This window comes from Pempheris klunzingeri, chromosome 1, assembly GCF_042242105.1.
Source record: "Pempheris klunzingeri isolate RE-2024b chromosome 1, fPemKlu1.hap1, whole genome shotgun sequence".
Lineage (NCBI taxonomy): Eukaryota > Metazoa > Chordata > Actinopteri > Acropomatiformes > Pempheridae > Pempheris > Pempheris klunzingeri.
Window position 1 is genome coordinate 13,275,215 of NC_092012.1, and position 254,585 is coordinate 13,529,799.

Here is a 254,585-nt window from a genome sequence, read left to right on the forward strand (position 1 = left end):
CAAAAAAGAAAGAAAAGAAAAAAACGCATCATCCCGCTGTCAAGCAGCCTTGCAGCATCGTCACGCTGTCATGCTCGCCCCTGCAGCCTCTCCAACAACTCAAAAGCGAGAGATGAAGCCTGGAAAAAAAAAAAAAAAAAAGAGGTGCGCTTGCACTCCTTGAAGATTAAACTGAGAAGGGGAGAAAAAATTACGTTAAATGTTTCTCTCTTTTTTTGCAGCAGCAGCGTTTCTTCTGTGTGGAGGCACCAGACGACAGCAGATCTAAGAGCCAGGACAGGAGACGCACACTGCGCATTGGAGATGTGCCACTCTGCGCGTCTACATGGCGGTCTGTTTTACTACGATAGAGCAGGAGGGGAGGTGGGCTCTTTACTATCAGGCAACATCACTAAACCTGCGCGTGATTTGTTACCGCTGCTGGTGATGCAGTGCTGGAGGAAAACGTGGAGGGACGTGATCATCAGAATAACTCGTTTAAAGGCTCATTTTTTTTATTGGGGGAGAGCGCACGTTTGTTTTGGACGCGTTTCGTGCTGCATGAAAAGGACACACGTCCACCCGCGTAATGAGGATTTTCTGGGGGGGGGGGGATCGATGCAGAAAATGTCAGGTGTAAGTTCAGGTGGCTTTCCCCTTATGGAACAAAGTGACTGGAGATTAAGCTCAGCTCTCCAGCTCCAGCCGCATTGTCATTGAACTTCATTATGTGGGCTGTACTTGAAGGCATCATTCCTGGCAGGAAGTCACTGCGACACACCTGGACAGGATTTCACCAAAAGAGCCCCAAGAAATGAGCCCGGCTGCACCTGATTAAATAATGAGTGATGAAGCGCATTCTTTGTTTTAATTAAACACTGAAACCCATTAAAAACTACACGTGGGCCTCCTTATCACAGGTTGTGGGAAGAGTTTTTCCCTCAGAGACGAATTTAAATGATATTTAGAAGTTTGATGAGGTGAATTATATTCAGTATTTAACTATATATGTTGCCAGAGTAGGCAGTGAGTGTGTAGATATTTAATTTTGAACACTACCAGCAAAACTTTAAGGTCCTCAACATGTTTTTTTTTTTTAACCACGAACAGGTCGTCATATATGCGGGCACTAATACTAGAAAACAAAAGGAAATAGAAAGATTGAAGGATTTCTCACGTTAGTCACATTAAAATCACAGCTGAAGGACTTTTGTGTTTCTGACCTTGTTCAGCAGCCTCATCCAGAGCTCAGCTGCGCCACCTAGCTGCAAACCACGAAGCAATGATATACAAACATCACATTAAGTCGTTTTTTTTATAACATAAATGCCAATATATAAAAATCACTGGCTGAAGCTCCTCAAAGGTCAGACTTTGCCATATTTCTGTCTTATGTGACAGTAAACTGAATGCCTTTTTTTTTTTTTTTCTTGTTACTGTTCTCTGATTGCTAATCAATTTAGTTATGAAGATAAAATGTCAGATTAACTGATCAGTTTTAGAAAAATGTATATGCAACAATAAAGAGCCAAGGAGAAGTCGTAATCAGCAGAGGTAAAAGAGGAAGAAAGCAGCGTCTTATTTTAGAACATGTTTCACTTTATAGGAAAAAAAAAAAACCCTTCAGTTCACATTCTCTTTATTTTAAAAATGATTTTATTTATTAATACAGTGGTATACTTAAAATTGTGTTGCAGAAGAGAAAAAAAGTCAGCCACACGTGAGGAGCTAATATCCAATTAAAGCCGTGTTATATCTAAAAATAAAATGGTACTGGTGTGCCATACGTAATATATTGTCTATTAGTACAAAAATACATTTAAGGGCACACAATACAGCATCCAGTATCACAAATCAGTGAGGGGGACACTTTGAGAGCACACCCTTTTAAGAGAACATGTTTTATATGCATTTTAGCCCAAGCACATTCCTGATCCTTAGAGAGCCATGAGAAGAGCTTTTCTGTGACCGTAACGTGGCGTGAATACACTGGTAGAAAAGGTGTGATGCATTATTGTCAGGTTACAAGTTCCAAGGCTCGAGGGTATATCCAGAATACAAAGATAACCACGTTCACTTTCTTCCACTTTTTAAAACATGTTTTCTCTAAGTTTTATACAAAAAAGAAAGACATACAAAAAGTTCATTTACAAACAAAAGAAACAAGGCAATATGCTAGCTTTATTTACAGCTGCTTCTTTTCTGTTGTTGTTTTCTTTTTTCTTTTTTTTAAAGTAATGCATAGCAGATAAAAGAAGAGCATACCTTTGTTATCCTTTATCAACTGTTGTTGTGTGCTAAACCCAAGTTCATTTATACAGTGGGTTCACAAAAAAAATGGCAAAACAAATGACATTATACCATAATTTATCATAACTTATTTTTTCTTTCTTAATGAAAAGTGAATAATCTGCAGATAAGGCATCACTGCTTATTTGTGTGTGAGTGCAAGAGTGCACAGAGAGAGAGAGAGAGAGAGAGAGAGAGAGAGAGAAAGAAAGAAGAGGAGTCAGAGAAGAGAAAGAGAGAGAGAGAGAGAGAAATAGATGCGAGGAAGAAACTGAGGAGGCTACTGGACCTGAGTAAAGAACATGCATAGATCTCCCTCAGGCTGGAAGGAGAGACGTGGTACTCGGTAAGAAATTAAGCTACAAGATACTACAGTAGGAAAAGGAAGAATAAAGGAAGGCGTGAAGGAAGAACGGTTCTAAAAAGTGTGCTGCTTGCGTTTCATATCCAGCTTGTGTTTTGCCAACTCCTTCAACAGATACTCGCCAATGTCGCCGTCACTGGTTTAGTTTTTGCTCACGTCCGTCTCAAACCTTCATTCAAATTCCCTCAATGTGGAGAAAAAATGGAAAAAAAAAAAAAAATTGTGGAATATCGAGTCACCTGAACTGAAAGATAACAAGATGTTGACAGGTATTTGAATTCATGAGTAAAATTTTAGTAAATCTTCTCTATACTACTATATATACTGTATGCATATATAGCATAAATACACCGACACAGATTTCTGAAGCACGTACGCTGCCTCAAAAGTCATCCATCCATCTATTATTCATGTAAAAATTACATTAAACATTGCCTTATATATAGTGTCGATCCTCAGTGGCATGGGGCATGCATTATTGGTTTCATTTCACATCAAAACTTCAACTTGGGAGAAAGTTTAAAGAACAGCTTGTAACGGTCATCAGTGTCTCGCCTCCGTCCTTGGGTGCAGTAAACAGCACTGACTGGGTCTTCTTCATACTCCGTTATGTGTGTGTGTGTGTGTGTGTGTGTGTGTTTGTGTATGCGGAGTGCGTCTGTCAGTGTGTGTGTAAATATGTCGTGTGTTTATGCGTGTCCATCCTCTTCATTTTTTTAAAAACCTCCATGGTTTCACATTCAGTAACATCACACTTGCTGGTCCGTCCTTAAAAGTGGTCGATGAGCACAGAAACACAGTTGGCTCCCACCAGGTAGTTGGGGTCCCCGGGGAGAGACTTGTTCTGCCAGCTTTTTGGGTCACCTGCAGACAGACAGACGGGGGGAAGGGGACAGTGAGTGATAACAGCTGTTTTTGTGTAATGTTCAAGCTGCGATGCATTTCATGAGCGCTGGTCAACCCACAAAATCTACCGCTCGTCTCGTTTCGTTTCAAAGCAGCACTCACTGCAGAATCTGGTTGCGTCTATTGCCTGAAAGCCTTGTTAAGTAACATCGCATGGTTCTGTGGCCCATATAAGAGCCCAGTGACACATGAGACTAGTAAAAGCTATTTCATATTTTTTATTGAATCACCCCCGCCTCTTGTTGACTGCACATTAAACCTCAGTCACTGTGAGGTCTGGGAGTAATTGCAATTATAAACATACAGGTCCGTGCCAAGAGGAAAGTTCCAGTAATCAATCAGAGTGAGCGGAGCCAGCTCGGCACAGGTCCATCCATACGCTGCTGACTAACTTTGCATGTGACGGTATAAATACAGCCTCCGCATCGACATCCACTGCCAGTCTTTAAACTGCCGATCATTCTCTGTTCAGATATGCAAAATAAAAGGAAGAGGGGGAGAGCCGCACACGTAACTCAGGTGCAATCCTTTATTTCAGACCCTGAAGATCGATGTCTTGTCGTGCTGCTTTAGCCGACTTTGTGCTGGCTGGTTGTGTGAGCTAACTGGCTAACTAGGTTGTGTGAACTAACTAGGGGTTTGATCCCCTGCTCCTCCTGTCCACACGCTGAAGTGTTCCTGCGCCAAAACACTGAAGCCCAAATTGCTCCCTATGGAAGCTCATTGCCTTTGGCGTGTGGGTGCTTTGGATAGAAGACATGATTGAGTCGGACTGAGGGAGCCTACACCCGTTTGCCGACTTGTGTTTCGCAAGAACTGTTTAAGCAACCAACTTCCAGCCTTGTTTCTGAAACACAAAAAAAACTTGAACAAGAACCCTCGTCGACGGACATCCTCTAGGCTCGTCTGCGGGGGCCTCAGCTCGAGCTAGACGCTGATGCTGCCTGGAGGCGAGGCCAAAACAACCCTTCAGATTCTTCCATTTAGTCATTACCATTTCCTTTCATACAAATGCTGTCTGTTTGGGAGTGAATATAACGCGCACTGACAGACTTTTATCCTACAGAAAGTAGTGTTCTGAACCGCCCATCTTTAGAACTTCAAACAAAAAAAAGAATTGCATCTGAGTTTTGACTGTGCAGCTTTCCACTCCTTTCTTTCATGTCTGCACCTTACAGGAATGGAGTGATTTCCTTCAGTTCTCCGGATAAAGAGAGCGCAGGTCACATGTCAAGCTGTCAGTGTGATAACGGGAAGCCGAAGCAGATTTTCTATTATAATTTTTTGAATATTTATGATATAATTCAGCAGGATTTCTCTCTTAATAATTGGAGTCCCGTTTTTGCTGAAAAAACAAAATTTGCATTACAAATCACAAAATGAAAGAGTCCTGGAACATGATGATAATGTTGACGTTGAAGGTGCCGTGTGGGTTTTTTTTTAACAGATGTTTACATTCAGTGTTTCTCACCAAAAAGCATTGTGTGCATCATATAATTAGTCTGCCAATTATTTTCTTGATTAATCATTATGTCTAGTGTAAGACAATAGGGAAGAAGTCCAAACCCCAAAGATATTCAGTTTACATGATATCACACAAAATCCTCACATTTGAGAAGATGAAGTCAGAGAATATTTGTCATTTTTGGTTGATAATGAAATCATTTATCAGTTGTCAAAATAGTTGTGGCTTCATTTTCTGTTCATCGTTTAATTGGTCAATTAATCTTTCAGTTCTAGTGTATCTTCAGGACCTAACAAATTATATTAAATGCAAATCCTTCTTCAAGGGTGTTTCCCAAAGAACTTTTAGCAAAAGGTCCACATCTTGTGGCCTTCATCGGCGGATAGAGTTTGCTAATGGATTTCCAAGCTCAATTTTTGAAAGCGATTTTTTAAAAATCCAAACCTGGCACTCTCAAGAAACCCTGTGTTATTTCTATCAGTTTTCTGTACATCGGGTATCAGTCTTCCGCTTTCGTTCTTTCTGGTGGTGCCCAGGTTGTTACTAGTACGGGATGATCAGTAAAATAGTGTCAAACCGTCACCAGTGGTTTATCGTGTTGCCTGCATGCTTGTACATGTGCATGCTTCTGTTCGTGCATGTAGAGCAAGAGACCCAAAGGAGGACTGTGACTAAGAGAAGTCAGTTCTTTTACAGAGCTAAACTGTATCACAGTGGATCTGATTTCAGCCTGAAGTTGAACAGTCATCTACAGAATAACACACAGCAGAGAAGCAGCACGATGCAGAGAGCTGGACAGGAGGAAAACGCAAAAGCAGAGAAGCAAAGTGGGAAGAAAAGCACAGAGGGGACAGGAGGAGGCCAGAGAGTGGCCTTGCTTTACAATAAGGGGATTACGACGCAGCCCGATAATCCTCCCACAATTCAGCAGGACAACGGAGTGAGCTCACATCTCATTCAGCCCTCCAAGTCTCATCCTTAAAATGAGGCTAATTAACAGCTAATCCTGACCGCTGCCAAAATTACCACTGTTTTTGAAGACAGGGTGTGAGAGGGACAGTATTAAGAGAACGGAAAAGAGAAATCTTCTTCAGTTTTGTTCTGTTTTTAAACTTCAGGAATTCAATTTCTATATATAATAATATATGTACAGGATATAATCTCTCAAATGCTCAAACAAGACACCAAATGGTCTCGGATTGTCTTTGATTTCCACTAATATGATTTGTGCAGCGTTTTCTTAATCACATTTCTGTCCTGTACACACTGATGATCAATTTCAGTGCTAAATATAAACATGGATTTCTTCACATTTCAACAACAGATTTTAGAATCGAGTTATCCAGATTACGGACCAAAAGTGGAGAGTAAAATATAAAGATGTATGAATCACCTCGTGCAGCTACTGAGAGCTGTGAATGGTTTCTCTGTTAGCACACTTTTACTGCCCTGCCTTTCCCAGATCCAATTTCACAACCTGACTCCTTTTAGTAAACAAACTGAGACCAGTCGGTTTCTACACTTAGGAAGGCAGAGCCTAAATTTAGGGAGATATATTTTGGTATACTTGGTAACAAGATGTCTTTGTGCAACTTTCTTTTTTTTTTTTTGCAGAATAATGATGAGCATCATTTGTTCCGACAGTGTCCCAATTTCTGGAGGATCTAAAAAAGCTGTTCTTCAGGTCAGGATTTGGGTGGCTTTGTGAGAAAAATCACTGAGCAGAGCAGCATGCATTATAATTCTACCTGATGAGATTAAGTTGTTGTACAGCCAAGCGTCTGGTGCATGAATGTTAAATGAAATTAGAGAAACTTGTTAAGGTGAAAGTGAAAACCAATAGAGAAAAACTGCTATTCAAGCATGTGAAAAACAATGTGGAGAAATTTTGATCTGAACATGAAATAAAAACAACCAGTGATACAGTGAATGAGAGATTGGGTGGGTGAGTTAATGAGTTTAAATGATAAAAATAAATCAACCAAAACCATAATTGATAAAAAGACCCCCTAGAGTGATTCTCAGACATGGTTAAGGTGATAAAATCGTTTTTTTTTTTCCTCAATTGATTTTTAAAGAAGAGAATGAAAACTAGGGGTAAAAACTGATTCAACAGTGACCCACAACCCTCAAGTTGTCACACAGCCAGCCCAAACGACCCCGAAGAACAGAGAGAGCACAGCATACCCGACGAGGAGTCGGAGGATTTTAGAGCAAAAGACCAACCATCAGGGGTCATAGACGCACAGTGAGGTAAGCGCAGCTCCACAGGCTTCAAAAACTTGAGGCCATGAGGTCCACACATCACCAGAGGGCTGAGCAGAGTCTCTCCTGTAAACACAAACACAGAAAGTGACATAGTTCAGGACGATTATAAATAAACACACACAAGAAGGTCTCAAATGCAATTTTTCCCCTCTAGTGCTGGTAGACTTGTGCTTTTATATCACTGGGAAGGTCATGTGTTAGTGGCAGAACTAAGATTTGATTCCTCTTAAACTCATCCATGCTACACGTGTACAGATTCATCTGACGCTTTGAACTAGGGCTCAACAATTGTCAATGTCCTAACATCGTTATACCGTCATTTTGTTTGCTTGCCAATAACCGATCAAAGGGTAAGAGAGGCTCACTTGTGGTCCCAGCAGTCACTGTTAGAAAAATAAGACCTGTGTGGCACTTTGCATGTATGTACTATCTCCGCGAATAGATAAGATGCAGCAAGAGAAATGGAGGCTGACTGTAATACAGCCTGTGGCTGATGGCTGGACTAAACAAATGCAAATTTTGGTTTAACAAAAAAAATCTAACTTGTCAAAGTGTGCGAAACAGGTGGCGCATCTTGTCTACACAGCAGCCGCGTGTACAGTAGGTTCTGTCCAGTGATAGTTAAGTAACAGCAGAACATAATGTAGCATTATGTATGGCAGATGTTTATTGTTTTAGATGCAGAATTGAGCATTTTAATAACACTGACTTCCCTCACAATGCACATAATGAAGGTTTTGTTAGGTTATTTTAGATCACATATGGTGTACCTCTTAACAATGATTATTAAACTGATCATCTCATAATCAGCAGGGACGTGGCTGACAGTCAATATGATTGTCAGTCAGCAAAATCCTTCTTTAGATTAACATGCATAGCATGCATATCCAATAATTTAGATGTGAATTAAGAAAACCGCCCGGCTTGTCCATCTTTGATAAGTTACCTTTCTCCTTGTCGAGCGGCGGCAGGATGCTGTTGTCTCTGCAGACCTTGAAGTAGATCTCCTGCTCCACACCTTCAGGGATGGCACCCTGAGGGATAATTATGCTGACACCTGTCTCAATGGAGCTCAGGACGCCTCCATTAGAGTTAAAGATACCTCGAGCTGTAGCAACCACTGTGTGGCCCTCATCTTCATCCTCATCATCATCCAGGGCACTGGGGCTGGGAGACAGAGACTTTTACTGTCACACTCTGCTATTCAATGGACTACCTTAGCTTTAATCATGTCTGCTCAGACGGAGTTCGTTACCTCACAGGGATGGCCTTGGGCACAGCGTTGATGTTGTTGTGCTGGTGTTTGGAGCGGTGGTCTGTAGTGCGTGTGAAAGTGTCCAGGCCACTGTCATGGTCTGTGTTCTGGGGCTGCGGGGGTATCTGAGGCTTCACTGGGCTGGAGCTTCGGCCCTGTTCCAAAGCAGTGAAGTGTCACATAGAGTATTTTTCACAATGGCCCTAAAAATCTGATTGATTGCAGGGTGCAGATTAACTTCCAGTAACTGGACATTATAACCTTACATACACTGAATGGGGTATGAATGAGGTAGACAAAAAATACATGCCAGAATAACATATATACTGCAATGTGACTGGATGTAGTAGCACATCCTAGTATTTTTGGCACACTGCATTCGGCATAGTATATAAGGAGACATGCTAAATACAGTTGTAAAATGGATATTGGAATGCAGCCACTGTTTAAATCCTGAAGCCTGAGCGCTGCATGACGCGTGTAACTGTCGTGCAGTTGGCCAGTGAAATTGATCCTAAGGACGTGACTGGATTGTTTTTCCTCAATGACCAGATGTGTGTGTCAGTAAACTGAAATTGAATTGAAAGAACTGAATCTGACGTGTGAGAACTGAACATGGAAGTATATAGTGAGGATTAAATACAGTTTCAGAGCAACTTAATTCAATTTCATAATATTACATTCAAGTTCAAGTTTATTGGAATTCTGTTCCAAACAAATACATTTCAAATTATGTGATTCAAATTCAGTTATAATATAATTATCCAAGTTAAGCACCAGCATTTATTTGAACCTCTTTTAAGGGCTGCAGTAAAATGATTGCTGCCCAAAATCTGCTTACCTTAGGAGCAATTTCCGGCTTGTCATTGGGCAGAAGGTTGTGGTTGAACTTTGGACTGTCAAACATGCGTGCAAAAGGCCTGGCAGACGTGGTGTAGGGCTTGGGCGTGTAGCGGTTGTAGCTGGATGCTGGTGGAGGCCCGGTGCTCGCAACTGTTTTTGGAGGCTGTTCACTTGTGCCATTAACTGGAGACTTCTCTGGGAAACTCTTGTGAGGCAGGAAGTTGGTCTGGACAGTGTCCTCTCGGGCAGGTGGCTTAGCTGTGGAAAAGCCATGATGGTCAGCTAAAAAGAGCTCTACATTGTGTGTCAATGAGTTGTAGTGTGCATCTCCTGTCTGCCTTGCACCCCTGAGTGTGTGTCTCATTTATGTGCATTTTGGCTTTCACAACAGGCAGTATTACTCAGTAGACAAAGTACATTGCCACACGGTGTACAGGGGCATCTTTATGTAATTACAACCTTGTACAAGATAAAATCCTTTACCTTCAGGTGCAGGCTTGGGCAGTGTGGCTGGTGGCAGAGAAGGTGTCACCTGTGGAACTGGTTCATATTTTTTCTCCACTGGACTTGGTTTCTCTACTGATTCTGACCTATAGCATAAGACCAAAAACCGTCAATTCAAAATTCACAGTAGCAATGGCAAACATAGATACAAAAAGTAAATAAATAAAAAAAAAAAAAAAACCACAAAGGATGTTAAAGATAGTATGAGAGGAAAAAGGCATTTCATAAAAACATCACCTGGGATAGTTGTGAGTTATTTGTGCTTGTGGCTGTGGCTTGTTTGGACCGGCCTGGAGCTTGTCAAAGTAAGACAGCTGTTTCCTGTAGTAGTCCTCGTCCTCATCAGGGTCATAATGGTTGGAGCGCACAATGTCATCAGCTACCTTGGATTGAGGCTTCTGAGGCCCGGGGGTTCTGGGTTTTTGAGATAAAACATACAAGCAAGTTAACATGCAAGGCAGATATGGTGAAAGCAGAACAGGAGAACAAGAGTTTACAATGGCAAATGGCCAAAATGAAGGTGCTTAAGACAACTGCTCAATGATGTGAAAATTTAAGTGACTAAAACTGAAGTGGCTAACAACACAGTTTCATTCCACTATTACTCTGACAAATCACAGAGAGTGAAGACACAGTAACAACAGAGTAGGCTTACCTAAAGGTCTTCTCTTGATCCAGGTTGCTCAGAGAATTTGCTTTTGGGATTACTCCACCTGCTTTCAAAGGTATCTCAGCTGCCTATAGGAGCAAAAACAAATTTAAACAATTTTAACTTACTAGTAAGATAAAAAGTCATGAATGCACACATCTAATGTACTAATTTCTCAAGAAGTTGAAAAGCAAATGTACAAGTACACTACTAGCTACTGTAACTGCATAACCTGCCTTAAGTAATATATCTGTAACCAGTTTACCTTGTTTCCAGATGAATCCCCCACATCTCTTGCTCTATCCACAGACACAGAGCGCTTGTTCTCAAACATCTTTACTCTTGTCAGGACTGACTGTGGCCGCATGGCTGGGTCGTCCTCCACTTTCTCAGGGACAGCCTTTGGAGCGTCCGGAGGGGAAGGTGAGGGGGCCTCTGCTTTGGGAGGTGGCGTGGGGCTGGTTTCAGAGTTCACAGGAATGGGGTCATACTGCTGAGGTTTGTAGCTTTTTTGCTGTGGTGCTGGTCCCTGGTTATAGGCAGGCCTCTGGGCAGCGGGGTCTGGGGAGCGAGCAGCTGAGGGGTACGTGCTCAGGTGAGAATCCTGGTCGTATTGCAGGTCCGGCCCTGGAGCAGGAGGCGGAGGATCATCATAACGAACCGGCCCTGGAGGTGTCGGTTTGCCGTAGCGAGGCCGTCCATCGAATCCATGCTGAGGTGGGGGCTCGTCGTAGCGGAGAGGAGGGGTGTACTGGGGGTCAGGGTCGTCGCCGTACGGCAGACGGGGATCGTAGCCCTGCGAGTTGGCAGTAGAGTGCGGCTGGTTGTATGGGTTCCACTGATGCTGGTCGTAGTGAGGCACACTATTCTCGTAGGGCGGGTTAGAGTCATAGTTACGGTACTTTGGTTCTGCGTAACCACCTCCGCTGCTGACTCCGCTGCTGCTTACATCATACCGACTGGGTGGGTGGTCATAATCTCTGTATGGCTGCTCAGGGTGATATCCCTGCTGGGGGTTGTAAGTCACAGGCTTCATGCTGTGACCAATCCTCCCTGTGTTGTCTGTGCTGTATGGATCCTTCAGAAACATCTACCAAACAAATACACAACAAAGAAGAAGGTTAACAACTGCACGGGATCCACACAGACTAATATCAAATATTATGATATGAAAAACTGGACATACAAAAATCAGTTAAAAGAAAAGGAGAATATTAAAACAAGTGTGTAAAATTAATTGCAGAAGAGGAAAAGAGAAGGGAAAGACCTGAAATAGAGAAACTGAGAGGGAGGGGTTACTGGTCAGGTAATATATTAGATTAAACAGAAATCACAGCACAGCCAAACATTCATTGCAGCTTGGAAACATCACAATGTACCACTGGAGGTCGAAATTAAACACCAAAATAAAATTAACAAATAACAAAGTTGCTAAAAAAAATACAACAAAACAATGAGATGCATTTTCCTTGTCTAGACTGACAAAATGTGAAAATGTTATATAGAAGAGTTCTTATAGAAGGCCTATCAATAATTTGACTGGTAATTTGGGATTTCTTCACACATTAGATGTGTATTCGCAAAGGAAAATGTCACCCACTGTCTTGTTGCAAAGAGAAAGGCAACTTAAACATCCACAATAATATTTAACATTACAAGCACAAACCCATTGTACAAAAAAACATATTTAAAATCCTGATATTTGAGAAGTAACCATTAATTTTCCATCCATATCTGGAGAACATTACTATTATGTCATCTTTGTTACTTCGTTTCAACATGCAGGACAAAACATAGATAAAATGGGTGGAAAATTAATGGCTGCTTTTACAAGGGAACGATCCAATCAATCTGCACTGATAAATACAGCACAAACAGATCTACTTCTAGTGGTTAACAGAGAATGAGGCAAACATGTTACAGCCATGCAAAGAGGATAAGCAACAGTGAGAGCTGCAGGACTTCCACTTCTCCTCTACATGTAGGCATGTCAGCGCAGCCATCACCTCCAAGCCCACTGTGGTTTACCAGCATTTGCTCGCACTGTTGCACGTGCACACACGATTCCGCACACACACACACACACATACAGTCTCACACACACACACACACACACACACACACACATATCTCTGTCTCTTCTGGGCAGCACTGTGGTCAGCAGACATGCAGGGCGGAAGGAGAGAGAGAGAAGCGTGGCAGCAGGAGGTAGGTAGGTAGGTAGACAGGCAGCAGCAGCAGCAGCACAGGAGGTCAGCCAGGTCAGACCAAGCTGAGCTGGGCCGGGTCACGGAGCGTCCAGTGACGGTCAGGTGGATACCTTTGGTTCTGAACTGGCTGGTCCAGACTGTAGAGGTTCTGGTGTGATGCTCTGAGGGGTTAGCTCAGGTGTGGGCCTCCTAAGTGAGCCAGCCTCTGGGCTCTGGCTTGGCTGGCTGTGGGGAGCTGCAGGAGCCTCGTCAGGGCTCAGACCCCCTACAGTTTCTACAGTAACGTCGACAGCAGGGGGCACTGTCTCAGCCAGGGGCTCAGGCTGCGGGGAGATGCTAGGGACGGCAGCGGCCTCTGCTTTCTGTGAAGTGGTTCAGAAATGTTTAATAACACGCGCTGACACACTACGCTGCAGTACTAACAAGTGCTACTACCTTTACTGCCCCTCTACAATGTTTTTTCCTGACTTGTACCTACAGATTACACGAATCACCCGACTCCACATTTAACAGTAGCTGTCGATCAACCAATGGCATGTGAGAGTTAAGAATTAGCAGCAGGACAAGTTTTCATTGTTAGAGTATACTAATTTGATTTTAATTCTACGGTTACAATACAGTTGTTTCTTTTTTCCCTTTTATGTTCATTAGCACATCATGAGACGACAAACCTTTAGATTTGGGTATCACAGCAGCCAATCAGGTTTTGGTTAATACATTTCACAGGTACACTGGATTAACACTGGTATTTCCAACATGCACATAATACTTTCTTGTGTCGTACCGTCACAGTCCCAATCACAAAAAACAGGTAGGTAGGAAGTGCACATAGGTGAGTACTGGTACAGACTTTTAGACAAACATAAGTTTCTTTTCCCAGTGACATCAGCAACAGTCACACCAATAAGACAGCTTGTGGTAATACAGAGTACAAGAGTAACAGTAAAACTTATAAAGTTTTTCTAATTTTCAAAAATAAAAAACACACGCTCACAGACATCAATCAACACATATTGGCAAATAGATAAAATAAATATAATAAATATAGATATATATATATTTAAATATTATATATAATATTTATATATTGCGATAAATACCTGACCACAAAAGGTTTCACACCCACCGATATTGTTTTGTAACAGTAGATAGACAGAATAACTGTAAAAATAAAAAAGTGCCTTCAATAGCGCCTCCAGAAAACCCTTCTAACGCACACCACGTCCTCCAGACAACAGGGAAGACGTGCAGCTCTCAGAAACGCTACCTGCTGCGGCACCGGTGCCTTGAATCCAGCTGGGTCGATGCGGTTGAGGGGGTCCGGCTGCACTGTGTGCTGGTAGGCAGCGTAGCCAGGGGGCTCCTGGATGACAGGCGGGTCCTCACGGACAGGCTCAGAAGAGCGGGTGATGGCAGGCTCCGTGGGTGGACCCACATCGTCATTCAGTGTTTCGTCCAGCTCCTGGTCGGTGTAGGCTCCACCCTCTGTGTCCGTGTCCTCATAGTCGGAGGTGTGGCGGCTGTCGGTGCTGTACATGGAGTACTCACTGCCAGGCGCTGACAGGTAGGACAGACGGTCGTCGTGGATGTCCAAGTCATCCTCAGCTGCCCCGTCAGCCTGAGAAACAAAGGGTAAAGTGAGAAAGGGAGTGAGAAATAACCAAGTTCAGTCTACACGGTCTTGTGTGCGTGCGTGTGTGTGTGCGTGTGTGTGTGTGTGTGTGTGTGTGTGTGTGTGTGTGTGTGTATGCGTGTGTGTGTGTGTCTTACCTTGCCCTCTGAAACCCACACCAGCTGGTTCTGCTGCTGCTGGATTATCTCTTTGAGTGCTCCAAACCAACCATCATTCATGTTGTTCAAGTTAATGGTGGCTAAATACACAAAGAGGGGAAGGCAGAAGAGAATAAAAAACATCTCTCCTATGAAATGACTACTAACAATTGTTATTACTGTTATTATCCAGTTAGCAAGTAAAAACATAGAAACTCTTAGACATGAACTCTAACTCTTAACTGCTCTGCTACTTTCACATTATTGGAATCATGTCTGTAAAGGATGCACACTGCAGAAAACAACAACTTGTCCCGTGTGTTGTAGGTGAGTCCTCTGTCCTATGCAGTAACTACAGCAGAACATCATTACGAGGCTTGATTTTGAGAATACATTTCAGAAATCCAGTGGACAAAGGCAAAGAGGTACAGATGAAGCTTGTTGTGTAAAAACTGTTTGGACTGAAGTTTGTCAAAAATGCACGTGTGTGCTGCAACGATTGCACATGAGGTGAGATCTCTAGGACCTCTCCAACATCTTTATCACCAACAGATGCTCCTAAAGCACGCTGAGAAATGGCCCTGAGGGTGCTCTTGTGTGACGGTCACTGCTGAGCAAGCTTTTGTAAGAAATTTGACAGAACAGGGCCAGGCACAACAAGCCTGCATACTGCAGCACTCAAATGTCAACTGCCTTTGAAATGTGTCTTGGCCCTCTGTAAAATCTCACTTTCTCACACCTTGGCCTCCTCCTCCCTCCCTCCCTCCCTCCCTCCCTCCTACCGGACTCACTGGTGAACAGGTGGTGGTTGTTCTTCCTTAATTTGAGGGCTCTTTCATAGAGCTTCCTGGCACTCTTTCTAGACTCTGGACAGAGGCGGGTTCTCATGTTCTTGACGCCCTGCTTGGTGTCTGGGTTGAGAAACACCACAATCGGATACCACTGAGCATAGTTGAGGCGGTCCACTGCATTAGGGGTGATGTCCAGCACTGCATGCTTGTCCTTCATATACAGAAAACAAATAAAAACAAAACATAAATGTGTTGTAAATGATTTTACTTCTGTATAGAAAGCATTTTGCCTCTATTGAAATTTCAGCTAAGGGCTTTTAAACATAATGTGGCCAACACCATGATTTTTGTTTACATATTGTGTGTGGCAAGTCTTGAGCCCTTGTAACGGTCAAATCACCAGTGTGGATTAGTTTCTCAAGTGAATTTGCCACAATAAAATCCACCACACTGCTGACATTCAGGCACCTAATAGCCTTAGAGTGTAGTACACCAGAGGGCAGCAGTGAGCTGCACATATAATTGCAGCTCGCCGCTATCTTCTCATCACCATAACAAATCTGTCAAAAGATGTTTATATCTCTTCCTTTTACCTGTATATTTAAATATGTGTGCATGTCTAGCTTCTCACCCGGTCAATGATCTGTTTAATGGTGTGCAGGCGAATGATGCCGGAGCTTTTCTGGTCGGTTCCAGCATCCCTGGGTTCACTCTCTGTGGAAGGCAAATGAACAGAGTTACTGCATCACATCAACACAAAAGACGGACAACAATAAACACAGGCTGTGCCTCAATTAGACATCCTTGTAGCGTGCAATTGTCGACTCCCATAAATAGAGCTGTTAAATATGGAAAAATAATCTCCGTACAGGAGAGGACAAGTGTACGTTTGTGAAAACAGCTAGACATTAAAGACGAAATGAGGACAGCAGCCAATTCATGCAATAGTCATTAGGTATTTTGGGTGGGTTTAGGGAATTTAAATTCAGTGTAAAATTACTGTGTGCATGCAACTGCATGTAACAGTATAAATTACGGTGAAGGAAATGTGTTATGTGAGAAACATTGACATGAAATATACACATACAAGAGCATGAGGGTCATTTGGGATTAATGATAATGCAGTGTCATTGTAAGCCTCAGGGATTTAAGCAAGGATGTGTAGAGAGGTTTATGATTCACATAAAGATAAGCAATGTTTTCCTGCCTTGAAACACAAGGTTCAAAAGAGGGCAGTCATCCACCCGGATGTTTAGTATTGTAATGACTTCATATCACACGTCAGAGGGTCTAATTTCTAACGTTCTAATAGGGTCTATGATCTAAAAAAAAACTCTAGACTACCCAAAAACATTTTCAAAGGGAGCAGATAAATATAGCCATGCAACAAGTCAAGATTGAAGCGTATGCAGCAATGTTCCAAATTAATATTTTACTGTCAAAATAGCAAGAAAGACCAATTTTGATAGTGATAAGGGCCATTCATTGATATTTGGGGTCTTTTATATTTCCATCAGCGCATAATGGAAAGTTAGACACACGCACACACGCTCACACACACACACACACACACACACACACACACACACAAACAAACACACTGCACACGCTGCACACGCTTTATGCTTTGTAGAATAGCATCACAGTAACTGTTTGATTCAATTCAATTTTTTCATATTCCTGTTGGGACAATGTCTGAATGCAGTGAGGTTTATTTTAGACAACAAACATAAATAGACGATTATTTATACAGCTGACTGCTACAACGTATGATTATATCTTATTTCATAAATATTATGTGCTGTATATTATTATGGGAGGTATTGTGGGCATTTTTTCATGAAAATCTGTCAGTTGCAGGGCATTTGTGACAAACCTGCTGTTGGCAGGTTAGTGCAACACTGATTTCCTGCCAATCAATTTTAGCATGTGGTATTTTATGGGCAAATAAGGAGAATTAAAGTTGGTACCAATGTTTTGAACGTAACATTCCCAGTGCATTCTGCATTATTTTCCTTGTTTCCCATGTGATTTTGTTGATAAGCAACTTCACGCATCTCAGTTTTCATGGCATACCAACTGCACAGCTCAGCATGCTGCCTTGCTGTACTCTTTCTAGATGATGCAACCTGCCATTAAGAGGGGAATACCACTGAATTTAACTACAAAATCATTACAGTATCCATTAAAGGAAGCTGTTCATTAATCAGCATCCACTAATCTCTTCGATATGCAATATCACAATGGCACAATGGCAAACAAGAATACAGTTGATAATAACAATTTATAATCACAGGCAATGTTAGTAAATGTCTTCCTTAGATGTGCAAAATGTGATCCAAACAAATGCAGCAGAACTTTTTTAAAATCTTGATTAGACATATTTTCATTGAAAATTATGTTATTTTGTTTGTCAGAGTCGAGCACAATTTCAATCAAGTGCAATATGCAGGGTAGCTTTTCTTTCCCTCAAGAAAATTACACAGTAAATAAGTCTGAAAGTTATTTTCAATTGACAACTAACTGTGTGCAAGTATGATATTGCATTTCTTAAGTGTCAGGTCTTCTGCTATGTATTTTACAAGACTGTGTATCATGCTAGTATATACTGTATAAAAAATATTGTTCTTGCCAATTGCAGTAACAGATATGGATTCCTGTATCAAGTGTTATTCCCCTATTTAAACATCTATACGTCAGCTAGCCACCAAACATCAGCTCACAGATCATCTGCCATTCACTGAATCAAATAAAACAAACAAAAGTTGATGCACTAAGTGACATACTTTCCCCTCCTTGTTGTTGCTGTGTTTCTGAAAAGAAAATACAGTTACACAAACATCACCAGAGTTACGCAAATAAACATCAAGGAATGGAATTACGTTTTAAATGGCTGTGTGCGGAGTATGTGTGCGGTTGCACTGGTATGTGTTTGTTCACATTGAGTAATTTAAAATTCAGTGCTGAGTGTTAAAATAAAAACCAGACATTAAAAGAGGCTTGCAATTTCATGAAGTAAGAGGCAGTGGATGAAAAGGAGTGTGCAGCTCTGCTTGGAGCGCAGAAGAGTGAAAGATGAACAGGGAAAATGAAGAGGGAAACTGTAAACAAACAGGAAATAACCAACATAATTTGGCAAACTTGACTAACTGACCTCCTAAAATACGTTAAGACCATCTAGTAGAATTCGTGGAAGTGTTCTTGAGTTCAGTAGAATCCCAAGTATTAAAAAAAGAAAATCAGTAGGAAAATAGTGTTTAAGGCATCTGCTTAGCATCCATTAGATAATGACTACTGCAGGGCTTCAGCCAACAGCAGTGGTCTATTTCTACAGAAAAAGACTTCACACTATACAAAAGATCAACCAAAATACAATGTTTCTAATTTCCTGTAGATTATTACTACATGAAAACAGCAGAGGTTATTGTATTTATACACCTAAGTTTTTTAATACTTTGTCATCCTCTCCTTCTGATCTGTGACCATAACATTTAACTGCCAAATTAACAAGTCCAAAGGCGTGTTAGCAGTCAGTTTGTCGCTGCTGGCGTGCGAATCCTTACAGAGGTAGGACTTATGCCTGATCAAGTCTCTTTTTACAAGTCAAGAGAGTCACTGTTAGAAATCACTAACAAATGAACTCCCAATGTTTGTTCTGAAATGAAAAACTTCCATTCAAATAGACAGGCTAAAGAAATATTTTCAAAACCTCACAGATGGAAGAACTTTACGCATCCTGAACGTGACCTTACTTGTACATTACATTGGTTCCAAAGAGTACAATAAGGTTGTTCTCAGACACGAGGAGTTTGGATTTAATAATGACCAAACAGTGAGTTAAACCGTTATTAGACACTGACTGCTACTATTAGTACTTGACAGATGTAGAGAAGATAAACACCTCTCAGCTTTAGCTTTGTGTAAATCAAGAGTGTGGTGTCTTATCGATGCAAGACACACAGAAGGACAGGATACAAAGCATGAACAGAGGGAGATGGCTACTTTATTACTTACTTGCTAGTTCAAATATGTCTGGCTCCTCCCTGGCCAATTTCTCTCTGCCCACGTCTGCTATTGGCCCAAAGATAACCACGGGCCTCAGGAACCCAGCTGCACAGGAACGGCACCAAAGACATAACCAAAGTTGAGCGTTACGTAACACTTACGTAAACACAATATTGAATCAGATCATACATTTTTACCACATTATAATACATTACAATGAGTAACTGTTAAAGTATCCGAAACATAAGAGTAGTGTACGTTCTTGTGTTTCTTTTAGCTACAATATTAAAATCTGTCCACTACATCTTGTCCAATATTTGAATATAAAGATGTGTGGGAGTCCCCACTTCATTGCTGTTACTACCATGGCCTCTGTGCTCTCACCTTCCCTCAGCACCACCCTCTCGTAGGCAGGGAACTTGGTTTGGACCGGCTGGGCCGACAGGTCCTCCCTGCTCTTCCGCAAATTCCTCTTGGAGCTTCGCAATCCTCGGAATCTCCAGAAGTCTGCTCTGTCGCCCCCTGGTGTTTTGGGAAGGGTGTACTGCACGCTGGACAACTGCTCAGCTCTGGACAGAGAGGAGTACGAGTAAGGTCAGCTGTCAGGACTTCAGTCAAAACTGCAATCAGGGCCACTTAATATTTCTGGTTTTCAGCATTCATCTTACTGCTGTTTGAAGGCACATCAATATACTGGTACTGTCACACCATTGTACAGTAAAGAGTTGTCAAACTTGCGATGACTGACTGATGAAATGCTGATGAAGAATTTTACCTGGCTTATACTCCTTTATTCTATATATAGGCTGACTGGAATGTTGTCTTGAGGGCTAGTATAATCTAATGTATAGCTCTATGAAGGGCCTAAATATTATATCACTTATTATAGGCTTACGCATTGTCCACAGTTTGATATGCGCAAACTCATTGCTATAAACATCAGTAAATTTCCAAGATTATGACACGTTACTAGGATATATTCATTTCGATGATGCCGTGACTGAGTGATAATAGAATAGAGTGAGAAAGAATAATAGAATAGAATAGATTTTGCTGTATCTGTTCCCTGAAGTTTATGAAATAGGATCACTGCTGATGGGTCAATAAAGATAAAAAATGACTGGAAAACAACAGAGTAAGATGTGCATCTACGGGGGAAGAACGTACTCTATGAATAATAATGGTCTTCCTTTGATGTATGTTTTTTTTTTTTTGTAAATATTATTGAATTGAGTTTGGTTTCATGTTTTGAAAGAAAATCCAGGGAGGCAGGTTTAGCTTGGCAAAGACTCTGAGATATATTTCACTCTGCTTTCTGTATGTGATAAAAATACATGCAGCATGTGGAAAGCTATGTCTTATCTGTCAGCAGGACAGTGAGGAATCTCTGTGTAAATACTGCCAGAGGCTGTTGAAGTAGAGACAGGCCTAGATAAAACAATGCTGTTGGCTAGATCACGATCTATGCTACACATCCTTAGACACTCACCAAGTCCTCACAAACCTCACACAGCGGATACTAATAAAACCATTTACCCGACACACGGGATGTGTTGCATGCGCCGTACTTTAAAAACAATCTACCAGTTCATAACAGAATATGACACAGAATTAAAACTTTTTTCTTACACAAAATCACAGAAACACAAATAAAAAGCAGTAAAAAGCATGGCACCATGTAAAATACAGCAGATTAAACAAAGAAGTGAATGAAAATGATCTCGTATATCCTCTCTTGTTGCTCCCAGAACCCTCAATGCTTTTATCCGCCTCCTCCCTTTCCCATTCATGAAGTGTCTGAGCAAGCTGTACAGGTATTTAAGGTGCGACCTCAAACTTCTTTTACCTGTTCTTGTTTGGGATGATGCCCCTTTCCACTTCCTGGTGGTTCTTGCCAATACGGATGGCGAGCCAGGAACCTAATTTGCCGTTGTAGAGCGTGTCTACTACACGGAACACCTCGCCCTTGTTGAAGCTCAGCCCATACGGCGATTCTTTTTCATATTCAAAGTGTGTCCGGATGTAGAAGGAGTCACCCACGTCCGATTCCACTATCCTCCGATACACTAAAGAAATAGCAGAAAATAAGAAACATGATTTCAGTTGTTTTTTTAATGTGCCGCTTTTGATGCCTGATGCGCCTTCACTTCTAATTTAGTCATTTATACTGCAACCACTCACCATCCTTCTTCTTCTGAGCCAGAATAGTAACTTCTTCTCCTCTTGGGAGATCCAGCAGAAACAACACAGCCTCCTCCCGGATGATGTTAGCAAAGTCCACATTGTTCACCTACAGATGCAGAGCAGAGGGCATAGAAGAAAGTGCACAGTCCAATTATAGGAAGTGGAATCACAAGAAAACAATTACAAACTCTTAATCTCTGTTATTGTGGGCCGACTTGATCCTAATACGTTTTCAAATCAGCATTGTTAAATCCTTAAAACTCTGGTGAAAGCTTTTGTTTTTCTTTGACAAGAAAAAATAAAGTTGAAAAAGTCAGACATTTGATTTCTCACAGAATAAGAGGAACATTGGAAAAGAAAAACTTGTTCCTCAATAGCAGGGCAGTGTATTCCCCTACAACCAAGCAGCCTCCTCCTCATCTCCTGCTGCTGTCCCAAACACAATAACTGCTGTTTATTGACTCTGCTTGAGGGGCAGCAGGGGAACCAGAAACATGTGGACTGAATCACTAAACCTCAGAAAGACACCTTTATCCTTCCCAGAAACAGGAGGGCTTGACGTCTTTATCTCCACTAGCACACCATGGCCAAAGGGAAACCATCTAAAGTTAGAAAACAATGTCCTGGAAGTTTCTAAGATGTGTTTGTACAGGGGAGAGAAAACACACAGGCGCAAAAAAGGTCTATGCTGTGTAGTGGGAGTGACACAAGACATAGTGTCCATTAAGAGAGTGAGATAAGATAACGGACAGTTTTGTCTATCACATGAATATAGTCCATAAATGTTTGAGTCATGGCGAAAAAACAACAACTATGTAGCCAAGCATTCAACCTCTTCTGCACAGTACACTAAAACACAGCTTCATAGTTTCAGCATTAAAACATAGCAGGTGTAATCCTTGGCAAACATGTCAGAATGGATCCAACACTGACATCAAGAGGGTTTCCATCATCCCATCAACAATGTTACTCTAGTGTTTAGTGGAACAGAAAGTCAACTGTTCCGAGGTCGGAGTGCAAGAACGATCTCTATTGTGTCTTCAGATTGGAAACAAGGGGAGTTTTGACATGAGGCAGAGCCCAGAATGACTCATAGACTGACAAGATACATTGTACTGTTTTCCCAAGATCTCTTCACACAGAATTAAAACTATTGTGGCCATGGGATCACATAGTTTCACCACTGACTGTCAAAATTAGTGTGGGCTGCCACTGCTTGTCTCTTTTGACAATAACACCAGATGTTCTTCCCACGTTTGTATGGAAAAAATGCTTAATACTTCTACATTTAATACTAATCACAAAACCTTAAATGAACTCTGACAGTAAACAATACCTAAGAATCATCTTATAAGCTGCATAATACTAGAACAACAGACTGCAATTATACGGCATTAAAATCATCTTCTTCAGACAAACTCAATTTAGATTTCGACATGCGACTTGGCAGTAACACAGACTACGTTTACAAAAACCAACAAGTTATTGAGAGAAATCCGGTTAATCAGATCATATTTAGACACCACTGGCTACTGTGAATCTGTACACACAGCAGATTTCTCCCCTCACACTGTCCATTTTTTTCCAACTAAGACTGGCATTTTTGAAAGATATGACAGCACAGCCTCAGGTTTTGCTTTCTTCGAGCGCTTTGACGAAGGGTGAGATGAAAGGACAAATAGGAGCACGCATGCACATCCAAACCAAAGAGGACAGGTGCTGAGCTGAGAGTGAGCAAATCATGAAATAAACAAATAAACAACTCACACACTGCAGGGCTTCACTGTCCACTTATTTATTGCACCAAGGTGACGTTTCAAGCACCACTGCTCTTCAAACACTCAATGAAAGGACAGCCTTAGTTGTAGGGAAGACAGTTTTTACAGAATTGTATAAATAGTCCACTTAAGCTGTGAAAACCAACTTGGATCTACTTCTTTCAGTTTCAGTTTCTAACCAGACTTTGGGTTTAATTATTTTGAATCCAACACAGTGCAACGACTAATGATCTTCCCTTTCAACCCACTGAACTGCTGCCTGTGTGATAATCTCTCTCTCTGAAATATTTGTCATGTACATGCACACGTCTAAAAACTGTTGAAGCATACACAGTACATGGCCAAACGACTCAGGTCTCTCCTGCAAAAACGTAGCCGTGTGAACTGAGATTCTCTTAAGCTCTCACCACTATTTTATGTTTACAAAAAAATCAGGTTACGGCAGAAAGCCAACAACAGTTGTGTTGCTTAAGTGATGGAGCACAGCATACCCTGAGAATCTGGTCTCCCTCCTCCAGCCCCTCCTTGGCCGCAGGACTGTCCTCCAAAACTCCTGCCACAAAAATTCCCACGTCGTTCCCTCCTGCTAACCGCAGACCGACACTCTCGCCCTTCTTGAACTTGACCAGCTTCATACTCGGCCTGCAGGAGAACACAGGTCGACAGGTAGAATTAAGCAAAAAGGTCAGCAAATCATGGATTTAAAAACAATCATTCTAAGGGACGTAAAACAGGGGCAGCTATTCAAGCAAGAAGAGTGTGGTGTAACAACAAAGCCAGAGCAAAAGCTCTCTCTCTCTCTCTCAAAAGAATCTCTGCAATAAGCTGAGCTTAATTTCAAGTATATGGCAGGTAAGCTATTTTTATGTAAACATTGCCTCACATTATCAAAGTGAATAATATATGCCCTTAGTATGCATAGCATTTTGTAGTTCTACACTTGATACTGTAAAGGTGCTTCAGATGAAAGCATCTAGCACATTTACCTGAGGATGCTGTCATCATGAGCGGCGCTGGGTACAGGGGCATCGGAGGGGCTGACGGGCAGATCCACATCAGGCTGACCAGGTTGTGCATAAACTGGCTTTGGTTCTGGCACAAATACCAACACAGTAAGTAAAATAAAACATTTAGTCAGAGTGGAACTTAAACACATACTATGCAGAACTCTATTAGTTTCACTGTTTTTATGTTGATATGTATTGTTGGTATTTTTTTCTGAAGACTGAGGGAAGTTTACAACAATGTGTTTATTAGATATTATCTATATTATCATATCTGACACTCTGTCTGACTTTTTGAAACTCACCGTCTTTTTAATAATTTGTCTTCAGATACAGCTCTATGGGAAAAAGTTGATCCAACTACAGCTACAGGCTAAGCCTTAGCAAACATCTCTTTGCTGTGAGATCTAACTGAAACCCGACGATTAGATGTAAAAATAAAGATGAAGACAGCCGAGATGCACTAATGCCTAGCGCTGAGGGCAGATAGAGGCAGAGGTTTCTGTACCAGGCAGCGGAGGTAACAGTTTGTCATCTCTGGAGCTGGCCTGGTCGCTGGCTTGTGACAGGACGCCATCATCGGAGCTTTTCACTGGTGTGGACATGGCCCCTGGTTTGGATACACGATCCTCATCTCGACTTCTATGGCTAAAATAGAATAGAATCATCTTAAAGGTTTTTACAGGTGACAGGTCACAGCATCAAACATATAACTTGTACAGTACTTGTAACCTGTACAGTGTTACTTTGAAACAAAAGGCAATGTTTTGAACATAAGGGAGGATACATTTCAACATTATAATATAGTAATAGTAAGGTATTATGCTGACAGCAGCCTATCATATTGCGAAAACATCAAGCTAAAGTATATTACAGCATTATTATCAGATTATTAATTAATGTCACAATGATACAATTTTTAAAACAAATATAGCACTGAAAAAAAACATTTTTTACCATTATTATCCTTTATTTTTGGCCCTTTATTATCCATTGCATAAATGTCATTGTCCAGATTTACCCATTGTTAATACCATGCTGTTACCTGTTGATTGCTTTGCTAAGTACATGGTAATTATTACCTTTTTATTATCAAACTATTAACCCATTATTAAGATGTTATTATGGAGTGCTAGCAATCAATGTTTAAAGCTAAAAGTTTGCATTAATGAATTCCTTAAATGACTGCGACATCTTTTTAGATTTCAGTGGGATTAAGAGGGACCTTGTGTGTTCTCCAAGTATTCATATAGTTTTGTCCTGTGCTGACAGACAGTAGAAAAAACCTAAAAAGGAAATAGCATGGACTAGAGCACATGGACAAAGAAGTGGATGAGCAGACAATAAGCAATTTAAAAAAGGATGTGCCTCTCTGTCAATAAGTCACTGGTGATTTGTCACTACTTCAAAAAAATGTTGTCTGTGTTTCAGTGTGTGTTTTAAATCGTGTTGTGTATGCAGTATGTCAATGGCAAACCACATTCCCAACACGAAACTGCTATTAAGTTCCCTTGGTTCACAGCGATCTCAATAAAAGCACGCAGACAGAGAAAGAAAAATTAAACCAAGGCTCCCAACATAAACTCTTGAATTGGGATAGTTTTCAGTTCAAGTTCCTGTTTAACCTGGATACAATAAACACGGGAAAACTGTGTGTGTGAGTCTGTGTGTGAGTCTAGTAGGCCGAGTCTAACGGAGGAGAAACGGCTCGGCTGCTTAAAACAATGGTTGAATTCCAATCTGGTCACATGACTGGCTGCTGGCACAGTACTTGAGCTGTATTCAGAGGCTTTTGTAGAAGAATGTGAAGGTGCCGGCTGTGCCACAAGCTCAAACTAGAAAACTTCTCTATTAAAGTATACCATGTAGGGGGAAATTTACAGTACAGTGTAGTCACCCTTATTCACACACACACACAATCAAACACAAATGAAAAACATTACATGTAAATGCATTTCCACACAATGACTGATACTCAGCATTAAACCGCATTAACTGTACAGCTGCTGAACTTATTTACAGTATTTCCCGGCACAGGATTTCTTTTTCTAGGTCCCTGAATGTGCCGCAGCTCTCGCTACAATTCAATTTTACACACGAATCTCATCCGTGCAATTTTATATGTCAGCAGAATCAGCATCAGGGAGATCTGAATGGGAATTTGTTGTAGAGGGAGATGGGTAAATAAGAGCAGCAGCCCGAGGATAAATAACAGAAGTGTAATGAGAGAGAGAGACAGAGTGTGTGTAATGGATGAATGAGAAAGAGAGTGTGAGTGAGGGGCAAAAAAAGAGAGAGAGATAAACCGAGTCATGGGAAGGTACAGAGAGAGTAAGAGGGGAGTGTGAGAGAGAGAGAGAGAGAGAGAGAGAGAGAGAGAGAGAGAGAGAGAGTGTGTTGTGGCCTAAATTTTGCTGTTCCTTGCTGCAGAATGGTGCTAAAAAAAGGCTTCATACTGACAAACACCATTTGACAGACGCCTTTGTTCAATCCCCTCGCTTACACATTCTTACAGTATGGGTACGGACTATAGAAAGAGAGCAAGTGAGTGAGAGAAAAGTGGCTGCAAAGACATCAACAAGCAATGGAAAATATAATGCTGAATATGTACACTGCATAACAGTCTATATAATTTCATATCCATACACAAGACTAGAGATACCAACATCTCTGCAAAACAATGCCCAAAAGCAAAAGTTCACTCTTGTAAACTAACTATGTGATAACTAAACCTATTAGCAAAAACAAAAAAAAGAACTGTAATACCAAACATTAATTACTCACACAAACGTATCCGCAAGTTGAACCATGATGCTTATTAAGAGAATTTTGAATTCAGCTCCTTGAAAGACTGCACAGAGCCTTTTGCACTGATGCTCCCTGAGATGATGATCTGTTGTATTAAAAAACATTGAACAGCGCTGTGCCCTCGGGAAAAAAAAATGCCTCTAAGCTGTACAGCCAATCAGGTTAAGAGTACCATCTGGCTCGGGGCAAAGCACTGTGGGAAGTATGTCAAATTCCTTCTTCCCCTCCTAAAACTAGGAGATAGTAAAAACATTCCCTTACATCACAGCCTACTGATAGTCAGACTGTTGTTTCTTAAACCACAACAGCAGGAGACGCAGGTGTAACTCCTCTTGTGACAAATTATGTGCTTACCAAATAATAATAGTTACTAGAAAAATAAAATAGCATTTGGTTTTCTTACTTCTGGACAGATGTACATTTGGTGCACAAAGATAAAAAAGGATCAGGGAAGTGAACAAACGTATTACAGTGATAAACTCTCTAAACAAACACACACTAGCCTGTTATCAGAGGGATGCATTCACTTACATTGGAAGTAATCTGTGCAACAGTGAACCTGCCCTCATCCTGCATTGAAACAAGTGGGGTTACTCCACAGTCTGACACAATGGACCATCTAGTGAATCGGAGGCACTGGAGGCTTCTAAGAAATGACTGGCAAGCGACTAGGAAGCCAGAAAGCTGAACTAGCAGTAGCAGCATACTGAGCTAACATCCTGCAACTACACCAGCTGTTTTAAATGTTTGACATGTGCAATGCAAGTAATATCTCAATAAGTTGTTCCAGTGAAATGTTTTGTCCTTTAGGAAGAGGGTTTATAAACAGCAGATCAGACCTGCATCGCATCAAGATCACAGAAGTCTGGAGACAATTTCCACTATTTTATGAGACATGAGTTTAAAAATGACTGCCTCCAGAAATAGCACCTCTGGTTAGTTTTCTATCTGGCAAACAGGTTCTCTGTAGCATTATTTTTTTTTTTGGACTAGAGTATGAAAGCCCACTATGTCTGTGACCTGAGGCTCATAAACATGATGAAGTTGGGTTACACAAAACTGACAGCTCAATCTAGAACAAGAGGTTGAAGGCAGCATGATTTCAGGCCCCCGATTCAACCAATCCGCCCCTACTTCTCAGTATCAAACGGAAACATTTACTGTGATCAGAAACCAACATATCCTCTGTCTCAGCTCATGCAGTTGATGACAGAATTAGCACAGTCTGCTCCCAAAAGTGGCAAGCCTGTTTTACTCTCCAGTGCTGTTTTATCTATAGGATTCAAGTCTGGAAGGGCTTGTCATCTTGTCCCATTCAAGCAAGCTCAGCATCTCATTCTTGTCTTATAAGCTTACAATTCTAAAGCTCCACTCTGACAGACAGAAACTATAGTCACTTGCATGTCTTTTTTTAGCTCTCGTTTGCCATCTATATGTTTGTCAGCTATAAGAAGCTACGCAACCGCTAAACTATGAGAAAGATAACTTACTGGAATCTCCAACTGGCAGTAAGAAAAGAGGAAAACAAAGAGACAGTATGGAAATTAAAATGAATTCAAAGAATAGCACATAATGTATACAGAGTGTACAGAGTAGAGACAGCAATCAAACGTCATTGCATTCATCGAATATGCATCATAAAACATTGATCCTGTTTCAAGCACTTATGTTTGGGCCACTTACAGGAGTAGTGGCAACACAAAAACATTTAAATAAACCTAGCTTTTCGTGATTTAGGAGAGTGATTCCCTAAAGCTGAAGCAACCCAATACAGTGTGAAGGTGCTTTTCTGTACAGAAAATGAGATCTAGTATACTTTCAAGGCAAGACCTTGGTCCACCAGGAGAAAATGGATCAACCCCCCCCCCCCCCCCCAGAGCAAGACATTATTGGAACACAGTGATGGCTCCAGAGGGAGTGTGATGGTTTATGCATGCAATGTCTTTATCTATTGATTTATGCATTAATAGTGCAAGGTACTTACTCAGCACTGACTAACTTGTGGGTGTGAACATGATGTATGAGGTTGGAGGGGTGGGAGTATGGATGTATGACCGCAGCATGTGTGACAGCTGTGTCCTATCACCAGATGTGCAGTCAGTGTATGTGTGTGCATGTGTACTTTGCTTACCTGCCATTGCTGATCTGCCGAGGTGAGTGACGGAGATGGTCCGATGGTTCAGGCCTGTCAGGCGAACGTGATCGACTGCCTCGTCCGTGGGATCGATTGGAATGGTCTGATGTCAGTGAATGTATCTCTGAAATGTCTGTGAGATTTAAATTAAACATTAGCATTTAATCAATGAGGTAAATCAAAATAGAGTTAAAATAACTAAGTAAGATTTTTAATTCAACTTCAAATTCCTTCTCATTGCTTTTAGCTTTCGTAAAAACACAGCTTGTACAGTCAAATATCAGCTGCGTCCAACAAGGCAATGCAACATGTCTGTTGTCTCACCGTCTCTGTCGGAGTTATTGGCAGATGGGATGCTGTCATCAAGGTCAGGAATGTTGAGCAGGGTGGCTCGCTCATCTCTCTGCACCACCATCTTCAATTTGCCCTTTGACCTCTCAATCAGCTTCTTGGCATCTATCAGTGATAAGTTCTCTGTGACCGTGCCATTGATCTGCCAGAGGAAGAGGGGTGGGTCAGCACAAGAACAGAATAGACAAGTTATCTTCATTTGCACATATTGCACAATCTTTCTGTAGCCTGCAATGTGCTTTTGAAAACCATGGGATCATCACAAGGCAAAGATTAATTGCGACTGGCTCAGCTTGCCCTCACATTAACAATAACATAAATAAGGAAACGTAGAGGAGGCTAGAAGCAAGTTTAAAATGTATAATATAAGAAGGCTTACAATGCATTTAGTGCACATTTAGACAAACAAAGAGTCTAAAGAAGTCGTACTGCATTATGTACTTTTTATTAAGCAAAACTGTATTATTAAAGTGGTAGTGCAGCAAAAACTGTAACACCAAAAGTCAATCATCAAAACTGGGAGGTGGGTTGGGACTTCCACCCACTGCTCAGGCACACTGTGACAAGCCTTGAACTCAAGGTCACGTTTTCGCAATAGTCCAGAGAAAGACTAGGACTAGAGTCATAATTCTTTCATCATTCTACAGTCATCTGCTTCTTCGCTTCATTGGTGCTCTGCTTAAAAATGCCAAACTGCTATTTTCTCAAAATCCTATTTTTGCCATCTTATCAGAAACCGCTTGGATGCAGATCATTTCAGCTTGTGTCTAGTAGTCTTTGTGCTGCAATCGCATTTCAACTAGAAAAATGCCTCTGCCTCTCTTCAGAACAACTGATACACTAAATTGGATTTTGAATGCACCTCTTTACGGTGAAGGAGGAATTTTCCCTCCACAGAGATTGAGTGGATAAAAATTCAAAGGAATAATGGAATGCGTGGTATTCCTGCCAGTGAGCCTGCATACTAATGAACTGTGACCTCACTCTGCCAGAAACTTTCAGCAACTCAGAGATTACCACGGCAGACAAGTGAAAGTAAAAGTTCAGTAAAAAGAACACTCCCTTCTGTTCAGACAAGTATTTCAACCTATTTCCTTTCACATTCTTCTTTTATCTTAATCTAATAATCTGTTCATTAGTTCATTTCCCATTACCGTGTTTTAGCCACTTTAAAAAACCTGTCTTGAACAAAAGCTCAGTTATGCAAACACTCTGCTCATTTCTCTCACCTTAAGTACAACATCTCCCTCCTGGATGTTTCCATCTCTGGCAGCAAGGCTCTCAGGTGAGATGTCCTTCACAAATATATGGCTGGCCAACCGCAGTCCATATTCTACTTTCAGAGTTGAGAAGCATAACAAAGTAATATTAATATTGCATATTAGTTTAACCATCACTTGCCTCTCTGCAAAATAGACTATTAGTATGAGTACCAGTAAAGTTTACAAATTGGAGCATTCGTCGTTTTATGTGTACAAATGTTTTTCAATAATTTGTTTCAGTATTTTTCTTATATGTTTTAGTTTGATGCACATTGGACGTACAGTGGTCCCTCATTTATTGCGGGGGTTACGTTCTAAAACTAACCCGCAATAGGCGAAACCCGCAAAGTAGTCAGCTTTATTTTCTACAATTATTCTATATATTTTAAGGCTGTAAAACCCCTCACCATACAGTTTATACACTTTTCTCAGACAGGCATTAACATTTTCTCACATTTCTCTCTTGTTTGACTTGTTTGTTTGTCTTGCAAACAGGCAGCACTTAAAAGTCACACTGCTAGCGATTGAACATTTATGTAAATTTGGCAAGCCGAAAGCATTCTGTACTGTACAGAGACACGGCACGGAGGAGATTGATTGACATTGGTCTACAGTCCCTTAGCCAATCAGGATGCAGAACACAATGCACGTTCATACACTGTAAAAAAAAAAAAAAAAGCATGCAAAATTGCACTAAAAAAATCCGCGAAACAGCGAGGCCGCGAAAGGTGAACCGCGTTATAGCGAGGGACTACTGTATTCACAAAATGAATAGTCATCTTTTCAGGTGCTTGGACATTGTGTTGCCCACCTTCATTTTTGCGGGACTTGACAAGAGTGACCTTGGCAGGCCTGGGTGGAGCAGAGGAGGCTTGTGATCGGCGATCAGAGCGTGGTGAGACGCTCCTCTCCCGCGAGGCACTGTGATCCCGCCTGCTGCTGCTGCTACGCTCGCGTTCGTGACGCCTGCCACTGCCCGTGCCTCCGCTTGCTCCTTCATAGGCACTTGGGCCACCACGACCACCGCTGTGGTGCTCATAGCCATCATCCTCATCGCTGTCATCTTCCTCGTGCTCCGACATTGTCTCCCTGTCCCCGTGCCGAGAAACAGGGATCTGCACTTTCCTTTTCCGACGGATAGTCTTGGAATTGACAAGAATGTGTTTTGAGTGTTACTATGGACTCCCTCACATCAGAGGTGAACATGGCAGTGTCATTAATGTTGCACAAATCATTCTATCAAACAGCAATGACAAGTGTGTGGACTCAAATCCTTAAATCATGTCATTCACACAAATTCTGGTTTGATAAACATCTTTAGTGTCAAACTTACTATCTTTGCATTTTTGCCACTCTTCCGGAGCTGCTGCACAGCGTAGGCATGCTCTACGTTGTCCATAGAGACTGCATTGACCATCACCACTCTATCATTTTCTCTGTAACAAAAAAAAAAAGTTAACCAAGTCTAAATTGTATAGATTTAAGAATCTACATCTACAACCCTTTTATGTGGAAATATTAAGAAACAGCAAAAATCCAGGATTATTATAAACCAAGTTTTGATGGTGACAGTCAAATACTTACTGTAGCAGTCCTTCTGCAGGACCTCCTTTCAGCACATCAGATATCACAATGGACGTCTCCCCACTCTGGAAATGCGGGTTGTCTCGTCCACCTGAGATGGCAATACCAAACCCAAAACCTGGAGCCTACACACAGACATACACACAACACTGATATTTCTGTAGTGAACCAGTTATTTATGTAAAATAATGTAATGTGTTATTTTGTTATTATTAAAGAAGGCTTTCGTGCAGGTTTTGAGGACTGCTGTGTTTTATGCAAAAGCGGGCAACAAGGGAGCACGCCATGTGATGTAAAATGGCTAATCTTACAACCACAACAACACAGAAGACCCGCAAGGCTGAGAACCGCAGGCCACACTGGGCCGCTCCTTCAGCCTCAATAAAGCCGCTACTAATTAGATTACAGCAAGCAGGCCAGTCTAGACAGGTGCTCTACACAATCCCACAGCACAACTGCATCAGCTAATGAGAGTTCACTGTCTCAAAGCAAAGTACATTCAGAAATTCATCATACAAGACAATGAGTACACTCATTTATCAGCCATCTCTGGCGGACTATGGTTTGGAAATGTTTGACAGCTGACCTGATGATGATGATTGTGCCAGAGGGAGTAATTAACTCTAAGTGCAGTACAAACCTTAGCTACTGAGGATAGGAGGCACAATTAATCTTAATTACATGTGACTTTATACAAGACAAAAAACACATGAAGTAAAACAATCATCCCCTTCTTTTCCTGGAATTGCGTTAAGGAGAAGAGTATGTTGCCAACAGGAAGGAAGTGAAATGAAGTAGTAAGGAAGTGGATGCTGATTTCTGTCTTCCTTTGCTTTGTTTCCTGCCATCTGGGTTCCTTGACTATTGTTTCAGAACCACACATCCTGCTGCTACAGCTGGCCCTCTCAGTGCGGGGACAGAAAAGAGATGGATGGGCAGAAGACAGATATGAACGGGGAGGAAAAAGTGAAGAACACACAAGACATACTGCTGGATTAGGATGCCAGAGAGAGGCAGAGAGGGAAAAAGACAAAATGGAAGAAAGGCTAGTGTGGATTAAAGAGTTAAACACTTACCCTGTGAAGGGTCACTGTGTGCTGTTCCCATATGACCGTTTCCTCCATCGCTGCACTCTGCAACACAAGACACAAGAGGGAATCAGTATTGTGAGGGAACTTATTTGGTACAATAACTTTGTAAATCCAAGTGCAATCTTTTACAATAATCCTGCGCCAAATGCTGTCTCCATGAAGGTTACAATGTTCTGTTTTTGTAGACTTAGAGCCTGTGTGGGTTTTTTTTCTGCTCCTATAAAGAAACGGAGCACTAACTCAACAAGGGCACATTCACCCCCCATGGAAGACCTACCTACTCAGAATTTTACATGTTGCTGACTCATGAAATTCTGCAAACCAAACATAGTTATGTATATGTAGCTTCAAATTAGAGTAACATACTAAAAACTAGAAAAAGCCTACCCTCAGTGCTTCCATATCCTGTTCGGGTTCAGTATACAGATGTGTTGTTTGCCTACCAGCAAGGTAGACTCCATTGCTTATTTGCACAACTAAGTCCTGGAGTCCTAAAAGTCTACATGTGAAAAGATTATGAATGACAGCAGCATGAGTAAACAGCCGGCAGAGACCTAGCGAGGTTCAGAAGACTGAGTGAACATTCCTATATTATTCCTGGCTGGGTCATCCGAGAGAGCTGAAGCAAAGAAGATATTTAGCTGCTCCTCTGACCTGCCACACTGGATTAAACTGATGCTAGGCGAGCATCTTTTTCCTTTAACTCATTCTCTACGTTACATCACATAAGTTTCGCCTTATGCAGGATTCATCTTTTGATATAGGATTTCTTGTATTTTATTTGCGTCTTCCACTCTTTCGCTTTGATTCTTTGATTACTCCACATGAAGCAATGTTGCTACTATTAGGCCAAATTGACATCACTTTGTGTCTCAAGGTACTATTTCTCTTTTTTTTTTGTTTGACCCAGAGTGCCAAGTCCCCAACTTTAAATTACAGTTTTACTCGGCTTCCCTCCAGCTGATGAAGCAACACTGCTGTCCTGTCTGTCTGTCTACAGGGAGTGATGGTACAGCCGTCTGTGGCAAAGTGCTGAGCACAGTCCAATGTGGCAGGAGAAGGGAAAGACATAAACACCACCACACGTGGCAGGGTGCTCATTTACTACAACTTCTATAATCAGCTTTTTAAAATAACACACCATGTCATCTGTCCACCCTATCATCATGATAATCTCACTCCCTCACCCCTTAATCACCACCTAATCCTCAAACCATCCCACCAATCATCTTCAATATCATCATGATCATTACTGTCATCACCTTCCTTTAACCTAAATATACAGTTCACAGGAGGTTCACGCCGCAAAGCTGCCAACTGCATTTGAGGTGGACACAGACCAAGAGCTCACCGATGACACACAGAAGCACAATACTGTAGTTTTGTTGGGATGCAGGTCTGTAGGCACAACTCAACACAAAGAAGAGAACTTCCAATTTCACATTCCAAAGCCAGTTTCCTACATACTCAAATTTGTCTAAATGGGATTTAAAAAAAAAAAAAACTTATGTCATTGTCACTTCAACAAGAAGTTAACAAGAAACTTTTGAAACAGTTGCACAGTATGAATGTGTCATCTTGGTCTCTTGGATCTTGTTTTGGACATTTCTCTGCTATTTTATGACAGATTCATCAATAATGAAAACAATCTTTAGTTGCAGCCCTAAACTGGATTACTTTGAATAACCACATTTAAGATGACAGTCATTTGAGCCTTTAATATAGGTCCTCAATAACCTTTCCTTACAGTATTTATCTATCAGGGTAACATCCAGAGCGATGTGTAGGAAGGGAAGGGAAGATGACCACGCATACAGCCACTTTGCATGATTTTATTATACTGATGTTTCAACGCAAGATGTGAAAAAGGGAGTCAGTCCATTGATGCAATGAGGTGCAGGTGGCTCCAGCAAAACAGCGCAGACATTCAGCAAAAACGTTGCTCTCTTGCTTCAACAAGGCGTCATCTAGAAAGGCACTACGTTGGCCAATCACATACGTACAAGCACACATTCCGCGTGGATAACCATATAATGTGATGTCATCGTAATTGTCTTTACGAAAGATAAAATAACTGCCATACTGATAACTCTCCAGGGTTATATACTGCTGTCAGAGAGTATTGCAAACATCTTTTGGCATCTGATAAGCCTTTAAATGCATCGATCTGTTACTCCAACTGTACTTCCTGGATCACATTTCATTCAACAGCACACTGTCACAAAACGCAGGCCCTGTGCACTGTTTTAACACAGGTCACTTCGGTCTGGATCTGGATCATACTATAGGCCATATAGGCCTCTGGCCATGTGGGCATTAACCTATGCTGAACTTACTGTAATCTGCATTTGTGCTTCAAATTTTTCCTTTCACTCCGTTCAATTGAGTTGGCCTGAACCTCGAGAATACACAGTTAACCCTTTGACCCTAATTTCCAGGGCAGCTCTCTGTGGATGTTATTTATGTCCATAATTGGCGGAGAGCGCTTGGGTGTCCCCCCCCTCCCACCCCCAGTCCCCTCCTCGGTCCTTTCCTCACCCCCCTCCCCTGTCTGTCCCTACGACTCCCACAGTAATGCCACTATTGTATAAAGGGACCTGACCCATTTAACCACGGCTCCCCCCGACATTCCCAAACACATCCATTCCTCTAAAGTGTTTTGTGATATATTCATCCATCCGTTCATCCATTCATTCATCCAACAGTCCAGGCAGACAGAGGGGGGCTACGCCATGAGAAACAACAGCGTGCTGGATCATGTGACCATGCGGTCAGGCAGGTGGCCTTGTCCTTGAACTGCAGGTTGCACTGATAGGCAGGGAGAGGAAGGAGGAGGAGAAGGAGGAGGAGGATGAGAGCAAGGCTGTGGGCTGCTTATACAACATACATATACATTACCAATGGACAGGGTACATAAACCTAATGATGACATGTTCAACAACATGTTCCTTTTAATCTCTGCTCGCTTGTCTCTTTCCATCTCTCACACATGCATAAATTAATGCTAACCTTCAAACTAAATCCCTATCCAAAGGTAAGTTAAGGCAATGACAAGGATTTGCAAACCTTTTATGGAAAACACATTTGCTCCTGAAAACACTGAAGTCTTACACACCCACACCGCAGGGTGTGGGTGTGTCTGCATGAGTAAGAGGCCACAGGTCAGGTTTATTAGTCATTAGAGAGACAAGAGACTTTGCCCGTCTTGAATTCTATTTAACATTAGAGTGGACACTGTATCATAGAAAGAGCGATTTCCTTTACTGTATATTGCAGAATAGCTGCAGAATGGCAGAGAGCGCTGAAAATGATGTATCTAGTTGCTCCCTTTTAAAAGAGGACATATTGTGCAAAATGCAAATTTTAAAGTCTTTTCAACCTAATGTGTCCACAGTGTGTCAAAAGACCCTGAAACTATGAAAATCTTTTTGTGAAAACTGGAATCCACCTTGTTGTCCAACATTGTTGTTATCTAATGCTAATGCTAGCTCCAGTAAGACTAAGATGTCCGAAATTATGATCAAAGCATGCAAATTGTTTGCGCTGTTTGGGATATGAAGGCCCGGCAGATTTACTTCATTTTGGATGGACTAATAGCAATAATGTCCCCACAGTGGCTGGAAAACTGGAATGTCTGTATGTGTAACGTTGATTTATACCTGATCGATTGATCGACACCTGTCTGTGACCCGACTTCACACTGACTGACCAATCAGCTGACCAATCAGCAGATTGGGCCTTAAAGAGACAAGAACTAAAACGGAGCATTCAAAAAGAGGATGAAAGGTATGCAGCGCACAAAGTATGAGAACAAGAACTGTGCGTTATTTGAACATTACAGCATGTAACAATATTCTAGTAGGATGCCCAAATAAAAGTATGAACCTGAAAATAAGCATAATATGTCTCCTTTAATAAACTAAATGGATTATGACAATATCACACACAAACTGGGAATGGTGCAAAGGACTTTGTGTGGTTATGTTGAGCTTGTGAGGGGTACAACTCCTGCCCCTGACAGACATACATCAGATATAAGATGCTCCAAGAGATAGTTTGTTTAGGACTGAGGTCAGATATTATGGTTCTATACTGATGAATACATCTAATAACCTGCTGACAGCCAAGATGGTGAAAGACAGAGAACCTGTCTGTCTATCTCTGACGCTGAATATTTTCTCCCCTGGGATCACAGCTCTGTCTCTCAGATGAGATTACATTAATTAGATACAGTAATTAATCACTGCAATGTGAAGTGATGATTAACAGGCTGGCTGATTGAGTGTGAAGTATAAGCAGGGTAGAAAGCAGACAGTAACAGAGCACAAGTCAGGTGTCAGCTTAGTTTTACTGAGATATGAGAAGAAAACAAACAATTTGCTTCATACGAGTCAATTCCAACAGCTAATTAAAATGTGATGTGATGAAGGTCAGCGTGGTCTCATCTTTGATAAAAAAAAAAAAAAAATCCACAAAGGAATTTTCTGTATGAAAAATCGGTCAAGTGGTAATTTGGTTATCTCCTCTATTTTGTTACAGGAATGTTTTAGATCAGGCAAAAGCAGAGATCACAGAGCACATGGGGCCAAAACAAACATGAACATTAAGTCTCGTTTTCAAGAGTAAAAAAAAAATGCAAATACTGACGAGAACAAAGGATGAGGTTTATCTCTGAAGTCACAGAGTTGTGTGAAACAATGGCGCGCTTGATGTTGCAGAAACTGACGGCAGCCTAGTGTATTTATACATCCATATTAGTCAGGCTTGAGCTCTGGCCAGCAAGGCCTAGGGCTGGGAAACAAAGAGCAGCCACCAATCACACATATGTGTACTTGTCCGTCCGTCCATGCACACACACACACAGACACACAGACACACAGACACACACACACACGCCATGATCCAACACTACAGGGCCTCTTTGTTCAGGCTACAGCCAGCGTGGCTTGGCCCTGCCTGGCCCACCATAACACACAGTCCAGTACAGAAGATAACAGCTCGCTCAGGCTCTTCAAAGGCAGAGACTAATCCAGTTCTTTGGGGCATACTGATGAACTGCATGGAAAAATGAGTGATGAAATGGACAATAATAACCTGCTGCAGAAAGCTCTGACTGTGAGCCCATCCATTCTGCAACCAAATAAGAAGTCAGCTGATGAGCATCACTGAACCTTTGGGAAATAAAAGCTTTCAGCCTGACACAGCCACAAACATGTGGATCTGTGTCACATAACCAAGTCTGGGGCATTGAGTACACAATAATAATTAAACACAGTTAAACACACTCCTCTAGTTTTTCTTAATGAATTAACTATAAACTTAAAAAGGATACGGACAAAACAGCAAGTGACAGTGATGTCATCTTATGAGTAAACTCATGAGCTGAGAGGTTTAGAAGGCGCACAATACAAGTTCTTTATCTGTGCCTCACCAATGAAACTGTTGTCCATTACTCACCACCTTCCTTCATCTAACTTCCCTTCATCTGAACCACAAGAATGCTTCATACAGTGGGCGTATCAAAAACGCCCCATCAAAAAAAAAGTCTGAGATGGAGTTTTTGACAAAAACACACTGAATGAAAATGTGGGACAAGTAAAAGGATTAAAGAATAGGTGAGGACTGACATTTCTGCCATTGAGAAAGAACAATCCATTATTCACAATACATTGTTCTAAGGTACAGAGAGAAATACTGAGCAATGGGGGAAGCAGCAGCGGGTGTCTAGATGACGACAAGTGTGAGCTAAAATCCCGACAAAGCTGTAGGTCAGTGTGCCTGCTCTTCTCTGATAGCCTGAGGCAGGATGTAAGCAAGAGCAGCCACAGCACCCACAGGAAAACACTCCACTTCCTGTTTGCAGGAAATAGCTTCAGCTTCCAGTGAAATCCCTGTGCACACTATTGAAAATTCATCCTAGTATAGCTCACCTCGTCTTACGACCTGCAACCTAAAGAATGTCTTACGTCAGACGTAGAGGGCAAGTTGTTGATTTATCTCATTGTGTTTTTATTCAAATGCACCAAGGTCACACTCTCATTCCTAGTTGGTCCTTCTTTTTTTCCCTCATGGCTATCAGGCACTGCTGTGAGCACACATCCGTAAAAAGGTAGATATTCAGCCCTTTGTTGTTCAAATAAGTACAGTTAACATGTTATTCTGGTGTACTGCAGAGAGGTCAAAACACAACAACAAAACGTGGTTACACCTATTAGGTTAAAGGAGAGGAGAAAAGAGAAGTCTGGCATTTTAGGATCAATATTTAGACTGGCAACTCCGACAGAACCACAACCCTGTACCAGCAGCTCTCCCGTCACTGGGGCGATTTTATCCATGGTAACCGTATCTAACCTCTTACCAGACCCAAAGGAAAGAGTGGGGCAGCAGGGCACAACACATAATTAGAGACACACGCACATGCTCTTTCTGCAGGGCAAAGCACTCAACAGCAAACACATGCAAATGCATGAAAGCCACTAATGTAAGCTTTTACATTCTGTCTTTCAGATTAGTGTGCACTGTGCGGTCCTGTCAAGTGCACATGGAACAACAAATCCAACAAAATATCTGCCGTCACCTTCAGTATTATACAGATCCTTTTTTAGCCATTTTTAGGGCAGGTTGTGACCGTGATGGGAGGAGAGAGGGTTGCAAGTGTGTGCACACACATGGGTGTGCAGATGAGGGCAAGTAGCCAATAGGCAGATGACGATGATGATGATGTTGCAGAGCCTCAGTCAGCTATGATGTACTGTTGTGCTGACATGCTCAAATATGCTTGAGTTAATTAGTCTCAAACAGCAGCTCCACTCCGTCACACAGCTCCCTGAAAACCCTTCCATCAAGGCTCTCTTGAACATAACATAAAGGACACACACACACACACACACACACACTCACACACACACACACACACAAATCTGACTGAAAACTATCTGACACAGAGTCAATGCTAGAATAGTGAGGGTAGGAATAAAATACAAAACCTATAATCCAGGCTTTTGGATTAAAACGTTAATCTGAGCCATGCTTCGCGCTGAAGTCGCGCTGCTGTCTCATGAAAGCAGACAGAGTGAAATGGATAGAGGGATGGATGGACGGACAGACGGATGGATGGCAGGATACAGAACTGAGAGCACTGTCATGAACATACCTCTAAACACAGCTAAATGAAACTGTGGTTATGATTGTGGTCAAATCTGCCACTGACGGCTCCAGGTATGTATTGCAATTTTCTTGCTTAATTTTCTATTTATCACCTTTGTGTCATATTGATGCAAAATAATTCCCAGTTCCTCTGTCTCACACCCACTTAAGATGAAACACACCAATTATCTCAGGGGTATATAACTCCACAATACTCTTGTGAGACCAGATGAAGGCTGGGGCACATGGTGTGAACACTTCCATACGTCCAATTAGATAAGATTAGTACAGCTGAGAGTAAGACTTTGTAAGGAAGTTAGTGCCTGTGCATAAAACTGGCTGCATCAATCAATTAATCCAAACAAAGTCTCCTTTAAGGAATTACTGAGCCAAATCAGTACATTTTTAATGTACAGAGAGCAGTGGTATTGGTTTGGCACTCACTCACTCGCTCAGCACCCCGAGTGTAGATGTCGGTAAAAAGAGGGATCGGTCCTTTTTGGTAGTTGTTTATAGGGAGATTAATTAGATAAAACTACTTTATATATTATGCTCTGTGTTCATAAAAGCTGGTTTAATATATGATGGCCAATTAGGGTGCACACAGCATTTTACTTGATTGTACTGTTAATTGTATTTACTTCACCATATTTACCAATTTACCATAAAGGTAATGTATTTCTACTCAAATACAGTGGGAGCTTCATTGGAGCCTTAGGGTCAGGTGCAGGCTCTGGTTATTTTCACTGAAGACAGTGAAGCTCCGCAGAGCTGATGTGCAGCGGCCTGTTCACTGCTATCCACTGACCCAGACACGCAGCTAGGCTAGGCTAGCATCTCATGTGCAGCTTATCCAGCAGCAAAGTCATCCGAGCTCCACCACACAAACTGTTCTCTGCCTGGAGAGACAAGCAGCGCTGAGGTCACAGAGGGGAGAGTGGTAACTTCTGGTGGGATTCTGATTCTGACTTTCCACTTTTCCCACAATCCTTCCCGTTGGTTTAGTTCAAGCTGTGGGTTTTTTCACGAACTTCAAAGTTTCAAATCCTTTCACACGGCCGATCTCATTCTTTGGAATTGAGGGCCCCCTCTCACTAGAGTGATACCTGTATTTTAAAGGGTTGGCAGATGTTTTGGTGAAGGAATAGTTGTTTTTTTTTTCTCCTTTGGGGTGTGCAGGTGGAGGTGGGGGTGTCAATAACCTATCTCATTTCTGAATTTCTCTGCTGGTCACCTTGTGAAACCATCATTATTTTCCTCCCTCTTGTAGTAATTAAATCAAGTTCAATAAACTAAAAAGGAGTAACATTTGGTTTATGCCTTGGCTGACTTGACCCTGACCTTTATCAGCATTTATTGAGGTTATTTTCTAATCAATGGTATCACATTGGTATCAGTACATATATGGGCAAACATGAAGGGGTGAGGTGAGTGGGTGGACTGAAAACTATGAGGACACAAAGGTGATACACCTTTGTCATTTTATTGTTGTTTCTGGTGTACTGTATCTAGACATAGAACATACACAAACACACACACACCCACTACACTTGTGCTTTGTTTTTGTGTCTGTGGAAACTAGTTGTAAGCCAAGGCATTGAGAATGATAATGAGAACCAGCACTGGAAGCTTTGGATTCAGCCAATCACCGTGTAGTCAACTATCAGTATTCCCACCCTACCCCTCCCATCACACACATACACACTCTCCCCACAGGAATGTGCAGATAAGGAGAAAAGGCTCAAGTCTGTCTCACTCTGCCTGTTTCTCATTCCAAACGGTTTCCCTCACCTTTTCCTCGCCTCACTCTCTAGAGAGATTTTGTCTCCTTTTCCCTTCTTCTGTGTCCCAGACAATGAGCACAAAATGAAAGCAATGCCAGAGACCAACGAAACAATAATGTGATAATATAAAGGTGCCTGGGACTGGGTCAGTTTAATATCATAGAACCAATTTTGTCACAAGAGATGAGTTTTATTAAGTAAAGTAAGTCAGAGTCTGCAGTACAAGCTACCCAGACATCGTCAAACCAATTAACAAATGTGAATTAGTCTGGAACCCCTCAGTTAATTTTCAGTTTCCAAAGGGTGGTATCAATGAGCACAGACCAATATGTCTCTGGATGCAACCGAACAGACCTAAAACCTCTAGGATGATATCCTAACATATTAGACTTAGACTTAGACTTCTTTATTTTATATATCATGGCAGACATTCAAAGCCTCATTTGACCTGATCTTAATAATATCCATCTTTATATGGTTGGCTTCAAATTGTTGATGTGTGTCTTTTCTTGGCATTTAATTAACAATAAATTCTCAATAACAGCAACTATCAGCATGGAAATCCACTTTTCATGGCAACATGCTGCACCAGGTGAGCGTAACAGGTTGTTAAAAGGACAAAAGACAAGAAGCACCGAGTTCAAAGGGTTATAGGAGTGTCTGTGTTGTACTGTCAAAATTGAGAAACCAAAAGACTTGTGTTTTTGGAGTTTGACAAAGATGCTTTGCTCTAAGGCTGGGTTTGACAGTGGTGAAACTCACTGTCCCACATGGGCAAGCAGGCATGTACACATGTACGCACATACACACATTCACATACATGTTAAACAAAGGGCTGATTCAGCTAGGGGTCTTTCAGTCTGCTCATGTTTGCCTTCCTCCACGGTACACACAGGATGACCAGAATTGGCTACTACCAGCAAGGACAACTGAAGAGAGTCTCGTCAGCCACAATGCAACAGCAAAGACTGTACATGACTACGGTGATAAGAGCAGCAGCATTTGAATGTTCAAATGTACACTTGGAGCAGGCAGTTGGAATATTTGACACAGGAGTAAAAACATAATGCTTTTAAAATGTTGCACAACGTCTTTCAAACTACACAACTCTGAACCACGACACATAGTCTGTGGAGTCACATGGTGCCATAAAACAAGAGGCCAAGCCCACTCAATGGAATTCCCAAGCCTTCTGAGGACTTTGCCACAATAGGCATGTTGTGGGGCAGAATCTATAGTGAATTAATGAGTTACTGTTGGAGCGGCCATTTTCCCAGCACTTAACTGGCAACATAATTACCATTCCCCTGAAGAGATGAGATATGGGGGGGGGGTGTATGCATTCTTTAACGAGATGCACAAGCACAGAAAGATATTACATAAATGACTTCTACTGAAATCTAAAAAAAGACTCCTAAGCACCCTTTCTACAGAGGAAGCTTATGCTCTCAGATGCACCTAATGAACTTACAAAGAATGAGTGTTTCACATTTGTGATTAAGCCTTGTCTTGTTATTCGGTGGTGTACCTGTTTTGCTGGGTTTTTTTTTTCTTACGGCTGCCAACTGTAGGCTACAGGAACGGGGAAAACACATCTATGCAGTCCTGATCCAAGTCCTTAAATTTAGATTATCTGCAGATACCCAGCCAGACTTTGTTTATGACTACAACTGCATAGTGCACAGTTATCATCAAGTAGGCCCACATAAATCAGTTGAAGTCTCATTGCCAGCCGAACAGGTCTGCATTTAAAAAAATATATAACCTACATCGAAGCCTTTTTTTCCAGTGACACTTGAGAGGTGTGGAGCATCAGCATGTTATACCATTCACTGAAACTGAAAGCTGCTGTTTGTCTTTTTACTTCCCTAATCCCTACTTTTAACAGGGGAGGACAATTCAAAGTAGTGATAGTATTTATCTTTGAGTATGTTTTCTTATCACTTCACCCATGTTGCTATAGGCCCTCTGAAAAAGACATGTTTTATCATGGTACACACGTACACATGTATGTATATGCATGTATGTTATCCTGTGCTTTCTTCATTAGCGACAAGCCACTAGCGAAACGCTGAATAAAAATCAGTGTACGATGTAGTGTTGCCTAAGGTTATCATGTTTCATGCTGCAGAGAGATAGATAAGGATAACCAGTTGTTTATAGAAAACACAATCAAATGCTGTGCTGTTATATCTATGGTGATGAGAGACAGATTTAGATATGCATGTGGACTAGATTTATATTTAGCAGGAAAAACATTTCTATTATAAGACAAGTTAATAGTTCATGAATTAAAAGCCAATTTCATTTCAAAAAGGTTTCAGAGAGAAGAGAGAAGCTGGGAAATTTACTCACACACACACACACACACACACACACATAATGCTTGTGATGATTATGCCTTATATCATCTAAGGAGGCAGACAATGTGTCCCACAGGATGATTACTCTGTTTCCCAGACAGCAAAGACAGTGTTACACTCAACACTGTGAAAGATAAGCAAATGAACACACAGCAGTATGCGTGTGTGTGTGTGTGTGTGTGTGTGTGTGTGTGTGTGTGTGTGTGTGTGTGTGTGTGTGTGTGTGTGTGTGTGTGTGTGTGTGTGTGTGTGTGTGTGTGTAAAGGCATGTAGGGCAACAAGCCTTGGGATGAATCTGTTCCAGCCTCTTTCTCTCTTCCCTAACCAGCTGAGCCACGGCTGCCACATGCACTCTCTCTTGTCCCTTCCCGCTTCCCCTCTCTCTCTCTCACCGTCCCTCTCTCGTGCTCTCTGTGTCTCACACACACAAAACACCCTGTGTCAAATCCCCTGTGCCTGCAGTGGGAATGATAAATCCCTGCAGAGACCTGCCCTGCCCTGCCAGAAAGGATGCAGGGCTTTGCTAGGCTGGCTGTTTGATAAGGACCAAGGGACTAACCAAGACTCAGGGTTATATGACATCTCCATCCATCTCAATCGAGAACATCAGCAGGTGAGTTAAAGGTAGACCACTTTATTCCAGCAGCCCACATGTTTCTGCAAAGAGAAGTGCAGGTAACACTTGCAATGAAGGGCACATCCCTGTCTGGTCTTCCTGAAGGAGCTCTCTGATGTAACATTCAGACTCTGTCAGGTCACAAGTTAAGCCACTCACACTGCAAAAAGAAGGTGTTATGGATTTTTGGATGAAAGCATAAATGTCTGACTCACAAAACTTTCTAAATTTGCTGACAACTACTAAAAGATTACTGATGATGATGGTTATCTGACTACATGGCCAATGTCTTGTGTCATGTTTTTTTTCTTCAGAAACCAGTTTTGGTGAAAAGTTGAGAAACTTAATTCAGAACCACACCCATGTTATTCCAGAAAATGTGTAGGAGGCAGCCCTCTCGTGTTGATGTCTCAGTGCAGTATCAATCATCTATTGTACATCCTACTTTGAATAACATCCCCCTTAAGGTATGTTATGCATAGCATTGCCAAACCTCAATGAGCAAAATAAAATTTGTGGATTGTTTTGCAAGGCTACTGCTGGCCACGAAGGTCTTTGAGCCACACTGGGCAAGGAAGTTACTCCACCCTGTTCAGCTGATACATTTGCATTTAATAGAAATAGATATTAATGTGCTTTATAACATGCTTTATAACCTGAAAAAGCCCAAGAGCTATAATGCTGTGATTATAGGAGAGAGAGAGAGGCAACCTTTTTAAGATCTGCCATGTGACTGAGATTATAGCCAGTACATCTCTCCCTCCCACTCCTTCCTTTCTCCATTTCACCCCTCCAATAACCCCTCCTCACATCACCTCCTCCCTCAGAAGGCATCTTCTGTTTTCCTTCTTTTTCGCTCTCTGCTATCCACCTGCCTCCTGCTGTGTGTATCTGCCCTGGATTTCCCTCCAGGGATGAAAGGATAAGCAGGTCAGATGTCCTTGATAACTGCCGCACTCCAGAGTCCCCTGGCATTGAAACAACACAAACAGCTGCTTTCTCTCAATGTTTTTATCTGGACTCTGACAGAAGGTGATACTTAAGTAAAAGGGAGCTCACTTTGATTATCACAGTCCACTGTCCTCCGTTTTTCAAAACCTCTCAACAATAAAAACTGGACTCCTCCCTTTATGGGTCGAGCATACTGAATCTGGGCACGTGACCATAATAATAATGCTTAAATTAAGCTTACTCCGTTATGCGAGTTACATCTCATGTTCCATGGACCTATGCCTAAACATTGGTGTTTGACTAATTCAAATGAACACATATTCGTGTTCAGATCCAGATAGGTCACAGCCGCGGACAAACTGGCCCAAAAAAAATGAAACCCAGCTGAACCAACAGGCCTCAGGCTGCTGTCTTCAATATGGGTGACTGGCAGCTCTTATCTTATACCCAGAGACAGCCTACACCTGCTCTCCTTGACAATCAAAGACTCGCCTGTTAGTGTGCGCACAAATAAGTGACAGTCTGTGTGCCGTATGTAGTATCAGTAAGTGGGATTTGCATCTCATATTCTTTTTACACTGAAGCTGGAACTGGACACTGTTGGTGTACTTGTTTTTGGCTCATTCTCCTCCATAAAGCTGGGCAGTAGCTGCTGTTTACAGTCAGCCAGACTGCACTGATTGCCCTTTGCCATGTGCTGCTCTCAAAATGATCTTGATTGTGCCCGGGAGCGTTGTGTGACATCTCTGACCCGGCTTCCCGTGACATGATCGACCACAGCTTTTATTTTCTTTTATTAGTCATTCTTTTTCCATTTAATACCAGTAACCCTTCTTACACTGCCCATTGCACTTCCAGCCATCTTATAAAAAGAATTTCTCTCTTGCCCTGTGTGTGCTTTCTGAATCTGCATGGCAGCAAGCTGTGTGGGAGGGTTTGTGCTGATTTACAAGTTTTAAAATGTGGGTATGTGAAGCCCTTTGGGAAGTTTATCAACAGAAGATTTGATTGATGAGTTATAAACTGATGGTAAAACTCCTCATCAGACGCCAGACACTAACTGTCCCATGCTCTGTTTATCACTTGCTACCTCAGTCCAGCTTCTCCAAAGAGGAAGAGGAGCCTAAGACACAAAACAAAAACACTCTTTTCCTCTCCCGAGCGCTTGGCCCTCTAATTACATTTCCCTCCTTCATTGACGTAAATGGAGATGTGTAATCATCAAAGCAAAATAGAGGCTGTTCTTGGCCTAGTGTGCAACTCTAATTAATACAGCCTCCTCCATCCAAAATGCATTTTCCACTTATTTCCCTCTGTCTTCTTGAAACAAACTCGAAAGGCTGGAGGGACTGCTGATGCGCCAAATTACATTTCTTTTTTGTGTGTTGCATTCACAAAAGTAAGCAGGAATGGCTGAGGGCCAAAACACAAACAATGAGGCCAGCATTTATGGTGGTGCAAAGGAGTTAATGTCGAATCATTGGTGGATTAATGTGGTTTCCAACTAGTCTGATCAGTTAGGTGATTGATACAATTAAAAAAAACAATGTATAAAGTGATAAATCAAGTTCAAATCTAGTTCATATTATTGTTCAATGGTCATTTCCATTGCTTAATAAGTCAGTTTAATTATGCTACAGTTAAATGATTTAAATTTTACTTTACTTAAGTTTACCATCTGACACAGCTTTGTAAAATGACTTGGTTATTTCTTTGACTCAGGACAAAGCCATTCATGATAGTGATGCCAAAGCCTTCTTGAATGACTTAACAGCGTTTCCTTTCCCATCTTCATAGAAACACATCCTCCTCTACACAACAATTATCATCAACAATTACTTTGTATCATCGGCCTGTCATGACAAACTGAAAGGCAGACTCATCACCACCAAGAGTAGATTGGACAAAGAGCCTTCATTGTGTTCACTCTAATTATTTTTGCCAATGTTGTCACCATTGGGTGAATACTAAACGCTTAATGAAACATACTTGACTCTTAATGACAGACTTTAAGTAAACACTATTGCCAAATAATAGCATTACTGACCTCTGAGACTTGGAGTCAACACACCCACAGATGTTACTCTATTCCTGAAAGACAGTACTGCGACGCTTTATTACGGTTTATCATTAACTGTGACTTTGCTTGGCGTGTGACTAATACTGGTGTTATGGCAGTTCATCACAGCTCATCAGGTGGGAGTTAACATACGGTTATTGAGCCATGAACCGCAAAGAAGGCTAACACAGTGGAAAGCAAGTCGTAATGGTTTCACAGATTATTTTGCGATGATGCATGATGGAATCTGTTGCCACAAAATTTAGTTTTCTGTCTCACTGGGAGCGGCTTTGGATGCTTAATGTGTCTGCTGTCTTTGCACTCTTGGCTAATCAGTGGAGGGACCCCTGAATCCTTGTGTTTTAAAGGAGACAGAGCTTTACTTGGCTTTGTGGTTGGACAGGGTGGAAAAATAAAATATTAAAAACCTTGAAGACCTACTCGTGTTACTGAAATAATTCAGGATATTTGTTTATGTAAGAACATCCCAATGAAAACCTCATGAACACTGTAGCTGTTGAATGCTAATGAAAAACCCACTGATATTTCTTGTTTAAATACCATAATCGTAGTAATTTTATAGTTTGTTGGGTATAATCACAGTTTTGTAAAGTTTGGTCACAAAAATTATTTCTGCAACAATATTTTGTAAAACAATAACATTATAAACATGTTATTAACATGTTATGATCCCAATGTCTGACCTTAAATGATAACCCTGAATTATTACCCAGCCCTAATAATAATAGTTTATGCTTAGAATATGAATATGATTCCGTTTCTGTTTTTCAGATGAAAGAAACCATCAACAAAAACACACCCTGAGTGAGTGTAACAAGGTTTAACTGGAAAAGAGGAAGGGACTTCTGTTTTTTTTTGTATAGAAAGTTGGTTAAAACTGACATCAATCCTTGCTATCACCAGAGAACCCCGAGTTATATTTAAGAGACATCAATTAATCACCTGAAGAGCACTATGACAAACACTTATTAAGAGAAGCTGCCACTGCTGCCCATCAGCAATCATCAATGCAACATGATTTCTTCCACTCCTACTTTCCTAGTTTCACTTTAACCAACCATTTTATTTGTGTTGTCACTAAAGCCGTTGTTAACCTACTATTAATGCAAGCATTTTGCTGCTAATTCAAAATTCCTGACAAACACAATGAAGGAAAGCTTTTATTCTGAAGCAGCGGCAGGAAATGTAGTGTTATATACTAAGGACAGTGGCCATGCCAACTCATTGCTTGACAAAAGGCGGTCTATATCATGATCCTGACATTAAGCACTCTTTTGACTGTTCAGGCTCTGATTAGCACTGTTTATGTTACTGCAGAGCATTACTGAAAACAATGTTGCCCCAAGGAAATGAATTGCCAACTCTGTCATCCAGCAAACAACAACGTTCAAAGTCCTACCTGTTGTAACAAAAACTATTTAACACAAACCTCCAGTTCAATACAGAATAATTCAAAATTGAAGCAGAAACACTGGGATCATTGATGAGCACATGAGACACTTTTGGCTCATTACCAACTGCAAGCATACTGTAGTAGTAAGTCTTATATCAAGGTGTGACCACAACCATCATAATGTCACCGGCATGATGGAGTTGGTTTCGTCTAACTGGAACAACCGACCAAACCTGAATATCACCACCTCTATTAGACAAACACAGCACATTCTCCACTTCTGGAAGTGAAACACAACATAAATTCCTACTATGAAAAGAGATGTGTGGAGTGTGGAGACATATAAGTCTAATTTTAGGCTTGACCCACTTTCTTCTATTACTACATTCATGTATTTTTTTTTTTTTTAAAAGACATCACAATTACACGGTACATGTGTGGAAACGTAGAGGTCACCTTCTGATAGAAGCCTGATAAAAGAATATGCTAAAGACTGTACTGCCTCAACACCTGACTTGACCCAGTTTTCAACAAATTCCGTAGGACTGCTTCAGTGATGACTTCAAATCCTGAATACATTATATAAAACAAGAAAATATGCCAGGTTTGTTATTCATCCAGCTGTTGACTGATAGACTGATGAATGGGCAGCAATTCCACATGAATGGCACAGCGCTGCAGGTGGAAAACAACACAAAAAAAAAGCTAGTGTTTCTCCAAAACTGGCTTCAGGTACTTCAACAAGGACCGGCAAGTGAAGGGGTGCCAAACAATAATGAATAGTACGTGTTAATTTACCTAAAGTCTGTACAATATGTTTGTTTGACAAGATCACACTTTGGGTTACAGGTGGCTCTTTCTCCATAAAGGATATCACCACTTTCCTCACTATAATGTTGGTTTCACAAGTGTCCAATAAAAAACAATCTACAAGGAACATAACCTGAAACAAAATCCCTCTCAAAATAGACATGATCACATGTAGTTTGTGGTTTGCTGGCCTATATTTTGGGATCTCTGTCATGGTATAAGGGGATCCCCTGGCAGAATTACTGCCTCAGATGGTCATTTAGTTTTCAGATCTGCTGGGATTTCCTGCCACTGTTTTAATAAACTATTAAGACTCTCGATATCAACAGGTAGCTTAGCTGAGCTGAGACCTACTATGAACACAGCTGGGTGATTTATCAGTGACGGCTTATCAACAGGAACAGCCAGTATAAGTCAGATTATATTGAACCTAGCACTGTAGGGACAGCATGGCTGGTTGTAGGCTTTGAATCGGTGGGTGTAGATTTCAGAATAAGTCCCAAGACAAACACACTCACAACACAAACACCACCACCATTAGGCATACTGTATCACTAGTCCACAAAGTTAAACAGCCTCCTATTTTAGCCGATGCTAGCTCCTCAGGAGATCATACACATTACATAAGCCAGCGGGAACAGTGTTGTTGTAACAAAACGCCTCACATTTGAATTTTATCCGGCCAGGTACCCACCTTATTTGAAGCTTTGGAGGACATTTTACACTCCTATTCCGCTTCAAAAGTGGGAGGTTAAAAGTTGTCGGTGTCTTTGTTTTGATAATCACTTAGGTGAGTGCGCTATTTTCCTTCCAGATGAATTTTCGCCCAGCTGCCGCCACGCCGGGCTACGTTGTTATTTTATTTTATCCGGGACGACGGGAAACATGTCACGAAAAGCCGTGTGGAAAGTCCAAAGTTCATTATCTTATCTCCGTCGCCTGAAACGCTAACGTTAGTCCGCTCAGGTACCGAGTCATGGAAGAAACTCTGGTTGAAAAAAAAGGGGGGCAAATAAGACCGCCTTGCTTTGAATGTTTGGTCGCTAGCCCCTGGATGAAAAGTTGGGAAGAGTAGGCATCACTCGGACGGTGCACTGCAATGGCAGGCTGGGTAAACCTCTCCCTGCTCTCAGCTCTGCGAGCAGCGGCCGTGTCACGTCTGAGCGGACCGCACCACTGCACCCATGCAGGGGGTGTAAGCGTCTGGAAAAACGGGGGCATTGAAAATGTGTCCAATAAAACCCACTCCTTTTAACGATTTTCTGTTAAGTGTGTTTCTATTTTATATTACTACTATATCGTTTTGTTAAACTCGCGTTTCTATGTTATGTTAATGGAAGCTAAAAAAAAGAGCCCCCCCTGTTATCCCGTGGAATAAACAGTCCGGGATACAATAAGGAGAAGCGACGCCGCTGTCCCTGCTGATGCTGAATGCTCACTTTCACTGGGCGATGATAGTGAATGTTGTGTTGGTGTGTTACACAAGGACTACAGTAGACTTTGAAATCTCAAGTTTGTGGGAACAAACTATATTCTGCTAAAAAAAAAAAAAAATCTGTAATGCTTCTTTGTCAAATTAAGTGCAAATTGGTGTAAAATAGTCCACACGAAGCCCACTCTGCACAAGGCAGCAGGATATTTGAGCAGAATATTTAAAAAGTTAGTTGCATGAATAATGTTGTGTCCAATCTCGCTTTTTCGTTTTGAAGTGGGGCGTCTGGTAGCGTACAAAATGAGTCTGAACTAAACAGAGAGTGCTTATTTGAAAACGTTTCTCGGCAGAGAGAAATTGGCAGTGCGTGTGGTTGATAAGTCACCTCACAGGAAACCACAAAAGCCATTCAGTTAAGTTCCTATGACTTCCTAAACCAGACCCCACCCACAGGATGCAACAATCTCAGCTTGTATTGTTTCACAGTTTACGTCTGTTTCTAGCAAACAATATATGCACTATCAAAGCAAAATGATACAGCAGCGTGATATTATGAAATCTTAAGCGATCAGGAGCATAGGAACCCAGAGACGCGCCCTATCTTTTCTAAACAAACTGAGCAATCACATTCCCTCAATCTAGCCCCTCTAACGATCACTTCCTCTGTGTGTGTAAGAGGGCTTGGCGGCAGCGTAGGTGGTCTAAGGGGTTAATTCCCACCAGACATAATCCTGCAAGGCTAAAATACCGCCGGTCAGGAGTAGCAGACACGTCTTGAGGGCTGCACGTAGAGGATGACCTCCAGAAAGGCCAGGTCACTCCGAGAAGAGGATCAAGAGAGATGAAGAACTCTAAAATCTGCAGCCAACACTTGATTTCTAAAGTACGTTTGGGGCAGACATTAACTGGGACATACAGCTTTCACCACAAGGGTTCACCAAAAAAATGCCTGGTAAAATCATATACAAAACAGACACAGCAATGGTAAACACAAATACATACTAGTATTGATGCAAGTCGCTCGCTCCTTCTGAAGCTCCTCAAACGCCTGTCAGGATCGATCAGTGCAGACAGCAGGATGTTTAACATGATCACTCGGGTGTCAACTAACAAAAAAATGCAATGAAAATAACTTGAGCTAGAAAATAATGCTAATCACCTTAAAAAGTGACAATAAACAGAGAAGCTGTTCCCTGTGCTGCTTGTCTCTCACTCTCATCCACACCTGTGATGGTACCTCAGATGTTCTGACAGAGAGGAGCAAGACATTAGTGACACTCCACTGTGATCAAAGCTGTCTTTGTCCTCTGTGCTTGCATCCCTGCTCCCTCCACTCTCTCTTTTTCTCTCTGTCTTTCACAGACGCACACACATACACAGGCACAGAGAGACAGCTCTTACGGGCAACGGGCAGCTTCAAAGCTCAGGTGCGCTCATGGAAGAGCAGGCACATGGAAAACAAAGGCGAACATGCAGGCCCACATTTGGATGGAGCGCATCACAAGGTTCACTCAACCCAGCTCCTCCTGCAGCGAAAAGACTAATGTAGAGTGAAACAGCATAATGTGCACATCCTGAAAATGTAAAGCCTGGCCGTTGATGCGCAGAGAGGCGTTCACGTAAGCAAACACACAATTACACGATGATGAATAAAGAGGAATGCGAGGTTTGTGGTAAACCATTTGTTTTGCATTGGTGAGAGTTCTTAAGCAGATGTTGTTCCCCTGTTTTCATCTGGCCTGAGTTAGGTGTGTGTGAGAGGTGTGCGATCCCTCCTGTGCCCTGTTGACTCAGGGCTGACCTGCAGGTCCAGCAGAGGCCCTTTGTTTCTAAATGATAATAAAAACCTTCTGGAGACATGAGACCAACTGAGGATCTCTATCAATCCCTGTCACATTATTGTAGACCTGGAGGTATCATATTTTTTAGTATGCAAACATTGGTCAGCAATTATTTATGTAGACTTGTTTGTATAGTGGAATAATAACCAGTTTAGATGATAAGGCATGGTGTTATTCAACTTCTTTCTTATTGCCAAAAAAATCCCATGAAAAGACCAAAACTGTCTATGACTTAGTCCATCTCAATAGTTCCTGATTTACCTTTCTCTACCTATTTTTTTCGTACTGTAGAGATTTTTTATTTTTCAAAGATGTAGTTCTTTATCAGAATAGGAGTAAATCATCATTTTCAGTTGTACATTAAGAAATATTTAGTGCACTAGTGAGTTTTTGTGTCAGCAGAACAGAGTCTAAGTTCACGATAATGAGGGATGTGAACAATGAGCTTGTGTTTGGGTAACCATGTAGCTCCATGGCACAGAGGATGAAGCTATATCAGGCTAGACAAGAATAGAATAGAATTGAATAGAATAGAGCATCACCAGCCTTATGCTTTTACCTCACTTTCACTTTGAGAAACTTTCACTTACTGATTATTAATCTGCTCAGTAAAAGCCACACAGGGAAGGGTTGTCATGTAACCCGCTAATGATCAGTATACAGATGTCACATCTCTACTTAAGAGGCCAACTGTTTGTGACCAGATTAGTATCATATGACAGGATTAGCAGGCATCTCTCAAATTCAACCCCCACTTTCCATGTCAATACTGTTCAGGTTTTTGTGGGGACTTTAACAGTGAAGACAAATCTGGTTTCAGGATTTCAAGAAACATGGACTTTACATCTGATAAGCCTCACACACGGGAAAAGGTTCAAGGTTAGATTTATTCATCCATAAAATCAGGGAAATAACAGTGTTCCTATCCTGATTACTGATGGAAATAAATGTAAAATTAAAAAAACATGAATCAAAAACATAATAAAAAATTGAATATTAAAAAGAGACTCCAAAAATCATTTCAGCGATTTAACCTACATCCTTTCTTCCCCATATCTGTTTAAAACCCAACTGTACAAACTCACTTCACCATACAGTCAGCACACCGGCCTCCAGAAGCACTGTGCAGGTCAGCTGCTGAGCAGTCTGTGCCTAAACTGAACAGTAGCATGGTCAATGTATTGATGGATAAAAAAAAAACTGCAGACTGCAGTGCTTTGAGCTACATGATAACAACAGCATGCTCACACGCTCACAATTATGATTTTGACATGCTGATGCTGAGCAGGTATCATGTCGGCCATGCTCACCGTCTTAGTTTACCATGTTAGCATGCTAACATGTGTAGCATTAAACATAAACCACCTAAGCATGAACCTGTGAACCACACATCATGGGACTCCATCACTCAAAGCCACAAATGTGAACCTCATGTTGGGACTCGAGGTCAGGCCAGAGATCACCACTGTTGGAGGGATTCTTTGTCTGGGAGACGTGAATATATAAATAATTTCATGGCAACCCATCGATCAGTTGTTCAGATATTTCAATGTGGATCAATGTAAAGCCATTAGCGATCAGATTGGCTATTAGCAACCATTTTGAGTCTATGGTGCTGTCTTACTCCTGTCTTTCCTTCATCATGTTTCACATAATCCACACACACTCTTTGGCATGCTTTCATGATGTAAAAAGATCAATGGCAGTTGATATTTCTGCTATCATGAATCAGCTGCAATTTTTAGTAAATCAGAGGATGTGTAGTTATGAGGAGCTCTCCAACAATGGCAATAAGAAAACAGTTGCATGAAAATATAAAGATTTTTCCACAGTTAACAGTATTTTTATTCACTGGAGTTGACAATCCTGATATTGTCAGTTTTGTTCTCCCCTAGTTCATCCACGACCACGGAAGTAACATTTCCTTGTGTAAGAATAGTCTGAAGTGCTGTTATTTATAGACACACTCAGTTCCGCTTAGTTCTCCTGATGAAGAAAAAAGCTTTTGGGGTGTTTATTCTATTTATTTATTCATTTTCATTTGCGCACACATACGACTGCATAAAATCTGGATAATGAAAAAATAAGAGATGTGTCAGGAGAAGCCAGGAAGCCACAGGTTTATACAACATGCCCCTCAGCTATAATAATAAGAAACAATATAACAATAAAAAAAAACTGAATTTCACCCTCACAATTGCATGCCTCTGCCAACCAGTCAAGTTTCAGTTTACCTGCATGTCTGTCCAGACTCAAGATTAGTGTCACCAATTCAGTGTTCAACCAAATGTGACATATGGTCCCAATGTCCTCCTCTGTCTCTGATTTTTGGTTTTAAGTTAAACATTGGTCAGAAAAGTGTTTTTGCAGAAGGTTATCATGTCACAGTGAAGTTGACCTTTGACCTATTGGATATAAAATGTCATCGCTTCATCCTTTTTCTCCTATTAGATATTTGTACGAAATGTTGTCATAATCAGTGGATGAATTCCCGAGCTTTGGTCAAAAACATGTTTTGTGAGGACCTTGGCCTTTGACTACCAAAATCTATCCTTGAGTCCAAGTGGACAGTTCTGCCAAATTTGAAGAGAATCCCTCAAAGCATTCTTGAGATATTGCATTCGTGAGAATTGGACAGACAGACTAACCTAAAACATAATGAGACATAAAAAACTAAGCTAGCATAATTAAGGAAAAACCGCATCCGTAGCAACGGTCTGTTGTGCGGAAATAACAAACCATAGATTCCCATAATTGACTCAATCAGAATCAAATATTCAACAAAGCTGTGTAATAGGCAACCGCTATATATATACAGACCCCTTCACTTTTTCCACATTTTGTTATGTTACAGCCTTATTCCAAAATGGATTAAATTCTTTTTTTTCCTCATCAATCTACACACAATACCCCATAGTTTTTTAGAATTTTTTGCAAATGTATTAAAAATAAAAAACTGAAATATCACATGTACATAAGTATTCACACCCTTTGCTATGCTAGGTGCTAGGTGCATCCTGTTTCCACTGATCATCCTTGAGATGTTTCTACAACTTGACTTGAATTTACCACCTGTGGTAAATTCCCCAAATTCAATTGATTGGACTTGATTTGGAAAGGCACACACCTGTCTATATAAGGTCCCACAGCTGACAGTGCATGTCAGAGCAGAAACCAAGCCATGAAGTCAAAGGAATTGTCTGTAGACCTCCGAGACAGGATTGTATCGAGGCACAGATCTGGGGAAGGGTACAGAAAAATTTCTGCAGCATTGAAGGTCCCGAAGAGCACAGTGGCCTCCATCATTCGTAAATGGAAGAAGTTCAGAACCACCAGGACTCTTCCTAGAGCTGGCCGCCCGTCCAAACTGAGCAATCGGGGAAGAAGGGCCTTGGTCAGGGAGGTGACCAAGAACCCGATGGTCACTCTGACAGAGCTCCAGCGTTACTCTGAGGAAATGGGAGAACCTTCCAGAAGGACAACCATCTCTGCAGCACTCCACCAATCAGGCCTTTATGGTAGAGTGGCCAGACGGAAACCTCTCCTCAGTAAAAGGCACATGACAGCCCGCTTGGAGTTTGCCAAAAGGCACCTAAACAACTCTCAGACCATAAGAAACAAGATTCTCTGGTCTGATGAAACCAAGATAGAACTATTTGGCCTGAATGCCAAGCGTCACGTCTGGAGGAAACCAGGCACTGCTCATCACCTGGCAAATACCATCCCTACGGTGAAGCATGGTGGTGGCAGCATCATGCTGTGGGGATGTTTTTCAGCGGCAGGAACTGGGAGACTAGTCAGGATAGAGGGAAAGATGAATGCAGCAAAGTACAGAGACATCCTGGATGGAGAGACAACCTGCTCTAGAGCGCTCAGGATCTCAGACTGGGGCGACGGTTCACCTTCCAACAGGACAACAACCTGAAGCACACAGCCAAGATAACGAAGGAGTGGCTTCGGGAGTCTGTGAATGTCCTTGAGTGGCCCAGCCAGAGCCCAGACTTGAACCCCATTGAACATCTCTAGAAAGACCTGAAAATAGCTGTGCAGCGACGCTCCCCATCTAACCTGACAGAGCTTGAGAGGATCTGCAGAGAAGAATGGGGGAAAAACACCCCAAATGCAGGTGTGCCAAGCTTGTAGCATCATACCCAAGAAGACTTGAGGCTGTAACATAACAAAATGTGGAAAAAGTGAAGGGGTCTGAATACTTTCCGTACTCACTGTATATATGCCTGGATGTATTTGCAATACTACAAGAATTAAAAAAGTTTTGTTGTATGTTAAGTAGCACCACATCATTCACCACACTGATGTTACAATTTTTTCTACAGCACCATACAGGTAGAATCATAGTTTATTGATGCTCTTGATGTTATTCTCATTTAAATGTGTTGAAATTATAGTGCAGCTTTGTCCGCATATTTTGAAAAGCAAAGTAAAATAGATACAGGGTCATACGGTTTATACAGTTTCCTGGACCACCAAGTTATGTGGATTTTAAAAAAAGGTATAATTTTAACTTTTTTTAAGCTCTTTGGGAACAATACCAGTTTCCATGGATGGGCCTAAAATATGTGTGAGAGGTTAAAGTTAGATTTTTTACTAATGAACCACAATTTTCATCATGGCAAGGAGAAGTTTTTTGTCTAGACTTTTAATGCTATCTCTTACTTTAGGCTAAAATTGTGGCTAAAATTGTAATTTATTTAGATTTTCTGAGCAATGTAAAGGACTACCTGAAGTATTATCAGTTTTACTAGAGAGAGAAGCACCCACATTTGCAAAAAAAATACATATAATCATGGCAGTTAAGTTACTGAGAGTGAGCCAGGGTACTTTTGATCTCCTGAAGCTTTTTACTCCAAGAGGAAGAATTCCTGTGATCAACCAACCAAAAAAAAAAAAAAAAAAAAAACCTCTCCTTTTCCTCTTTCTCAGCCTCTCTCTTGCTTTTTCTTTTCTCAACAGACAAGATTGCTGAACCATTTACAACCACTGAGCAGAGACTCTGCTGTAGTGCACCTTTCTGGGCTCCACTCTGCTTTTCAGACGTTTCTCAAGTAGCTTAAAAAAGAAACATCCCAAGTTGAAGAACACAATATGCAGGTCTACTTCTAATCCAACCGCTTTCCTAAATCCGACTGAAAACAGACTGTTGCTTCCTGTGTACCAAGTTGAGTATTAAATGTTGAATCTCTACTTTTTTGTGTAGTGTGTGACCTCCGCCCATTAACGGTCAATATACTGTATAAAACTGGTGAACAAAAAATAGCCATTACGTCATTCTTTCCATCCACGTGACGACCCCATTGTTTGCTGCAGAGTGAGGCTGTAAATTAAAAATATTGCAAATCCCAAGGTACAATCCACAAGGCACTAAGCTCAATCTAGTGTGTGTGTGTGTATTTTGCCAGTAAATACTTAATGGAAAACAATTCAACCTTTTCCCTTCATTGTTGCGATAAGGTAGCATACAATGCAAATGTTACTTTAAGCAGCATTTTGTTACTGCACATTCTTATTCGTTTCAAAAGATGAATGTATTACAGTGTGTCAGTGCTGTGCCACGATGTCGTCCATCTCACGACAAAGACAGAAAGTACAGACTCTCATAATTATGTTTTTTATCCACTGATCATGGTCCACTCTCAAAGACTGATGACAAAATCCAGCAACCTTACAAAAGCCAAAAGAAAAAAAATATCATTACACAAAACATTTTAGGAAACTCATATAAAATAACAGATACGAAAGGATTTTCAGCTGTGAGGATGAGGAAGAAAAATGTGTTGTTGTAGCAGAGACGTGTTAAAAAACTTGCACCCAGGCTGCACTTACATGTGACTTTTTCTCATCCAATTACACCAATGCACACTTACATGACAGGTGGGTGCATGGAAATATTTTGCTGACATGCTACAGGATTTCTCACCGTGCTGAGTTGCCTTACTGCACATGTAAGCAGTCCAGCAATACGAGAAAAGAGTGAGAATAGTTGAGGTATAATGAATTTAAAGGAAAATATGAATACATTTTTATCTTTGTCATTTCAGCGCTGCTTTTGAAAAAGCTAGAATGATGGTTAGCGTGTAATCTAGCAGGACAATGGATCGGTGTTCTTTTAAAACAGTGACAGCAAGTTTAGAAAATTCAGCCTTAATTAGTAAGTATTAGTATTAGTAAGTACTGAGTATAAACAATGTTGCTATAGCGTTGCTGATTGGACACAGTTATTTGTTGTTTCCCCATAATCAAATCAGCAATATTCAGTTGTTTTTTGTTTTTTTTACCATGGGTGTGTGGTGAATATAGTGACCAAATCCAAGAAAGAGATGGGACGCTGCTTCTGATCATGTATTATAGTGGAGCTGTGAGGAAAAGGTGCAAGAAAGGGGGGAAAGATGGCCATAAACTGACAACAGCCCAGTCGTACACGCCTTCTCATATTATCAGATGTAGACAATCACATATCAAATGACATTCAATGATATTTTTACTTTATCTTGCACACTCTGAGGTATTGGACACATTTTTTGGTAGTTTAGTGTAGCAATGCAGCACATGATGCACATTTTACTGTCTCACATACAGGTACAATATGTGTGCTTAAAAGAAAAGAGCACTGGAGCGGCATTGTTGCAGATATGTCTGGAAAACTTTGAAACAGTCTGTATAAACTGGGCGACGGCATCTGAAATATGAATGATGTATCCCTGCGCTCCAGTTCAACAAGAGAGTTTTTTAAAAAGCACGGGTCATAATATTTTCCAATATTTTGCTTGGTCAATCCATCTAATCTGTCAGTGTCGAATTTCATTAAAATGCATAATTTGCAGGCATAACTGAAAGGGATAATGCAAAAGCATCTCAGCCAGATCACAGTTCTTGCAGTAACCATGTAGCCCTTGTACTGTTGTTACATTTTTGAACGCATGTACATGTCAGCTGTTCTCTAACTGCATAGCTCACCTCATGTAGACAAATCAGCCTTAAGGCTTTATAACTCTGTCTCTCAATCTCAAAACAAAACAACAGAACGCTGACACACATTACCAGTCACATATTAGCCAGCCGCATGGAAATATACAGCAATTATACTGTACTGTTACTTCTCACAGGTGTCACCTCAGACAGAGTAAGAAAGGGTGTGCTAAAAGTGGCAGTTAAGCTGTCTGGCAGCACTTAAAGTAAATGTCCAACTGAGGCTGTAATAACAGTGCAGATACACAATCTATTCTCTATTCTTAATCTAAACATTAAAGTTCAGCTTCCAAATCAGCCTGAATCACAACTTGGCTCTGTAATCCATAGTTATGGACAATTAAAGCTCCTTCACAAAGCATTTGGACGATGAGATGTTTTTGATTGTTTCAGCACATAAAATTTGAAATGAAACAAAGACAGTTTGTCTTCAGTTTTGGGAGTGTTCACATCCACATCAGACGAACAAGAAGAATTTTCGGCCTTTTTTTCACATTTTCCACATCCATTAATTTTAGGCAAATTAACTAAAATAATCATATTTAACACTTGGTCGCAGTGTGCAGCCAATTGGAATCATCAGACATTTGGTAATTTCTCTGGTGACCCTCCGCAAGGCCTCTACTGAGGCCATCTTCATTTCTAGTGTGTTTGTCTTCAGCATTCCTCCTGATCCATCTGCCAAAATTGGGAAACAGTGTGTCTAAAAAGGGCTGCTCAGCCAATGTGAATGCTATTACTCTTAAAGCTAAAAGCTACCTCTTTAACTTTATATTTATTTTTTCATTTCAGATCCAATGTGCTAAGTATAGCCAAAACAATGTAAAACATATGACTGCCCTAATTCCTCCTAAATGTGCTGTATGCTAAAGAGGTCAGATTAAACCAGCAAGGGATTATAGACACACTTATTCTCTAAAGGCCATCAACTTCGTGCAAGTGCAAGTGCTATGTCTATGTGTGTCTGGCCAACACGTGTGAAGCATGGTGTGAATCGACAGCTTAATGAATAGGCAATAGACACAGGGGCCCAAAGCTGCCCCACTTAAATTGAGAGACAGAATTATGTCCCCTTAAGTCCAACAGCTGCAGCTAAAAGTTACAGCGTCGACAGCAAGCAGCAGGCACTAAAATGCCATTTGACACATACTGTAAGTGGCATGTAATTGATTTTCAAGGAAGAGTAAAGATTTACAAGTCTAATACAGGGAGCAACTGCAGATTCCAGGCAGCCATGCTCTGGGAGCACAATTAGCTTCCATCTTCATGGGGATTTATTTGCAGCTGTCCAGCAGTTTCAAGCAGGTTTCTGTTTAATTTGCTTTTTTTGGATTGACTTTAAAAGCTCTCTGTCCAGACAGAAAATGTTTAGTTGAAGAGTTACTTAACACTATTCTAAACAGCAGTGAAGCCCCTTTCTGATTTTACCTCTGGTGCAAGCGCTTAAGCACCCATTGAGTGTGCTTTTTTGGTACACTTCACTAATATAACATCGATGATGCATTTATTACTTTATATAAAATTACAGGTCAGATAATATCAAAACCTACATTTGCATGAGCTTTTTTTTAAGCTTTAAAGGAATTTGCATGTTCATGTAATAAAAGTATGTGTACATGTTTTCAAAGATGGAGGACCAACTGCCAACTGTCACAATGAGGACAATGTCACAGTGATAAACAAGAACATTCCCCCCTCACTGCACCGCAGCACCTGCTACCTGAGGAATCAGTATGTGAGTGTACATGTGTGTTCAGGCATGTTGGAAACCTCAACAGCCATTTCATGCTGTGCTCCTGCAAGCGCCAGTGATAAACCTTTGTGTGGTGTTGATCAACGCGTGTTCACTCATTCACACTAACTGTTTAACATGAGCTGCATTAACTTTTCATGAGGTGTCCAAAAGAAAAGTGATCCTATAAAGTTACGCCACGTGATCTCCGCTGTTTCCAGTGTAAACACTGGAGTGACAACAACCCTGTTGTCTGCTATGTTCGTGTGGTACAGCAGTGATGTCTGTGTGTAACTATGCAAGGATGAGCGGAGCGTTGCTGGCTTCATCTATCTGTTTAAGTGATGGCTTTTTGGCATTCAGACAAAGTAAAGAGCTACAACACATGATATTTGGCACCTGGTGCACAAGAGGGAGCGGGGGAGCAGAGAGAGAGACAGTCAGAGGGAGGCACAGAGAAATAAAGTGAGAGAGCGAGAGAGAGAGACAGAGAAAGAGAGAAAGAGCGAGTGCTGTGGTGAGTTTTATATGTTGTGGCAACAGGGAAGAGGACTGTTTTCTCTCAAAGACTGCATTGGATAGATTTAAAATCTTACTTTTCATATTTATCCACATTGACCCACGGTCTGGTATGACTGTGGGTGGAATGCTTGTTCAATGTCTTCCAATAAAAGCAGGGTAAATCAATTAAACACACCAGCAAAGTTGAATCACAGAGATGTTGAAGTTGTAACTTGGTAGAAGTAGCCGAATCTATCATTTCTCATTGACTCTTTGTAGAGCAGTTTGGAATTCAGATGACTGATGACGTCTTACAGATACAATAAAATGATCACATGTGAGAGTGCACAATATAATTGAATATAACATAGTCTCAAACCTCCATTAATAACTCCTGCACAGTGTTAAACAGTGTTCCATATTTTGCAGAATGATGTGTTCAGGAGCAGGTCTTAAAACCAGAGGCTGCAGATGTAAAACTCAGAATAACAACAAAATAACAGTGGAGAGGTCAGCAGCCTACACCCTCTACATCACAATGCTGTTAAATTGATGAAGGGATGTGGTGAAGAGAGCAAAGGAGAAGATAAAAGAAAGTAAAGGAGAGAACGGGGGAAGATTAGAGTGGATAAAAAAACAGGAAGAGGAGAGCAGCGCAGGGACAAAGTGAGGAGAGAAGATGAGATGAAGAGATTACAACATAAAGAAAGGAGAGGAGAGAAGGAGAAAAGAGGAAGAATAGAGTAATTTAGCATGTAGGGGATGAGAAGAAGACAGGAAAGGAGAAAGTTAAGGATAAGGTGATGAAAAGGAAAGAAAACAAAGGTGAATATGAAAAGAAAGATGATGAAAGAGGTCGGAAAAGAGAGGAGAACAGATGAGAGAATGGGAAGAGGGAATGAGCTAAACCACAGTATATTGTATCACACGTTGTGACCAATGAGGGAATGTTCCAAGTCCAGTGAACTCAGCGTTAGCCCGAATAAAGGACATGCATCTCACCCCCACATCCCCCTCTTTCCATGGTACTGCCTGTTACTGCTGAATTCCAACAGTATGAAGCTGCTCTGACTGGGAAAAGGAATGGAAACAGCAGGAGCTTCCAGGGAAACGGGCACTCTGAGCCCCCGGAGAGGCTGAACCGTTCAGCCTGAGAAGTGCTTGTCAGACAAAAGCAGCTGCAATTCAGTAAAAATCAATCAATTCAATTAACTCCACAATCAAAGCAGTGGTTAGTTGCTGTGCAGTAAATGCGATTTAATGGCTCGGCGAATATGAGGGAAATTTGATTGCTGGAAACTGTCGTACTTATTGGCAGATAATATTGGAGATAAAATCAGAGAAGGGTCAATCAGTGAAAACATTTTTTTTTTTCAATGCTGAAAGTGATACAGGAGGTTGAGAAGATAAGAAGTGAACTGAACTTGCTGTGCGTCCGGTCCCTTAATCAAACCATGCTGCTGGACTTGTGTTGAAAATATCTGAATGACGCGTGTGTTTGATGTATTCAAAGTATCCTGGTCTGTAATAACTGAAACAGTGAATCTAAACTATTCCACACACATTATCTCACTCCGTCTGTGTTACAATAATAGACATATAAGAAAAACAACTCCGCTGAATCGGGCCCCTCCATGGGAACGTAACCCAGTCTATGACATCATATGCTCCTCCCATGAAAACAAGAGCCTACAAGAGGAGACGATGTTGAGTGCTTGGTAGAACGGCGGAAGGAGAAGCGGTGGAGGATGGGAACTAGAGCCAGCCAGCCAGCCAGAGAAGCGGATGGAGACACGGCAGCCACAGGGGCCGCTTCAAGCCTGGTGGTGATGAGATGCGATGGGACCCGACCCTGCAGAAGCCCCAGCCAGTGTGTTAGCTGACTAATCCTCTAGCCGTCCAGTGCCAGGATCCAGACTCATCAGCTTTGGTGTTCTCTTGTCAGACTCATTTTTATAACGTCCCACTGGTCAATTCTAACCACTAATGCCCAACACAACGGCCCCTAATGCCAAGTGATTACGGAGTGCTGTTTTAGCACATTTGTCGCCTGAAAAGAAAGAAAGGGCCACAAGGCAGTGGGCTGGCTCCCTGCTCAAAGGACCAGCCTGATGAACTCAGCAGAAAGGGAGCAGACCTAAAAGCCAGTCTAAGCCACCCCTCTCAGGGTGGGCACTGTGAGGCCTGAGCTGGGTCAGGACTGAGCGGTGGGCAGGGATTTAAAGTGCCCTATTCTGCAGCATATAGACAGTTCCTGTGAGCTCATACGTGAGGAGAGACTGAATGTGCACATCCGGACCTTTTCCTGCATGCCGGGCAGAGAGACGCAAGGGTGTGGGTTTGATTTTAAAGTTGGTGGGGACTCAAGGGTGAATGAGGATATTTCAATAAAATCTATCTAAAAATCCAAGGTTATGATAAGGTTTGTAAACAGTGTAGATTTGCTTGTTGTCAACCTCCACCAACAGGGCTAAAAAGGAGGGGAAAGTTGAGCAACATATGTAGAAAAGTATTTTGTAAAGTAAGTAAGTATTACTTTGTTACTGATTAATCTGACAATTATTTTCGTAATTAATTGATTGTTTGTCTCTAAAATCTCAGGAATCCACATAATTACAAATTCCTAAACCATATTAAGACAAAGAAAAGAAGAAGTTGGAACCACATATTGTAGTTATTGGTGTTTGGTCTTGAAAATTCAGTACAGTTATCCACCGTTAGCACAGAGACATTTGTAATAAAATAAGATAATGCAAATAAACAGGATGGATATAATCTTAACTACTTTAACAAAGACTGTAACTACAGTATCACAGCCTGACCAATACTGGACTTTTGAGGTTGATATCAACAATAAACTACCTCAAATATATATGTTTGGTATTTCCTAACTGCAGCTTTTTTATTTCTTAGTACTTTCTCAGTACTTCTCTGTACCTGATACTAATATAACTGCAATGAGGTCAATATATCTGTCAGTATATCTCCCAACCAGATTTATTGGTCTACTTTAGCTCTATTAACTGTATCAATATGACTCGATTCTAACCTCTTACTCTGCTCCATAATTGCTTCGATTTGCTAGTTACTGTAGATAGAGAACAGAAATAGAAATAGAGAAATAAAAAACTGAAGTTACAACAAGGATGAGCGATAAGGTGTTCATCAGCGTCATGAGCCGTGAGCTTGCCCCACAGACACTAACAAACTTAAAGACCAGAGAGATGTATCCCTGTCATCAAAAATTTAATCTACACACCTATGTAAAGATGTGATGGAACTATATATTGATCTCAATCCACGCAAAAAAAAACTATAAGCTGTACAACAAACCAACCAGAGAAGGGATAAAAGTGATACAATAGGTGAACTACAGTTGCTCCTTTTGTTAAATGACGCCCTCTTTCACTGCTGGTTTTACCATATAATGGCTGCATCACCAAATAATGCCAACAGGATGTCCTGGTGCCTCAGTTGGCTGAGGCACAAACCATGAGACTCGGACATCCTGGGGTCAGATTCGGCAGTAATGTTAGCTATGTTATCTGCCGCTCTCAACAACAACCAACAAAAATGGAGAAAAAATTCGAATGCACAGCTGCTATGTTGTATTTGCTTTTGCTGCACCACCAATAGGGATCAGGGCTCTGCGTAGAGATGTTATCTGTCCCTGCTTGCCTACAGCTAGTATCACCTGAGGCCCCCTCAGCTGAACTGGTATCACTGGCCTAACCATGTGACACGTACAGCAAACAGCATATGGAAACAACACTGCTGGGACAACAACGCCAGGGGACACAGAGTGAGAAAACACTTTAGCACTGCTCAACTGTTCTACTGACGTTTACAGCAATGCAGTTACGCTCTGCTATCGTGTATATATACGTTTTATGCACTGCTAAGCCGAGCCACACAGGGCAAAGCTGAAGACACCTGGCTTATTCAGATATGATTAAAGGTGTCTTAGCGATATTAAAAACCACAGAGGAACTTAGCTGCGAGGAATGTAGGGAGAAATGTATGCAAAATATTTGTGTCAGGTGAAAATAACCTCTAAATAGTTGAGTTTCATGTTTAAATAGAGAATAATGAATCAGACGACCTACATTTAGGTACTGCTGTTGTCCAGTTGCCTTTAATTTAGTACATCATGATTTCCTTTGATCTATGTGCCTGACAACCTTCACCTATGAAGATCAAACAATTAAAAGTAAAGTATGCTTAGTTATTATTCTCTCACATTAAATTAGGTTAAACTTTTCTAAAAAATAAGAACAAAATATGAACATGCACCATAACCTTTCAACTGTGATTCCGAAACTGATTTTTGTTTTTATTGAGACAGAAACAGATGTTAAGTTATAGAATATGAGCCCTAAATAAGCATATAGACACATTGATGTCCATCCCCGTGTGTGCAACTAATGGAACATGCATATCTTTAATTACAGAGTGTAACAGAGGGAACATTATGCAGACCACAGCTACAAGGCTGTGATTAGTTCTGTTGTCATGCTGTTAGTCAGTGTGTAATGTGCAAGAGCAGCAGTCCCACGGGAAGGTCAGACAGTATGACACACTGAGACTCAGCAGGACAAGAGCGTTTTATACCAGAATGTATCTGAATCACAGCATTTAACCCTGGAGTCAGAGGTATAAACCTGAATATATATATATATATATATATATATATATATATATATATATATATATATATATATATGTATCATTTCTATTAAAAAAAAAACAACTTCAATACGGTAGCTGTTTGAATGTTACTTCAATCATTACTACACTACCTACACGTTGTTTCGTCATACGTTAAGCAACATTTACAATGTATAGTAATCCATTTTGCTAAAAGAATGATTGCTGCAGATAATATTCAGGTGTCGTAACAATACTTGCCATGCTATGCGGTAAGCCTTGTCTCAAATCTACAACAGGAATGGAAGGGATGAAAATAATCCCCTTTGTGTTTATATATAGGCTACACGACATTACGCATAGACAAGATTAAATGGATTTCACACGGAAATCCCTTCATTGGAAGTTCACACACTGAAACCCTGAAATGTAGACATCATATAGCACTGAGCTGCCTGTGAGAAAAAACTGTTTGTCTTGCATTATATCTATGCAACCCAGTGGTAAAATTATTATTATTAGTAATAGTAGTAGTAGTTGTAGTAGTAGTAGTAGGGAAACAGCACCGTATAGAACAGGTAATACCTAACATCTATGTCTTTGGGGTGGAAGGAATGCAATGCAACCCATGCAAACATGCAAGAACTAAACACAAACACAAACACAGAGAAGTGTTTCATCTTCTTGCTGCAAGTCAACTTTGCTAACCGACCACTGAGTCACGCTGAAACCTCCTCACTTCCACTGGCCGGAAGAAATTTTAAAATTACATCTGTAAATTCCTGTAAATACTTCTGCATTTTAACGAGACAGTAAATTTAAGAATGTCCTCTTTGTATTGCCTTTTTTTTTTACCAGCCACTTAGGAAGAAATTTGGTTTTCTCTCACCAGTGTGGAATTTTTGTCTTCACTTCCATTGGATTCATTAGTGTTAATAAGCTCTACACTTCTGCACCTCCACATGAGCTCTACACCCCACAAAAAAGACACCATGTAAGATCAATCAGCACAAAATACTAACTTAACATCAACACACTGAGCTATAGAGATACAAAACACTGACAGTTGCCATTTTGTAATACTGTTATCAACAATCAATAATCAACAAAAAAATATCCTCTTGCAATAAACATCTGCCCTCAAACAGCATCTCTTTCCTCTCTCTCTAGAAGACCGAACATTTACACATTTAGACATGAATTAAACATATTACCATTAAGCACTAACAAATAATATCAAGCTGGCAAAATAAAACCACTCTGCTAAACTATAACCTTTCAAGAAATGGCATTTGATCAGCTCTGTGCTCATCATACACAATCAAACCGTCTCTCACGTTCACTCACCACACATGCGTGCATATGTCTGCACACCGTCTGACTCCGGAGGGATGCTTTTGCCCGTGAATGTGTCCCTCCGCATGCACGAGCAGTGTGCAACTCAGTGCGTTTGCCTGTGTGCTTGAATACGGGGTGATCCTCAGCAGCGCACACTCTGGACTGAGAGCAGAGCCAACCTGGTGTGACATCTGTGAAGGCCGTGAGATAATCTACATGACACTGCCACTGATAGGAGTGAAGATATTGATTTAAAAAGCGGCAGCTCTAAAATTAGATTCCTATGGGTTTTGATTGGGCCAGTGGCATGCACCTCTGTGGTAATATAAGCTCTGGGCAGAGCTCTATGTAGTGATCAAAGATTTGATGATGGAACCTCCTACAACTCCAGAAGTCCTGACCAAAGTCATCCTTACAATGCCGGGGCTCTCATGGCCTGACCTCCTGTTCCCTTCCTCCCTCCGTCCTCTCTCCCTGTGATAACAGAGACATTCCTGAGTTCGTTCCCTGCCTTGCCGCAGGCCTCTCCCTTAATTCCAGTGGAGTGTGTGGAATGTTGGACTGGAGAGCCAAGCAGCCAGGCGGCTAGAGGCGAACAGACGAGAGGAAATGAACAACATTAATAAATCCAGGTCTGTTATGACTCCTGGTGCTTAAAGCACCTGGATGCCCACAGCAGGATGGCCTGGCATATACACGCATGCATACAGGCGCACACACTATCAGACACACACACAAGTGGGGAAGAACATCTGCCATACAATGTGCAAATCTGGAGCAAGCCTATCCATATGTAGCTGTGTAGCTGGATTAACTATGTAAGTGAAACAGAGAGCTGGATTACAGGCAATGATGGGATCTTTTGAACATGCAGCTCAGAAACAATCAGATCAATGTATTGCTTAGGATCTCAGCAATAAAATGTCAATCAACAGACAACACAGAGAAAAAAGATGTTTTACTTAGCAGTTTGAAATGATGTACAGCACTACTCTAGCTGCACAATTGGAAGTGTGAAGCTCTACTCTAGGCTCAGAGACTACTGTGATCTGTGGCCTAAGCTGCTCAAACAGAAAATCAGCAAAATTAGCAAATTCCAGACAGTCAGACGCTGGTCTGTTGGAGTCTGGTCAATTTCCTTGGACAACTACAAGGTGTATGTGAGAGAAAGAGAGAGACAGACAGACACAGAGCAGAGAGAAAAATAAAACTACGGGCCAGGTGAGTGGAGCACATGGGTGAATAAAATGAGAAGATAAACCATGAAAAGATCAAAGGGAAAAGAAAGTTATTTGGCAAATGCTATAATCTCAAATAGAGAGGGGAACACTCTGTTCTGGACGTTACAGTCAGGTGTAGAGTGATGGGCTGGCAAAAAAAAAAAAAAAAAAAAAAGATGAAGGGCAAAACATCAGAAAGAGTGATATACGGCACTGCAGCAGAGTCCGACTCGGAGCATAAATCTCCACCACTCCTCCGTGCTTCTGGAAATCAATTCTTTCCATTGGTTGCTGCTTTATTTATGGGTCACCATTAGGGATAAACCATCAGCAGCTATGATGACTGAGTTGCTGTTACAGAGAGGTGGAGCTTGGTGGGGCACGAGGGGTGTCAGCAATACATCCAGCTGCCTCCCTTGTGAATAAAATAAGTAACGACATTTAATGTTGCACAGTTTAATTTAAACTGCTGCCTGCAGGCGGGATATTAATCACCAACCTTTGAATTATTAGATCAAAATGTCTCCATGGTTTAAAAGTTTCGCTCTCATATCATTATCACTTTCATTTTTAAGCTTTTGATTTGGTGTCGAGGGAGTCAGAAGCAGGTGATGTTTCCTCCTCCGACTAGTTTTGCTCCTGACAAAGCCAATGACTGCCGGTGTGTGTTTGTGCCCACACGCATCAGTGTGCGTCTGGCTGCCAGTCTCACTGACAAGAATGTTGCTCCTCACGCAGAGAGGAGACGATCAAAAGCGACAACGTCACAGAGTTGTCACGTTCGCTGTGACTGTGCCAAACAGCGATGTGTTAGCGGTGCTGCGACCTCTCCCTCGACCTTCTCCAGCACCCTATCGGCACGTCTCCCTCTCCTGCCCAGTTCGTCTCTACCTGTTATTGCTGCCCACCTACTTGGCCCCTCGTCTGCCTGTCCGTCTGCCAGTCGGCTTCAGGACTGAGGAGGCCAGCCAGCTTTATTAAAAGAAAACAAGCAGAAGAAATAACCCGGGATGCAGGGATATGAGGACAGTTAATCTGCTGGCAACGTCACTGAGGCTCCCAGGGAGGCTTCCACTGAAAACAAGCCAGAAACATATATTGTCTTACTGAGCAGGACCCCTCTACAATGGTCACTGGTGAAAGCTGGGCGTGGACTCACCATAAAACACCACCTTTATTCTTTGCCGCCTGACTGACCTGCCTTCTTAACACGGGTGGCACCGGGCAGACTACATTCACTTTGTTTAAAGGAGGCAACAGAAAGGCAGAGAGAGGCCACGATCTATGGGCAGTAGAATAAAATAAAACAGGATAAAAGGAGTAGAGCATTGTTTTTGTCTGTCTTAGAGCTTTCTGGCAGGCTCCAAGGAAAGGCGCTGACCCATGGATGACAAAATCCCTATCACCTGACTGAGCAGTCATCCCCCGCTGCTCTCCTCTCTGCCCCCTCTCTTATTTTTAATGAAATATCTCCAGCTAAGCCTCGACACCACCTCATAAATACAAGCAGGCATGCTGGGGAGTTCATATCTTTCTTTCTGTGTCATCAACAGGAACAAGCACAAAACATCAGAACATTTTGTACCCATTGTCCACCGCTGTCTTCTTCACTTGCTCCCTGCACAAACCTCTCTTACGCTTTCATTTCAACGGGCCATGCTGATGTTTGGCTCCGACAAAAACATTCAGAATTAAACCAACCGTTTTGTTTATTTTAATGCTAAAAGCGGACTCATCCCCATCAGCTAGTAGATAAGACACAATGTTGAAATTGTAAGCAAGTATTTGGAACACTAACACTAAAGTGGAGATGAATCTGTGCCCATCTCTCTCTCTCTCTCTCTCTCTCTCTCTCTCTTTTTCACTCTGTCTCTCTGGTGCTACACAGATCTACCACTCTGCTCGACCATGAGATCCCCAGTGGGCCTTTCTGGAATGTCGATTTCAGTTAATTAAAATTTCTGGCATTGCCCACGAAGTCACAGAGGGAGCCACATTAGTACAGGCATCTGCAGAAGATCTGTTACAAGCTTTACTGTAAGTGAAAATACTTATTTGAATGAAGGGACAGCGGTAATGGACATAGATTAAAAGGTACATGGCTGAATTTTCAGTATATATCCAAAATACAGTGCACTGCAATCCAAGCTGCTTGTTTGACCAGCGGGACCAATTTGAGGTTTAGTGTCTTGCCCAAGGATTAGGGGACCTGCTTTGGCCCCTGAGCCATCACCACCCTCAGTTACACATGTGCAGGTGCAAGAAAAGGTTTCAAACATTAATAAGATGTATGTAAAAAGACACAAAGGCTGATGTGCAATCTAAAATATATCCACTTATTTTGAAGAGCAAAAGCATCATCTCCCACTCAGTTAAAATGGAGACCAGCGACGAGGAGGTCAGTGGTCTGCACATCTGCAGCTCTGAGCTCTTTAGTGGTGAAACTCTGCCCTCTGCAGGAAAAAAGCTCTCACTGACCAGGCAGGGTGAGTGGAGAGCAGCTTCAGTGCTCCTCCATTCCTTTTACTGTAGCACAAGTGCCATCAGCGGCCGCACAGGTGTACTGCATGTTAGAGAAAAAATACTGTAGCGGTTGTGTTGCATCTTGTACATAGTGGCTACAAAGTCAAAGATCAGGGCTAGCAGACAGACACTGAGGACAAAACTCCAGGTGTTAAAAAGCACAAAATTTACCTTTATCTTACCTTCATGATGGAAGAGTTCTACAGAGCCCCTACAAATATAAACATGAATAATCTGAAGCAACGACCCATGTCCGCTTAAACACATGTATTATAAATGTGCATCTAATTTACAGCTGGGTGTGACCTTTGACCCCAAAGGACCCAGAGGTCACTTGAAGTCCCCGTGCTGTGGAAGTCGATCAGCAAAGAATGCTGACTCATTTTCCTCAGAGAAACACATACACACACACACACACACACACACACACACACAGAGTCCTGACCTCACATACGCTCATTTAAATTCTGTGTGAGGCACTAGTTGCTGACTTAAAGTCTTATGAGGTCTTTGAAAAGGATATCTGAAATCGCCAGCAAAATGATGGATAGTTTACTTTCTGTAATCTCACTATTAGCATTAGCACAAGGGAATGTAGCTTCATCCTGTGTTTTTATTGCATAGCTACACTGTAGACAAAAGGTCGTACCTAAGGACAGACATCTCAGCTGACTCAGTCTTTGGGACAAAACTGTATCAAATGTATGTCAGTGTTGTAATCAGACCTGTTGTAATACACTGGTAAAGTTCAGATATGAATCCCAAACTGCAATCATTCATATAAATGTAGCCATTAATATCATGAACATATAAATATCTGAGCAAAAATAAGTGGTCAGTTTCTAGAAAATAGGTCCCAGTTACTCAGCAGCAACACAGGCCATCTCTGCCTCTGTTTAATGGACTTGGGCGGAGGGGCCATCAAAACTGTGAGCTGAGTACATCTCTCAGCAGGTAGCATCCTGAAATAGCAACCTTGATCCTAATGGTGCACAGCACAGCCCCTGGCTTCTGACGAATCCATCCTGAGAGCCCCCCTGTCCCCGAGCAAGCAGTCCTCCTGAGGCACGCACACACACAGACAGACACAGACACACGCATGCAATGACAGACAGAAAGACACACACACATATCCCCATGCACCCGTCGGCTCTGATTAACCCATTTCCTCTTTTTTTTTTCCCGCTCAGTTTTTCACTTGCTTTACTCCTCTCTGCAGACAGACACCACAAAGGCAGGTTGCAGGTTGGCATCATGACTTCCCCCGGGGGCGTCTCTCTTTACAAAGTTTCACGTTTCTGGTGGTCAATTTAGTTGAGAGGGAAAATAAAAGTCAAATGTGAAATGAGAGCCCCGGGAGGTGCCCGCATGGAGGGAAAGGTGCAGGAGAGAGATCTCTCTGTGCACCAGTAGCACTGAGGAGTCAGACGTTGTTGACAGAGAGCAACATGCACGGGCGATAAAATGAAGCACAGGGACGGAGGTGACATTATAGTCCTGCACTACCACTGGTGTGACGAAGACATTGAATGAGCAGGAGGTATATTCTGTTTGGAGTTGGTCATATTTCAAGATATTTTGAATACCTACTTTTTTCACTTTCATTATTTTTTGTTTGTTTTATTGCCTTTTTAAAAAAAAAAAAAAATCTGTCATGTTTTTTCACTTCTTTGTCCATACAAAAGTTTTTTTTTTATCAGTCTTAATTGTTTGGTCCTTATTTAGCTATGGGACATGCAGCCAGTTCACGTTTGAAAGGCAACATAAGTCGAAACAATTTAATTTATATCCTTGACCATATCGGACAGCAGCTTTATTCATCATAAAAAACTACAGAGCTGTAAATATTTTACTCTTTGTTAAATCTCATATCTTATATCAAACACTGAAGTGGAATCTTAAAAGCTGCTTCATGAGCTGCTGAGGATGAAGACTTTGAAATATGGTAACTATAATGTTTCATCAGACGATGGGAAGTGATTAGAACAGTGGAGCTACTGAAATGCACTTGATTAATGTGCTTGTCTAATGGGCGATAAAAATTTGGTAATATTTCTCAACAACGGGAGTTCAAGGAGTGGAGGGGGACGGGAAGATATAATAGCAATTTGTCTGAGTATCCCATATAAACTGGAATTTTCATGTCTTTCCCTAGCAGGGATTTCTATTTCCGTGTTTCCATGTTTGTATTCTAGGGACCATAAGATTCGTTGCTTATGTCACTGAAGGTGTATATTTTTATCAGCTAATGAAGGTATAATTGACACAGATGTTTGCCGTTCTGCTCCTTTAATGATCGTCAATTACAGCCTGGGGCTTGGGTATAAAGGTGCTGTGTTTTCATACTGTGAATTTAATGATTGTAAAGACAGATGTGCAACATAACCCCCCTCACTCCCAATATAAATGCTGAACTTTTTTTGTTCTTCAATAGTGAGTGATTAAAAGAACAGAATGTAGCTTAATAGTAATTTGTGACCATAATACTGTGGTTAAATGGTATGATGGTGAGTATTAAATAATAAGAATCGTGGGAAAAGCACAATATAAGCGCTCTTCTCGACTTCTCACCAGCAGATTCACTGAAATAAGAAATAAAAGCAGCCCTTTGACACGATCACACACTACAACCTGTTTTCTCTCCGTGTCCTCTCAACACAAAGAACCGCCCATTCACATTACTTTAACCTATGTGCATTATCACCCTAACCTCCCACACCCGGGGTAAAGTGATTGTGTTGCCATGGAAACAGAAGACGGAGGGCCTAAATTCTGAGCTGCTGGGAATCCATCCCATCTCGTTAGATGAGGCTGCTGCTACTGCTGCCACGTGGTACAAGATGAACGCTGAATTCATAAATTAAGTCTCCTCTTTCATAACCCAACACATCGTATGCATGAGAAGGGGTTTCCGTGACACACAGCACACAGCCAAAAATAAAATAAAAATAAAAAACACAAAAAGCCTGTGCTGTTGTACCGTGTGGGATGATTACAATGCCATTTAGCCTACCTCCAGACTACAAGGTGTTTGTAATTGCTTTTAAGTGCAATAAATTATTCACAGCAAAACATTTCAACACCGAGATGTGTGCTAGAAATGGAGCTGGGACCAAAACAGGGATGGATGTGAAAGCAAAGCTAAAGTTACATCAAAACACCAGAGCTACTGAAGGTCACTGAGGACACACTGCCAGTCACTGAGGCTGAAAATGACTGAATGTTTAATAAGAGAATTACATGTTATAAATAAAAGCTTATTTGGCATAAACACCTTTGGTAGCGTGCTGAGCAGAAGAGGAGCATTTGTATTTCTCTCTACAGTGCGTGCCACTGACAGCGCCGTCGGGTCAGCTGGTCTGATTTGATCAATAAAATTAATTCCACTGCTCCATTAAGTAAACATTGCAGGGCAAGTACAGTGCTTAATGTTATTTATTCAATATTGACAGTCAGGTACGTGTTGGTGAGCAAAATTAGTATTAATATACTGCAAACAAAGAACATGAAGGCGAGAACAATAGGTCATCTTTAACCAGCTGTAGCACATTAAATCAATTCCACAGGGCAGGATCGGGGAGGGGCTCGCGGCCACGGGAGCAAAACAACACCGACACTGCTACTTTTCTTCAATCAATCTTTTCATCATACTGCTCTCTTTTAATTTTCCGCCCCTCCATCCACCCCCTTGTTGATCCCATTCTTTCTTTTCTTATCCTATCTGCTCTTGGCCTCCAGTAATTCCTCCATGCCTCCTCCATCCTGCTCCTCCTCTGTCCCCGTTTGAGAAATGCTGACCTGCAGACTCCCTAATGCGACCAATCAATATCACACAGAGGACAGCAGACCGCCGGACATACTAATATGAAGACACACTTCCTGCAATGTATGCAGCCAGGCATCCCTGCAGCCAATATCTTTCTATCTCACCCACACACACACACACACAGCATGCACGCACACACCCTATAAACCAAGAGTGATTGATTAATTTAATCTAATTTCATGTGAACTGTTCCATATGACCCTCTGTAAAATAGGGCCTTCTCACTTACAGGCTGCTGCTGCTGTGGATGTCATAGATCATTGCTTCATCTATCTATAGAACCAACATTGATCCTGCCTGCCCTTCCTGCCTGACATTACAGATGCATAGGACCGGGGGATGAGCTAGTATGAGGGGCAGGGAGCTTGTCATTATGCAGAGGGCTTCGTGTCTTTAAACAGCTAATGAATCACTGCGATCAAAATCAAAGCCAAAGGGAACCTGAAAGTTATAGCCTATAGATTTGCTGCTGGTTAATGGAAGCCATTAATAAGGGGCTTCACCGACTGAAGTCCCAGAAAAGTGATCATAAGCTGAAAAAGTACCAGACAAGTACACAGAGGAATGTCAACCATGGCCTTTAGTTCATCCTGTGACTGCCACACTTCTATGTAACTTTGTAAATTTGCCTCTCCACTTACCATCATCATCATCATCATTATCAGTAGAATAGACAGTAATTGAAGAAATATCAAGGTTGTTTATCTAAGTAAAAGTATAACAATGCAAAAACGTTAACAGCAAATTCTGCCTTAAGTATCAAAAGTAAAGGTGTAGCAGAATGACTACTGTCAGCTTTATATAATTATATATTATATCATTAGACAGTTTTAATGATGATTTACTGCAAATACTGCTACAGTTAAACGTGTAAAAATGCATCATATTTCTATAAACTGATCATACACTATGACTATAACAAAGTAAACAGTAACTACTGCTGTCCGATAAATGTAATGGAATAAAAAGTACCATATTTCCCTCTGAAATGTAGTGAAGAAATATACAATATATAAATGGGACTACTCAAGTAAGGACCAAGTCCTGCAGGCGCATTGCCTGAGTGAACGCACTCAATTACTTTCCACCAATAGTAAAAGCAGGAGCAGCAGCATCGCTAGTTGTAGTAGTGGATAGAGTTTATTTAAAATGTATTATAACTAGAAGTCTGACATGAGGTTTTGTTTTGCAGCAAAACTGTAACTGAAAATATAACAATACACAGCAATGAATCTACTAATCTGCTAATATTTATTATGATAAAGATGGTGGAAACAGAATTTCTTTAATATTATCTAATTATCTTATAAAATCTAATGTTGTTTCATATACTCTACATAACTTATACATGCACCTCCCAGTGTACTAACAATATTTCTTTCATATGTTGCACATTCCTATGATTTATCGTGCTGACAAATGAAAAGGACTCCATTATAATTTAATAGATATTCTATATGCAGATATGCAACCCCACAATGCCCTCACGCACACCTACCATCACACACATCTCTCTCACTGACAGTCTGCTCTTTTTTTTTTTTTTTTACTTTGATGTGGGATTGTTTTTTCCTCACTGGAACTGCTGTGATTATTAAATCAATAGTGAAAACATACATATAGATCATACAAAACATGCCTGTCTTTTGATCTGTGCAACACTGTTTGATATAGGGTAAATGCAGGAGTGCTTACGCTCGAGGCAGGTAAAGCTGTGGTCTCAGCATGAAGTCAGGTGTTGCCTGCCGACTTTGTGTGCAGTTTTCTCTTCATTGCATCATATACCTACAGATGTTATATCCACAGCCTCACTGTGAGTGCGTGTGTGTGTGTGTGTGTGTGCAAATGTGTGTGTTTATCTGTGTGTGCATGAACATTAATAACATCCTACAACCAAGACACCTGACTGCTTTAGAAGTTCAGCCTCACACGACACACACACACACACACACACACACACACAGATGCAGGTGTATTCATACTCTCTATTTAATGGGGTAACATGACTGAAATGGGATCAAACAGAGGAACTAACTTCTGCTCATGGCCGGTGTCTGGTGTTAATTTCCCACACTGAGATGAGTATGATCATCCTAGAAGTTTAACCACTGTTGCTGCTGATACACCACATCCGATCCAACACACACGTACACGTAGTGCAGGCGCAGGCGAAATCAGGTGAAATAAATGACTTGTATGTGGAATGCAATTTTGTCCTGTTGTGCCTCGAGAACAAGGTATGTGTGTGAGTGAGTTATAAGGTGTCTGCGAAGCCTCCCGTCTATCCAGGGAAAATATATTCATCTAATCTGAGCATCCTGCACCCTGCTGTCAAGCCATTCTCTCATCTCTCATACAACCGATCCATGTCATAACCTCCGCTCCTCCCTAACATTCATCACTCCATTTCGTAATCTCTCTTTTCCACTCTCTCTGTCAGTTAGCGTTTGAGTGTTTGCCCTCTCCGCTCTGCACCCATCAGCCCAGCAGAGAACTGAGAGGTCTGCCTGTTCAGTGTCCACCGGCAATGTCTGCTGGAGGACCACAATACACTCAAAAAGTCTGGAAGCTGGGTGCGGAAATAGGTACAGCAAATGTGACTCAGCTCAGAAATAACATTACGTTGCTTTTCTGAAACAGATTTTTGGTAGTTTGTTATTTACAAGAAGGTTTCATGAGTAGAAATGATTTAAATGGACACCTGCCATTCAATTACATGGATCTATGTGTTTCAAAGTCCATAAGGTTGAGCTCTACATATGGTGCTGGCTATTTGCTGTTATGCTTAAATTTCTCTATCTTCAGAGTGTAATCATATTTCAAACACACACACATAAAGAATGATGAATTTCTACACCAAATTCATTCACAAATTGATGTTTTAAAACAAAGTGATGTTTTAAAAAAGTGAATATATATATGTGTGTGTGTGTGTGTGTTTTTAATAAAAATGGATATTTGAATCTGTATACAATGCATTGATTCTACTTACTTAAGTAAAATGTATAACAAATATGTATAAATATGCATTTTCTATGTATGCCTGTGTGTGCACGCACATATATGTACTGTATGTGCATATACCAATAGCATGTTTGTGTATATGTGAGTGAGAGAGGATATGAACATGCAGAGGACTCTGTGTGTGTGTGTGTGTGTGTGTGTGTGTGTGTGTGTGTGTTTGTGTGTGTGTGTATGATGATCCTATCATGTCCCTACAAGGTTCCTGTACTCATCAGCTGTTCTACTGTCTAGTGTTTCCTCATCATCGTCATCACTACTCCTCAATTTCTGAAGTATCTCCAGAAAACATTATGCATGTGTGTGTGCATGTGTGTGTGAGGCTGTGTGCAAGTGAAAAAATGTACTACGGATTTTTCCTACGGAGACACTGTACACATAGACACAATACATAGATGTACAGTACATGTGTGTGAATACATGCATAGATTAGTAGTGATGCTGTGGTGCAGGCATGTATAAATCTATCTGTGAATAAATCTGTGTATCCTGAAATATACACATACCTGTATATCATGTTTATTTTTATTACTTTCCAGCCCATAGATAGGGGTGGTGGGGTAAGTGGGAGGGTTTTATAGATTGGGTTGATTGGTGGGATGGGTTGGGAAAATAGGAAAGAGAAATATTCGTGGGATAATATGGGAAGTATGCCAAATCAGCATCCAAGATGGGTGGTCTATATGTATATGACCTGACCGAGCCAAGCCAAGCAATTCTTGCACTGATTCAGATTCAGACTTTTAGTTTGTGATCACAGTAATGCCCGAAGAGTAAAAATAGAGAGTAGCATCAGCTCCCTGTTGAAACAGTTTTAAATAACTTCCCATTGGATCGCTTTTTAGCAGTTCACTAAAGTTCATTAAACAATGCTAGTTTAGTGAAATAATCTTGGCCTAACTAACATACTTTTCTGAACCCAAACTTAATTGTGTAGTTTTGGTGCCTAAACCTAACCAACCAGCCACCACTTCACAACATTAATCATGTGTTTATTATTGTTACCATGACAGCAAAGGTATGTCGCTGGCACTCTCCATTGGTCATTTAAGACATAAAATTTTTTAGCGGTTTCCATGGTGCTGGCATATAATTTTAACACAATATGTGCTGCTGCCACCATGTAATTTAGTTTCAGAGGTTTTGGTCATTTCATGTTTCTCTGTTAGTTCCTTCAAGACTCAACAATCTAGTGCGGTTTTATATAATGGGTGGGGTTTGCAAGCCACAACTGATTGGATGATGATATGCCTAAAAGTAGTCCATTTAATAAAAACTACAATTACCAAGAAGTGGAGAGTCGACCACTAGGGGGCACACTGATGTGCCGCATGCTGCCAAGCATTGAAATGCTATTATTTATTTCTACCTGCCTGTCCATTGCTGCTTCATGTATGTTCTGAAAAAGGTTTGATAGATCAAAGGCGCAGAAATAAAGTAATAGATCCAAGTGTGCGGAAACCTCCTTTATTAGGTAACTACAAATACAGCACTTCTTTCTGTAAAACTGTGTAAAACCCTCACTTGAAACCCTTTTTATTCTCCTCTTATTTGGACAGATGGTGAGATCAATTGGAAATCAAACCAGACCTGAGCAATCAGACGCAGAGCTGTGCCACATAGATCTCACCAAAACAGTGTGTACTTTCAGCTCAAGGACTTCAAATATCAGATCACACTTCACTCTTCACAGCAACACACATGCACACACAAGAACGCGCACAAGCTCGCACAAACGCGCACACACACACACACATCTGTCCGGTGACATTGTTGAACGGAATCAATCCTTTGCTCCACAGTGAAGTGCACATTGGCAGCTACTTTGCATCAGAAGACAAATAGAGGAGCCATCGGTCTGTACTGAATAAATAATAGCTCAAATCCCAGGTGAGTTCATTCACTTTCGCCCCACACTTTACAGATTCTCTTCGACAGAGCCTTTACTCAGTTGTTTTTAATCACATAAAAATAGCTGCCAGAGAAAGGCAGAAAACACTGCATCATAAAGCAGATCATTTCTTCCATCTAATATTCATGCTTCAGACTTTCACTCATGGGCGCCCTGTGATGGTCCACAGCAGAGCAAGAGAATGGGAGCTAATGTATTTGTGTAACATGCTCTGAGCATCCGATACTGTGGCATGAAAGTGAGAGCTCACCGAGATGAAATGGACACCGAGGCCTTTTTTAGTCTGAGTCTTCGATATTCTTGGCGGAAAAGGGGAGGCGTAGCGGAGAATCAATGTTTGCGAGAATGCAAACTTTGAACTTAGATGAATATTGTATAGGAGAAAATAGGCTGTACATGGACAGTATTGAAAGCACTTTAGCTGTATCATGTTCGAGAGAGAGAGAGAGAGAGAAAGGATGACAAGATTGTAAATGGGGAGGTGTACTTCAGAAGCAACTCACAGGTTCTTTTAAGGCTGTGTTTGAAGACTACCCTTGCTGATGGATGGTCTTTAAAGATAAAACTGTGAAGCATCACCACGGCTCTGACTCTTTGTCCGACTCTGGCTTGTCTACAGTGATGCCTGAAATAGTAGTCACATCAGTGTGTGATCTGCTCGCTGGCAGATTAGAAAAAGTAAGGCTTGTTCTGGAGGAGATAACAAATACAGACGCGATGGCATACACATGTCCATGATTATTCAAGTCTGAAAGGACAAAATCATGTTTCATTTTTACTAATAGCGACACAAATTACTGTTTTGAATGTTAAAAAATGCAAACAACTGATGTTTTATTTATAACTTACATCCTCAACAGTATTTGAGAAACTTCAGGGGCTGACAGCTTCAGTTGCCGACTGTTTCACCAGCGACAATGATAATTGTTGTTTGACATTTTAACTTGTCATAGTAAAACAAAGATAGTACTAATAATGTTGACAAAGGTGCTGTTCAAGTGTCCCAGAAAACAACAATGTGACAGTGAGCCAGCAGGCTCAACATCAGGAAATTCAGACGTTATTGTTATCATTTACACCCGTGCTTTTCCTGCTGTAACATGTTAAAATGAAACATGAAATTAGTTATTTTCCCTAATCCTAAACAAGTCGAAGCAAAGTAAGTTAGCGTTTATGCCTCAGACATAAACATCTTAAAAGCCCCATAAAATTTCTCTCAGCTCTTCAGCAATTCTCTATGACGTTAAATATTCTCAAGTAAATAAGCAAAAATTGAAGTTACATTTGCGAAACAGAAACCCCGTTGTCATTCATCAGGACTGTGTGGTCTGATCAGATGGGCTGACAAGGCCGGTAACATAAGCTAACGAATGTCTTTATTTTTTTATTTTGATTTGGCCTTTTCCCCACTGAGCCCTGCCCACTTCAAACCAGTGAGAGGGGCCCAGACAAAAAGAGTACAAACAGGAATCTCTCATGTGAATTAACCAGAAGTGTTCTAACTTTGAGTGATCATGTACAGCACCATCACATAGAAAAAAAAGCTGACTGACAAAATGTGTTTTACAACACTTAGACCACATCTGCAGACCTGGATTTTGATTTATAGAAAATACTAACATTTGAAAATCACAATATTGGTCATAACAAATCACAACAAGATGTTTTCCTCAAAGCATTCAGCCATATTTTTACCCCAGCAACAGGGTTGCTATAGTTGGACAACGCATCTCCCTCTCGACCCAAAGTGCATCATGACTGCTACAAGTTTTTGTAGATGACATAACAACAAAGTCACATCTAACTTTCATTCACCATCTGCTCCTTCAGATCCAGTACAACCCACCTCTGCTCTTACTTCAATCAAGTCTACAAAGGTAGCAAAAAGAAAACCCTCTCTGATTTAGGTCAGACGGATCACTGCCAAGTATTATGCAGCAGAGCACTCAAGGTTGCTTTAAAAAATCTATGAGATATTTTCGCCTCTGTCTCAAAATTAGAACCTGACAGGAAACTTCATGCCAGCAGTCAATCAAACTGACAAACTCGGTCAAACAGGCGTCTATGTGTGTGTGTGTGTGTGTGTGTGTGTGTTGCATCATTCAGGTTGGCCATGCTGTGCTGTGTCATCCCTGAGCACGTCCCTCACCTCCACCCGCCGACTTCCTCTGCTCACCTTCAACCCTCCTTTGAATCAATAATGGATTCACTTGTGTGAACTCCAAATGCTGCCTCTCTTAAACGTAATTATAAGGAGTCCCGCTCCTGCTCCGACGACTGCGGAGGGGAAGAGTAATGACTCTTTAGACGGGCACGCCAGGCAGCTCCCAATTAAGGCCATCTAAAATACTGAACACCCAATGAGCACGCACACAAACACACACACACACACACACACATTTAAACACGCATACACACTGCAGACTGTCAACATGGAGAGGAAGGACGGGGGCAGACGAGGAAACATCACACTGTGAACATTTATTAAAGCAGACATCTACAGCGGGTGAAGACATAAAGAAAGTAGTAGGAGGGAGAGGGAGATATTCAGTAATGCTGTGCAGGAGGGAGATTTATCTGTATCTGTGTGTCCACTCTGGGCTCATGCCACAAAAAAAAAAAACAGCCTTACCAAGCATGCATTAGTAGCAGGTTGGCATGCTTTTACATTATAAACCTTTGGTCGGTTTCCCAAAAGCCACATCGCTCATGAACACGCACACACAGGTACGCACACAAGCACACACGCGCAAGTACGCGCGAGTTGACCGGTGGAGGGAGTGGGCCAAACGCAGTTCTCAGCTCAATGGACAATCCCAGAGTTAGGAAGGGTTTTTAGGTCCAAGCAGCTTACTCAATCATTTATCAGATTAATACTTTTCATGAGAATAAACCAGTCACAGAGAGAGACATATGGAATGTGTTAAACTGTGCTCATCTGAAAATCAAAGGAATATTGCATAACCAAAGGCTATCCTGTGTGTGGTTGTCTGTGTGTGTGTGTGTGTGTGTGTGTGCATATTAGTGCTGTAGCATGTGATAATGCTAAATCTGAATGAAACCATTAGGAGAAAAAAATGTGTTTGGACTTCTCGGACATTTATTCTCCCTTGAAATCACAGTAACTGTAATTTGGTGAATCTAATCACAGCTTATATTTAATGCAGGACTACAAAATATTATCGCTGAAGGAATACAAAAAAAAAAAAACCCAATGCTATTTGCCTTGGATCGGGGGAATATATAAGGATGTTTTTCCACTATTTTTGGACATGTTGTAGGCAAAATGATTATTAAATTGAGAAAATAATCATGACGATGATAGTACTTAGTTGCAGCCTTAGTATCTAGCACTCAGTTCTGTGTGTGGACTTCTTAAGCTGCTGTGATCAAGTGGTGAGTGAGCCTTACATTGGAGTCGAGCAAGTCGATGCTGTCCAGGCTCTTGCTGCGGTGAATGCGGCCTTTGATGCGACGCAGAGAGGGTTTACCCTGGCTCATGGGCAACGAGAGGGTGGAGGTGGCAGGCATTGCCATAGCACCAGCGCCACCGGTAGCACCTATAGGCCCATCTGAACACCCGGGAGCACCTGAGGGGGATGTTTCTCCATCTGGCGGGGTCACCCTGCAACAGAAAAGACAGAGGAACAAAGATGTGTATTAGAAATGATGTGGGCGCAAAACTTTTGGTCGGCAAAGCAGAACAATACATGATGATCTCAGTGATGGCAACATTAAACACCTTTGATTTCTTCTTTTTTTCTTTCATTCTTTGCCACAGCCATACTTTCCCTGTCTGAAGCCACTCACATGCACTCTTGATAACTGTTAATGACATGACAGTAATGACCGATCGTAGAAACATATCCAACACTTCCGGATAAGTCTCAAACTCTCTGAATGTTTCTGATGCTGTATAGCTTGTGGGCTCAACAAGTTGACGTAACCACATCCATTAAATACCACATGATTCACAACGACCATGTTTTCTCTGAAGAGCAATCTACACTGCACACACTGCTAGCAGGCACTGCTGCATATCTGAGGAAAAACATAAAGATGCCTGGAGGATTAAAGTGACATAACTTTCCTCTTGCCATCTTTACTTTTTAAAGGACATTCTCTCCTGTTGGCTGTAGTGGCATTCAAGCAAGTGTGAATAATTGGGCTGAATGTCAGCGGGTAGCCTGCAGATGGAGACTAGGTATGGAGCATCCACTTGTCTTCTATTATTAAGCCACAATGAAGCTGCTTTGCTTCTTACCGTATATGTGCGGCTGCAAAGGGAGGGAATTTCTAAGGTAACATGAGATAAAATACTAGGAAAAATTATCACAATTTGTAATTCTGACAATTTTCAACCTTGCCTAGCTAATAAAATACAATAAATGGGCCAAAGTTATTTCAAAGTTATACAACAAGGGGAGTTACAAGGGGATACATACTACAACATACAACAGACACTGTATGATGAGTGTGCGCATAATTGTCTTCAACAACAGACTTTTCAAGCAAGAATTCCAAACATTTGCAGGTGTCAGCTTCTTAAATGTGAGGATTTTATGTTTTTTTCACTTTTACATTGTTATAAATTGAATATCATCTAATTCCTAACATTTAATGGAGGAAAATGATTAATAAATTAAAATAATCTTCAGATTAATCATTAATGACAATTATCATTGGTAGCCAGCTAAGCTCTGCAAAGCGTTCATACTTACATATACACAGCGCGAAGCCTTCGAAAGAGAAGATGGATAGACTATATTTTGTATTTGAGATGTATCATGATGACAAGTCATCAGTCAGTTCAAAGGCTTGTACAGAAGTATTAGACAGTGTTAGAGTTGACGGCACACGACAGTCTTCAGCAAAAAAGATAAACCTCCTGACAGCCCGTCAGTCTCCCTGGGCACGGACAGGGCTGGAACATATTCACAGGTTTGAAAGATCTCAGACATTTTCATTCAAAGACGTTTAACTCAACATTGACCATAAAAACCCAGAGTTTAAAAACGATGGATCTGCCGTATTCAACATGTGGCTCCATCACAAAAACAATCAGAAAACGTCACTAGCTGCTGTGATAGGCATGACTGACTGCAGAGTGGCTCCTCTCAAATGCAGGGCTCAAATTTCCAAAACATATTCAGAACGTGCTCATTTTCATGCTGTTTATTTGCGACATGCTGTATATCAAAAGACCTTAATGCTCATAATTTTGTTTCATGTGGTTCCAAACAAGGGTGTTCTGAAGCTAATTGAGTGCTACTCAACCAGAAGATTTTTTTTTGTGTGTGTTAAAAAAAACAGTGAAAGTCTTTGATAACCTCTTGAGCAACAGTCAGGCTCTAAACAATAGTTCAAAATATTTTATACATGTACCTATAAAAGTATAAATAGATGCAGGCTCTTAGTTACAGTCCAACAGTACTTAATAATTTAATACCAAATTAATGCCTTTCAATCTTCTCTTCGATCTTCTGCTGTGACCAGTGCACAATGCCCTCACGTGTTTTTTTACAAACAATCAGGACACAAACAGAGAATCTGTGGCTGTAATCCCAGTGTTCCCAGAAGCAGCAGCTTATCAACCTCTTTGGCTTTTAACAACACATGGACAGTATCTTTGTGGCTTAAAGGAGGCACTTTGCAACCTGTAGGCCACTCACTGATAATCCTATACTAATAGCTACCATCACTGAAGAGAAATGAGAGAAACAAAAACTATTTGGCTGCAGAACTTTATACATCAGTGCTTCATTTACACTGTATTTAAAGTTAAAATGAAAACAAGGCTTATTTACCTTTGGTATAAGTCCATAATACAATTTTTACATGTCGTTTCAAGACAAAAAAGACTTGTTGTGATGGCACTTTTACATTCACTGCTATTTGTCCTGCTCACTTTTTTAATTGTACTAGATGCCACACAGAGTTGCAAAAAAAAAAGTAGAAAGACAGAAACACAGAGGTTTGTTGATTTAAAGTCTGGTGTAAACATCAAAGTACAAATAATAAAACTATACACAGACACCAGAAGGAGCAGAAGCATGACTGCTCACTTGCTGCTGGGCTATGAATGATTTATCATCAGTGATGCTGCAGGATTTTAGGAAGATATATTGAGCCAAGCAAGCCAGTGGATTAGCCACGGCCTGGCTGTCTGTGTAGACAGACGCTAGTTTCACTTTTCACTGCCTCTGGAGAAATATGGAGAAACTCACAAACAGGCCGGAGTGCACTCACAATGCATACCCAAAGTGACCCCTTCAGTGCAAACAACAGACAATGCCGGCATCGTACAGCACAAAAATAAAGAAATAACAAGATACATTAGGCACTGACTGCAACGAGAGGTGAAGTTTATGAATATTACATGAGACTTCAGCCCAAAATAGAGAATCTCCCTCTTGCCCTGGATTTATGAGGTCAATGGCAAAGCTTTACAAATTACCTCATCCCAGAATCCCAGCAATGTGTAAATGTTATTGATAGATAGCCTAATTGATGTTGTGATAATGTGATGAAGTATGTTGTTCAATTATAATATGGTTGCATATAAAAGCACAATTAAATCAAAGTATATAACCTTAATGCATTTATTAAAAAACATCTAAGAAATTTTCAAAAAATAAAAAAAATGCATTTGTCGCAACACATTAGATCACATTAGGAGAGCATCGTTAAAATATTATGAATGATGATTTTTAACCTTCGAACCAACATTGGCAAAACAATCTCAGCACAACATCCATTTAGTCGCTGATCTGGAAGTTTCAACCATATAACATGCACTTAATCAGCAGTTGGACTTTGCCCAGTTGTCACTGAGGTGGAAATATTTAAATTTCCATTTTTTTGTCAGAGGGCTCTCCAAACTAAGGTTCAAAAGATGAAGATTGTGTGATGTGATCAAAACAGCTAGCAAATTAGTGTTAAGTTGATACTGAACCTCCGTAATTCCATGGCAACTGAGCAAACTCCGTCTGACGATGAAGATCATGTTATGTGATTGAAAGCTCCACAACAGCCACTACATGGAAATTGTTTTCCCATCATTAAAGGTGGTTTCAGACAGCGAGCGGGTTCATGATGTTTCAACTTTTTCCAACTTCTCACCACAGCTTGTTGAGTCACCATGACAACCACAGCAATCAGTGAGTTGTTCCCTGAGTTGCCACTTCAGACAGATCAATGAAGAGAAACACAAGTGGAACAGCATCAGCCTCAAAGTCTGAGAGTCTGGTCTGGGACGATTAACATTTATGATGGTAGTTAGCAAAACCTGCTATATTGCATGTGTCATATTGCCAACCATTTCCTCTATCTAGCTGCGTGACATGATTGTACCAGGCCTACATGGACAGCAGCAGTCTGGGGGGAACAGGCTGGTAGGATCAGAGGGAGCCATGGTTGTGCCCTGCTGTTGCTGATTCAAAATACAGAACAATGATGTTAGTGGCGCAGCCACAGTGGCAACTGATTACTATCTGAAAACACAATAAACACATGAAAAGAATACAGGATGTGCAGTATATGGTCAGTATTCTGCAGCTATGGTTCATCAAACAATAACAGAAATATCTAAGAATGTTATATTAGTCTCATATTAGGGTGTAAAATTATAATCCTACTTCCACGTAGAATTATTTTGTCTTCAAAGTCAAAAATTAACCTTCATGCTCATATTTCCCATCCTATACTCTAATGTGTATATACTATTACACCCAAGCAGGTTTAAATATCATTAGTCACCTACAGAATGGGTTATATTCAATATTTGATAACATGCGTTTAAATCGAAATCTGTAAAATACTTTTTGTATATCTGTCAGACACCAGTTTCACTAGTCTGTTTTCAAGAGGCTGTGGGTTTTGGGGGGTGGGTGGGGGGCAACATCCTCCTGTTGCCTCAGAGGTATTATGTTATGACAGATCTTCACATGGAGGGCACACTTGGAACAATTGGTTCCGCTTGGAGAGGACCACAGGGACAAAAGCAGGTGTGTTTTATCCCTATCCTGACACTTCTTGCCATGCAGCAAGGCTCCCAGTCACACACACACACACACACACACACACACACACACACACACACATATATATATATATATATATATATATATATATATATATATACACCAGACAGACATGATCTCGCCTGTGCTCCTCTGCTCAGGTGGCTCCAGCTAGAGAAAAAGACCTTACTATGATGTTTCTTCAACTGCTTTTATATCATGTCTAATCACAACAGACAATGTTAAACAGAGTTCTGATGGGACGCCTTTCGATCCTGGGATTTGCCTGTGTGTATACCTTCCAGTTCATCGGACGACAGTGGTGCATCCAAAATAGCTTCACTGACTCTTCTTCTTTCCATTTATATTCTCAGACCTTTTCAAAGAAGCTTTTACCCAGCCAGCATGTTAGTCATTTGTTTTACCTTCCGTGTGTGCTCACTCACTAAGCAGGACCACTGCTGCACAGGTGGGGCAAAAGAAAAGTTAGAGCGAAGAGAGAAAGAAGCAGAAACTAAGAGACAGGTGAACAAAGCATGAAGGAGTGTGGGGCTGCGAGGCAGAGTTGAAAGACAAGGGGCCGAAGGACAAAAGGCGAAAGACCATAATGCAAAGGGACAAAGGACAGAGGGACGTTGTCAGCGTATGGCTCAGAGGTCACCCTGACTGCTTCGTAATGCCTGACTGTTCAGCTGGAAGTGATGCCAGCCGATGAACATGCATCATTCTGCTCATGGCTCCCCTCCTATTTTAGGGGACAAGTGGTGACAAGAGGTGTATGACACATCCTACTTGATCTAGACCTCAATGACACTCCCTAACCGAAGAATAAAACAAATGATGGATATGGAAATGTTGGCTGGCTAAAAAAATCCTTGAAAACATTAGAGGAGAAAGAAAAAAAAACAAGGAAGGGAACATTGGAGGAACACTGAAGCTTTTCATCTACTAGCTGGAGTCTGTAAGCCCTTTGAAAAGCCACCTGGGCAGACGAGGATGCGACTGAAAATCTGTGGCGAGATCAAGAATCTGATTAGGCCAGACAGGCCTGACAGATGGACGGACCAGATTAGGCATATAGACATGTATCAAACAAGGCGGGACAACGCTCATGTCCGAGTGCTGTCTGACCCCTGTGGAGAGGAGGGTGACGGGCAGGTCAACGGCTGGTTTCAAACAGCAAGGCTGCTCCCATGTGCATAACAGACATCAACACAAACTCAACTTCGGGGCACATTAAAATTCACTGTACGAGCAGAGATCTGAGGACGAGTTGGGCTAAAGCAAAAGTGGACAGTGGCCTGAAAGGCTGCCCTACCAACCTCATGCACCATCCCACCAACCATACGCATGTTTTCCACATTCCGCTTGTGGATTTGCACAAATTACTGACAGGGGCAAGTCCTAAAAGATAATAATAATATATAAGCAAACACAGAAAGAAGTGTCAGTAGTTATGATCTTCGGTAGCTTAGCTGTTAGTGTGACTCCATGTATTTCTTGAAAATGCCCACTTATGTTAACTGTACAGACGAAGCATGTAGTTATACCAAATGAACTGAATAAGAATGATCAAAGACTAGTTCACTAGTGAGGTGGGGGCCATCTGAGGTCATAATGGTCCTTGTAAAATATTCTCCCAGGGAAATATAGATCAGGTTATGATTAATAAAGTAAATACAGCAAAATATGAATTATTTACAAATGTTTTTCCTTTGTATGAATAGTTCTAGCATTAGCCAACAACACTATCTGTTGGGTTTAGTAGATCGATGAAAGCAAAGTTGCTTGAGATGGAAGGTTAAATATTAACATGGAGAATTCCTGTAAGCTAATTTCTTTAAATACAACAAGGTTTAACTTAAAACTGCTCTTCTTTCAACTTATGCAATACAACCTGAATATAAAGGCTCTAAAATGCGCTCAAGAAGCAACAACCAATTAATTTTATGTTCAAAAACACCCATATTTAGGGGAAGGAGATGTTTCGTTGTTTTTTTTGGGTTTGATTTTCAACAACATGGTAAAGCTTTTGATGACAGATCTTACACAGAAGATGGAAAACCAGTCAAATGGAATATTACATAATGGCCAACAGTAATATGTGATTTGTAGTTAATAGGCTTAAGCTTTTAGGTCTTGTAATATATCCCAGTGTGGTCATGTTTGCAACATCGTTTAGTCATAAATCATTTAATTAGTTAGTCTGTTTACGTCCTATTGGAACAGAGGACATAATGAAAGAGGGATAATCACTAAGGGCCACTTTTTAATTTTCAGACATTCTCAAACTATACTACAGTGTAGTGTTGTTACATCATATTATGAAAAATGAAATGCCTCAATTATATAACATTAGAAAATATTGATGTTGACAGACAGACATAAATCTACCAAGCGGAGGGAAAGAAAGAAAAGAATAAATTGGGATCTCTGTCAGACAAAAGTGGATCCCCTCTGCTGTGTCCTTCTCTATTTGTGGGACGGCAGTGATGGATTCCATCTTGTCAGCCCCCTGTGAGCCATCGTGACAGTCGAGAGTCACCAGAGGCCGAGAACGTGTGACTCACAGATTCTAAAAGTCATTGCTGCTCCGTCTCTGACTCTGACTGGAGACGATGAGTCTCTGATAGGCCTCTGTTACCATCACTGCCGCCAACTGGCTCTTTAAGCAGCCATTACCAGACCCTTAGTTAGGCTCGCCATTACGTGACTCCAGACCTGCGCTGTGCAACATCTGGAGTCAGACTCAAGGAGGATGCAGCCAATTATGGCTCCATATCATTCCAAATATTTCATTACCGACACTACTACAATATAATTTTATAGTTGAAGTTTTTGTAAAAATGCCAAACTTCTTTCCTTTTTTTACCACACTCTGAGCTATATAAACATGCCTGAAAAAATATAATGTAAACTAATTTTCTTATTATGAAATATCTCCTCACATAATAAGCAAATAACTAAACATCTTATAAATGATTTCTGCCAACTTTGATACTTGACAGGTGTCAGTACTACAACACATTTGGTCATTAACCAACCCCTCTCTACAGTGGTTATGAGTCTGATACAGTGTAATTACGATTGTCAGTGTGAGACAATGACTTGACATTTGTCCCCCAAAAATGTTCAGCATTCTGTGTTTGGCAAGTTTTCTATCGTTGTTTTCCGTCTCCCCAATCATGCTAGCCGAGCCACTGTAGTGTCTAAAATACACTCGTATATCATTTGTACACATCACATGTAGATTTCTCAGTAAATTATAGCAACACTGAACCAAGTGTACTGGACAGAAATTGATTTAATTGATTCAATTTAATTGAAGTTGGATGCTAACTATTTCATGACATCATGCACCAAACTTGTGTGCAGCATTTAGTAAATAAACCCGAGCAATACTGACATACTGACCCCTGTTTTCTTACAGATTACTCACTAACTACACGTTTTTAAACTAAAGTTTGATATAGATAACTTACTGGGCGATGGGATAAATATGGCACTCAAACTTAAATCACCAATGTCATTTACTCTATATATACCTGCCTCTTTAGCATTCAATATGTCAAACTCAAAGCTTACGCAAGCCTGACAAATATTACAACACAGACATACGTGTTACTAAATGAAACCAGCAGAACTATTGACTGTTATTAGCCAGTAGCTTCTGTGCTATGTTGTTATTGCACTGAAGAATAATTATGTTGTTTGCACTTAACATGCTGTAATCTTAGTCTGAGTTGTACAGGACAACAATTTCTACATGCAAATTGTTTTAGCATGAAACAGCGGCAAATCAACAAAACAAATATTACTGAAAAAGTTAATTTTGTATTAAAATTGGAGCATAAAAGTTATCACTAAAGGCTCTAACCCATAGATAAACAAACACACAGGCAATCTCACACTGGCACAGACACCCACACAAACAAACACAACACATAAACACACACCCACGGGATGCTCAGAGAGCGGGTGGGGGTAAGGGGGTGAGCCACGAGTCAATAAACCCTGTGTAATCTGTTCCCTTTAGTGGCATAAACCATCTGAGAGGAGATTACAACCGTTCTGCCAAAGTAAGAACATGCGAGTTCCTAATGGACAGAAACACTGAACACACACACACAAACACACACACACACACTCAAACACACAAAAGCAAGTGTGTGTCCCTTTGCATATACTCTATAAAGGAACTGCGGAGAGTAGGAGTAGCACGCTCCAAGACTGCCATGAAGTCATGACTCGTGTTTTTAAGATCAGGCTTCATGACTTTAATGCATAAAGGCTTTTTTTGACTTAAGGGAGAACGAGACAGAGAGATACTGAGAGTTAGGAAGAAAAAAGAGAGTATTTCGGCATGTTTTTCAGAAAAGTACTGATTATCATGACAGGCCCACCCTGGACCTGGGCTCCTGCTGAGGTAACTAATGCGTGGCATTGTCAGTTTGTGTGAGATTACGCATCATGGCCTCCATGAGTGGAACTGGAAGAGTGGAGGGGGGTAGGACAGGAGTTATTGGATGTGTGTGCTCCTCTCAAGAGCTGGGAGGGAGGACGTGTGGACAGGCAAATCAGAGGGCAGGGGGGCTGCTGCATGTATATGTGTGTGTGTATGTGTGTGTGTGTGTGTGTGTGTGTGTGTGTGTGTGTTGGGGGGAAGAAGGGACGCTGACTTTATGCATCATTAAGCAGGTGGACTGAGAACACCAGGCAGAGCTGCCAGTGTTAAGGGGAGCAGAGTAGACATCTGGCACACAATACAGGACGATACACCCACGTTAGGAAGAGCTGTGACCGGTTTAAACACACGTCATCAGGCTAATTATTGTTTATGGATCATCCCTAACTAATTACAGTGCAGTGGCTTTTACAGGTCACTTAGTATTTTGTATGTATGTGTTTTTCTGGTTCTACACAGTGAATGGAGTCATATTTCATACAGCCTTCTGTTTGTTCTTCAGTTTTTTTTGATGTCATGTTTTTTATTCAGTGCTTTTATCTGAACTCTATTAAATTGATTATACCCGTAGCAAGACTGTAGCAACACTCAGAAATTACACATAAACTTAACCAAACAATTCAACTATAAGGTTGTAATCGGATACGACACAACTCGATAAACAACGCTGGATTATGTTGACGGTACACCGGAAACAAAGCAGAATTTGGTGACTTCTTGCTGAAAATGTGGTGTATTTACGATAAGCAAAAAAACAACACACTAGGCACTGATCACCACAGTCTGCTCAGACCTCCAGAATTTGTTGTAATTATTGTCTATGTCACTGCTCTCCCGGATGCACTACTCCCTACAAATGGCTGACAAAACCTCTTGCGCCCTTAGGATGCACGTTTTCAGTTTCAGTTTTCATTTGACAAAGAGATGAATAAATACCAGGTGACTTAGTAGGAAAGAAAGCCGCTGAGCACGCTCACTAAATACACAAGGGTCTGCCACGATTGTTGTTGTTGTTTTCCACATTATCTAAATTTCATTCTCATTGCCTTGGGAACATTGTAGCAGTGCATGTAGTAATTGTTACAGTGAAAGGACAGTGAAATGCATGTGCTGACTAATTGCTTATTTTTTAGGAAAGGCAGACACATTTCAGCATTATTGATCTTAGATCATGGAAGAGGTGACTAATTATCACTGGGCGTGCGTCATCACCCATATGTAAAATACAACATACATAAACATGTAGCATTTCAAACGCATTTTTCATGCAACAAACTAAATGACACTAGGTTAATAATTTTATGATTATTTATCGCATTGTCGATGCAATGACCTCCTTTCAAACGTGATGGATGGGTGGGAGTAGATTTTTAATCGAGGGGGCTGAGTGATCATGAAACCATCTGGCGCACAACCACCCCCTCATCGATAGTCCTCACCTGCTGCTAGAGGAAAGTAATGTCTCCATCCTGTCTCCTTGTTCGGTTCAAGGAACAAATACACCCTCTCTCGTGTTTTTAGTCGCTATAAAAGCGTTACCTAAGTGTACCCAAACTACCTCACCTTGCTTCTGCAATGTTTTCTGTAACTCTTACCACAGCCAAAGCTTGTGCCCTGTTCTTGAATTTCACCATCAGCATTTGTTTCTGTGTCATATGCTTCATCACGCCTCTCAGCTAAACCTTAAAGCACTGCTAGAAGACAGGGGGTTGCAGAGAGTATGTTGGAATTTACACTCGATTCAATTCAACACCTTTTGAGAATAAGACAGGTTTGATTTGGAACATGGTATATTCACTTATTCTACAATCTCTAAAATAACGTTGTCATTTTATCTCATTATGTACGAAGGTATAAACTGCTCAGTTGGGTCTCTTGATTTTTAATCCTGTGCATAAGCCACTAAGGTCAAAGAGTAAACCTGATGCAAAGCAGTGAATGAGAAAGACAATTTGCATGTTTAGCAATTCAGCAAAATTGTTTTCCTGAGCTGACAGGGAAATGTTATTATGTCACAACTGAGAAACTTAACTACTAAAGGTAGGCTAACCCATAGTTGGCTAAAAGTAGATGATAAATGGGTGGATGAATGGTTAAAGCTAATATCACGAATACCACAATTGATCTACTAGATTCCTCCTGCCATTAGCTAAAAGGTTACCACAGGTCTGGATACAAACTTCACTATCAAACAACTCGTGTAAAGTTGGGTTATCAGTCAAGGCATCCAATGTAAAATTTTGTAAAAGCCTTAAATTATTAAGTATAACCTCAATGTGGGTAATCACAGTAACTCAGCATGCACACATTTACTTGTGTGCATGCAAGCCTACTGGTGCTGGGCTCCGACTTCACAGCGAATAATGACAAACACGGCATGCGAGTGAATGCAAGGGGTGACTCCATGAAACACACACTGCAGGCACACACTGGCTCAGCTTCCCTTCGTTAAAGTGGCTGTCGAAGGAGATACAGTAATCCTGTTTTAATGGCCGTGCCCCTTCCCCCACCATGAAGTGATGGCCCCAGACATACCGCCGCGCCTCTCTTAAGGGAGAAGTGTCAAAACCAAGTCACCGCTGTGTTCTTTTGCTACACATTTGACAGCAGTCACGAGCTAAGAGGAGAAAACCTCTCCTCCCCTGTGTGATATCCTCTGATTTGGTCAGGTGTGTTACCACAGGCACCATTTGCACTTATATATATATATATTGTATATATGGTGGACTCCTCAGGAACCAGGTTGGACATTCATCACAATAAACCAGTGTTTGTCCTCTGACTGAAGTAATGCCAATCTGAGAGGATTATACATCGTGCTTAATGTTATCTATGTGGATTACAGAGGAAGAAGAACCGAATGTGCCCATTGTACGAATAATGAGAGCCTATAATTAGACTGAAAACTACACTGCTGTGTAATGTTTTTTGATTTTCCTTTCTTTTTAATTAATGAGCCTCCTAATATAAATGAGTAGAAGGAAGAGAATCATAGTTTAGCTTAATATGATCTACAGTATAACCATAGCACAGGAAATCTGTCATAACAGCATCTGTCATGGTGTCAAAAGCCATATAAGGTTACAGCCATTAATGTCAACCTCTTGTTCCCTGATATTAACCAACTAATTTACAAAATGCACAAAACGACTGGTCAATTAGTTAGTCAACTTAGATAAAATGAATTAATTGAAATGATATGAGGTATGACTAATCTTTGAAGAGATTTACAATGCAATATTGCCAAGTACTTTGTGTTTCCAGCTTCTCAAATGTCAGGATTTCCTGCTTTCCTCTGTTTGATATCAGCAAGGGGCATCAAGTGACGATTCTTTCCATTACTGATTATTCTGACAATTATTTCTTTATCGTTTAATCAGTTCAGCTGATTGTTTGGTCCATAAACTGTGCTTTTCGAGCAAAAATACTTTCAAATAGTCACCGTGACGATTATTCCAGCACTGTTTTTATCCATTATCAGTGATTATTTTCACCTTTATTGCTGAAAAATTTATTACCTATGGCTGAGTTATACATTTGAGCTGTGTGTTTGGATTAAAGCAAACCCAAATCGCTGCCCACAACATCTTCTGACTGCCCACCCCGACCACCTGGAACAAGCCCCCCAGGGAGAGAGACAAGGGGTCGTCATAAGAGCTACGCTAACCCAGCTAGTACCTAAGGCTGTTCCTGGCTAATGTTTGGTCGCCAGATGATCGAGTGGATGAAATGGGACCCAAGCTGCCAAAGCATCTTTAAAGAGACCTCACTTCATCTCAACACCCTGTATCGAGCAACTGTTGCCAATGCTCCCCACAGGCTTACTACCAGGCGCCAGTAAAAACAAAGAAAAATCTGTTTTTGAAAAAAGACAATAGTAGCATCAACTATTAGATTTTTTTTATAATTCAATGGCATTCAAATAATCAAAAACCTTGACAATGGTTGCAAAATAGTGAAAAATGTCCATCGCAAGTCTCTAAAAACCACTGGGACATCTTCAGATGCCAACTTTTTCAGTCGAACCCCCAAAATATTCTGTTTACTGTAAGACAAAGAAACACAGAAAATCCTCACATTGGAAAAACTAATATTCTCAAACGATTCATCGACTATCAAAATACCTGCCAATTCAGTTTATATCTTTGGATTTTATTCTAATAGTTGGACAAAACAAACCTTTTATAGATGTCACCTCAGTTTCTAGGAATTTTTGATGGCTGTTTTTTAAAGTATTTTGGGACACTTAATGCTTTATTACACAGTCAGCAATAGAGAGATGACAGGAAATGTGGAAAGAGAGGTATGACGTGCAACAACAGTCTTTGGGCGGACTCAAACTGGAGACATTGCGGTTCATGATCGGCACCTTAAACCCCAAGCGGAGAGCTTGCCAGCTTGAGACTAATTGACAGTTTAACTAATACTGAAAATAATTCTTGGTTGTTGCCCTAAACCACAGTACAGAAAAAGAAAACAGATGTTTCCAAAAGCTAAGAAAATTAAATAAGGGAGGCAGCCAATATTTCCAGTGGAGAGTGGGTGAGTTTGGTGGGTGCAGCTGGGTGGGTGGGTGGTGAAAAATGTGCAATAACAGATTTTGATATGAATCAAACTAGCTGGAAACACTCATATGAAAACACACAGACACATGAGCAGCCAATGACAGCCAACCACTTAGCATCACTCCTACACATTGTGATGTGAATACAGGCGGCATGAAGCTACTGAATAAGTGATGAGAGTGGGGGAATCAGCCGACATTTTTTTTTTTTACTACATCAGATTACTGAAATAGATCTGAGATCAGATCCCTGCTGAGGAAATACAAATCAGCAAAATCACACGCTTCAAATGAGGGGTCGCTAGAAGGCTCGAGGAAGGAAAACAGGGAGCGCGTGCAGGTGCCATAGACATCATTTCAAAGCGGACAGTGCCGGCGCTCAGCGCTGTTTCATACTGTTGTTGTGAATACACCTGCTCTGTATTGTCCGCTTCCCCCACCGCTGCATGTGAAACTCACCCTCAGCCAACTGATCACAACAAACAGACTCCACCAAGCGCATTAACGCACAGGGACGGCGCGCACGCATACGCATACGCACGCACGCAAACGCACGCACGGGGCACAGAAAGCCACCGTCCAGCCCGCTTCTCCCCGGCTGGACGCCCGCTGTGTGCGTGGCTGTCCCCGGCGTGAATATGTAACAGTTGTTGGAGGCAAAGAGAGATGGAGGCAGCCGACTTCCGCCAACAGCTGCTCAGCTTCAACTTCGCACGAGACCCGGGTAAAGGCGAATGGGGGTGGGGGGGTGGAAGGTTTTCATGACAGCAAAGCTGAGGGGGCTAATTTTAAGGCTGTTTTTCTTCACATGAAAAGCAACCCGCAACCTTTTGCCACTCTTTCCACGCACGCACCGACACACGCTCCCATCCACAGGCGCACCTCCTCCTCTCTACTCACCACAGCTGTCTCTTAGTGGGGAGGCAGTCTTTGTTGGAGGCTGTCACTCCCATGGCCATCTGCATCACCGTGATATATTTCTGGTACTTCATGTTGTCCTCCTGTGCTGCTGTCACCGCTGCTGCTGCTGCTGCTACTTCTTCTTCCACTTACTACTTCTACTTCTAGGAATCCGCGCGCCACAAAAGCGGCACAGGTGAGCGTGCATTCAAGTGTCTGTTATTGTTCCCCGGCACCCGCGGCATCTTCACTGTCAAAAACGCCATTTCCACGCGTGGAGGAGTGCTGACGGGGGAAATGATCCCCGAGGAGCTCAACGAAAGGTACCACGCCGCCGCGACCCATGTCTCTAATCTCATTAGAGCTCAGAATAGATTGGCTAATCCATTCAATTTTAGTCAGGACCGGGTCATTGTTGTGGTTCGCCCCGTAGCGGCCACTTTTCTCCCTCTCTCTCTCTCTCTCTTCCTCTCTCTCTCTTTGTCTTTGTTTTTCTACCTCGGTTCGTCTCTGTGGAGGTAAAGAGTCAAGAGGAAGACAAACAGAGTCAGAGGTAGGATGCAGCGGCGGTGGCACCCAAACGTCTGCGAGGGAGGAAGCAGAGCGCGCGTGTGTCCAACGAGAGGGGGAGAGAGAGCAGGGGAGTGACACAGGAGGAGGGGAGGAGGAGGAGGAGGAGGAAGAGGAGAGGAGAGGAGAGGAGAGAGGCAGCGATGTAATGGCTTAAGAGGGGGGAACCTACTACTGCTGAGTAATATCTCGGTGTTGTAAAATTGGAGGCACATGCGTCCTTTTAGGGTGTTATTTTCTTAGGGTTGATCCACGAGGCGCAAAGACAGCAGCAGGGTTTGGGGCGTGAGGGAAACACTTTTCCCGTGTGGAGTTCAGGGAGGATGGAGGAGGGGGTGGGGGGTGGGGGGGGCAAAGCAGCAGTGACACCACAGCAGCCTTAAACAGAACAGGTCAATACCAATTCTAAGGTTTAGACGAACTTGGTAACCCAAGGAAGACTAAATTTACCACCAGGCTGCAAATGGAAACAACCAAACAACATATTACACAGAATATATCCTCCTATTCCCGCTAATTAACTAATTATTCCTGCTGCACTTGTGTGTTCACCTCTTTATACTATACCTTTTCTATACTTTATTATACTACTACTGTATATTTATGTGTTTATATTTGTAACATGTGTACCATTAATACAGATGCACCTTTCTGTGCTTTCTTTGCACCTATATTTCAGTTTTTTAACTTTATTTTAGTATGTCTGCATAATTAATCTTAACATGTATGTATATTTATAGTTACATCAATAAATTGGTTAACCAGGCATGTGTGAGCTGATTTAATGTCTCCATTCAGCTCGTCCACCAGAGAGCACTGACAAGTTTGTTTTTCAACTGCAAATTGTCCCGATGAGTATTTATCTTGGTCACAATTACTTAAAAATAAAATTTAATGGGCCCTTGTTTATGTTGTATGTTTTTGAAAAAATATATCTATCAACATATAGTTGTACTCTTTCTGATCTGTGTTAGCATTAGTCTCAAATATCTAACATTTATTTCACTGTGTGGATCATAAATATCTTTTGGGGTGAATAAAGGTTTATCTTATCTTACATTGTTACATTACGAGAGGCTTGTTTTCGTCTCACATAACTACTGACCTTGTTGCTCAAACCTCAATCTCCTTAAGCAGCAGACAGTCCCGCTCTGCAGGTGTGACTGAACGAGGAGGCGAGTCGACATGATCTCCTTGGCGGCTCAGAGAAAGTGAGCTAAGCAAAGCTAATTAAGAAACAGGGATAAAAGAAAGTGAAAACAATCAAATTCATTTATCTTTTCTTGTTTGTTTTATTCATTATATTATACTTAATATTTATGCACAATATAAATAGTCCACGTAAAATGTTTGCTAGCTTTCGGTATTTATTTCGAGATTTAACAATATTATGTATACTTGAGGATTTTAAAAATTAGCAAACGTCCTGATCCCTCTATTGTTATTCTGTTGTATTCAAGAAAATATGTAGATTTTTTTTTCTCTCATGTACGTTATCTCTTACTGCAAACTCGCAGAGTAGTGCGCGGCTCAGATTACTTTTACCGATCCTTTGGGGGCTGACAGTTCACAGTCTCTGAAGATGCTAATCAATTCAGTGATTGATTCGGTGTCATATTTAAACATGAGTCCTCAAGGACATCAGAGGGGGACATCAGAAGAGTCCATGTGCAAGTTGAAGTGACTCCCTCTGTGCTGGTATGTTTGTGTCTGTCAAAGAGGCAAAATAGCGTTCTTTAGGACGGGCGTGTGATCAGGAGGACTGTGACGTAACCATAAAGACTCATGCAAACTCCTTCTGTATAAACCCCCTGGGCAGGATCTTTAACCTTTAGACATGTTTGCAGTGACGCTGGAGAGCATCACGTTTTTTTCAGAACGGAGCTGCAAGATGAGGTGAGACAACACACATTTCTGCCACCGTGTTTACATATTTTTTCAGCCTAATAAACAGAAAGGAGGAAGGGAGAACTGCAGTGTATAAACCATAGTCGTCTTGAGATGGCCCATACACCGGGAAAAGTAAATCTAGATATAAACTCTATCAGGAATGAATAACACCATGATAAAAATGCCAAGGAGGAAAGTCAGACAGCCAGTGCAAAGGCAGGTAACTCCTGTTGGATGGGGCAAGCTGGTGAGCAGCTGGTGGGGAAGGTCAATGGGAAACTGCTGTTATCAGCACTGCTTGATATTGGCAGCTATGAAAACAACAGAAAATTCACCAAAAAAAAAAAAGCCAACCAATGCCCACCTCGCCTTTACTCCAACTCCTCTGATGTTTGTTTACAGTTCTTGGAGTTGGAAAGAGGATTAAGTAAACACACACATACACACACACACACACACACAGAGGCACACCAGTGGCCTGAAGGAGACCGAGGATGGTGAGGTCACCACAGCAGTGATATGGTCGTTAGCCAGAAGGACAGTGGAGACTGTGAATGACGCACAGCCCTCAGCAGACTGGCAATATTCTCCCTGTTAATATAAAATGTATTGCTTTTTGGTGACACTGACTTGCAAATGGACTCCATCAGCCCAAATACTTGCTGGCCTCAAGCAGAAGAATTCAATTATTTGTTCAATTATGTCACAGTCAGACATTCGCTTGATGGTTATAAGAAAATGTCCTCTGAGTGCATCTTTAAGCGTCACACATCTGCTTGATAAAACTACAGCAGGAGTCCATTTCATCATCTTTATAGTCACGGATATAAATGGCCAACTTGCCTAAAACCCAGCTGTCATCGTTCTGATATTACGGTGGGTTAGGGAGAGATGGAGAAGAATACTGGATTGGTTTAAGAGTGAGATTTCCCTCAGGAGCAGCAACCATCCAAATGTGTTGATCCCCCCCCTCACCATAAATTACACTATCCCCTGGCCCCTGGCCACGATTAATCACATGACCACAGCAGCCAGATTAAATCTGTAGCCTTGGACTGTTCTCCTGTCTCACTCTCTCTCTGCCTCTCTTTCATGCACGAGGCATACAAATAATCAACAAGCACACAGCACGAGCAAACACAGCATCAGCTGAGCAGATACACATATAAACATTTCAACTGTGAGTGTGTCATCATGGAAATTAGTCGCTGTGCGTCATCATACACCTGTTATCTGCTACTACCTGCACAGTTATCAACCCCATTCTGAATTATGTCTGTGGGCGACAGCACTCGGTCTCAGCGCGATGTGGGTGCTGTGAGCATCCTGAAACTCAACACTTCGCTGCAGAGCTTTAATTTCTCCCTGCCAGACCTGCATCGCCACGGCAACACTGGCTCTGGGCTTGGCTAAGGTTGCCCTGACACAGGATATGCTTTCATATTCAAAAGCAAAATGATGTAAGTTGCACAGGTATGACAAGAAGAGCACTTTTGTTTTCAAATAGAGCTGAAACTATTATTGTCAACTAGAGCTAGGCAACTAACAATTATTTTCATTATTGTTTAATCTGACCATAATTTTCTTGATCAGTTTTCCGTTTATAAAATGTCTGTCTCAGTCTCCCAGGGCTCAAGGTGGCGTCTCCAAATCTCTTGTTTTGTTCGAGCAACAGTCCAAAACTCAAAGATATTCAAAAGCAGCAAATCCTCACATTTAAGGAGCTGGAACCTGTTATCCAGTTTTCAAGTTGCAGTTTTAATTGTCTGTTGACTGATTTATCAATTAGGCGACTAATCGGTTCAGCTTCATTGGCAACCATACTGATAATTTATTTATCATATAAGTCTTTTTACCAGTATTAAACTGTTTCTGGTCTTCCATGATACTTAACTAAATATCTCTGGGTTTTGGAAAAAAAAAAGGAAATTACTGAAATGTTCCACTATTTTCTGACGTCTTATGGAACATAAATTAATTGATTGATGAAGAGAGAAATCCCTATATAATATCATATGAATAACTTGGAGAAAAATTATTTAAATGTAGGATTCTCAATTCAAATAAAAACCCTTGGTTCATTTGTCCTCACCACTAACACTGCTGCACCTGCCACTGAAAGCAAAACTTTGAGGATTAATGCAATGTAATGAAATGCATGGTGGTGTTTACAAAGTGCTTATTAGGTTAAATGTGTTTCTTTGTGTCAAGCTAGCCTTTAATTTTGACCAGCTTGGAAAGGTGCAGAATTATTAAATGTGCATGGAAAATGTTGTTAATATGGAACACTGAATAAGATAATATAAGCAGTGGCAGAATGTCACTATGGACAACATTTTAATTTGGATTGTAAATGGTGGGCTAAAATTAGATCTAAGATGGCACTGGGTCCGTCTTCAACCTGATTTGGGATGCAAGTCCATCTAATGATGGCACAATGCTGTAGCGTTATGATGCTGTACTGTAATAAAGAGGTTACTGTAGTAGGATGCTACAGACTAAAATGGTTAGCTGAAGAAAAGCAACAGCTGTAATGTACATAGGGGGTTTAGCTTATGTTAATTTGCGGCGACTGTCCCTGGTTTGTATGTAGGATAAGAGAAATTTAAAGAAAAATTGCTGATGCTAGAACTAACAGCGTAGTCTGCACGATAAAAACCCGCCTGTGACGTGTGTGAGACTTGCCAGAGAGCAGTGATGTGATAAGAAGGCACACATGGACCGCCAGACATGGAAGCTGCAGAGGATGCATAAAGCATATGAATCCAACCAAGGGTAATGCAATATGTAAATGAAACAGTTGTTGAAGTGAATGTGCCTGCTGTTGTTTCAAAATTGCATGTGAAATACACGGGGCCCGGACTCAGAGCAAACACATGTGCACGCTATGCTGTTTTTCCCTCAGTCTGCTTCTGAGCGCCTGCCTGGGCTCTACCTCAGGTCAAAGCTACCTATCTATCTGTTTCTAAATAATAGGTTGAAACAGACTTTAAAAGTGCTCAGCATCATGCAGTTTTACTGTAGAGCATGGAAGTCGAGAGGTGTTGGTGGTTGAGCGGAAGACATACAGAAAGAAAGACTGGGAATGAATGCCAGCAGCCCTGGATACTAAATGACTGCTGTTGCTGCTTGGACAGTGATTTATGGTTCAGCTTCGGGGGTGTAGGTGGTGCGAGGAAGGAAAACAAGGATGGTTCCACATGAGGAGGAATACACATGTAAACAGATATTCTGCCTGACAGTTGCAGAGACAAATTTTCACGGTAACTTTGCGTGCAAGTCCATATACCAGTGTGTGTTTACACACAGCAGTCGTATTACTTGACAGTCAAGTGGGGCTTTGTGCTCCCGTGCCTCCAGTCAGCAGGGGTTGACACCAGCAGCTACGTCCCCTCCTGCCCTCCCACTGTCACCTTTATTAACAGTCTGCCAGGTGGAGACTTTCTCTCCGAGGTGTTCCAGCCTCAGATTTGCTGAGGTAAGTGACGAACAGAGGCACAAAGAGCCTGTGGGAGGGAGCAGCTCTCCCTTCTGTTAAAAAGCACTGTTTACAGGTAACACACAACAGCAACACAGAGCATCTAAGTGTCGGGTGCTCGGCTCTGTTGCTGGCGTATGTAACTGTGATGATGCATACACCATGGCTGCCTTTTAGTCTGCCATCCGAGGGCTGGACACAATAAATGCATAACTGTGGGTTGCTGGGTTTACGCTTAACGCTTCAGAAGATTGTATAAAGATATCCCATGTATTGCATTATATAAACACACCTGATGTACAAACAGCCATCACATGGTGTCACAGAATCCACCAAAACAGAAATCTTGATTTACACCTTAAACAACTTAGGTTCAGTGTGTAGGAATTTGGGGGATCTATTGGCAAAGATGGAATATAGTATTCATAACTGTGTTTTCAACACCCAGCAAAGAATAAAGGAAATGGTCCCATAAAATGTATTTTTAGCACAGATTAAACAATTAAAACATGGGTTAATTACTGAGCTTTAGAGGTGTTGGTCGATGGGTTTTGTGATCTTTGGACTGAGCCAGGCCAGATATTTCCTCCTGCCTCCAGTCTTTATGCCAAGCTAAAATGATCAACACCTAGCTCCATATTTAAGCGACAGATAATGTTGATCTTCTCAACCTCTCTAACACTCAACAGTAATGTGATTAGGCATATTTCCCAAAATCCTGAATTATTTTGTTAAAGTTTCCATTGTTCACCCTACTTTTGCATCATGTTGTGTGCCTTTATAAAACATTCAGTATGTGTATGGGCATTACGCACATTAAGTTTAGCTCATGCCATTTAACAACTGCTGTTAAAGACACAGTGCATTAGAAGTCACAATATGAAGTCATAAGAGCTCCTTACTGACAAATCAATGCGCTGCTCATGGGAGGTACAGAAGATCTCTACAGCATGGGAAAGGACAAGGAATATAAAATAAATAATAAACGAGTTAAGGAATAAGCCCTCTGGTGTTTAGTCAAAACCCCACTGGATCAACCTTCAAATTACACTCCTGAGGTATCAAACATCTGCTGAATGGCCTGGCATAAGAGCTGTTACAATCCATGGATTATATTACTTAGTGAAGGTTGACAGAGCACACTTGCTGCCCTGCTTGACATTCCCGCACTAGCACACATACACACCAAGGAACTGCTCAGTACAACCACAGTCTTCAGATAGAGTGAAGTATTTAAGTTTTTAAATGATGAACGAGATATATCAGTTTGACTCTGCCTTCCATCAGCAGTGTTTTATCCACTTTGTATTTTCTTTGGAGCACAGTTGTAAATTTATAATAAAATTGTCTATACTTATCATGCACGTAGTTGGACGCCTTGTATACAGTTCAGTGCTGTAGGTGCTGCCAAGCAGCCTTACTGTACGTGTGTGCAGTGTAGGCTGTCGCTGTGGATCTTATCACAGCAATCTTAGCAAAGAAAATAGGAATATTACACCATCTGTGTATGCGTGCATTTATGTAAGCGAGACATATAGAGTGACAATCGGCTGCTGTAGCTGTGCTACTGTATAAGCAAGTATAAGCAACTATTTCAACTGTAAATAGACCGATATCTTATCCTTGTTGTAGTTCTCACTACTTACTTTTTGGGGAAATAATGTAAAAAGCCAACCTTATGTGGTTGCGAAATAAATAGAATGATGGAGTAAAGAGATTTACACCCCTGTTAGTTTGCTGCTTAAGAGTATGAGTGAAGGTATGAATAAAAAGGTGTGGTACAAACAAAGATCAGTCCAAAAGTAGTAATTAAAATGAGTGAAGCTTACATTACAACGCTGATGTTATGGGTATGTGTTGTAAGAAGCAACGGCTAAAACACAGGCTTAGCAATATCACTGCACATCTGTGCTAAAGGAAGCTTTCTACTGTCAAAACATTTACGTCTGTGTTGTCTGTTTATGCACACCCACAAGATAACTGTTTGTTGCCGGGTCATAGTCACGGCCAACTGCATTATTCATACCATGAAGTGACTATTATCTGGATGCTTTAAATACAGCTTTACTGTAGCAGAATAAATAGTGGGATATTGGCTTTGAGTTAATGCATAAATATTGATGTGACATTTTGATCTCTGTAGGCCTCTCTGTTCATAATGTGTCTCTTCTGGTCAGTGATTAGCTGTATCACCTACAACATGAATGCATAAGGGTGCGTATATCTTGTGCCCTCCTGTAGTGACCTTTGTTGTAACAGTTCCCCATATAAAACTGTCGTGTAAAGCAAAATAACTGGGCTAACAGATAAAAACATTAGCGCTACTTGTTTTTTTCTTTAAAGCACAAGTTGTGCCTGATATTCCCAAGTGATGACGGCCTAGGGTTTGGTAGCCAATTAACAGAGTGAGCAGGCAAACTGAGCCACAGCGAGACCAGTCAGTTTGCATGTCAAAAATGGAGAGATCAGACAGTCGTGTGAGTCTCCACTGGACAGCAGTGTGCAAGACTTGGTGCCTGCGTGTCTCCACTCTATGTGCATAAATCATAGAGTCCTTTACCTTTCATTGCTTTGGCTGAACTGTGTGTTGCATTTCTTACATAACACATAAACTTCAAAACCCACTCCTCAAGACACACAGCTGATGAACACACTCCTGCAGGAGCAGTCTCATCAGGCCATTACGTGCAACAACGTAATGCGCATACCAATGTACACTAAAAGGCCTGTTACATCAGCAGCTAGGATGACTGAAGGTGGATAGTGATGGATATAGAGTGTTGGGCAACTGCATCTTGTTCTAGAGATAAGAAATGAAATGAAATGAGTCTGCCCCATGATCCAGCCACGGTATGATTTCTCATACTGTGCTAGTTTTGATGCTAGACACCAGTGGTGTCCAAACTATTGCATACAAGTTTCAAATTACAAGTATCCACATTTTGATTATTTATTCTAAGATCTGCACAAAGTCTCTGTACGTCAGAATTGAGCTTGCATACGGTACCAGTATTTCAGCATTTGAACCAATTTGCTATAGTTTCTCCACATGATTCACTGTTGCATCTTTGATAACTGTTGACTCTGTTAGCTCCATGTATAAATCAATTTTTCATTTTACACTACTGTGTGGATTCTATTTTGAATTCTATTCTTATTGTAGTTCCATATAGTTCTAATTATTTATGTCTTTTACTTTCTATACTGTTCTGTTAGCATTTCTGTTTATGTGCTGATGCAACAACCGAATTTCTCTGCTGGGGATAGATACGTTTATCTTACCATATAATTGCATCACTTTGGGGTCTGTTCTTACATTAACAGTAAGAACAGACGCAATATATATAATATAATACGTCTATACAGCGGTGGGTGAGTGGGTGGAGTACATATATGTGAGAGAGAGTGTGAGAGAGAGGGAAAGATTCTGCTGCACTGAGCAGATTTGCAGGGCCAAGGTCAAGGTCACAGCAGGCTTACTTCCCGCCAGAGGCAAAGGTAACCTGAACCAACAACTGCAACAAAAGAGAGCCCTTACAATCTCCAGCCTGGGTGTGAAATAAAAAAAGGCTTGCCCTTGTGTTGGTGTGAATGGTGAAAACATTATGCAGGTTTCATGCATGCAAGGGAAATTCTGAACGGAATATTGTCTTCAAACATCCACAGATTGGGTTTTATTGTAGGTGATGCTTTTCTTTTTTCAGTCTGAGATGGCTGTCCTCCTGCAGACTTGCAGTCTTAACACACAGTGAGGTTGTTATCAGTAGCTGACCCTGGGCAAAGTGTTCAATCATAATCAATCCATATGTCACACATTAAATAATCATGATTAAACCTATATATATAGCACCCTTTTACCATTCGGCCCACAAAGAAGTAATCCAGTTGAACAACTTTGAGTTCCTCATCTGCATACAAAGTAGTATCACCACTGACAGTGATGTATCATACTCGGTGAAACATTAATGTGCTCTACATGCAAAGCTGCTACTAAATAGTTCCTTCATGTGCTTCGATCTAGGGCATAAGCATTTTACTTTAATAGGCTGGTTCTAGTAAGTACTTTGAGTGGAGTAAAAAGACACAATGAAGAAACAGAAGGGTGATTAAGTGTATGAAATCAGAGATAAAGCATTTTGGAATTTAGCATCAGCTCAGAAAGGACAGTCATGGAGTGTCTGTTTCAAACTGTAACCTGCATCTCAAGCAAGGCACATTTGAATTTCAGCAATTATGCTTGCTCCATGCTTCGTTGATATGATGAACCAGCTGGTAAATGTAGTTTAGAGAGTCGTCTATTCAACCAGCTTCCCAGGATTTAAACCCAAGATGCTGCAGTTAGCCTGAGGCTAGAGAGGCACCAAAACACATCACAGCTTGGTTGAAGTCAGCACAAACGGGTCTGACAATATTTCTGTTTCCACATTTAATTTGTTATCCGCACATCTGTCTATCTATGTATGTAGATGTATCTCATCCTAGAGACAGTGCCAGCTCTTTCTGGGGGATCTTATGTGCTCCCAGGAAAGCTGGAGGATATTTCCACTCAATCGAAGGATCTCTAGTGGCCGAGCCTTTTTTCCTCTCAAGAAGAAGAGCATCTGCACCACAACAAAGAACCCCTGAACACCAACTCTGTCAGACCCATCCTCCTTCTGAGGAGCACCAGATGATCCACAAATCCTCAAGAGGAGAAGAACACACAAGACCTCTAACTAGAGAAAATAAAAGCCAAACAATGTCAAATGTGTAAAATACTAACATTCCCTTGAACATCAGATTTTTGGATGACATGAGGTAACCAGCGATAGTTTGGTTTTCAGGCACTTTTGTGTTATTAAGCATCAAACTGGATAGACTATATCAGGGTTTGAGTCTGAGCGCTGTACTTTTAATTATGACCTAAATGTTGGAAACTGGTAATTACGATAACTCTGATTTGACATGAATGCAGCATATGTCCAAACCAAAAGAAGACAACATTGTATAACTACAGTATAGGACGCGAGACAGTGACACCACCTGCTTATATAGAGTTCAGCTGAGAGGTCTGCCAGCACAGGTGACTTCCTGACAGCTTCAGCACACAGGACCGGCCTTCACTGATGGGCTGTCACAACTCTTTTTCTCACTCATGTTTAAGCTCCTGAGATACCCGGAAATTCTCTTCTCACGGTAGCTGCTGAATAAGGTCACTTTTTTTGTAAGGACCACGGCCTCAGACTTGGAGGTGCCATTTCTCATCCTGACAGCATCACACTCAGCTGCAAGCAAGCCCACTCCAAACTGGAGATTACAGTAAAGCCGGCACTGAGAAACCCAAACAACATCATACACAAATAGCAGAGATGCCGCCGTAATGTCACTTATCTCCAGACGTCAATTGAGCCCTCTTGTCAAGACTCTCCTGCCTATCTTGGACGTGTTTGACTTCATGCTAAGAAAGCAGACATAGCTTTCATTCTGCGTGAACAGATATGGAATGACGTGAGAACTCTGCAGTATCTCCCACAAGCTGCCTTGGAAAACAGCTTTGTAAGTACTCTCTAAATCCATAAAACACATGTAGACTAGATTAGAAAATTCCTGAACGCATCACTGCTTCAGTCTACTACAAATAGCAAAGAAACCACACTAGGTTAAAAACACTCCTCAATCTCATTTATTACTGAAACAATCAGCTGATGAAATGATTAGTCAATCTATAGAAAATTAACTTGATTATGAGAATTGTTTGATGATCTATAAGGCGAAAATAGCAGCTGGTTCCAGCTTCTCAAATGTAATGATTTGCCTCTTTGTTGTTATATAGCACTGGAATATTTTTGGGTTTTGCACTGTTGGTCGAACAAAAGCAATGAAGATGTCACTTTGGTGTGATCGGCACATTTCACCAACTCCTCCACTACACAATGAATTGATTCAAGGAATAGTTTGAAATTTTGGGAACTATGGTCATTGCCTTGAGTTGGATGACAAGAACAATACCAGTTTCATACCCAATAACGTCCCTTTGTTTTTCAACTAAGAGAACATCACTTAAAGCTGAGCGAGAGAAAGGGATAAATGACATATATATAACAACATATTTCTGCTTACCTTAAAACAACCAGTAGCCAATTAGTTTAGTTTAGCATAAAGACTGTAAACAGAAGGAAACAGCTAGCCTCGCTCTGTTCAAAAGAAATAAAATCTGCCTCCAGTGCCTCACAGGAATTAAAACATTATATGTAGTTTGTTTAATCCATACAAAAACCAAAGCATTAAAACAAAACAACCCCACTTGTGCTGCAAACATCTAGAACACTAACATGTGTGCTTTGTTGCTTCTGAGATATCCAAACTACATCCATATAACTTCCACATCCACTTTCTTCACTGGTAGCTGAAAACAAGGCTTTGCAGTAGGAAATAGACAGGTACTTTGACATGAAAGCCAAAAACTGCAGACCAACTGGTTTGTCGTGTTTATTTCTGCTATGTGACCGGCTGCTAGATCTTTCCATAACAAGTGAAAAATGGCCAAACTTTATCGTTATCGACATAAATTCTTTTCACAATCACGTACCAAGGCTGTTATATCCACCAGCCCTAGGTTAACCCACAATGTAAATAACCGTTTGTTGCTGCCCTACCATCAATTACTGGTAAAAGAGTAAAATGCCAACAGAGAGCTGACCTTACTGGAGGGTACTACATTCTTTATCATCACTGTGGTCATCAGCAAAAAGTTGAAGTTTTGGAGTGACGGGTTACTGATGAAATCATAAATGTGACCCCAGGTGAATTAGCGGGCCATTTCAGTCGGGGATTTTGACCATGGAGTGACTCAAGTTTTATGTTCCTTCCCTACGGACACACGCAGAGCAACAGTCAGAAACACTTTAACCAAATCCTCTGCGTAAACCTCAGCCTCAGTCAGCCTGTCCCCTGCTCCCGTTACCTCTTAGGGGAGATCTACAACAGTAACAAAAGCTGGCAGATTAGTCTTAACAGTTTAGAATTTGCCACAATAATGAGAGCCTCAGCTTTCCTGCTATTTGGTCTTGGCAAGCAAGAGAAAACTCGTAAAATATGCAACTTTATACAAATTGGAGCATATTCTTAAACTATTCATATTAACTACTTTAATGTCAGCTCTGGACATCCCTTTTACATAATTCTATTAGGAGTTATCTATTGCTATTTACTGTAGCTGGTGTTGTAAATTATCTTGTCTTATCCCAGTAAATGTTTGTACCAGTTTCACAGTGTACTGAACATGGTGGAGGCTGGTTACTGAGGAGATACGGTTTACATTTGTTCTTTTTTTTTTCTGTGACAGCAGGTTACAGAGAACAGAGATTTAACTTTGAGGGACATTGCCAAACACTGGGGTTGTGTGAGTGAGTGTTATAATAAGAGGATGGGGCCTGTGTTTAGACAGGGGCATCCTGTGCCGGTAAAACAAGAAGGAACAGGTCTCGAGATCACAGCGTCTCAGAAAACAGGAGACAAGCCAGATGTCCAGTAATATTCCTTAAGTTGTCGACATCTGTTTACATCTTCGCATGATAAATGGAAAAATCCGACACCGCAGTTAGTTTCTGTTTCAGTGATTTTGTATGTAAACTTTGTTAACAGAAGAAGAACAACATTTAAGTGGCGATTAATCATTAGTCAGAGTTGTACGCTTCATGCTAATATCCCAACAGATGCAATTATTGTTTCATCAGAGAAACCACAGTGACGTTACTTTGATGTAAAAGCATTTTGATGTGGACACTGCAGATATAAGATATATACTTTGACTTCTCTATCTACAATTTCCATTTTACCAATGCCACTTTTAATTCTACCTCACTAAATTGCAGAACATACTGTGCCAGTTACTCTACTATGATTATTTGACATTCATTGCTCATTATTTTACAAAATCAGTTTTTTTTAAAAATATATAAAATATGAAGATTATTGTTATACAATAAACAACCTAGCAATATATGAAATAGTAAACAAAAGTTACGTCTAATTTGAGCGCTAACATTAAAATATTGTGTGGAGGTTAATTCATCAGTAATAATAATATAATATTGTATTACTCAAATTATTACCAATTACCTCAAATTACTAAAATATCGATATTTTAATATGAGAATCGATTCTAGAACATAAATATCTGGTATCGGAGGTATCGATATTTCAGTATCGATCCGCACACCACTGCTTCCTGCTTCTTCCTCCTATGAGAAATACCTTCCTCTCCACAATATTGACAGTATATAACAACGCGCATCCTCTTCCAATTTTGAAGGCTTTATCCTTTCACACTTAAAGTATATTTTGCTGCCATACTTACAATTAGGTACTAGTCTTGCATTTCATTATAACTGGGGGACTCATTGACAGGTGAAAGGTAATGCACCAATACATGCTGCAACGCCTCAACGAAAGCAGGTAAGAAGAAGATTGATAGCCAGTCAACACACATGCAAACAAAACAGGTTTCAAAATGTTCCAACAAAATGTTCCCAAATGTTTTTTGGGGAGGGAAATTACTTTAACACAATAGACTTCAACGATACACACAAAGCATTTTGCTGAGAAACACTGAATGCAAGCATAACTTGTTTGTTTACAAGAAATCTCCACAAGGAGATTGGATTAAATGTAGGTTCATAAACTCAAATGGCAAAGTTAGAGAAGATGATTGGAGTGAAAAAAAGAACAGGAAGTCAGGTCATTAATCTAGATGGCTGCTGCTCAGCGGGGTGCTAACCCCAGGGAGCGGCCATTTCTTAGTGATGCCATCCTCCAAACTCTAAAAGATGACTCATCGTGGACCCAAGTAACTAAGAGGGAAAATAGCATTCACACATGGTCTGTTAAAGCAGCACGACAGTCCTTGGTGAGACATAAACTTGGCCACAGTCAGTCAAAACTTTGATTCTGTTGGCAGTTTCTGTCTCGCAGGTGTCCTCTGTTCAAATACATCTTTCACTCTGTGTGTTGCCTAACCGATACCTCTGTGCAGCCTTGCGAATGTATAAACACGTGCATGCATGTGCACGTGAACGTGATGCATGTATGAGTCTACAGTATATGCTCGCCTGAGAGTGAGTCTGTTCCCCTAAAGGTGAGCCTGTGGAGCCTGCGACGTTTCCTCTCACCCTCCTGTCAGGCGCTGCTCAGCTGTTGCCTACATGGCTTCTTAACGGTCTGGGGAGCAATGTACCCTCCTGTCCCTCCTCAGCACACCAACACACCCCAGTGACCCAGCCAGGGTTAAAGGTCATCATAGCGCCCACAGCTAACACCACAGCGGTCACTCTGCGAAAGTTTCTTTGTCTCCTCAGCTTCACTCTCACTGCGAAACAAGTGAGAGTTCACAGAACTGTGAAAACATATTTACCTGGAATATGTTGACATTTTCACATTCAATTTGGTTTTAACCATATGTGTGAATAAGTAGATTAGGTAGGTGATAATTGGATGAATGTACAGTTTTACCACAATGTGTGTTGACATTCTCTTTAAAGACTTTTGTTCTAAGTATTTTGGGCTTCAACTGAATTTGAAAGCTGTTTCAAATTCAAAGGGAGGTTTCGTGGCAAGACTTTTTAGTGTGGAAATCTGAATGTGCCTTTTTTAAGAGCTGTGACCTAATTGTGTATATCACACTCTCTCTGCAGGTCCAACAAACAGACAGAGAAGAAAACAAAGAACCACTAACACTTTTCTGTTGCTAACACTATGCGGCAGCTGCCCTCCTACATCTTACTTTCTGTTTAAACGCAACATAAAGAGGAAAACAGCATCATTACATTAATCATCACATCATTGTTAGCTGATTCATTTAGTAGTGTGCATTCAAATCAGCCCATGCCTGGATATAAATCACAGTGACAAGCTAAAAAAGAAGCAGCAGGATTTGCTCAAGTTGTGATTCTGTCACTACATAGTCAAATAGAGAAGTATAAAGAGATTACGGGTACCGTGACCAAAAATATTCATCCATGAATGTCGCAGAATATATTTCGGCAATGTGGATACAATTCTGTATCACGGAATATGTAATTTTATATCACAATCCTTACAAACAATACTATACATTATGAACAATTTTGTATAAAATCAATTGAGACAAGACCTGTTTTTGACCAAATCAAAGCACACTGATGCAAAATGTTAAAAGTCTACAGCGATGCTAGCAGTTTTGTGAGGCTTCAATTACAGGCACAACTATGCTTTGAGCAACATGTCAACATGCTCATAACAACTATGGCTACACGCTGATATTTAGCAGGTATTATGTTTATCTTAAATTGGCTTATCAGCATGCTAAATCCAGCTGAGGCTTATGTGAATGGCATTAGTTTTGAATTGATGTGGTTAAAATTATTGAGAGGGAGACGTGGATGTCTGTACCAAACATTATAGCAATCCACGCAATAGCTGCCGAGAGATATTACTCACTACCACAAATGACTACCTACATGTAGCACTGCAGGAAAAATAAGGGGATCACCAAGGTCAGGGGGATTCATCCTCTGGGCACCATGAATGTTTGCACAAAATTCAATGGTAGTCCATCCAACAGTTATTGACACGATTCAATCTGGACCGTAGACTGTAGATAAGGATGGATGGATGACAGCTCATCTGGAGTGAGGTCAAAACATCTTGATCGCCCCCTGGTGGTTGGCCCCAGTACAGGTCATAAACCCCGACCCCTCGAAGTTAGTAGATGGGTCATACTAAAAAAAAATCACGTGCTAATACATGCTAAATACATTTTCCCCAAAGATGGTTTCTGGATGGTGTTTAGGTAGTTCTTAGTCAGTCATCAGTTATCTGATGCTATTCAAAAGGAGGTGTGACATTATGATTGACAGCTGCTCTGAGTGAAGGAGTTGCAGAAGCACTTGAGGTCTGCTTTTCGGGAACTGTGCACAGAGTAGGAAGGCCAAGAAGTTGTCCATTCCAAACTAATAAAATGAGTCGTTCTGCGTGTATGTGTGGGACCCATGACTCCAGCCCCAATTACTGCTGCACAAACTCCGGCTCCAAATGACGTCACAGGCATAAGATAACAGCGCCCTTATCTAAAAGATTTTCAGTTTTCTATAGTGGGAGAAAGTGGAGATGCATTATCTATTTTTATGTGCAGTCTCCACTGGTATACAGTATACCACCATATCTGCCCTAGTCCCATTCTCCCACTGTCAGATGCTATCCTTACTTGTGCAGCTTCTGACATTAATCACTTGAGGACATGTTTATCAGTTCCTCAGTGCAGCTTCTTTGAACTGAGCCCACTTAATGTAGCTGTGTGAGAATGACGACACTCCATGTTTTCAGTTTTGCAATGGACACCAAACCATGTTGCAGGTTAGAGACACAAGTGAGTGAAAGAGACACTACATCAAAGATGAGGCTGAGAATAAAACCCCATCCTGCGGTGGCCTTAATCCTTCAACACCTGCGATTTGAAGCACACTCCTTTGATGTTGTTGGTTCAGCTGGAGAGAGAGGGAGACTTGATAGGGAGACAGATAAAGAGAGAGTGAGAGAGCGAAATGAGGAGATAATAGACTGCTCATTTAACACAGAGCTAAACGCAAGTTGACAGACTGGCCAATCAACTCTTCTATAAGTCCTCAGTGATATCTCTCTAGGAAGGTTTACTGCTCCATCTCACTGACAAAGCACTGTAGGAGAATGCTGACTGGCTATCTGGTGATGTCTGGAAGCAGTAAATATATAAAATTCAAAGCCAGCAACAATTTATAAAGACACTGCTTGTCATTGTGCTTGTCTGGACATTACTTTATAGCCCAGAGCTCCCAGCCCCCCACAACTTACAAATATCTCCACAGTCTTCACATGATTGGGAGATTGCTGAATTGTTTTCTGCTTTTGTGCTATTTTTTTTTTCTGTTTAATGTTTAATTATGCTGCCCATTATTTATGCTTTCTGGCGAATGTGTTTCATTTAAGATTGCTTACACGAGTCGGTGTACCCGCTTGAATTCCCCCGTGAATGTTGCCTTCGCTTGACCAAAGCCGCCCAGTTGAAACATATGTAGCACAGTTCCTCTTACTATATCAAACATAGGTAAAGCAGGGGTGTAGCAAACATTAAAGACAGTCCAAGACGCACCAAAACAAGGCCAAACCGAGCTTACAGGAAGACCCAAACCACATCTCTGTATCAGAGTCACAGCTGACTCAAAAAACAAATCTATGTGATGACATTACGGGTTTCAGCCACTCAAATACTGTTCTATGATACAAAATTGAATGCCTTTGGGTTTGGGATTGTTGCTTGGACAAAGCTAAGAGTATAAAAGTGCTACTGTGGGGAAAAATGTGACTTATTTCCTGACATTTTGTAGACAAAATGATCAATCTGTTAATCTGTAAAATTATCGTCAGTTGAATCAAAAACAAAAATATTGGTTAGTTGCAGCCCTTCGACTGCCACCAACAGCAATAATACAACAACAATGGCAATACAATAATCCAGGCTTCCACACAATGGCACAATATCACAGGGGACAGAGGGGAGATGGATGAGCCCGGAGCAGCCAGCTCTGCCACCGCAGACCATTCACTCTGTCCAGCAGGAGGGAAACTGAAAGGACAAAATCAGCACAACAGAAAACAAAGGGGAGGAAAAGGACAGATCCTGTAATTTTTACATAATTCAGATTATATGAATTATTCCTGGACATCAGAGGACATACAAAAAAGCCAGAGCCAAAGAAAAGAGTAAGAGGCATTTAAAATGTAACAGTTGGAGCATGAATGAACTATGATAACACATCCCCAGTTGCAACACGACAATTCAATTAGGGCAGCTAACAAAAGTAACAATTATTTTCTTTATAGAAATCTGATTTTTTTCTGTCAAAATGCCAGGAAGGAAGGGTAAAAAAAAATGCCGATCACAGATTAACAGAGCCTTCACAGAGTCGTCAAATGGCTTGTCTTGTCCAACCAAACATCCAAACCCAAATTTATTTTATCTATTATCTCTATAGACAAAGGCCAGAGTAAAACATTGGAGTCTTTTCCTGTCAGTCTACTAATTAATCCACTTGTTGTTTCAGGTGTCCATTTATTTTGGGTTGCAACAAACAACACATTATTTTAATTATAGATTATTATGATAACTAAATGATGCCCGTTCATATTTCCCAATGCAACATTTTCATAATCCTCACATTTTCCTACCGATAGTCGACAACCCAAAGATGTGAAATTTACAATGATATAAAACAGAGAAAAGCATTAAATCTTCACAACTGAGAAGCTGGATGCAGAGGATGAGAAAGTCGTTTTTGCTTGATAGATGACCGTATCTCATTTATGCTTTGGTTACTATTAGCTAATAGCTATAACTATATTATACTCTTGCTGTGGATAATCAATAACAACTTTGGTGTATTATCATAATAATATGCTATTATAATAATTATTATACTAACATATTATTATAATAACAAAGGTGTTGCCAACTGCTAATGTCAACCAACAGATAGATGTTAATTGTTGCCTTCTGCCCCTCTGCTCATGTTAAACCTCTGAGCATGTACCACCAACCAGCCCTTCGTTTGCTTTGTTCTGAACGGAGCATGTTGGGGGGTTGGGTATAAGAAACAGGGTGTGGCTTCACTGTTGTCATGGCAACAGAGATATCCCTGTTTTGAACCCCCTCAACCGCTCCACTGTATGGAGTAGAGGAACGGCAGCATGTACATGCAAGCCAACCGAAATATTACCAACAGGAGCGCAGTAATCATCTCACCCTGTCACACCGACCGAAATTCACAGAGCTGAGCGCCTGCAAATAGACAGGCAGTAGGTGGGCTCACTTGTTTTCCAAGTAATTCACAAGAGCTTTAATAGCTTGAGATACAGCCTATACCAATTCTCTTTTGTGACAGAGTGATAGGCTCTCTGGTTTCCCAGAGTTCAAACAGGCGTAGCCCATCAGTTATACTGGCAATCCTGCTGCACAGCAATATCTTCCCTAATAGGCTGCCGCTGTTATAAAACACAAGGTTACATGACATTATTGAGCTTCGTAAACAGGAGTCAACGGGTTCTGTGTGTGTCTGTGTGATAGCAATGAGCTCCTGACCTGCAGACAACCCCACAGAGGAGGTTATTGAACATAAGGAAGACGCGCTGATGTCTACATGCTGCCACACACTGCTGTCCAACCCAGATGTTGTTGTGAACAAGTGAGATTTGATAACATAACAGCTAGAATTAAATGCTTTATCAGCTTCTTATCTGCACCAGACTAAATGTACCTCCGAAAACGTTTCTGGTTGCTGAACACAGTATAACAGTAGCACCAGAGTGCTTACTAGTATTAACAAAATAATTCACCAGGTATGGTTGAATTAAAAACCAGGGCACATCGCCACTGTAAACCTGTCGTGCAATCTCATCAACTGAAAGCTGCATCATTGTTCATTCACCAGCTCAATATCGCAGCCAACATGGCTTTGCTTTCCAAAGGTATCTGCATTAAGAAGATAGTGGCAATGCACTTCCAGTACAGACTCAAAGTTACTCAAATCAGCTGCATTAATGAAATTAAAAAAGAAAAAAAAAGGCATAACGGTCCGATCAATAAAGTATTTTACTTTGCATAAATTGTTAGGCTGTTATGAGCCATAAAAAGTGGACCTCTGATCACCTCTTACAAAATATTACCATCTGGTGGTGAAATGCAGTACTGGAAAACACTGTTGCGGCTTCATGTGGATGACAAAGGCAAAACCTCAGTAAATAAGCAGAGGAACATAACAAAGGCAAATGTTTCCACATTGGTCAAGTGGGGACAATAAATGGCTTGATTAGAATGAAAACGGCCAAAGTGTTAAACTGCACTCCAAACCATCATCAAAACACTAAAAGAGGAAGTGTCTTTTGGATGATGGTATGCAATGGTATTTCCATGATTATCCCACAAGTTTTCACCATAGTCACACCATGATGAGCAGTGTGCTCCTAAAAGGATCCCATTAATCCATGTCCTAGCAGCTGTAAACACTGGGATTTAACCTTTGAGAAGTAAACATGCCTTACCTTTCATGTGATAATTCAGAAACCTGTGTGTTTGTGCATCTGACGGTTCAGGAGCAGGATACTCATCTACAGAGGCCATGTCTGGGAAGGCCACATTAAAGAAATATATTGACCAAAACAATGAATATTTTTCACACATAAAGTAAGACAGAAACTGTAATAACGTAACCTTAAATAAGACAGTAAGAAAGTTTACATACCCACAATTTGCGACCCAGTTTGACTTTCAACAACAACCAAGGATAAATAAAGAAATCTTTCAGATTAACGTGGCTAACTAGCGCTAAATAACTGCCATTTGGAAAAACTAGCAAAGCAAAGGCAGGATATTCTCACTTTAGGTGGCTGTGATTTTAAGCAGGTATGCTGTTCTTTTATAATGACATAAAACGAAACATTAAACAATACAAAGTACAAACACAGCCATAAATAAAGTCTGGAGCTCCTGAGGGTCGGCCATTAGCTAGCCTCAGTCCTAGCTTTTGTCTTTAGCATCTCATATGCAACATTTCCTACATTTTTCGACAGCACTTAAACGCGTCGGAGCCGTTAACACGCCAAATGACAGACTTAGCCAGAGTTAGCTAGATATGCTAATTAATGACACAGAAATATAGAAAGATATCAAGATAAGAGGCTAGGAGAGTTATTACCGTGATATTAAGTGTCATACCTACATACAAGGTCAAGCTAGCTAACAAGGCTAACAAACTGAAGTTATGTTCAGGAATAAGTCTGCTTGGCTTTCAAGCAGTGTGTCACAGGCTTGTCACGGCTTTTGGAGTAAGTAACCCTTTTACAAGGTCAAAGTTCAGAAGTTTCTTTGGGTTAAACTACTCGTTAAATCACCTGCTAAATAATGTGAGCTGTAATTTAGCCAGCTAGCCAGTTACTACTTAATACTGTGTGAGATGCTGCCTCTAACATAACGTTGGGTGAAGGTTATAACCGAGCAAAGACTTGTATTGTCTTTAAAAAGAGAGTAAACATCCTGCCACAAATTCAATTCAATTTATTTGTATAGCCCAATATCACAACAGAGTGTCTCACAGTGCTTTACAAAGTTCACTGAAATAAACAAGTGTAAGCGAACAAACAATGGATCAGTCCGGTGGATCAGTCCGAGGCATCACCTGCCCTTTATGACCCTCCTTCTTTGGGAAGGAAAAACTCAAAAAACCCAGTGGGGAAAAGAGAAACCAAATCTTTTGGTGTCTGTGAGAAGTTGGACCCTCATGTAGATACACTTATTTTGGTGGGTTGAGCTGGCTTATTGTTGTATCACATGTTTTTCTCGTAGTACTGGAAGGTGGGACCGTCACAGGTTGGAGAACAGCAGATTACCTTTTCAGTGAAGATGCTACATGTCCTGATACTCTGAGGTGAGAAGGAGGGACAAGCTGCACATGTTAAATCTAGCAGATCATCAGTAATTCATTCATCTATAGCTCCCTTAAAGCTCTTCATTTTTAAGTTCTGCTTCTTTTTCCCAGGATATTTGAGAGCAAAGATTACCTTTGGAACAAGGTGGTGGTTTTTCACAGCTTGTTTCTGACCGTCTGTGAGAAGCGGCAGAGTGTAAAGTCTGTGTGCATTGGTCATTACGTGCTGCCTCCAGTCTCAGTGCAGGATGGTGAGGACTCCTGTATGTTTATTGATTTGTTGATATATGACATATTGATTTGTTGATGTATTCAGTGGTGCCTAACTTTGGGATTAGAGACCAGCTATAAGATAAGATGAGATAAGAGAGACTTTATTATCCCACACCCACCGGGAAAATTCACTTATTACAGCAGCAGAGAGTCAAGAGACAGAAAAGGTACAGAAACAAAGTGTGAGTTACAGAGGTAGTGACAGAGGTACATAGGTAGGTAAATTCTATGAATTAAAAATCATACGGTGAACCTTCGCTTATCATTTAAGATGTGAGAAACGTGGTTGGGAGGTTGATTTGGGAGTGTGAAGATGAGCGGTCAGTAGCACAGGTAAGCACTCTCGGATATCAAATTTACATAAAGGCAGATAATGGAAATGACTGTAATCACCTTGGTTGGATTTTTGCCTAGGAATCTCTCAGGAGTCTCAGCTGCCGGACAGAAGATGAGTTCAGTGAAGTCAGCAGACGCGAGTATGTTAAATCTCCACTGTAAGTACTTAGAAGTGGAAATCAATAAAATGTAAACTATCCAGCAAATTAATCAATTACTTGTTGCTTTTTTGGCAGCTGTAAACCATCTGACACAGACTCAATAGATGAAGCCCCTCTATGTGGTCATTTGCAGGATTATCCAAGTAACGAAATGGTTACAGGTGAAACATTTATCATCATTTACTGTATGTCCTTTGACATAATGTCTGTGTTTGTTTCTAATAATTTAATAACAGATCATTCACTTGTATTGAAGGTCTAATGCCTGTTGACTTAATCACCACAGGGTACATCAGCGTGGACAACCTGCAGAAATATTCAGGTGATCTGTGTGATGTCCACCTCGGGTGTTTCAGATGCTCCGACTGTAAAGCCCACAGCTGCTTCCTGCAGACATAAGCAAACGTACACAAAGAGAAAAGCATGTTACAGATGACCAAGTAGTAGTTGTGCTTTTAACAGTCACAAGCTGTGGATAAATGTACCTCCAAATTGGCTGTTTCGTTTGTATTCCCTGCCCCCACTCGTGTATGTAGTGTAGATGTATACACTGACATGAAATAAATCAGTGTGAAATGGCTAATGCTGATCTCATTTTGAAGTTTTCTCCTCATTATTTCTTCCTATCTGCTTTATTTCCTTGTTACAACCCTCTAACTTCCTATTTTTTCATGTTGCCCAATGAAATGAACCATCTATGAAAAAGGCAAATGGAACAAATGTCTTCAAACTTGTATGCTCAAAGAAGATACCTAGTCATACCTAACCATGCTTTCCAACCGGTGAGGCACTAAATGTTAAGTGGAACTTGTTATGCAATGTAAAAGCCACCAAAAGAGGGAAAGCTTGAGAACTACATAAATATATTGCCGTATAATATGTTGCCATAGCTTAACAAATATCTTATTCTAATCACATTACTAATCATAATACTGCATATTTCATACAAAAATACTGTGAGACAAATTTAAGCAGTCTCAACATAATGGAGGCTGTTTTCTATTGGTCAACCTGATCGTTGTGCTTAAGTTAAAAGGTTTCCGTGACAATTACATGACGGCACAACAGTCATACAGGCTCCATAGCCACTTATAATAAAAAAAAAACAGCGTGTTATAAACCTTTACCAACGTAATACAGACCTATAGGAGGAGTAACATGTAATTTGAGTGGAGTTAAATGTCTTTGCGTGGTCGCGGTCACCCCCACACAGTGGACTGTTCCGCGGGGCTCTGGCCAATCAGGTGCTTTGTTTTGGTACCGGCCCCGCTATCCGGAAAAAGGACAACTATCTTTCTGTACTTTGACACCGACAGAAACAGAAGGCAGGTCTGTCTTTGAACTCAGACTCTGTTTGTCTGGTTCGTGTTCACCCTGTTGTCAGCTCACTGTTCACACATCTGTCATGGCGCAGGAGAACCTGTCCGTGGTGCTGCACTGCCCGGGAGACCTCAGGCTGGTACGAGACCGACCGCAACCTCGTGCCATGTTTACGGGACGGCTGTGTTATAAACTGTGTGATTATAACTGTTTGCGTTTTGCTCATTTCTTCACAGGAAAATCGCCCCGTCCCGGAGCCAGGACCTAATGGTATGATAGTTAATAAACAACTTCAATAAGGTTGTTAAAGTATGTGCAAAATGTGAATTAGTTGTTGTGCTCCTCATTTAAAGACATCAGTAAAGTTTGTTGTATCTGTTTGGTTAACTTTGGACAAACTGTTTAAAAGCTACTGCATGTCAAAATGCATTACATCTGCCCGCCTATTTTGTTTCACCTCCATCAATTTTCCTTTATCAATCAATTTTAAGAACCTAGCCATCGCTTTTGTACTTTTGGGCATTTTTTAAATCAAAATTAATTATGAAAAATCTTACTTGCCAGTCAACTTTCAATGGACATCTTTAAAAAAAAATATATATATCTTTAACAGATTCGCTTTTCATTCAGTAGATAATTACCCTTGATCATTGTCTGAATTTTGCTGTTTTGTTGCACTTCATGCATTAATATTTGAATTGCAGATCACATTGAAATGTTTCATAGGTCTTGGAATTAAGCAAGGGTGTGGTGTCTTTTTGTGACGTGGTGAAAAGATACATTTGAGTTCTGGGCCTCCTCACTGTGTTCCTGTTTTTATTGTCGTGTTTTTGTTCCCAGAGGTTTTGCTCCAGATGCACTCTGTTGGAATCTGTGGATCAGATGTTCACTACTGGCAGCACGGCCGGATCGGGGACTTTGTGGTCACGAAACCAATGGTGTTGGGGCACGAGGCGTCGGGGCGGGTGGTGAAGGTCGGATCAGGAGTCAAGCACCTTAAAGTGGGTGAGTTGTGTGTGTGTGTGTGTGTGTGTGTGTGTGTGTGTGTCTAGTAGTGAAATACCAAAGGCAGAACTTGCCTGAACACTGCAAAACATCAATATTTGTGTTACATTTTATTTAAATGTGTATTACTTATATATTATGTTACATTACTTATCTCAAACTCATCCAGTGCTGTAAACTGCACTTTGTACCTTGTAGGTGACAGAGTGGCCATTGAGCCCGGTGTGCCCCGCGAGATGGACGAATTCTTCAAAAATGGACGATATAACTTGTCTCCCACCATCTTCTTCTGCGCCACACCTCCTGACGATGGAAATCTGTGCCGATACTACAAGCACAGTGCCAACTTCTGTTACAAGTACTAATTTGTTGAGGATTGCTTGGCTTTGCATCAGAGGCTTTGCATCAGAGATTACCAAACACCTGCCTGGTCTCAGACTGTCAACTGTCTCTCTTGCCTAACTGTTGCATATATCCTTTTCTGTCTTTCTCCCTCTTTTCTCTCATTCTGTCTTCTTTATTTTTTTTAACTTTCCAGGTTGCCTGATAATGTGACATTTGAGGAGGGAGCTCTAATTGAACCTCTGTCTGTGGGGATACACGCCTGTCGCAGAGCCGGCGTAACCCTCGGCAGCACCGTGCTCATCTGTGGTGCAGGTAAACGCGAGCCAAAGCTATTAAACTCACACAAGATGTTTATGGGGATATTCCACCTGCATGATACTGCAAATTAATATGAAAGACATGATTGACCCGGATTTGAGTAACATGCCCCTGCAAATAAAGAATTTGATTCAACCTTCAGTGGGCGTAGTCACAAAAGAGAGAATCATGCTGACTCAACAAAACCTTAGTGAAAAACTACTGATCCTTAACATGCCTTGTAAGAGACTTAATATTTAACAAATCCCTTGTGTTGTGAAAACAAGTTAATGAACATTTAAGACACCTATGTTAAGCAATATAACATGAGCTAGTTGATTGTTTAAAGTTACACACTACAGGTTTGACATGAATGCTGACATTGACTTTTTCAAGCTTTAAAATGTGTTCATAATCACCTTTAAGTGTCTCAAAGACATTTAATACATTCTCTACAGTAGCCATGTTGTTTATTTCCTCCATCTCCACAGGACCTATTGGGTTGGTGTGTTTGCTCGTGGCGAAGGCAATGGGGGCCTCTCAGGTCGTCATCACCGGTAACGCACAGTTTGTAAGACTAATGACACGACACACAAATTCTGGTAGCATCTTCTGTTCAGTCCTTCGCCTCTAATCCACATTTGCTGCGTTCAGATCTGTTCTCAGAGCGTCTGACGATGGCCAAAGAGTTAGGAGCAGATTTCCAGCTCACAGTGAAGAGAGAAGATGCACCCCAGCAGCTGGCCAAGTCTGCGGAGGACATGCTGGGCGCACAGCCTCACATTACTATTGAATGCACTGGTGCTGAGAGCAGCATCCAAACGGCCATCTATGTATGTTACTAAGGAACATTTAAAGCTGTATTCAGAATTATGAAGTTGCTCTGTGCAAACTATAGAAAATAGTACATTTACTCAGAATACTGTACTTACAATTTTTGGGAAACTCCATTACACGTATCTGTAGCTACTTGTTACTTTCCACAACAAGATTTTAAAATTCATTGCGTTGTTGTTGATTAAACTACCCAAGTGTCTAAAATAGTTAAAATTAGCTCCACCTCCACCAACTACAACAGCAAACAGCTACTTAAATGGTAATACATCTGCAAGAATATTGTAATATTTAAAAATATACTCACAGTAGCCTTATTGAGTACTCTTAGTTCTGATACTTCATATACATTTTGCCAGTATTACTTCTGTACATTTTGAATTTGAGACTTTTACTTGTAATGGAGTATTTTTAGTGTGGTGTTGCTGTTTTTACTTACGAGCCTGAATACTTGTTATTTACCCTGTCCTTGGTTCACTGTGAGTTTCGTCATCTGCAGACTCGAAACATATTCCGAGTCATGATTTCTTTCCCGACAGGCGACACGTTCAGGAGGTGTGGTGGTGCTCGTGGGTCTTGGCTCCGAGATGGCAACTATTCCTCTGATCAACGCTGCCGTAAGAGAAGTGGACATCAGAGGGGTTTTCCGCTACTGCAATACGTGAGATAATATCCATTAGTTGCTTCTTGTTCTATAAGCAGGGGTTTAAAGCAAAGTTGGAGGCTTTTCCAGTTATCTCAATAATGTGATTATAATACCATGTACAGTACCATTATATATATAAGGTATCACAGAGACTGAGCTCTTGAGTGAAATGTTTGTCTTGTGTTGCAGCTGGCCGATGGCCATCGCCATGTTGGCGTCAGGTAAAGTGAACGTGAAGCCCCTCGTGACCCACCGGTTTCCTCTGGAGCAGGCAGTCCAGGCATTTGAGACCACGCGTCAGGGTCTTGGAATAAAGGTCATGTTAAAGTGTGACCAGAATGACCAGAAGCCATGATCTGACCCGCCACAGGGAAACAAACCTGGCCGACTGAGAGCGGCTCGGCACGACCGGCAGACATCCGCAAACTGGACGTTGACCTGAGGAAAGATAACAGCTAGTTCAGAGAGACAACAGCACTGTGATAGACAAGCGACCGCTCTACTGCCTGCAGGTCAGAGGTGTCATTGGCATCAAATGGTACGAGATATTCTTTTACGATGCTTAACTTTGTTTTATTACCAACATTGTAATTGTTTTGTGGTTGTATATAATTTGCTACATTTTAAATGTATAGTACCTTTACATGTGGCTACTGTAATAAAAGAAAATTGTTAAATAATAACTAAAATAACAAAATGTTTTTATTTTTTCCATTTCATCTTCACAGAACCTGCACTACCTAAGTGCAGGCATTAGGGGGAACTAGTGTGTTAAACAGGAAACTATGACAGTGTGTTAGTCCTACATACTAATAGTAAATAACGATCATTACAACAATATGTACAATATATCAACATCAACAGTACACTTTTTGTGCAGTTAGTATACAGTAAATCAATGTACAATGTGTCCTAGGAATGTAACTGGCAATTTAACATTACAGGAACAAAGCAAAATGCACTTCCATAGCTTTAATGACTTCTTTCTCGATCTTTTTTTACCATGTGACATTAATTCATTTATTGATTTACATTGCAGCTGTGAACACTGGAACAATACTAGGACGGACCATGTTCCAAACCTGCTGAGAATTATTATGTAGTTTGGAAATGTTTGTCCCACTTCCATTGTGTGCTGATAGTACACAGTATGTGCAATGTAATAATTGTCGTGCTGTTTTTGCAGCTAGTATACAAGAAATCAATGTACTTGATAGTTTGTAGTAACAGGAAATAATGCATTATTTAAACTACTTTAGTTTGCCTGTGGCACTTTGGAGTGGAGGTTAACCTGTAATTTATTTAATTTCTGCATCTGTGGGTCACTCCTCTATTTGCCTGTATTGAAAACCTGCTTGGGATTGGCACGTAGTGTGACATTTACAAACATCTAGTGACTCCTATAATGAAATAATGAGACTGAATCTGAATTTTACTGTAAATGAAAGACTTACTGAGGAAAAATTATAAGAGAAAAGTAAAATTTTGTAACTGACTTTGTCTTGTGATAGTTTGGACAAGACGAGACAGCCTCCCGTCAGTGTTACACTTTCATACGGCAAATTCAACCTTTTATACAATCAGTTTTCAGTTTGACCCAGTCCAACAAAACCAGCCAGGTTTAGCTCAGATTTTATTATCTTGCCACAATGACATGATACTACTATACGAGGCATGCACACAGATAATGCTCATATGGTTAAAATTTACTACAATGCGATGTAAAACCATTACTCGGCGGTAAGGCTTGTTTCTGTCACAGTGTGTGATTCACAGTTCTCTCTTTCCCTCTCAAGACTGAAAGCCAACATACAGGCGGGAAGATGTTTGCAGTGAATAAACCTGTGTGTTTTGTTTGGATTTTTTTTCAACATGAGCACAATACTAGACAAGTTTCTCTTTATGTACAGACATTCTAATACTTCTTATGGCAATGGGACAGCTCACACAACACAGTTACATTCACAATCCACTCATAGTATGCATGAGTTTCAGTCAGGAACACTAAAGATGAACATACAGTAGAGTAGCACACAAAAGAAACTTTTTCATACGTGTGACTTTGATATCAAAAGCATAATTAACGCATGTTAATAGTATTACTCAGTTGCTTGTTATTTAAATGTGTGAGTGTTTGTACATGAGATTTAGAAAAGGCTTGCCATTCAGAGGTTGAACTTGTGTATTGCCATAAAATGAAGAAAATCAAAAGGATATGGCGTTTCTCCCTTAAACCCCTGCTGCAAGCATTGGTTCGATCCACATGTACATTATATCAACTAAGCATATTTAAACCCAACATTTCAAACACTTAACTCATTCCCCTTTTCACTGGCAACTACTTTGATATCCGGCAATTAATTGTGTCTTTGCCATCATCACGAACTGCTTTCAATTCAGCAAGATTCAATAAATATTTACAATGCAGCTGTGGCCCCTCCCTCCCAACTGCCTTCAATTGCAATATTAGCAAAATATGTATTTACACGAGAAATAAATAAACAAAGAATAAAATGAAACTATACAAGAAGTATAGTAGAAGTATCATATTGAATTACATGAATATAAAAAAATAAATTGTGACGCATTCACTCGATAAGTCCGTCCACACAGTCTTACTGAAGTGACACAGAGAAGCACAGACAGGACAAATAAATAACAAACAGCACACGCACACACACGCACACACACACACACACACACACACACACACACACACACAAAAACTGCCTCTTCAGCTGGTCAGATGGAAAAAACATCTCATGTCAATAAAATGGCCGCTGCACAGACATGGGAGAGATGATGAAGAACTGAAGTCATCAGCTCAAAAGAAAAAAAAAAAAAAAGAGAAATGAAGTGACAGGGAAAAGCAATCCTCCCCTCAGTCACTGGTCAACTTGGTTTGCCCCATAAGATAACCAATCGCAGCTGACAGCCTGTCCTGTGGAGCGGCCCCTGGCCATTGTTTATATGTACATAGGTGTCTCCTGTCCTGTTAGGAGTCTGAACATGGCTGCCGGCATCGTCTTCATGTGAATCTAGCAGAGAGAGAGAAAAAAAAAAGCAACACAATCTCAGTTAAAAAAAGGCAAAACATTAACTTTGCATTTATCAGTATTTTCTTTACTGTAGGGGTTAATGTGTGTGTGTGTGTGTGTGTGTGTGTGTGTGTGTGTGTGTGTGTGTGTACGTAAGCTCATATATCTTATATATCATGTCCGTCAGTATATTTTTGCCAACCCTCAAAGACCAAAAAGTGATTTTCAAATCCAACTCAGGTACTCTGGGGGTCCCTTTTCTCTTCTCATTCCCAAAAACCTTTAACCTTCACGGTTTAGAAAAATTAGTCCAACATCCAAAACTTCTGAGAAACTGAAGTTATTGAAACGATGTCTGGATGTTTACGTGTCGACGTTCAGCCCTGTGACGCCATCTACCTAACTGATGCTGGAAAGCACACCTGGCATTCATTAGCTGTTACTTCCTGACTCCTCTATCTGCTCCAGAAGATAGTTTTAAAGTAAAACCAAAAGCAAGTATCTGCAACAATTCCTCTAAAAAAATAATAATCCTCTTAAAATATCTGTTGATCTCCTGGTTTTTATTCAGCAGACTTAAATTATTATTCTACAATGAAACACAAAAAGTAGTGCAAAATCGATGATCATTAGACAAGATATATATACCATCATGCAGTGCACAGACAGTTAAAAGAGGTAAATTTAGATTACATCTAATCCACTTTATAGTCCCCTTCACAGAGTTCCTTGTATAGTGAATAGTAAGTGAGTACATCATTTTGAACACAGCCTCGGACTCTCGTGCTCCTCACAGAAAATAATTTGACAAATCCACTGATCTTGCATTGCACTTGTAGGACTAGCCAGAGACAGAATAAAAAATGTTCAAGCTCAAAGCAGCACAGGCTGTGATGTCCTGACTTTTAGTGTCCAAACTGCGTCCTACATTTCCCATAATCCTACTAAATTGTATCTTTTATTATACTTCTCCTGACTGGTAAATGCCTACGTCTTTCCACCTCAATGCCCCCAGTCCATAATGCAGGAGGCACAATCTGCAATAACCCACATAACAAATATAAGACATCACAACAACAGGTTAGGTAAAATGCGGAGTGCGCCATAATGAAATATGGAACGCGTATTCACTCCTTTTCTATACAGTGTAATTTACTGACTAAGCGAAAGGTGCTACATTTTTGTAAATGTGTACATTTGGACACCCTTGGCCTCGTGTGTGCGGGTTTTGTGTGTTTTTGTGTGCATCAGTTTAACCTCGCCAACAGAGTTCGAGAGGGCCTGGACAATCTTCTCGTGTGCTGTGGCCACTACACTCTGCCCATTGATCTCTATGATCCTGTGACCAACACGGACGCCACCTCGCTCGGCAATGCCTCCTCGCATCAGGCTGCATATCTGGCGGGCAAAACACAGGAACACACACAAAAGGAAAAGTCCTCCTGTTATATGAAAGAATAGAGTGATATGCATTTGAAATTGAGGCTGTAAGGCTACGGGAGATGGTTAACATTTATAAGACAATGATAACTGATAACTGATTGCTAGAGATAATGTGATTTTTTTTTTTTTTTTTTAGCAGGGACTGTATCATGTTTATAAATATTCAATTTATCACAACGTTGCAAGTGACACACTGTTTCCAATGCATAGCAGATAATATAATGAGCGGATTCATCTAAAATGAGACAGGAATATGAAAAATGCACAAGCTGTAAGGTATCGATACAAAATATACCAAACTAAAAATTAGAGTCATCAATTTATCCATGGGGGACAAAAAAAAACACAACAAAGCAGCACATTTCAATAATATTTGATATTACTAATATCAACCTAAGCAACCTACATGCTGCCGGTTGACAGAAACAAGGTCAGATTGCACTTACAATGCCGTTCTGGACACTAAAGCCCAGCTGATACTTTAAATCTGGTCTCTTGATGAGAACAGTGGTAACAGGAGGGCAGCTGACAATGTTCATCTTCACCTGAACCTGGTTCTTCAAGCCCTTTAAAACACAGAAAACCACAAAAGCGTGTTCAGTTGCTATGAAATTATTCAGAAATGATGGGGTTTATTGTTTCAGACCAATGTTTAATTATTGCAGTAATTATTTCATAGCTTGGACTGCCTTTTTTCAGCCACACTGTTGCGTACGCCAGTGTCTCTGTACCTTAATGATTCCCTGACAGGTGGCGAGTGGCAGCCCCACGAGGCTTGTGTTATTGATGGACATGATCTGGTCTCCGATGCTGAGCTTGCCAGAGCGAGCCGCTGGCCCGCCGTTCATCATGTTGGCTAAGATAACTGTGGGCAGAATGGAGCCCCAGCCAGACTCCACAATCACCACACCCAGGATCTCCCCTTTACTCTTCTCCAGCTGCAGCTGTGGAGAGGACGGCAGGTGGGAGGCGGAGAGAGAGGAGGAGATGTTTCATCATGTACAGAAACTGACCTGCCATAACTGAAACAATATGACTGGAGAACACTGATTGTTTATGTAGTGCAAAGGCACTAACATTTCAATACCACTTTTTTAGTTTTTGCACTCTGCTAAAGATTCAGTAGTCTAAAAAATGTTAGTCTGCTTGCATCACTGTGCTTCACTCTTTTTTCCCACAACAATTTGATGTAGTTGACAGCAATAAATTGCTGAAGAATACATAGAGAATTTGTGGTCCCTTAAGGTAATATGATTCCTTTTTAATACCTGTCAGAAAATTCACTTTTTGTAGTCCCTTTCTATAAACTAGAGCAGGAATCAGTGGTACACAGCAGCTCATTGGGTAGGGATAGGAAATATCATGATATATGTATCTGTAGATCCATGATACCACTGTAAACCGCCAGAGATTTTACCATACTGTTTATATCGAGGTATCTAATCTCCTTAATATCTCTGGTTGTATTAGACTATTGCAGACACTCTTGCAAATCAATGAGCAGCACTGCTTTACTACTGTGATATGGGATTTACAGAAATTTGCATCAATGTGAAGAGAAAACTCGGTCTCTTAAAAACAGACATAAGATCTGTATATTTTATCTATGAATTAATGTGCCACAGAATGTCCTATATCACAATATAAAATGACATATCCATCATCATCCACGTTGCCCCTCCATACCATCCGCTCAATGATGTTTTTTTTATTGACCAAGTTAATATCGTTTAATTTTACCTGAAATGTATGACAACTATTTGTGAGGTTGTGTCTTTTGCTGCAGCTTCAAGGAGAGCATCAACAACACAACATATTGTATATAGTAAGTGTACAGTAGGTAGATGTGTAGATTAGTATATAGTACTTGAACACCCGCATTAGGAAATATGTTGTAAAGCATTTTGACTACTGTTTAGAAAAGTGCTGTATGAATAATATTAATATCATACAATATATAAGACGGTAACAGCATCACAGTGTCTTAATTAACAGTTTTGAATCTGCATCTCAAACCGCCACCAGCTGTTATCTCAGTGAATAATGTGACAGCGTTAACCACATCACCACTGTGACGTTTCTAAATCACAGTTGAGGTTGAATATGTTATTTATCGTAGACTTAAAAACTAAAAGATTGCCAGTGACTTGCCATTACAGATCCAAAGAATGTGCATATGTCAGCCATTTTCCTGCTCCAGTTCTTTCGTCCTTTCTTTTTCACCAACAGATGTGACTAATGTACGCATGAAGCCTTGAGAAATGGACTTATTCTCAGCACAGTTGGTTAGGAAGCTTTAGTACTTCAAGAAAGCCCAATTTCCCCATCACTAAAAATTACTTATGTGCCTCTGAAATAGCAGCTGTGTGGTACCCATGCAGCCTCTCTGCTCACATAGCAGAAACTGTTTCATGGCTTCTAATTCTCCAGAAGCCTCCAGTAATGCTTTCAGGGCACCGTGTTAGCTAAAGAGGAAATGCTACAGCGAAAAAAAGCAAGAGCTGACATGCTCTGAGTAGATTTTACTGTACCATCTGCCTCTTAATCTGTCTAATTAGTTAACAGCTACTGTATACTTGTGTATTTCTCTAATGGCCCTGCAGCATGAATGCGATTCGTGCCACACATGTTAAGTCTTAGGTCTCATAGTGACTGTGTTTTGTTATTTCCTGCACCAACAACAACCGCAAAACATCTGCAGAAAAGTTGCAAGAAATGTATGCGTGTATTGCACACTTAATATAGACAAACCTCTTTGCAATTTTCAGAGTTGGAGAAGTGAATGAGGTCGTCATTGTACATCTCCTGGGTGTTGATGATGTCACTGTACTCCTTCTGGCTCAGGTCCTCAGGGTTGATGCCATTGGCTCTCAGGAACTCCTGGTAAGCTACGCTGAATGCCTGGCCAATGGACTGGGCAATAAGCTGGGCCTGCAGTCAGAAACAGCAGGAATCCCGGCATACACATTAATTAATTCGACCTTTAATCACAAGGGCATGCCGTCATTTCTAATGATGTCAAGAGTATAATTAAAACAGAATGAATTCACACAAAAATAATTAATGAGGAAACAAACAAACGGCAGAACACGGTTAAAAATAGTTACATTCAAGAACAAAGTAGTTTGTAATTATGGTTTTAAACTGGCCTATAAATACAATTGTGTTAAGTTTTAATGTGCACTGTAAAATGTTCTGAGTGTGTGCAGCATAAGAACTAAATGCAGTTTTCCCAAATTTAGTGTTTACGTACAGGACTTCAGGTATCATCAGCCTTTTCATACAACATGCAATAGTAGAATAAGTGTCACCAGTAATAAAGAGCAGAATAATAAACTGAATCTAGTGGTTCAAGGGTGGAGGCAGAGGTTTGTCTAAAGATACTGTCACCATAATCCACAATAGACAAGAAGATGGCATCAATTAATCTTTTCCCTTTGAGCACACAGAAATTAGCTCTGTTTCTGTGCAAATATCCATTTTTTGTTGTTGTTTCAATGTGCAATCTGAATGTAACTTTTTGATCCTGTCAGATACCAAGACATATATACTGTGAGACCCTTTCAATACTTTGCCCATTTAGGGTGGTAACATTTAAACTACTGTCAACTAAAAGTGCAGCTTACAGTTTATTAAAGGATTTTTGTGGGATTTCAGTAGCTGAGTGTGCAGTGTCCGCAAAGTAACGCAAAATTGTACCATCTGCATAAACATGGGCATTTGTTTATACAACTGCAATTGTTAATATAAATATTTTCAATAAAAAATTATGAACAAGACAGGGCCCAGTATTGAACCTTGTGGAACTCCCTCTGACAATGGTAATAATATATAAAGATCATTTCCCAATGTTACACACTGCTGTCTATGAGACAGATAGTACTGAAACCATTTACAGGACTTATGGTGGCAAAGCTTTAGTGAGACAGGACAGTTTGGAAATTCACAAACAGTTATTAAGGTCATTTTTATCACCACACTTGTGCAATGGCACTACATGTGCTAATTTCCTGACTTGAGGAATAACTCTAGATGAGATGGAGAAATTAAAAAGATACATCGACAATGAATGAGGCATAGAGATTAGAAAATAAATGTCCAGTTCATCCTGCCCACTTGCTTTCCGGCCATTGATAGCTTGAAGTGAGGGCATGTACGGTGAACTGAGAGGTGCGGTTTAAGGAGGGCACATGAGCCAAAGGCTAACTGTTAAGACCAGATGTTGAGTACACCATATCAAATTGATTCTCTGCAGCAGTAAAATGTGTGTTGAAAGCATGGTAGGTCTCTGCTGTCCTGTTTATTAAGCAGTCATTAAATCTAACATGAGAAGAAATAGATATAAAGTAGAGGATTTTTTTATTTACACTTACTGCTCTCCATAATTTTCATGTGAAAGAGCTGGAGATTTATTTCTTAGTTGTCCAAATGTCAGCCAATGTGCCGTTTCACCAGTACGCCTTGCTAGAACCCAGGTTTTGTTCTTTGTTTCTAACATCACTGATAATTCTGTGGAGAACCAGGGGATTGATCTTGATCTAAAATGTGCATGTTTATCAGTGATAATGAGTAATGAATTTGTAAAATATTATACAGTTTACATCAGGTATTTCAGAGATGTGATGTATGTTACTGTGAGCAAGCTCATTAAGAACAGCCTGTTCATTAAAATTTTTTTAAATTTCTTTTGATAACAAACCTAGAGCTCGATCAAGCATTTTTAACACAGGCCATAGGACAGTTAATGTTGATGTTGAAGGATCCTCTAAATTAGGTCTGGTCGGCTCGTTAATCAACGGTGACAAACTCAGATTGCCACACATCTTCTTTAGACTATTTGAATCATTTGTGAACCAATTTAGGTCAACATCACCTCGAACCAGCCTCTTTGAGTTACTGTACTCAGCAAGTAAGTCTGCTAATTTATTTATCATACAAGAGACAGCCCAGGGTGGTCTGCATCCACCCACCACATTAATTGAATTATTACTAGATAAGTTCACTTTCAGAGCAATAAATTCAAGAGAATGTGGCACAGTGACAGGGTTTACAATGGTAACAGATGAACACGACTTCACATATACAGTCACACCTCCATTCTGTATGAGTTGAGAAACCTCAGTTTTGTATACTCTATATCTGGGTCAGTCTGTGATACAACAGTTTTCAGGTGATCTAATTCAAATTCATTACAGAGACATCTGAGGTTGATCCACATTTAAATAGATCAACCTCAGGCCATTTCTGGATTTAAAAGCATGTGGGTTTAACATGAGTTTGCGATCTTAGTGTTAAATCCACGGAAGCTAATCTTCACTGAGTTATATAGAAATAACGATACACTACAGGGGAAAAGGCACTTGGTTGCATCAAACAATAGCAGCATTAAGTGTGCCAAGAATATGTTAAGGTGTAATATAAATTGATTTTCAGTGTGAAAAGCTATTTTGGTTCCCATTGTGAGAGGGAGGATGAAAAAGTACAGCTACACTTTCCTGCTCTAGTTTCAATGGGGAACAAAGGTGAAAGACATCAATGGGAAGAAGAAGAAAATTTACAAAAAGCTAATTGTCTGTCTTCTCGACAGAGATGGAGTGAGGTACAATTCCAGCTCATGAAATGTCATCCATAAATGATGAAGGCACTTTAAAGCAGTTATTCCCAACCAGGAGTGCTTGTGCCCCAAGTTGGTAAAAACAAACATAGAAAATGTCATTCTGTAAAAACTATTCATTCACATATGTATTTAGAGGGAAAATAAACATAGAAATAGGATTAAAATCATGTAGGGTTGATCTTAGCTACTCTAGCTACTATCATAATAACCTATAAACTACCAGCTGCAACAGGCTGACTGCACAGGACACACCTGAACACCCCATGAGCTGTGACTGAGAATGTGCAAAACTAGTTATAGAGCCAGCAGAAATAGATCACTGAAAATAATTAATGGTTAACTGTGCAGCCTCAGTCAAAAGTGGTAGCCATACTGCAGGAAAAGAAACCTGCCCAAACAAAAAAGAGAGCTACCTATCAGTATGTCTTGAATCCTCTTATCCTCTTTTGTATAATTAACAGTGTTGAAAAAAACATCCACTTCAAAATCAGTTCAAATAAAAACTTTTTGACAAGTGCTGTTGATGAAGGACTACTTGAGCTCATGATTTAGGGCTGCTGGGGTTGAGTACAAAAGAAATTGTCAACTACCACATTCAAGCACCTCCTGACACAATTGACATTTGCTACCAAAGAAGGAAAATGTTTGGAAAAAGTGAAATAAGTAAAACTTTGATTTTTAAAAAAACTAAAACCTGATGACTTGTCTTGGCTGTGTGAGATAACACAGATCAAGAGAGTAAAGAGTACGTATCATTTTGCGAGCCATACTTTGCCTGTCATCCTATTTAATTGAACCTTAATTTACCCTGACACTCTATAGTTGCATATAAATCTCCTGCACACATTAATGGTCCAAACTCTCAAAATCGATAAACTGTGAATTAACTCTGCAGAATTTATGCAAAAGCCAAAAGTAGGCAAACACTGCATACAGCTAAGAGAGTCACAGTAACAGAAACAGTTTATAAGTTGATGGATGAGCGGCTGAATGGTTCCATTATAACTCTGGGCGGCCTTTAAAACCTGGCAGCAAAATTAGATGAAGAGGGGACAGATTGGAGTCCAGCCTTTATACTGAATGCTGGCTCCTCTGGGCAACATTGTTCATGTTGCCAAGTCTTGCTGAATCTGCTTCAACAAGACTAGCAGCAGCTCTCTGGTCTTTTTTTTTTTTTTCCAGATATTCTATACATTGGTAACAACAACAATAATGTGGCACAAGCATGACAAAAACTAAATTGAGTATAAATAAATTAAATAATGTCTTGGAGCCAAATAGAGGAAACACATTAACATTGGTGATAACAAGGAAGCTGAAATAATATCTAACAATTAAATAACACTTACAAAGCAATAACGAGTGTCACCTCTTTTCTATCTTAAGATGTTGGAGACTTCATCTACCAAACGAGTCTTCTTCTTCAGTGACAAACTAATAACGTGACTTCCTTTGGTAACTGTCATCTGTGTAACCTCTCAGCTGCTCTCAGCCATTTAGAATAAACATTTTCTCTTATAAATGCATTAACAGACACAGCAGCCGTGTGAACTCGAAAAACACACAAAGCACTTACATCTTCAGACTCAAAGACATGGCATATCATCTTGTATTGCTTCTTTGCCTCCGGTGCCCCGGGCGTAGTTTCAATGCAGTCCTGTGAGGCTGTGCGTGGCATCCGGCGTCTTGCCATCAGGACCACGATGTTCCCGATATCAGCTATGTAGGATATAGTGCGGAGTGCGTTGTCCATCATGGTCTCCTGTAAGCACGTCAACCAAAATCACACATGTCAACCTTTAAACATCAACGCTATTGTTTTAATAATACTCTACAGCTAAGGACAGTTTTAATTTATGCCTTTTAAGGTCAAAAGTAGAAAAAACTGCAGCGATGTTAATTTTACTGCGATAGGAAGACATTTTTGATTCATAGCTGTGAGCCCTGAAATCAAGTAAAATCCCACTGGACCTGATATCCGAAACATAAAATATGAGCACAGAGACGTGTAATAATTCAGTTTTTATTCACTGATTTCACTAAGTTAATGGAAACAACTGTAAATAAATAATGTAAGTGCTGACTTCATGGCAACAACGTCATGTAAATCTTACATAATGATTCATTGTTTTTAACAACAAAACAAAACCACAAGAAGTAAACTAGAACTGGACCATGACTGACATGTCTAATGAAAGAAGAAATTTGCTATAATTATCCCTGGAGAGTCCATTCTGGGGTGAATAAATACACATAATACTAAATCCAAATGACACGTTTTAACTGACAAAATGATATAATACTAGAACACATATTTCACCATAGTGAGCTTTCTATTTGTGTTTCTCTGATGCTATCATAGCTTTGAGAAATGTTTTGTAACCGGTAATTATCCCGTTTCTGACAGTTGGTTTCCTTTGATCAGTAATTTTTGACAATTAAAGTCTGCAGCATTTCTTGTTTACTTTCTCTGTTAAAGCCGCATCATCCATTTGGGGCAGAGACTGAGATGAAAGTATTGTTGATACAAAACGCACAAGCCTGCTTTTGATTGAATTCAAAACTAGTGTATAATCTGATTATGGCCCAATAATGCACCAATAAATGAGATCTTGAGCACATGTTCATCTGAAAATAATGAACAGGTGCACAGAAAAACACACAGAAGAGGTTTGGGTATCAGAGTGTTTGTGTTGATGAAACAAAGTGATTTGAATGGTGTAATCATGTTTGCTCACTCAGCCAAATAATTGTCTTGTATTATGATGTAGATTTTATGAGGCACTATTTCTGAACTGCAATTTAAAACAGATATGAACTTTGAATCTGTGGGTTTGCTGAGAGAAACGTATATTTGTTCATATTTTATGATATTGCGCTAACTTTCGTCTCAGTTTAGTTAACGTCACATCATTAACTGTGGCTGGTGGTATTCTGTTCATTCTGTTATATCTTGTTCCGGCCCATCTTTGGAGTTGTTCTTGATATGAATGAATGTCACAAAAACCCCCATGCAAGCTGCATCAAGCGTTTTTTAATTGCCAAACGAAGGCTTTTTACTCAGAATCTCTCTCTTAAGAGTGCCATGACCAGTGGCAACCAGATGGAAAAGGGAGGAAGATAGACACTGCATTGCAGCACATTCGTTTCTGCCAGGTGGCGGCCTACACACACACACACACACACACACACACACACACACACACACACAAACACACAGTCTGACATTCTGCTCAGACGGCCAGACAGCAGCTTAGACTGACTTACTGCAAATGAATCATCTATCACATATACATTTAACTGTCACTGTGAGCACAAAGCTCTATTCATGATCCAAAGAACTGCAAAGCTTTCAGCAGAACTTTTGCTTCTATTAAAGACTCCACCTCCTGTGAAGACTTGTACTGCTGCTTCTTCAACAGCTGCGTGTTGTAAAGCTGGGAGGCAAGAAAACTTTGACAAAGCCTCAGCGAGTTTAAAAAGAACTGGAGTAAGAGAAAATCTGACAGATAAATGTGATTTTTCATTCACAAAGACCTTTAGAAAGTCAAACTTCAAGCTGAATTTTGACTTTTTTACTGTAAAAAAAAAAAAAGAAATGTCTGTAAAATAAATGAAGAAAAATTCATTTAGTCCCAATTCGAACTTTCACAGCCTTTAAACTCAACTCCAATGACTAATTCAGTACAGATGTGGTCATTATTTTAATATTAATGCTAATGCTTAAATATGATATAATACTAAAAACAAGAAGTGCAGATTGTGATTGCTCAGTGCATGCTCTCTAAGTCACCTTCCATGCACAGATGTTTGTGCAGCTTTTTTTGGCTTTGCAGAGTTTATTCTTGTCCTTAGTCAAAGAGAATTCTGACATCATGAGATTAAATAAATACATAACAATCAGTGGTGGGATTTCATAGGAAGCCATCTGTGTTGACTGTTAAGCTGCAGTTACGTCAGCTATTACACAACAACAGTCCCACGATGTGTAGCCTTATGGAGCTTTTTATTCTCACGGGTGAGAAAAGACATTGTCAACACAAACATAGCGTACGTGTGCTTGACGAAACTCACCTGTGAGTCTGCATTGAGGACTTTGATCCTCTGGGTGGAGATGAACAGATCAACCTCGGTGAGGGTTTGAGCATCTCCGTCTGCGCTCTGCGGCAAGAAAAAAAACAACAGAAGAGATGGTTAGATCGTCTCCTTTGACTTTGATTGTTTGTAGATCTTTGTACCAAACTTGACTGTTCATGGTAAACAGTTATTCACTAGTGCTTGAATGGTGTCTGTGTTAGATGTAGGAAAGTATTAGTTTAGATATCCGAAATGCATGCATGTAAAGCTTAGGGTCCGGCTGGGGGAATGCTTGTTAGATGGACAGGCTGTTGAGTCTAAAGGTGAGGTGGAAAAGGCAGAAAAACAAAGTGTTTGGCAGTGGTCTTACTTTGCATCAATTGTCCTGGCATGAGGATGACAAGTTGGCACGGAAACAAGAAACAGCTTAACACTAAACCCTTACCAGCTGGCTGTTTTGCCAGTGAAAGCAATGCAGCTTCAGCGCAGAACAAGCCTGCACACATTTCCCCACTAATCACTGTGTAGTGCAGGCTAATAAAATTATATTTGATTTTGTTTAATTAAAATTGCCTGATGCATTTCAGAATAAAACAATAAAGCTAAAGGTATTAATAAAACACATATAGCTGTAATTAAATATTTCATGAAATAAATGGTGAACCATTTATAGGAGACTGAGGCTTGTAACATCCAATAGCACTTTCGTTTTATCTTTGCCACGTGCCTGAAAAAAATGCACAGAAGCTAATCAAACATCAGAAAAAATGATGAAGTACACGTTTGCAGAATTCCTTTTGCCTGTTTCAATCAGATTAGCATACATGCATGGACATAGCTAGCTAATTTGTGAACACTGGTGAGCATCTATGATAGCAACCACACAGTATTTCAAAGTCGGACTTGTCTTGTGGATTGAATGTGTAATGGTCTGCAGAGGCTGTTACAGGGGAAATGAAAATCAGCCTCTTCTCTGACAGACTTCTGCCTGTGTGATTGATAATGACAGTTCTAGGGATTGTGAAAGCTGATCTAAAACCTAATGTTTACCGCTGAAATGTTTGATTAAAGCTAAATTGTGATTCTGTGATGTCAAGTTACACAAAGACAAAAAAAAGGAAGAAAGAAAAGGAATAAACATACACACACACACACACACACACACACACACACACACACACACACACACACACACAGCAAGATGGGGCCAGAAACGTAAGTAACCATTTCTTCAAACAGTGTTGAATTGTTATACGGTTAGTCTTTTAAGCGCTAATTATTCAGAGCTTTAAGCGTAACGCGCATGCAGTCATAGCTGAGGTTGTTTACAGATGATCCCTCTCTCCACTGTATATCAGGATCACCAGTGTGTAAAGAAGCAAGATATCAACTGAGAATTATAGCAAGAATTATTTTCTGCTTTAGCTGGCGTGTTAATCACACAAAGCGTGCATTGAATTACAGTCTCCCAAATACAGAACATAAATACAAAATACAAAAAAAGTACTCATTGAACCTAGTATTTGCTGTTCTTGTAGCTAAAACTAATTGTTTGTCTTTGGCCCTGATGGAAAAGGTTATCATATTCAGTATGTTGTGCAGAGACCTAAACTAGAGTATTTCAATTTCTGTTATTGTTTCCAGTATACTAATAATAATATGGGAAAACTGTGAAAAGTGACTCTGTACAACTTATTCCTGCCCTTTTTAGAGAATAAAAAAAGCAGGAATCTTTAATGCCTTAATATGTTTTGTACTTTCACTATGTTATTACACTTTTAAACATCCATACATGATCTCATGATACAATTACACAATGCTGTGACCTTGTGGTCGCATATAAATTCATGTAAATGTGGTGTTATTAAATTAGGCTTGAGAGATTCTCTTGTGTCTCACAACACACCTTGAACTTTGAATGATTCTACCAGTTTCAGGTTTATGAAAGACTCTAGCCGTCCACATAAAACAAATCATGTTTGTATTAGTTCTGGAAAACCTAGCAAAGATTTGTTTGACTACATTAATGAACATGCAAACTGTGACAAAGACACAGATGGGAGAGGATACACAGAGACAGACAGGCACAAATGAAATGAAAAAGAAAAAGGTGGAGTGGAGGGAAAGTGGCCAAAGGGTCTTCCTTTTGCTCTGTTTATTACACACCGCCTTTTTCTTGATTTTGGCAGCCTTCTGTACCCTCTGGCAGGCGGGCAGGCAGGCGTTGGGACGGGACAAGGTCAGCGGATACGGAGGCACAAAAAAAACAGGAGGAAGAGGAGGAGGAAATAAAGAAGGTAAATAAAAGAAGGTAAGACAGTAAAGCTCCAAACCAAACGGCAGGTGTGCTATCTATCGCTGCTCTCAGAAACAGAGAGAGAGAGAGAGAGAGAGAGAGAGAGAAAGGGGAAGTGTGTGTGACTGTAAATGTGTGTGTGTGTGTGCGTGTGTGTGTGTGTTTGCGGAGATAGCGTTCACACAGCCGTGTTGGTTATCAGATACAAATCAAAACAGCAATTACAGAGGGTAATAATTGCTTTTTCTCCTTTAAACACAGCAGGCAGACATGAACTGACACGGTTCCTGCACTCTTGACATCTATATAAAGCTCTATTAGGAGGGTCTTTTTTTTTTGGATGTTGTTTATTTCGTTTTATCATGTCCGGTGTCTGTTTTGTGGTCAGAACATTTACCAAAAGAAAGACAGATGGTAAGCCCGCCCCCCATTTCTAAAAGCATTACAGCAAAAACAAAGACAACAAAGTCTATAATTCATGTTGTGTGTATGGGCACTGTTCTTGCTACCTTCCGTGTTCATGTCACAGTCTAAATGCTATTACCAGCAAAGACAATCAACACTCACAGATGCAGGGGAGGGAATAAAGCCTCCAGCAAGGATTTAAAACTGTGCGCTTGGGGTTTGTTCTCTGGGCTGCATATAAAAAAAAAGTCGAGACACTATGCTTGGAATTAAACAGCTTAGATCAACATGGAGGCAGATTTTCACAGCTAATGTGTTTGATTAGTTCATCAGTAATTCTAGTCTTGGCGTGGGCCCTTCAGTTGTTGAACTTAAGACTGGTGATCTTTTGGAGTACTTTGTAAGCTTTTAAAATCAACCCTTCTGTATAAAGATCAAGCTGAGTCACCTCCCCTCCCTCAATCTGCCATTGACCAGAGGAAATGATCTTGACCCTCACTGAATTTAATATATAGTGTTAGAATGGATGTTTGCCCGAGCTACTGAGCTGTAAAAGCCGAGCCAGTGTTAGTTAAAAAAAGACTAGAGAAAAAAGCCCAAAGGGAAGAGTCTTTTTCTGGTTTTCGTTTCTTAAAGTTTCCTCCTCCATGATAGGTTCTCACGCAAGACAGATATCTGAGGCTTTCAGCAACATCTATTGCTCTGCTGAAGAGGAGCAGAGCAGGGAGGGGATAGACAGCAGGAAAGAGTGAGTGGGGGGAGATGAAGCAGCATAAATATTACATCAAACAGAGTGAACATCATGCCAAAAAGATCTGCGTAAATAACCTATACAGCCTTGCTACTATTTACCTGCCCTTTTTTGCTCAATTCAGTGCTACGGGGTTTAAGTGCATTCCTGTGCTTGGATATACTACATGTGTGCTTCTTCAGTTTGATCTGGAGAAAATACACATGTATGGCTGCACGTTGCCACCTGTGTGGTCGGGTTTGCGTGCAGTCGACTGCGTCCATTTCAGCGTCCAAGATTAAATGTCGTTTGCTGTACAGCTACTCGTTTGTCCGCGAGGGACAAATCAAGGGGATAATGGACGACTTCTTGTTCAATGGACCTGCTCCGAGCAGGGGGAAGCTCTAAGGGGTGATAGCTAACTGTTGCCATGGTTTCATCCTGACAAGACTTTTTGCAGGGAAGGCAAATTGGGCATGACAGCGGGGTGAGTGAGTGAGAAGGACCAAACGCAGATTGGATAGATGTGAAATGATGCCAGTAGACATCTGCTTTTAAAGTAAAACCAGCCAACGGGCCAAAAGGCTTTCAGATCCTGCTCCGTCCCTCTCTCTGTCACCCTTTTCTTTGTTTCACACCCTTCAGAGTGCATATATTAGGAGTCTGTGCTTGAATATTTAACTACAGAATGGGATCCCACCTGTTTAAGTCACCAGCAGTGGATTAAAAAAAACTTCTTCATTCCACATTTATGTTCCCAATGCTGATACTGTGCCTAATATTTATGGTTTAATATAAAAACTTTTTGCTATAGACTGAAAAGTTTCTGTAGGATCTTTAATCAATCTTTAATCAGATGTTCACTGACTATATTATATTCAAGAAACATTTCAAAAAGTCTGACGTCTTTGTTATAAAACTAATGTTGTGGAAATACATATGTATATCCCTCCAATCAAGGAATCAAGGAACGCTGTTGACCTCTTGTACTCTCAAGATAATTTTTTCACACCTGCTATCACAGTATTCTATTCTATTCTATATATGTGTATCATATTTTCTCCCTGTGTATTAATTTTGCACTATGTATGTCATGTCTTAGATTCTCTTTTTTACTTTCACTTGCGTGTCGAGCATTGTTGGAGACAGCCTGATATTCAAGATTTTCATTGCCATTCACTGTAATTGTTGTGCTTGACCTTGAACAAAACAAGTATTGTTTTGGTGTTGATACCAACATTCTGGTGTTGTATTGGTCGAGACAATCAAACCTATTAAAGTCATCATCATCATTATCCAAAATATTTTACATTTTAGGCAAAATTATGTAAATACTCCAAGGCATCAGTAACTATTTCTAGCCCTTTTCAACCACGGTTTGATACACATTAAGACCACTAAGCCTAGCAGAAGTGGGACAGATTGCTCTACACTGAAGCATGTAAAATGGAAGGATAGGGCTGAGTGGTATGACTAGTGAAGTATTAGGACAGGGCTTTAAGATCTGGGTCCGTCCCTTAATTAAAGGACCAAACTATCTCTTTATTTACTTACCGTTAATGTTACACAAGGACCAGCAAGATGATGCTAAAATAGAGATGATGCAATCCATTTTAGAGATCAATACAGATCTCTTCATTTGCACAGACTTGGGTTCATTGAAAGTATTTACTATTTTGCTGATTTAATGCATCTGGAACCTGAAATATTTCAAATTTAAGACACAAACAGCACAGTTATGCTTGTTTGTATCTCTTTCTCTACTCATGTAGTTCCTGACTTATGCCACTGGACAACCAGACTCACATGTATCCATCTCATCAGTTGTCTCACTACAACGTTCAACTTTCTAAAAGTAGACTGCTCATCGGGAGGTCATTTAATATTTAGAAATACAGCCAAGCTTGTGCTCACATGAGAGGGAGATAAAAGAAACTGGTGCCTTAACAACCGTGCGCCAAAACATCAGTGCTGCATTATGTCATCACATCATGAAACAATGTTCTTTGATCACACAAATCATCAGGCAGAGGGACTGAGAAGTGTAAGAAATATAAAAAAAGCTGAGGGTCCACCTTTTCCTGAAAGAGAGAAATTCCGAGCAGCTGTTTCTGTTAGCATGTCGGGCAGAGTAACAAGTGATGAACGGAGCAATTAAGCTAATCTAAAAATAATATGAGTCAAGCACGTCTATGTTGCACTGGTACCATCCACAGTATTTCTCTGAAAATGCACTGGAATATCATCACAACAACATTAGTGAACAGCAGGGAGCGAGTGTCAACAAGGGAAATATAAAGTTCACATGCCAGCAGTCCCATTATCCAGCCAGCTGTGTCAAACACATGCCCTGCAGCCCGGTCTGGCCAAGTTCTTTAGCTGCCCTAAAAGACCACTCAAGCCTAATATATGACTCTAATGCTTTGCGCCAGACGCAAACAGCCCTGACGTCCATGTAAATTTCATTAGGAGCAAAATGGACCAGACTTAAAACTAAAAATACCTCGTGATTACAACTAAGGACAAATGCTAAAACATTTAAACAACATGCTGAAATAGCGGGGTTCCACTTGTTAGCTTGAGTCTGAGGAAATACATCTATTGTCAATTCCAGATATGCACAGAAATATGAGACATTAATTCAGATACCATGTGAAAAATACAATCCTGCATGCAGCATCGGTAGTCTCCTTGGGTGTGAACAAACACGTCTCGACCACATCACGAAAAGAGTAAGTTATAGGGGAAGAGGCTCTCAAATAGTCTCAGAAGGAAGTTTCTAGGTACTCAGGAAGCACATTCTACATTTATTTTTTTCCCCAAAAAAAGTCCCGTCTCTTGTGGAAGTGGATGCAGCATCTGGGTCTGAAAAGTGACGCCAACGCCAAACTGCGGTTGTATGGAAGTCTATGAGAAAATGACCGTACTTTTCACTTGATATATTACTTCAGTAAACAGTTTATGACCTCAGTCACAAGTTTCAAGTCTTCCTCAAAACAACATAATGTTCATTTGGTAAATTATGGTCCCATTTAGAGTGAAATAGGTGATAAAGAAGACTATGATTTGAGACAGGACAGCCCTGTGAATGACCAATCAGAGGCAAGTCATGTCTTAGCCTAACCAATCAGAAGCAGGGGAGAAAAGTCACCCCTGGCTCCAAAACCAAGATGGCGACAGCAGTTAAACCTAGATGGCGATGATGAAAATGCTGAGCTCGCGGCTTCAAAATGGCAGTTCACAAACCAACGGGTGACGTCGCGGTGGCTACGTCCACTTCTTATATACAAGTCTATGGCGGTCGGCCTTTCCAGTGACTCAGGACCTTCAGAGTGAGTGTAACTGATTGGTCAATTGGCTGCAATAACTTGTGAAAACCATTATTTTTATACATTAATATTAATAATAATAATAGTAACATTAATATTGAGATGAAAGATTTGCACTTGCAAAATCTAATTGAACATCAAAGTTGTGGAAGTGCAAATTACAAGACTGATGATAAAACTGTGGAAACACAACTTTCACACAAAGAAACATCATGTTGTGCTTTGATGTTTTGGTTTGGTCTTAATACATTAATTCAAATGACACTAAAAAATCTCCAAAGGTGCTGAGCCTTTCATGATTTTTTTTCCACTTTAGAACATAAACGCCATGAAACAATTAGCAAATTTGTTTTGTCTTTCTTGCTCTCTTTCTTGTTCACTCACGGCCGCTTCCTCCCTCTCATGTTTTCAATAGCTCTCTCTACCACGGCTCTTTCTCTCTCTCTCTCTCTCTCTGTCTCTCTCTCTCTCTTGTTCTGGCTCCTTTTTTTTTCTTTTTTGTATTACAACAACATAATCCTGTTTTTAATGTTAACAAAACAACAAGAGATTCACACCCCTCGTCCTAATATTACTACTAATGGTGCCCGGTACTTCCTTAATTTGTGAATGACGCTGTGCACAGATTGAAGCAGCTGCAGTGTCTGTGTCTGGTTCCATGGGAAAGTTCCTGCTGCAGAAACTGCCTATTAGTGCCTGATTAGTTTCTGGGATTTTTCAGTTATAAAGGATCCTCATTAAAATCTGTGCAACCCCTCCTGAGGAAAACAACAGCATATCTGAAAAAACATCGCCCGCTGGCTGAGGAGATGCATGGCTATGGATATCTTCAGGACCAAAATTAAACACAATGCGTTTGTCTTTTGCATGTCTGAGTCAGAGTGGCTGGGCGTGAGTGGGTGTGTTTTTGAGTACCTTGACCCTGCTGACTGCTTCTTGGGCCTGCATCATGCGAATGTTCTTGGAGGGGTTCCTCTCAGACAGCAGCTGAGTGGAGCCCAGGTAGTTAGCAGCGAAGATAATCCCATCAATCAGGTCTTCTGGTTCGCAGGGTCCTGGGACTGGGCCAGGGAGAAGCAGAGAGGATAGTGTCAACATGGGGAGACACAGGGAAGGGCTGAGTGTGGCAAGACCGAAAGAGTTCGGGTGTGCGGTGGAGAGGGTATTGTAATCACTGCAGTCAACATGCTCCCTGGAGGAGGAGAGTCAAACACTGTTGCTCTGGAGATGGAGAGATGGAGCAGTGAGATGGCCACTGGCTGTGAGCTGATGGCGGTGCAGAGCTGGTGGGAGGCTGGGCTGAGATTAATCCGCGTCTGTGATATGTAGATGTGGACTCTAAGACACCCACTCGGGGACACAATGTACTGTCATGATCTGAAGGAGCAGAGAGGCAGCTAAGACCCTCACAAATTATGGGGCCTAGCATCTGCCCAGAGTCAGGGAAGGAGCCCTGGAAGAGTTATATCAGGCCCGTGATACGACAGACTGAATGCAAAGTAATACTTGGAAAGGTTCCATGCAATTATAATATTTTGATTTCATCACCAAACAGGTGTGCAGACAGATTAACTTACCATCGACAAAGCTGGGGAATGATGCAACCTTCTTTGTCAGCTGGAAGACAAAAACAGGATATGACAGATAGGAATGAATGAATAGGTTTACGGTGAATTAAGCATATCTCCAATGTTAAATAAACCGATTGAATTCTTTACATTTCATTCTATTTGTGAATTTTGTTCGGTGTCACACTTTAACAGTATGTGTCAATACAGGTAGTTTCATTTTCTGTTTATTTACTGCATGGTTAATATTACAAAACCTCGATGAGGACAGAATGGAAACATCCCAGTCTGTAAAACCTTTTCTGTCTTAATAATGCGAGACATGATGCCTGACTTGATGCCCTTCTGCTTTTTCGGCTAGTGGTTGGTTTTCACAAACTGCTCTGTGTGAACATGTTGGGGTGTCTTGACATGTTTTGAAAGCAAAAAGATGCCCTGCTACTACAATAACTGTTTTGTTTTCCTGACTTTTATATTACTGGGGGTTGTTAGCACTGTTTCCTCACAGCAGGAGGGTTCCAGGTTCAAATCCGCTAGTCTTTCTGTGTGGAGTTTGCATGTTCTCTCCATGCTGCCGTGGGTTTTCTCCGTGTACTCCGGCTTCCTCTCACAGTCCAAAGACATGCAGGTTAATTGGTGACTCTAATTTGCCCGTAGGTGTGAGCGTGAGCGTGAGTGGTTGTCTGTCTCTATGTGTCGGCCCTGTGATTGACTGGCGACCAGTCCAGGGTGTACCCCGTCTCTCGCGCAATGACAGCTGGGATTGAATCCAGCCTCCTCGTAACCCTTAAGGATAAGCGGTACAGACAACTGATGGATATATTACTGGGGTCAACATTGCTTTCCTCAGCAGGTAAAATGTGGTTCTACCTGAGAGTCAAGATGCAAAACAAAACCCCTTACCTGGTTAAAAAAATGAATGGCATTTGACATTTACAAAATTTCATCACGTATAAACACAAGAACGGTTTAATGTGTAAAGGTGTACATTTGAGAAAAAAGCTGAATCGACTACAAGCAAGGCAGGAACCTCATCTGAAATTAACTTTATATACTGCCCCACCCTAAATTCTTTTTTTCTCTTTGCCTGTTTGTTTTTAACCTTCTTTTGAGGTCTCAACATTTCATGTCTGCCTCCTTCTATTTTATGTAGGTCTAGTTGTACTTAAAGGTCCCATATTATGCTCATTTTAAAGTTCATAGTTGGAGGTCCAACAAGAACAGTTTTACATGGTTTAATGTTAAAAAAAAACATAGTTTTTCTCATAGCAGATATGGCTGTTGCAGCTGTTTTCAGCCTTCTTGCTCCATTTTAGTAGAACAGAACGATCTGCTATTTTGCTCTCGCTGTTGACATCTTTGTGTTACGGGGGGGGGCTGATGTTAGTGAGGAGAAAAATAATGGCGGACAGCAAGGTGGATTCAGGAGTTTTTCAGTGGGCCACATGTACATATACGTTTTCACATACATTTACTTAAAGATAAAGCAAGAAAAACAGAAAGAGGATGGTCTTTTCTCACAGTTTGGAGGTCTATGGGCACACCAGAGACACATATTTATGTTGAGAAAGCATTGAAAAGTGCATTTAGCATAATGTGGGACCTTTTGAGATTTTATTGCACTTGTACTAAAACTGGATAGATGTCAAGACAGCTGGAAACTTTGTAGTGACAATGATGGAAAGTGAAATGATGTCAAAATTATACTGCATGTATGGAATGTAAGTAAAAATAAAACATAAGTTCAGAAAAAAAAGAAATTAATAATTATGACTGACGCTCTTGATCCTTGTAGAGGAATCCCCCTCAGTGCTTTAACTTAGAATAGGCATCATAAATATTCAGACATTTCTGTTATTTTCCAGCAATCCCCTGCCCAACATTCACACTGCCACGTGCATTTACACCTTGGCACTTTTACTGCTGCAGAAACTGAGTACATGCACCTTGCTCAAGGGTACTGCAAAATTGGGTGTGGATGCAAATTGTTGCAAAGTCTCAGCTTCACATGCTGACGCTGCTGTGGGAGGTGTAGGAGCGGATGTAACCCTAACCCTACAAACAAGAGATGTCCACAGCAAGTGTGAACTTCATGAGATTCAGACACTCAGCTCCTGGATCTACTGGATTCTCTAACCCGCTCACTACGCATTCAGAAGGTTTACCCCACCCGAGGAAAGGGAGGTGCTGGTGGAGCCCCTACAAGGAGCACCCGCTGCAGACATCTCGGTGAAAAATAGCTCTCATAAAACCGCAAGCACACATGCTGCTCAATTACCGGGGTGCTATCATGCCGTAAGCAGAGGACATGATCTGGGGTTGTAATTACACAATTACTAATTTATTCAGACACACACAGGCACACACACACATCAACAAACAATATCCCCATCAGTTAAAGTGTAAATGACCTTGCATCAGATCTAAAGGATGATGAAGGAAGCACTGCGACAGATCGTGCAGCGACATCTTACCTCTGGTACATTGTTGTTCTCCAGGGGAACGTTGAGGTCGGAGCGCTGCTGCTTTCTGGGTTGCTCTGCACCGTTGCTCACCTGGCAGGTCAACAGAAGAGCAGGTGCAAGCACAGAAGCATTAGAACGGGATAAAACTTTACTGCAAGAGGATCATATTGTATAAGTCGTACGCATGGACAACATTTCCTTTCTGTTTCTGTTGCCGGCTGGAATGGGCCACAGAGGTTCAGGTTAGAGAGACGGTCATGCGAGAGAGGTTCTGACTACGGAGGCAGGCCTGCGATAAACAACGTGTGTGTGGGAGTACAGCACTGTCAAAACACTCTGGACTAATAATGACAAACATTAAGTTAACCTCCAAATAAAATGAACAAAATCAACTTAATGGCAATATTTTGAAGGTGATATTTTGGAAATATTTTGAAGGATACAAGTAATCTGGGTTCAGCCTCTAAACTGGCACATGATCCTGTATTTCATTAGTAGTCCAGGCTGCTCTTTGTTTTGTCTCGTTTCTCATCACATACATGAAGATATATAGCACACCCAGCATATAATGACACAGAGGGAGGATTTCATTTATTCCCCTGGATATCTATCTTGCAGTCTACAACTGCTCATTAACATACAGTCGCATTACTAGCTGAAATGAAATCCTCATGCCAATAAAACCTCCTCCTCCTTGATGTGGCAGTGAAAAAGTGAAATTCAGAGAACAGCCCATGCTGTCGTGCATCTGGAATTGAAATTAATTACCACTAACATGACATTAGTGGCCTCCTTTGCAAAAAGCGAGCTAAACATAAAGTCCTGATCAGTATTCATCATGCTGCCCAACTCGGTTGAGCAAACAACCAATAAATTAATGAGATTCATGTTGTTGTTTAGTGGGACGGCATGCTAAACTGCGATGTTCTACAAAGCTACGCTCATGTACAGAATCCCAAGCGAATGCGGTCAAACCTTGTACGCGCCGTCATCTGTAATAAGTCAGAAAGAGACTACACGTAGAACTTCATCACCATAAATCAACACCATCAATTGTAAGTGAACAGCATAATTAATATCTACAAGACTACCACAGAGAGGACTGGCAGCTCCTGCCAATGCATACATGTGTCTGCTATTGCACTCCTGTAGCTACTTATCAAATCAGCCTCCAGTCAAAACTAAAATCATGTCATGTTTGCTACTTTTCCATACAGCATCTTCAGCTAAAGGTTACACAGAGGCCACCCAGCATAGCAATCTGTTGTCTGACAGATGAGCTCAATATGCAATACTTAGGACTTCCTTGGCAAATACAATATTTTCATTACGCTGTGTGGAATACTCAACAGATTAGCTACTTGAAATACATGACAAAATACCAATAAAATTGCAAATGAGACGCCTATTCAAGAGGGAATTTTCACTCCGATTTACTGCAGCTGACAACTCAATTCATGTCACTATTAGAAAAGGGATAAAAGGTTTTTTTCATCGTTTAAGTTTAAGATATGATCGCTATATTCTTACGGACATACAGGCTTTGAACACAGAAGACATTTTTAATATGGACTACATGTACTGTAGCACAGTCTGTTAACAGTGATGAACAAAAGTGGACTTATTTAAGATTTGATTAGGTTTTGGACTGGTGTAATCACACTGGAGCTGCTAGTGCTGCAGACATTATAAATATTAAAACGGTTGCTTTTAGTGGACTAACACGTTCTGTCTTTGAAGAAAAAGTCCCTAGAAATGTGCTGAATTCATTTGTGGTAGAAAAGAACATTTCATTATAGCACAAAACTTACTTAAAACAAGTAAAAAGTAAAGTATTTGACTGAAAAATCTGGATATTATGGAGTCTTAATGTTTATTCTGCAGAAGCACTTGGCCATTGTCTCTGGTGATCATATCAACATGTCACAAACAATTTAACAGTGACACGCTGATGGTTAAAACATGGAATCACTTGAGATTTGCCAACATATTTCCATTAAAAAATGTTAAGTTGACGCACAAATGATGATGTACAAGTTTCAAATGAAAGGGCACAAATACAAAACTAGGTTTGCAGATAAAAAATTCCAGATTTACAGATACAAATCACTCTGCATTCATTTGTGTATCTTGTTTTACATGCTGCAATACTTATGAGACTGTTTTAACTCCATTCAACATTCACAATAAGATTACAACACTGTGTAATATACTTTGCTTTCCTCAAATACATCACATCAACAGAATGAGTGTGTGTGTAGATGACCTCGCTCTCCTTTGTAACTCTTCTTTCAACATAATCTTTTGGCTCCACACTGTGCAGCAAAGCTCTTATCAAATTCATTGTCCTGGTTCATTGAGGGGTCATGTTGAAGTGGTTTACAGAGAACATTTCATTTGATAACGGGAGACAAAACGACCAAATCGTCACAGTGAGTCTGGGAGTCATCTGAAACCGCAGACTACTGTACATTCTTCCGATTTAATCTAGTTATACTGTCTGACCCAGTTCTGTGCTACAAATGAGCTACACTGTGAATGTACAAGCACATGTGCGCACTGTGGAGCAGGTGTGTATCAGCATGCTGCCCACAGGAGACTATCTCTGTTCTCCTTTTGCCATCTGACTTTCAGAAGATGGGGGAGCTCTGCATGTGTTTGGTTCTAGCGTTCTTGCGTCTGTACAGTGTGTGCATTCATCCAGGTCTGCGAGAGGGAGTGATAGATGGGGAAGGGGACATCTCAAGGTAACATGGGGGAGGGGAACGGCTCTAGCTATTCTCTGGAAAGCGATGAGCAGCATGTCACCTGTAACTCATCTCCAGCGCCTCATCTCAAAGCTCTCTTAATCACATACAGTGGCGAGAGTCTCTCCCACAGAGCATTAAAATAGCCTACATGGTGTGTTTTCTGCCAAGGCTTTAACCAGATTAGCATTGCTATGTTGATACTGTTGTTGGTATGTTCTTTCTTTCATTTGTGTGCCTTTCTGTGTTTATGCAGCATTGATTCAACACAGAATCATTCAGTTGAATAGGAAATTCATTTTTCGCTGGTATTTCACTGCTTAGGCCTTTTTTAGATCGGACATTCCGGTGTCACAGTATGAGAAGCAAAGATGTGAATGACAAAATGAATGGTGGCTATTTTACTTTCAGGGTTCTTGTATTCTGCCTATTGGCTTACTGGCACGGTGTCATGGGACTTGCTATAATGACAAGTTAAAAATGTCGAAACGTAGCGCAATAATTATTTCTGGATCAAAATTCTTAAATTGCAATGGCTGCTATTTCATTCAGGCTTTAACACAAATAATCCAATGCCTTAACAAGAGTTAAAATGTGGAAATTGTCCATTTCCAGTTTTGCTGGCTGTCATCTTACTGCGAAATAAAACTCTAGGGGTTTTTATTTTTGTCTAGGGGGATTGTTTTTGAAACTTAACATTTTGAAACGAAAACCTTGATGATTTAAATAATGTTACATGAAAGGTTGAGCTTTTATGATAAAAGACTCAAAATGATACTGTGTGCACCTATTCATCTACATACGATGGCCAAAATGAGTCATGATAGACTTTTACTCCATTGCATTCTATCATAGTTTCCAAAAATCACACTATTCTCACTCGCCTCCTCCAACTCACCTGTTCCTGCCCTTTGTCCAGCTTCCTTCAGTCCCTCTCTGTCCTCTGAGCCCACGAGAGTCAACATGAGATTGTTTAGTAAAAATACTGCTTGTGGTTCATATTCGATCATATTTGAACAGCATGGGTCTACATGACTACCAGACAGACAGCTGTAGGTGCATGTAGGCTGTTGCTCTCTAAAGGCTTTAAGTTGATCCTCTCTTATTTAGCATCATGAATCCTCTCCTGCCATCTATCTCTTCTCATTTGTCATTTCCTTTTTCCTGATTACAGCAAAGAGGACATGCCACAAAGACCAGCATTTAGTTAATACAGAAAACTTCCACAGAGATACAGCTGTGGAACCAGCTCACCCTCTTTTGTGGTTTTCCAGAGAAAATCCTGATGTTAAAGTACCTTTTCATGATTGCTGTTGTGTCAAATGGCTACGCAGGATACTAGTTTTGTTGAGACTGCAAAATAGACGATAGTTTAGTTAAGTTAGGAAGTTAGTTACAGTGTAGACCCCACTCAGCCGAGTGCACTTCGCTGTTCAGCTTTTACATATCACACAAACACAAGGCAATGGATGGTGTAACCTATGCTTCAAAGTATCCGGTCTAGTCATAACATGAACCAGCTGTTTTCTCTTCTTTCAACCCAGATTTGGACTGTGAACGGCTTCTCGTTAAATGTCATCTAGGTTCACTGCTAGAAATCAATGTCTTATGAACAATAAAACAGCCAAAAAATATTCTAAAGCAACACATCCCACACCTCTCTGAATAATGGGGGGTGCATTTTCTGCCAAAGTGTATTGTGAGTATGTCCCTCTGTAAGCAGGTAAATGTGGACACAGTGGGAAAATAACAATATGACATAAAGCTTACCTGCTCCTGTGACCATCTCTGCCTGTCTTCGGGGGAGCGTGGATGTGCCTTGATGCCCCTCTGGAGGTCGGGGTTGTTGTGGTGCATGGAGGGCAGGTTCAGGGACTTGGGCCTGCTGTCATGGCGATGGTGGGCGGGTGGGTAGGAAGCAGTGTCAGATTTGGGGTGAGGGTAATCACTTGGTGCAGGGTCCTGAGCCAGCTCCTCTGGGCTTTGGTCAGTGCCACTACTTAGACTCCCCATGCTCATACTCATCTTGATCTCCGCAACTATTTGGTCAATGTCCTCCTCCGCCTCCTCCCCCGTCTCTCCCTCTACTACCAGCACCTTACGGCTACGGTATGGAGAGACGTGCACTGAGTTCCCATTGTCCTCTGGGGCATAGTAGTCTCCAGTGTAGGCTCTTCCGTGTCTCTCGTCCTCATCGCCTTCCTCATCTTCTTCCTCATTAGGGCAGTACTCCTCACTCTCTGCCTCCTCCTCTTCCTCTCGGGTGTGCAGGGTGTCTTGCAGGGAGGATTGGTGGTGCAGATGATGATGATGGTGGTGGTCCAGAATGGGTTCTGGTCTTCCATTGTATATCTGTTCATCCGGGTCTTGCTCCACCACTTCACAGCGAACCTCCCCCTCTCCCTCACCCCACTCCTCCACCCTGTGCCTCTCTCGTCCCACCCACTGCTCCTGCCTGACCTGGCCCTCCTCTCTCCACTCCTCCCTCGCTTCCTCATCTCCCTCTCTCCACTCTTCCTGCACCTCTTCCTCCTCTTCTCTCCACTCTTCCGTCACTGCGCCATCTCCTTCCTCATCTTCCACCCATTCTTCCTCCCTCACCTGCCCTTCTCCCTCTCCCTCTCCCTCCTCGACCCACCCTTCCACAGCCTCCTGGCATTCATCGGTGTGGGCTCCGCCTGGCTGTGCGGTGCCGGCACAGTCCCCTTGGCTGTGGCTGTGGCTGTGGTTGCAGTCTCCCTGGCTGCTGCAGTCCATACCTTCCAGGTAGCTGTCGTCCTCTGGGCAGTAGCGGATGTAATAAGTCACACCTTCATCCTCCTCCGCCAGTCCTGCAGGAATTTATGATCAAAAAGAGTCACGTTTCTTAATACCTCTAATACCTCTTTCTTAAAATCACAATAAGCACTCACAAGTACTTTTTAGAGATGGGAATCAATAATCAGAATCAGAATCCTGAGATCCATTTAAATTATGTTTGTTGTTAAACTCACTGATGTTTCAATTACACACACATACTTAAGACTGGGGCACAATGTTTCAAAGTTTATTTTCATGTAAAATTTCAGTCATGCTGCAAAGGAAATGATGTTTCAACTAGTGGGGATATTGTTAAAGTACATTGCTTGCTTGATTTCACGAAATAATTTAAACCGAAAAAGCATGATTTCAAGTACGAATGACAAACAATGAAAAATTACAACTTCACATGATGCTGCAGTCTTTTTTTTCTCTTTTTATAGCCTTTAACACTTTATTAAACAGAAATGAATTCAGAATCAATAATGGAATAATGAATAATAGAGGGGCAAGGAGGGGCAAAAATCTTTATTCAGGATAATAATCAAATATTTATCTACATCGTACTCACCGTCATCATAGTCTTCCTCGTCATCAGAAGTGTTGTTAATGTAGTCAGAGCTAGAGTCATCATCCAGACTGTCAGCTCCACCGTGGAAGTCTGCCCGGTCATGGTCATGCTGCTCATGTTCATGTTCTGGTGTGGAGGGTGTCGCCGGCCGCTGGTCCTCCACTTCTGCATTTACTTGGTTGCTGTACAGCTTCACTTCCACCTCTGCATCTACATCTACCTCTGGATGGTTGTGACTCACGTCTTGAGGCTTGGGAGAGGAATATTGTGCCTTACAGGACCGGGGGAGGGGTTTCGGATCATGTGATTGTTTGGGGTAGCGGACTGGGCGTTGCCGAGGAGGGATGGCTTTCAGATCACATGACTCTGTAGAATGAGGGCTGGCACAGGAGGCGGGGCCTGGAGCAGCCATACTGTTTCCTCCGCTGGTCCCCGGCCTCTTCCTATGAGCCATGATTGGCTGCTTACTGGCCATGCATTGTTATTGGTTTGATCCTAGGGGACAGATAAAGACACATAGGCACAGAGTTAGAGCTACATCAAATACAACTGTTAAGCCACCTGAGAAAGTGCATACACAAGAGAAGAACATACTACAGTAGAGTACAATACACTACTGTATACAATGAAATATTCAAGGCTAAAGCCGGTAAGCTTTCATGCTTTTAAGACAAGCATCACTGTATGTTTTGACAATTGATTAAACAATTGATACCACTCACAATTAAAATACAGTAGATTCCCTTTATCAAACACACACACTCACACAGCAAACCCTTACAAACATAGTCCTCCATTTATTTCTATTACTCTTTTCTTCACTTTGCATACAGCTGCAACATACTGTGCCTGACAACCCAATCTATTCCTGTATTTGAGTACGACAGTCTCTGGTTTAATTTAGCCACATTCAGAGCAGCATTTTCCTGCTTGCTTAGCACAAGTTTGGCTTCAAATACACAACAGTCAGCTTAATATATCGCTCAGGCTCGGCTTCAGAACAACAGACAAAAGAGAAAAGCCTTTCTAAACATACTGCCTTCACATAAACCTAATGGGACACTGCCAGAGAAAAAAAAATCTATAGTTAAATCAAGGTCATCTCCGCACAGGTGCTGCACATGTGCCCTGACACCACCGGGCTTGCAGATGTCAGTCAAGACTTGTATTGATCCTTTAGTGGCTTGCTGGCTGAGAATGGTCAACCTGGGAGACAATAAAGTCCCTCTCTACTCAGGACCTGGTTAAGTGGTGAGGAGACAGCAAAGTGTTTCTTTCTGTGGTGAGTAGGCAGCCTGATAGCTTGTGCAAGACAAAAAAAAAAGACAATGAAGCTGAGCCTCTTCCTACTTCAGTATGGTGTGACTATTGTGATAGAACTAGCGCCTAATTTTACCATCAAACATGTCACAATCGTGACTCGTCTCCATATCTACATAATCCAGTTAGATAAACAAAAAGGTTACATTAAGATTCAAAGCAGCCAAGAACAGACTGTACAACTGCAACTGCGATAAGAACAGATAGATATAAACTATTTAACTTTCCCAAAACAAAAACGGATGTTATTTTTAAAAAAAAGGTTCTCAAACAAGATAGAGCTATCTTATAAATCATGAATGAATCCTATTACACAATCCTAAATAGACAAACATGCTGGCCAGCATCAACACACACACAAAAACAGATTCCAGGATTGGAGCCACAAGAGTCCATTATTATTTCTTGTACTGCACTTTAATAACCAACTAAAAAAGTTCGAAGTATGTGTTCTGTATTTTTCTTTCAGTCAAGCACGCCCTCTGTGCCCTATCATCCATTTTGTCGCCATCCCTACTCTGTTGTGCCATCCAGTTGCCATGAACAACTGTCCTCTAAGGGGTGTTGTGGCTGCTTTCCCCCCATTTTCCTTCACCATAATTACATTTTCCATCACCAGTGATTGCATCGGTTAATTAGCTCAGCACTACCTGGCAGAAACACGTCCCCTTGAAAACACACACATACAAATACAAAGAGGAGCACACATGCACACAGTTGGTTGTTCCACAGGTAGCCAAGTCAGCGGGCTAAGACAGCATGTGCACACAAAGCACATGTGTTGGGCCGACTGGCTCTTGCTGCTGTATGGCACAGAGATGCTGTAAATAAAAAATGAGAGCCCTTCCATGGAGGTTACTGATCACACGGCATTTATAAATGCACACACAGACACGTGCACGCACATATTCCGTACATCTGATAAGGTACTGCATCACAACATGTACATCGAATTAAGCAATTTTATTCATCATTTAAAACAGCTCATATAGTGGGCTCCACTCTGAACTTTTACCAATGACTTCAAAATGACAGCTTGTTAACAACTAGGAAACTGTGCATTGACTGCATCTCTTACCTGACGTCCTGAGGTGGGATATGGTATACAATAGCACTGGGATCTGCTATAACAACGGCCCTGTTCCCTCCCTCACATCTCTCTTCGCTCCTCCCTTCCCCCACCAGCTGCTACACAGTGTGCACCTCCCTGACTCCTCCCTCCTTCTCTCTCCATATTATATCCCAGCATCCTCTTGCTGAGACCCAGCCCCGCCTCATCCAATTCCCTCGAGCTAAGGGTAAGGATTGGTAACTATTGGTAACTGCATCCCCTGGGGGCTGATACCCTTTGACCCCCTTTTTGTTGAATTCCTAGATTCAGAGGCCCTCCTTTTCTGGTGTGGTGCTGCCCGACTGTTGCAGTATTTCTGTTTCATATCGTGTTTTTATTATTTTTCCACAGTACCACTGCAACTGTCGTGCAAATTTGGAAATCCTATAAGTCCCTAACCAGGTGGCTTTTCCCAAATCTGCTTTGTCTGGCATGTATTTTCAATTTGACTGCGTTTATTGAATTTGCATGCATTTGTACATGAATGGCAATGCCATAATCAAAACACACAGGGGATCTGTCCCACCTGGTTAGTACCATTAAGACAGATTTAGAATGAATTATGACATATAGTACAACTCTGCTTGCACATACAGAATGTGTTTACATGTTACAAGGCTACTTTACTGAGTCTTTTATGATCTTTCAATTTGTTCATCTGTTTGCCCATTTTTTCAACCAATCCATAACCCCACACAATAACTGTACAAGCACAATCATCCTCTCCAGAATACTAAAGCATTTCTTTTGGGTTTTTCGAATATATTTTTTCACTCCAGCTCACAAAGAACCCTATAAAACAAGCATTGCATTCTTTATGCCTTAATTGTGACTTGTGTGCATATGAGCTCTACTGCATTTGTCCTTACATGCACAATCCTGAATATTATGAAGTGGTGCTTACTGCTCAACAAGATATACTTAATTTTACTTGGCAAGTACATCAGGTTGTTTGTTTTTATAGCAGCTCCTGAAGTTGCAGGAACCTGCCTGGTTCACTGGCACTGAAGACCTTGACCTTGACAGCTGACTCACTGCCTTGCTCATGAGTCAATTCCTATTTTTGTTTCGCTGCAAGCAACCATATTTTGCCATCTAGTTTACGTATTTGGAGATAAAAGCATGATAAAGTTTGTTAAATTTAATGTAATCTTGTTGTGATGTTTTATCCAGTCATCAACATTTAAAGTAAATGGTCATCTGGATAAAGTGAAAACCTCAATTCAACTCAATTTGTTCTGGGATTAATTCTGGAGTTTAATTTAGCCTACTGACAATTTATATTCTCTTCTGCACTGCAGGCACAGAATGTTTGTGAATATCTGTGGTCAGCTGGCGCTTAAACTTTAAAGGCAATGTGAAGCAACGCTGTCATTCACATTTGTTGTTGTTAATTGACAATGACCTAATTTCTCACAGCCTAGATGAAGCTAAAATCTGTTTGCAACTGTTCATTTTAGAGGTTTTCCAGTTAAATTTGTCGGTAATTTAAAGTCTTTTGGATTGTGACTCACTTTAATCTCACGTGACTTTCTTCTGTTTTTAACCCATTTATATCATCTGCGTATATAATTATTTTCTCTTATTCCACAAACTCTTTTAAAAAGATTTTAAGCTGTTTTTGGAGAGCTCGCAGAACCTCTGTCAGACTCAAACTACGGATGTTGCAATTGCATGGTCAGCATCTGAAACCCAAGGTCGCCATATGCCCTGTCTTCCACAACTCTGTGGCTTCAAAGTAGTACTTATTGAAGAGGCTATGCACTTATATTGTTCTGGATTCCACCTGAAATCCTCTCTAAATTGCCAGCAGCAGCACTTGTGAGTTTAAAAGATTATGTATCCGTGTTCGTCTCTCCTGGTCAGGTTGTTTCTCTGCCTTCTGCCTAATGTATACATGGACATGCTCCAGCCCCATGGGAGCCTGAATGGAAATGGAGTGGCTGAAGAAAATGATTCAGTGATTGGTGCAATAAGAAATCAGAATCCAGCTGGCTCTATCACTGTCAACTTCTTACCGCATCCCACCTGCGCGCGCGCACACACACACACACACACACACAGTATCTGTCTCCCACATAATGTGCTGTAATGTAGGCACTGACTCAAGCTGTTACCTTCATCGCTAAAAAAAGGCTTCACACATGCGCACGCGCGCACACACACACACACACACACACACACACACACACACACACAGGCAGTACCAACAGCAACATACCAGGCTTCCTGTCAGCAGTATCCCAATTTGTCTGTTTTGCTGCAGCTGGGACCACTTGTGCAGGGCTGCCTCTGCAGACAGACCTATTCATGTCTTCCACAAAACGCTTCATCTACAGTAAGATAAAGCTCTAAATTACCCTGTGACACTCCCCTTGTTTGGCAGACACATGCCTTAAATGTGTGTGTGTGTGAGTGAGATTTTGGATGACTGTGTGTATTTGCCTAAAAGCAGGGCTGAGAAGAGGACAGAGGGCAAGAGAAGCAGTTCGAAAGCAGCAGATGGCTTGGTCAGAGTGTGGGCCTCGGGAATACTAATGTCTCTCTGCCTTGAATTCCAAGTTATGACCTATGCTCACACCATTGAATTAGACAGGCGGGCTTCAACACAGAAGAGGTAATACATTTAGTAGTGTGAAAGAACCACGAAAAGAGACGATTATCAGCCAAACTGTACGATCGTCATTCAGGTCTTCTTTAAATACAATAAAACAAAAAGAGAATGTCTATTGATCCCATTAGCATATAAATGAATAAATCCTCTTAGGGTGTGGGGAAGTCATGATCAAAATCACTGAGGTATTTAACTGAGGGGTGAAAATATGACACAGCAATGGCCAGTCTCTCACGCCCTCACTTTTTAATGTTTCCCTGCAATTGGTGCGTTTTCAAGGACTGGGCAATAACTCTAACAATAATACTAACATTCATCAACCTTCAGTGGAATCATAGTATGGGTAACGTGCACATAAAAAACTGATGAATCATTCTCAGTAGGTTTTAACCGTGATTTGAATAGTAACTCAACTACTGAAAAAGCAAGATTTCACTTCCCTCCCTGGATAGTTTCAAGTCTGCCACGTTTCATTTTGCATGTTTGAAGAGTTTTATATATCATGTGTTTCATAACAGTGGAATAAGCATTAGTTTGGTTACGGAGGAGCGTTTTGCTGTGATAGATATCAATATCAGAACATTTATGTTATTAATATTGTGACATTAATTTCAAATATTTAACCCCACCCCTAGCCTCAAACCTAAAATATAATCATGCTAGTTACTATATGGAGATCAGGTTTTTCGATTAGAGTGATAGTCAGTGACCTTAATTTCACCTTTAAGGCTGTTTAATCATTGATAAAAATGTGTTAAAAGTTTTAGTTTCTTGAATTATAGAGAAGATTTGTGTTTTTCTTATATTTTGTCCGTCTCGAATGCCTCATTTTTCGATGTGTTTGCTGCAGGCTCAGCTTTGTACTATCTCCAGGAATCAGCATTTAACTGCAAAAGGTTATCTGAGCTCTGTGGAGTGAAATTGGAGGAGTGGGAGTGGGAGCACTGGCTTATTGGAAAAATGGTGCATCTTGTTCTGTCTTACTGCAAGTTAATTTGGAAACTGATGCATCTTACAAGCAAAAGGCGACTGGATATGAAGCAGCAGTCATCAAAGAGGTAAACACTTTCCTGTTAACATTAGCTGGACCACTGGCTTTTTAAAGTTAATGACCCATGGGTGTCTCACACTGTCTGTATTTCATTTTTTACTAAGATTCACTTACCCTGCAGGTGATTATATAGATCTCTCTGCATAATTAGGAAATTCTTTGCATATTCTGCAAAACACCTCAATTTTTGCTGCATCATGACCAAACCATCAAACTTATTATGATGCCTTTCCTTTACTTTCTTTTCTACTGTCTAACTTTTTTCTCTTTTTTTCCCCAGAGATCTAGCCAGATAACACAGGTCATCAGGAATTTGACATCCAGTCTGTGTTACATATTAGACAAATAGTTTGGTGAACACAACTTTCTTGAAAATAAAATCTATTTACTTTCTGTTCAGACAGCTTTAAAAATCACTTGTAATGACTCAAGTTTCTATTCAAGTTGTTCAATTTTCACGAGATTAAGGTTGTTCTTCTGTTAAAAACTTAACACAATACAACACTACTGTGCCAAAAACTAACTTGACGAAAAATACAATATTTGTGTGGGTGTCTGTATGTACACATACTGTGGTCTACATGATGACATAACACATTTTCATTCTGTCTTTGGGGTTAAGTCCAGCCTGTGGCTCATTTTTCACAATGATAGGACAAAATGAGACCTGTCTTCTGAATTGAAAGTAAAAGCAGGCAAACTGGGGTGGAATATGAAGGAGTTCACAGTGAGTTTCCAAAGAGAATGTGACAATAGAGAGAAAAAAATCTTCTCTATTTCATTTCTTTAAAAGATGGAGACCGGCTACCTGCTGCTACTCAGCACAGAGGAAATTGCTGTTTCAATTGAAATGTGCCTTCTGCTTGGTGCTCTCTCTCTCAGACAGCCAGGCGCACTCACAGAGAAAAATATGGACAGAGTGTACAGTTTTTTGCTTAAAAACTACTCACACAAATGTCACCATAAACTCATATCTTCTTCCAGATCACCCCGGTTCTTGAAAGGATCAAAGGGGATGTAATGGAGTTTCGACTATAGTTTAAACTAGGTTAACCGAAATGTAATAGTTGCAGAATTAACCCACTTTTTAGGGGTGATATAAATTCATGGCAGACATCATATTAGCACTGAATGGTACAGGCCAAAAAACATAGGATCTTCAAAGGCCTGCAGTGCTGAGGCAAGTATTAAACATCATCTGAAGCTGCACTGAAATCATGACTGCTCTGCTTCTACACCGAGGCATGTGGGGCTCGACACCAGCAACTACATAATATTATCAGCATGTCAGTACCTCATACACTACTTAAAATCTAATCAAAAAGATCAAAGCACAAGAGCAGACTTTTGAAAAGAACTGCTATCAAAAAACTTTGGTGATAGGACACAACATCAGAATCAGTCTTTGGGCCCAATTATCAGGACCTAAAAAAGGAACTGAAACCATATCCAGCCTTATTACGGGGCAAAACATCCCCCAGTGGTTTCACTGTATTCATCCTGGAATGGGATATACTGTGGTGGAGGGGTGCTGTGTCAGTAGGCATTAATCTCTTTGATCAAGTATTCTTTCAATAGATAAAGCCAAATTGGAAAAGAAACCAGCCTCTGCCCTTTAAACTGGGGGTCAGCTGTTAACCACTGTAGCCAGCTTGCTTTCTCCTCTACTGGTGGCATAACTACCCCATTTACACTGATATTCTCTATCTCCAAAGACAAACTTAAAGAAAGTTGGTTTTAAATTTTGTCTGATTGACCTGAAAAGAAAATTAGAAAAAAGAATTATAGTGACAAATCTGAATTTCTGAGATTAAATGTTGTGGTCCACGTACTAATCTCTGCTGCCCTTCACGAAGCTGCCATACGTTGGTTTTATTGGGGTCAGCTCTGATCACATGATCTTGTAAACATTTAACTGCGTTGCATTAAACTACCCTTACAACACTTCCACACCATTAAACATATGTTGATAAATTGTGTAATAACCTGACCAAGCTGAGTTATGCCGCTTGTAAATAAAGAATAAAGGCACTATCAGAGAGAGACAGAGCGAGAAAATGAGTTTCCTCTCAGCTGTCTCATTGAGATTCAGCGTTTGTTCTCCTCACAGCCTCCCACTCACTTCAGGACGACAACAAGGGAGCGATGCGGGAGACAGGAAGAGAAGGAAAGCAGAGACTTGGTGAGCAGCGGGAATGGCACAGGACCACAGAACGCGTCGCTCGCTCCCCCGCCATCCTGCCTGCCAATGTCCATCTCGCCACTTGAAGCACACCAGACACACCCTCCTCCTTCACCCTTGACTGTTACCATGGCAACTCTTTGTTTTCCAGCGCAGCCTCTCAGAGGAGGGCTGACAGCCAATCATCAAATAACCCCCTCTACAGAACAAACACACACGCAAGCACACACTATTCAAACAATGCTACTGTGCTACTATGGCTTTTCTTAAAAAAAAATGTTTAGCAGTTTTGGAAACATAAGAAACACTTTTGGTGTCAGGACGGTTGAATTAATTTGCCCCCTCACAACAAACTGAAGCAGAAATAATCACTAGCAGATAGACATTTCTATTTTTGAGTGGCCCAACATCATAGTTGAAGTCTATCTTTTCTAATTTTGCACTATTTCCTTATAATATCAGTAGCGTAAATCATTGTATGAGATGAGAGATGTGTGTATTGTGTCTGTATATTGAAAATATAGTTTTGAAGCTTTGTTTTTTAGTTTCTCTCCATATACCTGATTTTATGAATTATTGAATTGTTAATGATGATTTGGAAGATTATTACTCTGGGTGGCTAAGCACACCTGTTATCATGCAGCTTGTCAGCCCATTGTATGATGTATGAATATGGGTGTGGTTTCCATTCTTTAAACATGCTGACCAGATGGAGATCCAAGTAGCATCAAAATGTTAGCTCTCTTTCATTGACGCTGGCCCAGCATCATATGACAACATCCTCTAGCTTAAGGAAAACAAGCTACAAGCAGATTCACAGTGGTGCAAAATGGTATCCATGACAAGTGGGACATGTTCCCCCCAAAAAGGGAGAAATGGATCGCCATCACCGCACCAAAACACATATGAACATTAAAGTTGTAAAGTGAGAACTTTCTACCCATATTGTTTCTTCTGCTTTGCTGATGTTTGTATTGAGCCATGTTAGCAGTGTGGCTCTAGGGATGGCAGTGTCAGTCAACCCACCACTTTGGTTCATACTGAAATATCTTAACTGTTAAGTGGATTGCCCTAACATTTTTTATTGACATTTATGACACCCAGTCATTACAAAATGTAATGACTTTGGTGATCCCCTGACGTTTCCTCTACCACCAACATGACGTTGACATTTGTGGTTATAAAGTGAAATGTTTTGAGAATATTGGATGTGTTCCCCTCAGAGTTAACTGTATTAACTCTGGTGATCCTCTGGCTATTCCTCTAGCACCATCATCAGGCCAAAATTTCAATAGTCCATAACTTTGTTTTACTTGGTTTACGACCAAACACCCACAAAACTAGTGACAGTTCCATCAGGCTTTGCTTTACTTTATGCTTAGTGCTGAAGAGCAAATGTTAGCCTGCTAACATACTGGACCCAGATGATGAACACGGTAGCTGCTTGCATTATGAATGAAAAAAGCATTTGCACACTCAAATCTGTGCAAGACTCTCTCTGAATGAGCAACTCTTGGTCATATTTTTTCTTCAAGGCATACTGCTCAAACTTGCTTGTATTATTCCTGTTACATATCAGCATGTTAGCGGTGACATTAGCATTTAGCTCTAATCACCACTGTGCATTAGTACAGCCTCACAAAGCCACTAGCATGTATTCAGACTAACAAAATACAACATGAAAAAACTAGACCACATTTTTACTTTGACTTTCGTTGTATTTAGTGCATTATGGTGGTATTTAACCGCAGATGGTTAGTGTATGCATCGCTGTGATGAAAACAAGAGAGAGAACAATACACATTTTGCTTTTTTTTAAAAACTTGTTGCATGTGTAAATGCAACCACAGAAAACTATCAGCCAGGTTAACAGTATGAACACATACTTTGGTTTGTAGGCTCTCTGAGGCTGGCCAGGTGGCACATGGGGCTAGATTGGCCTACATTTTAAGAAGGAACATGAAACACTCTCTAAAGTTTGCCTGGCGACAAGCCCAGCTTGCAGAGAGCTAAACACAGCTAAATGGCCCCAGAGGGAGAAGGATACTGGGGCGATTTCACAGGGTTTAATTGAAGCTGTCAACTGGGTTCGGTTACTGATGAGAGGGAATGAGTGAGAGAGAGAGCGAGACAGATAAAAAGCATTAAGTTATTTTAATATGTACAATTACTAACTTGGGGGAAAACAGTAAAAGCAGCCTGGCATCACGCTAATACCCATTCATTGTTGGGACTGCAACCACTGCGCACACATTAGCAGCAGAGAGAACATTTTTGTTTAGGATTTAATGAGAAATCCTCCCACAACACTCTCTCTCAACCAGGCTGACAACAAAAGAAATGGGTATTAGTCCAATAGCCAAATAAAAAAAGGAAGGAGATAATAAAGATTATGGAGATATTGCTAATTAAAAACTGTGGTTGTTTGTTCTGTCTGCTGATAATATGTGGATTGAGAGCATACAAGACAAAAAAGGACCAACTATTTATTTTTGTTTGAAAGGGGATTAGTCATTTTTCCAAAGAGTCCAAATCCTGACAAAAATAGGACAGAGTACATAAATCTCGGGAAATGAGAAGTGAGATTGAACATTTATCTAAAAAAAAGGAAAAGGTACATTTTTTCTTTAATTTCCCATTGGTGATTTAAATAATCAGCATAAATTGAGTTGTTATGATAAACTCCATTAATTAAGAAAAGAGGTATTTGTGTGCAGTAGTTTATCTATCTTTTGTTACTGACTGCAAACTTGTTGCACTGATGTGCAAGTCTTAGAGGCTTTTGTACAGGTATGAGCTACATATCTGATTAGTTCATGTTTTCTGCAACAATCTTGCTTTTGTCAGCAAACAATGATAACATGGATTTTGACAAATGTATCACCTTTTCAACATTTTAATATTTGACGTCTTTGGGTTCTTTTGATGAATGAAAAATTACTTTCCTCTTAGTACTATATCAATATCAGTGTTGGTATAGAAACTCTGATATTTTGTTGGGACCAGGATACCAATGGTGAATTTAAGTCCAGCTGAGCCCATCGTGTAACTGTAGCAAATCCTTTGGATCACTTTTTACACAGCAGAGGTCAGTGACCTGATGTATCCCAGTTTTGTCCAAATCTAGTCACTTTTGACTGCTCTATCATGTGTATGAATACAAAAACTTCATATCCAGGACTTCAGGTTTGTGTCTTGAGTGAAAATATTAATAGGATTTTGTGGCTCCTTCTTTGCTTTCATTCCAACACCTGAATGAGTAAAACCATAATACCAAAAGATGAACAGTGGTCAGTTTATACAGCATGGACCTTGGCAAACAGCCACGGAGCACAAAGGACTAATAATGACACTAACCCATAGTGGTCTGCGACACTGACATTTCATTCCTCCTGAATTGTCACTTACAGTGTGAAGAGATGAAGGTAAGAATTACTCCTTGGCTGACACAATGGTCCACCTGATCCCTCAGTTAAAGGTCTTTCACAATCCTGCTTCCTATTGACCCCTCTCCTGAAACGTCTCTCTCCTCAGGCCTCTAATCCTCGTTCTTTGTCAGCTTTTAATCAACAGCAGTTATTACTCAGTGGCCTTCACTCTCTTAAACTCTGTCAGGTCCTTTCAAACCGAAACAACGGCAGCAGCTTGAAACTGCTGAGCCAGGTGACTTCTTGTTAATGACTGCCGATAGTGACCGTTTGACAGCTGCCTCATAATTGCATTTAGACTGGACAATATGCCGCACTATCAACTCTATTGTCCAAGAGTCAGCTCAGATATCAGACCATGGCAAAAACAGCATGTACTTCTACTCCCACAAAGCTGTCTTCCAAATTGACAGATTCCTGAGAAAAATTCTAATAATATTCATTGAATGTGGTGATGGTCATTGTATTCAGTGACAGCACAGAACAGAGCAAGCAATATTGAGCCAGGAAATATCCCCTTATCTTGTTGAGAGACAGACAGGCTGAGCGGGAACGGCCGGGTCTGCTAATGCAGTTTGGTGGCAGGCACATGAAATAACTTCTGGGCTCGGTCAATCACACAACCCCTCAGGGAAAACAGGGGGAAAATACTCATCAGGTTTCACAACGCACAAATGAATACACACGCAAAGACACACACACTGTAGTGCACACTCCAACGTTAGCCTGCCTTTTTCCACATCTATAGATGAATGCTTAGGCTAAATGCATCTGTGACTGAAATGCCAACACACCAATGTGTTGATCGTAATTAAATGTTAAATGAAAGCAAAGCATACTTGGCAGTCAGGTTTCCCATGAGTCAATGTTTTCCCCCTGGTCGAATCTTTTAGTCGTCTTTGCTCTGCAGTGATGCGATTTGTGAGCCCAACCTGCACACGTCCGCACATCCTGAAATGAAACATGAGAGCCTGCATGCTGTTAAGCTTTGTGCGCGTTTTTGTTTGGTTTCAGTATCACTGCTGGCCAGCAGGCTGAGGATTAATCACGCAGACAGCGCATGCTCTGCCACACAGAGGAGCAGCACCAAGTCGGACAAGAACAAAAGACGGACGGACACAAAAAAGCTTGGTTTTGATTATCAGTCCAGTCCCATGTTGCACTGACATCTATGTGTTGTGTGTGTTTGTGTCTGTGGATCTAGTTTGTTGCATCTGACTGCCTGACTATGGTGTGTGTGTGTGTGTGTGTGTGTGTGTGTGTGTGTGTGTGTGTGTGTGTGTGTGTGTGTGTGTGTGTGTGTGTGTGTGTGTGTGTGTGTGTGTGTGTGTGTGTGTGTGTGTGTGGGGTAAGTGGGGCTGGGCAGATTTCAATCTTCCAGCCTGACTCAGTGTGTTTCCCTTGGGCACAGTAAAACATAAAGGATGCTGGGAGGTTTGACACCCACTCCTGAACCTGCCACTGCTTTACGAGGATTGATGTGACAATTTCACACACGCATGCACACACAGAGCCACAAACACACGTGCACACGCCTTAGTCAGGCAGTCAGATGCAACAAACTAGATCCCCCGTGTCAACTGTTAGCACACATTGGACATGTACATGCAGACACACGCACACACGCACAAACACATGCCCTCATATCCCAAAAGCAGCTCTGTATGCTTTCTGTATCCCCCCCTGCAACTGTTCTTTTATACATTCAAACTTGACAATATCCATTCATGTGTTGCATAATCTACAAAGTATTTTTCTTTTAAGTTCATTTACTTTTGAGAGACAGAAAAGCCATCTATGAGGCTCTTCTTCATAACTATAAAGCTATGCTAATGAGGCTGGGGAATCTTTTCAGATGTGGAAGGTTGGAGAAAACAAGGAGACAATAATCACAGCAGCAAGTGCAGTTTGACAGAAGAGGCAGGCCTGCTATGAAATAATGTATGATTCAAAGCTATTTTAAGATTGCGGATTGCTAAACCTAGATTTCTTTGGGGAAATCTCGCTCACATTGCTCAGTGGAAACTGTGCCAAGCAGGAACACAGTCGGTGCCTTGGTTTGGTAATGAGGCTGGCTCCGGCTTAGTGTTTGGCCTATACCTACACAAGGTGGGAGACCATGTATCTGTTCACATTTGGCCTGTTGTCTAGTTTTGCTTGCCCTGGTTTGGATCGCGAATATCAAGGCAACACGAGCAGGCTTCTAAGAGCAGACTTGATCACAGTCATTTCTACTTAGACAAATTTCTCTTTTTCTCTTTCTCTTTTACCTCAGTGTAAATCCCCAACAACTCAAAAGATAACAAACTGACTCAAATAAATGATAATTAACTATCAAGACACAAATTGAAGGGGGAGAGTCACAAGTTGTTCAGATAAGATATGATGATTTATGTCTTAGGGTTGTCCTTGTGAATAAAAGTCAAATTAAAACAAAACAAACGTAACAATATAAAATAGAGCTATGACATTATGAGGTTTAACCAGGCTATTTTATTATCAGTGACTGGGAAACTGAGTAACGGTCAAACTACTATTTTTGTGAATTTTGAAAATTTTTCATGGGCATCTGTTTGTATTCTTGTTACAGGAGTGGTAGCAGGTATAGAAAGCTGCATATTGGCTAATATTACAGCTGTTTTCATTCTCTTTTACAGGTGCAATTATGTAAGCTGATGTCTAGGTTTGCACCTCCATCAGTTAGTCTGCTGAATACTTTCTCAATTAGCCAATTAATCATTTAGTCTATAAATGTCTGGGGTAGATTTCATCTCTAACATATAGGAAATGTAAAGTAAAATGATAATCACTGGTAAGCAGCCAAGTAATCTTCTTCCAGTGCCAGTTGGGTTTAGTTATTTTTAGAATGACACCGTCTGACAGTTTTGTTCTTGTAAACAACTTTTGTTGTACCGCATATTGACATCAAACGTTTGCCAAAAGTTCCTTCTCCATACAACATTGCAGGCAATTTAATTATTTGTAGGCTGAACAAAATAACAGCTGGTCCAGTTTTCTCCCTGTATATACACAGGAGTAAAGAGGAATGCACAGTATTTTAGGGGGAAAGATAAGAGAAAAGGCTATGAAGAGAGCTGCAGTGCTATAAATGTTTGGTGGACAAAAAAGGGATGCATGAAGATTAACTGAAATGTGTTGCATGTGCAAATTAGTGTAGAGCAATGTCACAGAGGTAAAAGAAACCAATATATCATACATTTCATTGAAGTCACTGGTCTGCAGAAATAATTGCATTCCTAAAAACTGTATTTACAGTTTTTTGCATTACTAAACCAAATGGAAAAACACCAGAAATTGAGGAAAATTAAAGGAAAACTGTAGATGTGGCTTCAGGAGATGGAAGTCTAGTCTAGCAGTTATGAAGCTGAAATACTCACACAAAAACACACGAGTCATTGGCCTGCACATTTTGATGGCTTCTTAATTGTAGCTATGAGGCATAAATGCTTTTATACTCTCAAGTTTATGAAATGGATGAAACAATCTACAGCAAAAAGTCATGAGCAGTTTAACAAAGTGCATACCAAAACTTCCTCTGGGTATGGCTTGAGATAACATTCTTTTAACTGTTATTTCTACCAAGTAAATTATTTTTGGTTTGCATTAAAACAACCAAAATAGTGTTGAAAACTAAGGGTGCTCCCATCAATCGATGACTGATCAATATCGACTGATATTTGTTCGAAGTAGTTTGGTCGGTGGTCTCTATGCAGCCAGTCAAATGGTGCAAAACAGGTCCAGTGTGACTGACAGGCTGTGCTCCGTTTGGTGCTGAGGCTGACGACAAGCAGACAGCTGTTGCATCACGGTGGGGAGGTGAGCGGAGGCACGATGAGCTGTTTGTTTTTAGCCTTGAAGACTAACGCTGCAGTGCCAGCATCTTTCGTTTATACACAGTGTCTACAGTCCAGTTTAAGAATTTTACAGGGTAAAAGCTGAAAACTTACAAACAAGCAGACAAACCAGAGAGAATAAGGTCCATCTGAGACTTTAGATGGGTAGCCCAGGGGGATGTACTATGAAGTGAGATTGGTCGGTTAGCCAGGTATGTTGAGCATAAAGCTGCGGTTTACAGTGGATGCACCACGTTGTCATGGGAACCTGTAGGCTACATCCAGTTGGTGATGTTAACACACACACTAACAACTGTTACACAGCAGATCATCCAAATAGTTGCAATTGATTTTTGTTGCTTCAGTAAATATAATTCATGGTTCTGATATGATTTATTGCACACATTTAGCTTTTAATCTAATTTTACTTGAAACATTTTATTTAATGTTATATTTATTAAGCTCTAAGTATAGGCTGCTGGCTGTTTAAGAGAGAATAAGCTAAACAGTTATCAACTCTTAATACGTTCTCATCTCTCAATTTTAAGACTTAATATACATTGTTGTTAAGAATAGTTAAATAAATAAAGAATGCTATTCGATAAATAGAATGATTCAAATTGACTATGTGACCGTTATCGGCCAATACTGCTTCTGGGATCGACCCCAAAGATCCTGATTGAAGCATCCAAATTAAAAATACATCCATCGTTTAGTTAAGTAATGTTATACCTCGGTGTTTTGGTGTTTTGCCTTATCTGACCTGAGGTTCTAACGACAGAGGGTATCATATGTTGTCAAGACTGCAAATCCCTCGGACACACACACTTGTGATTTTGGACTGTATACACAAAATTCACTTGAGATGAAAAGGCATTTCACTGAAGTGACAGTTTACATAAATTGCCATGTATGCCGGCAGTAAAGATATAATTTTATCCAAAATGTTATCTAAAGAATATCAGGTGCTGTGACTTTCAGTGTAAATGCAGGGCAATGTTATCACTGATGATGCTTATGTTCCATCAGTACATACAAATGGCTCATTGAGAGACCTGTCATGCTTTTATCTATTTCATAAAAGGTCAGATCTGAGGAGAAATAAATCAATGCCAAAGGTGGCAGTTTGTAGATACATTGCTCAGTCATTTCGCTGTGATGTGCTGGGCACTAATTTGACCGTCTCTTGGGATGAAGCCAGGGATCATAAGAGACAGCAAGGACAGAGAGGGGTCTGACAAGGCTCAGCAGGGCTGGCTGACCACACAGAGCCAACAGCAGCACTCATCCCATGATGACAGAAATCTGGATTATTGCAGCTCTCATTTGAATCCCCTTACATCACTCTGAATCTGGTTTCTCTACTCTGCTCTAAAACTGAACCATGGACCTTTCCCTCATTCAGTCCCTATAGTATTAAGGGGCAGTAACATTGGTCTGTCAGCTGGAGGTTCACCTGCTGAAGTCTCTCTGAGCATGACACTCAATCACCACAGGTCCACAGTTCCTAAGTCAATATTCAGTATTTGACCCTGGACTCTGACCTTCTCTTATCGACCTAGAGGAGTGCATAAAGTGGTGACATTATCATCACACCATTATAAGAACTTGTGAGTACATCATTGCAGAGCTGAGGTAATCTGAAGGAAGAAGATCATTACTCCTTCGGTGGCTAATATCCGATAAGTCTGCTTTTTTGATATATTAGATCAAACCTCCTAGCCACTGTCCAAATACTGCACACTTAATCATCCTTGTTGAGCATCCCAAATGTTTGCATTTTATATCTATCTTATATCATTTTTTTTTTTGCCTTAAAAGGTTTTACGTTTTCACAGAAAGTCTTTGGTTAGTGTTTACATTTCAACACTTTTATGTCTTGTGCTTTTGCTGTTTACTCTTATTGTAGAGATTGTCAAAATATTCAACTTATTACTTAATAGATGTATCTAGTTTGGATAATTCTCTATAAATTAATTTGATGCATGCTTTGAGATGAAGACCACTATAATGTCAAGCAGAAACAGGCGCTTATTTATGCTTAGGATAACTGAGCCCACTCCAATCAAGGTACAACTCAAAGAGGCTTGTAGAAAAGACTGGGATTATAACAAGCAATTTATTGTGTTACAGGAAAGAATCTTTTTCTAGTGTGATTTTTACAGATTTAGGAATGATTTGGGCAGTCAGTTCTTTGATGAGCATGCATGAACGAACCCAGATACAGTATCAAGGAAACAGTTAATTCAGCAGCAAATTCTTCATTTAAATTTAGAGTCATTTCAAATTAAACAGGACTATCAGTAATAACTCACGGCTTCTGTGTTATGCCAAATTTTAATTCCCACTAGGATTGGGAAATATGCTGTATATACACGTTTTCCAACCAGCCTATATCAGCTCAACAATCGGTGCCAGTATATACTGGCAGGTGATTGTGCAGCGAGCCCAGGAAGTCCCCACTCCCCTCAAGTCATGCACACATGAAGTGAAGAGCTTGTTGCAAATAATACAAAATTCCCTATCTGGAATAATTTTGTGTGGAATCCATACCCAATATGTGTACCTGCTTCAACATACCGTTATGTGAATAAATAGTAGTATGTGTCTTTTTTGAAACTCATGCTTGCTGCACTGACCACTGTCCAGTGCACTGAGCTGTCACTCAAACACTCATTGCCAATGGGGAAGCATCACAGGAAAAATCCGCCCACACTAGAGGTTAGTGTCAGGACTATATAGTCACGCAGCACAATCGACAGAGCTTGCAGCGTAACCATAAAGGTGACAGCGAGGGCGAAAGTCTGATGTGAGAAAGAAGCAAAAGGAGGAAAATGTAAACAAAATGGCATATTATGAAAAGAGTAATAGTCTACAGACCGATAGTTTACACAATTTCATAAATTGTTCCAAGTTTTACTTACAGATAACAAGATTTTATTTCCTACAGTGAGTTTTAATCGCCCCCAATTATCATTTTTGTTTAATATATAAGAAATTCTGTTTGATTATATTGACACAAATCTGATTCCTTAAAGCTGATTCAAAGAGAGTGAGAAAGTACAGATGATTTCTCAGCATATGTGATGACAGATGTGTGATTTCGCGGCACGGCATCAATACTGAGTTAGTTATCAGTATATTCACAGTGTGGTATCACAGAACCAGTGTAGACATTAATGGAGCTGCTCTGGCTTTTGATGATTTATAACAAGTTACAGGACAGCCAGATTCTTTGTCCTTCCCTTCATCTTCAAAGGATTTAATCAGAATAAGTGAAGCATAGCAGCTGGCACACTGAGCACACATCACTGCACTGCACTGGCTCACTCAAATTCCAAATGCAGCCATCCCCAAAACTGGTCCTCCGCTACAGTTCCCCGTATGAATCAGCCATGGATTTCCCATATCAGTGGCATGCAGATGGATGGAGACCTATTTTGAGGCTGTTTACGGACCTACTCAAGTGCGACTATGGTTGTGGGGCTCATGTCAATGATTTGGTTCTGGAGTCACAGCTCCTTTCAGACCACATTGTGGCTCACAGCCTGAAACCCAGAACAGACAGCCCTGCCCTGTCTCCCTTTAATCCTTTTAGAGACAAGGATGTGGTCGAAGTCAACAGTAAACATGAAATAAGCAGACAAGTGGAATGGATGGAAGGAGTCGGCTAGTGATGGATGATATTAAAGTGACTAAAGCAACAAAGGCTGTGATGCGCCGTTGAGTGTCAGGATGATACAGAGCTCTATTAATTTCTCCCTCTCCAGGAGGATGGCGCTGTACCAGGGTGGATGAATATTCTAGCAGAATATTAATAAATGATGAAGGGAGGCAGTGTTGAAAGGCTCACAACACTTTGGGCTGCTCAACTGTTGTTTTTGCATCCTCTTCCTCCACCCCTGTGCAGTATGTCTTCAGTCGGGATCTCCCATGATGCTCTCCGCCCTCCTCCATCAGAAGCTGCGTGTCCCCTCACCCTCTCCTCCCTCTCTGTTTCATTCCTGACTTCTCATCCTGTACTTGTTCTTAGGAAGAGCTGGACAGTGTGGACATCTATCGCAATATTTACAGATGACTTGAACTAGCATCAGACCTGTGAGGTTGATTCTACTCAGCTTGTACACCCACTGTATGCAATACTGCGTACATGTTGTGAAGGAATGCGTGGTAGTTTGCTGATTGTTTTTCAATCATTCAAAACATTAAAGATGTGCCAGCTAGCCAACTGTGATATCAATTAATGGGCTTTGTTTCTGATGCATAACAATACCAACATAGTGTGAAGTGTGTGAGTCGCTCTGTCTGGGTTTATTGGCCTTGTCAACAATGACTGGTGTAAGCTCACAAGCCAATCAGTGTTTCTTAATAGCAGAGGATTTCTGTTTTGGCAATACTCCACCAAACAAACAGATATACTTAGAAAAAACATTACAGATACGATGCAGCCGTAAACATCAAGAAAAGTCACCTTGTTAAATAAACCTCCACACAACAAAATCTATTTACTTTGCTTCTACGCTAGTATGGCATGACTCAGTGGACAGCCAGGAACGTTAAGTAGCTCCCTAGGGCCCAGAGGTTGTTATGAGCGCTTGTTCAGTGCCCAGCAACAGGCCTGAGTGTACCAGTGCACACAGGACAAAAACACACAGCATAGGAAAGTGGTCATTCTGTCGTTTTTGTTGTGTATATTTGTCATAACCGTCTCAACTTGACTCCTTTTGGCACCAGAAGAAATTCTCCCACATCCTTCAGTACACTGTTATACCATTGCACTGTAACAATCTGACATGGAACAGTGAAGCTAACTTACTGATATCCGTAGGTAGGCAGAGCGGCTCTACTGTTTGCTCCAGGCGATGACCTAAAACACAAAAGGAGAGACAGTGTCAAACTGAGCATCAAACTGACAACCCACATGAAGGCTGAGCTTTGATCTCTTCCTCCTGCATGGATGTGCAAAAGGTTTGAGGGGCGATGATGAAAAATGGGATCGGTGTGTCGTACTGGTAAGAGGATGTCTGATGAAAACAACAAAACAGAGAGTGACACTGTGGGCAGCTGTCATTCCACTCTGAAATAAGGCCCTGAATTCATTCAGAAGTTTTTGCAGTTGCATCATGTTAGGGATGAAAATAGGATGCTGTCTAAATCCTGTACAAACTTTTTCTATCACAAATCCACACAGACAGTCGGCTCAACACAGAAATTATACAAAATAGTTAGGTATATTATTGATTATAGGAATATTATTATAGGAAAGTAATGAAGGAATGTTAAGTGAAGTTGAAAGTCATGTTGTATCAGCTTCTGGTCTGCTCTAACCTGCCTGTAGATCTAACGTAATGAGTAGATTATTTTTTATTATCATTTTGTTTATGACAGGAATTTTTCCAGACCTCCATTGTCTGAGACAGAGGTGTGGCAATATGAGAGTGACAGGCCAGTTTCAGCAAGCCTACCTACCTACGTAAGTAACATTAGATCATCTGTATTCTCCCAAACTTTGACAGCAGGGCTTCACCATCTGTCACTAAGTCAAGGCCACATGTCACAACTCATCCTTGCAGTCTGAGCCCACCTGTGGCTGCTTCAAGTTGCTGTCCTCCACTCAGCGGTGGGATCAGAAAACGCACCAGCATTCTCACTGTTGGAGTCAGTATATGATAGCTCTCTTACAGCAGCTAGTGGGGGATGTGTTGAGTGAAGTGATGGGGTCAGAAGGGGGTAAAGATTTGGTGAAGATAGCTGAACAGTGGCAGCTATGTGCCAAATACTACAACAGCTAAAGATTTCATAGAGATTTCCACTTGGCTACGCACTAATTACAGATCATTCCACAAAGAAAGCTTTAAACAAGAACTCAGAATAGTTTATATGCTGTCTTGTCTTTGGGAAGACAAGTGATCAACACTCACGGTCTCATTCTCCCAAGGGTATACAAATTCTGGAGAAGATAGGAGATAAGAGAACAAGGAACGCCTGAGTGGAAAACATAGAACAAAGCAGCTATAGAAATACTGTTGGGGAGGGAAACAGCAACTGAGGTGCTCACTTCTCTATCCATTTGTTTTAAAAAATGTTAGAGACATGTTTATTTCTCATTTTCAATGGTAACACACACACACACACACACACACAAATTTGGCTGTGCTTGTGAGAACACTGTTTTGATTTCTTACAGCATGCCTTATCATAAGCCAAAGCCTCACTTTAACCTTGACGCGTATCATATCATAGGACTGTCACCTGTGGTGACCAATTTTGTCTTCAGATGGTTGGTGTGGTCCTTTAAAATGCTGGTGTAAAGAGATTTGTGTCCCCGCAAAGTGAAAAATTCATTACATACACAGATTGTGGTCTACGTCTTTACAATGACAGTGTCTCTCCCTTCTAGCCACTGCTTTAGTTCACCATGGCTCCCCTCCTTCTCCTCCTCCTCCTCCTCCTCCTTCTTGCATACAGCCCTGAGGCTTGTATTGGTCCCACAGGTCCCACTCACACTGCAGCACACTGCAGCTATACAGCGTTTGAGACAAAACACTCAGCACATCACATTTACGACCCACCCAAAGGAGAAAAAACATTTAGAAAGAGGAGATACTCAAGTTAGCTGTAATCTAGGAATCTTAGGCTATTGTACAGCCTCATTCACAGCACCACATTATCTTAAGATACTGTGAAGAAAACATGGCGAAACCACATTTGTTCTACTGCTGTAATAGCTTAAATCCAGATACATAAATCAGGTTTTTATTAACAGCTGCTACAAATGCTGCTTTTGTCTCTGCTTTCCATAATTCTGTGAGGATTTTTAAACTGGTTATGAAACAGTCTCAATTCAATAGCGATGCCTCCATATGACCTACATAAGCAAACAACACCATCAGCGAGATTTGCTATATTGGCTATTTCTGTTTTGTAACTCTAAATGCCTTCCACCGGGTCGGATTCTGATTAAATGATTTACCGCCGACTTATCCCAGAGGTCACATTTCCTTGGTCCGGCTGGTCTGGCTGGATGGTTAGGAGATGCCTTAGGCAGTTATCTTCTCAAGGTCCTTAACCCAAACCCTAAGCTTCATTTTCCAATGTGCATTTCTGTTTTTCTTTGCTTTATGAGCTGCTCAAATGCAGTCTTCTGGGAAACACGGCTGCTTTTGTCCACTGGGACTGCCAAAGTTTAACACAGTGATGAAAGTTCTGTGTAGCTTCTTTAACTCCTTTACAAATGTCATAGATCACCAGACAGGCAACATGAACATGTGATTGAAAACTGAGGAATTCATCAGTCTTATAACTCTCATACCTTTTCCTCTCTTAAAGACATATGTCTTCGAGGACTTGCTTGGCATAATTATCTACAATTGATCCTTTGAACACAGATTGGCCAATCATAGCGTAGCATTGGCCAGCTCCAGCCAGGGTCCCAAAACTATACAGCTAAGCTCCTATGCTCATTGAGTTGGTTCAGATTTGTGACAAAGTCTCCCTTTAAGGTCATTATCTTCTGTATAAATTGTAAGGTGATGTGGTGGCTCACTTTTACAGTGCGATCCGTAATGTTAGGCTTTAGCTTCTACCTCCATCTTTGCAACCTCTTTTTTGCTGCTGAGTCAGTTTCACATCCTGGATATATCCTTCAAACATACATTGTAGACCCTTATGTCTGCTTCTCTCTCAAATCGCTTTTTCATCTATTCGAAAATTAGGTAATATTTCTTCAGGGAGTGCAGTTAGTGACAGTGTGGGGCCTGTGCTAGCTGCGACAGCCTGATGGAGTAGCATTGGCTAACAACAAGGGGTCGGGGCTTAGCAAAGGGACAAAAACAAAGGACATCCTTTATTTTTGCAAAGCCCCAGATCAGAGTGGTTTCTGTAAGAAACTTTATGTGTGACTTGATACAGAGAAGGCGTGTTAATCAGTACATCCATGTGTGCACACGAGCAAATACACATAATAACAAGCCGACAGATACACACACACACACACAATTGTATGCAGACCTGCATCTCAGCTTATCAGACCCAGTAAGAAATCTATCCACACTGATCTCCATCCTCCCTCTCTCCGTCCTCTGTGATATCAGGCAAAAGCTTACAGTACCCTGTTCACTCTAAAACCTTGCATAAGCTGTTCCCTGGCATTTTACACCCCGTCAACATTTTACAAGGTTGCTCACTGCCATGCTGTCGTGACCTCCTGTCCAAGAGCAATAACCAAGGTCTCTTTTCTGAATTACAAACCAAAGGCAACTAAACATGGAACAGAGGATGAAATGAGAGGTCTCTGAGCCACAGCAGAGATAAACATGCCGCAGTTTGCTAACAGTCCAGTTAGGATGTCCTGACTTGCAGCTTTGCAATATGTTGCATTGCAACATATGTATTATTCCAGTGATCATTTGAAGGTTTTATGAAAGAATGTGGTGCATTGTATTGTGTATAACATCACAGTGCCATGCACAAACACAAGAACTAGTGTTATTTTCAAATTCATCATCTAGTCTTTTCAGCCTCACCCTTGTTAATTCTCTCATCAGTATTCCTCAGCTAGCCTCAACTCACCCGAGGCTGAGAGGTCAGCACAGACGGCTCCAATTTCAGCATGTTGGACTAAATCAAGTGACAGTTTTTGAGCTTTTTGCTGAGGTGTAAAACCTCTCTCCTGACCTTTGAAATGCCTCCTGAACCGCAATCAGAAGGTAAGTAAAAGCCTTTGATGCGGTGTTTCTGTAATTAGTTTAATGCAGCCTACTACGTGTTCAGTGTTGTGTTGAGTTCAGTGTGTCTGCAGACGTACAGCACTGCACACTAATGTTCACTGAATGCATGGAAACCAAACCTATGTGCTTTTTCTGTTGGGGTGTCAAAGGTAACTGTGATTGAAAGATATTAGAATTTACTCCCTAAATTAGAAATAAATTTGAAAAATATGTAAATGCAACACGTCTATATTGCCTTTAAGCACCTCCTCAAAATATGCCTTATTTTGCATAGTATTTTTGCTTTGTAAAAAACTACCTCACTTTCACATTCCTATGGATGAAAGCATCAGTTAGTTTGAGCTAACATGGTAATTGTTAGCCAGTCTGACTAATTCATTAAACAACTTTAGAGCCAACTATCAAATAATACTTGAATAAAGTAATAATATGACTAATAGTATTATTTTTGTCATGTTTAATTTAGCAGAACGCGATCACACATTACATCATATATGCATTACATCATAAACTGCAACATTAACCAGGCATACATATGAAAAATTATTTATTATTCACCATAAATACTTTGAATGAGTAACCAGCTGCTATCATCATGGCATGAGCTGTCTTCTAACAGCATAACGCTCCAGATTCAGCGGCATAAGCCGTTTTCTGCAGACATAGATATGATTGAAATATAACAGGTGTATTCAATGCATACATTGTCATTTCAGACTACCTAAAGATATTCATAGTGGGGAAACACCCTAACTCTATGCCAAACATGTTATAATAGCATTAGCACTACACAGCCCGCCTTAGCAGATTTTTCCCCCTCCATCCCACCTAAGAGGGTGTTCTCCACAGCTGGAGACACTATTAGTCCAGAGAGATTCAGGAGCCTCCCAGAGAAAGCAGACATGCTCATTTTTCTGCAGTCTTGTTGATTTTATGTGCCAGTTTTATATTTGGTTTTGCCTTTTCAAAGGGAGTATAATTTATTCAAATGTTACTACGCATACATGCCCGCTTTTCTAAAGAAGAATTGTTTATTTCATCAGCCAGTTCTACATTTGGTTTCCAGGTTTAAATCCTTTTAAGTAAAGGAGCATTGGAATTTATTTCAACATGTTCAAATGTTATTAGGCAGACATGGTCACACGGTCTCAGAGATAATGAATCAGTCGCATTGATGCTGAAAACCTGTGTAGGACTCCATAAAGAACTGATAAGCAGAATTGATAATGGCATTGCTGTCAATAAAATCTTATCAAATCCCATCCATGTTATATATATAGTTGACATCACCTAAAAATATATTACCACTGAAGCTGCCCCAGAGATACCATGACGTATTGTTACATCGTCCATGCTTGACGTTGTATCCGTAGATCAGCAAAAAAACAGAATGGGCCCACAAATAGAAGGTCTCAGTAGCTACTTTTTGACAGTGTTATAGAGTCTTTTCTGCTACAGTCCTGTAACCCATAACAGGCATGAGTAATGGCAATAGAAAGATGGCCTATATAGCAACACCAGAGAACAAAGAGGAAGGATTGGGCCAGAGATATGAAGGCACCTGCTGAGTCTGGTCTTTGATGTGTTGCTGAGGTTCTGAGTTGTGACTTTTATTTCCTCAACCTGTAGCAGAACATACAACGGCATAGCAGCATAGATGGACGTCTGCACATCGGTCTCTTATCGCCCTTCCTCCGGTCAGAAGGTTAATGCTAATGCTCTGTCCAGCGCTCTGAAAAAGGCACATGTCTGAGGTTCCATCAAATGGAAACTGAATGCCACTGTCCTACAACAACTTTGAAAAACACGTGAAAAGAAAGGCAACTTGCAAAAATCGTCACGCTCAGTTGGAGTTATTCAATGTTTGTCTCAGGTGTCTGCAATGTTTAAAACTAAGCTTGACTGATTAGTATGCTAATGATTCTTTTGTGTATAGAGTGAATTACAGAGCCTGAGTGAAACTTTGCATTGCAGCACAAACTGTGATAACTTCTTAGGTTCATTGCCAACAATGATGTTGTGGGTCAACAGGTCAAAATCTATGCGTATTGTCCATTTGGATTTAGGTATCAGTGAGCACCATCAAACACTAACCAATATTTTTTTTTAATCAATACTGAATCAAGCAACTTCTTGTGAAGCGAATGGGTTGCTGGCACTGCTGATCTCTCTGGTCTGCTGAAAAGATCCCTATCCAACATAGAATTTAATATTTTCTTTTCTGTTTTTCTTTCTAATTACTTCCCTTATGTCTTGCTACGTTCATTTCTTTTTCGGTCTGGCCCCTTCTTTTCCTGCTCCTCTCTGAGCAAGTTTCACACTGTAGATTAAGCAACCATCTGGTTGCCCTCCATCAAATTTATCACACATAATGATGTACAATCATCTGTGCTGTCAATCACTAAACATGTCTGGCCATAGAAATAATGGCCCACAGGCTGGTGCTCCAAAGCAATTCAAGATTCAGTCTGATTCACATTTGTCAAGCTTGAATAACAACTGCACACTGCATGTTATATGGAAATAAATTTACCTCTGCATCTATAGATGACATTGTTTCTTCAAATAGCAGCAATCTTTCACTGTTGGGAAAAGAAATTTACCAGATGTGACTTTGTCTGCATAGCCCAACACCGACAGCAGCAGGTGAGGTTCTCTGCACATCTAAATGCTAATATCATGCTGCTCCTCAAACAAATGCAGTAGCTAATGAGCTGGCTTGGTGAATGCATCTTAAGCCTAAGTAATGACATAAGTGACAGCATACCAAGGGAGAGGAGTCATCTTATGACTCACAACACAGCAGGAGGGCTGGTAAAATGGATGTATTAAGGCCACGCATGCACACACTAGCACTAATACACACACACACACACACACACATAACCTAAGACTGTTTGCCAAGGTTACTTTTTCTGAAAGTTAAGGTTTTTCTAATTAGATCCTACGCATATTTAACACCAACATCTTCCTCTTTTGTCTGCAAAAAAAGCTCAAACTCTTACAAAATAGAAAAGAAGATTCTGGAGGAAGACTAGTCCTAGTCCATCCATCTGACATCTAACCTACGCTACCTGGACAGTAACACGCTAACAAGAACACGCACACACATACACAGTTGTGCAAAAGACATGCTGACAACTCTGAGAAAAAAGAAAGAAAGAGATTAAACAAACAAATGCGGTGCTGCATCTTTTCAAACACAAAAGAAAATCACTGAGCAGCTCAGGGATTCAAATGTTGACAAAACGTAAACTGCAAATAAAACAGCAAAGATCAGATGTAATTAAAAGGACTAAAGTTTGCTCTGTCTGAACTAACAGATAAATTAGTCAATTTGAGGTGAAGTATGTGAGAGCAGAAATGGCTGTTCGGTGAATTGAGGCAAAATAGGATCCTCTGACTGAGCTCTATTACATTCATCAGTAAATACTGTAGTACGCCTGTGTCCGTACACACACGTTTTCTACTTCCTGATCATGTCAACAACACCTGGAAAACCTCCGGTAGCTTGTACCTCCAGTACTGGCATGTCCTCACAAAGTACTTTTAGCTGATGTGCTCTGGCTTGGTGCCACGGACGGCTGCTCGCTGTTATATTTGTTTATTGTTGTTTGCACCATGTTGTCCTGTAAGTCTTAGATCAACATTATGCTTGGGTTCGGTTTTGGATCTATTTCCATACTGATACTGAAGCACTCAGGATATGCCAAGCTCCAAAGATGAGTAATCTCTTCTGCCTCTATTTTAAAGGGGCATTCCACCAATTTTACACATGAAGATTAGTTAACTTGTCACAAGGAGTATTACCCTTCCCATGAACACAGCTGTATTGTCCTCCGTGCCTCCTGAAGGAGCTTCTACAGTCCCACATAACCCACATAATGTTATCAGAAAGATAAACCACGCTCCAGAATAACTGGGTGAGTGGACAGTGGCATACTAAATCACATTTAATATCTGATGCTCTTTGTCTCATTATAGCATTGTAGCTACAGGTTGTGAATATTAAATTAAAAAGCCCGTCAGTAAAAACTGTAGTGTTCCTGTTCTCATCCAACAAGTTCTCTAACATTTTGTTATTTCTAACTTTAGCTACCTACACAAGATTTCTGTCAGTTCCCACAATATATTTGAGACTTTTTAAGGCCATCCATCCATCCATTGTCTTTACCTCTTATCCTTTAAGGGTCAGGAGGGAGGAGGCTGGAGCCAATCCCAGCTGACATTGGGTAAGAGGCGGGGTACACCCTGGACTGGACAGGGCTGACACATATCACACATTCACACTCACATTCACACCTACGGGTAATTTAGAGTCACCAGTTAACCTGCATGTCTTTGGTCTGTGGGAGGAAGTTCCCGAAGAAAACCCATGCAAGCACGGGGAGAACATGTAAACTCCATACAGAAAGGCCCCGGGTTCAAACTGCAAACCAGCCAGTTGGCAGATTAAAACCTGGCACCTTCTTGCTGAGAGGCAACAGTGCAATTTAAGACCCATTTCACATCCATGCTGTCGAAAAAAAAATGCGAAGGATGTAAGGGAAAATCGTAGTCACAGAATTACTTGCAAAGTAAATAAATCTATTCTCATTCAACACGCTTCAGTCTGCTGTTCCCTCTTTGAACTTACCCATATTACATGAAAGTAACATTTTACGTTTTCTTGAATAGAGGAGACACCACATTGGCTAACACAACAACCCGTGACACACTAGCATGGTGTGCTAGCACGGCATAGTTTGTATGAGTGGTTATTGATTCCATGTTGGTTTCATTTTGTAGTTTAGTTATATCATAATCAACACAATTTTCCACCAAAAACGCATTTTAAATTGAGACTGAGTTAATGCAGCTTTGTGAAAGTAATGCTAACTTCATAATATAACCTGTCAAAATCATATTTCATGACCTAAAATTCAGATGATTGGATTTTAGACTTTTTAGGACTTTTTAAGTACCCTGCTACAGGACAAATACTCAAAGCTGAACCTAAATAGAACAAAATGATTTGGAAATTAAATGGATTTGAGAAAGCATTTTGATATTGGATTGGATTGGATATCACAAAATGCTTTCAAAGCACAAATCTAATTATTAATCCTTTCAATTATACTGACTGGTTCAAGGTTTTGGCCCAATTGTAATAAAAAAAAATAAAGTATAGGGCCTTCAAATGGTCAAGGAAATTAAAAGGTACTAAAGAGAATTGAAGAGTTCACACAAACGTGATTAAAATTGCATCAGAGGTGCATCTATCAGATATTTCAATTATACTGAGCTAGATAAGAGGACACAACTGTGAAAGGAAAGCAGACTGATGTCATTCAGACAGATCCAGTTAGCGAATAAGGCTGTTTCAATGATTCGCTCTCTTCGTCTCTCTCCTTCTCTCTCTGGGTGTCGCCTCAGAGCGATTCTTTAGTGCCACCCATGATTAATGCAGCTATGAATGGGTTTCTCTTTCACCAAGCACTGTGGGAGAAGGGTCTCTTTCGTTCTTTCTTTCTCTCTCTTTCTTTCTCTCTTAGCCATTTTGCTTTCCTCCCAATGTGACCTGATTTAGTCACAGAGTGTGAAACTGATTTAGACTCATTTACATGCTAATGCCATAAAGAGAGGTGAAATGATGTGTACGCGTCACCTCATTGATTCAAGGGGACACCACAGCACTTGGAAAAAAATTATCTGCAGTTCCAACTATATAATTCACAGACTCATTATTCATAAATTGAACTAGGGAATAGCATGAAGGAGCAAGCTCTTCATGTACTATCATAAAGTACCATTCCATATGTGCACAGAACAGAAATATGTTGTTGTTGGTTTGCGGAAGAGGTAAAATGGGGGTTGCAAGGTGGAAGTTAACAGCTTGAAAATGTGTGTTGGTTGTATTTCCCTTCATTTACATATTTCACATGCCCATATGTCTATTAACAGATCAGTTTATGCTGTGCTCTTTGAGCAAATGTGGTGCTGTATGATTGAGGGTGGTTGCGCTACACATGCAGATACATAATTCATAAAGGACATAAAGGGGAACAGAAAGATCGACAAGACCAGGGTATAGTTACAGCTGGTTCAGACCATACACCCGGTCCACAATCATATGCGTTTAGTTTGAAAATAATATCTGAGAACAGTTCCAGATGGAGACGACATAAAGTTACTGTATCTATTGCCTGTAGAGATCTATCTGCTTTGAATTTAATATGTTTACTGGTTCTCAAACAGGATATGACACCGCTTCCTTCAGAGTGAGCTTTATGCCAGGAGCTATATTAAATGGAGCTGTATTTTCAAATCTACCAAATTGTTAATATTACAAAGTGTATGTCTTAATCAGGATGAGTTGCAAAACTTCAAATGTGTATTAAGACCGAAGCAAAGCATTTTTTTCAGATGTCTGACTAAGATTTCACTATTATGAGCTCATAGAGAAATAATTCAAGGTATCATAAATGGCAACAGTTAGGAATGAGCTTACCTAACTTTTTGCGACATCAATAGGTCGAGCTTGCAAAGGCATGTCCACAGTATCATTGATTTCAAAGCGACTGTCTTTTTAAGGATTACCTTAAATTTAATTCCGTCTGATAAGAAAGAGAAAATATCAAAAAAGACACGCACTTTCTGAAAATTTGAGATATTTTAGCATCTCATTCCTGCCACCAGCAGCAGTCAAAAAAAGAACAACTTTAAAGATCAGTGGAGTTTTGATTATGTAACTGAATGTGTGGAAGCAGTGGGGTTGTTTAAAGCAGCAGTGAAGATAACACTGAGGTTCAGTACACCACCTGTATGCTTTTAGAACCTCCGGCTAGAGACGATATAGCCCTTGCCTTCACACTTGACTCAGCACTGTGTGATTCTGAATCATCAGGAAAGTGTAAATGACACATCCTGCTGGCCTGCAACATCTCTCACAAACCCCTTCATGCCTCAACTAGTCACTGCTTCAATATTGATTACTTGAAGGTGCAGGTTAGTCATGTGTTGAAGAATGTCAAGGGAGTAAAGACAAGTGTTGGATGCACTCTGCAGACTGACTTCTCAAACCATACAGGATGTTAGAGCAGGGCCAGAGGGGCAGGGAAGAGAGCGGTTATTGACGATGAAAGGGGAATATTGAAACAAAAGTATGTTACAGTGGATACAGCTCACGAATGTAGTAGAAGTTAGCTTGCAGCTTTATTACTGCAACAGTGGTGATTTCCTTTCTCTGTTCTTTTGTCTGTTAAAAGTGACTTTGCAAGCTGTCTGTACGCCGGCTTACCTACCACATAGCTCCCCAGACTCTGGTCCTCTCAGAGAAAAACAGTTCAAAGACTGGCTCAGAGAGACTGGCTCACATTTTAAGAGCAATTACAAACAATGAGACAAGAAAAATTGAAACAGTGTCCCTGAACCATATCTGACACATACTGTGACCTGGATTTTCTTTACCTGCAGCGATAGTAAAACCATATAACCCTGAGGTAAAAGCCAACATTTCAGCAAGAATAGCACTTGCCCTCTTAAAGACCGGTCAAGCCACTTCTGATCGATAGTATCCCGTGGACGAAAGCTACAGGAGTTAGCTTTGTCTCTAAATCGAAGTAGTCAAGTGAGGGTTTAGAAAACACAAGCATGACAGAGGCAGAAACACAGATCACACATTCAGAGGAAAAAAGAAATCGAATGAGACAGCACTGTCAAAACAACTTGAGTAACACTGATATGGCTGTCATATTCATGTGTGTGATACTAGAACAAAGTCAAGAGCTGGACAGCAAGGGCTGATCCAGCTCCTCAGGATATCCATGCTTATTTGGAGACAACTGACTGCAAATGTTATACAGCCTGGCATTATGTACGGTTATGGTAAAACAAATGATACCCTTGATCAGACATCAGTTGTGAGACACAACTTTAAGAAGCAAAATCTCTGTCAGATTGCTCAAGCTTACAAAAACATGAATCAATCCAGCGTCACCTTTATATATTGCGCCATAATCATTGGATACAAATTTGCATCATCATCTCGTATGTGCCAGTGAGTCAGCTATCCTGGCTAAGTTTTGATGCTGTAAGCAAACCCACGTGTGAACCAGAAAAACCGTTTCCTCTTGTGATGAGCAGTGAGTTGTGATTAGTCTATAAACCCAAAGGAAAAAACAAAAAACAAAACAGCTGCTGGCAAGCTGAAAAACAGAAGATTAAAGTCCTTACTGTGCAAGCAGAAGAGCCAGCAAAGCTGTGCAGTAGAGGACGATGAACTGAAGTATATGAACTCTGTAGATATATTAAGTTGCTGTGCTATTTCAAATTACCTTATGAATCCTAACCGGTAGGAATTGAAAGTTTCAGCATATTTTCAATCAGTACGAGTACAAGTGAAATGCCGCTGTCAGCTACAAATTCTTTCTTGCTATTGATCAATCCAGCTGGCCGTAACAAAGTTTTTGCTTCGGTTTTACTCCAAACTAAGCTCGATATGGCTGACTGAGAAATAAAACTACACTCAAAGAGCACATACCTCTGCCAAGGCTGCCCCCATTTTTCAAAATGTGAGTATTAATAGTAGAAGACAGAGGGTGATCAACAATCAGGTTGAATTCTATTAAAGACATTTTTTTTTAAATAAATAAAAATCCTGTAGGAGAATATGAGGGCTTTGTGTTAGAAGGAACTGTGCAAAAATTAAGTGAGTCAGAGTCATGACCACTCAATATATGAAATTTCATAAACTATATGTGGTTCGCCTTATATATCTGATTTTTGTTTTATTGCAGAGCTCACAGTGTTGGCTTATGAAGCTGAGCAGCAGAGAGACTGATGGTGGTGGTGATGTCATCTGGAGATAAATCCTCCACAGATGGTGAATAATGGAACAACTCGTACGACAATATGACAACGACCATAGTGATCTCACTGGAACAGAGGGATATTTTCTGATTCACAGCAATGTACCCTACACATCCAAAAACTATTTGGACACTATACCTCCAGTAACCCAAATATGACACGAGCAATATATGTCTGCCGGTACGAAAGACCAAAAAATGTTGCCTGAAGGCATCCTCTGTTAAAATTGATGATACTGCTGCAGCAATCAGTCAATTCGTTGGATGAAAGACAATTAATGGACAACAAAGTGATAATCAAATAATTGTTTGTGGGTTTAACGTCTCAAATGTGTGGATTTACTAATTATATCTCTCTTTTATCACTGTGATTAAATGGGTTTTAAAAGGCTTTTTCCCCAAACAGCTACTATTGGTGAAAAGGCTTTTTTGACTACTTATATATATCCGCTAAGAACTCAATAAATAATTGTAAAAAACAAAAAATATTTAATCAATAACCAAAAAAATAATCCAATGCAGCCCCACAATAATCCAAAATCGAAACAGCATAATGTGACGACACAGTGGTCAGTTCCTTTGTTTTGAATGAAATTAACGCTGTGATGTAAAGGTGAACCCCCTCATCAGTAAATCCTCAGCACGCTCTCCGTTTGCTAGTTAACACTCAGCCCCAGTGTTGTTCACAGCTCATCCTCTACATGCTAAATCTTGTGTTGAACAGAAATTTGCTCGCTCTAATTGCACACACAAGGCATTTCTACAGCAATACAGTTGTCTGCAACAACACTGCAGCACCACTTGTCTTCCAAAAGCCTCATCATAAATCAATGTTTCAATTGCCTTTTTGCCTTTCTAACAGTTTTATGCAACATGAAAATCAACACCCACCCTGTAGCTATCTATGGGCATTATTATCTTGGAATCTTTTTCTGCTAAAGGGCATAATAGTATGTTATTACACCTCCGCCCACACCAATGTTATGAACAGAGTAGAGGACGTAAATGTTTGCCATAGCTTACAGAGCAAAGCTTTTAAGTAGATATCCATGATATTATGTAATGGATAACTGATTTCCCTATGGCACTGCCATCCACAATGCTAATGCAAAGGAATATTTCTGTTTAGAAGGGCCGAGTAACAAGTGTGTTTAGATCAACTGTCTTCAAAGACTAATGATTTAATCACACATTTACAAATAGTTATTATTGTCTTTCATAATTTGTGCAGCAGGGCTTGAGGCCGTTGCCCTATTCTGTTTCCTCCCCCAGAGTCCAATTTAGTATCCTCCAGCTGCACCGTGAATAAGATCCCAGCAGGCTGCAGGGAGGTTGTTTGTCCTTCAGTGCAGGTGTTAAACGGAACACTATCCCGGGCTACGGAGATGTTGAGACAAGGAAAGGTAACTAAAGAAACATCCACAGTGGAGACATGAGGACAGTGCAGAGGAAGTGAGGACTGACCTGGTGGAAAAGGTGGGAGGAGAAAGAGGAAATTAAAACTTCCCCACTTTAAACATAGCAGCAAGTCGACATGCAGGATGCGTCCTCCAAGGCCTTATAGGTTTCTATCATTGCTCTCCAGGGGCCCTTCACTTTCTCTAATAGCTGTGCATTACTCTCCTCCATCTGCCCTCATCCTCTACAGCTCCGGTCATCCTCAGCTGCGACACAGCCATTGTTCTCCGTCTCTTTCCGTCTGTTCTCTACTCACCACTGTACGAGCCCCGTCTTCCGTCTTTATCCTGTCCCACTGTTAACCTCTCTGTTTGCATCACAGTTTTACAGAAACGTTTCCACATTATCGTGAGCTCTCCTTTTATGGTCACACAACACCGAATGTCTCACAAGTAACGACACACAAACTCAGATTATACAGAAACATGTGATTACTAATGTTCTTAATTGGGTGTGCGGAGTTTCAATGGAGAGGCTGCAATGTATCTACCCAGATATTTACTTTTGATTTCATTTCAGTGGAACAGAAACATCTTTTTTTTTCCGGTTCTATTATATTGATCCACGGTTCACAGATTACAGAGGCGACTTCATTGCATCATGTAGGATCATTTGAAATATAGCCGATTGTTCCGCCACTGTTAATAAACTAAGGCAGCTTAACATGTACTGTATATTCCACTGTGGGCCGGCATCGACTCCAGGGACAATATCGCTGTTGTGAGAGAAACCAACAAAGCCAGACTTGTACTGTAAACATCAGACAGCCCAAAGATATCATACAAGTGGATGATGGCTAATGAAATGCATTCTGCATGACTGGACGTGGACGGACGCTAAGGACCTAACATTGTACGATGCAAAGCAGACCCTTTCAGCCTGTCCCCTGCTCCCTCCGAACAATGAACAGCCACACAGACACAACGCCTGTCAGCAACTGCCCTCCCCTGTGGCCGGGACTGGCACAGAGTGGTGCACAGCAGGCACTAAGGGAAACAGAAATACTCCACCAAATACAGGCTTCAGACACCTACAAGCCTAACACAATGTTTAGGTCTTAAACAACTTCAAATCAGTATTTTCAGCAGGGGCTGGTTTGGTGAACCTCACACTGTTTTCAACTTCAAATTTGTGAGTAGCACCATGGATGGAAAGAATTCAACTGAATATGTTATTCAAATGTCACACAAGTATGGAGTAACTAACAGTATGCACGGGTTAGATATTAAAGAAAATGACCAGATATCAGGGTTGAATAATCCATTTTCACAAAGAAGACTGCACAAGCCCGAGGTACCGTTTAATAAAACGGTGCAAGAAAGAAATTGGACCATTAAGGACATCTAAAAATTAACGACCTTCCGCAACTCATGAGGCATTAAAGGCCCATGGCAATATAACTACAATCGATAATTTTAGGCGTAGACTAGGGTGCGCAGGGATGAATCACCGATAATTGTAGCATTAGGTGTGAATAGACTTCAAAACAGCAGCAGTCTTTTAACCGAGTTGAGCAGGAATTCACATATCCTCAAATTATACGCCAGACTTTTAAAGCGAGAAGCGTTTTCGGTCAAAGCTCACCGCCCTGTTGTTAAAACTGATGCTGAGGACACATCCACAGGCGGAGTGGATCAGCATCCATCCTCCGCTCCTCCTCCGGATGCCTCGGAGGACGATTTGCGTTTACTACCGAGCCTCGCTGACAAAGCGACGTTTGATTGACCACCTCGTTGTGACATTTTCATAAAAACTCACCCGGTGAATGTCATATGCTGATCGAGTCACCTCCCGCTGAGATCTGTGAGGGGTGATGGTGCTGGCTGGTCGCGCATCACTCAGTGTGTGTTTCACCAACAGAGAGCGAGCGGAGCACAGCGCCTGACAGCGGCGCCCCGGAACAAGGATAAAATAAGATCGAGCCCACTGCAGTCGTCTGGTCCGTGAATGCACCGCCTGGCCTGCACGGGAGCCAGATACCCCACCCGACAGGCGATCGTTACCGAGACAAAAGAGTAATCAATTACTCTGCCGTTACCACGTGCATTATTTATTAGAAATACTGCTAGAGTTACTACAACCAGATATCCAGAGTATTCAACATCCAAAGATTATGGCTGTTTAGAGCAAAAATCACTGACATTATTGGTGGAAGTTACAACAGAGACCACTGTCCAGGCTGAATTATTATTAAAAAAATATTAAAGGCGCCATGTTATGCAAAATGCATTTTTAAATGTCTTTTCTACATAAATATGTGTGTCTAGAAACGGCTAAACTATGAGAAAAGCCCACCCTCTCTCTTTTCCTCCTGCTCCATCTCTCTGAAAATGTGTGTGAAAACAGGCCGTTTAGATTTGGGTCCCTTTATGATGTCACAAGGGGGATCTGTTGGACACGTGACCTTGTGGCCAACTGTCCCCGCCCACTGAAAACCTCCTGATTCGCTGTACGCCATTGTTTTCTCTTCACCAACGCCAGCTCCACGTAGTTACACATAGATGTCGAAGGCAAGAGCAAAACAGCAGATTGTTCCGTTCCTCTGAAACAAAGCAAGCAGAAAGAGGCTGAAAATAGCAGCAGCCATGTCTGATATGAGAATAATAATGTGTTTTTTAAACTGTAAACCTGTTCGAGTGGGACCTCTGAATACAAGTGTGACCTTGAAAAGGAGCAGAATATGTGCCTGTTGAACTAAAACAATACTATTGTACTTTTTGTTTTGCTGCACAAAACTTACACCAACTATAAATTAACCATATAGCTGACCATATAAAAGCTAATTTAGTTGTGTGTTGCTGTCTAAAGGGTTGCATATGATAGCATTAGTTAGCTAATATTATGACTGAGTGTTGTTTGTCTGTTTAGCTAACATTTAGCTAAAGCTAATTATTTGGCTAATGTATATTATGTTAGTCAGCCAGAAAATGTTCCAAAAAGACCTCTTGCAAATCACATAAATCCAAAATAACAAGTTGAACTTGACAAAATAAATAAATAAATAAAAGATGAAAATGAAATAAAAAACCTCTGCATTTCACAAGAACTCTCTTTGCTCTCCTAAGGGTCCCCCAGATGAAAGCAGAGAATTACACAGTCATTGCATCTCAAAGCATATTAAATCCACAGAAGAGACCAAATGACAGAGTTATGATTAAAAAAGTATGAGTTTAATGTTTTAATAATATTTTGTGGATATCAAAGTAGATATAACTAATGCTCGCTGGCTAATAACCTTTATGTAAAATAAGTTATAGACAGTTTAACACTAAGTAAGTCAATTTAGCTAACCCAGCGTAGCAACTTAGAAATGTCTCAGCTTTCCATAAATTATTAATAGAAATAATGCAGGAGTACCATTTGTAAAATTGTTGGTGGTCAAGTTACCCGTTGAGATGTGGTGTTTACAAAAGTAAGCAGCCTAGTGAAACCAAATATTACCAATATTAAATCAAACAAAAACACAACACAGTGTTGTCCCAGGAGTTTAGCCATTCCTGTTTTCCAACACGTCTCAACATGTGAAAAAATGGCAACACAGTCCTATGCTGCCAGGTCTTTGTCTTCAGAGGACTGTTGTTTGGCACTAGATGTCTCCAGTTAAATACATCTGACTTGATTCTGTTTCCGTTGACCCAGATGTCCTTCACCTTGTCCTGCTACCCGACCCATGGAGGTTTTCATGAGGGTGCTGGTGAACAAACTGAAAAGTCACACTGGTCAAGAATGCGTTGTCTTGGGCATTCAGAACAACAACCAGGTCGCCCCTCGTGTCAAGACAAACATCTTTCCACTTTGTTTTGTCAGACAGGAGGAAGCACCATGAGGCGTGCTCGGCCCAGCCAGCCAGGCAGCGTAAACACTGCAGTGTTCTTGTGGCAGAATCTCCAGAGAAAAGACGAGGTCGGAGAACAGGATTCATTTTGGTTTTCTGCTTCCAGCTGCATGGAGGTTTGCAACCATTTGCATTCTGCAGACACCGGGATGATTACGTGCAATGGTTCTTTCAGGAGCACGTCCAGTTGTCTGTTGTTCTCTTCCACGAGGTTACAGGTTTACAGGGTTGGATTTAGAAAAATATTCAGCTTTTTGTTCTCCTCTTTCAACTGTGTTTTTTTTTCTCACTATGTGTCCTTCAAGAGCAGGCTCAGCTCTGCTATGTCAGCAGACAACAAGGTGAGGTTGTACGTTGTGTGTTTATGAGCACCATCCTCACCTCCCAGAAGGCTATGTTTTCATAAGTGGAATTCAGATGTTGCTTCAGCTGAATGTTTTCTACATGCAACTACTTAGTGTCATTCCCCCCACTGAATTTCCCCTCTGCCACATGCTGTAATTCTTTTTCTTGTTTATTTATCAGTCACACCTCAAACAACATTTAAAAAATCCCAATGAAAATAGCTTGCTAACTGGATCTCATTCTCTGCATGTTCTTATCTGAGGGGACATGGTTAAATATATTTAAGAACATTTGTCCATTAGTTTGGTTCATAAGTTAATATGCAAAGAATGTTCTGCAAATCGCAACATACAAGCGAACATAAATTGTTAGCAACATTATTTCTTTACCTTACTTTCTCAAGAAAGTCACTAGCTAGCTACACTCAAATAGCAGTTTGTTGTTTGATATTATCACCCAGACTAACTCGTCCTATAGAGGATTAAGTCCAAAAATAAGAAGAAACTACACTTAAAGTGTGCAGAAACAACATTTGATTTCATTTCCTCAGTTGGACATCCTTACTGTCAATCTTCTGCTTGCCAGGTGGGGTTTAAGCACCACCAAAAACTGCAGCATCCTTGCAAAGAAATGACCAAAACATGTTAATTTGTCCCCAAGTTGCCATAGCAACTTTTCACACACCGAGATCACCTTGTTCATGATACTTTTTGCAGGTATTTGGAGACTCTGCGTGGTGCTTTTTTTGTCAAGACATCAGCCAGCCAGCAAGAAACTAGCAGTGGTGGAAAGCAACAAAGTACATATGCTCAAATACTATACTTAAGTACAGATTTGAGGTACTTGTACTTTACATTAGTATTTTAGTTTCATGCAATTTCTTCTTCTCCAACAAAGAGAAGATGTTTTTTGTCCTTCTGTATTTGACAGCTTTACTAGTGACTCACAGGTGAAGATTTTACACACAAAATACACATCAAGGTTATTAAATGGTGTTCATTGTAGATTAAACCACCCAAATAGTAACTACATAATTTACAACAGTGAAATGCTGTAATAAAAATTATACATAATAGTACAAGTCTAATTTTTCTGAAGTATGAGTACTTTTATTTTTGATATTTAAATGACCTTTTGTTGATAGTAAGCACTTTTCTTCTCGTGACATTTTTAATGCAGAACTTTGAATTGTAATGGAGTATTTCTGTATTACAATATTGCTACTTTTACACAAACACTAGAAATTAGCTTTGGGACTGTCTATTTCATATCCATTTTAAATCAAAAGTGTAAGGTATGACCTATAGCGATCAATAAAGCTTGTTTTATCGCCCTTGTTACTGTATGTTTATATTCTGAATGAGTTCATGTTAGCCTTAGCAGCTTAGACTGCCTTGAATCTATATGAATGGTGGTGGTGGTTAAATATTGAAAATGGTTTCAAAGTCTTGTTAAATTTTGCAGGACAGGTCTTAGAAATATAAATCAAAGTTTGCAAGCATTAATTACATCAGAGCCCACGCATCTAAGATATGTTAGCCAAACTTTGAAAAACGTTGTAGACCACTTCACAACTCTCACCACTTTGTTTAAAACATTTCTGAGTCTATGAGACAATATCCCACTGCTGAGGGATTTTTTAGGAACCAATCCTGCCACTTACCATAATCCTAACACATTGTAGGTGGAGTTTGATGATGTCAAACTGAATAATTTATAACACATGGGAGGGTGTGTAGGGTGCAAGGCAAGTTTTGTTAAATGGTCTGTGGGAATTTTTGAAGGCTCAGTTCATTGCAGAAAACATATATTTTCACCTCTTGTGTTACTGATTCAGCAGGTTTTGAAATTTGCAGTTGCTCTAAGGGCTGAAATACAACATGTCTTACCATAAAAATGTTTTCATGGGCTTTATTTCTTCTGTAGAAGTTAGTTACATTGAAAACTTTGAAAAAGTTTGTGTGTCATACAGAAACACAGCGACCTTCTTTCTGGAAAGACATATCGCTGTTTTGTTCAATTCTGGAGGTTAATTCTTATCACATTGATTATCTCTTCTACAAACTGTATCAGCCACAAAGGATCAGCCTTGGGCTTTATTGCATTATCTACACTGAGAATAAAAGTGTACTGCACTATATTTGTATTATGTGGTAAACCTATAAGATAGGTCACATAACAAGTGCTTCATGCTGTCAGGTGGAGGCCAGCACTGCCACTGAGTGGCCATGTCTAATAATCACAGCTGAGAGGACGACCACAGGCAGACGGGGTTGAAATCTGTCACATTAAATCCTCAAATGCCACAGAGAACCAGACTTCATCTGTCTGACAGTTTTCGTTTAAAATTTTCAAAAAGATTGTAACTTGTGATTTGGAAATCAAGTCAAGAGAGCTACAACATATGAAAAAGAAATATTCATTTGAATATATTAGCTTTTTAGTCACAGATAGGCTAAAATTACATAGCAGCTGATTTTATTAGTGATACACAGTCCCCCATCTGACAACATAGTAGGTCATTATGAACTACAAAAAATAAAAAAATTAATAAGTATGCTCTAATTATCACTGAATGGTTTTGTTCTTTTTTTTCACTGTGCTGTGTCAAATCATGTTGTTGCTACTGCATTATGTTTGTGCAATCATCTATTCAGTAACTTTTTTTGCGTGGGAGTTGGAAAATGTGAAGTCTTGAGTCATTATATTAGATTTAATATATTGTAATGAAACTGGACTTATAACTGCTAGTATTAATGAATGTAAACAGCTCTTTTTGTGCTCCAGGTGGATCTCTTTTGATAACTCCAACACACTAGACATTTCTTTCATTAGCCTTATTATAAGTCACTGACTTTTATCCTAATATTTTTCAGGAAGTCCCGCCGGCCTGTAGTGGTTGAGATCATGCCCATCCCACCCCCGCTGGTTTGCCTCTGATCATCAACAGAGTCCTCGGCAGTGTGACCCATTTTTACCTGCACCCTCTCTCTGGCATCACTGAAATGAGAAAAAAGATCCCAAGATCAGAGGGCCTTTAGATCAGAGGCCCCAAACCTAAAAAAAAATGAATAAATAAATGAATAAGTGAAGTATATAAAAGAATTTCAGTAAAAGCAAAGCAAAGGATTAGAGAGGTTATATTGGTTTAGGCAGGGATACAGATCACCGCAATAGTTCCAAATGTAAATCAAAAACATGACTGTAGGAATAGTCTGCACCCATAATGATCAGCAGATTTATCTATGTTTTATTAAGGAGGTTTTGAAATGGCCGTCTCATTAACGTAAGCCTGCCTCATATCACCGTATGCTCGCCAACGCATCACAAGCTCCTGATCAGAAGGACTACAGACTGGGTTTAGTAAAATGAATGAGAGAATTCAGAGAAACAAATAATCAAAACATGTCACTGTCACATATTTGTGACATACAATTATACACATTTTTTTGTGTAGAAGTTAAACTTTAACGGGAAATTGGTATCACTGGGGATTGGCTTCCATGATTAGAATCAGAACAACTCCTGTTAGAGGCAACATCATGGTTATAGAAGTCTGAAAAGGGAAACATATGCTTATGGTTCATCATTAAAAGAAACGCAAATTTTATTACATTTATAAATTTATCACTGAATTCAAATTCAAAACTTACTTGAACTGACTGGAGTTTGGAGTCAGTCTTAACAGATTGTAGATCTAACAATTTTTCCTTGTATCATCCCTTCATTTAGAAGCCTAACCTCTTGCACTATCTCCCTCTCAAAACATGAGATTGCTCAATTTGGCGCTTTCATTAGCCTTTTGAGAGTACTTGATTATCCCATCACACCTTCAGCCTCTTCGAACAGAACCGCTATACCATGCATGTATGAGACTTCATTTGACCTTTACACTAAGCCTACAGCCTTAATGCGGTTTCATATATTGAGGGAAAACATAATATGTTGGCATTAAAAAGCTATTTATATTGAACATTTCTTTAAGAAAAGAACATTTTTAGAATTTAATTACTTGCAAAAATAGCTTGATAAGATGAAGGTTCTTCTTGCCAGTGTACTGACAAGATGAGCTGTGCTCTTCCCCCAAAGCAATAGGTGGCAGTAGTGAGCTACTGATGGACTGATGGACCTGAATATCCTGAAAAGAAGTGCTGGTGCAGCCAAAACAGGAAGAGTTGCAGAATTTATAGAAAACAAGTCATTTATCAAACATAATTTGAGAGAAATACCTGCATTATGAAAAAAGGAATTTCATACTTTCAGTATTGCCACTTACCTGATCAGAAAGTGGTGTTTTGTTGAGCCATTATTCAAACTTGAAGAAAACATTAATCATTGTCATATAACAATATATTGAATATCTAACATACTATTTCACATTGACCAGGAAAAGGCAACTCTTCTAACTTGAGAAGAAGGTTAGAAGAGTCACCCAGCTTCGACTAGCTCTAAATAATGCCGCCTGGTGTCTGCATTTTACACCTGGCCCTCAGTGGCATCCCACCTGAATCAAACCACCTCTTAATACCATCATTATGACGCCACGGCTATAGAAACCATCAATAATAGACAGAAAGACAGTATAACAGGACGTTGCCTCGCAGACAGGTATGTCATTTTGCGAGAATGAATGTCACCACTAAAGCAAGAAACCCAATTAAAAGCACTGAACAAGTCTCCTTTCACTGCAGCCACAGCTGCCACAAACATCAAACACTCCAAACACCGAGTCGTTCAGTTTCCAATACCAGGCATTCCCAGCAACACAATTCACAGTGCTCCTCGGAGCCTCCTGTAAGCCGAAGGGTACCGCTCGCAGTTACTGACCTGAAAGTGGCGGACAGGCTTGCTAGCTTCGGGGTGGGCCGGCATTTCCTCAAAATGTCCAGCTTTTCTTGGAAAGTCCGCCTCGAAAATGGATTTCTAAGTTGTTCTACGACCAAATTAACACCTTCTCCTCCGTCAGCCGTTGTGGCTTAAACTTAAACTGCTATTAATACTTACAATTACGATAAAGTTTTAGCTCGTGCAGGTCGCTACAGATAAGAATCGCTAGCTTTGGCTACGCTCACTGACCAGCCAATCAGAGGACGTGAAAATACCTACGTCATCGTACGCCCGCTAGATGACCCTGGGGTCACCAACTCGAGATGTGATTGGTTAAAGCAACAGTTTCATTGCGATGTATTTTAACTACGGGCGCCTGCACTTTAGATTCTGAAGGCCTCAGGGATAAAAGCTCTAACATAAACATACACTGCTGGAAGCACCCCAGCCCAGAGACACGCTATAAAATTAAGATTTATGGGAAAATATTAAAACGTAAGTCAGTGATCCTGAGATTCTGACGGCCCACCACTGGACTACATTATGTCACTGTCGGTGTTGTTGATGTTGTCATTGTGGTTGCCAGTGTTGTTAAGTATGGTGTCTTCAGTACTGGAGAAGCTCAGTTACTGTTGAAATCTAAACAAAACTGACAGATTTATTTTCATTTTTAGAAGAATTTTCATTCTGCACATTTTATTTTAATGATCTTTTATTTATATTTTGAGACCTCTACTCCCCTTTAATCAAGGAATATACAAAATATACATGCATAAACCTCAAATATATTTAAATGGCATATTGATGAACAGGTGCAATAATAGTTAAGATTTCTTAAGCAACTTAATGGTGTTGGAGTCAAAGTAGTAGGCCTACATACCAGCACCATAGCACCTTATCTTATCCAATCCAGTAAACATGCATCAGTTTATAGATTGTATTGCTGTACAATGTGCTTACTGTCATTGTTTATCTGCGCTCTGCTGCAAACTGGATTTACCCCTGACTGTCAACTGAGAATAATCAAATTAAATTGAATGGAAAACTCTGTGGTGTTTAATATCTTTGAAAAAAAAATGAAACATAATAGTTTAATGATCTATATGTAATATATGTGTGTGTGTGTGTGTGTGTGTGTGTGTGTGTGTGTGTGTGTGTGTGTGTGTGTATACTGTATATATATGTATGTATGTAGACTATATAACACAATCTTTTTTCATGTTGAATTGAATCATAAAACTAGACAAAGTTTAACAATCTTTCACAACTCATTCAACAATTTTTGTTGAACCCAAGCCATAATAATACACAATAATGCAAATCATCACTATCATCAAAAATTGAATTCTGTGTAATATTATTGTGATACACGTTTATTGTGTGTCCCATATCAAATTTTTCCTTCTTGTTTTTTTGAAAGCAATTATCATATCATATATTTGCTTTTCAAAAGCATCTTGCACCCCCTGGTACTTTTTAAGGCCTAATGTGTTTTTTTCCTTTTTGCTTTATGGCCAGAATACCTCTGCAAACCATTTTAGTGACTTTGGTGAATGCTCAATGTTGAAGATTTAATGTTAGAAGGTTGATCTTGAACTTCATATTTCCACACACTACCTTTCTTAAGCAAACTGAGAGTTTGGTGAAAAAAGACTTGTTAAGGTGGGTGGATAAAATCTTTTGAGACACTTGCCAGTGGCTCATGGCACTAGAAAGCACCAAACCCTTCACTGACAGGGGTATATTTCACTGCAACAGAATGATCATTCAGCTAGATCACATTATTCAACAAGACAAGAAAGGAAATCTATCTTGCATTGTTGTGTTGATTGTGTTTAATTCGAATTCATGTTCATATTTTCCCACCAGACCAAGTTTATTGTACTGCATTTGCATCTATGTGTCAGGTGTCTTTTCTTCAGACAGACCCTTTTTCTTTTGGAGTACAATGGATTGGATTGCACATTGTTGTTAGATTTCCAAAGAAAAACAACAAAAGATCAGATATGCAGCAGCTTGTAATCCCAAACCACTCCTCTGATGCTTTTTTTCAGAATGGAGACAACTTCATAAGCCTCTGGAGCATCTCAAGCTATCAATATTTCTACCATTAAACGGCCACAATGTACAACAGAGGTGGTTTTCTGGCTGCAATCGGTTAGGCGTTGTCTTCCATGTATCTTTTTTGCTCGTTCACTGTGAAATTTATTGATGAGATAATAAAAACGTGTTTGTTGTCCCACCTGTTTGCTGTGCTTCTCAGTCTTGTGCCATTTGACATGTGCATATCTGAGTCCTATAAATATATTGCAACAATTATTAGCACATTATTCCCAAGGCTGCTGTGCACTAGTTCAGCGCTGTTGCTTTAATGCCTATTACAATAATGGCGTTGACTGTGATATAATGGCTCTAGAATTACCTGGAATCTGTGAGCGCTCATGAAACTCTCTTTTATAGTTTCAAATACAACAACATCCCACACACTGAGAAAATCTTTGTGAAGAAATTATGCGACGTCACCGAAAAAACCCCTGGAGGATTAAAGTGTGGCTCGAGTTGTGTTGATGAATGTGTTGTTTTGAGTTCGGAGAAGACACTGTGACAGGCTAATAAATATTCATCACAAAGATAGTGTGAGAAAGGGGGAGGGGTGCGGGTGAGGAAGAGAGCTGATGCAATGAAGAAGTTTCTAACAAGGAAAGCTGTTTTTGTCTAGTGTCTGACACACAGAATGAACATATTGTTTCAGGAATTAATTCTACATTTACCATTAAGCCCAAAGAATATCTGCTTTACACACAGGCACTAAAATCACACAAGATGTCAAAGGTGTTGTCACAAGGGAGGTGTCAGTGTCGGGCACGGTGAGTGTGAGGCAGCAGGGGAGGGAACCAAATGCAGATAAAGCGAGCAGATAGCATCATTTCAGTTCATTTATTAAAGATTCATTAACTTACAGAGGCATGAAGCAGGCAAGGGTCAAAACAAGGGAGGCAGGCAAACTCATCCAGAGGGGTAAGGCAAAGCAGGATCAGGTATAGATGACAAGAAATGAAAAATTCAAAGACAGGAAATGAGAGTAAATGGACGAGTCAAATTCTGCAGAGCTGATGAGGGAAAGTGGAAACAGGTAAGCAGGTGGACAGGAAAGGTCACATGGCTTGGACTGATGGGACAGGGGTTACTGCAGGATGTTAAGGAGAGGCTGGATGTGGGAGTGAGGTGACTGAGACAGGAGAAAAAGTCAGAGGGCATCTGGTGGACAGGCACCGGGTGGCAGTGAACAGGTTTGGGGAGGTGGAAATGAGGCTGGAGGGACAAAGCGGCTGGATGTGACAGCCAGACAGAAATCAGGTGTAACTGAGACTCAACATAGCAGAGCACTGAACTGGCACTGAGCTATAAAGTACAGCAATCCAAGATAAGGATGTGGCAAATTGAAAAATGTTTTCAGAGCCAGAGATTTCTATGGACTTTCCCTATAAAAAAAAAAAAGTGGATGGATGATTAATCAGAGCCTAGAAGTAGAACTTCCTACAGTTGTGGTAAACTGTATCTGTAGCAAGAAGAAGGCCATTCTAGTATAAATAGGATTTAAGTGTTGTGTCATTTTTCAGATCTTATATTATTTACAGTGTAATTTATGGAAGATAGATAAAGCAAGTCAGGTCACATCAATCTTATTTCTATGGCCCAAAATCCCAAGTTTGCCACAAAGCAGTTTACAATAGAAGGGACACAATAGAAGGGACACTGTCGATTCTGGATTGAAATAAGTAAAAACATCAAAAAAACATTATTGTGAAACATGCAGAAACAACACAAACATCCAACAAATGTTGTACACAGTAGATATATGTCATAATTAAGTAAAAATTGTGTTGCGATAAAATCATTGTAGCTATAGTAAACTTACTTCATAGGATAGTTGCTAGTTTATCCTGAAGAAAATACAAGATGAAATCTAAATGTCTTGGTTCACCTACATCCCCTCACACACACAGACACAAGCACACACTCAGAGTTTTGCTTTAATGTTTAGAGATCGTCCTCAGTGCTGTAAACAACAAACATTATTACAGAAAAAAAAAACCTGAGAGGGAGATGGAGAGACCTTTTTACTTCAGGTATTTAACACATGACTGTATAATAAGTGCAAATAAAAGTTAAATGCTACAAATGTATTTGAAAATTTGTCATTCTCAAATCTCCACTCATATACATCATATTCATCATTATTAAAACATTAATCATTTGGTGTGTTTAGTGTTTTAGTGGTGTAATATAATAGTGTTACATAATGCCATTTCTCTTTCCCTTCTACTGAAACACTACATGCACGCTGTAAGTTTAGTTTCATTAGTTAAAAACCCATAAGCATCCATCAGTAAACAGGCTTTAAAGAGTATTAAGATCACCCCCTGGGCAACCTTTCCCCGTCCAGTGTGTTTTATATTTAACAGCCCATAACCATGGATGGGAGGAATGATCTCTCCCACCCGCATCCAGATGACCGCCACTGATTGAAAAGTAACACTAGAGGCCGCCAGTGAGCCACGTTACACGCTGTGGCTCCGGGCGAACGTGAACGGTGAGTAAATGTGCCTTATCGACTGTATGGGCCTATTGGCTGTAATGGCATGATGGTCATAATGAAAGCGCACAGGGCTGCTCGTGACACTGACGCTAATGAAAAGCTTCATTAGAGGCTCGGCAGGTGAAAGACGAGCAACAACTTCGGCAGGTTGTGCGCATAAAAGGTTCATCCGCTGTGCGCTCAAAGACACTCACATGATTCCTATTGATTGATTGACTCCATAGTGAAACGGCCCGTATGAGGATGACTGATGATCGGGGCTGGTTGTGGGAAAAAAAAAACATGAATTCATGCCATTGCTGGTCACATCACCACCAAATTCTCCACACCTCTGTTTCCACTTGCGCTCTTTTCATCTCAGAGAGCAGCGACAGGCTTCCATACTATACTGCATATGGATGGAATAGATAGATAGAATCGGCTGTCTGTCATAATTAGCACCATTATTAAAAAAAATGTGGCTACAACAAGCCTGTGTTTCATGGCAGTGGGCTTTTTTTTCGATAATGCCCTATATAAATAAATATCCCAATTAATTCCAGCACAAGTGTCATCCTGAGCTGCTCATCAATGTGTAGTTTCTGAGTGAAAGTGTGCTCAAAATGCCTCGGTGTGCCGTGGTGTGGAAGACGGGAACCTCTGATGAGATGGTCAACAGCACCGAGGGCGCACGGATTCCTCGCCTCAGCTGAATAGACGACCTCCTACCGACTTACTTCACGTCACCCCGCCCGTCTGCCTGCCGTCTCCTCCCTAAAACCTTCGCTGCGACCATCCCTTTGAGCGACTCTGGGCTGAGAGAGAGAGAGAAAGAGAGAGAGAGAGGGAGAGAGAGAGAGAGGGGGGAAAAAAGAGGCTGAGAGACAGAGGGAGAAAGTGAGAGAGTCCAAATACACGCAGACTCCCAACATCACCTAGACTACCTGCTCCAGCACAACAAGGGGAGGAGGACGCACAAGTGCAGGCGCGTCCATGCGTGCCAGCCGAGCAAGACAATAAGCGGGCAAAGGACCACCAATCCAAAAAAATTGGAATAAGAGTTTATCTTGAGAACTCTTTGGAAGAAAAGCTCTGCTTCAAGAACAAGACAGCCTAGATGAGTGCATGGTAAGAAGAGTCATGCATCTCAACAGAGAAGAAGATAACAGCAAAGGTGAGTAAAAGATTTCAGCGGCCATCGGTGGATCATTTTAAGCCAGACTCTGTGTAGTTCAAAGCTCTCGCGTTGATTGCCAGATGCCCTTGAGTGTGTCACGTTGATGCCAAGTAATGATGCTGGGGGTCATTCCAACAAGCTGATGGGCAACTGCTGTGATGGTTCTGTTATTGCCTGTCTGCCTTTCAGCAAAAACGCACCGAAAAGCCTTGCAGCGAGCAGGGATGTTGCATACACCCAAGGTGGCAATGTAGTGACTGTGACTGTGAGGCGGCCACTTGAGCACTTGTTGTGCTCGATTTGGTCGTTTTTTTCTTCGCACGAGGTGACCTGAGCATTAACGCACAAGGTCATCCATTTGTCGGTCATATTGATGAGCAGCCCGCCGTGTTTGTGTAGACGAGGTGCGTGTGCGTGTGTGTGTGTGTGTGTGTGTGTTTGTATTGTTGTCTGTAATTGAGTCGCCACGGATGTGTGTCCTCCGTTGTGGTCGGAGGGGAGAATTAGAGAGCAGACGGTGTGTAATGACACCAACCCTCCATCAGGATAAGTAATGATGATGCTTCTGCTAGATCCATACAGGGTATTTTTTACGCTCAATCTTTGAAGTGAGGTCGAGGTCACCGACTAACACCTGATGCTGAAGGAGATCCGCCTCTGAATGTCTGTCGACGTGACGCAGCCTGTGTCTTACTATGCACTGTTAAATAAACAACAGTCGGACTTGTGTTGTGTCCACCACACCCACATGGAGTGAGTTAAGCATCATTTTAATGATTGGCATGCAGCATGTACAGCATGACCAATACCTGCACTGTTAAATCTGTAGAGTTGTATTAGATTTTTTTTTTTTACCAATTAATTCCATGCAATATTGAAAAACTCTTCAACTGTGAATAGAAATGTAAAATAAGTCTGATATCAGCAGTGGAGTTATGGCCAATATTCAAAGTGTCTTGGTTAATATAGTTAAAAAACACTATACCACACTGTACGTATTATAAATCTCTCTATGTAAAGTCTGTTTTTCTCACATCTTAGCCGCACACTGATTATGATGTGATATCGCTGGCGAGAGAATACAAGATATAATTTTTTATGTGCAGCTGTCAAGCTTTATGGGCTGCTAATATCTTTGTCTTTACCAGCTGTAAAGCATGCTGTTTAGTGAGGAGTTCCCCATGTGGTGAGCGGTGCCCTGCACAGTGGCACGCTGCATCATCCCTCATTCAAAATGTCTTACGACCTCATTGCCAGATATGGTATCACCAGGGACAAAAGATGAGTCACCATCTGCAACTAGAAGTGATTTCATGATTACATGACAGGTGTGTGTGTGTGTGTGTGTTTGTATGTGTGTATGTGTCAGAAAGAGAGAGAGAGAGAGAGAGAGAGAGAGAGAGAGAGAGTCTGCATTTGTACGTGAGAGGGAAAGTGTGAGAGAGAGGTGTGCATGTCAGAAAGCATTGGTTAAAAGGTGAGATATAACAGCAGAATGGAGCCATACGGATGCATAGGACCTTATATTTTGAAAGTACTGCTGTAAAAGTTTTCTGAAATGCAGTTAACACAACTTTCCACCAATGAAAAAGATAATAAATACAACAAAAAAGTGACAGTGACAACGGTGCTACTACTACCAGTAATAATACAATAAACATACAGATAGATCACAGTGCTTTATTTATCACAATGGAAAATTGTAGCATTATGGCAACCGATAAGAATGATAATAATGATAGTAATAATGATAGAGGAAACATCTACTTAGGTTGATTCAGTTTATCCCCTGTGGATTAAAAAGTAGTGTAAAAACATACAGCACAATTTAATGAAATATATAGGTCAAGCTAATGCAGTAAATAATTCAAATGCATAATGTTAAAAAGTACAAAATGCAAATGTTCATATTTTCATGATTTACAAATGACCCACATTCACACAAACACGTCAGAATACATTTTTACTTACAAGTAGGTACATGCACTTCAAGTACATATCTTCCGCTATACTAAGTTAATGATGAAAAAAAAAAACAAATATGCAAGGTGAAACACTGTGAGCCAAGCGGGAGCCATCTGTTTTCATCCATCTTTAAACTTTAAAATTAGACAGCTATTCTAACAGTGTAACTTGCTATATGTGGCTTATTAAATATGCCTGAAGTTCCTTAATGTCCTGCAAGGCTATAGCCAGTTTTATGACTTAAACCCTCAAATGAAACAGGTGGTGTTTAAGTTTACAGGCCGTCTACTGTGTCAAAATTAATCAGAGCAATAGCCCAGATTCATTACCCAAAAAACTTATGGCCCGGCCTCTAGCTTTAATTGTCATGTTGCATTACCCTGGTTAGTTGTGACAATGCAGAAATACATTTAGCACATTTTCCTGCAGAGACGGTCTATTTGAAGATTAGTTTGGAGAAAGCATAAAGAATTTGCTTGCGAAAGCATTTGAAATTTATGTTAAACACCATAGTGACTATTCATCCTGGAGCCCATGAAAATATGAATCTGCAGGTTCATAAAGACGCCGGTGTGAACAACTGATCTCAGCAATCAGAAACTCTCTTGTGAGGCTGTGCTGTGATGTGAGCCGAACAGGAAGATGCCAATCACACTTTGATGTGATACCCCAGAATAGTCAGATTTATGTGTTTGTGTATATTTTAGGAGGTGAGAAATTAAATCATTATGTTTTTTAGCACTTGTTATCCCAAAATACAAATGAGCTGTAGTTTAACTCCCACAGAAATTGTTCCTGTAAAGAGATACATTGAGAATAAAAAGAAATCAATATCTCTGAGGAGCATTTAGTTGAATGTTATTAGTTATCATGTACTTTAAAACCACTAATACCTGAGGTTAATGCAGCAGGATCAATTCGCTGGGGCTTCTCTGTGTGCTGTATATGAGGCGGCACGTGGTGCAGTGACAGGCAATATTCCCTCCCAGCAGGAATAAAGATGCACTGATCCAAGTTTCTGTCACCTGACGTCGCGTACCAATTGGATACCAGTGGCATTTACCAAATTTAAAATCTGTTGCTGTGTGGATAATTTCTATGAAAAGTAACATGATGTCAGGGATTGCTGTGTCACTACAAACTGAGTTGCCATGATAGAAGTGTATAATTAAATTGCAGGAGATGTAGGTTAGTTTAATTGTAGATTCTAAATTGTAGGTGTAAATGTGAGTGAATGGTTTATATGTGTTAACTCTGTGATAGACTGCTGCTTCGTTACCTGCTCGGGATAAACAGGTTAGAGGGTGGAGGGATTCGTTAGTGTTCATGTTTTGATGCCATAACAGAAGTTCTGCTGTTCCTGAGCAGCTCATTTTCACAAATATTGATCAGGCTGCTCTAGTCCATGCAGTAAGAACAAAAGATATGATTTATAATCTGCAGGATGTTATTGTGTATTTCTTCAGAACAGCACAGTGAATTGTATCTCTTATAAAATTTGTGATGAATGAGAGGAAAGACGGCATTGTGGAGCATAAGAAGAGAAACATTTCGTTGTGCCGTAGTATTCTGTAGCGGGATCGTCGAGGTCTTTCTGCAGCCTCGTTGTAATTTCCCCTGAGCAGACCAGGTGTAAATGTCAGATGTCAGGTAGGCTTCAATGCAAGGTGCCAATGAAGATAATTTGTAATCCAGCACGTGAACAGTCAGAGATAATTGTGTAATATTAGTAGTGTTCAGATTCAGAAGAAAATGTTTAATTAATGCTATGGTTCAAAACTAATGGGCTGGAATCTTATTAGTGGTTTGAGACAAGCTGCGAGAAGCTGCTGGAAGAGAGACAGAGCAGTAATTAATAGAATCTGAAACAAAGGTATTTATATTCCCAGTTTAACTCTGAGCCACAGTATTGGGAAGCAAGCCACTTAGATTTACAGACTCAAGGGACAAGACAGTGAGGCCATGAAAGGGGAAATATTGCTCTGTTGTACTTAGCTGTGCACATATTTACAACCAAGGAGCAGTATGATAGACGATCACATCAAAGTGATCGCTGAATAGAAAAGTCAGACGAGAGGGGGGCCAATAAAAAGACACAATGTGTCACAAAGAGGGACAGAGACGGCTTTGTGTGTGGTGAGCAGGGCTAGACAAATAAATTCTTCAGTGTTTCAGAAAACTGTCACATTGATTTCCCTCATGGTGTACAATTTGAAATGAAAGAATCATGTAAAAACAAGCTCTTTTTCTCTGATGACAGATTCGCACCGAAACACATCGACACATTTTTTTAGTCTATTTGTGAATAAAATCATCAAAATGATCAAGAGGTGAGGCGTGTCTTGCTGTTTTATTGCTGCTTGAATGCAACACAAAGCTGATATCTTTATCTATATTTGTTTACGTCCCGAGTATATCTCTGCTCCTATTTATACCAGAAGTTCACAGGCCTGTAGTGGAGGTTGGAAGTGTAAACTGAGTCTAAGGAAGGCTGTGTAAGTGTTGTGAGAGAAACCGCACTGTGGAAAAACAGCTGGTGGTGGAACAGAAGGAAAAGTACAAGTCACACTGCATGATCTTTTTTTTTTTTTTTTAAAGAAGATGAATATAAAGTTTGTCTTAAGTGGCCATGATAGAAAATGAGAAAGCTATTCACAAAAAAGAGCCTTTACAGCTCATTGATCCATATTGAGACTGTTCTCCAAAGAATGATGATAGCATTAGTAGTTTGAGGAAAAACATATTTTCATGATAAGTTTGACAGAAGCAAAGAAGCAAAAGGGTGAAATAAGGTGTTGTTGCAGAGTGTAAGAAGGAGGTCAGGGTGAATGGATGGCTGAACAAAACATCAGACTTTAACATTGCAGGCCGCTCTAAGTTTACCATTTCCAACAAACACAGTCGATCCAAAACCATAACCACATTATTGTAACCATGACAACAAAGGACCCCCAACTTTGATGTAGTAGTCATTTTAACGCAAACCACAATGCCTCCCTAATGCTTAACAAAGCACTTATTTTAACCCAAATCATGATCTTTCCCTAAACCTAAGTCGTTTTGTGCTTAAACCTAACAAGACCATAATGTCACAGTTCTGAAGACTCAAACGCAGAATCGCTAGACAGAAGCTGGAGTGAGGCGACACAAGGGCTTTACTAAAAGGTAAAAGCAGGGAAATGTACAGTCAGTTCCAGAAGTCAAAAACCATAAATCCAGACAAGCAGGCAGAGGTACAAGATGTTGGGCAGAGAAACAAGTCAGAAAACAGGCACAGGTCAGAAATCCAGATGATCTCACAAAGAGACAGGGAGGATAAAAAGCAGACTAAACACTAACAATAATCTGGTAAACAACAAAGACTAATATTGTGACATAATGAGCTGATCAGAAACAGATGAGTGGCAGACTGGGCAGGCAGTCAGCTGACTGGCAGGCAGGTAATACAGGGGGAGTGGCAGTGGGAGTGGATGGTGAATTGGAGGGAAAAAGCTGGCAGGTGCTGACTGGAAGATACTCAGAGATGTGTGAAGGAGGGAGGGGCTTAGGAGCAGGAAGCTCCAGCAGTGGCCATGACACTTAATGTATTTGTTTGAAAGGCCCATGGTGTCATAGTGAAGATGGCACAGTTGAGTTTTGGGTAACCTCTCAGTGTCCGAGCAGTCCCTGGGGTGGATGTTAAAGTGGATGAGACTTGACTAAAAGTACGCACAGTTCCCAGTACCAGCTAGAAATCAAGGCTTATAGCCTGCGCAATTAAGCCTGCGTCAGCTGGAGCTTGAGTCCAAGACCAAGACTTTGGAAGCAACTGCATCAGCCGATACCACAGGTATGTCTCCCTCTTCTATCACCTTAACATGTAGCTCATTTGACATAGGTAGTACCTATTGTTGGTGAAACTGAAGTAGATTTATTTTTTAGTGCATTTAAATGCATTGCTTCATCTCTGCAGTGGCCTCCTGAAGTCTGGCTTTTTTTTTTACTGCAGTGTAAAATTCATGGGAAAGCCCAAGAAGTCATGTCTATGCTCCCTTTGGTGGACAGTCTAAAGTATCATTTGGTTAAAACCTCTCATGCTGACAAATTGGTCCCTGACCCTACAGACAAAAATTCAGAAATCATAAAAAAAAAGCCTCAAATCAGATATGTGCATGTTGAGTTTGCAAGGGAAAAGGGAAGCCTGTTCGACAAGTGGAACACATTCTGCAAAGCAAATGATGAGAATTTAAGAATTTCACTTCCACAAATATTGACATGAAATGCAAAGAGCAGCAACAGTCTGCTCAGTGTGTGCAGAAGCCAAAGGCCATTGGATGAATTAAAGCTGAACAGTGCATAGATACCGTTGATCTTTGTGATAATAATACTCCTGATGCCCTTTTCAAGCCAGTCATTGATTCGATGGATGATTGTCAGGCAAACAGGCAGATCAGCACCCAGCGTGTAGTTACTGCGACACTGGTGGCTCTCTCTAACCTGCGCCTTACCATTCTCATTACAATCTTCTTAGGGTTATAGCTCCATGTTTTTTTCACCATCACTATTTGCCCACACCCTGGTGGCATCTCTCTTCCTATAGCTCCACAACGCCTGTGTGCGGCTCAAACGACATTTTCACGTGCAAGTGGTCCTTTCAATAACTGAATATTCAGATTGTAGAGCTGCATATCAGATAGTTGTACCCTCTGTTCACTGCCAGCAGGTTTTAGCTGTAGCACATGAAAGCCAGTAGTCAGACACTGGACACTGGGGAAAAAAAAAAAATAAAGGTGGTGACTGATGAGGGAATCCTGTTTGTACTGTTTGCACCCCGTGAATCCATTCAAGAATCCTTAGGATTTAGTTTATCTTTTCTGAGGCCATACAAATTACATCTGCTCATGCTTGGCAGGTACCGTTAGCTGATACTGTCTCAGAAATGTATATATTTGTGATCCCAGACCATTTCTTACAGTACACTGTATAGGTTTTAGACATGTGCAACATTCAGAGGTTGGTGAATACAGTTCTGGATGGTCTGACTAACTGCAACGCCTGTTTAGATGGTGTCATTGTCTATGTAATCACCTGAGAAGGACTCATGCAGATCCATGAACAACCATTCACTCAGTTCGCTCAGGCATCACCCTACATTAAATGTGGTGAAATGTACATGTAAAGGCACTTTCACCTACTTATGGAGGCAGGTAGAGCGCCCTGTTGACGCTAATGTTTCAGCCATAGCAGAGTGTCCTGTGTGTACTTAGGTATGGCAGGCTATTACAGGAGCTTCTGCCTTGACTTTGTCCATTGAAGCTCATCCTTTAACCAATCTGCTCAGTCCAAATATAGATTTCGTGTGGACTCTTCAGTACCAGCAAGCCTTTGAGAGTATGAAGGCTCTCCTATGCCACGCTCTTGTGCCTCTATCTCTGTAGCCCCTTTAAACTGGAGGTACTTATTGGAGCTGGCTCTATGCTTTTGCACGAGGATACTGATGGGGACGACCATCTTATGTCGTTATTTGTGTGTAAATTCAACAAGCATCAAATCAAATACTCAGCCATGGAGAAGGAAACCTTAGCTTTGCTCTTGGCATTCCAGCATTCAGAGATGTATGCTGGGTCCAGTTTGTTGCATTTGGATTGATCTTTTCAAAGCACATTATCTGTTAATATCCCAATAATGTGTTTACATTTGTTTACATCTCTATACACTACTAGTACTACTGCAAGTATATTTGTGTATGTGCATATATATATGTGTATATTACATTTGGTGTGTGGTTAGGCATGCCTGTGCTCTTACATAACTCACAACTTACAACAGCATGTCCATGCTAAAGACGGCACCGTAATCGTTCTCTGCATTGGCTTTGCTTCTGTCTCTGCTCTCACTTGACCCTGCTTGCCATCTTGTCTGGGTTTTGCTTTGTGCTTCGCAATTATTGATAAGTTGCCGCACACAAGGAAAACAGGTGGCCAGAGATGGTAGAGAAGATTTTGGAATCTTGGATTAGGTTGTATCGAGAAAGTAGCCTACCACTGTACCAGCAGTGTGGGTTGAAAAAAATGTTTCTGGCAGATATAGGGGGCTGGTGGAGAAAGACAGAAATAGATAATTGGAGACAGAGGCAGAGACGAAAAGAGGGTGGCAGTCTAGATTTTGAGAGAATATCTATGTTATGCCTCCCAATAGTGAGTACTTCTGAAGAGGAAGCAAAAGAGAGAAACCGACATTCACTATGCTTTTTAATCAGTGAACCCATTGAAGCAATACTGCTCTCCAGACACTGAACGTAGAGACAGCAAAGAGGAGAAAGAGAGAGGAAGGAAAGACAAGAAGCTGGATCTGCCCTTTTTTGATACTGATTTATGTTTACGGATTTGGAGAAAGATGCTGTCCAAGCTCTTTTATTTGGTAAAATGCTGACAACACAATAATACATTTAAGTATGTTTAAAAAGAGTTTGTTCAACCAAATATGACCTCTTGCAGTCTTAACAGTGTGATGCCTCAATAAGACCCATGGGGTGAGTAAACGTATGCTTTTGTCGATAATTAACCTACATGACAGATCAGATTTATTTGAGTATGTAATGCAAACAAAAGTGTTGATCATGTTCACACCCTATTTTTATCTGAGACGTCAATGTATGTGCTGTCAAGACGCACAGAAGAGTCACTGTTCATGTGATAATTACCTTTATGGTCAGTTTTATTTACACTTCAATTTGGAGTAGCCAGTTCCCCCTGTCCTCCCCACCTCTACTAGTTTCCACACCTGGCCTGACCACCATATGTGTTGATATCTACCTCTTTTCATCCATGATGTCATAATGCATGCAGAGGTTCGGGTTATCTCATCCAGTTTTCAACCCATCTCAGCACACATGAAGATTATGCAACCTGGTAAATAGCATTATGTCTATGATGGACGTCTGCACCTCACGATTTATGTTCAATGCAGACATGCAATACCAAGGAAGCAGTGTGGAGGTCAGGGTGGTGGAAATCTGACTCTCGAGCAGGAGACCAGAGTCTCAAATCAAATCTAAGCAAACCTCAACCTTCTTACAGATGACTACTGTATTTTGGTAGATGCGTAGGATCGGATAGACAGATACCTTTTGGGACTCCTGTCTCAACCCGCAGTGGCATTCTGTGACTCTTAGTCTCTAAGGATGAGTAAGGCAGTGGGCTATTTGTGGTTTGTACTCTTGCCCAGAATGATGGTTTGAGAGAGGGAGCAGTGTCGCATCAAGAGTAAGAGTGCAACTTGGCTCTGCCCATATTATTGAACAGGACACAAAAATTAATTGTTTAAATGGAGGATTGATGGCTGCAGCTGGCTGTAATGATGGATGGATGGGTGGATCGATGACAAAGGGTTAGGGCTGGGGAAATAAGAATAGGAAATGATCCACGTACAAGACGTGTGCACCCCACCTAGACAGAGAGAGGCAAACAGGATATTATAAGACGAGATATCAGCAGTCTAGCCATGAACAGATGGTGAGACAGAGCTACGAACAGACAGGATCTTCCTGCCAATGCAGGACTGACAGAGAATCGTGTCAGCATGTACATGCACAGACACATACAAACACAGCCTCGACTTCTAAAAGTCTTGATGAGGGAGCATCAGTGATTTCAAAAGCTGCATTGCTGTCACCGCCACACCCACAACCCTTCATTTCCTCTCTCTTCCTTTGTTCTGTTTCCTTTCCTTTTCAGTTCTGTTACTGTACCAACCGTCATCTTCCTCTAACTCTCCCCATCCAGCCTCCAATTATAGCTGCGATCAGCAGGTCGGTTAGTTGGTTGGTCGGGCTACAAACATTTCCACACCCTTTGATGACCAGAGCTTTCACCCTAGGAGGCTTAAATTCACCATGGGGGTCAAGTGTATGTGTGTGTGTGTGTGTGTGTGTGTGTGTGTGTGTGTGTGTGTTTGTGTGTGTGTGTGAGATAGATGGTGTGTGTTGGTATTGCCAATTGCCTGAGGGCTGATTTGCAGAATTCCAAATGGATTCACAGACTTGCATGAGATTTTGTGGAAAGGTTGGTCCTGAGCCAAAGGAAAGCTGATTAAGTGTTCATGACAACTGGCAAGGAGGGGATGTGGCAGTGGGAGTGGCCTATAACATAAAGGTGTATAACTTCTAAATTGGTTCACCCAACATGGCCAAACTTTTGCTGACATATACATACACAAAAATACTTTCATCTGTGTGACTCTTTGCCACAGCCTCACACACCCCACCACTCCTCATTTCACCCTCTAGCAAACAGGACTTTTAACCTATGAGGCTGAAATTCCCTATGGAGGTCAAGTGATTCTGAGGATGTGTGTGTGTGTGTGTGTGCATGCACATGTAGATGCATCAGTGCATGCGGTTGTAGCTATTGGGAACTCCCACTTGTTCTTAATTGCGTTATTTATGTCATGACAATGCATTTGAATACTGATTGATACACTGCATTTTCATTTGATCCAGTTTGGATTCCTGTTCCTGGCAAAAACATTTATGTTCGGCCGGTAAATTATTCATTAGAGGTAGTTGAGAGGCAATATAATTAAATAACCGAATGCAAAGAAGCTCTCAGGGACTATTAAATGTAGCACAAATGTTTAGTTCACATTTAATTAAGTTTATACTTTGTGTGATGCACATCAGACATCCTAACCTAAGCATCACTCGGGGGTAGAGCAGGCGCCAGCTTGTGTCAAGGTAGCATGGAGAGTCTTGGGAGACCTGGGACCTGTCATATACAGGAGGTGTGGACCCTTTACGGAGAGCTGGTGTGTATTCCTGCTGCTGTCCACCTTGATGGACACACTCCCCACACTGCTGGCTCTGGCCCTCTCCCAGCAAATTCCCATGTTTCACTTTTCTTACAACCTTCACTCATTACATTCTGAGGAAACTCCGTAGGTATATGCCTTTTTTAAAAGGAATACTTTCCGTTAGAGTGTACAATAAATGATTGAGAAATGTTTTCCTCAAATGAAATACCAACATTAACCTTTACTTCACTTGACTGGATAAACATACCACTCGCTGGGCCGTCAAAGGTCTTTGCTTCTTCAGGGAAGCTGTTACGCGAACAATGTTATATTTTTGTGTCAGAATATTCACTAGACTCGGCTTCTGTTAAATCTTGTGTGGTCGTGCAGTTGCAGAAGCATGTTTGATTAGCTGCAGTTTGAGGTTATTGAGAGTCAGACAGAATTGCGTCAACACCTAAATCCTTCTCCATAGTTTGCTGGTTGATCTGGCCCTCAGCTACAGGGGTCAGTAACCGAAGTTTTTTTTGAAGACTGATATAGGAAAAATACAGTATATTTGTGAAGCTTGGGGCTGCCAGTATTGATTAGTTTTAATCATCGGTTGTATCTATTGCTTACTTTTTTTTGAGTGAGCTATTTATTAGATAAGCTGGAGAATTTGGACGCGGAGAATATTTGGCATCAATTTTGGCCACTTTGGCCGTATGGCTTTAGGGATGGTAATGTATGTCTATTGGCAGTGTTGCCAGTTTGAACCACTTTTTATTAGTCTGGGCTGTTAAATATTTTTTGGGGCAGGATGTAATAATTTGATGATGACCATCAAAACCAAATCTCATTTAATTTTGTGGAGTGGCCCATCATAGTGAAATATCATTATGTGCATGTTAGCATGCTAAAGGTAGCATTTATCCCAAAGCACTGCTTCACAGAGCTTAAATTACTTTAATGATAAATGATGATCAAAATTTAATTTGTCAATCAACTATTGATCAATTAATTGTTTCAGCTCCAGTGCATCTAATATTTTTGCTATACCTTGTTTTCTCTGCTCTTCAAATCAGGACACAATCCGTTGAGGTGGCTAAAAAATGCAAAAGCCTCACTTTTAATGCTGTTTCAGACAGAAGCACAATGTCTGACCTGATAATTCACACTCTGTAGTGTCTGAGAATTTGAGCTACTCCCGCCCCCCGTCAACCTTCAGCTGCCAGTTTCACTCTGCTCTGAGGCCTGGCGATCGTGACTTTTTTTGTTCCCCCCCACTGATGAAAGCCGTTGTCTGTGTTGCTGGATGAGGTGGCTTGCCTTGGATGGAGCCCCCAAGGATGATGTCTGCTACAGCCTTTGGCACCTGGTCACTGTGCGGCCGCTGTGTCTATCTCAGGGCCACTGAGCAGCAGCTGAAGATTTGCAGCAGTGTACTTCTCTTGAGGCGCCGAGGCCATAGAGGTGACTCAGCCTCGCTCCTGAAGAACAGACTGGACAGGCTGTTGCAGAGGCAGTGAATTAATTTAAGGAAATTCTGAGCAGGTTGCATTGAAATGTACTTCTTTCACCGTTTCCCCAACTCTCTTCAGTTTTCTTGTACATTTTCTTTTCCTGATTATACAGCATATTACTCTTTCTCTTTGATATGCATTTTCTGTGTTTCATTTGCAGTGCCCATGTATTCCCTGGGCGATTATTAATTACAAATATATATTCTCTCCTCCATTCACCCATCAGGCAGTCTGCTCACTTTTGTTAGATAGATCTTATTGTTTTGTTTGTATAGACAGAACTGAAAGATAGTGTTGTCTGTTGGATTTGTGGCAGGGGAGACCCAGAAAGGTTTATATATAACATTCAAAGTATAAATATACATAGAATATAAAGAGTTATAAAAAAACAAAAAAAAAAACAAGTGGTAGGACCTGCACAACCCTCCAATACAAGCCGCCCATATTTTCCACTACAACTAAATGCTCACCACCTGCACACTGCCACTCATGAATGTAATTGCCATATTCTTGTTATCAGCTATCTATACAGCGTCCTCTACGCAAGGGAATGAGATGGAGAAATATCAATGTGTGCATTTGTTTACAGGTTAGCATAATGGAGAGTCCCATCCCTTTGTAAATGAGGGTGTTTGCTCATGCATATGCGTGTCTGTGTTTGCAATGATGTGTGACAATGTCCGCATCAATTTATGTATCAATGTCAAGTTCTTGCTCCAGAGTCACTTCTGTGCCTCTCTCCTTCATTTCCCTTCCCTCTGTTTTTAATGGATTGTTTTTTTTTTTGTTTTCCCTGTATGTCTAAAACCATCATACACTCAAAATGCTCAAATGATAGTGATGGAAAGTTGCCAAGAATGGAGAGGGAGGGAAAACAGGAGTGTGGAGAGTTAGAAATGAGGATACATTGAGGATTTTGGAGAGAGGCGAGCAGGTGGGAAAGGTGATTTGAAGAGTAAGAAAAGACGCTATCAAAAAAACAGAGGGGAGTTGATATATTTGCAGCCATCTAGAGTATGAAAATATAGGAAAGAAAAGCCCAGGGCTGGGCCAGCTGAGACCCGAAATATGCAATAGTTCTACAATCGTGCACTACTAAACCCAGACATTTTTACTCTTCTAGACAGACAGGATAAAACTGTGCTAGAGATCGGTTTAAATCAACATGTGAATCAACATGAGTTTGTGTGCATTCTCCTGACCAGGGTTCAACAGGGATCTAAATCATGACTCTGCGGACCAAATTTCATGGTAATCCATCCAACAGTTATTGACACATTTCACTGAAGACCACAACAGTCAACCTGACGACGATAGGTGACGATAAAGGAAAAGTCATGGGATCAGCAACGTTCATTTGGATTCTTCCTCCGGGGGAGCACGAATGTCTGTAAATAAATTCAGGGCAATCCATCCTATAGTTGTTGAAATATTTCTGGACCAAAGTGGTGGACTGACTACAAATCCACCAACAGACTGACACTACCAAGCCCCAAGTGTGCCTAAAAAAATGGACGAGAGAGTTACCGGAAAAGGAAGGAGAGAGAGTCAGATTTATGTAGAGGTACAGTGAACAGGACATAAAAAGGCAAGTTCTGGGGCTGGTTGGTGGGCTTTCTGGTTGCTGACTTGATTGGGTGGATTGCTGGAGGTTACAGTGTTACAGGAGACAGAACTAGACAGCTGGGTACAGACCCAGTCGGTGTTTATTTATAAATAAATGCTTTGAATAATTTAGAGGAACCACCAAGAGACCACGTGGGCTATTCCCAAGTTGGATTTGCAGGGTATACAGAGCCAAATTCTGAATTTTCAGGGTACTCTCAGGTTTATCGTGCCCTCAAAAAAGGCACACCTGAAGAAGAGCAGCTGTATCGGGTCTCGGTGGAAAGTAAATGCTCAGTCAATTTCCCTGACAGGAAGCAGATATATATTATGAAAATTAGCTCAGACAACATCATTAAATTACAGTTTGCTCCCAATCCTCTAAAAACTGTGCCAGAAAAATGTTGTAATCTCTCCATTCATCAATTTTCACCCCTCTCTCTGTCTGTCTCTTTGTGTCTCACTATCTACATATGCCACAGTACTTCCACTGTCTGCTCCTTGTGATGTTGTCCTAGATTGCTGTGGCACCGGGGCCTATAATCATAAAACAATGGCATGCTGCATGGATCACAGGAGCACAAATCAGACACACAGCGGCAGAGATAAATAGCAAAAGAGAAAGAGTGAGCAACTGTGTGACAAGGAAACTGTGCCTGTGGATGTGTATATGAATGGGTGTGTGTGAGAGAGGAACAGAGGGGTGTGTGTGTGTGTGTGTGTGTGTGTTGGATAATGTGGTAGATCAGGAGAAAAGGGGACATGGAGACAGTTTCGAGGTGGTGTTTGTTGTCTTTGTCTTTAGCTGCACTGCACATCATCCACAGCTGACAGATGGGAAGAATACAGTGTGTAGCTCTGTTGCAGAGCTATGTAGATATTCAAGGCTTCCAACTTCTAAGTCGATATAGATTCACTTCGGCATAAGAGCTGGTGTTTCAATAAGACTCTCATGGGTCTCAGTAATAAATGATTCCTTTTCTTCTGTCCTCTGTAGCCCAAAACAAGTTACAACTTGTTACATCATCCATTCAGACTGCTTGATAAAAGCTTTGATTCACTTGTGTTTAATGTTCATGTTCATTTATCATATAGCTTGTTTTCAACAGTCACAGACACTTGAGATGTTGCCTAAATTGGTTAATACCAGGCTGTACATTAGGAAGAAAAGTATGTCATAGAGGCAACTGTGTAGGTTTCATTTCTAAAATGAAGAAAAGGGTTGGGAGTCCATCATTTCATGGCAGAAACGTCTTTGTTTATGTGAAGGGAAACATAAAATTCAGGCGTGGGGTGACATTTCAAAATATAATGGAATATAATGCAGCAGAGCTCTCTGCAGTCTGTATTGCTTTCAAACATTTATGAACCTATAGATCAGCTTTTCTCCTTTAATGGTCTATATCCGTGCAGAGTCAACACACATGTTGGAACAATTTACTCTTCTGTCCTCTTTTGTGTCTTATGTTTGGGGAAGTTACCTCTTTCAATGTGCATGTGGCACCTACTTACATAAATGACAAATTCATTCATTTTAATGAATTTATAAATCCTTGGACTTTAATAGCGCAAATGTGCAGAAGGTGAGATGTGGATGAGAACTTGTGGCCAAATGCAAGAAGACAGGGTTGTTGTATTTCTGTACCTCTTGCTAACCTATACAAGTATGTAAGTGAATATGTAGAGATTTGTATTGTTTTGTTGGAATTACTTTTGTTTCATTTTGTACACTTTGAATTATTCTCAGTAAAAATGGGCGGGAAAAGCCTGATGAATCATATTGCAGCACTTATGGAATGTCTATGTGACACAAACTGTCAGTAAGTACAACCCATGCAGTAAAGAAGTGACCTTATTAGCGGTATAGCACCTTTTTAATGGCATAGACTGTGTGGGTGATGTGTGAGGAGGGTGGGAATCACAAGAAAGTTTCAAAGTGACAGAGACAGTGACAGTGATTCATACTCACCTGCGAGTGAATGCGGAAGGATTGAGAGGAGAGAAAGAGACCCTGTCCTGCTGCTGACTGAGTTGACTCTGGGCAGCATGCACGGGAATAGATTACAATATAGTAGATTTGTGTTTATTTCTCCTTGATGATCTGAATAATTGCATGGATTTGTTGCTAGTTGCCTTTTAGCAATAAAGTCACTTAAGAGACCCTGAAAAGTCTTTAAATCTAGTGACAAAGTCCCTAAGTTTGCAACAGTTGTGTGTGTGTGTGTGTGTGTGTTTGGCGCCTTCATATGTGTGTGGTGGTAGGATCGCTGCATTTGCCACAAAGATTCATGGGTTATATGAGCTCAAATCTCATATTCATATTAAATATTTAGGCTGTAAAGAAAGGCCTTGGGCTGTAGAAAACAGGCCAGTAGCTGCAGTAGGCCACAAATACACTCCTGCTGAATCTGTCAAAATAAGAGTCAGTCAAAAATGTGCGTCTGTCAAAAAACTTAAACGTTTTTATTGTTGGGCGGGAGACAGTGTACTTGTTTTAAATATTGAGGGGGACATGTCCCCTGCGTCTCCCCCTGATATCTACACGTATCATCAGTTACATCTGCCCTCTTTGCTGTGGATAGAAACGATTTGTAAGTACAGCACAGATATATTTAGTGGTTCGTTAGATTAGCAGTAAGATTGGATGGACTGTACTTGATGGGCAAACAATGTTTGTCTAACAGTCAAGAAAGGAATAAAAATGTGAGTTAACAGTTATATTTCCATTAAATATTGGTAAAAGTATTTGAACATTTACTCTCTGACACTCTGTAAAAAGAAGTTTTCACACTTACCAGGTTTGATTTTCCAGTTCTACATATTTTGTCTATTGAAATTGCTCATTAAAAAGTATTATTATTAGTAATCCCTTCTATCCGTTTATTAAAATGGATAGAAGGTCTAGTTTCATCTAAACGTTTTTAAGGAAAAGTTTCTGTTAACATTCAGTGTTACTCCCCAAAATACATTGCACTATTCTATCCTTCCTTATGAAACATTTGCAAAGCCAAATTTTTGATAATTTATCTTCCATTATTTATTTCCATGTTTATTTGCTAGAAGTCTCCTTTTTTTCTTGCCTTTCATGGCAAAATGCTTCATTTCAGTGGAACAGTGTGAAATTACTGGCTGGAACCAGTCAACCACATGCTTGTACACGTGCATGAGAGTAAACAAGAAGGGCCCCTGACTCATAAAAACATTGCTCTATAGCGCTACGAGTGGTCAAAACTCCGCAGAGAACACAAAGTGCAGGAATATGGACATGGTCATCCTTGCTTAGTTTGTTCGTTACAGTGCAAATAATTTGGCAGTACGTTTTATTTTGTAACATTTGTGATATTTCTTTAACAGTTCTTGAAGTAGCTTTATTATATTTAACCATATTCAATAAGCATTGGCTTAGTTTATCTACTTTTCAGTGGTTCAGTGTGGATAATTACAACTTAATAAGCTACCAAAAGTATAATAATTTTGCCATTTATGGCTTCACTGAACCTCTCCTCAGCTGTCAGTAAGATTTGTGAAACTTTTAAAGACTGTAGATTCACACTCTCATTTTTGCAATCACTTCTAGGTCATCATTTATATTCCCTTCCCTCAAATCTTTCTCCAGTCAGTCTTCCTCCTGTCCCGCTGTCTCTTCTCTTTACTTGCTTTCTCGTTATTTTTCGCTACCTCTCCCGGCTCTTTGGTGAGTCACCTTGCATGTTGGAGTAATTATACACACCCACAGGGGCCCACATGTCAATGCAGACATAAACAAACTTAGTATACAAGATATATTTATTCATACTGAAAAGTATTTGAATGAATAAAAAAAGTTGGCTTTTGGAGAAACCTTCAGTAAAAGAAAGTACTGACGCATTAACCTGCAATATGGCTTATAGGCATTCAGACTGGAAATAGCCCTGAAACAGTCAAGGGTCTGTTTTGGTGGTGGGGGTGAGTTATTTGAGGTGAGACAGTATTTTGTAGTACATGCTCGACTTTGAAGACTTATTATAGTACAATAAGACAGGAAAGACAGAAATAATGCAGGAAAGAGACACAGACTACTGATTTTTTTCCCATCAAAACGATGAGTGGTGCATTTTCTTTGACAAAACCATCTTTGTTCAAGCACCAGCATCCTGAGAGCATTAAAACCAATTACCCAATTATCCCCCAGCCTTACTTCCATGTATTTAACTGGTCAATGCACCACCACAACAGACATGTGAAAGCAAAAGTTAGGCCACATCCAGCTTTTTTGTTATGTTGAATGTGGAAGTGGACTCAAATGCAGACTCGCACTCTGAACTGAACTGGTTAAGAACCAGTTCAACAGGAGGGAGAAATGAGTGAGGAATAGATGAAAGGCAGGGGCCGAGGTTGGGGCTTGAGAGCAGAGTAAAGCAGGCAAGGCAGGTGGATGAGGGAATGAGCGTGGCTGGTGTATGAGGTGGCGTGGCAGGCTGTTGAATGAGTGTGTCTGGTGAGGACGGCAGAGAAGCAAGGCAGAAGTGAGTGAGGAGAGTGTGGTCCTGATGTTACAGGGTTAAAGAGGGCAAGGCAAGAAAATGCAAGGATTAACTCTGAAGTACACTTTTTGCACTAGAGCCACTACTACTACTACATTGGCTGAAACAATGATCTGGCAAAGAGCGAGTGAAGCGTCGGGGGAGATAAGCTGCGGACGATGCTGATGGGATGGTTGGTGGCAGGTGTGCGAATGGGAACAGGTGAACAGGTGGAAAAAGCAAACTGGTGCTGGGAGAGTGAGAGAAATATCACACCTATCACACAGACCGACAAAACACAAGAGCAAAATGGGGAAGACAAGGAACATCAGGGAAAGGGAAAACGGAAGAAAACACTTGGAAAAGACTAGAGGCAGGGTCTCGGCTGTGGCACAGGCACCCACAGCTCTAAAGCACACACAAAGTCATAGCTGATATCCAGAAGCTTTATGCACTTAATGGCAAGGTGCATTAGGTTACCATTGTCATGCCCCTAGGTGTTGCAAAGTAGAGCTCAGTAAGAAGAGCTTGACTTCTCTTATGAATTAGATATGATATATTAGAGAATGCATTAAATTAATCATGACAAGGGATTCCAGTGGGATTCCAATATTAAAACGGTCTACCTTTTAATAATGACTAATTATTTACGGGGTGCCACAGGGCCATGATTCTGATGAGCCAGTCAGGGTGAAACACTTCTCTGACTCGTGCATTCTCCTTGCCAGGCTTCAAATTAAAGATTTTCTCTACAAGGCATTATAATATAAAGAAGCCCTCCTTTTCTCCCACAAGCAAATTACATTTTTTTGGGGAAAAAAAAAAACTCTTATTCCTCACAGTGTCCAAGGATCATACATATTTTGTGTCTGCTTGGTAAATTAGAGCCTTTAGAGTGGGCAACACAATAAAAAAGGGAGTATAATGCAGCAAATTAATTACCTTACAACATCAAAGGAAACAATTTACAATCACTAACTAAGAAAAGAGGACAGAGTAAGGCTAATTTATGTGGCTGCCCACACCCACTATTCCGCAACAAAGAACTGACATCCATACGATACATCGAATATTTAGGGCCGGTCATTGATTTTGCAAAGGCCTTAAAATAAAACTTTCTGAGTACCATGCCTTAAACCAAACAAGAAGTCAACCATGCTTACTTAACATGAAATTTTACATGTTCTATAAGAATCCTGGCCTTAAACATCTACATGGCAATTAGGAGTCATTGCACCTACAGGCAACATGAAAAATTCTTTGAAAATCAGCATTTCAATTAAATTTTCACGGTACACTTGATATACCGGTGCATAATGCATTCCAAATATTTTACAAGTACCAACCTGTCTAAGAGCAGTAACACAACATCCATGTCTGCCCTCAGTCCCTTTGTCTCTTTCAGTGCTCTCCAAAGAGGAAAAGCTTCAGCAGTGGTAATCTGTGTTTGTCCTTACCATCAATCGCCTTCTTTTTTTGACTGTAATCCTTCTTCTGAATGCAGTTTTTTTTTTTTTTTTTTTTAACTGCAGCATCAGATAATTTTCTTTTCTTTCATCATCAGCCTTGCCACCCAGTTAGTTGCTGTAGCCCACCCTGTCACTGCAGTTGCTCCCCCCTTCACTTCTGCAAAACCAATCATTGCTCGTTGACATAAAATGCATAATTGCTGGTGCGCCAGCCTGGGAATGTTGACACAGACACCAGATTTAAAAACTGGTATACTGTGATATACAGAGGGATTTACCTGGCAGTGACAGGCCTAATCAGCATTGTGTGAACTTGTTTGGAAAGGGCTTGAATGAAACATTTATTTATATCTGAAAGTTCCACACCACAGTTTTAAGTCAGGACCCTGCTTGATCTTATTTGTAATGAAACTGTTTTTGGATTTGTAATTTTAACTGCTCAAGTGCTGCTTTTTAACTTACATAAGCTTGTCCAAAGTGAGGATAACTACACCCTCAAACACTGCCAGAACCCACTTTCCCAGCATATTATAGTAAACCAGCCATGAGAAGCTGCTGTGACACTCTCAGTTTTCTTTTTTGCTCTGGAAAGACAGCGAGGCTGGTGGAGCTCACTAGAAATACATTTATGGACCTCTAGCACAGTTACTGTGTGGGTACCTGTGTTGTAGTTGAGCTACAAGATATGGTCAGATAATTCAGTTGAACCAAAACATTCATATCCAAGCTAATTTTGAGCACAAAAGTATGCAATTTGTGTATTGCTGGAACAATTACCTCCATTTACATCATATGCCAACAAGAATCTCTGAATACCTGCTTATGCATACACCCCAATGGAGTGTGCAGGCTGGGTTACAGAACACAGAAAAAGCCACATTTTGTGCCATCTGAGATATTCAGGGCTTTAGACACAAATCTGCACACAGTTGTAGATGTCAAATTACATTTAATAGAATTTAGTTTAGCATGAGATTTGGTATTGTGAACTCTGTGCATTTTATGGAAAGGCCTTGTGTGACATTACCCACCACAGGGGTCGTGATCTTCACTTCTCCACCTCCAAGAATTTTGTTTAAAAAGTTTAGCAAATTCACAAGTCCATAATTGTGGTCAATAATAATTAAGTATGGTATCATCAGCATATTTGCCAACTTCCAGACATCATAGTCTAAATTAGGAGACCAAATGTAACCAGAATGTCTGGGAATCTTCCTCGAGAATATTGTTAATTTCAATAATTATAATGAAGTTATGGAGTAGTTTTATCGCTATTATGAGGAGTCAGGAAGACACCAGGGGAAGGAGTCATTGAAAAATTGGACTTTGGAGCGTTGGCAAGAAGCTACATCTACAAACAGTAAAACTGTATGAAAAGTGAATGGAGAAAAACTCATTGTTTTTGGACAAAATAATGCTGCGGGATCTACTGTCTTTGAACAAAGGAACTTGATTTTTTTAAATTAGAAAGCCATCTCTACTCTTCTCACTTGTAGAGTAGAGATGGCTCACCTCCATGCCGGCAACAGCCATATCATCAAACCTGGCGCAAACATTCACTTAGTTTAAAGAATGAATTGATTAGATTTTGGTGGTTAAAGGTCAAGGTCACTGTTACCTCTTGTTCTTCCCATTCTTGTGAATGTGATGTCTCTGTTATGCTTTAGTAAAACCTATTATAATTGTGCCAAGTGTGGAGTTCCTTCATATACGGATAAAAGATAATGGTACAGCAATTTGTAATAGCTGTCTGACTAAGAAACAGTGCAGACACAGGTGGGTGAGATTTCCACATTGAATAGAATCAGATGGTCTTGGCATTTGGCTCGTTGATAATTGGCTCATCTGTGTATTTTACACATACCAGTAGATAATGCAAAGCTAACGTGGAAGATATCACCAAGAACCTTCATGAGGTAAGGTGACAGTACAAACTACTGAGTCACTGTTCAGCTCATGATATTGGCTAATCACAGAAATGAATGGCGTTTATACTGCATTGTTAAAATAAGGATATGTTATCAGCTATATAGCGTGTACACTATCTTATAGAGCAGCTCATTGAGCTTTATCACTGCAAAGCACTGCCAAGGCTGGGCTGAATGAGGTCTGTGTGTACAGTGTGGAGCGTATTCATCACGGATAATAATATTTATCAACGGGACTGGAAGTTAATTATTTAAATGTAATTACAGACTGCAAAAAATATCTGTTAATTCTACAGGAAAACCAGGAGCAGGCATGTTACTGATGGTTGGTTGGACAAATTACACGCTGTCGACCTGATTAATTAGAGGTAACCACCCTGGTGACCGATTTCAGTGCAGTATTCAATTAACCGGGTCCCTGTAAAAGCATCTGGAGATTAAATGAATATGTGCTTCAGCACACAAGGTTAAAAAATACATTGCAGGTCTGAAAAAATAGTCGGACCCATAGATTAATATCAGTAGAGTGCCTAAACAGCATTTAGAGTTTATTTCTAAATTTAAAATGTATTGAAACTATCAGATAGATTATTTCTGGCTTTCACAAAGCTTTCCATGAGCCACAGAGCCACTCAATGAACCAATTATTTAAAGAATATAATATGTAGGATACAGAATATAAAACTTTTACAATATATTTATATAATTTTACAATTATTTGTTTTTACAAGTCAACAAGCCCATAAGCATTATTAATGTGGAAGGGCAAAAGTGTAATGAATGACCCGTATTTATCTGCTCAAATGTAAGCTGCAAATTATAGCATTTCCTCCCAACTAGCTTACTACATTTACTAAGTTACATTCTTTTGTTGGGTTACAGGTTACATTAAATGACCTAAACATGTCTGCTGTTTAGTGTTTCCCTACTGTGAGGAAGCGGGTCCTTAAATTTATCGGAGTTTAGGGTAAAATTAGCAGCTCTGTACCACTATGTGTGGAAGTTTACACTCCAGAGACCCAAGCAAACATTACCAGGGATGGCTTCAGCCAAACACATCAGTTAGTTATCAGTTTGTCCTTTTGTCTCAGTTGAAATGTACTACCATTTAAATAAACAAATGAACAAGAATCAATAAGATCATTCAACAGACAAGTGTAGATACAGTATCATAGTCTGGGTGTATTATAAAAAATACACTTAGTACAAAAGCCGTTGGCAAAACTACTTAAAATTCTGGGCCATTTGACATAAAATAGCACTCATGGATTAAACATAATAGGGCACCCTCGAACTCAGGATCAGGCAAACACGATGTGGCAAATATGATCCTTATTTGGAGCAAAAAAGAAAACAGCATTAAGTCACACTTGTGTCATTTAAACTGTTCAAGTCTCTTTAGGGATTAAACAAGATTAAATAACTCAGTGAGGCTCACACATTCAGAGGGCAAGTCTCAGGCAACAAGAATCCGACATTCGACTAAGAGGAGTGACGAAAGCCAGCTGGCTGGGAGGAAAGCAGGAAAGTGGGCAAGAAAAGGCAAAATATGGGTGGACTGAGGGCATGAAAAAAGGCACCTACAGAGATATTAGATTTACAAACATGAAGCCAGTGCACTTCATCTGATGTCTTGTACAGTCTGTGAAGTTTCCAAGATTGTTAACAGTTGCAGTACACCATCCTGGACTGGAAACACCTACTGATTTCTAAAAATACATTAGGTTGGCAGTAGCGCTAAGGCATATCTCAGCCTGAACCCTTTCAGACCTTGAAAGAGTTGCTTTTCGAAACATGATACAGCATTCATAAGTTTTAGTGGATGTAATAAAACTCCCAGAGACCTGTCTCAGACTTCAGACAAAAACCGGGCTGAAGGTGAGTGCTGATCTATCATAGGTTACATACTGCAGCTGTGAGCACCTTCCATCATTAATGCCTTCCAACAAAAAATGCTACACTTTTCCTCAGCTCTGATAAGGTGAAATTGCTTTCACTAGACTGCCCATATACTCTTGTAATGCTGTTGCAAACCAAAACCAACCATTTCCAAAGTCAACAACATTGCTCTCTCTCTACACCAACAGCGAAATTGTCTGGCTGACAAGACAAACATCCCATTTAACCATCACAACACACACAGAGTCTCTAGATGCTAACTGCACGTTTATTTGTTGGCTGCATTTTATCTGCAAAATATCCTATCCTTTTATTTATTGAAGGACACGCTTGGGATACTACAAAATTCTGCCTCCATGTCTAACCAGTCAGATAATGAAGAAAGAAACCTGTAACCTGTTTTTGGAGCAGGACCAAAGGATAACTACTGGTACTAAGCTGCTTGGGACGTCTGTATGTCCAACATGTCTGTGACCCAATTATTATGGTGATTCCCTGAGCTTACATCTAGTGACATCATTCGGTCAAATCGCTCCCTTCAACTAGCTCCTTGGTCCGTGGCGAGGTGTCACTAAAACTAATAAAAAGTAGATTCTGTCCTTGTTCCCATGTGTAGCCATCACAACCAGTAATCCTAATGTTTCAGGTGACCTGCAGCACTGCGATCAAAACAAAATCACTTCCACTTTTTGACAAATGTCAAAATGGCGAAATTGTTGTGGAACTCACTGAGCACATTTGTACTCTTGACAGGACAAATCTTTTTCATTTCAGTGGCATCATGGACTTCCCTCTAGTGACACTCTCAGGACAAACTTTGCATTGTTCGCATTGTCAGAACAACATGAAGGTCAGCATGTTGTTCATATGCTCAACACAGTATTATGTGATCGAGGGCATGCTAACAGGGTTTCTGTAGTCTTCACATTCTTGTACTTTAGGACTTAACTTTTCTTTTTGCCAAAAATTTACCCAAGTTTCCCCCCATTTCTGTTGCCCTTGATGTTTTTTTTATTTCTTTTCTCTGAGCTTAGCTTTAACCTAAAGCCTTTCGAGGCAAATTAGAGCCTTATTATTTTATATTTTTGAGCTATACACAATGCACCCAATCAGCTTTACATAAACCGTGGTTGGTTATTCTAACTGCATGAGTAAACTTGTTTTGTTGGTTCAGTTTCTGCTCCCCTTTCAGATAATTCGGAGCTTCTTGCATTCATTGCCTGCTATGTGAGGACTGCAGGGTAAACAGCCACCAGAACGTATTGTCACATTACTAAGTCGTGTTTCGGTTAAAAGGGCTGTTTAGTCTCTTGGAGCATGAAGTTTTTGAACTTTGGCTACATTTTAAGACTTTAACTTTACTTGCCTGCTTTGTGATGATAATTTAAGAGAGATTCTACGCAAATTCAAGACATCTCTTTATGTCCAAGTTTGTACTGTGTGGGTTTAATTTCTGTTCAATAGAGATTACTGCTGCCAGTTAAAAGTGTTATTTTGGCACTTTAAACACTACTTTCTGAGAGGATGTGTCAAAGTGATGCTGTGTCTGAACTCGGATGACATTTGGGGTCTTTATTGATCGTTGTTGTGGCTTGGCGACGAGGCAGCATATCATTAGTCATTCCTTTCTTCATATTTCACTGTCCTTCTAAGCTGTCTCCTGTTTCATACATTTCCATCTATTTCCCTGCTAAGTTTGATAAACTGTTTTTGAACACCTGTCTCTGTGTGACTTGTCTGTCCTACATGACACATCTCCTCTGCTTTGCGGAGACATTTAACACGGAAACAATAAACAATCTTTTCTCTTTACGTAAAGTATAGATGTGGGTTAAAGCACAAGCACCTCCTTAACCACCATGAAGTATAACCAATATTGTAATGCTAAAATTAATAGAGTGTGCCACATTGTCATGGATGAAATTAGAAATATTACTCATGATTTGAATGCCATAGTGTTGAGTAGAGCTTGTTTTCATTGTGGAATAAAGGGCTACCATTTAGTTAGTATAGTTTTTGGTTTTTAAATTGGGTTTAGATCACATTAAAATTTCACAGTTAACACTGAAGAAATAATTAAAGATTGAAACAGGCAAGGACTCTCATGCCTAAATGTTTTTGTCCTCATCTGGGTTCATCTATCTCAAGCAACAAAACATCTCTTAAATTCAGGCTGGCATGCCTCCAAGTGGCTTTTAACCAGGGAAAATCTCTGTGCAGGGGGATGCAATATAAACTCAAACCAATATGAAAAGCCAATAGGAGAGTCAAACATAAAAAAATGTGTCTCTCTCTTGTGTCTGTTAAAATATAACTCATAGACTTGCCACAGCAATAATGTTTTCTACTAAAGGGATTGAATATTGAAAGTATGTTGATTTGTGTGAGGTCCAGGCACTGAGCAGTGTTATATTAGTCTTAAAAGGAGAATCATCTTGTAGTTAAATGTAAAATCGAACACAGTTTTAAGTCTGTTAAACCCCGAAATGTTGCCGTTAAGACATTTGGATCAGTATTCGGTTCTTGAATGGAGGAAATAAATGAGCCATTGTTATTAGCTCCATTATTGGACACAACACCAATTAACACCAACAATATTGATTTGTCACTTCCACTGGCAGACCAGCAGTGAAAATATGGGCATCATAAAACATTACAAAAACTCACAATATCACCATATTTCATGAAAATGACAAACTACCAGGCAGGCATAAGGTTTTATTCACTGCATAATTGCATTGATTATAAATCACTAGTGCAGGGCCTGCTCAGAATGGGCCTGTTCGGAGCGGGCTGATTGCATGCCGTGTGGTATTTCTGTTTGCAGCTTTCTTGAGAGCCACAAATCTAAATAAACCTTTTTCTTTACCTTTCACAACTAGCCTAAGAGCTACCTATTTAGAACCAGGCTATTTCCTGGAACAAAAGCATTCATCCCTGAGGTCACGTCAGTGATGATTGAAACATTTATGTTTGCTACAGAGTAACACCTCCAGTCTCCCGAGTCTCTCTTTCTCCGTCTGTTCTTGAGTGCACTGTCGTGACAGTGGAGAGCGAGCCATAGCCAGGGTGCCATTGCCGGTGCAACAGTCAATAGCAGTCCCCTCTCAATAAACTACACATTGCATCTTTCTGGCGCTAGTAACACACAGCTGATAAACCGTGTCCCATAGATCTCAAAAGCATGCAATCCACAGTGCACTTCTTTGGGTACGAGGCAATAGACTTGCCAAGTGTGAAGTTGCTCGCATAAACGGTTGTTGATAAAATTGAGGGACAGACATGCATACAGGGACTCCTTCCATTTTCGTTAGATGTTGATTCACCACCATTAATCTGCTAAAAGAAACATAATGAATGACTTCAACAATAATTTGAGTGAAATTCTTGAATTAAACTTTAAGAGCACGATACCTGCATTCTACATGACAGGACACCGCAGTCCAACACTGTATTTCACAAACAAAAATGGCAGACAAAGTTAGAAACCAGGATTTGTTTGCATAAACTCCTCATTTATCCATGTAGTGCAGTGGCCTTTGTTTTTAAACATTTTACTGTTCATCCAAGTGGTTGAGGTTCTGATGACAAGCAAGTAGGCAGGTTTTATTTTGTCTTTACACCAGATACATTTTTCGAAGTATTTACACCCAGTCCAATCACACAGTATAAAGAGTGATGAATTCCATAGGTCATTGTGGCTGTGTTTGCTATGGGACTTTCACCCAGGAGATCACGATGTGAAGCCTATGTGAGACTAGCTGTCAAAATTTATAACCTTAAGTGTAAAATGAATTGGCTTATACATTTCAGTTTTCTTTTATCATAATCAATTTTCAGTTGCAGTTTGGTAAAGTTTAGGAAAGCATCATGGTTTGGGTTAAAATAAGTCAAATACAAATATAAAAAGTGTGTTAAACACAAAAATCAACACTTTCCATCATACACCATCATGCAAATAGTATTGCCGGCAACTGACTCTGTGGAGCATTACTCTTTCATTTTTGTATTCAATACTAAATTTTTTCTAAATATACTGGTAGCTCCAGTGCCATGACCATTTGCAGCTTTTAAGCTACTGAGTGGGCTGAAGGTCCCTCCATCAGCTACAGTATTGTTGTTCAGATAAATGACAAGGTCATTAATTATTGAGAGTTCATTGGTGAGCATCAGTACAAGAAACAAGGTTCCAAGCTACAAGGTTAATAAATTTGTCATTCTACAACACACTGTTGCACAGCAAAATGCAAGTTGTAGTCCCGCTTGTACAGAGCCCTGGAGTGTCCACTGAGAGAAAAACTGTATTTATCAAGGCTACCTTTTACTACATACTACATTCACCATAAAAGTAGCAAAGAAGCAAAAATACAGAGCTTTGGAGAGGTCATGGAGAGAAAAAAATTATAAATGAATATACAGTGGGGCAAAAAAGTATTTAGTCAGCCACCAATTGTGCAAGTTCTCCCACTTAAAAAGATGAGAGAGGCCTGTAATTTTCATCATAGGTACACTTCAACTATGAGAGACAGAATGGGGGGAAAGAATCCAGGAAATCACATTGTAGGATTTTTAATGAATTAATTGGTAAATTCCTCGGTAAAATAAGTATTTGGTCACCTACAAACAAGCAAGATTTCTGGCTCTCACAGGCCTGTAACTTCTTCTTTAAGAGGCTCCTCTGTCCTCCACTCGTTACCTGTATTAATGAAACCTGTTTGAACTCGTTATCAGTATAAAAGACACCTGTCCACAACCTCAAACAGTCACACTCCAAACTCCACTATGGCCAAGACCAAAGAGCTGTCAAAGGACACCAGTAGACCTGCACCAGGCTGGGAAGACTGAATCTGCAATAGCAATTATTAGAAAATGGAAGACATACAAGACCACTGATAATCTCCCTCCATCTGGGGCTCCACGCAAGATCTCACCCCGTGGGGTCAAAATGATCACAAGAACGGTGAGCAAAAATCCCAGAACCACACGGGGGGACCTAGTGAATGACCTGCAGAGAGCTGGGACCAAAGTAACAAAGGCTACCATCAGTAACACACTACGCCGCCAGGGACTCAAATCCTGCAGTGCCAGACGTGTCCCCTTGCTTAAGCCAGTACATGTCCAGGCCCGTCTGAAGTTTGCTAGAGAGCATTTGGATGATCCAGAAGAGGATTGGGAGAATGTCATATGGTCAGATGAAACCAAAATAGAACTTTTTGGTAAAAACTCAACTTGTCGTGTTTGGAGGAGAAAGAATGCTGAGTTGCATCCAAAGAACACCATACCTACTGTGAAGCATGGGGGTGGAAACATCATGCTTTGGGGCTGTTTTTCTGCAAAGGGACCAGGACGACTGATCCGTGTACAGTAGTCCCTCGCTATAACGCGGTTCACCTTTCGCGGCCTCGCTGTTTCGTGGATTTTTTTAGTGCAATTTTGCATGCTTTTTTTTACAGTGTATGAACGCGCATTGTGTTCTGCGTCCTGATTGGCTAAGGGACTGTAGACCAATGTCAATCAATCTCCTCCGTGCCGTGTCTCTGTACAGTACAGAATGTGTTCGGCTTGCCAAATTTACATCAATGTTCAGTTGCTAGCAGTGTGACTTTTAAGTGCTGCCTGTTTGCAAGACAAACAAACAAGTCAAACAAGAGATAAATGTGAGAAAATGTTAATGCCTGTCTGAGAAAAGTGTATAAACTGTATGGTGAGGGGTTTTACAGCCTTAAAATATATAGAATAATTGTAAAAAATAAAGCTGACTACTTCGCGGATTTCGCCTATTGCGGGTTATTTTTAGAACGTAACCCCGCAATAAATGAGGGACCACTGTAAAGGAAAGAATGAATGGGGCCATGTATCGTGAGATTTTGAGTGAAAACCTCCTTCCATCAGCAAGGGCACTGAAGATGAAACGTGGCTGGGTCTTTCAGCATGACAATGATCCCAAACACACCGCCCAGGCAACAAAGGAGTGGCTTCATAAGAAGCATTTCAAGGTCCTGGAGTGGCCTAGCCAGTCTCCAGATCTCAACCCCATAGAAAATCTTTGGAGGGAGTTGAAAGTCCGTGTTGCCCAGCGACAGCCCCAAAACATCACTGCTCTAGAGGAGATCTGCATGGAGGAATGGGCCAAAATACCAGCAACAGTGTATGAAAACCTTGTGAAGACTTACAGAAAACGTTTGACCTCTGTCATTGCCAACAAAGGGTATATAACAAAGTATTGAGATGAACTTTTGTTATTGACCAAATACTTATTTTCCACCATAATTTGCAAATAAATTCTTTAAAAATCAGACAATGTGATTTTCTGGATTTTTTTTCTCATTTTGTCTCACATAGTTGAAGTGTACCTATGATGAAAATTACAGGCCTCTCTCATCTTTTTAAGTGGGAGAACTTACACAATTGGTGGCTGACTAAATACTTTTTTGCCCCACTGTATAAGCTGAAATGCTATTCATGCCCATGAAATACAATTCGTGACCATGTTTTGATTAGTTCATGCTCATGAGTGTATGTACAGGGAGGGTACAACAGCAGCACTACAGCTGATTGTGGGTTTGATTAGTGTTCAATGAAAATTCAACTTTTTATGGAGTCTTTAGGAGTTTTAGTCGATATCCATCCTCATAGGGTTCACAGACTTCTTTTTTTCCCCTTTTTCACCTCTTCCAAAATTGTTTTTTTCCCCTTACAGCCATCTCAAAATAAGATAGAAAGATACTTATCTCATAATCTGAACAAATATCAAAAACCAAGGCTATTATGACACTTTCATCTTAATCAGGAGTAATGATGTTGCCTCTGTCTAATAAGAATATCCTATCGCAGCATTAATGACACGGGGTCGCAGAAAACAATGATGTGGTCCGGTTCTCGTCTCTGATTCTGACCTTGAAGCTGTGCCATCTCTAATCTTTAAAAGCACTCCTGATGGGTGATGAGGGCGTCCTGGGTGCTTGTTAATGGGTGCAAACTAGAGCGTAGGATGACAGCACAGCTCCTCCATGAGCAAGACACTTTCTTGTCCGACAGACAGGACGCAGTCTGACTGATGATCTGACTGATCCCGAGGCTGTTTGGAGTCCAACTGGCTCACGAGTCCATCCATAAACACACACACACACACACACACACACACACACACACTTCTCCTGATCACTCTGTCCTCTGCACAGCTGGCTCCAGCTCAACAGGTCCGTGTATATCACCTACCAGGTGTACATGTGTCTGACTTTGTCATGTATCTGTTTGTCTTCACACTTTAGTGACTTTGTAGATGTCTATGTATGGCTTTACTCAGGGAGCTGCAGACGTCACTGAGAGCCAACAGTGGACTTAAAGTCACACAGGTGGAGATAAGAAGAGCAGTGACAGAGCCACCCACTCAGCGCCCCCAGGGAGGCAGTCAGACTGAGGGGCTCAAGGAGGTGTGTCCATATGGACTTCCCTGTCAAAGCCAGTCAGCTGGGCAGTCCATCATAGCGCTGTGAGGCAGGGTTAACACTGTTCTCAGGTCTAAGTACCAGTAATGAAGTCATACAACACTCCACACGGGGATCCTAAAGTGACAGCTCTGCCAGAAACAAAGACTGCCACCTTCAGTTGCTGATTACTGTAGGACTGAGCTGATAAGACCTCTGCTGCATGTCTACAGGAGGTAGTTGGAGCTTAGGGCTTTTTTGGCAACATGTGCCAGCTCATTCTCATTAGGCTGATGCACATGGTAGATACATCAGTTTATGTGTATCTTTCTCTCATGGACTATATTATCTGTTAACTGAAGCATGGTGTATCAATATCAACATATGCGTGCTGGCCAGTAAATAACAAGGAATTGCAGAATGACAAAGTAAATTTGAAGCAGTGTTTGGCTCAACCAAAAAGTTTAATAAAGTCTGGCAACGTTTTCTGATTTCTTTTCAAAACAGGATGAATCTCCATTTGCGATGTCAAAGTTGATTGATGTTTGTTTGCTGATTAATGCTGTGAAATTGAACTAAAAAAATTTGAATAATAGTTTTGAAAAAGGATATATGCAGTATATTTAGGCATAGCAGAGATATAGTATCAGTGAGGCTTTACTGTACGCGTGCATATGTGTATTTCTATCACTTTGAAGATCCTGAAATCCTTCACACCAGCTTGGCTACATGTTCTATCTGACTTTAATCCGTATTCAGCTTTACATTTTTCAAATCACTGTGCCTCAGCAAAGAAAACGCATATAATATACCATGTCCTGCATAATAAGCTTTGCCTGATTTACGCTGTGCCATGTAATATACAGTATGCAACTACACTTGCTGCTAGTGGGGTTTGTATGCGAGTCTGCCCTGCTCGACTCTGTTTCTACCTTCCTCTTGTGTTTATGTGATTAAGGTGACAGTCAGAGAGCACGGCTTAAAAATGCCAGTCACACTGCTCCAGGGCATGCGCCAGTAAGTATGCTACTGAGGAGTTGTTGCTACGTTACCGCTGAAAAAAACAGTGGGTGGGTGACACGAGGTTGACAGAGTTAAACTTCACAAGGTGCATGTTTTCTTGAAGTCTTTTTCAGCCCGACCGCATTCAGCCCGACAGCGTTATTTGGACCGGTAGTGAGTTAAGGAATTACAAGATGGTGTCGGGAAGTAGATGTCCAGTAAAGGTAAATGGATCTCAATCTGAGTAGGATTATGATTTCACTGATTTAAAGTGTGAGAAATTGATATTTCTGCTTTACAGTTAGTCATTAGTGTGTCTATTTTAGCCATGATGGCACCATGGCTCTAGGGGGATGGCAATGTCAGTCTGGAGTGAAATACCTCAACAGCTTCTGGATAGATTGCCATAAAGTTTCTGACATTTATGGTGCCCAGACAATAAATCCTACTTACTTTATTTGGTGATCTTCTGAATTCTCTTCTAGCAACTTTGCTGATCCCAAGTTTGTACCATTTACACTGGATTATTTACTTAGCTGAGAGCGCAAATGTCTCAGTGTTGGTGTGACCTGATTTCTACAGTCATCAACAGTAGTATTCTTTTTACATCTGACATGATAGTCTTAATGGATGCTCTCTGGAGTCATATCTTCAACATACGGTGTGTTGTGTAATAGGGAAAATGTGGGTTCATGTGTGTCATCTGTCTTTGTGTCTTTGAGAAAGAAGAGACAGAAGGCAAGACACAGAGAAAGACAGATCAGATAGGAACTGGACAGACAGCGGAAGAGCTGAGATGGAAGACTGATCTTATCGCTGCAGTGATGTTGGACTGAGAAGATTAGAATTTGAATCCTGGCACAAGTCCACAGCTCTGAAATTAAGGGCACAGACACAATACTGGTGAAGGTAGATGTATTGTTAGGAAAAAGCCACAAAGAGGAATGTCTAATCTCAGACATTTTAAATTTGGTCTTTCATTGGGGTTAATGATGCTACACATTGTTCATGGTAATGTATGGTAAAGTGATTGAACATAAGTGGCTTTGTTAAAATAGAATCAGCTTTTTAAGGAAGAAAAAAGAAAGTTATACGCAGCCCCCGACTGGACAGCAGCAGATTGGATGCCCTAATGTAACAATCGCCTGTAGTCTGGCTGCTCCATCTGCTCTTAGGGATGATTGACATCACATACACGGGACCAGGTGCAGTGATCCTTCAAAAAAACAGAAATCATATTCATCTCAAGGCAAAAAAACATAAAAACTAGACTGGCTTTTATCTTCAGAATGTGTGAGCGCTGCACACAGACTGGCCGGCTGAACCCAATGTAAACTCTCCATCTTTTTCATTTCTTTGGGTTGAATATTCGCACATTAAACTTCTGTCACCTCAGTCGATTTTCAGTCTCTGAAGAAAGATATTATTATTATTATACTTTGGGACATTTTAACCCACAGACATTAAAGTTTCCTATGTTAGATAATCAGCAGGTCCGAAACTCAATTTCAAAGTATATTTCAAAGAATGTTGAACCCAAGAAATGTGTTAATAAAAGTAATAATGCTTCACCATTTGTAAGCTCCACATAACCTTTTAGCACTCACTCTACTTAATGCAATCCCTTAAAGTGACATGACAGTTTCACCATTGTGCAGCTTGCACATCATTTTGTGAAACAACATAATGTAATGTAATATTATTGTTAACATTTTACATACATTAGTAGAGAATGTCAACAGGTAGCAAGGATAACTTTGAATATGTTCGTAACTAATTTCAGTGGGTTTGTGCGGTATTTCGGCAAAGGTTCAAGGTTCATGGTTCAGCTTTATTGCCATTATACAATACAGGATTATGCAGTGATATGGAGTTATTAAAAGCGAGTGAAAAAGTTTTACTATATCTAAACTATACAGGTAAATGTATACATAGGCAATGGAAGACAAGTTTATCTGTAAGGCACCTTTCAACAAACAGGCAATTCAACATGCTTAGACCTAAAGTTTTGATATGATATGTTCACTATGACTGTAAAGTTGTAGTGAAAAGAAATGAGGTAGTAATAGGAATGGGAGTAGTAGTGTTTGACACACATACAGTACAGTACATAACTTCTGACTTTTCTTTACTTAACCAGTCTTGCAGTGGAAGTGTGGCCCTGAGCTGTGGCCACTTTCTGAATAGAGAGATGATGTTTGTTTGGGGAACATGTGGAATGACATGTGGATCTTCATCACAGAGCATATTTGTTCTCACAACAACAGTAGGCCCTTCCAGATAAAAATGTGCGGGTGGCCTGAAGGCGCAGCAGAGGCATCCCGTTAGGCAAATTCTCTCTCCACCAGAGATTCAAACTTGGCTCTCTGTACGCTGTTGCAGTGAAATGTATTCAGTTCTATCTACTGGTACTCTCTCCATAGTGGCTGCAAAAGGATTTGTATTGGTCACAATTTCAAAATTGAATTTCTGAGTTTCAGGGTCACCTTATATGTTTGGCTTCAACGTGTTTGTGTACGGATCTTCTGTTCTGTTCTGTGGAAGTACAGGTGGTGCACATATTTGCCACTGACTGACCGGGTAGAGAATACCCGTGTTTAAATATTACATTTGTTTGTCCATAAAGTCCGTTTTGTTTGGAGGGATTTCACTATTTGCATCCCCTGCAGTTCCACTGTCAGGTGCTGGTGTGCTCTGTTGTTGCATAATGGTGTTTTTATTCAAAAGCTTGCCGGTGGCTTTCTACTCCTCAAATCTGGGAATTTTCTCACTCATCTCATCAACCCCTTTCACATGTAGAAACCACTGCACTGTTTTACGTCAGTTTTACAGCCACAGATCTTAACTGTCTATACTGGATGTATCAAATAGCTGCATTTTCCATACATAGACATATTCTGTCTAGAAATGTGAACTTCAGAGGATCTTCAGAAGCTTTGACATTAATGTATGTTGTTAATCTTATCCTGGCGTCTTTGTTCCAGAGCCTGACCAGTTTAAAGGAAATGTATCAAAATCACATGATTGTATTTTAACCTCTTGTGGTTCAAACAAACATTACCATGAGCCAGTCACACATTGAAATGTCCCTCAATAGAGCTTTTAGTTTTATTTGCTCTGTAAAACAATAATATGCAGTATATGGCTGCTGTAACATTTTGTGTGCCTAACATGGCAGCCTTACAGTCTAGTTAACACTGGCATTAAAAGGTTCTGAGAACCGAGGATCTGTGTTCAAAATGTTATGTTAATAATATTGTGTGTCGCCTTTAGAAGTTCAGAGGTCAAGAGCAGCAACGCTTAGTGCTTCAAGATGCTTCATGAATTACTCCTGAGGGCGTTTAAATCAGCAACTGTTCTTCGAAGGTGTTTTCGAAGTGGCTATTGTTGGAAGCGTTCTAATAACAATGTACCAAATTACAATGTGAAAACGGTCACTCAGAGTTCACAGGCCCAACATGATGGACCCAAACCTTAATGGACCTGGGAAATTCATGATCCGAGATCCATTTGGACCGGATTATAAATCAGCAGCTATTAAAACAACCCAAAGACTTAGGCGAGGAGACTGTGTGGATCATCATGTAAATCAGTAAATGAACTGCAGCTCCATGTCCAACTCTCTAAAAATGGAAAATTTGTGTTATGTTTCAGAGTGTAACTGCATCTGTGAAAGGGTGTCATGGGACAGCTTTCCTTCATCACAAATGATAAGCTCAGGCTCAGGCTAGCCAAGTAGGTTGCAACATGCCAGCTTACAAGTCTGCTTTTTCAGGGTTGGAAGAGCTGAAGGCAGTGTCTCTGTCAGGCAATGGTGCAACAGGGAATTGTACTCACAAGAACCGCAACTGCAGCAGAGCCGGCCAGAATGAACAAACAACACAGATTCATGAGCCACTACAGCAATATTTATTTTAGTTCATATTCACCAAACAGGGGCGGGATTCTGTGGAAATGATGTGTGACAATGCTGAAGATTTACCATTCCACTCATTACCTCCAAAATAAGTGAAAATTGATTTACATGTTGTTTTTTTAAAGGTGATAAAAAATTATGTGGCAAAAATACAACACCAGGCTTTTAACGTATTGCATTTGTTGGTGTCACACTGCATAAAGAATTAATTTTGAAATGAAAGAGGATGCATCCAGGATTATTTTCATGGGATCAGGGTGTATTTTAGAACTAACAACTGTGGAGATAATGCGGTTATTATTCACATCTTATGAATCCATGAGGTTAATCTTATTGAAAGCAGCTGATTCCCACTCTACAATTACATATCACAGATTAAAGGCTTGGTAGTGCAATTTTTTTTCTTTTCTTTTTTTGCTTCATGGAAGAACTCTTCATTCTCAAATACCGACTGTGCTGGATCCAAAAGACAAAGTTGCTTGAGTGCACATCTGAAATGTTGTCCTTAATAATATCAATTGATATTCCCTAATATAATACAGTTCAATAAATATGCAACAAATGCAAATGTTTACGCACATTGTTTATATTAAACTTTTTATCTATAAGGCACAAAAATTTTAAAAACAGTATTACATCTAGTTATTAATTGTTTTCCCCCAAAAGTTTCCTCTCTGTTTTTAGATTTGGGCCAATAAACAAGATCATTGATAGTATCCTCCAGACCACTACATAAAAATAAACAATTTATGTAGTTACATTAATAAATAAAGACCAAACCCCACAATGCATTGGTCAGTCTATTAATACTTTCTGACTGTCAGCTCCAAGCCTATACATTCCCACTGAATATGTAAATGTTTGAAAACTGGTCATAAATGTACAGTTTCATAAAACAGTCTTCAACAAAATGCTACTCAAACAGGAAAAATAGTGAATTATTCCTGTGACACATGGAATAAGATATATCAGTCTTTGGCTACACAGACAATACTTAGTTAATAGGATCAATTCTTTCAATAGGTTTGCTCTTTTCATGATATGTGAGAATAAGAAAAATACAGGTTTGTCCTTTTTGAATGGGTGCTACAGCAAAGCCATGAATTAAGGGAGCATCAAGTCATTGAAATGAAATAAGTGAAGTAATTCACTGCATTATGCTGCAATATAATGATATCTTGAATCACATTGTATGAAACTCAATCAATAGGTAAATAATAATGAAACTCTTTGATGATAACAGAGTCTGATTGTAAAACTGACTTGTTTACCTCACCATGCTTATAATGTATCACATTTCTTTTTGTCTGTGATACAGTCCCCTACCACTTTTTGAGAGTTTTTAACCTCTCTTTAAGAACCCGTCTTTCTCTCTGCTCTTCAGCATGTCTGTGTGAGTCAGAATGACTCTTCAGCTATCTTCATTCATCCATATCCTGGCTCGTCGCACACAGCAAACCTCTGGATCCTCCTCATTACGGACAACAGATGAGTTCGTACTGAAAACACACTTTGATGGCTATGCCTGCAGACTGTTAAGATGTTTTGCCTGGATAAACACACCTGCCTGTCAAGTGTATTAGGTTATGAGTCTGTCATGGGTCTGTGGCATCATGGCCCTCTGAGACGGCAAACAACAGCCTGTTTCCTGCACTTCACATGTGCTGAAACAAACCACATGGCGCTCTGTGTTCAGTCACTGTAGCAATCGACAGGAAAACTTATAAGTGTTTCTTTTGCCCAAGGTTTCCCTCTCTGCTTGATCCCAGCAGTAGTCACACATCCCCTTTGATAGACACATGTTTTGTATTCAAAAGAAAGCAATACTAACCGTTTAAAATGAAAACTCACCAGTTTTGTGGATGACCATCCTCCGTGGGCTTTGGCTTGGCTAAGGAGCAGGCAACAGAGCGAATGCTTTTGACGTTTCAGTCGAATGAGTTGCAAGATTACACAGTCACAGTGATGGTTTGGCAGGAGCGTAATGAAGTCAGCTGACATGCGGTAGGGGATGATGTTAAAAGAGGATGTATGGTTTCCCGAGAGTGAGAGGGGAAACAAATAGCAGGTGGAATGGAAAACTGAGCTTACAGTGAACAATATGAGCACAAGTGGGATTTGTCTCATTCATGTCTCATTCAGGTACAAGGAAACAGCTCAGTGCAATCCTGTTTTTCAAGTGGGACGACAGTGTTTGGCACCCTCCAGCCATGTTGCACTCTATTAAGGTGAACTGTGCTTCCACTACACATTCACAGAGAGAGATTTTACAGCCAACCCACATTGTTGTCACTTTCATTTTGTTCTGGTCCGTTTTTGCTTCTCTTGTAAACAATAATCTTAAAAACAATAGGAATAATCATGAGGTCATATCAACTGATGTATATCTTATTCATTGAATGGCAACGTACGTTGTTTGTCCATGCTGTCTAGAACCACACGTAGAAGCGTTTTCAGATCTAACACCCGATTAGGAAAAAATCGATTATGAGCATTATTATTTCAAGGCTGTAATAGGACGCTATATGTCATGAATAATGAAAAACAGGTAAAAACAGAAAGAAAATGATGATACATGTTTTGATCTTTTTTTTTTAAATGATGAATTGCCAAAAGACTGGCTGAGTGGAAGTGGGACACATGGCACAACACACCTCTGTTTCACTGTCTAATGTACCAGAGAAAATCCTGAACTCACGCAGGTGATAGCATGTGTGTTACCATGGTTAGAAAATGGTGTTGAATGAATACACTGCTGATACAGATCATATAGTGATAGTTCCCAAACCCCAGATACAATTAGTAGTTAAGGGGTTCCAAAAATTATGCTAAAAATCAATCTATTATCACAAATTCCTGTGGTCGGCCCTCTTTACTGCATTAGAGTTTGTCTGGACCTGGACCAACATATTTAAATGGTCTCTCTGGCTGGTTGTTTGGTGCTAACCAGAGTTTGAATGAATACATTCACACCAGCTTAAATAACCCAACATACCAGAGTTTGTCTGAACCGCTCTTTTTGTTGCATCTAAATAACCCAGGAGTCATTGCAGTTTCCAATCAATTCCATTCATTCAGTCTATTGTGGTTTTTCAGAAAACAGTTTGGTCCCTTTCAGACATTAAGAACGGGAAAGATTTTTGTTATGCAGGAATAAATGGGCCAAGTTCGCAGCTCAGTTATGTGTTTTCAGCGCAGAACATGAAAAATGATGAGGCTCCATGTGACCTGGATGAGCAAAGAGGCTCCTTATTACAATTTTGGGGGAACCTCTAACATGCGATAAAGGTCAGTGAGCAGTGTTGGCACTGTGCCTGTATCTTGACCCCGCTGCCACCTGCCACTAAGTTTTAAGGTTGCCATGTATTCGGTCTGTGAGCCAACCAATACCCTCGAGTGTCAAGCCCAAGTATATGTAAATTGTACACTGAAAATTTCCCAAACTTCTGCACATCGAGATTAACCAGCATATCACATAAAACCCTTAGGCCTAGTATGTTATCCTGACTACAGCATTTCTCCTGATTATCCAAAGAGAAGTGGATTTTCTTTTCTCTATCGCCTGTAAAAATGTTGTGCTTCAGGCTGTACTTTCAGGGAAAGCAGTCGAAAAAAATGAGATTTCCCTCAGGCAACCAGCATTTTTGGACAAAGATTTTGAGCGGGAGTTGCTGGGAACAAAAAGTCCGGAGGGAATTCAGTGATGTATAAGTGGAAGTAGGACCAAAGAATAGATCTGTGTCATCGGATCGGTTTCTAAAAATGGAGCCAAACAAAGGAGTCTGTGTCTTATATTTAGTATAATATGATTTACCTAAATATATGGGATTAAAAGGGAGTTTTTCCTTGCCATTGTCACAGAGTGCTTGCTCATGTGAGGAGTCTCAAATGATTGGATCTCTGTAAATTATAGAGTTTGGTCTTGGCCTGCTTTATATTGAAAGTGTATTGAGATTACTTATGAATTGGCTGTATAATTAAAAATGATGAAATGATTGATTATTGAAGTAGCTAATGGTACAACTAATGTATTAATCAGATACATAACATTTGTCATCAACAACTCCAATAAATGCTTACTGACTAGTCAACCGTATACTTACTACAGAAAGTTACCATGAAACTAATCTTCAGCCGACTTGGCAGTCAGGTGGTTACACGGTAGACAAACACACACCTGCTGGGATTTCAATATTGAGCCTCCTGCCGACTCTACCTGCCAAACTTCTCACAGCTTTCTCCCTCTTCTTCTCTGCTGCCATTGATACTGAGTCATGAGGAGTAAATAACGAAATCCTCAGAGGTAATAAACTGCAATCAATTATTCTTGGCATTTCAACACATGCGACAAGCAGACCAAAAACACAGATGCTTGAAGTGATTCTGAGCTATGATGCAGCCATAGCCTTTTAAACTGAGACACGCGTTTCTCTTTCATTCCTCTTTGGTTTTCTGCATAATTGGATGTCCACGTTCCTCCCACTAGTCGCCACTCTTCTGGCAGTGCGTCTGTTGTGCCAGTCAAGGGTCACCTCCCGTGGTGGCGGCCCTCTCCATGTTGTGCCGACCCACGACAAGAGATGCTCCTCCGGAGGTCTCCAGTGACTAACAGTGCTCATTCTCTGTGTCATGCCAAGCACTAACACCAGGGGCTGAGTGAACCGAGCACAAACAGATAAGCACAGCAGGTGGAAGAGAGCAGACACACAGAGAGTAAGGGGCATGTTTTACTGAGAGAGATACTGGTGCCACAAGAGATGGGAGCATGGACTAAATTAGGAAGGACAGCGTGGGGAAGTGTTTTAAAGGGAGTCGGAGTGAGAAGGTTAACCTGCTAGAGCTTCATCTTAAAGGATAATTGCAGTTTATTACAATTTGGGATTATTTTTTCTCTGATAAAGAACTCTCATATCTGACTGATAAGTATGGCAGTTGATTAGTGTGGCCAGTGGATCATTATTTATTATTGGCAGCATTATTTGTCCATTTTATTGTTTGTCACTTGACCATGCGAGCTACTGGATACCTGAATTTCCCCTAGGGGATGAATAAAGTATCGATCTATCTATTCGGCAGCTTTCAGTCTGCATGTTGCTAACATACTTGAGTGATGGTGTAGGAAGGTCATTAAAAGCAATAGTTTTTAATTGTGAATTGAGCGTAGACATTGTAATGTGAAGGTGAGTTATAAGTGATTTGCTTCCAATACTTGCAACACTACAGAAAGTCTTTTCAAGTTGCATTTTATTTTGAGTTGCCAACTAAAAGTAACCAAACAAGTAGATTCATAAAGAGTTCACTGGCAAATTCTCACAGTATTAACCCAACGGGAGTGAAATAAACTATAAATTTCAATTCAGAATTGATTTCACTGTAGTGTGACATGTCATGAAATGACGGAAAATAGTCTAGAAATCTTAACACTATCAGTTGCTCACTTAAGTGCAAAACCTGACTACGTACTCTGCCTCTGCTACTTGAGCGTTATCAATCCTAATAGCAAAATTTTAGATAATAGGCGTGAGACTGCAGGTGAGGGAGAGGGCTGCGTGTGGAGGGAGAGAGAAAACGGCACGTTTATGAAGGCTATTTTTCTGATGAGCAGTTCTAATCGGCTTTGTTATAAATTATATAATTGCCACATGACTGAGAATAATAGCGTGTTGGTAGAGAGACTGGAAGATGATAGTCACGAAAAACAATAAGAGAATATGGAGAACACTTCTGCCTATAATTAAATATGAAACAGGGTTTCCATTACGTTTGTTGATTACTAATTAAATGATCTTAGACTATATGCAGTTACTCCAAAATACAAAACAATAGAGAGAGAGAGACAGAGAGAGTTTGAGCGATAGGAGCAGTACTGCAAGAGTCTTTTGTTTACACTTGGAGCCATGGGAGGTACTCGGTATGATACCAAACACAGCACAGTAGGTGCTGAATCCGGAAATATTCCTCATTTACTGAACCCCCCATGACTTGACATTACATCATTACATCAGCTGAGCAAGTTCTCTTTAAGGTCAGGTTTTAACATGTTTCTGTTGGTTTTTGGAAAAAAAGACGATCATAGCTGACATGATATATACAGTATATGAACTAGTCACCAAGGGAAAAACATCAAATGCATGTTTTAGCTTTTATGAATACAAATTTGAGTGAGGACTTTGAAGCTGCGAAGTTTGACAACTCAACGACTCAAGATGCACTTACTAGCTTTATTTTGAGTTCTTAAGCGTGTCACAAAGTCTCCTCCAGCAGATGGAGTTTGCTCCATGATGCTTTGCTTTTAAACCTACATGGATTGGGACTATCAATGCAATACTTAAAATCACAACAGCTACAGAGCTCGCTTGTCCACAGAGCCATCTCAGTGACAACTGAGCAAATCCAACGATGAAGACTGTGTCTGCAAAAAGCTAGTAAAGGGACCTTGAGTTGTAGTTGTTGTGTCAAATGATAATTTCATATAATAGGTGGAAGAGATCATACTGAACACAATAAATAATGAGAATAATGTGTACAAGACACAAATCTCTACATGAATTGCAGTTCATGAAGAATGATCAGAGCTGGAAACCAAATCATTCAAAAAGGCTCAAATGAAAGGCAGCAACAACTACAGTGAAGGAACACACAACACTATTTGCTAACATTACATAATGTCATCAATCAGCTGCTCAGTTTATCGAGATTACATCATAATTAGCTCCAAATCAACTGGGTTTGCCAAGTAGCAGCGTCCTCCATGCAGATGGGAGATGTCCATCGTGTCCTGTGGTCTCCTTCCAGTCAATGTGGACACTACAGAGAGAGGTTTTCCTCGCAGGTGGCTGAATCGCCTCAGCTGCTTCCTCTCAAAGTGGAGGAGCAGTTGCTTGACGCAGAGGTCCACTTGGTTCACTGAGCCTCCTCAGCCTGTCATGAAGTGTTAACATTTTAATATGTGTTCATTTGCTGTTTCCTTTGGTGGATCTCTGCTATCCATCTTTATTAACTTGTTCATCATTTTTTCGTATATGTTATGCACTATGCAAATACAGTAATGGCTTTTAGACGATTAATTTTAATGGTAACGTGGAAAGTAAGAGTACTTTAGTAGCTCAGATTGTTTGTCTTTAAAATCTGAAATATATTTTAAGATATTTGACAATTTGTTTTGTTTTTCAGTTCAGTTTTTGGATCAATTTACCACCTCACAGTCAAAGATATTTTACAATTCAACAGCAATTTCAAAACGAGGTCAGAAATGGACCTCATTACCGGCGATCCATTGCTCCCAGTAGAGTACATTAAAAAAAATGGTTCTCGACAATGATTAGTACATTTTAATGAGGCCAGTTCCTGCAACAGATGCTCAGTGGGTCACTTGTGGTAGAGGTCGCAATGAGTAGTGCATTTTGGAGGGTGTGTGCTCATTTCCTTGGCAAAGATCTCGTTCTCAAGTGAGGGTAAAAGAGCTCATACAGACTGCTAGCGGGGCGCAGCAGCTGAGGTAATATGAGTGTCCGACCGTCGTAGTAAAGTGAGAGCCGAACCACAAAGCAGCCATTAGCCCTCATCTGTGTTAATAAGCAAAAAGAAAGAGACTCTAAATGAGCTTTCTCTGTTGGTATGAAGGTATTATTGCAGCAGTATCATTTGCAATTGTAGTCAATTATTTAGCATCAAGAGCTGGAAAAATAAAATTCTTCAGCCTTCTCTGCTGATCAACTTGTTTTGTATGACGTTTGCTATAGTCTAGTTTAATGTACATTCACAGATTTGTGTATAAATTCATGAATCTGATGACAAACATTGATATATGGTCACAACTCTCCACACACATGTGCAAATAATATTCCCACATGTAGGCTTGTTGTCCTCTCTCTTGTGTCAGGATTCAAAGAAGGCATTTTTGGATGCCTTCTTTGAATCCTGAGTGAGGAACCAGATGTATTTGCACTTGACTTGGTATTTATTTTACATATTTACAATTAAACCCAAATGATGACACAGACAGTTAACATGCTCCTGAGCTCCATTTGTTTTTACTAGCTCAGCCTAGTCTGTCCACCAGGTGGACAGATCTCAGGGCTAGTGGGGATGGATGCTGTCCATGGTGCTGAACTGTAGTTCTATTGAGGTATAACTACTCCAGAAAAAGACACTATGGAAACATAACTCACTGAGTGATGTATGTGTGATCCTGTGAAATAATCTGGTTTTACATCAGTGTTTGAGGGAGGCAGCATATCTGGTAGCACTGACGATCATACATCCATAAAGTCGTTTGACTAGGACTCCATTTCTACATGATATTAAAATGCAATCTGTGACTGGATATGTTAATGATATTTGATCTTTACATTTACACCTGGTACCAATAAGTGCTCAGTTTGTGTTCAGATCTCAGTATGCTAATTAGGTACGTGGAGCTGGTGAACTCGTCAACAAACACATTCCTCCGTGTCGAAGGAAATGATGCTGCAGTATGCGCTGTACACTATTCTTTCTTTTATTTAGAAGGGACCACAGGAATAAGGAAGAATTACCTTTCAACTTGTTGCGAAGAGTTTTCTCTCAACATTGCTCTAAAACTGTATAGACTGCATTCACATCTAGCCGAGAACTGAGAGCAAACAAATCTTGCCAGATATGCAACAAACTTATGCTTTTGTTTAAAGTTGATTAAAACAAACTGTGCGCTGAGAGTATTCATTGCAATATGTTGTTTTAATGATAGAAAATGAGGCAGACAGTCAGCAATACTGCTGGGCATCTGTTGAAGTGCATGCATGTGCTGGGTTTTATCAAGTTTGTGAATGCATTGTTTCAGTCCCATGAACTTGGGTTTGCAATTTGAACCCTGTGCGGTAAAGGTGGAGTCTAGTGGCAAAGTGGCACTAATGAAACCATGTGATTTTCTTGCATGTATATCATTATCAATCATGATTTGTCTCATTAAACTTGGGTTTTAAATGGTTATCTGTACAGGGCTGGCTTTATTATGTTTTGGCTTGGGTAAAAAAAAAATTCTAGCGGGTTAGTAACTGAAATCATGAATTCCCAATGCTGACAGCACCCCGCCCTCAGGGTGTGCTACAAAACAATTCAGCATAGCCTGACTTTCTTTGTGTGAGCTGGCTTGACAAATTCCAAACTTGCAATCAGAGATAACGAGTATCACAAAGGTGGTTTTTGTTAACCCTGGCTCTCTGCTTCAGGCTTTGTGTGCGTGCACATAAAAGGGGGCGTTTGATGCATCATTTGACTCTTCTTCAACACAAAATTGCTGAATGTTTTCTCAATAAAGACTGAAAAAAAAAAAGACAAACTGCATGCCTCCTCCTTCAGTCAAGAGGATAGGGTTGTTATAATGGAGAGCTTTGGAGAATATTAAAAACTGTTGTTGCAAATAAGGAATGTCGGCAGATTAAGTTCATATATTTTGTTTTAGAGTGACTCTCAACACCTCTTTATTTCTAACATAGCAGCTGTACATTGCGGAGCTTTTACTTAATGCAACATATTTAGACATACTAAAGTGCATTTAGGTCTGAAGGAGAACTTGGAAATCACTTTAATTTTTGGCCAAATCAAAGTTAGATGAATTTTATTGATTGAATATTATCTGTGAAAGTTAGACACTTATTACTACAAATTGGCAGCTAAAGACCAAGAATAAATACATAATCCTCAGTGGTCTGAGGCTGCTGAGCCTTCATCATTTTCTTGTACATGGGTGTATGTATGTATTGTCACATTTGTTAGTGCGCGCGTTAATATTGCAGATTTTCTACATCCTTAACTGAATGCATGTTGGTTCCCGTGATAAAGCAATGGATAGTTACTGTAAGTGTACTGCATCGTTTGGTGGTATTAATGGTATCAAAAGGTTTACATCATGATTTGCATGTACCCTATAATGTTTTCCCACAGCTGAAAATCTACATTGCTCATACGGAAAACGGCCAATTTAAGAGCCGATTTTTACAGCTGATTTAAACAGAAACTGACCAGGTTAAGTTTGCAGCATAAGTTATGTGATGTGGCCAGGTTAAAAGAGCTCTACCTTTGTGATATTGTAAACCCTGGCTTTAGGCTCAGCATACACAGTAATCTCACCTCGAAGCCTGATAGACAGGCACCCCCTCATGTGAAAAACCGCCAGACTTGTGTGTCCACACTCGGAGGTCTGGCGGTCCTAAAAGATCTGAAAGGAGTCATTCTTCTCTCCAGCTGGTTGTTTTCTCTCCAGCTGGAGAGTATTTCAGCTTCTTTAGCTGTTTTCTACTAAGCTAGTGTTCTGTTTTTGTATGTGTTGGAAACACCAGCAAGATTGAGACCACTTATCTGTTATGCACGGAAGCACTTTTGAAAGAGACGGTACCACAACATACCCTCTGCTGCCAATCTGAGGGCTCAGAGCAAACAAAAATTCAACCCATTCATAATGTGTCACTGTTTAAAATCCAATACCTTATCAAACAGGTGAATAGACTTTAATTTGGTGAGGCTGGTGGGTAAAGACAAGCTGAGAGTGAAATAATTGGGGCAATTCAAACTGCTAAAAGCACAGATACAAACCTCTGCATAAATGTAAGCCTGATGAGCTTCTGCGAAACATGCAAGATTAGATTCAAAGTAAGGTTACACATTTCCTTATGAATTCAAATGAATATCATTAAGTCTTTAAACCTAATGATATTTATTTAATGTCATCTGATTATAGTATTGTTATTGTGCATATTATGCCTTTTCTAGACTGCAGTAAGAGATGACAGGGAAAGGGAGGGGAGAGGGAGATGGGGAATTTAAGGTGACTCTGTTTTAACCTAACTCAATAATGCCAGATAATAAGAGGCATGTCAGAAATGTTTGTGTACGGAGCCAATTTTCTTTCACTTTAAGTAGCTCCCTGAGCTTTTTCTGTATGTTTATTGTTCTTTTCAGTGATTTAAGAACGTGAAGGGAAAGCAAT

The 254,585-nt window shown here is 40.6% G+C and overlaps 4 protein-coding genes across 16 annotated transcripts; 2 read left to right on the forward strand and 2 right to left on the reverse strand.

Annotated features, from left to right (window-relative positions):
* Positions 1-1,638: 1,638 nt before the first annotated feature.
* On the reverse strand, positions 1,639-99,656 carry tjp1a (tight junction protein 1a). Of its 12 annotated transcripts, none has more exons than XM_070836056.1 (31): positions 99,565-99,656; positions 85,026-85,239; positions 33,480-33,536; positions 32,404-32,528; positions 32,153-32,255; positions 31,631-31,961; positions 30,787-30,890; positions 29,531-29,699; positions 29,204-29,339; positions 24,773-24,912; positions 24,247-24,352; positions 23,752-23,902; positions 21,480-21,588; positions 21,145-21,364; positions 19,683-19,867; positions 19,308-19,403; positions 18,080-18,106; positions 15,925-16,007; positions 15,294-15,504; positions 14,503-14,603; positions 14,000-14,350; positions 12,843-13,094; positions 10,788-11,612; positions 10,529-10,611; positions 10,111-10,287; positions 9,853-9,959; positions 9,368-9,627; positions 8,527-8,681; positions 8,218-8,438; positions 7,191-7,334; positions 1,639-3,496 (listed from the first exon to the last, which is right to left on the reverse strand). In XM_070836056.1, the coding sequence occupies exons 1-31, from the start codon at positions 99,654-99,656 to the stop codon at positions 3,402-3,404; spliced, it is 5,430 nt and encodes a 1,809-aa protein (XP_070692157.1). In that variant the 3' UTR covers positions 1,639-3,401. The 12 variants fall into 12 exon arrangements, with proteins under 12 accessions (XP_070692157.1, XP_070692190.1, XP_070692182.1 ...); XM_070836089.1 differs by having other exon boundaries at positions 7,251-7,334; positions 30,787-30,893; XM_070836081.1 differs by having other exon boundaries at positions 7,230-7,334; positions 30,787-30,893.
* A 21,652-nt stretch (positions 99,657-121,308) lies between these two features.
* On the forward strand, positions 121,309-123,140 carry terb2 (telomere repeat binding bouquet formation protein 2). The gene is made up of 7 exons (XM_070831994.1): positions 121,309-121,372; positions 121,890-121,971; positions 122,083-122,222; positions 122,516-122,577; positions 122,659-122,720; positions 122,817-122,902; positions 123,028-123,140. The coding sequence occupies exons 1-7, from the start codon at positions 121,309-121,311 to the stop codon at positions 123,138-123,140; spliced, it is 609 nt and encodes a 202-aa protein (XP_070688095.1).
* A 918-nt stretch (positions 123,141-124,058) lies between these two features.
* On the forward strand, positions 124,059-127,869 carry sord (sorbitol dehydrogenase). 2 transcript variants are annotated; one of them, XM_070829655.1, is made up of 9 exons: positions 124,059-124,200; positions 124,298-124,331; positions 124,902-125,066; positions 125,265-125,424; positions 125,605-125,723; positions 126,200-126,265; positions 126,363-126,541; positions 127,082-127,203; positions 127,378-127,869. In XM_070829655.1, exons 1-9 carry the CDS (start codon positions 124,147-124,149, stop codon positions 127,541-127,543), a joined length of 1,065 nt encoding a protein of 354 aa, XP_070685756.1. In that variant the 5' UTR covers positions 124,059-124,146; the 3' UTR covers positions 127,544-127,869. The 2 variants fall into 2 exon arrangements, with proteins under 2 accessions (XP_070685756.1, XP_070685764.1); XM_070829663.1 differs by lacking the exon at positions 124,298-124,331 and having other exon boundaries at positions 124,066-124,200; positions 127,378-127,868.
* Positions 127,870-130,098: 2,229 nt separating this feature from the next.
* On the reverse strand, positions 130,099-158,748 carry apba2b (amyloid beta (A4) precursor protein-binding, family A, member 2b). The gene is made up of 13 exons (XM_070830551.1): positions 158,274-158,748; positions 156,674-157,734; positions 152,166-152,246; positions 149,701-149,740; positions 149,039-149,184; positions 143,530-143,565; positions 141,361-141,447; positions 138,863-139,048; positions 134,421-134,600; positions 132,401-132,613; positions 132,116-132,235; positions 131,484-131,624; positions 130,099-130,226 (listed from the first exon to the last, which is right to left on the reverse strand). Exons 1-13 carry the CDS (start codon positions 158,746-158,748, stop codon positions 130,155-130,157), a joined length of 2,838 nt encoding a protein of 945 aa, XP_070686652.1. The 3' UTR covers positions 130,099-130,154.
* Positions 158,749-254,585: the final 95,837 nt, after the last annotated feature.

Coding starts and splice junctions, on each gene's coding strand:
- tjp1a (XM_070836048.1), bottom strand. CDS start 99,656: ATGAAGTACCAGAAATATATCACGGTGATGCAGATGGCCATGGGAGTG. Junction 32,529..33,479: donor ACACAGTGACCCTTCACAGG/GTAAGTGTTTAA, acceptor GTCTGTGTGTAG/GCTCCAGGTTTTGGGTTTGG. Junction 19,868..21,144: donor ATCATCCCAAACAAGAACAG/GTAAAAGAAGTT, acceptor CTCTCTGTCCAG/AGCTGAGCAGTTGTCCAGCG.
- terb2 (XM_070831994.1), top strand. CDS start 121,309: ATGTTCAGGAATAAGTCTGCTTGGCTTTCAAGCAGTGTGTCACAGGCT. Junction 121,972..122,082: donor ACATGTCCTGATACTCTGAG/GTGAGAAGGAGG, acceptor TCTTTTTCCCAG/GATATTTGAGAGCAAAGATT. Junction 122,223..122,515: donor TCCAGTCTCAGTGCAGGATG/GTGAGGACTCCT, acceptor TTATCATTTAAG/ATGTGAGAAACGTGGTTGGG.
- sord (XM_070829655.1), top strand. CDS start 124,147: ATGGCGCAGGAGAACCTGTCCGTGGTGCTGCACTGCCCGGGAGACCTC. Junction 125,067..125,264: donor AGTCAAGCACCTTAAAGTGG/GTGAGTTGTGTG, acceptor TGTACCTTGTAG/GTGACAGAGTGGCCATTGAG. Junction 125,724..126,199: donor CGTGCTCATCTGTGGTGCAG/GTAAACGCGAGC, acceptor CCATCTCCACAG/GACCTATTGGGTTGGTGTGT.
- apba2b (XM_070830551.1), bottom strand. CDS start 158,748: ATGGCCAGTAAGCAGCCAATCATGGCTCATAGGAAGAGGCCGGGGACC. Junction 152,247..156,673: donor AGAGATGGTCACAGGAGCAG/GTAAGCTTTATG, acceptor TTGACCTGCCAG/GTGAGCAACGGTGCAGAGCA. Junction 132,614..134,420: donor ACTCTGAAAATTGCAAAGAG/GTTTGTCTATAT, acceptor TCCTCTCCACAG/CTGCAGCTGGAGAAGAGTAA.